General features: G+C 45.7%; 11 protein-coding genes across 19 annotated transcripts in view; 5 read left to right on the plus strand and 6 right to left on the minus strand.

Moving 5' to 3' along the window:
- Positions 1-289: 289 nt before the first annotated feature.
- Positions 290-9,269, minus strand: ripk4 (receptor-interacting serine-threonine kinase 4). The gene is made up of 8 exons (XM_030101617.1): positions 8,953-9,269; positions 6,532-6,823; positions 5,830-5,978; positions 5,615-5,664; positions 4,250-4,408; positions 4,022-4,137; positions 2,677-2,917; positions 290-2,545 (listed from the first exon to the last, which is right to left on the minus strand). The coding sequence occupies exons 1-8, from the start codon at positions 9,132-9,134 to the stop codon at positions 1,251-1,253; spliced, it is 2,484 nt and encodes an 827-aa protein (XP_029957477.1). The 5' UTR covers positions 9,135-9,269; the 3' UTR covers positions 290-1,250.
- A 3,908-nt stretch (positions 9,270-13,177) lies between these two features.
- Positions 13,178-22,770, minus strand: prdm15 (PR domain containing 15). Its single transcript, XM_030101614.1, has 24 exons — positions 22,709-22,770; positions 22,180-22,219; positions 22,001-22,094; positions 21,156-21,309; positions 20,928-21,080; positions 20,723-20,831; positions 20,536-20,589; positions 20,195-20,437; positions 19,820-20,053; positions 19,480-19,574; positions 19,320-19,407; positions 19,042-19,209; positions 18,513-18,607; positions 17,957-18,088; positions 16,814-16,954; positions 16,570-16,733; positions 15,955-16,034; positions 15,625-15,744; positions 15,413-15,544; positions 15,240-15,323; positions 14,957-15,132; positions 14,795-14,875; positions 14,160-14,381; positions 13,178-14,085 (listed from the first exon to the last, which is right to left on the minus strand). Exons 2-24 carry the CDS (start codon positions 22,208-22,210, stop codon positions 13,543-13,545), a joined length of 3,393 nt encoding a protein of 1,130 aa, XP_029957474.1. The 5' UTR covers positions 22,211-22,219; positions 22,709-22,770; the 3' UTR covers positions 13,178-13,542.
- A 556-nt stretch (positions 22,771-23,326) lies between these two features.
- On the minus strand, positions 23,327-40,503 carry c2cd2 (C2 calcium dependent domain containing 2). 2 transcript variants are annotated; one of them, XM_030101625.1, is made up of 13 exons: positions 39,659-40,503; positions 39,323-39,418; positions 37,255-37,374; positions 33,587-33,688; positions 32,898-33,005; positions 29,534-29,663; positions 28,133-28,241; positions 26,875-26,939; positions 26,666-26,781; positions 26,405-26,567; positions 26,075-26,319; positions 25,701-25,986; positions 23,327-24,994 (listed from the first exon to the last, which is right to left on the minus strand). In XM_030101625.1, exons 1-13 carry the CDS (start codon positions 39,941-39,943, stop codon positions 24,774-24,776), a joined length of 2,046 nt encoding a protein of 681 aa, XP_029957485.1. In that variant the 5' UTR covers positions 39,944-40,503; the 3' UTR covers positions 23,327-24,773. The 2 variants fall into 2 exon arrangements, with proteins under 2 accessions (XP_029957485.1, XP_029957484.1); XM_030101624.1 differs by having other exon boundaries at positions 32,898-33,053.
- Positions 40,504-40,713: 210 nt separating this feature from the next.
- atg101 (autophagy related 101) lies at positions 40,714-43,793 on the plus strand. The gene is made up of 2 exons (XM_030101657.1): positions 40,714-41,503; positions 42,075-43,793. The coding sequence occupies exons 1-2, from the start codon at positions 41,252-41,254 to the stop codon at positions 42,477-42,479; spliced, it is 657 nt and encodes a 218-aa protein (XP_029957517.1). The 5' UTR covers positions 40,714-41,251; the 3' UTR covers positions 42,480-43,793.
- Positions 43,794-46,389: 2,596 nt separating this feature from the next.
- On the minus strand, positions 46,390-70,604 carry zbtb21 (zinc finger and BTB domain containing 21). 2 transcript variants are annotated; one of them, XM_030101616.1, is made up of 2 exons: positions 70,583-70,604; positions 46,390-50,915 (listed from the first exon to the last, which is right to left on the minus strand). In XM_030101616.1, the coding sequence occupies exon 2, from the start codon at positions 50,911-50,913 to the stop codon at positions 47,863-47,865; it is 3,051 nt and encodes a 1,016-aa protein (XP_029957476.1). In that variant the 5' UTR covers positions 50,914-50,915; positions 70,583-70,604; the 3' UTR covers positions 46,390-47,862. The 2 variants fall into 2 exon arrangements, with proteins under 2 accessions (XP_029957476.1, XP_029957475.1); XM_030101615.1 differs by lacking the exon at positions 70,583-70,604 and adding an exon at positions 55,088-55,202.
- umodl1 (uromodulin-like 1) lies at positions 58,507-68,787 on the plus strand. Its single transcript, XM_030101285.1, has 17 exons — positions 58,507-58,674; positions 58,816-59,058; positions 59,274-59,435; positions 59,550-59,677; positions 59,764-59,941; positions 60,928-61,068; positions 61,977-62,234; positions 62,990-63,247; positions 63,609-63,721; positions 63,847-64,066; positions 64,156-64,293; positions 64,385-65,553; positions 65,644-65,804; positions 66,656-66,892; positions 67,215-67,371; positions 67,468-67,552; positions 68,573-68,787. The coding sequence occupies exons 1-17, from the start codon at positions 58,599-58,601 to the stop codon at positions 68,761-68,763; spliced, it is 3,915 nt and encodes a 1,304-aa protein (XP_029957145.1). The 5' UTR covers positions 58,507-58,598; the 3' UTR covers positions 68,764-68,787.
- A 2,644-nt stretch (positions 70,605-73,248) lies between the features above and the next one.
- Positions 73,249-92,749, minus strand: map6a (microtubule-associated protein 6a). Of its 6 annotated transcripts, XM_030101631.1 has the most exons (5): positions 91,844-92,749; positions 79,812-80,025; positions 79,466-79,680; positions 75,234-75,344; positions 73,249-73,769 (listed from the first exon to the last, which is right to left on the minus strand). In XM_030101631.1, exons 1-5 carry the CDS (start codon positions 92,566-92,568, stop codon positions 73,628-73,630), a joined length of 1,407 nt encoding a protein of 468 aa, XP_029957491.1. In that variant the 5' UTR covers positions 92,569-92,749; the 3' UTR covers positions 73,249-73,627. The 6 variants fall into 6 exon arrangements, with proteins under 6 accessions (XP_029957491.1, XP_029957494.1, XP_029957492.1 ...); XM_030101634.1 differs by lacking the exon at positions 75,234-75,344 and having other exon boundaries at positions 79,503-79,680; XM_030101632.1 differs by lacking the exon at positions 75,234-75,344.
- Positions 92,750-94,886: 2,137 nt separating this feature from the next.
- mogat2 (monoacylglycerol O-acyltransferase 2) lies at positions 94,887-106,294 on the plus strand. Its single transcript, XM_030101649.1, has 6 exons — positions 94,887-94,992; positions 97,296-97,474; positions 105,183-105,387; positions 105,480-105,654; positions 105,832-106,031; positions 106,104-106,294. The coding sequence occupies exons 1-6, from the start codon at positions 94,899-94,901 to the stop codon at positions 106,256-106,258; spliced, it is 1,008 nt and encodes a 335-aa protein (XP_029957509.1). The 5' UTR covers positions 94,887-94,898; the 3' UTR covers positions 106,259-106,294.
- A 6,852-nt stretch (positions 106,295-113,146) lies between these two features.
- Positions 113,147-123,812, plus strand: dgat2 (diacylglycerol O-acyltransferase 2). Its single transcript, XM_030101640.1, has 8 exons — positions 113,147-113,274; positions 114,406-114,534; positions 114,615-114,722; positions 115,551-115,621; positions 120,346-120,550; positions 120,987-121,161; positions 122,337-122,539; positions 122,813-123,812. Exons 1-8 carry the CDS (start codon positions 113,196-113,198, stop codon positions 122,965-122,967), a joined length of 1,125 nt encoding a protein of 374 aa, XP_029957500.1. The 5' UTR covers positions 113,147-113,195; the 3' UTR covers positions 122,968-123,812.
- A 4,221-nt stretch (positions 123,813-128,033) lies between these two features.
- uvrag (UV radiation resistance associated gene) lies at positions 128,034-231,913 on the plus strand. Of its 2 annotated transcripts, XM_030101619.1 has the most exons (16): positions 128,034-128,321; positions 130,820-130,937; positions 131,549-131,583; positions 132,874-133,035; positions 136,051-136,125; positions 136,215-136,300; positions 143,399-143,504; positions 147,874-148,000; positions 156,268-156,352; positions 158,099-158,186; positions 159,492-159,552; positions 164,032-164,197; positions 175,683-175,758; positions 206,443-206,534; positions 219,257-220,092; positions 231,903-231,913. In XM_030101619.1, the coding sequence occupies exons 1-15, from the start codon at positions 128,217-128,219 to the stop codon at positions 220,080-220,082; spliced, it is 2,208 nt and encodes a 735-aa protein (XP_029957479.1). In that variant the 5' UTR covers positions 128,034-128,216; the 3' UTR covers positions 220,083-220,092; positions 231,903-231,913. The 2 variants fall into 2 exon arrangements, with proteins under 2 accessions (XP_029957479.1, XP_029957478.1); XM_030101618.1 differs by lacking the exon at positions 231,903-231,913 and having other exon boundaries at positions 219,257-221,773.
- Positions 231,914-282,386: 50,473 nt separating this feature from the next.
- wnt11 (wingless-type MMTV integration site family, member 11) overlaps positions 282,387-286,281 on the minus strand; it is a 10,233-nt gene continuing 6,338 nt past the window's right edge. Inside the window, 1 exon segment of the mRNA XM_030101641.1 lies at positions 282,387-282,844. Coding sequence (XP_029957501.1) covers positions 282,670-282,844 — 175 coding nt within the window. The 3' untranslated portion in view covers positions 282,387-282,669.

A 286,281-nucleotide genomic window follows, 5' to 3' on the forward strand; every position in this document is an offset into this window, starting at 1 on the left:
ATCCAATGAAACAATATGGAAGATGGATGGGGGGATAATTGATCATAAAAGTTAAACTGTTCTCCCCAATGCAGGAAATTGAGCCAAATAAGGAGTGTAGCAGTGCTATCTTCTCATATTGGACTTTGTGAATTAATTTGTATTGTTTTTATTATTTTGATCGTCAAGGATTTGGTTCAGTGTCAAACAACTGACATAACTTTGACATTCGAAGTTAAAACGCATCGTTTTTACACTTTTCTTTCAGGATTTTTTTTTCTTTTTCTGTTTGCAGAGCAAAGTTTTGAAAAAAAGGCCTGTTTACATGGAAATGGCAAAAATGTCGAAAACAATGTAGTTCAGCATTTCATACTTCGAGTTGGCGCAGTTGGTCATTTTTATGGTGAAACCAATATACTCTATAAACAGTAACAAAGGGATTTCACAGACATTCAAATGCACAATAGTAGCATTCAGAGACGTGTTTGTGACTTCTCACTGAAAGGGGGAGTGGAACATTTTAAAAAGTTGCTTTTCCAATGGCGCCAAGCAACGCTGTCATGTAAACAAACCCCGAAGATGTACAGAAAGTTCCACATTTTCACTTGAAAACATCAAGTAAGCAGAGCCTAAGATGCAATTCTTTAAACTTTAAGGCATGTCCCATTGTCCAAATATTGAAAGGAAATAACGATTTCAGGGAAAAGCATGTTTGCAGACTTCAGTGTGAGGCTGCAGTCATGTGATTAGAACGTCGTATCTTCCCTTGCAAAAGGTTTGTCACATACCATGATCATCAAAAGCAACAAATTGAAGCCGGAGCATAGTTTTCAGATGTTTTAATGGATGATGCAGCACTGATGTGTAACACGTACAGAACACTGAATGTTTATAGGCAATGATCTACTGCATTTGTCTGGCAGGCTCACGACCGGTTGGTGTTCTTTTAAATATAGCTTACAGGTACATCAGCTGCATGGTGGTGTTGTTTAAAAGATCCCACAGCATTCTTAATCATAATCACTGATTGTCTCCGAGTAAAAAAGTAAACATTACAATTGAAACGGCATTTATACTTTGTATTTACAGATTCACAGTGTACATATTTACATCGAAGCTTATCTGGTCGTTAGGGTCCTGGCCCATTGCGTCCAAAAACCTTGAAGACTGGAATGACTATCCCATACCCAACTTTGAGGCAGCAGAGTAGAAAAAAAACAATATACATGGAAGACAGTTCGCTACATTTCTGGCAGTGTCTTTTGCTCTGGTTAGCACTGTGCTGAGGCGCAGTGGGAGCTGCAGGGCTGTGGGCCGTCTTTGTTCCTGTGCTCTGTCAGTTTGAGGATTACCACTTTCCTCTGGAGTGGCCCAATGTCAGAGTCCTCCCTGAGGGAACCGGCATCCTCCTGTAGGGGACCGGCGTCCTCCCGGAGGCTACCGGCATCCTGCTGCGCTGGGCTCTCGGGGAGAGAGTCCCGGCACTCGTGCGGCAGCAGCATGGTAATGGCGTTTGAGTGTCCGCCCTTCACTGCCAGGTGTAACGGGCTGAGGCCCTGTCCGTCCAGCAGGGACGCTCCGTCCGGACAGTGAAGCAGCAGTTCTTTCAGGACGTCACAGTGTCCGTTCTCCGCCGCCACGTGGCAGGGCGTGCGCAGAGCCCGGTTGGACTCGTAGGGGTCGGCCCCCTCCTCGATCAGCATCTTGACGGTGGCCAGGTGGCCGCGCTGCGAGGCCAGGTGGAGCGGCGTGAGTTCTTGGGCGTTCTGCGCCTGGATATCCGCTTTGTGTTTGATCAGGAGGCGAGAGGTGCTGGTGTGTCCCGTCTCCGCCGCCACGTGAAGCGGCGTGTTTGACCCGGCCGACGTCAGGTGGACGTCGGCCCCCAGCTCGATCAGAATCCGCGCCACTCGATACTGCCCCCTCTGGGACGCCAGATGCAGAGGCGTGCGGCCGTCGGTCGTCTGGCCGTCCACGTCGGCGCCGGCCTGCTTGACCAGCAGCTTCACGATCCCCAGGTGTCCCTGCCAGGCGGCGAAGTGGAGCGCCGTCCAGTGGTCCTTGCCTTTAATCCGAACGTCGACCCCGCGGCTCAGGAGCACCCGGATCACGTTCTCCTGGCCGTGCTGGCAGGCCACGTGCGCCGGCGTGCGTCCCTGACCGTCGGTCTCGTTGATGGCTGCGCCCCGGTCCAGCAGCAGCCGCGTGATGGCCTCGTCCCCGTTCTGGGCCGCCCAGTGCAGGGCCGTGTACTGGTCCTCGTCTTTGGCGTTGACGTTGGTGCTGCGCCGGCCGAGCAGGAGCTCCACCAGCGGCTTCAGGTGCTTCTCCGTGGCCACGTGGAGCGGCGAGGAGCCGCGGGAGTTGGCCAGGTTGGGATTGGCGTTGTTCAGCAGGAGGAACTTGACCGCCTCCTCGTTGGCCATGGCGACGGCGTGGTGGAGCAGGCTGCCCCCGCCGTCCAGGAGGAGGTCGACGTCCTGAGGCTGGAGAATCTTCATCAGCTTGGCGATGTCTTTGGTCCTGATGGCTTCACACAGCTTCCGCTTTTGGATCTCCGCTAATTCTGTGCAACGTAAAAACAAGACATTCCACCTACTTTATACTACCAGTAGTAAATGTCAGGATTTCTAGGTGCTTCCATGATCAGGACCAGTATTTCTAGTAACAGTTTCTAAGACTTAAGTCCGCTCTTACCACAGTTGCTTTCCTTCTCGAAGGACAGCGTGATGGAGTCTTGAGAGGAGAAGGCGGAGTCTGCAGAGGAGATGCCCGACAGTCTTTTGCTGGTGTTCTCCTTGCTGGGGCAGCTATCCTCCTTCACTCGATCGAAGCTCCTCGAGATCCCATAATCCACCTGGTTCAGCAGCTCCGATAGGGTGTAGTCTTTTTCCGGTAGCGTGGCCGACTTGGGACGCACGGGCTTACCGTCGTTTACCTGCGGGGCAAAGACTCAGGTGAGTGTGTACGTCGGGACGAGCAGCTCATCCACATTCTGCACATTCTTATTTATTCACACTCAGGCATGTAACTGGAGCTCTTATCCAAATCCAGCCGAATGTTTACATAAAGATAATTTCTTAAAATGTTCGAATGCGTTCAGACGTTTGACTCAGCTTATCGTCGATCCTCACACACAAATCAGTTCCCATAAGCTGGATGTTTGTTCGGTGTCACGTACACAACAAGCGGCTCGGAAGTGACAGAGCTGTCCACAGGTTAAACAATGCCATCTGTCAGCATTCCTCTCCCACGATGCAACGGTTTTCCGAATCAAACAAATGACTTATAAAGTCATAACAATGTCAGTGGCTACGCATTAATGAGGAAGCTAGAAAATCAGTCATCGTCTGCATACTTTAAAGGCATGATAACTACTGAGAAGGAAACACCTGTTCTGGAAACAGACATTCAGTGTCTGAGTCACAATTTTAGTGGTTCAGTGAATTTTACCAAATGTATGTAGTACAAAACAAAAAAAAAAAATCATTCATTGAGGACGAAAAGTTGCTAAATCGGATTTTGACTGACCTACTTTTACTGTTTTTGGTATTTCCAGTAAAAGTGAACAGGACAATCTAATCTTTTAAGTGAACTATCTCATCAGTCATCCAAGTCATGCCACATTGTATTCAAATGAATCATGAGAAAAACAAAAGAGACATGCGTGCAGAGAACAACACGCTATAAACATTAACCATGGGAGAAGACAGACATTCGCATGGACAGACGGCTGAGTTGGACTGTTATTACGGCGACTGTCAACTCTAAAACTCCCAACTCCAGGAGAATCTGGACTGGGAGTCATGATATTCACATGACATTGTTCATCTGCAAGGAAAACTGTGTGCATGAGCAGGAGCAGCACGACAGAAAAGTTCAATTTTTCCCACGTTTTCACGGTGACAGAGTCGGAGTTATTTCTAAAGTTACACCATTTATGCAGTAAAAACCATTTTCTCCTGGGACTTTCAGTAATCCCGAGAGGGAGACTGACAGGTTCAGCGTAGCTGTATAAAACATAAAGAGCTGCCTCTCATACCGGCTCATCTGTGAGGGATCTCTGTGACGAGGGCTCCAGCTCTGACGTGGACAGAGTCGGCGTTCTTGGTTCCTCCTGAGGTTTTGAGCAGAGCTCCTCGGCCTCCGATGTGATATCTGGAAGGATCACAGCTCCGTGTGAGGTTTCAGCGATTAAAGAGTGCTCCAGCGGTCCGTATGTTTACCTCTGGGGTTTTGTGGTCGGAGCCTAAATAAAAAGCGGACTTACCCTGGAAGCTGGGTCTGGCTTCGGGCTTGGTGGCCCAGCAGCGCTGCATGAGGCTGAGGAAGCCGGCGCAGGCTGACGGTCGGCAGCGCGGCACTGCTGCCAGGTCCGGGCGCACTCCTTTCACCACCTTCACCATGATCTGCAGGATGTTCTTGTCTCCTGATGGCAAAAAATAAATAGAAGAGTGGTTTATTTTCACAGTGAAAGCATCTTTCCACATGTTGCAGCGTACATCAGGACAGCTGTGGAGACGGGCGCCACCGCCTTCATAGATAGTCCCAGCTTTATCGGCACCTTCCTGTGTGGGTGAGGTCTGGGAGTGCACGCTGTTATTTCCCATGGGAGCAAACAGGGAGAAGCTCCCTCCGTCCTGCTCTGGCCTCTTTTTGTTTAATCTGACTGTGGGATCAGCCCAGTCAATGATTCAGAACAAACAAGTCGAGGCCTTAATCACCGCCGCTTCACCTCCTATTGTGGCCGTAATACCCCTCGCCGGCGCAGGGATGGTCGCCGGCCCGCCTCACTTTTTAATTATATCTGGATCAGCAGAGGCGGAACCGACATGGAAGAACCCGATCCAGGCTCCGGTCCTCAACCTGATACGCCTGGGAAAAAAAAAAAAACCTCCCCGTGGAAAAATAAAGAAAGTAGTCTGTGCTTGCCAGTCTGGCCCTGTCCACCTGCCTGCTCAGGAATTCACAGAGTAAACACACACACACACACACACACAGGGACACAAACACACACACCTAGAAAGGTGTAACCATTGTGTTTACGGGAAATTCTCAGAGCTCTTTTTGTGCCAAGTAGGATGTTAAAAATAGGTGGAAAGTTTTTGGAGAGATTAATGAGCCATGTTAAGAAGGCGTGTGATCCTGGCAAGTTTTTGGGGATTTGTTCCGGATCGGCGTTTAAGTTTTAGAAACATTTTCCTCGTCATTTTCAGGACTTTTCACACCGGAACAGAATTTCTTTCTTTAAGGCTCCGCAGGCTTCACTGGAAACAGTAAGAACGTTTCAAACAAATTGCTACAGATCAAACTCACCAAGTGACTTCCTGTCACCTCAGGGAAGAATTTTAACCACAGCACTGCTCCTTCAACTTCTGACCCTCAGTGTTTGGTTTTGATGGGTCATTTCATCTAATCTGATAAGCCTTGTCAAACCCTGATCTGCCAAATCAGAAAAACTGAGAGCAGAAAGTTGCTTTTGTCTGGAAAAGTACTGAAAGGAAGTGAAGATGTATTTGTGAGGAGTATTTGAGAAATCAGTGACTCATCACCAAGACTGACAACCATCATGACGACCGTTCCCTTTCAGTGGAACAAAACAAACTTTGAACTTTGACCTCTTGACAGGACTCACCTTGGTAGGGTTTCTTCTGCGTGAGAATCCCCCAGATGACGATGGAGAAACTGGAAAAGAGACAAAATGATCAACTCAATGAAGTCAAAATCAGATTATAAAGAAGTGGATGTGGACTGGTGTTTTTCCACAGCTGTAGTTCTTATCGTTGATCAATCCACACTAAAAGACTGCAGAAAAGCAGATAAGCAGAAGCTGACCCCCCCGACCCCCACCTGTACACGTCGTGCTTGGTGTCCGACACCCGGTCCTTCTCGATGATGCTCTCGGGCGGCAGGTAGGCGATCGTACCGCAGAACCCGTCTCTGCTGATGTCGTCGGCCCGTGACAGGCCGTTCCAGCGGGCCAGGCCGAAATCGGATATCTGAGGCAGAAGATGGAGACCAGATGAGACCCTCAGATAACGGACCCCCCCTCCACCCCCACTATCCCCACTCTGTCTCTCATGAACCGTCACGGCGGCGATGACTAACTGCCTGCTGACTTCTTATTATGTGCACCCAGTGAGGGCAGAGGCAGCCAAGTCCCAGCCTGCAGGAGAGGAGAGGCCCTGCACGCCCACTCACACACACACACACACTCATACACTCACACACACGGGGAGGTTTAATGGGAGCTGAATGGATCCTGTCAGGACAGGCCCCACTGAGGTGTTTACATCCAGGTATTAAACTCCAGAAGCGACGGTTCCCACCCCTGGCAGTGCGGCTCAGAGGCGGGACCCGGGCTGAAGGCGCCTGTCATTTAAAAATGGATGAATGGGAGCAGCGAAGCGCCACGCCACACACATTCCTCCGCAAATGAGATCAAAACAAAAAAATAACATCAACTCAGGGCCTTTCTACTCGTTCTTCCAGACTGGCTCAGTTTGGGGTTTGATATATTCTGATTCCGTGGAGCCGGGGTTGAGCGCCCACCTTGACGTGGTAGTGGGCGTCCAGCAGGATGTTGGCCGGCTTCAGGTCCAGGTGGAGCAGCGGCGGGCTCATGCAGTGCAGGAAGTTCATGCCCACCGCCGTCTCGTGGATGATGCGGAAGCGGAGCTCCCAGGGCAGCGGCTCGGTGGCCAGCAGCGTCTCCAGCGACCCCGTCTCCATGTACTCCATCACCAGGCCCTGGGGGTCGTCGCAGATCCCGTACACCGGCAGGATGTACCGGAACTTGGCCGCCTCCATCTTCTTGGCCTCCTCCAGCAGCTCCGAGCGCTCCCTGCATTACAGAAACAATTACCCTCAAGTTCCATCTCCTTGTGCAACCATGACGGGGCAATTTCAAAAGGATAGGTGTTTTTTTATGGTGCATATTTTAACCTTTGATTCCTGGTGGTATGCCGTTCAGCCGTCCCTCCAACCGGCACGCCAATCAAACATTAACTTCATCATTATGAGATCATGCGCTGTTCATTCTCCCGCCATGTCTGGTTCAGCTTTTTGAAATTCCAGCACATTTACAACATGACAGATATATCCCTGAATGTCTATCAGGAGGGCGTGACCCCAGGCTGTACTGAACTCAGCAGCGTTCATCCAGAATATGTAGGCTACAGGATGGTAAGTGTGCAACAGTTCAAGACATTCCAGCTCAGGGAGGCTTAAAAGACTTGAAAAACTCTGTTGCTCAGTCTTTATCAGCTCGCCGCCGCCGCTGATGACATACCTCAAACACAAGCATGCAGGTCAGTCCAGACCTCAGCGCCTGCTTCCCCCTTAATGAGGACAGGAGAGAGAGGAGGACTGAGCTAAATGAGCCGAATCCTGCTGCCCTGCAATCAATAAAACAAACTGAAATGTTGCAGCATTTCAGTCTCCTGTTCCTCTTGTCTCAGGTTACTGTAACTGTCCTTTCTGGTGAGGAACAGGTGATACAGGCCCCCCCCAAATCCCCTAAAAACAATCTTCCGGGGCAGGAATGATCAAACATGACACAGGAGGACGGGCGAGCGCTTGTTTACTGAAGCCTGGGTCTAATCCAGAGCGCTCCGCGGCTCCTCACAATGCGGCCCGACAGGACCGGTTCTGCAGCTTCCTGCATTGTCTGTGCCACACAGCGGCAGCCAAACAAAGGCGCCTTTGAGTCCCTGCTGCTGCTGCTGCTTCTTATGAACGGGTCAGTGCAGGCTGCAGGCAAACCACTGTTTATGTACCCTGCAGATGTTTGGAGCCGATAACATCACCGGTTCAGGTTCAGCGGCTCCTTTAAGTTCGGGGGGGGGGGAAGATGGTGGTGTTTAATGTTCCCGTTTGAAATGATCCGGTGACCATGACCAGATAATAGATCTGCTACATTCTTCTCAGGCTTGGAAAATAACTGCATGCAGTCGCATTCTGTTGTGTGCTTCACAGACTGAATATGAAAGAGTGAATCTTCCCCCGGTGCCTCATTCTGGTTCATCTTGTACCAATAATCCACAAAGCAGCACAGTTCAGCACACATTCACACGTGCATTCCAAAAAAATCCAACATGCTTTCCTGATAGACACAGGTAGAAATCACAGGCTTGTTTGGAAAACAGATAACTGCAACCTCCAATAAATCGTTTAATAAAGCACCAAAGTGCGTGCATCAACAATTTACACGAACCATGGCATTTATAAAGGCATTAAATGAGACAGATAAAGTCTCCAGCAGCTTTTGTTGTGATCTATAAGTGGATCCATAAACCAAAATTGCAGGTTTCACCCTTCAGGAATAGACTCTTCTCTCAAATGTTCATTTCTTTTATATTTAACCCTTTATGGAGACTCACTGAGATACTTGGAGTTGTTTTAAGGCCGTTTTCTCTCAGTTTTTAAGACTTAAATCCATATAAGTGAGAGAGAGAGTGTGCGATAAACACATTTCTACAAAATGCGATAAATTACTGACTGAATTTTGCCAATAAATTGCCTTAGCACTTATAAGTCCTACTATTCTACTCCATAATGTGCTTTTTGCAGCCTAAATAAGACTGAAAGGATGTAATGGATGTATTTTTGAAAGCTGACATGTCTTCACCAGACGGGAAGAAATCGCCTGAAGGGTTAAAAAGAGCCTCTGTGGTCACTAAATCAGCTGTGATGCCTTCATGTGTGTGTGCGTGTGTGTGGGTGTGTGTGTCAGCTTTGACCCTGAACGCCGTGAGCCATGCCCTCACTGAAACACCCAGACATGGCCTGTTTGCTGCGGCCCAGACTGGCACACAGTGACTCACGCTTTACCTGACGTTCACTCGCTCACAGCCGGAGCCCGGAGCGTCTGCCGGGCCAACACTCGTGCCCCGATCGCACGTGAAAGGTCAGAGATTTCAAAAAAGGAGGGAAACGGATCAGCAGAGATAACCCCGAGCAGCTGGGACTTACTTCTCGTCCATGCGGAGGCAGGGGGGGCACTTGATCGCCAGCCATGTTTTCCACTGTCGGTGCCGGACTTTGTAGACTTGTCCAAATCCACCTGAGCCGATTTTTTCCCAGCTGCCAAACTCAGAGGAGTCAAAGGTCCGTAGGAGCCCCATATTCCCGTGTGGAGAATCCGGGACGTCCATAGCCGAGCCGCGGTTCCCACCAGGGGTGAGCTCCTCTTCTCTGATCGTCTCCAAGGTAAAATCTATGAGGGAGAGGGACAGACTGTTCACTCTGACCAACACGCCGGCCTGCCTGGCTGTGAGCGCTTCCTTGTTTTTCCCCCTCTGCCTATGCTGAGCGAGGCTCCTCCCTGAGCCTCCCCTGAGCGAGGCTCCTCCCTGAGCTCAGGTGACGAGGAGGCCTGAGGACCGGCCCTGCTGCTGCTCCTGCTGCTGCTCAAACCACCACTCTAACACCACAGGCGCTCCGGAGCTTCCTGCCGGGAAAAACTGAAAGAGAGAAGAGTTTGTGTAAAGCAGCCGAGTCGCCGGAGCGAGGAATGTGCCGTTTAATAAACACACCTTCGTCCCTCTGCAGCACGTTACACAACACAGCCGCCTGCAGGCAGCAGAACACGGAGAACAATCGGCGGGTTATGCGACACTGACCCGGTGTGTGTGGACACACACATCCGTCCAGAAGAGCCCAGAACATTGTGTTCTGGATACAGCAAGTTTTTAACCTGCTCTATTACCAACCACCTTTATTCTGCTTTCAGGCAAAGAATTAAATCTCAACTTTTTAATAAAAGTGACTGCAGACAGTTGATACAACTCGATACACACTTCTGTGTGTCAGTGTTTCAGAGGTTTTATCCAGAGATCCTCATCATGTCTCAAATCTGGCCCTCATGGGTAAATGATTCATCCCCCACAATCATAAAGCAGCAGTGACGTGGAGGTCACAGGTCATCGGCTCCGGTTTAAAACCTCACATGCGGATGTCATAATGTGGATTCCTGTAAGACGCAGTGTGTGTTACCGTGTCTCAGGCTGATAAGGAAGATAAGAGACGATGCTCGTCTGCAGGAGTTCCTCAGGCTGCAGAGATGAAAAAATAAATGATTTAAGCTTTTTAAGAAAATGTAAGATTTAAAAAACAAATGAGCAAAGAATAAATGAATAGACTATAACCTCTCTGAACATGAGACTTAATCACAGAATGATTAAATTCAAATGTAAATGGAAAATTAAAAAAGAAATAAAATATCACATTTATAAAGACACATTTTCATTGAGTGAAAAAAGGTAGAAAATGGCTGGAGGCGAGTTGCACTATAGTATGTCTGCTAAGTAAAAGCATAAATTAATCAAAAATGAATTAAATTGAATTGAAATAATTAAAAATAAATGAAATCAAATCAAATTAAAACATTGACATGAACTAATTCTCTTGCAGATGGCTGCAAAGACAGTCAGAGGCTTGCTGACCTTTGTAATGATGAAAGCATCTTTAATCACTACTAATTAAAAAGAAAAGAAGTTCCTGACACCTGAGTCATCTAGCTGGTCGGCGTCCAAACAACACAGCTGCAGGTCTGACAATGAGAGGCGTTTCTGTCAAATCACCATTCAGATTGAGACAATTAATCACAGTGACTGTCAAAACAGAGCAGCAGAGCTGTGAGTTTATTTTCAGCAATTGAGAAAAAAAAACACGCTTCTCTTCTTCTCACATCAGCTCTGCTTTTAATATTTTTAATCTGTATCTCTCAGCACTGTATGAACGTCTCTATCCATCCTTTTCTTAATTTCCTCCTGAACTCGAACCAGGGACCCCTGGCTGTGAGGTGAGAGCACTAACCACTACACCATGTTAAGAAGACATTATGGGATGTGGGCCTGATGTGCGGATGTGCTCATTCCTAGATCTGTTGCAGCTAAATAGAAAGTTCAGTTCTGTTTTCCTACAGCATCGTTTCACAGTTTCAAATGAAAATAAGTTCGATTCCTGTGTTCGTCAGCCTGCTGCCGACGTTCTGGTGTGTTTACCCCCGTCTTAAGGCATGATATCACCTCCGCCCGCTTCTCTGGAGTTAATGAGGGAACTGGAAGGACCGGGTGCGAAGCTGTTGAGGCAACAGAGCGCCGCGTGTTTGTGTTCAGGCTGCAGCTCTGCAGACGCCGTGGGGAGGGGGGTTGATCAGGATCTGGAGGTCAGATCAGCTCTCTGGACATCCTCATCGATGAGCCGGTTCAGAACTGATCGGGAGTGTGAATGCAGGGCGGATGGTGTTGAAAACCACTCAGGAAGCAAGGCAGGCGGCGGCTCATTACAGCAGAATGTGGATCAGTGAGTCTCGGCCTGACGGCAGCTCAGCTATGTGCTGAAGTTCTCGGCTCTGTTCCACTTCTGGACGCTCGGTTTGCCCCCATCAGACGTCCCTCGAAAAACACTGCAGCCGCGTGGAGGAAGTCTGTGATTGTCTTACTGATTAGAGACGATGAAACTCATCAGAAAGCCTGATAACCATCAGCTCAGGACAATCAGACGTGTTAACATGATTATAAACAAACCCTCCAGGAAGAGGAGGGCTTCAGAAGACCCCCCCCCCCCCCCCCCCCCCCCCCCACCCGGTCTGGACCCGGAGGGGGCAGGAGCGGCGCTCTGCAGGACGTCGTCACGGCTTTATCTCCATCTAGTGGGCGAGGATGCGAAGCAGGAAGTTTGAGTCTCGTCTCTCCAGTCTCCAACACACTTTAACATGTACAGTGTGCAGTGAAAAAAGACATTTATTCCTAGAATCGTTGTTTTAACAGCGATGTGAGTGTTGAACAGTGAACCGGCCTCGAGGCTGCAGCCGATCTAAAGGTTGAACTCTGGAAAAGCAGCGGCTGGATGTGAAGTTCATGTTTGCTCTGCGGGGCTTCGTCCCTCCTCGCTCTGCAGCAGCTGTGTTTGAACTTAATTAAACATTAAACAGCTGATTTCCACGTAGCTGAAGTAGAAAGCCCGAAGAATTCCGCCTTCACCTCCCGCTGAACCTTCTCCTGTGTGTTTGCTTCTGCTTGTGGGTCACACGGTGCAGGATGTAACACACACACACGGGCGTCTCCCCGTCCCGATCACAATGAATGGCTGATCAGGAGCTTTGATAAGACGCCGTTCATCGGCTGTGCTGAAGGAGAGTCGGCCCCCCGGGGCCTGGAAATACTGGTTCAGGCCCTGCATTGTCCCCATTGTGACGGAGAGGCAGGTTTCCTTCTGTCACCGCCTCCGACCACAAACCAAAGATTCTAGACACACTGGTCAATTAGCGCCAGAATAATCTGCAAATCTAAACTAAAATATCTACATTTTCACAAATAGCAGCTAAAATTAATAGAATCTCAAAATAAATCCAGTTTTAATGAAGCTTCCGGTGCAGAATTCAGTGAAATTTGTTCTCATTTTTATAACTTTCTTGTTGATTTGTCGGGCTGGACTGGAGATTCTTGCGGGCCAGTTTTGGACTCCCACTCCTTATGTTTGACATCCCGGATATAACCTGAATCCACCGTGATATTAGAAGCAATCGATCCCGTCTGAAAAGTGAGCGTGTGACTAACATTAATCTAACCCAGTTAATGGGATTAAAGCAGCCCGGCTGGAACGTGAATGAATAAAACCATCCCGTCACACCTGGTGACAGGACGCATTAAAATAACATCAGGCTCCTCTCACCACACGCAGCCGCCCAGGGTCAAAGGTCAATCCCCTCAGGAGCCGCAGATCCAGTTCTTCAGTCTGTTCTCAGCTCATTCATCAATTTTGAGACTTTAAACCAACACTGCGTCTCCGCCTCTGGTAAATATTCACCACTTCTAATGAAAACACAAAGTTAGTAGTTGTGTGTCATAAATACTGACTTTTAGAAAAAAATCCTACCCCATTAATCTTTGGAGACGGCACGTTTTGGGCCAGAGATGCTTAAAATATTGTATTTTTATTATGTTCTAAATCTACAGACGTGGAAGTGGAAACATAACTGCAAATGATCTATTCTCTCTTTTTGGGATCACACTTGTTCGTTTTTGCCTTTATTTTGAATTAATCTGGCCTGTTTTAAATGACTTACTGAGATTTGACGTATTGAGTGGAAATGATCACAGAATCGATGAAAAAAAAAAACAGACGAGGGAAAAACTTTTTAAGTTTCATTTTCTTTAAAAATAACAGTACAAAAAAAAAAAAAAGCTTCCACTTTTCTTTCCAGAGAGGTTAAACAATAATTACAGCATTTAAAAATAAGATTTCATCCGTGGTCCCCCCCGGTGTGAGAGCAGCAGGTCGGAGGGAGACGCCATGCGGGGTCAGTCGGGCTGTAAGGCATCTGAGAGGAGTCGCTTTGGTTTCCCAGGTCAAGGGGGTCAGGGGGGTCGGGGGGGAGGGGGGCGGGGTCACCGATCCCGCCGCGCTCTCAGTCGTAACAGCTACTAGTGGCGATTTAAAAAGAAAGAACTGGAGATGAGTGTCTGGAGAGGCAGCGGGGTGGCGGCGGTCAGAGTCTCATAAAGTCCATCCTCCGGTGAAACGGCGGCGGGAGGCGACCGGCGCCTCCGCCGGCCTTCAGTAGCTGAACATCTGCTGCGTGGAGCCGCCCTGCGGCGCCGCCTGGCTCTGGCCGCCCCGCCCCGGCTGCCCCTGGACGTCCGGCACCTCCCCCGGCCCGGCCTCCGGCACCGGCGCCGCCGCCGGGACGCCCTCAGCCCCCGCCACGGGCCTCCAGGCCAGCGTGGGGGCGTCCAGCTGGTGGCCGACGGGGTTGACCAGCGTGGTGAGGTTGATGAAGTGCGCCACGGACTGCGGCGCCGCCCCCCCGCCGCCGCCGCTGCCGGCGGGCCCCACCGTCTCGGGCACCAGCTCGGCGGGCCGGTTGTGCAGCATGGCGGAGCCGCTGACGGCGTCGAAGGTGACGGTGAGGATGGAGTTGTCCAGCGTGAGCGGCCGGTCGCCCGCCGTCAGGTGGCCCACCGCCACCGGCTGCAGGCTGGTGAACTGGGCGGGGGCGTGGCTGCTGATGGGCGTCACCGTGATGTTGGTCAGCCCCACCGAGCTGCTGGGGGAGGGGGCGGCGGCGGCGGCGGCGCCGGGGTCGGTGAGGACCACCACCTGGAACGCAGCACGCGGGAGGGTCAGTCGCCTGGGAGAGAAGCTCAAGCGGCGGCGGTTCGGCGCCGCTCTACCTGCTGGATGCTCTGCACGGCCGAGCTGGTCTCCGTCTCGTCGCCGATGATCACCGTGTTGAACTCCGTCATGGTCTCGTGCCGCGGCTCGCCGAACTCGGCGTACTCGTCCGACTCGGAGAGCTCCGGCTCGGCCGCCGCCCGCTGCCTCTTCTTGGAGTGGCGGGCCGGCCGGGGGGGCCGCTCCGGCGCCAGGCCGTCTTTCTCCAGGGTCAGGGTGGGCTGCGGCGGGACGGGGAGCAGATCGGCTTACAAACCAGAGACATTTTCAAAACGACGGTTCACTGAAAGGGCTTAAAATAAGAAGGGAAATGCACCAAAAGTTCTAAAGCCACAAAAATTAGGGGAAAAAATTACAAAATGGGTTAAAAAAAAAACTAAAAATGATCCAGATTCAGATGATTCTAAATGAGAATTTGTAAAATAAAAAAAAGGGACAACATGCAGATCTGCTTAAAAACAGCTAAAGAGTTAAAACTGTCTCAAAAAACTGCTGCAAAAGAGTGAAATCAGTAAAGTCAGGTAGAAAACCACCTCGAAGTGAAATTAAATGTTCAACATCCTGAACTGTGACCGGAACTTCAGAAATACAACATGAAAGGCCTCTGGTGGTCCTGAAGGTTGCGGATCTCTACCTGCACGATGCTGATCGACGAGTCGTTGATTGTGGAATTCTCCTGAAGATCGTCGAAGTCGCTGATTCTCACCGCCACCACCTGCAGGCGGGGAGGAGAACAGCGGCCGTGAGACACGGCGGACTGGGAGGGGGGGGGCGGGGTCCAGCCGGCTCGCCTCACCTCGGGGTGTTTGCGCCGCAGGTGGCGGTTCATGGAGGCGCGCGTCGACACTTTGGTGCCGCACAGGTGGCAGGACTGCGCCTCCACCTTCTCGTGGGTCAGGTGCACGTGCTTCTGCAGCATGTACTCCGTCAGGTACTTCTTATCGCAGGTGGCGCACGTCCACGTCTTCCCCACTGTGCACACACACACACACACACACACACACACACACACACAGGTTTGCCGAAACTCTTGGTAAAACAGCTGAACTGTGGGTGAGGAGATGAGCGGCGCCGCCTGCCTGTGTGGATGAGTTTGTGCGTCTCCAGCGTCGTCCTCTCGCTGAACGTCTTCCCGCACAGCTCGCACATGAAGTCTTTGATCCCTGCACACGGCGACACGTCTGTCAGGTACGGCGTTCACGCTCCGGACACACACACACACACACGCGCGAGCGCGCGGCGCCTGCCTCACCCGTGTGTCTCTTGTAGTGTTTCAGCATGTTGACCTTCTGGGCGAACTTGCGGTTGCACTCCTTGCACTCGTACTCCTTGATGCCCTTGTGCAGCTTCATGTGGTGCCGCAGAGCGTGTTTGGTCTTCATGCCTGCGCAGGAGACACGCAGCGGGTCACGCACACGAACACACACACACGCACCAAGACAAGCGAGGGAGCGGCGGGCCGACCTTTCCCGCACTCTGCGCAGAGGTAGTCGCGGTTGTCGTCGTGAACCCTGAGGTGCTCCTTCAGCATGTCCTTCCTGGCGAACGACTTGCCGCACTTGTCGCAGCCGTGGCTCTTCACGCCTGAACGGAGCAGATTCGGTTCACGACACACACACTTTTACAGTTTTCACATCCTGGAACGAAATGGAGCCTGAAGGGTTCAGAGTTCAAGACATATTCTCCATTTTTTAAATGAGGAAATCATTTAGATTATTTGTTCATCCTCAAAACGAGAGAATCAAACCAGGCTTCATCTCCGTGACCTTTTGACCTCATGGGCCGGGGGCTCACCCGTGTGGATGATCTTGTGACGCTCCAGGTTCCCGATGCTGTTGAAGATGCGGCCGCAGATCTCACAGGGGTGGATGTACCTGCAGGACGGAGCCGCAGGTTGGAAACCGCTCCAGGTTTTATGAAATCAGGTGGAGTGAGACGTCTCACCTTCACCGCCTCACTTTTCACAGGTTTGTATCAATAAAGTAACTGTCCACTCTACACAAAGTAAACATCTGATAATGTAGATTGTTAGTACTATAACAATAGAATTTGCAATAAATACAAAAAAAATGTTTTTAGAACCTGAGATTCGATCTTTCAAATGGAAAAAAAGACTAAAATGTCAGTGCTAACTTCTTTAATTCTGAGCCATCTGAATCAGACCCAAACACTTCTTTTTTTTATCTTGAATGTGCACAACGTGCATGTAAACACAATTCTGATATACAGATTGCACATGCTTATATATTCGAGGCAGTGATAGCTTCATTTCAGAAAACAGTAAAACAAAGCTCTTCATGTCTAAATCGTGTCAAAAATTCTGCGGCGTGTCACATTTGTAACGCGAGCGACGTGACACGCCGCAGAATTTTTGCAGGTGGGGGTCACGGCGGGGTCGGAGGCTCCTACTTCTGCACGGCCGGGTCGGGCAGCTGCTCCCTGTGGATCACCAGGTGGGCGTTGTACGTGGCCTTCAGCGCGAAGCGGCGGTTGCAGATGCCGCAGCCGTAGCCGCGCTCCTTGTGCTGCTCCGTGATGTGCTTCAGGTACTCCCTCCCCTTGGCGAAGGACAGCTGCGGGCAGAAGGCGGCAGGGCGCGGCTGAAGCTTCCGGCCGGAGACTCCGTCCGAGCGTCTTCCCGGCGCAGGATTACCTGGCACTTCTTGCAGTTGTACTTGTGGCGCTCGGGGTCGTCGTCCTCCTCGTCCTCGTCGCTGTCGTCGCTGTCGCCGGGCGAGATGCCGATCTTCCTGATGAAGTCTTCTCTCTCCTGCTCGTCCATCAAGGCGATGTCCTGCAACCGACACAGTGTGAGACAATCACTCCAAAATCCACAGATTCTCTGCGGAGGACGACGCAGACTTACAGACAACGCAAGTTTATTTCTGCAGCAGCATTTAGACACAAGGTGCTTTACAAGGAAATAAAAGAAAAGCATGACAGCAAAGGGATCAGGTGAGGATTTATGATACAGATCCTAAAAATAAATGAAACGTATTGTTTGGATGATAGTGTTTTAAGTCCTGATTTAAAAGAAGTGAGGGTATCAGCAGGAATTTTGTTCCACAGCAACCATAATTCTACTATAATAGATTTTAAAATACTTAAAAGATGAATTAACATGTCTCGGTTGATACTTTGTTTTTAAATGAATTATGTATTGCATTAAGAACAGAGCAATTACAACATTAGGTAAAATGTAATAAAAAGGCACTTCGTCCTGGAATCATCCGGTCCATACAGAATCTTGCAGGAAAGAAAATATGATTTTACAGGATATTTTATAAAACAACGCTAGATTTTTATGGGATTTTCTTTGTGAAATATAAGAATTGACAAAAAAAAAAAAATTGGTTTCTTGTTATGTAGCCCCTGCCAGAAGCAGACATCACCACAAAAAACTTACTATTTTGGTTCTCTTCATTATACATAGAAAAATTCAATTTAACACGTAACAAGGGAGATTTCTTCTTCTACAAAAATGACTTTTTAAAACTAAAAGCACGTTTTCAAAAAAGATGCCAAACTATTCAACAAAATTGCACAGTCACAAACTGTCTGCAAACACGTCCCTTTAAACACTAAGCAAAAAGAAAAAGCATTTACCTTCAAACAGAGACATTTAGAAAACTTTTGAAAAACCAGTTTGATGAATCTGCATCGACTAAGATTAAAATTATTAAACTGATCCTGACAGAAAATGGAAATCTGTCAAAAAGCTGCTTTACAATTGAACCACCGCCGTGTGTGTGTGTGTGTGTGTGTGTGTGTGTGTGTGTGTGTGTGTGTGTGAGACCTTGAAGTGCACGTGGATGTGATCCCGCAGCACGTCCACTCGGAAGAACTTGCGGCCGCAGATCTCGCAGGTGTACTTCTTATCGCCGTGAGTCAGCAGGTGCTTGTTCATGTTGCTCCTGCAGGAGAACACCTGAACACACACACACACACACACACACACACACACACACACAGAGAATTATATCTGCGCCACTCTCCTGAGCTCGCAGTGTGAAACTTTGAGCACAGGAAAAAACTTAATCTGAGCAAACGAAAATCTGTTCTGCCCTCAGAAAGTCTGATTTTCCCGTCTGCAGCTGCCTCCATTCACCTACAGTCACTGGTTTTTTCACTTATTTGTTATTAACTGGAGTTTAACCAAAACTTTATTCCTTTATTTTAACTCAGAAATGAAAAAAAAAAATACCGAGACAAAATATGTCAGAATCCAGATTAAACTACAAACAAGTTGATTTAGGGATTTTTTTTTTTTTTTTTTTTTTTTAACAATGCGGTCAGTATCGACCTGATTGGAGAGAATCAGCCAATCAGAAGGCGTCGTGTGCGGCGCTGACCTTGCCACAGATGGGACACGGCGACGGCTCCTTCCTGTACTTGGTGCCTTCCTCTCCGTTGGCCTCCAGCTCCTCTTTCTTCATGTGCTTCGGTCCTGCAGACACAAACCGTTTCCTCACTTCAGCATCACGTTCCTGGTGTGTGTGTGTGTGTGTGTGTGTGTGTGTGTGTGTGTGTTCTTGTATTTCTATCCTTGTCGGGGCCAAATGTCCCCACAAGGATAGCAAAACGTGGAACGACGTGCCTTGTGGGGACCTTTTTCCGGTCCTAAGTAGGAGAAACAGTGTTTTCTTGACCATGTTGTTGTTACTGAAAAAAGTAAAAGTGCAAAAACATTTCTTTAGGGTTAGGCTTTGTTGTGGTGTGGGTTAGGGTTAGGGTAAGGGTCAGGGTTAGGGGCTAGACATGAATGGGAGTCAATGGACGGTCCCCACAAGGATAGAAATACAAGACTGAGCGTGTGTGTGTGTATATGTGTGTGTGTGTGTGTGTGTGTGTTCGTGCGTGTGCGTGCGTGCGCGGCCTCACCCACGCCGTGCCTCCGGTGGTGCTCCTGCATGACGTCCTTGCGGTAGAACATCTTGTTGCAGATCTCGCAGGAGTAGAGCTTCTCGCCGTGCTTCTTCTTGTGCTTGGACAGGTTGCTGTTGGTGGAGAAGAAGCGCGAGCAGATGTCACACTGGAACGTCTTGTCGTCTGCGGGGAGGAGAAGAAGGAAGAAAGGACGGACGGACGGACGGACAGATCAGGCACGTCTCAGAAAGGAGGATTTGAAAAACAAAAACCTGAAGTGATCTTCTCCAAACCTGTGCGGCAGTTGTGGAACTTTAAGGCATTTTCCAGGCGGAAGGATTTCTCACACGTGTTACATTTGTATTTGTACTCCTGGTCGGGCTGCGGGGACATGAGGAGGGGTCAGAGGTCGGAGGTCAGAGGCGAGCTGACTGAAGCTGCGGCCTCACTCACCGCCGTCTTGCTGTGCTTGTAGGAGATGTGCTGCTTCAGACTCTCCTTGCGGCTGAACAGCTTGTCACAGTCGTCACACTTGAACAGCTTGTCACCTGCGAGACACACACACACACATCCACACACACATTCCATGATCACATGCTTGCCTGATGAAGGAGTGTGTGTGTGTATACACGTGTACGCACACCCCAACATGGCTGGAAGACTGCCTGCACGCAACATGGAACAGCTAAATATCTGTAAATCCATTAGACCACTATTTTGATACAAGCACACAACACACTGCAACACACACACGTGCACACACACACAGGAACGTGCACGGCGTTGTGCGCACCGTGGGAGCGGATGTGTCTGTTGAGGTTGCTGCTGTTCTGGAAGACCTTGCTGCAGAGGGAGCAGCGGTAAACCCTCTTGTGCTCTCTGGATTTGTGTCTCTTCAGGACGCCGCCGCCGCCGTCCGGAGCGCTCAGCCGGCCGCCGCCGCCGCCGCCGCCACCGCCGCTCCCCGCTGTGACTGCGGCGGCGTCCGGGGTCACCGGCACCGAGCTGTCCTCTGACGGCTTCACATCTGCACACATCAGGAGCTCAGAGTCACTGAGAGGTCGGCTCCCGGGTGAAGAGCAGAAACGGAACCAGAAGAGGAGAGCAGGTCAGAAATGTAAACAGAAGGTTGCTGGTTTGAATCCCTGCAGCGAAACCCCCCTCTCACCTTTGTGTTTGCTGGCGGCGGCTGTAGCACCGCCGGGTCGCCGTCCCTTCGCCCTCCTCCCCCGGCTGGGCCCCCTCTTGGGGGCGCGCTGGACTTGCGGCGGGCGGCTTTGCTTCTCCTCTTCCTCGTCTTCCTCCTCCTCTTCCTCCACGGGGCCTCCCAGGCTCTCCTCCAGGGGCAGCAGCGAGTCCACCGGCAGCTCCGCCACCGCCTTGATCTCGCCGAGGCGACCCAGCATGGCGTCTGCGCTCACCGGGAAAGGATGACAGTCACTGAAGGAAGAGTGGACCATGTGTGTGTGTGTGTGTGTGTGTGTGTGTGTGTGTGAGAGGAGATCCCACCTGCGTTATCTTCAGCCGCCGAGTGAACGAGGACTCCAGTTTTCTCCGGCGCCTCTGCAAACAGGAAAAACTCAACATTTTAGGACAAACAGAAGCAGCTCATAATCAGAAAAGACTGGAGGGAAGAAAGAAAAAGAGAGAAAGAGAAAGAGAGAACATCGTTTCACATCCTTCCCTCTGATCTCACCTGGTGGAGGCAGCGGCGGCTGCAGCAGCGGCCTCAGCACCGGCTTCTCCATCTTCTTGGCGTAGAAGGCTCCATACCAGACCCTGAGCTCGGCGCCCGGCAGCACGTCCTGGAGAGCGGGCGGCAGAGGAAACGCGTGAGGCGTGGGGCGAGAGGGAGCAGCGGCGGCGGCGGCGGCGGCGGCGGCGGCGGCGGCGGCTGATACCTGCGAGGTGTTGAAGTACACGTCGTCGTCCTGCTGGTACGCCGTCAGGTTCTGGTGCTGGTGGTCGGAGGCGGGCCGCACCAGCATCATCCAGTTACAGTCCTCCTCGCTGCTGGAGTCCAGACACAGAACCACGCCGTCCTTCTGGAAGATCTGCCCGGGAGGCGGGAGGCGGGGTCACAGGGGGGAATCGAACACGTCCCCGACACGGCGGAGCGTCTTCCCCACCTTTAACGGGAACGCTCCCTCCTTCTCCAGCCGGGCGACTCTCCTCCCCTCAAACGGGCCGAAGCGAGTCCTCTTGACCAGCCGGCGCAGGACGAACACCCCCTCCCCGCCGCCGGCCACCTCCCTGATCTCCAGGCTGTTGGGGAGAGACGAGCTGGTCCAGGAAGAGACAACGAAACAGTCAACACAGGAAATCTTTTAAAAACGTGACTGAGAACAATCGGAAGAATCACTTTTAAAACCACCAGAGAACCCAGACATTCAGTTTCAGCTTTGATTTGATTCACCTCTTTTTATTGGGTTATAATTTTCACAATTTTAAAGAAATTAACAGGAAAGTTTTACAAGAAATACACTTAAGCTATTTAAAAAAAGAAAAATGTGATCTACATTTTCCTTAGATTTTACACCCTGCTTCAAAACAACACACTTACATGCATGTGCATGCAGACATGCCTTTCATGACAAAAACAAACAGCACCCACTAGTGGTCCAACATGATAACTGCACTGTTTTCATCATTTCTGCTGTCTCCATGTAAACAGACATCGTTGTGGCAACGTTGCTGACTGAATAGATGTAAAAGGATGTGCTTTCACTTTAAATAATGATGATGAAACTCTTTTTTATCAGGAAATAATGTTATTGAGCAAACTGTGTCAAGTAATGCCGCGGCCCTCATTGTAGTGTTAATTTTTTTTATGTGGGAAAATGAGTTTTAGGCTTTTTCTTGTGATGGACAGGCCACCCAATGACCCAGGATGCTGATTGGTGAATGGATGGATGGATGGATGGATGGGTGAAGGTGAGACCACCTGGACGGCCCGGTCCGTCGGCTCACTCACCGGGCCCGGCTGAGGACGAACGAGTCCTGGACGGTCACCAGAGGGCCGAGCTCCGGACACTCGGTGTCATGGTACTGACCACAGTCCTCGCACCCTGTCACACACATGTCAGAGCTGTCACCACACTGTGCTCCCAGGTTGGAACACACACACAAACACACACACAGATCCATACTCACAGATGAACTCATCTGGTGTGTGTTCAGCCATTATTTCCACCTACAAACACACAGGCAGTTTGTGTCATTGTGAAACAACATCATTTACACCGATAACGAAGAGTGTGACTGAACTTCTTAAGCACACACACCTACACACACACAGTGAGTGTGTATATGTGTGTGTGTTTTCAACGCTGCAGCCACACAAACAACCGGAGCTGCGCGCGGTTCTTGGTGTAAAGCGCCAGGCAGTCCGGCTCAGAGACGGGATCCGGGATTTGAGTCGCTCCCAAACTCTGTCCGGGTTTTAACTCCGATCTGAGCGGCTCGTCTCCGCCACACTGTAACAAAGAACAGTCGGCATGGCGGATGGACCGGAGACGCAAACCCTCAAACCGGAGTCGATGCTTCTCGGCGGCCGGCGGAGCGCGGCGGAGGCGGCGGGAGGCCGCCCGGAGCGCACCGGACAGCCCGGCTGCAGCCCCGCTGCCGCGCCGGGGGTCCGTCCCGGGGCCAACGCGAGGCGGTTAGCGGGGAAACGCGTTACCTTTTCAGCAAAAGACCCGTCATTTATCCAGTCCTGACTCCGGGATCCAATCCGCTCCAGAAACGGCGCAGGACCGGAAAGAGCCGCGCGCGGTGCATTCTGGGAAATGTAGGCGCGGAGACGCGCCGAATCCAAACAGAGAAATTACACAAAAATAATAAACAACTTCAAGATAACTATCCGAATATACGTGGGAAAAGCCAATGTTCCATATGAACTGGAATTTAAAGTCTGAATTATTACAGTAACTGAACGTGTGCTAGCTTGACGTTTTAAAAACTCAGTTTCTCAAAACATCAGGAAAGTTTGTTCGTCCTTAATCATAAGTTAAATTTTAAAAACGACCTCAACTCTTTAGAAGTAATTCTCGTTTGAGTCGTTTGAATTAAATCAAGGAATAAGTTTCATAAGTACTAATAATTTAAAAACCATAATAAATTTGAAAAAAAAAAACCAACAACCCACAGGTGGAGTCCAAACCAGAGGGACGGCAGTGTGTCGATTGCTTTAAAATCAGAGAGGATTTCTTCAGGACATATGAGCAGAAACTTAAACCCTCACCAGAAACTGTCTCACCGCTGACATTATGCTGAAATCATCCAGTGTGCCACCACAGACTCAGGTATTCAGTATTTATTGCTGAAAATGAATGTTAGTTACAGTCCCTGGAGGGAAACCACACTTTGTGTACAGAGCAGATGTCATAAAAAAAAAAAAAAAACATCAGGAAGCAGTTCATTAATGTCACTTCCAGCCCTACTGAGTACAGACCGACGCTCGCAGGCTGCAGGTAGCGCGCTCTAAAACTGAAAACAACCCTTTTCCTCAGAGTTCCAATGTTTACCAGCCTGACCAAGGCTTTCCCACTTTTCATGTTTTATGTACTTTTTAATGTTATTTTGGATGATCGGTTGTGATACAGAAAGACCTCCAACACTGCATCTGGACTGGAGAGGAGTGTTTTTCACTCTCAGGTAGTCTTCATGGTGTAAACACTCAGATATGTGCATAGGCTTCACGATGGCGGGGGAACACAGTGGAGATCCAGTCCGGGGGGAGGGACGACATCCTCAAAGTAAACTTTAAGGCAACCTGTCAGCTCGCTCTGCTGCTTCGCCTCCGAGTGGAATAACTTATGGAGAAACAGTAGTTAAGATGTCCTGAAAACAAGCTGCTCACAGAAAAAATACAATCATCAGCTGGTCTGAAAGGAACAAGACAAAAAAAAAAAAGAAAAAAAAAAGAAAAAGGAAACAGACTGGTTGCTCCCAAAGGTGTTCAAAGTTTACATATTTTCATGAATCCCTGGATTAAAAAGCTCTCCCTTCAAACGACCTGCTGATAACAGTGGAGTCTTTCAGGAAGACACAGGAGAAAGTTGCATATCGTCTCAAACACTGCAGAACGCAGAAAACGCCCTTCTTTTGAGTCTTTTTCCCACCTGCCGCTGACGTAAGGCTGACTTCTTCTGATAGCTCTGCAGCTTTTACACACACACACACACACACACACACGCACACACACGCATACAATAGATAATTTGTTGTCACTGGTGAGAAGTTCCAGGGATTTCATGATATTAGTGTGAGGAAGTAGTCGTGTTATTCTCCCGCCTGCACCGGCCGTGCAGCCGAAAAGCTCGTCTCCCTTTGAACACAGAAGAGCCTCCGTCACCAGAGCAGCTCCTGTCATTGCACCGTGTGACATAAAACGCTACTGGAAGTGTGCAAATCATACAAACACCACTCTGCTCCTCTTCGTCTTTGGTCCGGGTTTCCCCGCTCGGTGAGGTAAAGGGCGGCGGCCCGCTTCAGTCCCCCCTTCGGTCCGCGGCGGCGAGGCCTTAAAAAGCACTTAAAGACTTTTCAAAATGCTGCATAAAACCAGATTTTTTTTTGTTTTGTTTTTTTTTCTTAAAGAAGAAGAAACATGCAAAATGATATTCTCTGTGTGCCGTCGAGCCAAAACGAGACGCGGTCCTCATCCACACACAGTCTGCCTTGTTCAGGAAGCACGAGGTGATGGCGGCGGGCGACGTGGGACTGAGGTGGAGGAGGGGGAGGGGTCACGCGTGAGGCTCCCCCATGGAGGTAGAGCCGTTGGCTTTGCTCTTGTTCTTACTCCGGCGGCTGAGCAGGCGGCTGAGCGTGGCGGTGCGCCTGGCCCGCTCCACCGCCGCCGGGGACTCCAGGTACACCAGGTCGTTGTGCGACTGGCTCATCCCTGGGTCTTTGCGCTGGTGGCGGCGCCGGAAGAAGAGCCTGGCGCTCTTCTGCAGGAAGCTGCCTGTGGGAGGGAGGAAGAGAGAGACGAGTCAAGGCCGGGTCGAAGCGGAGGAGGCGGAGCAGCGGGACCCGGATGGCGAGTCGTTTTCAAACATTCTCTTTGATACAGATTCGCTCTGAGATGTTCACATTATTGTGCAATAACAGCTACGGCTGATTTCTGTGTTACAATCATGAATAGAAATATATCTCAATCTTAATGCGAAACACTACAAAAAAGCTGAAATAATATGTATTTTTACAACCACAAGTTTAAGAATTTGGAAAATCCTGGTAAATGTAGCTGCTTGATGACTTTGTTAGTAAAATTCTAAAAAACTAATACGAGCCACAGTTTAAGTCCTCATAGCTACTGAAAACAAACCAATAACACCTGTAAACAGACATAAGCATCTACTATTCTACTTGTATTAATATTGTGGGACTTCATTACAGTCGGACTCTACAGGCTCTAACATTCAGCCGGTCTGCGGTGGATCTGGGTTTTCTTGTGAATCGGCGTTCTCTCTCTACTCTACGACGAGCAGCGAGGCTCTCCGGGGAGCTGCGGAGGCGACTTACTCATCAGGACAGAGCATGAGCTTAGCTCTGCTCTCCTCTGAGGTTCAAACAGTGAGCGCAGAAGAGAGAAGAAGAAGAAGACGTGAGAAACGGACGGTTTGCTCCGGGGTCCGAGCCCTCGCCGCGTTTCCCCGGCGCCGTCTCACCTCGACTCTTCTTGCAGCTGGCCTCCGACACGCACATGGACAGCGAGGCGTGGTCCGCCTCCTCCTCCTCCTCGCCGGCCTGGCTCTCCCAGTCCGAGGGGGGCCGGCCGATCCGGCCGTCGCCCTCCCGGGGCTCCGCCCCCTCCGGGGGGCTGCCGCTGCTGCTGGCGCCCGACGCCACCGCCGCCGTCACGTCCTGAGTGGAGCCGCCCTCCGACATGGAGGCGTCCATGGCGGCGGCGTAGCCCGCCATCAGAGCCAGCTCGTCGTCCTGAGACAGCGGCGTCTGCGGGGAGGGAGCGCCACACTTCCCGTTAAACTGGCGTGGAGAAAGAAAGGAGCTCCGGCCGCTGGCGGGCGCCGCTGGGACTCACCTTGGCGATGCCTGAGATGATGATGGTGCTCTTCTTCACCGGCGACTTGAGCTTCTGCTTGGCCGACTGGTGCAGCTGCCGGATGGCGGCCTCGGCCACCGGGTCGGCGCCGTTGAGCATCAGCAGCTCGGTGTCGGAGGACGACAGCGCCTTGCTGACGGTGCCGCTCAGCATGGAGCCCTGCTCGGACACGCGGCGCTCCGCCAGCTTGGACCTGCCGGCCGGCGCCTTCTGGGTGGCGTCTCCTGGGGGGGTGGGGGGGCAAAGCAAGGCGTGGTCAGTAAAGCCCTCCTCTTCCTGACTGGACTGGAGACGTGCGCGGTTCTGTACCGAGGCTGAGCGGGAGCGGCCGGCCCGGCTTGCTCTTGACGGCGGTGATGGTGGTGACCACGGTGCCGCACGGCATCACCGTCCGGTCCATCTCCACCCTCTTGCTGGCGGCCGGGGTGGGGGGCTGCCACGACCGCACCTCGCTGGGCTCCAGGTAGGTGAACTGCAAACACACACACACACACACAACGCGTTCTCAGTCATGAGGGGTTCGGGGATTCGGGGAACGGGGGCGTTACCGGGGAAACGGCGAGGCTCTACCTCAGTGGTGAGCGACCCGGTCACTCCGTCCCCGGTCAGGAGGGCGAGCGTCTGCTGGCCTCTGGGCTGCTTCTTCACCAGATCCAGCGGCACCGACACCTGACCCAGCAGCGAACCTGGGAGGGGAAGACACCTCCGTGAGCCAGGAGTCTTGTGATGACTGGAAAACAGAAAGTCTCTTCTTCGCTCAGACACACGGGCATCCTTACTCTCCGGAGGCCGCCCCTCATTCAGCATCTGAATGTTCAGCTCTTTTGATCGGCCGTTCAGTTCGCTGGAGAGAAGAGAAACACTCGCTGTCAGAGCAGGTCTCTACACCTCCATGAATCAGTTGCAGCACAAAGCTTTTTATTAGGTTGTTTGACAAGACGCCTGTCAGGAGGGGAGTGTGTGAAAAGCAGGAAACGGAAAAGTCGAGCAGTGACGCGACAGAAAATGCCTGCAAAAATATGCAATATTCTGGCGAACAACCAGAGCAAGTATGGACAAATGTTCACCAAAGTATTGACGTGATCACCCGTTTGAAGATCATGAAAGTGAAACTGGTGGGTATTATGGGCATAATACAGCCTGTATGACGGTTCTTCCATTAACACGAATCTTTTTTTTTTTTTTTTTTAAGTCTTATAATGGAATAATTTTGGCAATTTCAAATATAAAAAAAATACAATAATGTAACAATTTTGTTCACTGTTACTGCAATAATGCCCAAAAAAAAAATCTAATAACAAGCAACTCTCACTGTAATGAAGCCAAGAATAGTCACTTTGGAGAGCTCAAATAACAAAACCAGCACATAAATTAACCCAGTACACAATAATTTAATATTCTTTTCCATTTTTAACATAATAAAGCCACAAATGTTATAACTTCTGATCATTCTCGATGAAATAATGCTCAAAAACAGAATAGTTTGACATTTCATAATGCAATAAAGCCAAAAACGTAAGAAGTTTTGACATTTTAAATCTAATAAAACCAATAGTGTAAAAAGTTTGGCCATTTTTAATGTCACAAAGCCAAAAAAAAAAAAAAAAAAACCTTGGTTCATACCAGTATAATTTTGATTTTTTTTTTTTAAACATAAAACCAAATATGTTAGAATTTTGGACATTTTAATGGAACAAATTTGACACACCTCAATGTCATAATTGGGGTCATCCTAAATCTATCAAAGCCAATAACATCAGAATTTTGGCCATTTCAAATGTAACAAAGCCAAAAACACATCAGTTTTAACCCATTTAAACAGACATTTACTCCATTAAATATATTAACATAATAATTTTGGTCTTATTCCACAGAATAACAGCAACTGTTATAATTTTGGCCATTTGAAAAGTAATAAAACCAACTATATCGTAGTTTTGACACATTTTACCTTCACTTCACTGAACTGTTCGTTTCATCAGATACAGATTTATGCGGTGATCAGTTCAAACGGTGTGGAGATCAGTCAGGACTCACAAGATGAAGGGCTGGTCCCAGGCGGGACGGCAGGTGTTCCTCAGGACAGAAGTGCTAAACCTCTGCGGCGGGTCGTCCAGCTGCAGGACGCACAGAGGACTCATGCTGCCTGCGAACGGCACAGACGAACCGGCGGGAGGTTAAAAAAACAGAGATGAGAAGACCGAACCTGCACTCACTGATCCACAGTCAGTAAATTATTTATACAACAGGCTCAAAAACAGCCGTGCGGAGATGCAGTGGTCAGTGCTCCGCCTCGTGGCGCGTGTGGCGGTTACGTGTGCGTGCAGAGTGTGTGTGTGTGTGTGTGTGGGGTTGTTTCTCTCTCCGCTTGTCCTGCTGACCTGTCCAGAAATGTGCCTGCAGTCAGCTGATCTCCCTCCAGACTCTCATTACCTGACATTTGACTATAAAAGGGCGAACGTCTGCTTCAGGACGAAGCTCGGCGCGCACGCTGCAGAGAACAACATCCTGCGCATGCTACGAGGGTTTTCCTCCGCCGCTTTTATCCAGTGCTCTGAACTCCAGCGGTCACGAGTCGGTCGCCGTGTTCACGCCGGCAGCAGCAGCAGCAGCAGCGAGCCGAGAGGCCGGCCGCCCTCTGCAGGAAGACACTGCTGCGTCACGCCTCTGCAGCACGGCGCGTCGGGCCGGACAGAATGCTTAAGGAGGACGTCTGGGTCTCCCGACTGCTGCTGCTGCTGACTCACAGCTACTGCCTGACTCAGAGCAGGACCGACCCAAACACGGTGGCTGACGGTGACGTTAAGGTCAAAGACTTCATCGCTCGCCAGTCCCAACAAGCTCTTATCCTGCACTCCCGGTGTCTTGGCTGACGACACCTTGCTGCTCCACACACACACACACAAACACACAGACACAGAGGGTGTGGTGACAATAGAAGTCTATCATTGATACTCCACAAACACTGTTCTGCCTTCTCCAGAGGATTAGATAAGAACTCTCCTGCCTGTTCTTCAGAGAGCAACAAGGTTTCAGTGTAACTGATGATTTTCTTTGCATCTTGCAACAGTGTCATGAAACAAACTCATGTCTGTTCATGTATCTTGTTCTCGAGGTGACTGAAGCTGAAGTGGTGAAAGGCGGCGGCGTCGCGTGAAAATTCATTTATCGTCTTCTGGTCACGTGGCGACAGTGAAACCTCTGATTGTCTTCTCAGCCACAGTGTGTCAGCAGTGACACTTCCTCCTGCCAGACTCAACTCTCAAACATCACTGCAGCCTCTGCACGCCCGCCAGAGGAGCGCCGCTCGTTTAGCCGATGAAACACTGACGGTTTCAAGAAAATGTGTGAAGAAATGTGCGACTATCACTCATGATTCCACAAAATGACTAAACCCCCAGTATGAGTGATCCAGAAGACTGTAGCTGTGGAACCGACCTGCAGCATCTTCCTCCTCCTCCTCCTCCTCTTCCTCCTCGCCGAGGGTCACTCGGATGTTTTTCACCAGCAGCTTCCAGTCGTGGGCGCGGGGGGGCTTCGGGGGCGACACCACTTTGTTGTGCAGCTCCTGTTGAAGAATTCAAACACAAGGCACAATAAATGAGTGTTTAAGACTTGGTTCTCCTCCTTTTACCCACCGGAGACACGAATATCTGACCGTGGAGGATTCGCATCTCAACAACATTCTGGATGGAATTCGAGTAACAAAAAACTAGAAAAATTTGCAGTTCCTGAAGAAACTGCAAGTGTGAATGCTGAGCTGAAAATGCTAAACTGTAATGCAGAAAAACTGAATAAGAAAAGGTGAAAAACCCTGAAATAAAGTTGAAAAAGGTAGAAAAACACTGCAAAAAGTTGAAAAAGTTTGAAAACACTGCAAAAAGTTGAAAAATGTTGAAAAAGGATCAAAACACTGCAAAAAGTTGAAAAGGGTTGAAAAAGTTTGAAAACACTGCAAAAAGTTGAAAAAGTTTGAAAAAGGTTGAAAACACTGCAAAAAGTTGAAAAATGTTGAAAAAGGTTGAAAACACTGCAAAAAGTTCAAAAAGTTTGAAAACACTGCAAAAAGTTGAAAAAGGTTGAAAAAGTTTTAAACCACTGCAAAAAGTTGAAAAAGTTTTTAAAAAGTTTGAAAACACTGCAAAAAGTTGAAAAAGTTGGAAAAAGTTGGAAAACACTGTAAAAAGTTGAAAATCGTTGAAAAAGTTGAAAAACGCTGCAAAAACTTGAAAAAAGTTGAAAAAGTTTGAAAACGCTGCAAAAAGTTGAAAATCGTTGAAAAAGTTGAAAAACGCTGCAAAAACTTGAAAAAAGTTGAAAAAGTTTGAAAACGCTGCAAAAAGTTGAAAATCGTTGAAAAGGTTGAAAAATGCTGCAAAAAGTTGAAAAAGGTTGAAAAAGTTTGAAAACGTTGCAAAAAGTTGGAAAAACTTTAAGAAAGTTGAAGAAACAGCAGAGTCAGTGTCAGAGTCACAGAGGATCAATAGAGCTCCAGTCTGAATGGAAAAGTCCAGACTCATCAAGCAGCAGCAGCACAACAGGTGTGTCTGTTGCTGTGGAGACCAGCTGCACAGCAGCCATGACAGTGAACCAGCAGTTCTTATGGAGTGTGCATGGTTGAGAAAATGTCATTCCTCGAGGACCCAGAGGTGACATTGAAAAAGATTTGTTCACAATCAGATTCAGAAGTCTTTCATGAATTTAATGGTGCAGGAATCATGTCTGTAGGATCATCCATTCAGCCACTGTGATGGTACGAACATGAGAGAAGTTTTGGATTTGAGTGAGAAAATCTCTCTCCAAAATGCATTGGAGCGGATGGGAGAAAATCCTGCGCTCTCCTCACAGAAATGCAGCTGGAGAGAGAACCGTTTGAGATAGAGACAAAATGACTCAATTGTACGGGTCACAACAAAAATGGCTACGTTTAGAGAGGTAATTGTGTAGATTGAGCCAGAAATGTGGCCAGGGGGACGAGAAAAGAATTATTTTTTTGGTTTAAATTCAGAGCCTCCCGCACTCTAAATTCCTTTCTCCCACTCTAGCTTTTCCAATACACACCCATTGTAAACTCCAAAAACGGCTGAAATGCTCTCCGTACTTGAAGGCTCACAGTTTAAATTTGGTAAAAGATCTGGACATGATATAACATACCTGAATAGAGGACAAAAATGCCTACATTTTGCAAGTAAAATGACGTGTCTACGTCAAAGTATGACAAAGTTGTAAGGGGTCAAAGTTGAAGGAGTTGAAAGGTCAGTTGAAGGGTTTTCCCATTGACTTCAATGTTAAAAATAATTTTAAGAAGTTGAAATATTTCAAAAAGTTGAACAAAGTTGAAAAAGTTGAAAAAGGTTGAAGAAAGGGTTTAAAAAGTTGAATAGTTGAAAAGTTGAATGGTTAAAATCGGTTAAGATTTGAAGAAGTTATAAGGTTCCAAAGTTTGAAAAAATCTCCATCCGTTAACATGGGGCAGAAATTTGCACAAAAGTTGAAATATTTCAAAAAGTTTAAAAGATATTAAAAAGTTAGAACATTGCCAGAATGTCCTTAAAAAGCTGCACAATTTGATATATGAATGGTTCAAATCGGACAAGATTTGAAGGAGTAGAAGCGTGTCAAAAAACGGCGGAAGAAGTCAGAATAATAATAATAATAAAGAAACAGGAAAATAAACGTGTGAATGCCTCAGGCATTCACACAATTAGCATTTAACCGCCTCTGGCTTTGAAGAGCCGATCTAATTCTCGTTACCAGGCGGATTATTCTCCCTTCATACTTGGTTGAGATAATGGAGGTCCGATAAGCACCTGATCGTTTTATAAGTATTACCCAATCTCTGCTGAGTCACTGGAGACAAAACCATCTCTGATTCACAGCTGGAGGACCGAGACGCCCGGAGCTTCATGGCAGAGAGCTGACGGTCGAAGATTAGCTTAAACACGAAGGAGTTTCCACGACCGCCCACTAGTGGGTGCTGTTTGTGCACGTGGTGCACATACACAGGAGCAGAGTTTCAGAAGAGGCGTCTTCTCCCCTCCATTTCCTGTGAACGGATTCTTAAATAGCAACAAGTTTTTACAGTTTTCCTTGAAACCGTTGTGTAAACAGAACCTCATTTCAGGTCAGATGATCCGACCGTTTCTTCTCCTGCTCTTTGTTTTTGTCCCGATTCAAATCAGCTGCAAACAGCCTCCAGGAGATCCAACTGTTGACTTCTGTCAATGTTTTCCTCATTTCAACAAAACGTGCCAAACTGTAGTTTATTCACAAACTCATCACGGAAATCAGAAAATGTGGAGGATGGAGAGAATATCCTCCTCTGTCAGAACACAGTTCCTTTTTCCCCCCATATTAATATCTGACTACTGGTGTTTTATGGTTGCTTTAATAAGTGCCATTCAATTCAGAAGTACTTCACATTTATATAATAGCAATAATAACCCATTATTGTGTAAAAGAAAACCGTTACACAGGCGGATTATTGTCAAAAACAAAACAGTGTAATACTGTTTCAATAGTGATCTTTTTTTTGTATTGCGCAACAAAAATACATGATAAAAACATGAATTAAACTGTTGAATTGATAAATAACAGGTTGTTTCATCATGGACAATAGATTTTGGATTTAAATTTCAATCAAGACGCGTTTTTTGGGGGCTCTGGTCAGACGGCCTCCTGTACTGCCACATTTAAACTCAGGGCAGAGTTTCGGCTTCGCAGTGCGTTTCTTGGCCGATTTTCCTGCCTCGGCTCTTTACGGTATACGGCGGCCACGCCTTGCTTTGACCTCTGCACTCACCTTGACCTCTGAGGGCTGAGCGGGCCTGCAGCTCAGCAGCACTGAGGGACGGCTCGCACACAGCAGCTGCCTCAGCGCCTCCCTCACGGCGGCCACGCCGGCGCCGTCCTGACGGGTGGGATCAGACGGGTCACGCTCCGCGCTTGTTGCGTTCAGCTGGAAACCAGACGTGAAACCCTGAACGTCGCAGGCTTCCCTTTAACAAATCAGCTTATTAAATGTGAAATTTGCTCATGAAAGCGAGAACGTTTAGCTTGACATTGATTTTTTTTTTTTTAATCAGGGCGTCGTCACACGCTCACGTTGAGTTTATGATAAGAGTTCATTTCCATTTGCTGGGTGGAACCGAGGTGTGTTTTCAAAACGCTCTCAGCTTTCACGGCTCTTCTTTGCGTCGAGTTTGCATGTTGATTTGCCTGTGTGGGGTTTCTAATGCTGCCTGGTTGAACTGGGACTTTAAAATGAAAACTTAGTCCTTTGAGATGATGTGACAAACAAAGGGCCCGCGGGCCAAAATCGGGTCATAAAACAGTCATCAAAATGTCAACAAAAACTGCCTATAGGTCGAGACTGTAGTCATTTTAAAACATTTATCAGAAAACAGACTTTTTCAATAGTTATACTCTAATAGTCGTGCATGTTTTTCTCGTCTCTCTCGCATCACAGCATCTCCGTCCTGTAAGGTTCACCTGGGTGGAGGCCGGCGTCACCCGCAGCGCCCGCTCCTCCAGCGGAGACACGTCCCAGCTCACCTTCACCTCGTCTGCAGCCTCTTCCATCCGCAGATGAAGCTGAGGGACAGAAAACAACAGAAATTCAACACACAGAGCCTGAAGAGGTCATGCTGTCAGATTCACAAACTCAGACCCGATGACCTGAGAAACATTCTGCTGCATGCTGTAATCTAGTTTGCAGTGAGATTTATGAGCAGAGTGATAAAAACTATTCCTTCAGATTTATTTCTGACAGCAGGCAGCTGCTCATGAGTGAGGAGGTTCACGAATACCACAGGAGTTAGGAAAACATGTCCGGCCTTCGCGATACTACAGCTTCTCACTAGAAGTACTTTAAATACGGTCAAGTTCTGAGTAGAAGTGTCGTCGTATATTTGGGCTCTAATTTGAATCTCCTGAGTTCTGCATAGTTTATATCGGTGTTTTTCATTATTTTAGCTGCCTTAATTCTCATAAATCCTTCAGGGTTTAGTAAAGGAAAAATGAACGAAACTGCATGAAACATCTGAGAGTAACGTTAAAGTAACGTCCTTGTGTTGTTTTGGATTACCTACGAGTGAGTTGGACATTAGCTGAACTTAATCGCCACATCTGACTGACGAAACGCGTCATGAACACTTGTGATTGTTCCAAACAGACGTCGGTCTTGTTGGGTTTGTAACTCTGACAGGAGCTTTCGTCAGCGGCTGAATCACCACTGCCATTCAAAGACGGAGGGACATCACAGGAAAAGCGAGGAAGACGTGCGATTATCACCGTTCAATCCATTATCACCGGTTAGTCTTGTGTTGATGAAGACGTTCATTCAGAAAACAGTGCGTCTTTGTGCACATGCACTGCGGCCTTTCCAAATTCCTCCCATGTCTCCCGGTTGCCTAGTTTTCCAGAAGGTTTTGCAGTGGATGGATCTCACAGATCTCCTGCCTGGCTGGTTCTCTCCTCTCATGCTTCACTTCCTCCTGCTCCTCCCACAACGCGTCATCCAAAGCATTTCAGGAGCAGCGTTTTAAAGAACTTCAGTTTCCTAACAGTTTCCACCTTCTGCAGCCTCCGATATGTGAGGCGTCTGAATCACATCCGGCACGGTCCTCTCGTTTCCGCTGCATCAGGAGGTGAATATTAGACCTCGGATGCAACACGACCCCCTCGTGCTGCCTGTCAATGCTTAGGCTCTCTGAAGGAACTGGTCGTTACTTCCACCACAGCGGAAAAGGTTTGAAGGTAAATGCCTGGATCCGAGTCGAGTGAGTTTGTGTTCAAGAAATACGTTGGAATAGAGTGAAAAGGTGAAGGCCTGTTTGCACTTTTGCAAGTGAAAATACAAAACCTTCAATGCTTTTTAGGTGTCTGTTTACATAACAGCGCTGCTCTGAGCCACTGAAAACAAAGTTTTTAAAGACTGCTCTCAAAGTGCAAAAAAAAAAAAAAAAAGCTCTCAGTCGCCATGTAAACGGGGGAAAATGCAACTATTTGATAACGTTGAGGCTACTTCTTGTAGAAACGCTGTGACTGTGCATGGCTGTAAACAGTATCTGACAGAGTCCCAAATGTGTGCAGATTTTCATCCCGAGTATCGGCGCTCATGGATGACAGTCACCTTTGAACAGCTGTGGTCAGACATGCATCTTTAAGAACAAACCACACTGATGAATAGAAGCCAAAGTGTGTCAGGATGATGGACGCAGCATGTTTACTGCACAGCCCTCGACACCTGGATGCATGAAATGTGCCTGTTAGCTTCAGAGTGCTGCTCTTTCCCTCATCAAGCCTTCATCATCTCTTCCTGCCGGCTCACCTTGAAGTCCTAATCATGTTTACACCCATCAATCTGATGGAAATGGTTTTACAGCAAGCGAGGCTCCGTCTGATGGGATTATTGCCATTATTACCACTGATTTGTTTGTTTTTGCTTAACGGCCATTCAGAAAAAAAACAAAGTTGACAAAAGAGAGGAGAGAAAGGCGATAAGTGAGCGGGGCCATCCTGCCCCGGCATGTCTGGATTCCACTCCCAGACTCCACCGGCGCCTCGGTGATGCCAAACAAAAGCCTCATCAGATAGTGAGATATTGAGAAGCAACGCCGGGACGGACCTGAAAGAACGTGGCGGCGGCTGGAGATAAGGCCTGGATTAGTTCAGACGGGAAGATTCAGCAACAACGCCACTTCAGTCTGCAGTCTGGGCATGAAATGGTTAATATTCACAGCCAAGCGATGCTAATTTTTATGTTTGCATTTCAAAGAGGAGGAACACGTGTCACATGAGCGTCCCTCCTCGCATGCGGCGGGTCATGCGCCGCCGCGTTCAAAGACAAAGTACACAGCGGCGCACCTCTGTGTACTCGCCGTGTTATTGTGCATGTGTGTGTGTGTGTGTGTTCCGTAAATGCTCCGGGGCTTCTGTTCCACGCACACCGGCCGGGACTGTTCTAGCTGGGACGCCGGTCAAAAGCTGACGGGCGCTTTGAAAAGGCCTCTCTGACTTTTCCAGACCGAGGCCAAACAGCGAGAGTGAAACGGAGACAAAGAGGCTTCCTTTATGTCCCAGCAGCAGCGCCGGCGGATCCACCGCCAAAACAAAAGCGCCAATACTCCTAATCCTGACTTTAGCCTCCTAGCCTTCTAACTGGGGTTGTATTTATGGCACAATGAGCTCAGGGAGGTGACAAGCACCTTAGAGGATTAAAAATAGCCTCAATACAATTGGGTTAGCACTCATAGCCAACTCCATCCTCAACGCTGGACAAGATCTGAAACTTACTGCAGTTGAACAGAAGCCAAACATGTCCCAAGGTGTCAAGCGTAACGCCCGTGAGAGGCTCCAACCTGGCCAGATCACAGAAATCAGTGACGCTGATAATGAAGACAGCAAACTAGCTGCATCCTCAAAGTCATGCAGTCAAGGGGGAGTTTTAAAAAACATGCAGAAGTCAACAGTTTCTGGACATTTCACTGTATTTTGGTTTCTTTAAAATTGGCTTCATGTTGGGATTGTAGTCATTTGCAGATGTAAATGTCTGGATTTGCATTAATATAGACATTTTCATCACGTATACTCTGCACCACAAAAAAAATAAAAACTTTAAAGATTAAATTTAAAGGTTACTCTGGCAGTATCTCACCGATCCGGCCCACTCAAGATGACATTCGGCCGAGTGCTTCCCCTGAACTATAAACGTGTTCCACACCTCTGATCAAGAGCCTCCTGTGATTTCAACACTCAGGTGGGGAGGGAGTGTTGGGCAACCTGGGACGGATCCAGCAGCACATTTCAGTTTCCAAACGAGCGCTAAAGCAAACAAATGAGTCCAATTTCCAGGTAAGCACACGGATTCATAATCCATTTGTGTCATAAGTGCAGTGTCTCATTAATCCTCCGCAGGCCCCCTGACTGATGTGAATGTCGATAAAGCGGCCCCTGCCTTACTGGAAACGAGCCCAACAGTGATGTTAATGAGGTCTTTGGGACGTTGGCCAAGCGAACAAAGACATCCCAACTATTTCATCCAGTGGCCGCTGCCAGCAGCGAGCCAACGCTGGGCGGCTGCGTCAGTAAAACCCGACTGCAAAGACTTCCAGAGGACGAGTCCGCGCCGTTCTGATTCAACACACGGAGGACGGTACCTGCAGCTCCAGTGGGGCGATGCACACCGTGTATTTACAGGGATCGGCGGCGGACGCAGCCGTCGGAGCGGCGCTGACGGAGAACTGAAGCTCGTCGCCGACCACGGTGCAGCGAGCCACCTGTAGGAGGACAGAGAGACAGACGTCAGCGTGACGGAAACACGCCGATGGTGTAAAAACCGTGAGGATGACGGCGTCTCCAGGGAGCTCAGGAGGCATTTCGGTTCATAGTGGAGCAGGTGAAACAGAGAGGCAAACTGAATTTGGCCACCTTCAGTTCAGTGTCACGCCTCACTGAAAGAGAATCTTCAAATACAGGAGGACCGAACGCTGAGCTCTGTGTGGTTTTGAAGCTCCAGCATGGTCATCGTCTGAAACAAAGTGCTCATGGTGACATTATCTTCTTCTGATCTAACATACAAAGTTCTGTTTCCACAACAGTTGGGACATGTGTGTCCACATATGTGGCTTCCAGCAGAGGATCATGTTTCGTTCTTATCAAAGGGACAGCTGATGACAAGATGACAAGTACAATCTCTGCTTATCGAATATTTACATAGAAAATAACTTCCATATGTAAACTTATGATTTGGACACAGGTAAAGTGCCCACATCCTACTTCCTTTTTTTTATTTTAACACTTTATTTGTAATTTTCCACATCTTATTTTCTATTTGCAGGTTTAATAACTAAGAACAATCCGCAGAAAATCTTCCAAAAGTCCTTTAAACTGCTTCGTTCTGATTTTTTGGAACCTTGAATGTACTTCCACAAGCTTTTTGGGAAAAACACATAAAAAAAACAAATCTTATTTTTGCAAATGTTGCTTCTTAAAATGATCAAAAAACACTTTAGATTACTAAATTAGATATATTTTTTTTTCCTTTGAGTGATCATTATCTCCTGATATTTATTGCCTATTTGTTAAAACGTCTTCGTGTTTTAAACATTTATCACTGCTTGGTGAGCGTTATGCGAATTAGAACTACAAAGTAACTGTGACTAAGAGTGAAATAATGGAATGAACTGTACATGCTTTGTGTTAGAGTTTAAATATTTGTATTATGTCAAAACACTTTACGTTCTTGGTTAAAAAGTGTTTAACTACGCAAAGAAAAACTCGTGATCTGGCTCCAGAAGGCATGATAAGTATATTCAATCATCCGAAATTAAAATAAATCACCCTTTACAGGAACAGAATGTGACTTTAACAGAGAAAGTTCAAGTGTCCTGCTAATGGGAAAATGTTTACTCAGTGCAGCGTGTTTGAAACCGGTACGGCAGCAGCTCACTATAAGTGGAAAGCTAAATGTAAACATAGTTGCTGGTGCATTCCTGTCTGCCTGCCTGCTCCTCCTTAGTGCTGAGCTTGACAGCTATGTAAGCTTCTTAAAAACGCACGCACGAGCACACACACACACACAGCATGACGGTGAAAATAAGCCTCCGCTCATCAAACCGCACGCGTTCGACAACAGAGCACCTGGCATTTCGCTCCATATCATGATGCTCACAAAGAAAGGGCTGAGTGTGCATGAGAGCGCCACAAAGCCGACCAGGGCGGCTACGTGCCCATCAATCTATCCCTATCCGACCTCCGTAATCAAAAAAGAAGACAGGAGCCATCCCAGGGCAGATCACACACTGCATTTATCAGTTTCTGTGGCTGACAAAAGAGGGATCATTGTTTCAATTAATTCTTGGGAAAACGTATTGATTCGTGATGCATTTCAATAATCAGAGAGAGCATGTGGAGTTCTGAGAGCAAGACTAAGCAGATTACTTTGGCATATCTAAATAAATAGGAAGAGTATCTGTACCAAATCTGGACTGAGGATGAGTCAGAGTGAGCCTGCTGCGGGCTGAAATGCAGCACTGGATGCAGAAACAAAGACGACGACGGACACCGGCCACACTGTAAATGTTTCCAGATAGAACTCCAGCTGTATGCTGGAAATCTAAGGTCAGAAGATTTTCCAGGAATAAAGATATTTGCTAAAAAGAGGAACAGCTATAAAAAGAGAGCAGATGCATTGATTGATGAGGAGGAAAATGCGTTCATGTATACCTTGTTCCGGGCAGACTTCTGAAAGCTGGACACTTGACTGATTGTGAGATCTGACGCCTCGAGGCCATCCTCTTCAAAAGACAACAGAACTGCACCCTGATGAGGGAGAAGACACTTTTTAGGAACAATCAAGCCTTTGTTGTGGAAGTCGCCAATGAATAAGCAATCATGTATGTGGCAGGGTGCATCTGTTCTGAAACAGGTGGCTTAGATGTGGTGCAAGAAGGGCTGTTTCATGCCAGAGGGTGGGATGTGAGGGTGGGAATGGGGGTGAGATCAGACTAGGAGATGTTGTGTAATCTATTCACATTGTGAGAGTTTTGATTGGAGACTCACCCCTCTTCTTCTGGCCTCGTCATTCAAAGCCCTGCACCAGGCTCCTCTCCACTGACTCCTCCAGCTGTCCAGTGACAGCGCCCATCCCAGCAGCGCTGCTGCTTCCTCCTTCTCCTCCGCATTGTCCCCGACAGCTCCCCGATCGCTCCCTAAGACCCCGTGCTGGAAATACTGTAGGAAATACAGTATGAGAGTAACCAGGGACGCGATGAACAGCGTGACCATGCATAGCCACTGCGGATCCTCCAAGCCCAGATACGAATTGGAACTTTCCGAGTCGGACATCCTTCGCACGATGAACACGGCGATCACAGCTCAGCACGCCTGATCCGAGAAACTACCAGGAAGCCTCATAGTAATCGATCAGTCTCATCTGATCAGCTCCATGTATATGCGCATTGTCGTCCGTGCTGCGGCGCACCAAGTCTCGATAAAAGTCCCAGAAGAGTAGTTAGAGGAAGCTCAGAGAAGTCTTTGTAGAAATGAACCTTCACAATTCACTCCTCCTCTCAATAAATAAACCTGCAGGACAGTGCGCGCGCGCACACACACACATACACACACATACATACATACATAGATACACACACACTCTCCTCTCATTGAATGCGCCTGTTAGCTCCGTCGGCTAATCTTCGCCTCGGTTCGCTTCACCCAGAAATTCCTCACGAGCCACCGCGCCATCAAAGTTTCCCCCAAAATGTCTCCTCTACTAAGTGTGCGGTCCTGCTCCAGCAGGCGGTGTCCAGACTTCCCGGGGGGACATGGTGGAGGCGGACGGAGCGGTCCTTCCCGGTCCTTCCCGCTGGACTCGGCTTGGTCGGACTGGACGAAGTTACCGTTCACGAACGGATATGTGGCACAAACTTTAAGTCCCACAATGCACCGCGGCAAAGGCGAAATAAAGCCAAAAAAGCTAAATGATGCGTTTAATTAAATACTTACACTTGGAAATACATTTAAAATTCATAATAATGTTTTATGTGACTTTTAGCATTAGTTCATGTACTGAAAAAAAACCAAATGTAAACAAACACGTTGCGGGACAGGTATTTTGTCCTACGTGGCTTTCCGTCGGTGTTCCAGCTGCCCTGACGCACTGTCTTGTTTGTAGCAAACGCAGAGTTAAAGCTAAGTCTTGCTTTTTATCTGCTTTGTTTTGCGTCCTAACACTCGCGTGTCAAGAGGTTGATCGAAGTCAGTCTTCGTGTTGTATGCGTCTGTGTCGAACTGTCCGGTCACATTTGTAGATGTAAACAGAGCATATCTTCGTCATTTAGCGAGGTGAACAGCAGCGCAGTGTTAGCTTCGGTGCTTCGGATGAAATTGTTCCCGTGTTAACTGGACCTCCAGCGTCCGTCGTTGCTGCTACTAACGGTCGCTTTTAAATGCAGACGTGAAAATAAGATCCATAAAAGAATATTTTACTGCACTTGCGGCTAAACGGCTGTCGCCGAGACAGCTACTGAATTCTGTCGGTTTTTTTTAAAACATCTGCCGTTCCGTACGTCCGACGTCCGTCACCAGTTCACAGGGAAGCCAGTTAATCCGTAACACCAGTCGCTTCTCGATGATCAGAAGTCAGACTCCGCCATGAATTGTCGCTCGGAGGTACTCGAGGTAACGGTGGAGTCGAGGCAGGTGGAGGAGTCCATGCTGGCCCTGCTTCACACCATCTTACTGCACCGCAGCACCGGGAAGTTCCACTACAAGAAGGAGGGCACCTACTCCATCGGCACGGTGGGCACCCTGGACATCGACTGCGACTTCATTGACTTCAGCTTCGTCCGGGTTTCCTCGGAGGAGCTGGACAGGGTGATCAGGAAGGCTGTGTCCGAGTTCAAGGTAATGTCCGCGGTTTAATGTACCATTAATAACTGTCAACAAGCTGGAAGGCCTCATGTGCCTTGCTTTCATCACATGTTTCAAACAAAAGGTTCGCGGGCCGCATCAGGCCCTCATGACATTTATTTTAATGCAGAAGTAACAGTAAACTGCATTTAATGAAATACATGATCACTCTGTGCCTGTCCTACCCCGAGATTACAAGGAAACATCTGGACAGATCACCAGTACATCACAGAACAAACACACCCGAGACAACCACACACTCATATTCACACCTCAGGGCAATTTAGGCTCAACAATTAACCTTACATGCATGTTTTTGGACTGTGGGAAGAAACTGGACACAAGTGGAGAACATATAAACTCCACACCAAAAGGCCTGGCTGGTATGTGAAGCCAAAAGAGCTTCTCTGTGCTCAAATTGATTTAAAAACACATATGAGGAGTACCTCCAATCAGTTCACATGATTTCTTTTTTCTGATCACAAAGGTTAATCACGGAAACACTCTTCTACCTCTGTGTCATTCTTTTATTTAACTTCAAACTACTGTGGTGTTTGGTTTCCAGGACGCCCTGAGCAACTCCGGCAGTGACGGGATGGGCCAGATCTCCCTGGAGTTCTACCAGAAGAAGAAGTCCCGCTGGCCCTTCTCGGACGAGTGCATCCCCTGGGAGGTGTGGAGCATCAAGGTCAACGTTGTCAACCTGGCCAACGAGCAGGAGCGGCAGATCTGCAGGGAGAAGGTGGGCGAGAAGCTGGGCGAGAAGGTCATCAACGTGGTGGAGGTCATCAACCGCCACGAGTACCTGCCCAAGATGCCCACCCAGTCCGAGGTGGACAACGTCTTCGACACCAGCCTCAAGGACGTGCAGCCCTACCTCTACAAGATCACGTACCAGATCACGGACTCGCTGGGCACGTCGGTCAGCACCACCATGAGGAGGCTGATCAAAGACACACTGGCCCTGTGAGGACGCTGCTCTCCACAAGACACGGATCACACACACACGTCTAGGGTTATAAATGGCAGATTGTTTTTATAAGTACAGCTGTGACGTCTCCGTTTAAATTTTTTGCTTGAAGATTTTCAATTATGTAATCTTCATTTTGGAGGTTTTAAGGAATTTCAGTTTTTTTTAAATTCTGCACTGCAAGTTGAAAATAATGCGAACACGTCCATCAGTTGAATTCTGTGGAGAGTTGTGTTGTTAATAATGCTTTCTGTAAATTTTTGCAATAAATCTTGTTGTTCGTCAACTGTGTCAGACTGTAACAGGAGTTTTCACAACTTTCAATCGGATCCCAAAGTTTTTAACGAGCAGTTTTGTCTCTTAGCTGAATTTCCTCGTCTGTGTAAAAACTTCCGCTCTGCACGGCGGTTTGCGCAGTGACCTTACGTGTGGAGCAGGACAGGATTTCCACTTTTCCATTTTTCCAAATTAAAGCCAACACTTCCTCGGTTCACTCCTCACTTCCAGTCACAAACTGTCACGGTGGCCCAGAGCTGGAAAAACATCCCGCCCGGTCCGTCTCGGGACGGTGTGCCTGCCAACAGGAAACCACCACGTGTGTGTGTGTGAATGTGTGTGCTTTCCTTTTACATGCTTATCAAAGAACCTTGTGTGTGCCTCATCAGTGTGAAAAACACACATGTGGCAGGTGTGTGTAGATTTCTTCTCATGTAGATGCTGAACTTTGTAAACAGTGGAATCAAAGCTTCACTGTGTAAAAGCTGGAATGTTAATGGAGCCCATGTTTATTGAACTACATCGTAATGACAGGAGAATAAAGGTTCTATAGTTTGTCTCAAAATCTTTAGTTTCTACTAAGAAATAAAACACATTGACTTCATTAAAAGACCTAATGAGAGAAGAAATATATTTTGCTCACTGACTACATGTTAATTTAACTTTTAAACCAAATAATCCTTAATCTGTTTTTTTCTTCAAAATATTGTCAAATGTGTGAGGACCTGTCTCGTGTGTCGGGTATTTCCTAAATGTAAATCCAATGGAAATGCAGATGTAGCTTTGTGAATGTCGAAACTGCATCAGCAGCTCATGGTGAGAAAACCAAAGCAGATTTCTCTGAACAGTGTTTCACTTTAGGACTGAGGAATTCTATTCAGTAGTTTGCAAACAGGAATGGTAGTTTTTGCCTCTTAATTTAGCTGTGTTGGCTTCAAAAGGACTTCAACTTGAAGTAGTCACGTCTGATCTGTTTTGAAGATTTATTGTCTTTAATTTGTTGATGGAAACAAATAAAAAAAATTATGTGTTTATTGATCCAGACTTGATGTTTGGAATACAATTGAAAATTGAAAATGAAGTGCTGCTGACAGGGGAGAAGCAGCTTTGAGAATCGATGAACTCATTTCATGGATCAGCTTCTACACTCAACATGAAAACTTCTCTGAACCCCTGAAGGAGGTGATTCTTTGTGTCTGACTCCTCCTTGAAGATCTGGCTCTGCACTGCTTCTCGAAACGGCCGACATCTGATGTGGTTCAAAGTGAAGACCTGCCTCCACAGAATACATTAATTACTCATTTCAGTAAAGAAGCAGCTGTTGGCCAAAAGTGTGACAAGTTAAAAACCTAACAGGGTTCATAGGATGAGGAGAGCATTTTCTAATATGAGGCTATTTGACAAATTCTAAAGTCTGATTTAGTAAGGTCACACATTTATTTCATTTTTGAATTTCAGGAGACTCCACAGGTCAGACTGCATAATTCTGCATCAGTAATCACATTATGGACACTGATATTACTGTGAAAAGTAGTATTTTAGAGTACTGGAAGTTGGTGTTGGTGAACTGTCTCACTGAAACATTCAATGTCCATTAGAAAGAAAGGCGTTTCCGGAAACAGCTGGTGTTTGGTCATCAGTAAGTGTAGAGAGGTGGTGAATCTGAGTGAACTGGATAATATGACCTGGCAGCGAACAGTGAGCAGCATGAGAGGAAAAAAGGGAAAACATGGCATCTATGTATTTAAAAGAACAAAATAAAGAAATAGGAAAAAAAAAATAGGACAAATAGAACTTTGTGTGTAACTGCATTGTGTGTTTGTGTCACATATGAAGTCTGCTGCTGATTCTGAGAGAATCACGAACTGTCAGTCTTCCTCCAGCTGATCGGCTCCCATGAAAACATGAAAGTGTTCAGCAGAGAAGTCAAATGAGGGAAGAGTTTCATCTGTGCATGGATGAAAAAAAAAACACTCCACTCTGGCTCCAATTGTAATTTCAAGGATGACATTTTGATGATATCCTTTATTGAAAATTAGAGCAGTCCATGAGTCACAGTTTAATTTAACGCAGGAGCTGAAAATCCCTTTGACGACACCAAAGGTTACAGTGAAGAAAACAGGAAAAACTATTCAAGGTTTGAGAAAGGTTAAGGGTTTTTGTATTCATGGGGCTCAACTTTCATCTTGATGAGTAATTTCAGATGGAACCTGTGGTGGTTCCAAAGGGAGGGAACTCTGTAGAGACGCTCATCATCCCGATCGTCTTCTAGGGTTTTCACTTACAGAACCCACAGAACCATCGAATTTCAGAATAACATTAACAGTTAACATCAGAGTCACTTGTGTTATTTGATGAAATAACTCAGGCATCGTCCTTGTGCTGGACTGTTGATCTGCCTTCTCCCAGAGCTGGAATTTGCTGTCGCAGCACTGAGGATAAAGCGGTACAGAAAATGTTCAGACAATGGAGCCCTTTTCTTGGAGTTCTCTCATTATCCCTGATATCACTCTGATCTTGATTTCTAAATCAACCCGATTGGTTGTAATAGTAATGTGTAATTGTAATGTGATGCAGTTGAATCTTATAGCAGGAGCCTCATTTTGCTCACTAAACAGTCCTGATTGTTAATTACAGGCTCATTTCTCTGCAGAAAGGCCTGCAGGAGGTGGCAAAGAGCAATAATTACAGGCCTGCAACATGACCAGGAAATGCTCCAGTCCTGCCACAATAATGATTGAGATTAAAACAACCTTAAAACCTGCTGACAGCTGAGTGAGTGGCTTTATTTCCACTCTGAAGACCAAGAACGTTCTGGAGCGGTTTCAGGTGTGTTGCAGACTCAGCAGCTCCTCTATTACATATCATTGAATACTTTTCTTGAAAACTACAGCAAGATATACATTTTAAATACCACTGAGAATCATATTTAAGGCTTTTCAATGCCCTGCAGAAACTTTGTGTATCTAAAATCTAAATGCAAAAACGGAATTCCTTTCTACATCTGCAGTAAACTGAATTTTGTTGTTTGGATATAATCAGATTTCTAAAGACTCAATCAGGAGCCATTGGACGTTTTGAATGTGATTTAACATTACTATACAAATGAAAAATTAGGTTGCATTCATCAAGTGTCATAAGTTCAATTTAGACACAGTTTATACATTTTTAAGCTCTTCAAGTGATTTTTTTTTTTAAAGATTGTCCCCTCTTGAGCAATTAAACTATTTATAGTCGCTGCGTTTCCTTGTGGAAAGAGCAGTTATTTTTTCCTTTTTTTTCTCCTTCACCTTTTTTCTTTCCTTGAAAAAAAAAATAAAATAAAAATGTCAATTTTAAGCTTTTTTTTTTTTTAGTTATCATTCTTTGGAATTTTGACTATTATTTCAGTGGTATTGTAGGCTGGATTGAAGCTTCCAGTGGGCCTGTTTTGGTCCATAGGCCTTATGTTGACAGCCTTGAATTAACTGTTCTCAGGCACACAGAGTCGACTAAATGGGGTATTCAGCATCGTGTAAATGTGTTTGGCAAATGAATACCTCAGCTCTGAAGTCTGGATCAGTTTACCTTCCTCCTGGCTGTCTTACACCTAAAAATCAAGTAATTCAAACAACACAGACCACGGTACGTTTACTCCATTGTTACTCTTTATTACAGAAATGAAGCACAAAAAAACTGTAGAAAAACCTAAACACAAAAACAGCTGCAAGTCTCTGAAAGCAACGGCAATGCAACCAATGCTGATACAAATATTCATTATTGCAGTGAGAGCACAAGAATACCAAAAAGATAGAACTTCTGTTTACTAACAAAAATCAGTACAAAATCCAGAATACAAACACCTCCATGTACACGAGTCTAAGAGTGTCCGCCAAACCGTCAGAAATTAAGAGCACTATTATCAATACGAGAGTTTCGACGTCACGATGCCGCTCGTTCGGCGGGGAAACGTGCGCCCGCCGTGCACGTGCAGCTCTCCCGGACTTCTAATAACTTATAACAAAGTCCTAATCCATCAAACCAAAGCAGAACTATATACTTGTACAAGAATACAATTGAAAAAAAAAACAAGTTGAATACAATCAAAAACACAATCTCTCATAAGAAATCTTTAGGAAGCAGGGAACACGCTGTCACCACTCAGAGGATTAAAGATCTGCTTTCTCCCTCTCTTTCACGTCACCACCTCCGAATGCCTGAGTCGTAAATCGTCAGAAACTGTTGTGCTTTCACGTATAATAACAAAATATTTGTCATTTAAAGTTGCATAAGGCCATCAAAGCACGTTAAAGCTTTGTAAAACAACCAAATTCTTTCAGTATACGACGATTCTCTGGGGGATTTTTCATCCAAAACTTGAGAAATTTCTATAATTATTGTTCAAATATACCCAGAATCTGCAGCATGAAGCCACAGAACATGTTTGCTCTAAATATTCCAGACTGAATTGCAGCAGGTAGTGTGGCGAGGGCATAAGTGACATTATGTAGGATTTAGAAGATTTAGAACCTCCACTCCGTCAGCTCAATAAACCAAAGGATGTAAACGCAATATAAGACTCTAACCATGAGAGAATACAGGAACGCTAGGCCTGACTCCTGCACAACACATCTCTCTACAACAGATCCAGAACTGGTAAACAAAGTGCATATTCAATACATTGTTGAGGCCACCGATATTATCTGAAGGGATGTCGCTCACACCGAGAGATAGATCGGATACGAAAGCAAAAAGCACTACTCTTTGAACTTTAAAGCACTTTGTCCACACTCAGAGAAAACGAGGTGCACGGTGGCCGAGGAGGGGGGGGGGGGCGACTGTGTGCCTCGTTTTTTCCAAAAACACCTAGTTTTTACGAGCAGACAACTAAAAGAGTAATCCATATAGTTTATTTGGGAAGAAAAAAAAAAAATCCCAAAACAAAACAAAACCATTTCTAATCATCTCATCTCACAGAGGAATCTAGCACTTGATTGCACATTCACGTTTACACCTCTAATTAACATGGCCACTTCAATATATGACATTGGAGGCAAGCGAGTAAGCTATACATTCAAAGTCTTGTGTTTGTAGGCTGAGGTGTGTGTTTGTCTCCGCTGTCTGCTGCTTACATGTGGCTGTGACTCTGCTCGTGGCTCCACAGGCTGAAGGCCGTCTTAAAGGTCCGGTGGCAGAGTTTGCACATGTACTGCCTCTTGAACATGAGGGCGGAGAGCGACGGCGCGTGGTAGAAGAGCGAGTCCGATTCCTGAGGGCCGCCGCCGCCGGGGGCGTTCTCCACGCTGTTGGACCTCGACGGGGGGCTGTGGCCGCCGGGCGGCCCCTCCGGCTCCGGCCTGGGGGTCTTGTTCTGAGCGGAGCTGCAGGGCTCCGGGCTGCTGGACTCGTCCACCATCGGGCTGACGGGCGGCGCCGCCTGGGCGGGTTTGAGAACGGAGGCCTGCGGCGAGGGCCTCTCCGGGGTCTGGGGGCGGAGCGGAGGGGAGGGGGAGAGAGGCGGGGGCTGCCGGTCCATCTCTTTGGCTTCAGGTTCATTCGCGATTGGCATGTGTGACTGGAAGTGGCTCCAGAGGCGGAAGTTGGTCCTGAAGGCTTTGTTGCAGATGTGACAGATGAAGGGCTTGATGTGGCATAGCAGCTCCTGGTGGCGCTCCAGGTCTTTGCGAGAGCTGAAGAGATTCCCGCACTTCTCGCACGGCCACACGCCGGCCTCCTCGGGCACGGCTTTGGCAGCGTCGGCATTGTCCATCTCGCTCACGGCCTCCTCCAGCGGCTCCTCCTTCACCACCAGCTTGCCGTGATGAGCCATGCTCAGGTCCTCAGGCACATAGGAAGAGGAGTCCTCGGAGTCGTACATGGGCGGACCCGAGGAGTCGCTGTAGGCGATGTTCTCTCTGGAGCTCCCCGCCGCCGGAGGCTCGTCGTCGTATTGCTCCTCTTTGAGGACCTCGGCGGCCTCGCTGTCGTTTTCTTGGTGCCTCAAGTGAGTCTGGTCTTTAACAGTCATCATGTTGTGGTTGTGGACCTCCACCTGGTGGCGCCATATGCTGAAGGACGACTTGAAGGTGCGCATGCATTCCAGGCAAGTGAGCTTCTTGTACTTGCAGTGGACCTCGTGGTCCTTCTTGACGACGGGGCTGGAGAAGCGCAGGCCGCAGTACGGGCACACGGTGGCGTGCCGGCAGCCTCGCTCGTGGTCGCCCTGTTCCAGGAGGGACGACAGCTTCATGTTGCACAGCCTGCAGGAGTACGCATCGGAGTCGGGACTCTTCTCTTGATTCAGCTCGTCCTGCTCCTGGTAGAGCATGTCATCGCCTGCAATGTCCTGCTCAGCTTTCTCTGCGGGATGCGTCTTTAAATGCTGCCTGTACTGAGACTGGAATACAAACACCTTCCCGCAGTACGGACATATAGAGCTGGGCCTTGATCTCTTTTTGGAAAAAGCAGGAGACTGCAGGCCCTGCTTATTCCTCTTCAGCTTCCAGAGCAGAGCCTTCTTGATTTCTCTCTCTCGCACGATGTCTATTAACTTCTTTTGGAATTTCTCGTCCAGCACCACTGTGCTGGAGGAGGCCGGGTTTTGCACCACGCCGTGCTGAGTTTGGCAGTGCGTCCACACTTTGAAGTTGGTGTGGAAGCGCTTGTGGCAGATGTCACAAGCGTACGGCTTGTCGGGGTTGTGATACATATTTACATGGCGGTGCAGCCCGGCGCTGGAGCGGAAAACCTTCAGACAGTTCCAGCATTTGAAGATTTGGTTGGGAGGGGACTCCCCGCCGTTGTTCGAGTCGCCGCTGGCCTGCTGAAGTCCCATCGCCGACATATCGAGTGCATGATCTTTAAAAAACTTGCTCTTCTTGAAGGGGTACCTCCTGTTGTCAGGCCTGTCCTTTCTTTTCAATGGAGGGTTAACTTCCACACTGGGAACATTATCAAAATTTTCTTGGAAGTCTCTGAGGTTGACCGGCAACGCATCGCCGACCGTGATTCGAATGATGTCCATGGGGTCAGCGAGGGGGCTGCTCGGCTCGGCTTTCACGCTGAAGTGTCTTTCTACCTGAGTGTCTTCATCATACCTGTTAGAGTACTTTGACCTGAGAACGAGAGGGGATGTTCTTGTGGAATTGCCGTTGTGGGCAGTCGTTTCTGGCAAGGGAGCTTTTGCTGCCATCTTAACAACCGACTGTTCTCTGTTTTGCAGCTCCTTGAGCTCCAGCGTTGGCGAGAAGACCGGAATGGGGCTGTCCATGGACAGCGATCTTCGGAGAAGGCTTTTGATGAGCGGACCGCTCCTGTCGATGGCCTGGCTGGGCTCGCTGGCCTGACCCTGGAAGGGCACTTTGGTATGATAGTTGGGCTCCTGCTCCTCCTCCTTCATGTCCCGCTTGACGTCGCACTGCATGCCGACATGTTGCACTTCGGCATCTCCGAAAGACACCGACGAGGTCAGCTGGGGCCTGACGGACGAGATGTGAGACGGGTTACCTTTTAAGATCGACGAGTACGGGTAGGTGGACTTCCTCTCGGGGGGCTGGGTCTGTTCCGGAGATTCCCGGCTGCGCTCAGATTTCCTGACTGATCCAATCGAGTTGAGCTCTGACGGCTGTTCGGCTGACTTTCGAGAGGAGTGAGGAGACAATGGTCTCTCTGGTGTTTTCCTCTGATAACCGGAGCGGGACGAGTGGGCCGCGTCGTTTCGAACCCGACACACAATAACGCTTCTTGTCTGGACGTCGTTCTCATCCCCCTCAGAGAAGGAAAGTCTTTTTCTAGACACACAGTAGGATGCGTGAGGCCTGGTTGACACTATGTTGGTGAGGAAAGGGATTCCAAGACTGTAGCCGAGCTCTTGAATGGCTGCCAGGCTGCCTTTGTCCACAAAGAGTGAGGAGGAGTAAATGTAATTCAGAACTATCTCGAAGGCGTCGGGCTCGCAGAAGTCCAGGTTCACAGCTTTCAGCGAGTCCGCGTCCATCTGTGTGAACAGGGACTGGAAATACTCACTGCTGGCAGCCAACACACTCTTGTGGGCCTTGTACTTTTGGTCGGCCACGACGAGAACCACATCGCACATTTGGCCTCGCAGCCTCTGCTCATTGAGAACGCCCAGCACCGAGAGGGCGTGGGAGGGGTTACTGTAATGCACCAGGCTCTCCATGGCTGCAACACAAAACAAGGAGACGCTGTTCAGTTCATTATTCCGTTTATCTCACATACAAGTAACAGGTGATTTTTTTTTTTTTTTAGTACACACACCTGCATGTTAAAAAAGCACAGAAACAGAATCTATTGAAAGCAGAGTATATTCAGGATTATTCATATAATGAGGCATGACTCAGTAAATGTTAATAACTGTAATTTCAACGTGGAGCTCAGTGATGTTTTTAAGATGTGAAAGTGAAACAGAAAGTCTGCTGAAATAGATGAGATGACGTGCTGCTGTCCTGGTTCGCCCTCCAGACTCGAGGCTGTGCCGGACACGGAGGCCTTCCTGCATGCTCGGAGATTCATTCTCCTTGTGTCAGTGGGAGTTTTCTCTGGATCCGCCAGTTTCCCCTCAGAGTCTTATTTTGAAAATAATGACATCTTTAAAAACTTTGTCAAAAACCTAGTCCTCTGTCTGCAGGATTTTGACGTTAATCAAGATTTCTTTTTTGTTGAAAGAACATAAAGACAGAGATCTAACCATGGGCCTATGTGTTAGGATGACTCTCTGCTACCGGAGCAAATACGGGCCCAGTCGGAGCCTCTTGCAGGTCAGTTTTGGCCCACAGGCCTTATATTTGAAAACTCTGCATGACGTGAAATATATACATATACATATATATATATATATATATATATATATATATATATATATATATATATATATATATATATATATATATATATATTTTTAATATCTGATTTCAATATTTTTTTGATATTTACTTACATTCTATAATTGGTCTGATAGTGGTTAGTTTGAGCTTTTTTCTGTGAAAGAACACAAAGTTTTCATGTTGTGGGTTATAAAAATTACTCAAACAGAGCTGTAATCGCCAAGTAAGCAGGAAGCTTAAGAAAAATGCAATATTAAATATCACTTCCCAAAAACTCTGCACAGATCTGACTTTGATAGCTGGATTCACCTCCACAGGAGAATTTTTCTATATTCAGCCTTGTTAGCCAGATGTGTGAAAAGTGACTCAACTTCCTGTTTCACTGACATCTTTTCTAGAAGAAACTGCTGCAGCCACCGAACAGCTGAAGGGGATAGCACCTTTACTTTTCCTTTGATAAGGGCTGCTTTAGATTTCTCTGTTGTGATTGTACGAGCGGCACAAAGCATGTTACTGTTGGGAGGTCTTGTGTTATTGCAGCTTGACGGAAACTGAAATGAAAGAGAACAAAATGTGCAGAATGGAGAAAATAAACACTAATTTCTTCACATTATATTGTGATACTGCACTCCTGAAGTCGCTGCACTGTGTTTTGTTCATGATCATTAGCCTCAAAACCATGCTATCATGCATAACGCTACAGCATTTTTTTGAATTTCACTATATTTTGCACCAGAAGGTTTGATTTTTAGTTAGAAATTGTTTATTTTTTGTGAAAATAGAGACATTTTTATCACATGTACTGCACCACAACACAGGAAAAGTTCAGAGTTGACATTTAAAGGTTAGTATGGCACTATTTTAGTCCTGCCCACTCAAGATAAACAAAAATGAGTCTAACGCCCCTAATTTAGACTCTTGTTCAGGCATAGATTTCCACGTAGGCTGACCGAGGCTGCAGCCAAAATCTGATCCATCTGCAGGGGGGGCAAGAGAAAGAGTAGCATCGAGCTCAGGACTACCTTAATCCTCCCCTGCTCTCATCTCCTGATTAATAAATTACATGTATGACCTGTGTGGTCGCTGCATTTTCCAGAGATTTCACCTTATTTTACCACAGATTCTTAATTTCGTTAAAATTAATAGGTTCAGATGACTTGTGGTGTTTGTTTTTATTGCTACATAAACAACAGTAAACTTAATTCACAGAAATCCTTAGCTTTCATTAGAGTCATCCATCTTCATTTGTCCTTTAAGCAAATCTAAATCATCATATTATTGCTATTTCCAGTCAGAAATTATTGGGTTATCAGATCAGAAAAAATAATTGAGTGAGAGAAGCCCAGAAATGAATCTTATTATTGCAAGGTCTTAACGTCGAGCTTCCACTGATCCTACTTCAAAGACTTTTCAGAGGCTGAGGTTTTGAAGCTCTCAGAGGCTTTGAACAGGTAATACAGCTATGTGTGCTAAATACACATCAGCAGCATTCAGTATCAAGACTGCAGTAGCCTCAGCAATGACTTCTTATTGAAAAATATCCATCCAAACACAGCTATTTAACAGGAAATGGTTAATCGAACATTTTATTGATAGTTTATGAGTATAAACAAAACTGAAAAATCAATGACCGTCTATTTCTTCTTATAAGCACCCAGAGAATCTAGCATCCAATTGCTGATTTATTTCCTGACTGCTTTATTCCTGTATAATGAATATTTTGGTTGTGGGGTGTGAGTTTTACACCACAATTACACAACAATGATGTCAAATGAAAACGGAAAACTTAAGTTGTGTGTTGGACGTCCGTTTGCAAGACTGAGGTGCTCGGAGCAACCCAGAATGCAAAGTGGAGCTTTGAGAAAATGTTCTGACTCTGAACACTTCTACTGGCCAGGAGCACCACGGTTGAACAGCACCTACTAGGGGTCCAACATGAAAACTACATGATTTTCAGTGTTTCTGCTGTTTGCATAAATGGACAAAAATAGGACGTTGTCACTTTAAATGTGAAAGAATAAATGGATTGGAGCCTTGTGTGGACCATTATTGGTCCACGGGCCTTATGTTTGGCACCCCTGCTGTAGCCTTTGAGACTCACTAGGTGGATTTACATGAGACTTAATTCCTTTCAATTCCGAATGAAAGTTAAATTCCACTTTAAAATTACCATATAAACTCCTAGTTCCAAATTAAATCTAGATTCCGAATTAATCTTAACTCCAAATAAAGTGGCCAATTTATTGTCATTCTAAAGCTTGATTTTATGTAAATGTGACATGTAAACCTTCTATTCTGCCTAAACTTCAGTCTGCACATGCTCATTTTCCAAGATGGCGGCCCACAGCAAGAGTTCAACTCCAGAAGGTTTATTTAATGGGAGCCTTAGAAAAAATGGGCATCATGAAAAGAGCAGATGGACGGAAGCATAAAAATGTGGGCCCTTTTAAAACTGTATGGCATCAAAGTTAATGAGAAAGAAAGAAAAAAACGCAGGCACCAGGGTTTGTTTACTTCCGGTAGACTACATCAGGTCCACCGCCTGTCAGAAGCTCCACGACCCCCAGCTTTAAAGCAGATTTAATCATTCCTGTTTCCCATGTAAACACAATGGAGAATAACAATACTTTAATTCCGAATTACTTCATATGGAATAAACTAATTCCAAATTAAAACACAATGTTACCATAACCACTGATGAATCAAATTAAAATGACACTGAGAGCAACTGGGAGCAATCAGCAGGAAAACCAATGAAAAACAGGTTCTTTATAAATATTTTGTTTTAAAATTTAATGAATATTGTGCCCAGGGTGTTTGCTGTGAAAGCTGTGGCTGTGTTCAAAATTCAGAACTGTTATTTTCTGAATGTTCAGGGGCAGAAGCTTCATTCATTCATCAAAAACTAAAACATGACTGAGTGAAAACCGGAGATCCGCGCAGAATAGGGAGGGAGGGGGCAAGCGGCGGTGACACATTCCTCCGGGGGAAGCTCCGTGGGGCTTTGGGGCATTAGATCATCCCTGGGACGTGGCTCAATTCCCCCGGACTGCTACTTCTCCCGTCCGCGCACACACGCGGCTGGAGGAGCCGGGGCTGGGGGAGCCAGCGGCGGCCGGAGGAGCCCAGGCCGCGGCCGCTCCGCCGTCCCCGGCGGGGGAAACACCAGGAGGGGAAAAGTTGAGCGCGTTTCAATGGACTCCACCACGTAACGCCGGAATGAAAACACAGCCGCCGCGGCGGACCGAATTCAGCCCGCTACCCCCCGCCGGAGGTCCTCGTTCTGTTTACGTCTCCCCCTCCCCGGCCTGACGCGGCGCGGCAGCCGCGGAGCAGGTCGGAGCTGGCCGGGTTTTCACGGCGGCTCTGTCCGCCTGTTCGAGTTACGTCAGGGAGGAAAAGGGGGTGGAAAAAAAAAAAGCTTGTCCTCAACAGCACTCTCTCCAACTCCGCTCCTGCCTCCCTGCCCGGCCGGCGAAGCGTTCCGTTCGGTCGCGGAGCCGCACTTACCCTTCCCCGTCGTGACTCGGCTCTGCTCTCCGCGCGGCCGCCGGGACTTTTTTCACTGTTGTGTCGCTTTCTGCGCGCTGCTCGTGATTCCATCCATCTTGAATTTGACGTCATCCCACACCAGAGATGAGGTCATCGCAATGAGCGCTCGTCACGTGCACCGCGCGCCGATAGGCCCGTTCAGCGGCGGGGGGCGGAACCGAGACGGAGGCTAATTTAAAGAGACAGACCATATTTTTCCTTTCAGCAGTCAAACATGCAATTCATTATAAAAAAAATGTAAAAAACAAAAGAAAAGAAAAGAAAAGAAAACCAAGACAGCCAGAAGAAGCCACCTGACGCTATAATCCACACAGTTATTGATTATTTACCTTATTTATATCTGTGTGTTTAGGTTTTTGACTACTGGTCTTACAGGAAATGACATGTGGTGACATTTTATTAACATTTTAATTCAGTATTCTGTACGTCTTTAGGTGAATGCTATTTGGATCATGTCTTTCTTCACAAAACAAACTTTCACTAGAGTTCAATACTGGAGTGCAACATCACAGATGTCAATACTTCAAGGTTAACCACAACATTAATGGTTTCTATTTGAAACCTATTGACTTATTTACTTTTCTATTTTCATCTTATGTTTTGTCTATGCAATCCTTTTTTAACACGTTTTAGCTATTTTAAATAATTGTACTTTCAATAGAAGTATTACTTGAAAAAAGTGTGTATCTCAACCTGAACCACATGAATATTTGAGTTTCCCTTTATTTTAGTGCAAATACTGTATGTAAAAATACATTATGGAAAAGTTTGCATTCAATTTCATGCACTTTACAAAACCTGGACATTCTGAAGAAATTTGAAGAGAGGCCTAGCACAAAAAAGAAAAAAAAGGTGTGTCATATGAGTCATAATTTGCTTGTTGTGATGATATATTACCACATCATTCTTTCAACATCAGGTCAAACCGCCATGTTGCTACGATGGAGGCACAACTGTAGCAAAGCTATTTCCTTTAAACTTGGCTAAGAACACAAATTCGGTGCTACTTAACAGACTTGACAGTGTCCACATCTGGTCTCATCCCCAGGCTAAATAAGGTAAAGCAGCTATAACAACTGGAATAGATGGATTTGCTGAAAATAGAAACAAAAAGTGAAACTGCCAATACATACAGGAAGAATAGCTAAAATGAGTACTAAACAGCTGTTGTTTCTAGTTTTTCGGGATAATAAAAAACAGGAAGACATGAAAAGAAAAAGGGGGAAAAGAAAACAGATTAAAAAAATGAAGAAAAAAGGGACAAAAAAAACTGCTAGTGTTTGCTCATGTTACTCTAAGAGCTGAAAGCACACAGTTGTGAAAAGTCTACTTTATCACAGATAAATGGCTAAAATGACAAATCCATGAAAAATAATAAAAGAAAAAAATAACTATGGAAATGGTCACAGAAGCTGAAAAAAAATTAAAATATAGCAAAAGTTTACCTCTGACATTTCATCCATTCAACCTCAGTTTTTTTCAGGGATCTTTTTTTTTTCTTGATGTTTTTTTCTTCATTTCAAATAATTAGCATGTTTTGTTTCTCCAGACAACTTTTATTTGGTGGAAAACCCTGAAAACAGCTCATTTGGTCATAAAAGTTTTAGACCCCTGGACTAAAACTAAACCTTAATGAGTGACGTCCGATCCAGCTGGCGTATGTTTGAGAAGCCTCTGCTCCACCTGAATGGAAAGCCTGTTAAAACAAGTCATATCCTGGAGGGCAGTGGACTCCAACGCCGAGAAACCCTGAATTACCTGCCATTACATGTGGGCCTGAGGAAAAACGGAGCAACAAGTGTTTGTTTTTTATAGAATTCACATAAAAGAAAAGGCTTAATGGACATATTCAGACTGAAACATCTGAGCCTGTGCTACTGTTGAACAAAAGAAACTCAGAATTGTTGCTTCTCCTCATTTTTTAAATTCAAACGAATGATGAAACTATAAAAAGACATAAAAACGAAAGTAATGTCTTCTTCAGACCTCTGACTTCAAAGTTGTGGCTTTTCTCTTTGTTACTGAGCTGTTTGGCGAGAGATCGCTGGGATCTGATAGGCTCTTCAAAGCACTCAGCGGAGAAGCTCGTGGACGGCCTTTAACCTGTACATCAGATATATGGAGATATGCTGCAGATGAAAGGGGCTGCAGGGTAGAGGCTGGAGCAGGTCGCCCCTCCTGGATTGGTTCCTGTAACCCTGAACTGGATGAAAAGCATGACGCATGTCACACCAGCAAGAAGCAATTATTCACCTGTGTGGGAATTTACTCACCTTAAATCACTTCTCTGTTGGTTTTTTTTTTTTTTAAGTAGAGGAATTCATGATGAGATCTGCAGGTATATTTTAAATTTCAACCATTTGTAATATGCAAATAAAATGTTTCTTATTTGTTTGGGAGGGAAGTGAATTAAATTTATTGATTTAAATATAAGCTATTAATGCACAAGCGAGTAGGTTTAGCAGTGCAGATATGACATGCATGTAGCTACACGCCCCCCAGCCCCAGAGAAGCTAATTAGGTCCCTGCTGAAACGGAGTCATTACAGTATGGCGCAGCAGTGGATTTGTGTCATTACTGGCGTCCAGCAGGGACTTGTCGTCGGGTGTATTCGGCCTGCAGGCCTCTTCCCGGGTCTCCATGTGAGCAACAGTACCTGGTAACAGTGTCACGATCCAGTCAGGAGCGGACCTGATCCACTCCGGTGCGTTCGGATGCACCCAGCCATTACGGCTTAATGAGTGACGGAAGTTTAATCAGGCCTGTGTGTGTTCACACCTCATTGCTGCAGAAGGATGTTATAGGAAACATGCATGAGCGGATATCTGATCTGTGCATCTGCAGCCATAAAATCTGAGCGAACAGACACTCAAATAGAACTTACTGCATCTCCCACTGCTCCTCCACAGAATGAGAATGGAGGCATGTGGGGAAATGGCAGGGAAGTTCTCACTCCTCCTGACGCCACATTAATGGCTGACACAGTTGACTGTTAGAGCCGGCGCCATGGCAAGCACTGCCATGGTTACCTGAGTGGAAGCCGAGCCACCGGGGACTGGAACGCCTCCTCCCACCGCTTTTCATCCCCGAGGCATCATAAACATGTCTAATGACCAACACGGCACAAACTGATGCATTTTACTGAAACAAAACCAAGACCTCTCATTCAGAAAAATGCATGAATTAAGAAATAAACCTTCCAAAAGGGTTGTTTTTACTGTTGTTCACATTTGTACATCTGCATAGTCATGCTGTAGCACCACCTGTGGCTCCTCCACATGTGAACATGCAGCTGACGCTCACCTGCCAGGGTTCCATCTGGGACCGGTGTTGCGAGGAGGGGTGGAGGAAGGCAGGGCCACAGAGGGTTTGCTCGCTGAATTCATTCTGAGCAGTGAGCTTATAGCATCATCTCGGAGGAAAAACATGCAGGCTGTACGATGAGAGAAAAGAGAGCGATCTGTGAAAAATGAGCTGGACGGTCTCCGCCTGGGCGGCTGCGGCCTTGCTGGCTCTCTGTGGGGGACAGAGCTCTGGACAGGAAGGTGGGTTCTGGCTTTAAGTGGCACTGATTGTCTGATTTATTGTCACAGATGACAGACTCTGGGAGATTTGGTCTGAAACAAGGAGCATCTGGTGTTGTTATGTAACCGGGGAATAACCATCAAGATGTATTTCATTTTTAGGAAACTGGCGTCCTTCCGCTGGCTACCATCTCTGTCCTCGCAACGAGAGCAGGAGTGTGAGCTTCCTGGTGGTGCACAAGGTGCCCTACACCGAGACCAAGCCCTGCGACCCCTGGCTGCTCGGGAAGACGTGCACGGTCACGGCCACCAAGCTGGTCTCTCAGACCGAGTACAAGACGGTGTGGGGGCAGGTCTCCAGGTGCTGCGGCGGCTACGAGCAAGCCGGTCGTTACTGCGTCCTGCGTGAGTGTACCGCACTTCATCACCTCACCCTCGTCAGGGCGAGAAAATGACAGAGGAGAGTGGATCTGTGTTTGTAGAGTGTGATGACCGCCGGCCGGTCGGCGTGACCTTTCAGTGTGTGTGGCGCCGCCTGCGCCACACCAGATGGAGGAGCAGAAAAAAAAAATCTCTCTGCTAATATATGGCTTGTAACATGTTATTTCCTTTGAATGAAGCTGTAAACAGGAGTGGCGAGTTCGCTGCCAAGCCGGGATCCTGTCCAACCGCGGGCGGATCTGATCCCAGGTCTGAGGAGGACTGTCAGCTGGACATAAACTGTCCGGGCGGGAAAAAGTGCTGCCAGCTGGACGGCCGGTCCCTCTGCATCGACCCTGCAAGTTCGTACACTCGATCGATACGTCATTCAGAAAGTCAACTTCATACACAAATGACACAGATCCAACCAGTCATGAGTCTGACTGTCTGACTGATCAGTGAAACTTTACTTTTAGGCTCTTCCATCGATCCTGAGAATGGAGGAAACCGACTGAATGCTACAGTGACGGTGAAGATGGATTACCAGCGGCTGATGTCAGAGAATAATGGGCTTCTGAATCACTTAAGGCTGCTTCAATCACTGGTAACACTACTGCATTTACTACCACTGATGTTGTATCTCAAAGCTTATTTTTCTTGCGTCTGTGTTGGTGTCTCTATAAATATCAGGTGTCCGGAGCCCTGCAGTCAGAGGTCGCGGTCCACTACCTCCACTCGTGGCCCGTTCACCCCTACAGAACCGCCACGTCTCTGCTGATCCGCTCTCCTCTGCCGCCTCACAATGTCACCTCCAACCTGCACCTCCTCCTCAAACACATTCCCGAGGTGTCGTCGGTGACGGTGCAAGGTGAGCAGCCGCCGCGTCGCTGCACTGATCTCTCACCGCCTTGCTGTTTTTCTTTCTTTCTTTTTTTTTTTTTTTTGAGAATGGCATTCTTGTTGGGTTTTGAGAATGATTCATGTGGCTGAGAACACGGTGTTCAGGGAAAAATGACTCAGTGGCACACAGTTTCCTTCTCCCACCTCTTCTGTTTGAGTGACAGTCATCTGTGGGATGTTTCCTGCTATAGCGGAAAATAACACCCGGGCACGCGCGCACGCCCAGACCGCTCACGCCTGTCACATTTGCACAAAACAAGCTTGTCGGCGTGCACGCACCTCTCGCTGGTATCTCGGAGATAATTAATTTCCCTCTCCGCACCGTGGGCTTTACTTCATCACTTTCTCCGGGTGTAATAACAGACCTATTTTAAGACACGTTTGAATCACTTCACCTTGAAATCAGCCATATCGCGCCAAACCTCCACAGCATCGGTGTGGCGTTTCTCTGTTTGATAAATCTGATGTATGCAGTTGCATCTTGAAGTAATGGAAACCAGGCAAATATGAAAGCAGAGGCAATCACTTCGCTGATGTCTTCTGGGCAAAACTCAGTAAAAGGTTCCTCTTTCAGATGCAGGAAATGAAACTTATTTTGATCGTCAAACCACATGAGGAAAGTTGATTAAACTGATATCAAGATTTGGATAAAATGCGTTTTTATACGTCTTTTTTGTTCAAGATAAACAAACGGTGAGTGACAAGTTGCACAGAATTTCCAAGCAGAGTATATATTTGCATGTATAAATGCAAAGTAATTAGATTTTACAGGTTAAATGTTAGTTTGCCTTATATTCAGGGTATGATAAGCAGCATAAACAACCACGACGTAAAGATGTTTATGTTCTCACAGAACATTTTAGAACAGCTTTTGTTTTATTCATTATGCTGTACAACACAGCTCTTCTCCTCCAAACATCAGTGTGATTCCCTTCTATATGCGTGTGTTTGCAGATGTGGATGAGTGTGCACACTCTGCCCTGCGCCGGTGTTCTCCTCAGGCCCTCTGCAACAACACCATGGGGTCCTATCGGTGCGCCTGTCGCCACGGATACATCGACGTGGACCCCAAAAACCCCGGAGCCAACTGCACAGGTGACAGTCAGGGCAGATGTCTGTGCTGGATTCAAATGCTCTCTTTAAAAGAGAGGTTTTTAATCTTAATGAGGCTGAATAATGTATGACTTATCATCCACCTCTTCGTGAATGTCACATATAAGCATGGCGGATGCGTTGTCTGCTTCAGATGTCAGCGGACTGGAAGCGTCAAAGCGTTGTACAGTGGGGGGTTTCCTGCAGCGCACACAGGAAACCCCCAGACAGATTTAACTGACAAGCCAGTACAGTCAGGAGGCTTTGCACGCTTCACCAACACGCTTTCCTTTGAAGGTTAGACAGAGTTGAGGCAAAGCGCTCCGCCGAGGACAGGTTCGGTGCACCACAGCTTTTCACATTGCGGTGAGGAAGGTAAACGGCTCACTGGCACAGAGTGAGACTGCATGTTAATCTTTGTTTAAATCTGTAAACGAACTGGAGTAAACATGCAGAGAAGCGAAGCTGTGAAGTGGCGTTGATGTGATGGCTTCACAGCGCTCCGTCTCATCAGGGTCACGTCAGATAAAAAAGACCTGGAGGGAAACAGTCTTTAGCGCCTCAGGGAAGAGCGGATCACCTTCAGCAAAGTGTAATAATGAGACAGTAAAGGGAAATGTTCTGGTATAGCAATGACAATAAGATTGCTGATGCTGGGGTTTTTGATATAAATACATGAAAAGGGAACTGTCTTCTGCATTAATGTGAAGCAAATGAGTCAGAGTGGTTCCTCAAGCCAGCCAGAGCAGCTTCAGCCAGGAAGCTGTGGTTAGATTGTACAAGAAACCCTTCAGTCATCACAACATCCCTGCAGCGAGGCTCAGAAAATCCAGTTTGAACCAGCAAATGATTGAGAATCAGCCAGCGCAGGATTCAAACCCGGTGATTTCACTCGTGTCCTTCGCTCTCAGCTGACGTCAGTGGGTCGACCCCCACCGAGCCCCCGACGGCCGACCACCCCACGGCGAGCACAGGCCGCGCCGCCGCCTCCGCCTCCCCACAGGAGCCCACAGGAGCAGAGAGCCTGCACTCCTCCGAGAGCAGCATGACGGCGCCTCTGAGTAACACAAGCTCTGCCCCTTTTAATTCATCTCACGCTCCGCCGTGGACGAGTCCTGCGCCTCGCACCAGCATGAGCTCGTCTGTGGGGCCAGCTCAGCCAACATGTCGTAAGGACATTCTCATGCATCCACAAACCATCTAACCTTCAGACCTTCTTCACGCCAAAGTCCACTGTGATTATTGATAAAAACACCCATTATTCTTATTTACAGACTGCTGTAATAACCACACGGTATAACAGTCAATGTGAATGTTAATTGAGCCTAATTTTGGAGATCTTTTTCATTTCAAATACCAGATATTTTAAATTTGGTTCATTTTTTTCATGACAAAACAGAAGAAATATACTTCTGTCATTAGCTGAGGAGACTGACAATGCTCCATCCATGCTGTGCACCGATTTGCACACAGTCTGCATCCTAGAGGTAGAAGTGGTATTGTTTCTAATCTGCTCTTAAAATGCCAAAGCGAATATATTGATTTTTAGAAGAACTGAAGAAGAAAAACATTCTCAACCAATCAATATGTAGATATTTTATAGGAATTGTTAAAGCTGGATCATCTGAAAGTGAAGAACAGAATTCAGAACACTGAAAATACGAACAAAAGACCAATTGTTGTGTTATATTCTCACTAACTTGGGACAGGTTCTGATAAATGAAGTATGTTGATCACCAATGACTTTATCTTCATTATAAAATTGTTGTTCTATCTATGCAGAGGGGGTATACTTTAGATATATTTAAACTATGAAGCACCATTGAACTTTGAAGATCATTTCAGTATCTCCAGGCCGGGCTGATTATCCTCTCCATTGACAGTGACTGAACGAAAACCTTTTTCTGCCCTTCCCTGCTCCCAGCTCCTCCCAGTATCAGCAGTTTATGGGCCACTAATGTCACGGGAGCCTCCTTCTCAGTCTGCTGGTCCAGCCATTTACAGACAAACCAGACTTATCTGGTCAGTGTAAGCGAGGGGTCGGAGGTCGTTTTATCCACAGTAACCAATCAGACCATGATGGAAGTGAAGCTGCTGAAGCCTGGAGCGCTCCACAACGTAACGGTCACACCCTGTACCTGTGGAAACCAGGGACTGTCACACCATGTGCTTGTCAAAACGGGTAAGACTTCAGTGGCTTTTTTCAATGCAATGGTGTTTTTAATTTGTTTCAGTCTGTGGTTGGAGGTTTGAATTTCTAAATATATATACAATGTGTTAATGCTGATCTGCACAGTCATTCTAACAATAAATAAATGAGTCTGAGTCCATGTAGAAATATGGCTCTCTTCTGTTAGAACCAAAAGAAAAACAATTGACTAACCCAATATTCACAGTCCTCCCTCACTCACCTGAGACATATTAAGTGAAGCTTTCCATGAAGGGGCTCCATTTCTAAACCAGTGGCCCACGGGCTGGTCAGAGTGTTGACATTTCAGTCTGGAAAATGTTGTCATTCAACTAAATAAGGTTTTTCTTTGTAGACGCTTGGGCTCTTGACGCCACAGCACGGCTCACCAACATCCCGTTTACCGCTGACCTCCACAACACCAGTAGCAAGGCCTACAAAGACCTTGTTGGAGACTTTAAAGAGGAGGTAGGGGCGTTATGAGGCGTATCCACTCAACAAAACTCAGCCTTTGGATAAAACCTCCTCTTTAAAATCTCTGAAATACTTGAAATTCCTTTTACACTGTTGCTTGTTGCCACTGTCACCTCCAGATCTATCAGTCCCTGCCTCCTGATGTGAGTACCATGGTGAAGTCCGACCAGATGAGGATTGAAGTCACAGGCTTTTCCGAGGGCAGCGTGGTGGTCAACTTCACAATAATCTTCACCCCAACACAAAGCCAAGACATTACCATTGTGTCCAACACACTGCTGGACTCCCTGAAGAACAATTCCACATACACCGTGGATGAAAAGAGCATGAGCATCAATGGTATGCTTCCTCCCAGATCCTTTGATTGACTAGAATTTTTTAATAAAACTCAACAAAGATCTGACCGAATACCCACGACATCTCTGCAGACTCTGATGAATGTGCTTCAGGGGACAATGACTGTTCCCAGTGGGCGGACTGTATCAATGAGTGGGCCTCCTACACTTGTGCTTGTCTGGACGGATTCATAGACAACGACCCGGAGAGGCCTGGACGAGTCTGTCGAGGTAGAGTTTCAAATATTCAATTTTGCATAGATTGTGAGTATTGACAATAACAGAACAGAAATCCTTAACCTTTGTGTCTCGTCTTGTGCAGCAACTGCTACCGTGGAGTCAACGACGCCAGAACTGACGGTCCGCATTTCCCCCACTGCTCAGATTATGGCGCTGACCAGTGGACCAGCTACAAACACTGCAGCTACCATCTTCGGAACAATCTCTGCCATTGTACCAAAAAATGTCAATGGTTCCACCACCACGCCTCCACTGACGACAACCCCAACTGCCCCAGCAAACACAGCAAGAACCACTGATAAAGCTACCCGAAACATCTTTACAACTGCCCAAACAACTGCAATCATCTCAAGAACCACTGATAAAACTACTCCAAACATCTCTACAGCTGCCCAAACAACCAGTATCACCTCAGGAGCCACCACTGAACCTATCCCAACCAGCTCTACAACTGCCCAAACAACCCTTAATGCCTCAACAGCCATTACGGTCCCAACAATTAGCACAACTCCCCCAACAAACACCGATGATTCTGCCCCAACAGTGACTGCAGTCGCCCCAACAGCCATTGGAGCTTCAACAGTCAGCAATAATACAGTGTCCATCAGGACGACAACTGCCCCAATCACCATGACTGCTTCAACATCTACTCTCAATACCACCTCAAGCGCCACGACAACAGCGTCAACAACCAACAATACCGTCCCATTACCAAACACAGCTCATCCAACAACCACTAGTATAACAAACAACTCTGCTCCAACAACTGAACTGAGTCTTATGGCAACAAATGCCTCCACCAATCCAACAACCACCAGTACCTTAACAACCCCAATGACTTCTCCTCTTACCTCGAGAACCACTCACACCCCAGCAACCACCGGCACCCCGATGACTACATCCACCATGATAAGCACTCATTCTTTAGCAACTACTCGTACCCCAACAACTCACACCTCCCCAACAACCTCCCTGACCACTCGGACCCCAACGACCGTCACTGCCCGGGCAGCAATCTCCACAACCGCTGCGTCCACCACTCCTGCAGTGAGGAACTTGCGGGGGGAGCTCTCCGTTCAGTGCTGGGTTGATGCCATCACCGTGTCCATCGCCAGAGATTTTCTCCTGAGCGCCAACATCCAGGACAGTGCCCTGTACCTGGGCTCGCCGGGCTGCCGCGTCAGCAGCAACAACAGCACCCACGTCCAGCTGACTGTGGCCTGGGATGAGTGCGACGCTCAGCTGGTGAAAGTAGGCATTGAGTTTCAGCGTCAACAAAGCCTTTGTATTTTTTTTTTTTAAGCACTTGAATGGTTTGAAATCTTTTTTGGTATTTTACAGAATGAAACCAGCTACACAGTATCTGTAACCCTGTTTAACTCCATGGATTCGTACGTCTCAGCGGGAGGCGAAGTGAAAGTGCCCAGATTACGGCTGGAAGTCCCCATCATGTGTACCTACATGAGGAGCAAGCTGATCTCTGCAGACTACGGCTCAACTGGGTATGGTTCATGTTTCGCTTGTTCTCATGTTTCACTGCCGTGAATAAGGGACATAAACCTCCCAGTGATTGTTAACAGACACACAGGAAACACAACACACATTTACTTTTCAATATAGACCATCTCCATGTTCCTAAAGAATAAAGAAAGTTTTAAACATAATTTTTTTCTGTCATATTGTTTATTCAGAGCAAAAATAATGTAATGTAATTAATGCCTGAGATGTGATTTTCATCAGTTTATGGCCAATATATCTTTATTAATCTTTCCATTTTATTGATTAATAATTCAATTCAATTTCAATTTCAATTCAGCTTTATTTATGAAGTGCCAATTACAACATGGTCGTTTCTTGACACTTTAACAGAGAAAACCCAACAGATCCTGTTAATAGCAAAAATAGTACAATAGCAAAATAGTGTAATAACAACACAACACGCATGTGAAGTTTTCAGTGTTCAAACTTAATAAATAACTTTTGTGATTCTCGGGAGGTTTTCTTGAGTAAGATTTCACTACTTAATACAAAAATGTGTTTCAGTTCAGGCACCACATACAACCCAGTTTCTTCTTGAGCAGGCTGGGCTATAGTACCATAATAACCTTTAAATTTATATTTTAAATTTCTTTTTGTGAAGTACGTATATGGGATGAAATGTTGATATTTTCCCAAAAACAAACAATTATTACAGAAAATGACTTAAATCTCAATATAAGGCCAACTTAATGATTGGTTTTTAGTGCAAAATACCATGAACTTTGACAATAAATACATGTTCAAAGTAGTTATTTTGATTTGTACAATGACAACAAAGCTTTATTTGTGGGGAAATATTCTTATCGCCCTCCAGATACGACACGATCCAGGAAATCATCACAGGCCTGGGCTCCTTCCAGGTGAGGGTGCAGCTGATGAACGGCACGGCGCCGCTGCCCCAGAACTACAGCCTGTCCCCGGAGGAGGCCGTGGTGGTGGAGGTCAGCCTCAACACGTCCTCCCAGCAGATCAAACTGGTCATCAACAGGTGCTGGGCCACCGCCACAAGAAACCCCGTCGATGTCAACAGCTACGCCTTCCTGGAAAACAGGTTGGCCGCTCCGACTGCGCCGTCCCTCTGTCCAGCTGCACTTTACTCTGATTATAGATATTACACCGGCTAATAACAACTCCACTACAATTACTGCTCTGTAGTACTGGGGTCATGCATTGGCCTCATGAGCATAAGGGATGTTACACTTTGTTTATTGCTTTTTATTGTGAGTAAAACTCTCCAAATCCAACATATAATACAGCCAACATCAACTTTTTGTTTGAGTTATCAGTGGATGTTGAAGATTTGATTATAAATTTCATGACAAGAAGAAAAAGGAGCAACAAAAACAGCGTGACTCTCTTCGGTGTCGCCACAGCTGCTCCCAGAACACGTTCACCAAGGTGCTGATCAACGGGAACTCCAGCACGTCCCGCGTGTCCGTCCAGATCTTCTCCATCGTCAGCCTGGACGTGATCTACCTGCACTGCCAGGTCCAGATCTGCCTGCAGATCGGAGCAGACTCCTGTGTGCCGGTGCTGACCGTCCCGCTCTGCCTCGTTCGGTCTGAAGCTGCCTGGTTTTTCCTTTTCTTTTTTAAAACATGATTTGTGGATGTTTCTCATGTTTAGGATTGTCGACAGAGAACGGCGCGGTCTGGAAAGATGGTGGGAAGAACCTTTGGTTCCGTCGGGCCTATTTTCAAGTCAGAGGAAGGTGAGGGTTTTTTTTTAAGGCTGCTTTTAACTGCTTGTAAATATAAAAAAATGGTTGAGTAGCAATGACACTTCACATTTTATATCCAAAATGAGATGAGCAACCATTAAATCAAGACAACAGAATGTCTTTCCCTGTTTTTTTTTTTACAGTCGGAAAGTTTATAACTTCAACAAACTCGGGGGAGTTAGTGAGTCATTTTCTGAAGAAAGCGAGTTCTTCAACCTTTATGTTCAAAACTTTCCATTTTCTTCTCACTTCCCAGTACACCTGGAACCACAAAACATGCTTTACCTTTCAGAATAAGGGGAACATAGATTACAGGGGTGCCAAACATAAGGACTGTGAACCAAAACCAGTCCACAAGAAGCTCCTGTCAAGCCCTCCAAACCACCAAATAAATGGGCATTGGATTTTTAACACCACTTTTATAAGGGGACAAAAAATGAAATACAATTAAAAAAAAAAACAAAAAAAAAGAGTTGTTAAAACTGTATTTTATGCTGCATTCATGAAACACAGTTAAGGACTGTTGCTTTTTTTTTTTCCATCTTCCCTCCAGCCTTTCAAGCTGCTTCAGCAGTTTTTGGCTGCTCAGTAAAAGCTACAGGGAGCCACTAAAGAGTGGGATGCAGATTTTCACTTCATTTTTTCTGATCGTAATGCGTTCACCATGTGTAAATTTTCAAGGGCAAAAATATCAGGAGGATATTTCCCAAAATGGGCTCTGGGAATTAATCTAAATTAGACTTGTATTTGTCAAAGAAAACCAAAGTTACACTTTCTAGTCTAGAGAGCAGGCTGCATGGTGTGGTGCTCTGCACTGTTAGCTCACAGTGAGAGTATCCTCAGTTTGAGTCCAGGCTTGGGAACCTTTCTATGTGGAGTTTGCATGTTCTCTCTATCATTGCTCTGCAACCTGTCAAAGATTGAGTCCTGGAATTAAAAGTCTTGTCACTAAAAACACACCAACAACTCTCTTTTCTCTTGTTTCTGTTTCACTGATGTGCCACCCTGCAGGAGAGTCTCTGGATGAGGAGCTGGACATCCTGCAGATCGTCGGCTTCTCCTGCCTCGGAGTCGGCCTGTCGCTCTTTTTCATCATTGGCTTCATCTGCCTCTTCTTCTACCAGAGAAACCGCATCGGACACTACAACTTCAGCATCAAGCCCAAGGAGGAGAACTTCACGTACCTCGTCTTCAACACCTGAACAGGCCTGTGTGTTACTGCAGCAGCAGCGCTGAGAAGCTCTTAGCTAGGCCAGTGCACCTCAGCCGCCACTAGGTGTCACTGTTGTTTCGTTTATCTGTCAGCACTTCAAGCACTGCGTCCTTTGCACATGAAAAAAATGGAAGAAGTACACAATAGATCTATATATTTAGCCCTGGCATAGCAGGAGATCAAACATATAAACTATTAATGTCATAAATTTGTCAAAATAAATTATATTTATGTATGTATGTTGGCTGTATGGTGTGTGTAAGTATATGTGCATGGCACTTTAAACGTGTCTGTCTTGAACACTGCATCTTTAAGACGTGATCACTCTGGAGTGAAAATGCACAAATTCAAAATACTGAGCATATTCACAAAGTCTGAAGAATAATTCACTGCACGGCTTTAATGTAATGTCTTGCTTTACTGCGCATAAAAAAGGATAGTCCTACATTAAATATGCTAAAAAGTCATTATATGTCAGTAAAAGTGCATCACTTGGTATTTTTGAATATTTTCTAGTCACATGTTTGCGGTTATGTTACATATTCAAAGCTTCTGAACAACAGGAAATGCAGTTATATTGTGAAATAAAAACGTAAACACAAAATATATCGAGAAATTTGTATATTCATGTGCAAACACATACATACATACATACCAGTACATATAACACCCCCGTAACAAACTCACACACACCAGTGGTGATAATGGCAAGTTATGCAAAGTGGAGTAGTTTGGGGATTGGACCTAAAACCTAATTATTAAAAGACGACCCTTTCTGCCCACTGATCCACAACCACTCTAGATAAATGATCATTACTATCATAACCTCTTCCAACAATATGAGAAAAGTTAAATGAAACATTTTCCTTAGTTTGGACATTATATCAAATGAGCTGGTTTGTGGTTCTCTGGTCAAAAACCAGCAGCTCCATCAGTGGTGAGCAGCTGGAGGAGCTGATGGGCCTAATTTAGCGTGTGATGGTGAACGTGTCCCGACGCTCGGGGGAGCTGCTGGCACACTTCTTCTGCAGGAAAACAACAATGTAAAATGGCCTCCTGCATGAATGAGTGTTTACAGTCTTCACGGAGCACAACGGAAATACTGGAGCGTCAGAAAGTCACACTTGACTATTTCTTATATGTTTCAGGATGGGCTGGGGGGGGGGGCAGCGGGCTATCAGGGGGCGGGCGAGGTGACATGTTCCCCCTTTAATCAGATCAGTGGGGAAGAAAAAGATCTCCAGTAAGCCTTTCTCAGTAAAGCAGAGCTGGATTTTCCCTGCACCTCCATTAATCCCATACTGTTGACTGCAGGGTCAGAGATGCTGCTCCTGTACCGGGAGGGTGGGGGGGTTGGAGGGGGGGGGGGGGGGGGGGGTGAATACTAAAAGGAGAGGTTGTTTTTTTTTTTCCTTTGAGAGGGGGAGTCCCAGGGGAGCTGACGAGAAGGACGGGCTCGCTACCATCTGGAGAGCTGCGAACGCTCCTCCTCCTCCTAATTAACCCATTCAGCCTGGCTGAGACATGGCAACCCGTCTCCATGGCAACAGCCTGGTGCAGGGATGGAGGGAGTGATGGATGCAGGGGAGGGGGGGAGATGATCAAAGAGGGAGAGAAGAAGCGGGGAAACACTGCAATTCAAAAGCGTGAAATTGGTGGAATGTGCCATTTCGGAAAACACTCACTTTTTTTTTCTTTTAATTAATTGAACCTTTCATTTCCTGCTTTGCTGTTAATTTGCTTGAGGCGGCTCCGAGCAGGTGTTTGATCGTCCCAAACCAGAAGGTTTGTGTTTACAGATAAAACACCCTGCTGTCGTGACTCAGGGATCGGGAGCCGGAGAACAGATTCCCTTCCCGTCTCTGCTGGTCTGAGTTCCGGAAGGCGGCGGAGCCTCGTCCCTGATAATGGCTGCAACACGATCCACATCGGTCCTTCCTGTTTTCCTCCCCCTCAGCTCCGAGTTGAGCCAGGTCAGCGCAGCGCCGAGACATTCATCACGCTTTACGGTCTGTGAGCATATATATGTATGTGTGTGTGTGTGTGTGCATGTGTGTGTGTGTGTGTGTGTGCAGCCTTTCACTCTCGCAGGTCATTATTAATGAAACACCCTGATTGTGTCTTGAAAGAGCAGCTCAGGACCTGCGGCCTGTAATCTCCACAGGTGAGAGGTGTGACGGTGCTGCGCCTGAAGACATCGTAAATTCTGTCTTTTACACTCCAGTCACTGTTATTATTATGTGTCAGTGGTGAGGTACACCCAGGGGGGTAACTGGACACCCATTCCATTCAGGAAGTGTATTTAATGTTGTTCAGTTCTCCTTGGGCTCCATCATGTTGCCAGCTATTCCAGTTATTCCAGCAGTTGTGCTTATTGAAGTTCTGGAGGAGACGTGACCCTGATATTCTTCTTTTCTCAACATCATGCAGCCCGGGGCGGGGGGGGGAATCTCCCCCCTCTGCACCCTCCTGACCAGATTATTTCAGCATATTTCATCGAGACGACTGACTCGCCAATTAACACTGACAGATTGAGAGTTGGGTCTCCTCCCCCGTCACTCATCAGGGAAAAACAGCCTCTGTGCACGTTGAGTCAACGGCCGGCCTGATGAAGCACCAGTGAACGAGGAGACAAGACGATACCTCCGAACCCTGCAGGGAAAAAAAATAAAGCCTGACATGAAGCGTGAGCTTCTTGTTTTGTTCGTCCCCCTCCGATCCTGTCTCCACGTCTCCTGCTTTCAGTCACAGGGTCATAAATGACTTATGAGTGCTTGTTTAATGAGGCGCTATTGAAAGGTCGCCATCAAAAAGACTCAATCTTCTTTTTATATAAATCGGGTGAACCTTGCTCTTTCTGAGAGGTGAGCTTCAAAACGCTGTTTACCTACTTCTGCTGGGACTTGGTCGCTTTAGAGCTGACCGTCGATAATACATGAGAGGATGAATGAACTCAGCATTTTTAATGTTTAAAGTGAATTGTTCTCTGCTCATTTGTGCGGTTTCATTACGAAAACAGCCAACAGCGCCCCAAGATGACATGTTTTCTCTTAAAACGTGGTGTAAATGGTGCCTCAGTTTAGAGGTTTAAAGGGTCTTCCCATGTCCAGATACGGTCTAAACCCCCGCAGGGAGGCAGACAGGAAGCTCTGTGGAGACGTTACACACTAAATCAAACAACTGAACCCTGGTTTATATGCTTCAAATACAACTCAAATAAATAACAAAAATTCATGATCTGTAATGAAATAAAACAGACGATAAAGATGGGAGGAGTAGGGCAGAAGAGTCTGGTTCCAGTTCAGGTCTTGTCTGAAGAGTCCTGGTCTGGATTTTGGTCTCAGGTTGCTTAGAGGATAAAGTGAGATGTGTCAAGTCTTGATATTGAGCGCATTTCGTCCAGACTTGATTCCCGGTGCAGCAGGAATCGTTTCCTATAGTGTTAAAGATGTTTCAAGTTGTAATCAATATTCTGTGGAGAATAATGAAAAAAGCAGAATAGACACTTTATCTGATACTTAATGTCCCATCTTTTATGATTCATGATATATGATTTAGCAAACTCATCCCTATAATACATCTATAGAAAAAGAAATGACCATTTCTAAACATGGAAATGAAAAAAACTGAAGAGATCTGTGTGAATATCGTAAATTAAGCATTAAAAACTTTAAAGCTGCGTGGATGAAGCCACTGAACTACAGAAATGTTCAACTGGTGGCCCGTGGGCCACTTATGGGACACATCAACACATTTTATGTCCCAAAAGAAATGAAAACATTACTGGTTTCACAAGTAATAATCAAATGATGTTCATTTTAAGCACGTTTACATTCATTATCAAATGAATTAATCCTGACTATTTGATGTTTATTTAACTCTAAAAGTATAAAAAAAAAAACCTATATTTGACTCAAATTAAAGAGAATTCTTCTAAATTCTCATCATTGATGCGTTTGATCATCATTTGACTCTTTGGTAGTGAAGATCTTCTTCTTCTGCTGCTCACATTGTGCCGTTGTTCATGATGTTGCTGGACCCCAAAGTTTTCTTTATTCTCCCCATCAATGAAGTGGAATATTCACCCAGTTTTTTCAGACTGACTCCGTTTCATGTTTTAGTAATCAAACCCCTCCAGCTGCGAGTGTGCAGGACTCTCAAAGGAAAAGCAGAACTCTTGTCTTTGATATTACACACACTCTATTTCTGCCTCCACGGCCCATCGCGTCGTCTAAGTGGAGCTTTCAAGTCAAGTTTATTTTTGGAAAACACTTTGTTACGCTGCTCATGTTTCGCAGTCTCGTGTATTCAGACCCAAACCTACTGAATATGCCGAAATAGAAAGTGGAAATAAGGAAATTATAACGTGTGTCTGTTGTAAAATGTTTTGCTGTTATTACTAAGTGAGGTTCAAGTAACCTTTAATGCACAGACACACACAGGAAGAACATGAAAACTACGCACAGCAAAAATCAAACCACAAAAATTACACCACAGCGTAACAACCTGCATATTATGCGTATTTATTTACACTAAAACCAGTCAGGATACAGTACAGTGTTTTGTCATTGTTAAGCACTTCATGGTGTGTTCGTACTAATAATGCTGACGTGGTCCTTCAAAAGAAACGGCATGAAACCAGAAAAATGATGTAGCACCTTTTGCAATAACAGCCGGAGACGCTGGAGCCTGAAGCTGTTTCAAACATGCGTGGTTGAAAGATGTGGAAAGCGTTTTTTTTTTCTTTTTTCTTCTTCTGTACTTATTCTTTACTGGGATTCACCTCTTTCTTTCTAATCCAATTTGAATACTAAATATTTACAGCGCAGAGCGGCAGTCTCTGGTGGAAGGAGCTACTCGGTTTGGTTGACATCTAGGGCGAAGCGTACGACTCCGCCGCTCCTCCGGGGCTCGGACCTCTCCAGAAGTGGTTCTCCTCCAGCAGCACCCTGGGAATGATGATGACCGGATCGGAGAGGCTCGTCCTGAGCATCTCTAGGAGGCAGCACATGGTTAAGATGGCAGAGAGAGAGAGAAAGAGAGACGTGATGAGGCATGTGAGGCACGGGCGAGTCATTGGCTTGAGCTGAGCTGAGCTGAGCTGAGCACCCTGTGACCGCTCATTTCCCCGCAAAGAGAAAAGACAAAGACGCAGGCTTCTTTGCTTGTTAACTTGGAAACGTGTATTACGTTTTAAAAAAAGAAAACAAAAGAGATAAATCACGTAGGTGTGAGATTTAAAAAGGGTTTGGTCAGGGAATTTGGTGGAGGGGAGACGTTACAGGACACTGCAATGAGGGTCTCGGGGTGTTCGGTAAATAACAGCTAACAGGATGCAGGACGTGGTGGAGACGAGCTCCAGACCACGTCCGAGCAGAAATCAATCAGGTCATCAACATGCACTTACAATTTCCTCTTGAAACGCGTGTTTTTCCACAGCGGCGTCGCGTCGCTCATTCCATTCATACTCACCCGTCGGCATGCTAACGCTACACAGAGTGCACGGCCTAGTCCAGGCTACTCAGCCTGAACTCAGATTGCAGGTCCAACAGAAAACAGTGGCAGCATGCTTCAGAAAGAACATAAAGATGTGAGAATGTCAACAGAGCATGAGACTTTTGCCCGAAGCAAAGTGCGTACGGCTGTGAATAGGCGGGTCCGACCGGGACCTCGGTCATGCAGGTTGAAGGTGCATCACGGCAGCCTGTCGGAGTGGACCGGACCTTAAAGGAACCAGACATGTAGGACCCGTTTACACAACCGCTTCAAGTGAAAACGCTGAACTTTGGTTGGGTTTTGTGTGTCGGGGGCACAGAAAACGCAAATTTCTGAGAATTTTTGGTGTTTTTTTAAACGGGGAAAGTGCTAATTTTTGAAAATGCTCTGTCTCCATGGAAACAGAACAAAACGCAACCTTCCAAAGTAACGCTCAAACGCCGTTTCAAGCGCCAAATTCAGGAGAAATTCTTCTGGATTTGGTAGTTTTAGAGTTGACTGTCACTGTAATGACAATCCAACGACTTTGAATACCAGCATTGTTAATGTTTCTAGCGTATTATTATGTTCTTGTGTGTGGTTTCATTTTATAGCCAACCAGCAGCACAGGCTATTGGCCAAACACGTTAACTACTATACATCAATTCATAATGTGAAACTTTTCTGAAGCGAAAATGTTGGATTTTCACTTGAAATGTTGTGTAATCGGGGTGGTAGGATATGACAGCAGGCAGGCCCCCTCTCACCCCGCCTCCTACTCTACTGTCCATATGGAAGAGAACTACAGGGGGGCTGGAGATAATGTGGCGGTTCACCAGGAAAAAAAGTAAACAAAAACAACAAAACTGTGCCACTGGAATAGAAAGAAACCCAAAGTGAAACACAACTCTGAAATACGAGCATGTATGAATGGGAATGAGTGGCATTTGTGGTCTCTGCTGCTGTTCCTCGCGATCGGGTTACCTGGGATTGGGAAGCGCACAGCCCCACAGGTGTTGCTTTAGAGTCTGCACCCAGCCAATATCTCGGATTGGCTGGCAGAGCTGTATGTAGTGGTACTGTTTTAGCACAACCCTTCAAATGAATCAGAATGTCACTCATTAGCACAGGACAGAGTGGACACAGCATCATCTCAAACTGAAGAACGAGCAAGAACAATGTGTATTTAGCAAGTGTAGCGTCACACACGTGGCTGCTTTTCGTAACTTAGAGGCCCAGAGAAGCACATGACATCTTATTCTGGAACAAGTATCTGCGCATCCTTTCGCGTGCATGTTGCTCCCGCAAACTCGCCGAGTCCTTCGAATATATTGAGACACGATGCAGAAAAATAATATATTCTCCAGGTTCTCAGGCGTCAGAGCAACATGCAGCGCCCGGAAAAGACGTCAGAGCTCAGGCCAGAATGCAGCGCAGTCTTAGATAAGCATAGAAAGAAGTTGTGAGAGCCATAAAAAAAGAAAGAAATAAAAAGAATAAAAAGGAGACAAATTCTCTTCCATGTGGATTAGGTTTCACAAATGTCATCTGTCACAAAGACAAAAAGACTGGGACAGGAGGAACGCCGACAGATACCTGCAACCGCTAAGCTCTGACAGAAAAGAAGCAAAGAAGACACTGCTTTTTCTGCTTTTTTTTTTTTTTTTGGCATTTATTTGTAATGTTTCATTAAATATGAGCAAGCAGATAGAACACAAGCACGTCACAGTATTTTTCTTTGTTTTTCTTGTTTTTTGTTGCCCAAAAAAAAAAAAAAAACATGACTTTCTTCACCATACTTTCTATCCTTATTTGTCTAGCAGTCACAAAGATAGCACCGGGTGTGTGTACGCGTGTGGATGTGTGTGTGTGTGTGTGTGTGTGTGTGTGTGTAGCACTGTTTACACTTGCTGACCCCCCTCCCTTGAGTAACATCAGAAACCACCCCCACCTTCCATCCCCAACCAAAGGCTGCAAAATGCTAATGAGTGAAGCCCCCCCCCCCCCCCCGCCCCATTCCCTGGAGGGTGGAGGTGGAGCGTCAAGACGCCACAGAAAAAAAGACAGTCGGATGATGGAGGGAGAGATGCCAAGAAGCAGAACTCATGAGAGCAATGACGTGTGTGTGTGTGTGTGTGTGTGTGTGTGTGTGTGGAGTACAACAATAGTTTAACCTGTACAGTGCTCCTCTAATCTTTCAGTACGTGGTAAACCAGCTTTGGACTAACGCTCCGCCCTGCTAGCATATATAGACTAATATAAGCTGTATTTACAAAGGAGGTTATCATTCATTTGAACAGATAAAACAGTTTAAACCACCTACTTCACGTTCCCCTCAGAACCAACACATTTCAGAACCGGCCTCGTCAAACCAGCACGCTCTCTGGACAGATTTAGCCGAATGCGGATTCAACTGAGCGAGAGGAGAGAGTTCATGTGAATTCACGTTTCTTGAGAAAAGCGAACCCAGCAGAGCATTGCCCCTGAGCTAAAAGTCTGCCTGACCTTTTGTACTCCACAAAAAGTGCTGCAGGAATGATTCAGAAAACCTGGATATGCAGTACGTGAGCATTAAAACCACTTCTGCGCTCTCAATGCCAACCCAGTGGTGTTTTAATGTGAAGATTTCCACTTTGTCAATAAATCTATTAACAGATAAAATATAATTCTCAATTCATGTGACTGTGTTGTTGGCTTTTACTCGAACATCAGTCATCATGAATGACAGTTTTAAGCATTTTTTTTGAAAGAATGAAACCATCCAGAAATCTGCAGCAAAACAGTCATGCTAACATGCTAACTGTTAGCCTACAAAAATATACCCTCTTTCTACTGCTAATTTATAAAGTCTCAGAGTTTACTTCTTTGTTATTATTCTTCCTGTTATTACAGATTTAACAGTTAAATATCAGAAGAGAGCTGTGAAAATAGTTGGGAATTAAAGGATTTAAAGTGAGGGGCATGGCAGGATCATTGCACCAGAGATTTAAATTGATTGTATATTGAGGTAAATTATCGATCACGGATCATATTGGAAACTATTTATCTTCTTGATAGTGTCCTTCAGGCAGTCATAGCTTTATGTTGTCCATATGGAATTAATTCATGGCCCCATATCTGCAGCCACAGCCTCAAAGTTACATAGACATGTATACGAAGCAGATGCCGCCATCTTGGATGAGGACAGCTTCACCTCCAGTACATTCACTTCTATTGCAGAAGGACGTTTTTACACAGTTCAAGTAAGCACAAATTACTCAAGACAGACACACAGTGATAATCTAGGATGATTTTGTGTATGGAACATTTTATTAAATTGTAACAGTCATTGGTATGTTAGCTTATCTGATAATATGTCTATGAACTGTCCTGTCTGAGGGTCTGAGGGCGGCAGATTATTCGGCCATGCTTGTTATTCTAAGACAAATATCACTCATATCTTACGCACTAAACCAAACACGATAGCATATAGTATTGCAATAATGATATGATTTGCAATAAATACAGACAAATAGATTAATTTAATTATTTTGTAACCTTAAGATTTGTTTTTTTCAAATAACAGCACAATTGATTAAAATGTTTTCGTTAGTTAAGCATTCAAATTCTATAATGAGATGATCAATCGGGTTTGGAAATTCTGTCATTGGGAGTTTGCAGAGCATGAATAAACAGTTCACTGTGCTTTTTGCGATTTTGCTAAATATGTGATAAATTCTGCAGCCACAGACGGAATATACTTGACTTTTCTCCCATTGCAGACACATAGTAAAAGGGCAATACCGCTGCTTGTTCTTAAAACTACAGAGACATCTCTTCAGTAGAAAAGACAAAAAAAAACAAAACAAAAAAAAAAAAACCCATCACTTTCGGTATATTGTTTGGTTTATAATGGAATAAATAAGATGAACATAGATGTGCAGTGGACGATGAATGGAGATTTGTGCTTCAGCTCTAACAGCTCGTCAGTTTTGATGTGAAACAATGGCGTTCGGCGGCTCTCTGAGCCGTCCGCTACCGTCTCGTGTCAGTCTAATCAGATTGGATACGGTCACCCTCAGCGCAGAAACGCCAAACAGACTGTGTGTGCTGATGCTCACGCCTCACGGAGGGATCCGTCCTGTTCGTAAAACACTGTGTTGGAGGTGATTACCAGCGAGACTGACAGCTGTGTGTTTGGCAGACGGGACACACAAAAAAAACCACACGACTTAACATTTCCCAGCTCCACTGAACCTCTCTCATTCTGAAAACATTTAAATGGCGCTACAACCGTGTTATCTAATTCTCTCAGAGTACTCAGCCGCTATGCAAATGACTGGTGTTTAATGCATAATCAGTTTAGCGTGACCCAGATGATATGCTGGCAGCAATTTGGGAGGTTTATAAAATGGTTGCTTTTCTTGACGTGGGTGGAAAAGTATTCGGAGCAACGCGTGACAGAGTTTAAAGATGAGACACTTCATAACAAAATGACATTGAACAGGAAGCTGGGATGGTGACTCTGCCCGGCGCAGCGGCGTGAGCAGAGAGAACGCAGCGGGTTACAGAGAAACAAGCCATGGATCAGACCACTCGTCATGATTTACCCAGCAGGACATTTATCAAAGATTTTCAGGTTTGCAGTTCGTTTGGGTGCAGAAACCGAATCGAAACGCCAATTTATTTGACAACAAAGTCCCAAAAAGAAGAGAGGAGAGAAATGAATCCTTGATAAACTCGAAGCAATCTGTTGGGTCGATCAAAGCCAACCCTCCAGAATTGCTTGTCGGCGGCGGGCCCATGCAACAGAAGAGCCGTCCATTGGCTAGCTTGGCAGCCAGTAGCCATGGCAACCTGGAGATGGAGGCGAGCGGAGTGGGGGGGGGGGGTTGTTGATGGTGGTGGGTGGTGGGCATCAAATGGCGGAGAGAAGGGAAGAGGATGCTCCCGCCCACTCCTTACTATAGCGGCCTGGTATAGCGTGAGGCGTGAGCAGCGAATGGGATGTCATGTTCAGATCCCCACATCTTAGTCTAGTGTCACAGTACGAACGCAGCCAGGAGGTAGTGACAGAGGACAGAGGGGGAGGATGAGAGAGAAGAGGGGAAAGAGGGAGAAACAGATGAGAACAAAGAACCTCCAATCAATTTTGCAGCCTCTGTGTTTTTGTTTTCCCCCAGAAATAAGAAAGAAAGAAAGAAAAAAAAGGAGAAGTAGTGCTAAATGATTTTTACTCTTTTGCCTCAGCCAGTTTGTTGTTCATCTCTTTACTTTTCTCCTTGTCCCCCACCGCCGGCCGGTTCTCGGGCTGGTTCTCCGAGGCGGTCTTCCTGGAGCCCCTGGCCGCCGCGCTCTGCTTATCTTTGGCTTTCTTCGCCGGCTTGCCCTGGCCCGCGGCGGCGGCTCCGGCCTTTTTGGGTTTAGAGCGAGGGACACTATACCTGTCAACCTGAAGACGTCGGACAGTGAGGAAAAGGTTCCTGAGCTGAAAGGCCTCATTTCATTCGTTCATTTCTGAGCTGTGCAATGAGATGAGCATGAGAACAGTGAAGACGCCGTCCTGAGACTGAAGCTCCTCACCTGCTTGCCGGGGTCGATGTAAGGCTCGCTGTACAGGCTGCGTATCCTCCTCCTCTCCTGGGCCTTGTTGTCGGCGGGCTGCAGCGGCGCCTGTCCCTTGAAGGTGGCGCTGTAGCTGGTCTCCAGACTGGTCTTCTCGTCTGGGGGCAGGTACTGGGACTTGGCCCGGATCATCTTTACCGGCTTCACGTCTCTGTAAGCCTTGAACTCGGTTCTGAGAGGGAAACAGGAGGAAATCATGAGACGCTGGCTGCAGGCTTTGAGGACATTTTTAGCTTTCTTGATAACACTTTCATATTGTCTGTACTGCAGCGCGAGTTTTGAACATCGAAATGTTCAAAGTGTTGATGTGAAAATTGATGTGATTGATGGAAATCAACTCCCTCTGTGCTTCTTACGCTAACCAAGTTTCATGAACATGCATACCGAAGAAGCATCAACAACAACAGCAAGACCGCCAGGAGAGGTGCGTGAACCTTGAACAACAGAGTAATTCATCATTTAATCCATGTGAAAATCCACCCGTAAATCAATCTTTTGTACCTGTCGGGAGGGTCAGTAACAGCAAGGAGGGTTCAAGGAGGCGAGAGAGGACAGACGATCCCCCAGAAACATCAGAATGTGCCGTCAGGCCGACTGTAAGACACAGAGCTCTGCGCTTCAGTTCAGATCTGCTGTTCTCCCTCTGCTGCTCCGCTCAGCTCCTCAAGATTCATAATTCATGTACGGGATTGATCGCCTTGAATAAAACGCTGCAAGGAAGCAAAGCACCGTACGATGTCAATGTTGAACTCCCCCAACAGAAGGAAACGACCTCTGAGATGTTTGCAGCTGTATTTCTGAATGCGTCATTTCCTTGTTTGCCCTGCATTTCTACTTGAATTCTCTTTAGTTACTGAATTAAGACCAGCTAGTGTCGGAGGTGAGTGGTGCATTAGGCTGTGTGTCAGCAGTCGGAGGGAGGAGGTCTGCACCACGCTTTGATATTCTGTAAGTCCTCACACAGCAGTTTTTAAAAAGGTCAGCGGCAGCACGCCGTTCTGCTTAAGGACCTTCGCTATGGATGGACGTACAACAGACAGTCTGCTCAGATCCAATGTATATAATCACAAAATAGTTATAGATAATCAGAAAAAGACATTGAGGCCAATGTATTATGAGATTTCACCGAAACTTGACACAGGTGAGGCCTTGGCGGTCTTGACCTTCGGCCCGCTCCACCTGCCGAGGCCGACTTTGAGAGAGGAGGAACATATAAAGAAATCCCCTCTCTGTGTCTCGTAGATGTTTGGTTAACAAGACCGTGACAGACGAGATGAAAACGCAGAGCCTGCGGCGTGTGATCGTCGCCAGGCGCAGGATTCCCTGCTGTTCAGGTCCAGTTTCTCCACTGTAAAGCTATTATAGCTTGACGAAGGTTTTTCCAAATGTCCTCCATGTCTGGATTTTATGGCTCAACAGCGTAATTGTGCATAATAGGAGTATTTTAAACCCGGTGAACTAATCTGAGTGCATTGTGGAGTCCTTGGTGTCCTGCTGGGATGAAGCAGGTGATTATGAAGCCCTCCGGTCAAATGACACCAATCAGCCGTCCTCTGTGCTCCCGCTGCAGGAACACACACTCCAGCCCTGCACACACACATCGCTCCGTTACAGTCAGTGGAAGGCATCCGTCCTCAGAGTGGACTCAATCAGTCAGCTGGTCACAGCAGCAGCAGCGGGGGTCAAACTGCCGAATCGCAGAGAGATGGACGGACGCTCGGTGAGGAAATAGGAGGAGAGCTCAAGCGATGGAGCACAAGCTGCTTCTACGGCGAGGTTCTGACCGACTGACGTGACCTTGAGACGAAATGTAACCGGAGACAATAAACCGGTGCAGAGTGAAGGTGAAAACCTGGAAAATATGGTTTATTTTTGCTGCAGATTACAACATAACATAAAGGGACAGTTTTGAAGGTTCCTGTTTAAGAATGTTAGTAACAGTTTGCGTTCCTGTCAGGCTTTGGCTTCACTGTAATGTTTTAAATGATCAGAGATAATAGAGATTGTTTAACTGACCGGTGTGTTTACGTTGACAGTATTGGGGTCTAAAGGAGATAATCAAACAGCAGCTGGACGGGAATCTCTCCTATAAAACACAATCAGACTGGATCATTTACATTTATCATAATCAGCGAATATTCACAAATTAAACGTGATGCTGCTGAGGGGTTAGGTGAACAGCTGCTCTGGTCTGAACGAATATCAGAATATCAAACCAAGAGACTTCACCTAAATTCCTGGAGTGAAAGGAAAACGACTCCATCAGTAAAAATCTTGAAATGCTGAAAGGTAAACAAGTCAGAATCCAACACAGGTGAATCCAATCACAGGTTACTGAGCTTAAAGCTACTTTGCTGTTCAAACCGTTATCTTTGTATTTTGTAAATAGTCTTGTGCTTTGACATGAACTGCGCAACTGGACCGCCAATGTCACTGATTGTTTGATCGATCTGTGCTGCTAATCAGTGAACATCAAAAGTTTATTTACTTCTTTCCACCCCCTTTCATTCAGATATTGGTTTTATACATGCATGATGCATTTAAGTTGTATGGTTTTCTTTTTAAAGATTGAAATAAAGAATGACGAGATGAGATTTCAATCAATAAAGGCTTATTAACTCATCTTTTTGAGTCCAAGCAGGAGGGAAATATTAGAAAAACACTGTTTTAGTGATTTGAGGTATATTAATAGAGTCACCATTACCAGAAAGGTTCAGACAATATCAAGTCTGGACTAAAATATCCAAATTAAAAAAGCTGTGCCGTACGCTGCCGCAACTTCTGATGGAATCATTTATCAAACTAATTTATGTGGAAAGTCTCCTCTCCATATAGTGAGTTCGAAATCATTCAAGCTGAAATCAGCTGTCAGGCGTTGCACAACTGGATAAAAGAAAACTTCATCAAGACGTGGAAAGCGACTTCATACGTGAGGCGACAAAGGACTGAGTGATGTTTCCACTTAAAGACATCAATGTGAGGAGGAGAGGTGGAAATCACTCCGAGGGCTCGTTACGTAACCGGAGCGAAGTCCTCGCTCAAGAAACCACCAAGAGAAGAAGACAGGTTACACAACAACGTCCAAGGCCACGAGCACAACGCAGCCACATGACGCCGTGTGTGTGTGTGTGTGTGTGTGTGTGTGTGTGTGTGTGTGTGAAAAAGACAGAATGCCAGTACAGGCAGGGTTCACCGTGTGAAAAACGGGCCTGTACTGTAACATTGCAGCCATTCACTGACATATGAGTGTGTAACAATCCCGCCTGTGTGTGAGAGGCCAGTGTGTACTTGGTACTGGTGCCGGGAAAGCTTCTTCGGTTCAGCGGCCGCCGTGTCACGAAGCTGCGTCTCGTCTCTCGTTGGTAAAATGAAGGCGAAAACCGTGGTTCATACGAGGCTCCTGCATTCAGCTGAGGAAACACGAGCTCGGCGCTCGCTTGGCGCCTCGGGCGGCGGAGAATGAAGCAGGAGAGGCTGTTTTCACATAATACACCTTCTGTCTGACCACACTGGAATCAATCAGCTGTGTGTGTGTGTGCTGCGTGAAAAACCCGTCGTTATTCATCCTTCAGAACACGTGATTCAATATCTGAGCAACAATCTGAGAAAAACATTTCATTTCCTGTAAGGTGAGACATTTAAACCTGTGCAGAGAACAACGCATCATAAACATGAACAACGGCGAGAACAAGTCGCGTTTTCCTCCATCTCTAACAGGTCGGAGCATTTCCAAATAGCTGTTTCCCCCCGTTTCCATGGAAACAAAGCGTTTTCAAAGCGAGCAACACTGTCATGTGAACGGACACCAACAACGATCCAAACGTTTTCCTCTTTTGTTTTCAGCTCGGTAGACGAAGGTTTTGAATTCAGATTTGTCAGAAATTGCCAGAAGTTTGCGTTTTCGGTCGAATTAACCTCAGTGAGACACTGCTGGAGGGTTAATGTCCAAATCTGTTGAGTTATCTGAACATTAAATATTTAAAAAACACCAATACTGAAATCCGAATCAATGGGAATAAAAAGCATGAATAACCAAGTTGTCTTTATCTCAAACATCTACAGACATTCATGTCGCCCTTCCCAGCAGGTCGGAGTCATTTTTCATGACCGCAGCACTCGTCCACCGTTTCTATAAATAGAGGAACGTGCAGTTCGCCACGGCACATCCATCACCGAGCGAGATTCACCCTGCGATCAGCGCAAAGCGGCTCGGAGCGTTTGGTGACTAAACCTGGGCGACTCTATGTGCTCTACTTCTATTGGACGGACGCCACAATGACCCAAATATGAAGAGTTGTGTGAACAATCTGAATTCAGCAGATTTACAGGAGACGCTTTTAATGATGAAACCTCCGCTGGTTTCTGTTTCTTCGAGATTCTTGCAGAAAATGAATCCAAGAAGAGGAAAAGCTCTCAGCAAAAAGAAAGAGAAGATAAATGAAGCAGTGTTTTTTGGAGAACAGAACTTTTTCCTAATAAATTGAAGTCATCTGTCATCTTTATTTTTCTCTTCTCTGTGTTTAATTTGGGAAAACGAAGCAGCCCTCCGGTCAGTGAGTCAGCGGGGTCCGGGCTGCGTTTTCATGATATCACAGAGTAAATCTGCTTTTGGAGGGCCGACCCCGCCGACCCCCCCCGACCCCCCCGACCCCGCCGCGGCGGACGAGATGCGTGGAGAAGGGACTGGCCGCCGCGGCCGAGCGCTGGCAGCGATGAGGCTGGAACCCGGCCAGGGTACAGCACCGCTGAGCCGCACATCGGCCCGGCGCTCGCACAATCTGGACGGCCCACGGCGAGAGAGGAAGCCACCGGAACCAAACGCCAGCGCTGCACCGCTCTGCGCCGAGGGCTCAGAACGATTTCACTGTCAGCTCGTTATTTGGATTATTCTGGACTCAGAACGAGCTGCAGAGAAATGCAGGAGATAAAGAGCAAACATGCAGACACGACAACGTTTTCAAGCGGAAACTGTAAATTTCTGTTTTGGCCGTCTGTTTATAAAGTAAAGCAATCAGCAGCTGAAATGTTGGCACTGCAGAGACGCAAAGAGGTTACAACAAAGCAATTAGGGTGAAAGTTATTGCAGTGACACGGTTCTCTCTGTGTGGCAGTTCCAGCGGGACACGAATCAAACTGTTTTAAACGCTGATCAATAGAGTGAACTGGGTCGCATATCGCAGAGACGCAGCTCGGCGGGATGTGAAACAGCTCGAGAGAGAGCAGAAAATCCACCAGCAGGCTCAACAGATCACACACACACACACACACACACACACACACACACACACACACACACACACACCACATGACCGAGGCTTCACTGCAGAAAACCGGATTTTAAAGTGCTGCACTCAATAGTACTCAGGAAATGTTCCAAAATCTGCACAACAAAAAGCCAACAGTCATTAAATACTCAGCAATATTACAACAGAAAGATGCGATAATAGGGGAAAAGGATGATCCAAATCGATAGGATCGATGCTCTCCAGGCCGTGCAGCACATCGCGGGTCAGAAACTGGAAGATCTCATCGAGAAAATGAGTTAAATACAACATGGAAACCAAAAAGACGGTTTACAAGAAGAGAGAGAGCTGAGACACATCGGCACAGGTGAGTCCAGGATAAAAACAGCGTATAAGAGACAGCAGGTAGCTGGTAGGAGGAAGTCCTGCACAGATGGACACATCCTGTAAAAACCTTCCGGGTGTCTCGTCGCTCCGTTCGAGCACAAACACACACTTGAGTGTATCTTCGTTTAAAGTTCACGAACTGTGTTGATTTATCTGTTTTCATGGTTTCTTTGCTCCAAGTGTCTGTTTTTCCACCTTGTGTCGGGTAAAGGGTGCCAGTAGCCGGGGGGAGGACGGGGGGAGTCCACCCCCCCTCTGGTCAACCCATCCCCCCATCCCCCATGTGCTGAATTATTTCTGTCCCAGGGAGGAATAAAAGCTCCCTCCCTCCGATGCAATACATCAAATAACTCCATCCATCCGTCTTCAAAGGCCGTGCAGGGCTGGAGGTCAGACCCAGCTGATCGAGTCACTTTCTGCTTTGGTTGGATTTAAAACGGTCAAGTTCACACGACAGCGTCTCCAGTGGAACGCATCGCTTTTCTAATTTGTGTTTCCACGGCAGCATTTTGAAAACGATGGACGTTTACAATGAAATGGCAGAAACTTTTCTGAATATTTTCTTTTTTGTTCATCCTTTATTCCCTCTTCTCTTTTTCTTATTTCTTCAGTATTTTCTGTAACATTTTAGTCGATCGACTTCCGCAGTGTACGTCTGCATTACTGCATTCATTTCTGTCCATGCTAATTTTTAATCATCAGTCCATTAATAAGACAAATTCATGTGGAAGTGGAGACAAAATTTCGCAAAGAATCCACTTTATGATGGACAAACAAAACATATAATGTGCTGAAATAGTGCATGAGACACTGAGTCCTCATCAACAGCGTCTTCCCAACTCCAGTCACAATAAATCCCAGTCTGACGACAACATTTCGAGGATTTCTAGAGGATTTTTTAGCCCTTTCTAGCCAGTTGGTTGTATTCTGGACTCCGACATTCAGAGGATCCAGAGGATGGAGGAGCCCACGCGCTCCGTCACACGGCGAGGGCGGAGCCTGGCTGCTGGTCAATACTCCCCCCTTCCTCTGGGATCACTTGGCTTCCTCTCTGTAACTTTTCAGGCTTTACAAACAGAAGAATTTCCCACGTTACAACTGTGAGCCCTGGAAAGACAGCCGGCTCTCTCGGGTTTTCTGACGGCAGTGTTTGTTTCCGTCTGCTCAACACGATCCAGGCCCTTCGGCCGGTACCCGCTCAGCACTTTCTATCTGTAGGATCATCCATCAAGAGTCTCAGTGGAGCTTAAAGGTTGTTGCCGCAACACCAGAGCCAAAGATCTCCAGTTTTCCTCTGTTTCTGTCTGCACTGTCCTTCCACTGAGCAGTAAAGCGGAAGAGAACAGCTGGAGACGGGAAGGACTGTTTGCTCTGTTTCGGAAGCTTCTTCCCCCAAGTAATCAGGATTATGACTTCCTCCGAGGACGGAGGCGACGAGCTGCTCTCATCAGCTTTCATCAGTTTACATTAACAAGAAAGTGATTTGGAATGACAATAAAGACGCTTGTTGTCGATGAAATCCGATTCACACGTTCATTAACCTGAGATCGAGCGCATGCTTGTGAGCCTCCGTCCAATCGGAGGCGACGTTAATAGACCCGCGGTGAGAGCGCGCGTCGATACTCAAGGTCAAAGAGGTCGTAATGGTGTGATGGATGAAGAACGACTGAACCTGCCGATGGTGGACTCGCTTCCTACTGCTGGTCGGCTCTGAGTCCACACTGAGGTTATCTGAGTTACAGAATCTTACATAAGTCATCCACGCCGACAATCGGATGTAAACTCACTGTAATCAGATATGATCGGATCCGATTAGACTGCTTATATAAGAGCTGAACTCATGCAGCTGTGGAATCGGAGCGGCGGACATCTGCAGGGATGCTGGGATTGTATTTGGGAATCAGCAGCGACTAAAACGTGCTCATTGTGCTTTCAGGCAGCAGAAAATCTGAATGAATTAGCCATTTTAGTAGTGTCCCCCCCCCACCCCCCCCCCCCCCCCCCCCCCCCCCCTTTTCCCCGGTTCCTGTGTGTCGGAGTGTTTCTGCATTCAGTGCATGTCAGGGGGAACACGAGGCTTTGCAGACTGCCTAAGAGGATCATTCTGAAATCCAGCAGAATCCACTGGCTTTGTCACAGCGTGCTGTCTGCGAGCATGCATCCGGGCATGTCCTGCAAACGTGACCCAAAATGGATTGAGCACTTTTGTTCGTGGAAACTCTCCAGAGTGGAGAGTTTAAAAAAGAAAGCAGCTTCTGTGAGAAATGTGTCAAAAGATGGTACGCTGCAGGAATGACAATTAAAAAAAAAAAAAAAAAAACCTCCTCGATGTTCCTGCTGAACCCGGTGAACCCTCTGTAGCAGCCGAATGTCTTTCATCAGCTGACACACATCACATAACGCAACCATTCCCCTGACAGGACGGAGAATGGTCTCTGTCAGAGCTTGAAATTCTGGAAAAAAAAGACAATAAAACATCGCCCACTCCTCCCGGAGACTCACTGGCGCTCAAAAGACGGGCTTTCTGAGCGCGAGGCAGCGAGCGGAGACTGGAGGGGGCTCGTGAACACAGCGGTTTCCAAAACAACCATGCAAAAAAAAAAAAAAAAGCCTTTAGCGTTTTCCCAGGTGATGCACAGAAGGGGAGCCTTTGTGCTCAGAAAGCTCTCTGTGGACAAACAGGAAAGGAAAGTGTCTTCCACACAAAAGAGGGAAGAAGGGCTTCGTGTTGGATTGGTGCAAATTAAGCACCACTAAAGCACCAAGGATGGACTCGAAACTGGGTTTTAAGAAAGTGTTGCTTTTATGGGAGCTATAAAAACTGAGACATCAACAATTGATGCAAAAGTCTGATGGAGAATAGCTACAATATAAACACTGAGGCTTTCATTACAGACCATTCAGACACCCTGTGTTCGGCCATCGGGGTAAAATAACTTCATTCTGGCTGCAATCAACTGGAAATATGTGCATCTATCAGCAATCAGCAAAGAGAGCTAAAAAGAAAAGCATCTGAAAATTAAACATTGGCACAAAACCATTCAAATGTGTGAGCAGCTGAAAAAAATCTCCAGATGCTTCATTTCTGTTTACGCTCAAAAATGAAAAATGATGACTCACATAAAATAATAACAGCTTTTTTGTATTTTTTTTTTTTAAAGAAATCTGCGACGGAATCGCACTTAGACTGCGTCATCGTGTCTATTTGGTTCAACATTAGCGTGGAGAAGACGACACTCAGAGCCAGAACCGTCACATCCATGGGAAAAGCACAATCCAGGGAAACTATTACGCCTTAAAATACAGTTAATCTGTCATTTGTGATTCAATTAATCAAATACAATGATAAAAGTGATTAAAAATGAACTTACCAAAGCAAAGCGTATCAGAATAATGTACAGGCTTTACAGACGTTTGAGATGAAGGACAATCCAACCTGATCGTCTGTTTGCTGCCTGTTCTTAATGTTTATACTGTTTGCTTTAAGTCTTCAGTGAGTGTTTCTATTCTATTACGTCTTTTTCTTCTGAAATAGTCAAATAGGTTTTGTGCCATAAAGTATCTCAATGCTTGAACACTGGATTCTTCTGTCGAGGATCTATTTGGATTTTAAAATGCAGCCCTGCTAAGTAACGCTTGCTTTCATATTTAAGAAAAAAAGTAATCGGATTACACATTTTTCTCTGTATACTTTAACAGATTACTTTTTTTTTTTACACCCTAATTACAAAACACTGTTAAATGTAATCTGTAACCCCCGAGGCCTGAGTATCCCTCACTGAATTTCTTTAGAGACTGTCGAGGTCCACAAGAGACTCCAACCTGCTGAATCACCGAGAGAAACAAAGACAAACTTGCACTGAGAAGTTTAAACTGGAAGGTTTTTGAGGATTTCTTTGTCCCGTTCAGCCTGCATTCAACAGTCCTGAGCCGTACATTACTGAGTGCCATCGTCCCTCATCCAGTGTATTATTATTATTATTTGCATTAGACACGTTTTAAATTAATGGAGTGGAAGAAACGCTGTCGGGTCACCTGATGTGAACAAGTTGTCATTTTTTTCCAACACATCAGTGATAAGAAGTGATTTCAGTCTCTCGGGATCTGGATTCTCCTCGTGTTGAAGCATTCATATGGCAGCATGTGAAATTATCCTACAGCTGACCTGCTTGTCATGGCGGTGGTGGGGGCGGGGGCGGGGGTGGGGGCCTGGCCTCCGACAGTCTAACAGGAAACAGACTTCAGCAGCAGCGACAGAAAGACAGCAGCATGACGGCGCCCGGGGAGGCCGGCGTACAGTCGCACAGTGAGACGGTGAGCCTGACGTGCGTGACTGGACGCTCATCTGTCCACCCGTCCCCGATCGGCCCCCCCGGGAGACGTTACGTAACGGGAGACGGGGAGACGAGCCCAGCGGACCTGGACGTCCACAGCGGCTGACTGCAGCTCTCTGCAGAGACGCTCCGAGCCGACGGCACGCTCAGCGTCTCACTCTTCCTTCTGTCACTCACTGAAAAACAACTGATACACTGTAAAAAAAAAAAAAAAAAAACAGGCCAAAAACCTGGATAATTGAATTTTCTCAAACTGTTTTTGAAGATAGTTCATATACTTTACAGTTGTAGTTAAAAGAAAACCATTCAAACCAAACGAAGCAAATTGAAGCATATGCACAGAAAATGATTTTCTCCATTGTGAATTAAAGTTAAAAATAGAAGAATCTGCTGATTAACACTGAGAGAACAATGTGACTGAAACAAACTATAGTTTTTGTGTTGAAAAACTCCTCCAGGTGGAATTTGTTTATAAATAACAGTGAGAAATCAGAATAGAATAGAATAGAATAAAAAATACTTCATTGATCCCTAAGGCCTAAATGAACAGACTAGACAAGAAGAATGTCATGTAAAAAAAGAATAAGATAATAAATTAGCAAATTTTAACATGTATAAAGCTTCGTAATTAATAAATATATACATATACATATACACTATGAATTATTTCCTTAATGCTCCTTAATGTTTTCCTTAATGTTTTCAAAATACACTTATTTACAACAAATTTTGATATCTACAGCACTAATGAAAGACTTAACATTGTTTATAGAGAATACGTATTTTTATACTTAAGTGACTTTTTACGTCAACACTATAATTATACGACATTTGTTTTTGATCCAATATTCACTAAATTCATACAAATTTAATGAATAATTAGCGACAACTTATAAAGTATTTTCAAAAAAATAAAGAATTAGTCTTAGAGCAACTTTCTGGATACTAACTGCATTTATGCTTGAACCTCGGTCCTCCATGGACTGTAACATAATTCAACACTCATCAATCACAGGATATTGATTTGATTTAGAGACGTGCAGAGCAGTGACTCCAGTGTGTAAACACAATAAAGTGAGAGCTGAGTGAAGTGTGTGTCTGTGGAGCCGCAGGTTGAACTCCCCTCCTGGGCTCCAGCCTCCTGCATGGAGGAAGCTCCCGTTCAGCTCTCGGAGTGTGTGTCGAGCCTCCGAATAATACTGTGAGTAAATGATTCAGGGGGATGGATGAAGGGGGGAGGGGGGGTCAAGCACATCTGATGCTGAGAACCATCACTATCCTCTTTGTGCAACAATTTCTAAGTATTTCAGATTGTTGGTTGAAATGTTCTCCTGTTGCTCCATTACAATAAATATAACCAAATTAAAAACTAAGATGAAAGGTGAAATGGATTTGAACTGTTCTTTACTATTTTCCGTTTTCCATTTCATTTATTCTCTCTCCATGGTAGTACATGAAAGCAACAATTACAAGTAGTTACATTTTGCAAAATGCACATGCATACCATGAGGAGAACAGGGGCAGGGTGAAGACCCAGTCTTTTTTATTCCTACCCCTTTCTTTTTAGAAAATCAGTTAATTTCTCTTAGATGACCTCAAGCATTCTGAACGAAAGCATAAGTAACTACTAAAATATATCATAAGAACATACTTGCATGCAGTCAAAAACATATATGGACTTGTTTACACATTTTATTCCTTTTCATATAAGATAAATGTCTTTTCTTTATATTTGCATTTAAATTGATTAATGTTTGAACAGCATTTTAATGTCCTATCTAATAAATTCCACTTTGTGACACCAATCACTGAGACGATCACAGCTGAAAACTGTGATTTATTGTTCACCTGTAACAGAGATGACTCAGACTAGAAACTCGTGCAGAGCCAGATGTGTGAAGACTTCATTTCAGACAGAGTCAGAAGAACCTGCGCTTCCTGACATCTGTTTGACCTCTATGACCCCAGCCCACACACACACAAACGCACACGCACACACACACACCGTGACAGTGTCTGGACTCACTTGTAGGAGCTTCCGGCCGTGATCTCCTCCCGGATCTGCCGGTTGACAGCGTCCGCCGGCCTCCCTCTGCCCTCCCCCTCCACCTTCAGCACCACCTTCTTCTCCGCCTCGTGCTTGCCGGGCCTCTTCCTCCTCTCGTGGCCCTGCAGCAGGTCCTTCTCCTGCACCTTGTCGGCGATGGCGCTCTTCTCCACGCCGCACTCAGGGTCCGACAGCGCGGCGCGCTGCTTGGAGTGCCTGGCCCGGTCCCGCTCCCGGTCCCGGTCCCGGTCCCGGGGCCGCTCGTCCTGCTTGGGTATCCAGGGGTGGTCGTACCTCTTGGGGATGGGCCAGGGCTTGAAGTCCTTCTGGTACTGGGTCTCGCTGTTGAACGGCGTCTCGGGCTCGTGGTACTGGTTCTTGGGCTTGCAGCTCGGCTCCGGTCGCACCTTCCAGTGCTTGAAGTCCTCGCGCATCACCGAGCTGCACACGCGCTCCTCGGACACGCACCTGCGCGGCCCGCGTGCCGCCGCCGTGGCGGTGCGGGACGCCGCTCCGCGCGACGGCTGCGTTTCTATGGCGACCCGGGCCTGGGGAGGGTGGAGCGGCGGCTGCAGCTGGATGTGCTGCATCTCCGACACGTCCGTGTACTTGGTGAAAACCAGAGGCACCGCAATGTCAGCCTTGTCCAGCTGGTTCCAGAAGCGGGCCATGCAGCACGCCCTGCTGATGCAGGGCCACGCCATGCTTCCACGACGACGCCGATTCCCAGGAAGATTAAAACAACAACACCTCTCCACACTCCGGTATCCTGACACGGGAGAACCAAGATGTCCGTGTACGAGGCTGTATGGATAGGCTCCACTGTTTGGTGTTAAATGCGGCTCGTGCGTAAATCCATAGCTGCTGCAAGAATACGATCTGAACTAGTAAAAAACAAGAATACTAATTAGAATTAAAAATCATCCGCAGGTACGTGCGCTGTGTTTGTGAGCGTCCGCTGTGTCCGTGCGTCCTGCTACATCACTCCACAGCAGGGCACTGCAAGGAAAACCGGCCCCGCCCTCCTGCTCAGCATCCCGGAGACACTACGCCGTGCCTCAGCACGGAAATAAAAGCACTAAAAACACTCCTCCATACAGAATGTGTCACTCAATATCAAGATCCCGCCAGAAATTTATCAAAAATTGCAAAATTGTGCGTGCGTAAAATTACGCACACGGAAAGCCACACCTTGCAGGCATTTCATTGGCCAACGGTGAAAATCTGGAGCCATAAATTCTTCAGTACGTGAGTAACTCATATTTTGAAACGTGAAGTATCCGGGTCCGGTGGCTCTGATAAGCACGTTGAGCTTGACGCACGCGACGTGTCTTTACGCACAGGCGTATTGACACAAGAGCGCGTCCTTCATCACCACTCTTTATTTCTTTTTTAAATTAAACTCCAAGAAGCAACAAATCACAAAGACTTTCTTGTCTGATAAAAATCTAAATAATAAAATTAAATTAACATGTTACTGTTTGTTGGAAATTCATGAATAGTTAATGAATTAGGAGACCAAAAAACAAAAATCCCTGAAAACATAACATTAACTAAAGCCCAACAGAGAAACCATAAGAGAAGTCTTTGCTCCATCTTGTCCCTGATTCATGCAACGTTTCTTTTCTAACAAAGGACACCCATTACTGGCAGCCTGTGCCGGCAAATAGTCGAACCCATGAATAATGCCAACTCATTACGCACCCCGAGGGCCTGATTCATATTAGACTCCAGTTTCTGAGACATCTGAAAGAAACACACATGATCTAAAGAGGGGAGGTTTTAAAATGAATCCTGACAGCTCGCTCCAGGAGCTGAAATCTGGCTTCTCAGCTTTCAAATTTAACATTTCTCCTCCTTTCTCATGCATTTTTCTTCTTTTCTTTATTTGTCTGTGAGTGTAAGTAAAACATTAAGTGAGTGATTGAGTGAGTTCTCGGGATTAAGCAGTAATGGGGTAATTAAAGGGGATAAGAATAGAGTGAATTAATAGTTTATGAAGGTGTGATCAAAGGGCAGAGCAGAGAGTGGCAATCAGACCCATTGGTTGTGGATAATAGCAGCGTAACACATGCTAATGAGAGAGAGATTAAAGCCAAAGGTACTCCAGACGGCTCATGAAAAAAACAACACAGACTGACCACAGTGTGTAAAACATCAGACGGAACCTCTTCACAAAAACAGTCTGGAGAGAGGAATTAAAAATATTAGCAAACCAATTCCCAGGAACATGTTGGAGGGAAGCAATGTTGGAAAGAGAGAGATGAAAGATGCATTTTCATTGGCTAACAGCACCGTTATATAAACTGACTCCCAAAGTGGAAGTTTTGCATTTTCACGTTTAGTAACCACCTACAGGAAAACAGAAAAGGGCCCAGAGTTGAGCCTTGAGGTACACCTCATGTCAGAGTGGGAATTTCAGTGACACAGACAGAAAAAGAGTTACAGAAAAAAAAAAAAAAGCCTGGCAGTATACAATCATTACGTTTGCCGGTGATGCAACACGAGTTGAATAGCTTCTTGGTAATCTCTCCCCTTATCTCCCCTTTCCTCCATCGGGGCCCTGAATAACCCTCTCATATCCAACGTGTTGACACACACTTTGCCCATGGAGCCGTGCAGAAGCCATTACCAACATTTCATGCTGCTCTGATGAGGTCTTTGTCAGATCAGAAAAGCGCCAGGCCTCTCTGGATCCCTGCAATTCCCTGAAAATTTAGTTATGTGAATGAACACTCAGCCGGACGGGGCTGCCGTCACATGACGCGGCCAAGCCAAACGCTGGCCTCTTTCCCCGTTCTGCAGGATGAAGGCGTTTTAAACCTCCCCTGCCTCTCATTCACCAGCGTCTCTCCTGCAGGGTCAAAAGTCTGACGGGGCCGATACGGACTGACAAATCAGACCAAACACGGCTCCGGAGATAAGCGTGTCAGTCGGGTCTGATGGTGGCGAGGTGAGCCGGCAGACTTTGGACCCGACTCGCTCCTCGGATTCCTCCTTCACCTCGGTCAGTCTCTCGTCTGTCCTGGGAGCCATGAAGATCGATTTCGCCCCGGTGCAGGTGCCCATGCACAGGAGGCTGCAGACCGCCTCGGTGCTGCAGTGGGTCTACTCCTTCCTGGGTCTGGGTGAGTGTGTCATGTTCATGTGTGGAGAAGATGAGGTCTGGATGGGAGGCAAATAGCTCAAATCCTCCCAGAACTCACCTTGACTTTCTCTCTGCTGTGACCTGATTGAGTTTTGGGTTTGTTTGAGTTTGTGTCTGTCCTCTTCCATCGGTCTGCTGAGGCTTTCATCTGATTCTCTTCTTTTCAAAATGATAAAAAGAGACAGTAGAGGTGGATAAGGTGGAGAGGAGGCGTGTCCTTTCTGCATGGCTGCTTCCAGTCAATAGTTATTGATAACATGGAGGAAGAAACCCTCTGTAGCACACAGGCTGATGTTCTGCAGGTTCTGCAGGTTCAAAATACAATAGAAACTCAGGTTGTTACTTTGATCAGAGATAAGTGTCTTGGTAAGCAACTGAGGTCTTAAATGAAATGAAATCCAAACTTTTGAATGCTGACGTGTCTAACAGATGGAACTTATAACTGTTGCAGTGATTTTGTCCTTGAAATTTCAATTTTCCTTGTAAAGCCACAGAAACATGTGAGCTGACCCTCGACTCTTCAGCAGACTTTCAGCATTGGTTTATATGTTGCTGCTTACCAAACAACATGTAGAAAAGACTTCATCAGACTTTATTGTCCAAACACGCAGATGTTTGACTGTTTTTCAAACTTGCATGAATTCTTAAAAATCCTGTTTGGGTTCAGCCGGTAAAGTTTGACACTTTAATAATGACATAAACGATGAACACACCGAAGAACAGCTGTTTCTCTCTGGAAGGATCTTATCTTATCACTGAGAGGGCAAAGTTAGAGCTGTGACAAAGATAAGGAATATATTCAACAAGACAGTGATGGTGAAAGAGAGAACAGAGAAACTGGTGAGAATCAACAGAAGCACTCCTGATTCATCCTCAGGCTGGATTTCAACAACAATCCTCCAACTTTATGTCTCACGTTTATTTGAGGTGTATTGAAGTTTAGCATTTGCAGCCAACCTGAGCAGCACATGCAGCGCTCCGGAGGCCGCCATTGTTGTTATTGTCCAACATGTGCAGAAGAGCTACTGGCTACAGAGGTGGGGAGCACGTGCAGCGGCAGTGTTTCAGAAAAGCTGAGTTACTTTTCGCCTGTCTCCATGACGACGGTGTAGAAGCATTTTCAAAAAGTTGTGCTTTCAGTGGTTTTGAACACTGTTGTAGAAAGGTATAGACAGAATGCAATGGAAGTTGTTTAACATGTGGCTTTTAAGTTGTGGCTTTGGTTGCGCCAAAACTTTCCATTCCGGTTAAATTAAAGAAGGTTACAGTTTGAAAGTTTATATATACATATACATATATATATATATATATATATATATATATATATATATATATATATATATATATATATATGTGTGTGTGTGTGAATGAGACAGATTATTCAACCTCATTGAAAAATAAAATGAAAAAAACAACATTTTTCAGAATTATCTTCTTAATTTTGGATTTTTTTTTTTAGAAGAACTGTCATTTGAATTGACAAAATTGCATTTCTTACAGTTTTCTTTTCAGAAATGTTAAAATTGAATTTTTTAAAATATTTTTTTGAAATTCCTTTTTAACACAAGCACTCCTTTTTTGATTGATTTTTAATTAGAATTAACAGAATTTTTCTTCTTACCAAACTCTGATGAGAACTGTTGCTACTTTTTACAATTCTTCATCATTTTTTTTTTTGATCCATCAGACATTCACCAGATCGAACAAACTACGCTAAAGACACAGATGTATGACAAACATAAAGTACAGCTCCATTCGTGTGAAATATCCACACACGCTTTCCCCTCGCAGGCGTTTCAGTATAACGTCAGCCGGACCACAGCTGAACGGGCAGCATTCACAGAGCGGCCGACTCCAGACAGACACATGATTTTCTGTTCAGTCATCAAACCATGTTGGATCTCCTCAAGTCTCTTCTCTGAAAGTCAAGAAGTAATCAGTCGCTTTCAGCTTCAGAGCAGAGATACAGCTAAACGCTACAGGCCAGTGGGTCTGCAGGGGCCACAGATACCGAGAAACACTGAAAAACAGGCAAGAGTTCAAGAGCATTTATGTGCACAAAATACTGTAAACATATTTGTTTTCCATGTGTGCTGATTAGATATTAGACCTTTGTTTTCAAGCCACTATTTAAAAGAAGAAGGTGAGGCAGTACACACAGTGTTCTCTGTATCTCTTGTTGACCGTCCAGACCATACGAGTGAAAACACCGCATTTCTACAAAAAAACAAATAAGTTAAAGAGAAATAGGTGTTTTCAAACTGCGCTTGTCTCGCTCCTCAGCTCCCACCTGCATCTTCCTCTACTTCTACCTGCTCTTCACTCGCTTCTGGCTGGTCAGCGTTCTCTACTCCATCTGGTGGTTCTACGACTTCGACACGCCGGGGCGCGGCGGCCGCAGGGTGCCCTTCCTGTGCGGCCTCTCGGTCTGGGACTACATGCGGGATTACTTCCCCATCAAGGTGAGAGAGAGCGAGAGAGAGAGAGAGAGAGAGAGAGAGAGAGAGAGAGAGAGAGAGAGAGAGAGAGAGAGAGAGAGAGAGAGGAGGACATCCGAACATCTGCCAGTGATCTAATCTGTGATCTGCAGCCTCCTCTCAGTCTTTATCTCTGTCCTTGACAGCCAGCGAACCATTGATGGATGACGCCACTCTTTCCGATATTCGTGTGCAGAGTGTGTGTGTGTGTGTGTGTGTGCACAAGGTTTCCCATAATGCTTCAGTAAATGAAGTCTGATCTCTGAGTAAACACATCCAGTTGGCATAGACAGAAAGTATTGTCAGTTTTTTTAGAGTTAGACTGTAGCTTTGGGTTATTTCGCGAGCTTTTCTTATGCAGGTGTCTTCAGTGTTATGATGAAATGTCCCTGAACATCCAGATAAGATCAGTCTCACTGAGAAATGAGACACGGTTCAGATTTTCAGGGTTGTGTGTCATTGGCATGATTCTGACCGGAGATGTCCCGATGCTCCCTGATCTGAGCCAGAGGGACCAAGTCATGTAGATGTTAAATAAAAGTGGCCCGAGGACGGAGCCTTGAGGAACCCCGTCAGTGATTTTCATACGCTCAGATTCAGAATTAGGCTACCTATTGACACAGATTGTCCCTCTGTTGGAAGGAAGACAGGAAGTCCAACATTTCATAATTCTCTGACTTTCTTCAACTGATTCACTACAGATTAGGAATCTGCAAAGTTTACGGCCTGTTAGGAATCCATTTTACTCGTCTACCAGGAAAATAAATCTGTGTGTGATCACAAAACAAAAAGAAATGTCAAAATCAAGACAACTTTAACCCATCCGTCCATCATGTAGCCAGTCCCATCATATTGTGATTTATGGTATCTCACAAAATAACTTTCGTTTGTTTGTTTGTTGTGCAAAAAAACTGAAAACTAAAACATGGAATATAACTTTCATTTTGGCCTTCACTTTAAATAAAGGTATATGAAGTGTCAATGGAGAATCTGAGGAGTCACAAACAATACGATAATCTGATGCTGTAAAGGAACACAACTGTTAAGAGCAATTTTATTTTGACAAAAAGCGCAACTAAAAAACCAACCAAATAATTCAGTAATGTTGAACATTATCCCCATTGCTGCCTGTTGCATAAGAAGCTTCAACCAGAAGAGATAAGAGCTCCTCTGTGAGTATAAAGGGAAAGGCAGGGAGCTTGTTTTGATGTAGTTTGAGCTTCACCGGTTGCCGGGCAGCGTCACACTGAGCAGAAACACTGCAGGAAGTCACTGACAAAAGGCGAGTCGACAACACGACCTGCTTGGAAAACATCACATGCGGTTGCAATTCTGCCTGTGTGCACGCCAGATAGAGAGCTCTGGAGCTGCAGGGCAAATTTTCAACGTGTTTTCTTGCTGTATATGGATGATAAAGTGCATCAAACTATCACAGGTTTAAGAGGAAAAAGCAGTTTGCATGATCTTCTTGAATGTGGCTTCTGTCCTGCTGCAGATGTAGAAGAAAGTAACTGCTTTATAACTGATAAAACTGCACATTTAAAGTGGCCTGTGATCAAACCATCCCTCATTCTAAATCTGTAAAGACAGAAAAAGGCTTTAACCAGAGCGAAGACGATCGTTTGGGTATGAAATGATCCAGAAAAGATTACGGCTCCTCTAAGGTCTGTTAATGCTCTTTCAGATTAGTTTTAAAGTCCTTTTCCTGTGGGGAGAGATAACTTTCAGATAAATGATGAGGATAAACTGGCTCTGACCCCACAGTCTGAGCTGCCTACTGAAGCTCAGGGACGCCCTCTGGTGGCAGAACTGGGTCTCTGCAAGACTGTGGCTAAATGACTCATGGCTTTTATTTTGTCCCAAATTCAACAGAATGTTAAAGTTTAAATTTAAAAGTTCAAGTTTTTCTTTGCCCCCCCCCCCACCCCCATGTCAACTTCAAGCCAATTTCAATGAAACCTTCAGGTGTGAAATGTTCAAAAAAAAAAAAAAACTGTTGGATTCTGCATGTTTTTCCAAACTCCCCCTGACAGCACGGCTTTGAGGTTAATGTCGGTTTGCTGTTTTTCACAGCAGCATCACCGACACCTCAGCTCGATTAACCGATTGAACAAATCCGTTGAAAAAAAAGATCCGTTTTCTTTGAAATCTTTTCCATTTGCTCAGTGGTTTGGCAGGATCGGGATTTTCACCCGAAGGCCTTATCTTTCACAACTTTGCGCTAAAATATGGAAAACAAACACATTTATTAAGTGAAATTCAGGCTCATTAATTTACAGGATATTTGCACCTAATAGCGTTGGGGAAATCTCTCACACAAATCCGCTAAAAGAATCCATTTCTGAAGTGCGATGGTAATACGGTCAATATTTTACAGATGTTAATTTCTCAAAAGTTTTTGTGTTGTTTTGTGTTGGCCATAAAGAAGGCCAAGGGGCCACATATGGCCCACGAACCAAAAGTTATCAATATAATTCTGTTCTGGTTCTCCAAAGCTGGAAGACTACTTATGTCTGAAACTGATAAAATGAACCGAAACAAGGAATGTTAATGTCAAATTTTGACAGTCGAAAGCCATCATTGTTCCATCTAACTGAGCTACTTCATTCACTTCCATCAAATCAAATTTTACCTGCAGTCACAATGAGGGTGACACGTCTTATAAGGTTTCCTATATGGAATAGTTTAGAAACAAGTACAAAAACTGCATCTTATACTGCATTTCTGAAGTTTCGTTACAGTTGAGGATGAGAACCAAACAGTCTGTTAAAACCCAGAATGAGCTTCCAAGTCCATTTTCAATCTCAGGAAGGAGATCAGCTCTAGACAGACAGAGCTCCTTCGGGAGGCGCCAGAGATCAGGAGGGCAAAAGTTTTTTCCTCAACACTTTCTCCAACAGTGTGGTGAAATGTGTGGCGCGTGGACCCAAGCTGGCCCACAACAGAGTCCAAGGATCAAAAATACCAAAGAAACTGTCAAATGTGGCTTTATGATGAATGTAATAACAGTTGGAAGCAGTAATCGGTAGCAGACATTTAGCGACGTGAATACACATGAAAGAAGTTTCAAGGTGTAGATAATGGATTTTCTTTGCACTGAAACTAAAATAAAACCTTGGATATGTTGGTATTGATCAGCTATTGGACAGAACATTTTTTTCCAGACGCTCAGGACATTACTTTGAAATGTATGAATCAATTTTTCCGCACCTGTTTTCCAATCTAAGGAAAATCTGACAGTAAATAATATAAACCTCAGACATAATCAGCAAGATGAGGAAAGATAAGAAGCATTAAAAAAACCCTCCCCATTTATCAATGAAAGACAGGAGAAAAGAGTCAGAGATAATAAACTTTAAGCTCGCATTACGCAGCGGTATGGAGACGCGTCATGTGAACGTACAGCAGAAGAACTTAAAGACAGGAGAACGCTGAAAGTCGCCTGTTTTGTATCCACGCAGTTCAAAGTGAATCACGTCCAGCATCATCTGACTCTACGCCTCATTAGCCCCCAAACAAAGACGCCATGTCTGGCTCAATGGGAGGCAGTGTGCCTCACACAGCCTCATTAGTTTCATCGGTGTGTCGTTCCCCACCGTTTCTAATGGCGCTGCCATCGGCCCGGGCTCGGCGCTCAGCAGCTGACGCGAGGGCAAAGATTCATCCGGCCGGGGCGCTGACGCCAGTCCACACGTAACGTACGTCCACAGGAAAGTTTCCACGCCGGGCGGCCCCGTCACATGGAGGGAGGCGGCCATGAACGTGCGCGTTGCCTTCGGAGGAAAGTCCAGGTTTCACACAGCAATGTGTTGTATGAAGAACCGGATTGTATTTTTGTTGCTCAGAGACGAGTAATCTAAATTTGGATGCGGTGCAATCAGCTGCGTTCAATCCTGGCTTCGGTTTTTTTACAGGAACTGAAAGTTGAGTTAGATAAGTGATGAATTAAAAACTTGTCTTATTTTTATCAGCTTTCCCAGTAGTCAGTTTATCAATTCTGAGCTTTCATTGACTGATAATTAGCTTATTCAACCTGTTATGCACTCAGCATTGTGAAAAAAAAGGCTCCTAAACTGGTCCACAATACAGAATAATGGCACCTCAACCAAAATCCAAAATGTGCACAAGAATCACAAATGGTGTAGTCCACCACAGACTCAAGCACAAAATACAAAGACTCCCAGAGGAGCAGCAGCACACACGAAACACGGCCGAGCCTGACCTGAAGCAAACACACACACAGCTGGTCCCACAACCTGAACACAGGCAGAGGCCGGAGCACCAGCTGATGGCAGTGACTGATCAGGCGCAGGTGAATGACATCAGGGCCGGGAACAACAACCAGACATGAGGACAAGGAGCCACAGATCCTGAAACGAGAGACGACAGAAACAAAACATGAACCATGACAACAAAACTGAAACCTAAACTGAACTTTATCTATAAAACACTTGACATGCACTAAAATCCAACGCAAAGACAATCCTACATGTTAAAAGGGAGCCTCTCTCATCCTCCAACAGTCCCCCGAACCCCCACCCCTCAACTCCAGCCTCAACCCAACACAACCACAGTTCAGATACATCCTCCAACATTTCATGCCTAAATCATCCATCCGTTCCTCCAACATCCATCCAGCCGTCCGTCCATTTGTCCATCATACATCCGTCCATCTATCCATTCATCCATCCATCCACTGTCTGTCCATCCATCCACTGTCTGTCCATCCATTATCATCCATCTATTAACCGTCCGTCCGTCCAGTTGTCCATCATCCGTCCGTCCGTCCATCCATCCATTCATCAATCCATCTATTAATTGCCCATCCGTCCATCATCCATCCATCAATCAGCCCGTTCATCCTTTTGTCCATCATCTGTCCATCCCATCTATCCCTTCATCCATCCGTCTGTCCATCATCCGTCCGTCCATCTATCCATTCATCCATCCATCCACTGTCCGTTCATCCATCCTCACCCATCTATCAACCCTCTGTCCGTCCAGTTGTCCATCATCCGTCCATCCATCTATCCATCTGTCATCCATCCAGCCATCTATTAACTGTCCATCCATCCATCATGCCTCCATCAGTCTGTCCATCATCTGTCCATCTGTCTATCCATCCATCCATCCATCCATTCATCCATCCATCCATCCATCCATCCATCCATCCATCTATCACAGGCTCTGATGTGATTGTGCGTCTTGCACTGAAGAAGACATCAGGACGGCGTCGTCATGACGTCCTCCTACATTTATCGAGGCTCCACTCTGCACTGGAAGACACTGGAATCCATCCAGAGTTCTGGAAAGTGAGTCCAGTAAAGCGATGTCTGGTGGGCTCCTCTTTGTCCCGATGCGGTTTTGGAACTCGTGAGCTGAATTTGAGCTGATGGTCAACTGTGTGACCCCTAGAGGCCACCGGCAGCTGGAGGGGCCGGCGGGGGCCCACGCTGCAAACAGAGGAGACACACAACAACAGACCTTCCTCCTGACAGCTCTCACTCGTCGTACTGTACAAACATGCTGATTGTTTACATCCAGCTGGCAAGAAAATGTTTGACCAGAGCTTTCCAGGCGGGGCCGATGTGGAGAAGATAGCAGAGCCTGATAACAGGCACGACTGTCTCCTTCACATCTGCACGACCTTGATGATTCACCTGAAAACCACCGGCGAGGGAGTGGACGCATTTGTTTTTCTACTCGAAGCAAAACAAGCGGCGGCACGCGCTGCGTGGATGGTGATTTCTGACCTTTAGCACTTTTCCAGGAAAACCTGGCTCCACAGGTGGAGGATCAATCAAACCATCAGCGGCTGATCGCAGCGAATGCAGGGCAATTTTCACTGAAGGATTTATGCCGAAACCAGTGACTCATCTGACTTTGGCATTTTTATTTCTGCGTGTGTCGTTTCAAACTCGTGAGTAAGCAAATGATGATCTTATATGGAGTCACATGTATTTAACTAATAGAGATATTGAGCCCAAATCAATACCTCCAAGCACGGTGAAATGAAATACTGGAAGACAATTCTGCTTGTTTTTTTCAAAAAATAACGCCCCTCTTCACTTATATTGACACTGTCATAAATAAAATTGTATAAATAAAGAAAAAATGCATTTGTGTCTTTAAATATTTAGTCAAATAAAACCTGTTTGCAGGGAACTTTTCAAGTGAAAACTTTTTCAAACCACCAGTTTGGGATTTTGTGTCATTAAGATCATCCTTATGTTGAAATTTTGGTCATTGTAGTCAAGTTTTACTATTTACACCACAACAAAGAAACGTTTTTGAGTTTAAATTTAAAGGTTGTTCGGTACTATTTAACCGGTCAGGATGACATTAGGCTTAACGCGGCCCCTGAACTAAAATGAGTTTTACTCTCCCGATCTCCTGATTTTTTTTTTTTCTGTCTCAAACAGAAAAAAAAGATGACCCCTCTTTTACCATCTATCCTGCATCAGTTCTTGCCAAAACAAAGTCAAATATTCATCTATCTGAAATTCATACTGATAAAGAGTCAGATAAAGGTTGCACTGTTTGACCAATTGTTACAGAAATCCTGAAACCTTGAATGATTTCACAAACTCCGTCTGGCCGAATGGTGAAACCGGGCTGACCGCGTTTCTCTGGCAAGAACTAATGTGAGAAAACAGAAAAATTGCTGAAATCTGGACCCGAGGTGTCTGTTGCTTTTTGCTTGGCACCGCCGGTTTTCAGACATGGAGCGAAAGCCACAGTCTGAAGGTCCAACGGATCAAAGATCGTGTTGAAACTGGGATGTTTGGACTTCAGCCATCTGGGCCGCAGCGGCGCTCGGCTGCCGGCGATAAAAAAAAACCTATTACAAAAGAAGTATAAAAATAAACCTGCGGGTCGTGTGATAACGGCGTGTTAGACAGTAGTTCATAACTGATCACAGGTGTGAGTCAAATCAAATTTACATGTTTTGCATCTCAGGACAAATGAAATGAAAAAAAAAAAATCTTTTCAAGCATTGTTATGCAAACATGAATTTAAGTTGAACCCATAAAGTGTCATGAGTACGTTTTATATGTATTTTATTACATTTTTAGTTCTTCAAAAACATTCTTAGACATTTTTTCCTCTTTTTTCCATGGCATTTCCCACTTGAGCCATTTTACGCATCTTGGCTTGTTGAGCCGATTTAACTGTTTATAGTCGATGTGAGTTTCAGTGTAATTAGAGCGATGTTCGCTACATTACTGTTTATTATCTTTTTCCTTTTCTTTTCAGTTTTCCCCCCTTTTCTTTTCCTTGTTGCTTTACCTGTTCTCCCACCTCTGTGCCAGCACTTCCAATCATTTTTAGTGAAAATTTCTTTACTGTATTTTTAAATTTTTTATTATTTGCCTATTTTCAACTATTTTATCTTTTTTTTTTTTTTTTTTTTTTTTTTGCATCGGGTCAATTCCATGTATTCTGGCTGTTTTACTTTATTTAGCTGTTTTTAGCCAAGATTACACAATTTTCCCCACAAAAAAATCAGTCTGGTATGGAAATTAAATTAACATGCAAGCAAAAAGTTTCTTTACATCTAATTTTTTAAAAATGGTCACAGAGCTGCTACAGGGGGGCTAAAGAACTCCTGCACTATAAGTACCATGGTTTTGCAGCGTGTTGATTGATATTGATCGATACCGATGCGTGACCTTGTGTCTTCCTCCCCCAGCTGGTGAAGACCGTCGACCTGGACCCCCGACACAACTACGTCCTGGGCTTCCATCCGCACGGCGTGCTGGTGGCCGGAGCGTTCACCAACTTCTGCACCTACGCCACGGGGTTCCGGACCATGTTTCCCGGCCTCACCAGCTACCTGCTCATGCTGCCTCTGTGGTTCAGGGCGCCGTTCTTCAGGGACTACATCATGTGTGCAGGTGGGCGGACGCCACGGCCCGTTTCGGGCCCCCTCCCCCCACCCCCCCGGTTCCGCACGGCGGCGTTTTCAACCGACGTTCTCGACCTGCAGGTTTGGTTCCGTCGGACAAAGACAGCGCGAGCTATCTGCTCCGCCAGAAGGGTGGCGGGAACGCCGTGGTGATCGCCGTGGGCGGGGCCCCGGAGGCGCTCGACGCCCATCCCGGAACCTACAACGTGCTTCTGGCCAATAAGAAGGGCTTCATCAAAATGGCCATGGAGCACGGGTGAGGCAGACGGATCACTGAGTTGCTGCTTCAGTGAATAGATTGATTTATCGCAGATCCATCGAGCTTTATTCAAGTCAGTTGCATGAAATGTGGCGGGAAAGTAACGCAGTTTAGTAAAAGTCAAGGATCTCGTGTTATTTGTGAGTGAATCGAACAGTAATTTTTTGGTTTCAGAGCTCATCTGGTGCCAGTGTTCTCCTTTGGGGAGAACGAGGTGTTCGACCAGGTGCAGAACCCCAGAGGGACGTGGCTGCGGTGGGTGCAGGAGAACCTGCAGAGCGTCATGGGCGTCTCGCTGCCGCTCTTCCACGCCCGAGGCGTCTTCCAGTACTCCTTCGGTCTGATGCCCTACAGGAAGCCCATCACCACCGTGGGTGAGTGTGCAAAAGAAAAGCGAAAGAAAAAAACTTCTGACCGTGTCGTGACGCTCCGCTCCGTCTCTACAGTCGGAAGGCCGATTCAGGTGGAGAGGACCCCGAAGCCGACGGCGGAGCAACTCAACGACCTGCACCAGCTGTACATGGACGAGCTGAGCAATCTGTTCGACGAGCACAAAGCCGACTACGGCATAGACGAGGACACACACCTGAACTTTGTCTGAGCTGGACTGAGGACTGGACGGGACCCGGGTCTCTATTTATTTATGACGTTGTGGTGCTGCAGGTTCACGTCGGCCGAGTTCGCTCTCAGGTTTCCGTTTCGCTGCGTGAAGCGATCCGCCATGACTTCCTGTCTGAGCTGCTCCGTGACGGATGAGGCACAGTTCAAGCTGTAGGTAAATAAAATGTCATTTTTCTCTGCTGAGCCACGTTGAATATCATCCATACAGTCTTCGTTGTGTTCGATTCATTCAAATGTGTTCCTGTATTAAAAATGTTTGAGCTGGATCATTTATTTCAGGTCTTTTGTGTCAAGTTTTGGCTCAGGTTGTGTGTTAGTGTTCGGTTTTCTCTTTTTACACCGTATAGTCGAGAATTTATGGACTCTATTATCAGAACTGAAATATATCATTCAACAATATTTACACTGAGGAGTCAAACATAAGACCCGTGGGCCAGAATCGGGCCGCATGAGGATTCAATCCGGCCAAACAAACCATCAACCTGCAACCAAAAAAAATCAAAGAAAACATCAATTTTTTTTTTTTTTTTTTTAACAATTTTTTTTTTAGGAGTTGCAGAAACATCACTGAAACCTGAGCGATCAGCGGCGTTGCCATGGAAGCTAGCAAACTAGCATTAGCCTCAATGCCAACCTGTCACGGGGAGTTTTTTACAATTCAGTAGTTTTTTCATCATGTATAGTCTGCACCACAACAAAAAGAAAACCTTCAAAGTTTAAGTTTAAAGGTTATTTTAGCTCGATTTTACTGGTCCGTCCTGCTCGAGATGACATTTAACTGCATGTGTGTCACATAATAATCCTTAATTTTTTTTCACGTCTTTATATTTTTCTACTTACTTACTTTCTGCCTCGTTAATTTAACCCCTTAAACTAAAACACAACTGGATCTTTTATTGATCTCATCAAAATGATATTTTCTCCATCTCAGTGTAAAAAAAAATAAGCATTCAATAGATTCGGGAAAAACTGAACTTTCAGGACTTTTCAATCCATATCGACAGGCTGCACGGTGCACAACTCTGAGAAGTAAATTTAACATGTTGAAAGTGGATTATTTAGTGGATTCATTCAAGAAGTGCTGTGAAAATAATAATTAAAAAAAATTAAACAAAACCAACTGAAATTTAACAAATTGTGTCTTCCTGAATGGCAGAAATGTTTGCATTAGAGAGAAGCAGTGCAGACAGACACACCCTGACCGGCCTGCAGGGTCAGCCAGATTCTGTTTAAAGGTCGGCTTTTTTTTTTTCTTTTTCTCTCGATTTCAATCTTCTGTATGAGTTTTGGCTTTTGTGACACTTTTTCAAACACGATCATTGGTTTAAGCCGGTTTGCGACATTTCAGGGACACACTGTGAAAATGCAGCAATAATCCCAGGATTTGGTTGATTTCCAAAAGCTGCTGCAGCAAGAGCCTTTCCAGAGAGAAACACCAGTATTTTAGAACTTCAGAGTTTCATGGAGAGATTAAAATTACTCTCATGTCTGGATATTTGACACTTTGCACGAAATTAATCATATTTACAAATCTTGTCAAGTCTTTACCTGTCTGCTGAATACATGACGCAATACACAGTTTTGCATCAAGTATAGCGAATATTAGCTTTTTTTTATTTATTTATTTATTTTTAAGAAATTTGACAAATAAAGACAACTTTTGCAACAAAGTTCCATAATAAAAAAAAGACATTTGGCTGAATGGCTCACTTCTTGATCAAGATTCTGTTAAAAAAAAAAAAAAAAAGTGGATCTGTTTTATGCTTTAAAGCTGATTTGAAAAACTCTTTTTTTTCATTCAGTATAGTGGAAACAGAACAAAATGAATCTTCCATAAATTAAAAAAAGACTTAAATTTCTGCACCACAAAGACTTAATATGAAGCTACTTGCTTGATATTGTAAGCTGCTTAATTTAGCTTAGCTTAGCTTAGCATTTCAACAGAAGAGAAAATAAGCTAACTCGATTGTTTTTTAAGGAAAAATGAAGCAATATGAAATTGTTGAAGTTACAGGTTCCGTGTGCATTAAATGTAAAAGCAATAATGATTAGAAAGCTGGAAAAATTTGACAGACTTTTGCTGTTTGCTCTGAATTTAATATCAGATAAGAAATATATCAAGTATTCCTTTAATAAATGCTTGTCAGCTTGTTCACTTTGTGTGAAACTGCTGTAAAATACAGACTTTCACCTCTTTACGCATAATCTTCAACTTTTGAGAAGAAATCAAGAAAACATGATGATGAAAGAAGTAAAAATGGAGAATAATGCTTCCAATGTTAATAATGTATGAAATCAATGCAAAGCGCAAAAACAAGTCAGAATAATGCACGTTAGCAAAACGCTTCAAATTATCTCAGTGATAATCTCTCTAAGTTTAATTTTTTCACGTGTTTGAGTGCTTTATATTACACTGCAACTTCAGGATCGCCGAGCACCCAAAATCCAAATTTCCGCCTCTGCAAACGACTGCTGACCGTTAAATTCCGGCGTCCCAGCAGCGAGCCCGGGCTCCATTCAGGTTTCCAAACGGCAGAACTCTGTGAACTCTGCCACTTTCCCTCGGAGACAACACACCTCTGGCATTTCCAAATATAATCGCAGGCAGACTGGACAATGCCCTTTTCCTTTCAGCACAGTCTGGCCACGATTAATACACGTGCATGTGTGTGTGTGTGTGTGTGTGTGTGTGTGTGTGAGGCTGATGAAATTTCTGGCAAACAGAGAAGAAATTACAGCAGGGCACTGATGCAAGAGAGAAGAAGAGTTACAGATGCTGGCCTTTCCTCTCTGACGGCCTCTGAGCGTCTCCCTGCTGTTAAATTGCGATTAGCAGTGAATATTAGTGGCTGCGCAGCTTTGATAATCAGCAATAAAAAAGGCCTCCTCACGCCGCTGCTTTAGTTTGAAGAGAAATTACTGTTGCGTCAAGAAGCTTCAAAGCAGATGAGGTGGTTTGGCGTTACTGGTCTTCTTATATTCTTATGTTTTGTGTCATAAAAATGGCGATAGATAGAGTTTTCAGAGTTATAGATAGAGTTATAGAGTTTTCAGATGGTCTCATGAAGTTTTTAAAGCTTTTATATCATTTTAAATCAGTTTTATAAAGTTTTCAGACAGTGTAAACACAGTTTTTAAACACTTTTCAGATGATTTTAACCAATTTTCAGTCAGTTTTATTCAGGTTTAAAGCCATTTTCATAGTTTTCACACAGTTTTACACAGTTCTCAGACAGTTGTATCCTGCATTCAGACAGTTTCATACAATTTGTAAAGAATTTTCAAACAATTTTATCCAATTTTCAGTTTCATACAGTTTTAAACAGTTTTCAGATAGAGTTTAAACAGTTTTAAATAGTTTTCATATAGTTTTATCCAATTTTCATCTATTTTCAGATAGTATTCGCTGGTTTTTAAACAGTTTTCAGGTAGTTTATCCACTTTTTAAACCCTTTTCAGATTGTTTTAACCAGTTTTCAGTCAGTTTCATGCAGTTTTTAAACATCCCTCATGGAGCTTTAATGCGGTTTTCATTCAGCGGACGCTGCTGTTGGAGGAGCCGATAGCTGCCAGGACTCAAGGTGAGAGTGGAATAACAACATTATGGACTTATTTTTGAAGACGTCGGTCAAAGTGCGAAAGAACAGACGGCCTCTTAATCACTGAATCCTGAGGGTTGAGTCTTATCTTGTTTTTCTTCTTCGAGGGAAAACAAAACATCGATGAACTTCTGGTGTCTTGAAGCAATAAAAGAAGAACAGGTGCGACCAGAGAAACACATCCACAATGAAATCTGAGGAATAAAGAAGCTGTGCTGCAAAGTTTTACTAATTTGTCTCACACAGAAAAAAAGCATCTTGCTTGATAACAAATGTGTAGATAATTCAGTATCAAGCTCACTGATACGGCCGTTACATAAGAATGTAAAAACTGAGTGAAAAACAGGCTTTATTAATGCTGTTGTGTAATGCGTGAACAAAGTGCTTTGGAGGAGCAAAAAATAAAGTTAAACTGAGCTCATAGAGATTAAAATATATATGAGAGACAGTATCATCGACGTTTCTCAACAGCGGCCTGATGTCAAGGACTTTACAGTCCATTCCATCAAAAAGCAGTTATGATTCTTGGCAGGATCCCACCAGATATGTGATATCAGTTTTGGGACAAACAGCGACAGATTCAAAGTGCAAAAGAGTTTTTTTTTTCTTTTCTTTCCAGTACATATTTAATTTGGGCAAAATCCTGATTTCACCAGAAAGTCCAGTGAACACATGAACTCTGACAGAAGAGTTTATTCAGTTTATCACTGGACTGTGTATTTTTGGGAGGGAAGCCTGTATTTAATCAGCTTTCGAAGATTTCATCAAACTTCAGGACTGGATGTCATGTTCGAGCAAACTCAGCTCTACTAATTAAATATTTGTTCCATTTTATTTTAAGATCATTGTTTCCCTGAACCAGAGCCGGAGTCTGAATCGATCTCCTTTATTCTCCTTCCGTCCCCGAACCGAACTGAAGAAAACCTTGCTGTCACTCTCCAGTTTGCATGTTCTACCTGTGCATGCAGCACATCCACTTCCACTGGAGGATTTTCACACTGTCCACCCGCGGTCACGCATGGTTTGAGCTGCCGTGCACGAGTCGTGTGTTCATGTGTTCACCCTGGGCAGGCTCAGGCGAGGTGAGCGGCTGACTGCTGCCAACTGGCAGATTCACACGTCGCTCGCGGACGCGGTGAGGAGGATTTACCTCGGAGCTTCCTCCAACACACGGCAGCCTCTGGCTGGAGGTTATGTAATGAAAACAAAGAACAAACCTACAGCTGTTCTGAAGAAGCTTTTCAGCCTTTTCGGATGCGACATATGATTCAGTTGATGAGAGTGTTTCACAGCTTTCTGCAGGCAGGAGTGAATCTACGAACCCTGGTGGCCTCAAAACACACAACATGTATCCAAATTACACTGCAAAGCCCAGAAACAGACATGAAATGCTGCATAAAAACAGTCCAAACCGGATTTGAACCATTCATATTCTACAACTTTGGCTTAGTTTGGGGTGAAACTCACAGAAAACCTCATGTAGAATCATGAGAGCGGGGCCTCGTGTTGAAGTGCGGAACGGTGATTTCCTCATCTCAATGTATCGAAACAAAAAACGACAGCAGCAGAGGGTCGACCTCAGTAAAAAAAAAACATCAATTCTAATTGAAGCACGACATTGATTGATTTGTTCATGGATCAGGCAGCTGCTGTGAAGCGAGCTCCTTGTTGGAGGACAGAAAAGTCACTGAAACGTTGCACAGTTCAACATTCAGAACTTTAGAAAAGGTCACATTAGGTTCACCTGGAAATGTCAGAGTGCATTTTAGGTTCATCTGAAATATTGCAAACTTTTCTGTGTGGAGTCTATATGTGGAATATCTGATTGTGATATGTCAAAAAATGTTAAATGGTGATTAAAAAATGCAGAATCTGAAAATTTGTGTTTGCATTCATTCATTATTTTCTGGGAAAGAGTGAAAATTGGTCCTTTAAACTGGACAGAAAATTGTTTTTGTCTGTTTACATGACAACAGGAGCTTGGAGTCACTGAAACACGACTTTTTTAAAGGGCTTCTCAAGGTGGAAGTTCAAAAGACAAGTTTTATGAGATGCTGGGAAATGCTCCAGCTCTTTATAAATGAGTGCAATCACTGCAATTTTGCAACTTTAAGACAAAAATAACTTCTTACATATTCTTGAGCTGGCATAGCATTGCTAAACGATTTTGGAGGGATTTTGAAAAAAATCTCAACAGGCAACCAACATAATGGCCTAAAACACAGGCAGGCCATTGTTCTTTCATTCCAGGATAGACCCTCACCTTCTCGTCAACGCCTCTCTCCCTCTGTGGAGAATATTTATCTCCCTTCCACAATGAATAAAGACAATTTACTAGAAGTGATTAATCAAGTTCTTCTGTGTGGAATCTGCATGTTCTAACTGAGCCCGTGGAGGTTTTCTCTGCAGTGCAAAGCTTTGGAAATGCTACTTGGTTCTAAACTTGCCTTAAATAGGTTCTGAATGAGTAGCTTGGTTTGCCAGGCAGCCTGTTCAGGCTGGATCTGATATCTTCACTGGTAACTTGGATCCAGAAACCTGAAACTGGATCTAAGTGGCACAGAAGGAAGGCATATTACTAATTAATCAATGTTATTGACAGGCGGCAGCTCAGGGTGTTTAAATCAAACTCGGCCTAAAAGCTGCTCAGTAAATGTTTCAACTGTTTTTTTTTAACTTAATTTTGTTCACTATAAAAAAACACGACACCATAAAAAACAGAAAACACATTATTTTACAAACATACTTTATTCATCCCACATGGGAGAATATCACAGCAGCTCTGCATTGGAGAGATTTGAAAAAACAAATTCAATTAGTGATACATGTTAAAATCTGCAATAAAATAAATGAATGAAAACGTGATAAAACTGCAAAAAACACTGGATCATGACGCCTGTGTGTGTGTGTGTGTGTGTGTGTTTGTGTGTGTGTGTTTGTTGTTCTGGGCTGATACCTGGGGAAGGGGGGTTCAGGGGGGGTTGAGGTCCAAACCAGCACGTGACAGTCCAGTTAAATAGCGGGTCTGGTGGTCAGCAGCAGCCACACTGCAGCTCGGACCCCCATCCATCCATCCATCCATCCATCCATCCATCCATCTCCTCCTCCATCACCTCCATCCCTCTCACCGCCCGCAGCCGCCACGCGCTCCGCACCTTCTCTCACTGCGCGCGCGCCGGCACGCCGGTGCGTCCCCGTGGCTCCTCCCCGCGCTGATTAAATGCCCGCTCGGGCCTCCGCTCGGCTGCAGCGGAGGACCGTCATGACAGAGGAGCTGTAGAGCCAGCAGCCGCGCACCCGAGCCTTCTCCTCCCCCGAATGATCCGCGCGCCCCCCGCCACCACACGCGCCTCAGCCATGAAGACCATCCTCGCCGCGTACTCCGGGGTCCTGAAAGGTGAGTCTGCACGAGACAGGAACGGGAATCTCAACAAATTCAGCCTTTTATTCCGGGTTTTTCTGAGGAACTCAGTCTGAGCGCTTTTCTCAGAAATCCAGAGGTTTTTCTGCACTGTGCTCCTCAAAGGTTAAACTGAAAACTAGTTATTGAAGTGTTTGACTTCAGCAAGATTTATGATTTTTTTTTAGAAGTTATTATTATTTTTTTGCAATCTCTTGTCCTGAATGTCTATTCTTCACTTTTTTCTTAATTCTCACCAACATTTTCTGGAATATTCTCATAAATAGAAGCGATAAATTGTCACTATTACCTGGAAACGCTCCTCTTTCGGGTCTGAACTGAGCTGCAGTCTTTCACTCCTCAGATGTGTCTTGAAGAATTTCTGATCAGACTTTAAGAACTAGGAGAAGTTTGTCATGCTGACCTGCCCAAAACAGTTTCAGTTGCTGCTTTTGCAGAATTTCACCCAAATTAATCTAATGACGAGTTTTAGAGACATTTAGCATAAAATTCTTTGATAAAAGTTGATTTTCAAATGTAATTTTCCACATTTGAGGAAGTTTTCGAATGTAAAGGAAAACTTCAGTGGTTGAAATAGTTGCAGACGGGACATTTTGCTGATTTGCTGTTGAAAGCTGTGCAGGCGCCTGCTGTGTTTGCCCCCCGTCTGTTTGCCCCCATGCCATATTGATCTGGCTCCCAGTGGGACCTGCTGTGGCCCAAACGTGGGTCCCTGGCCCACATTCGGGCGGCGCCGGAGTTTAAGAAGTGGCAGCGCGGTAGCTGGCAGGTATTACCAGCTCGCTGCCGGGTTATTTTCAGTGAGCGCTGATGGGATTAGAGGACGCTGTTCTGATCTTCTCCGAGCGGAGTTTGTCTGAGGTGCTGCTCTGGTGGAGCTGCTGCTTGACGGGGAAACTGGTGGTGAGTGTGTGTGTGTGTGTGTGTGTGTGTGTGGCTGCGATGAGGAGCAGGTCAGGATGTTTTTGGGAATCATTAACTCTTTGTTGTGTTTGTTGTATCGGACAGGGATTGCTGGTTTCAAACGGAAGATTCAGTGTGTTTTCCAGGGATTTGTTGATGAACCGATGTGTCGGATCTGACGGGTCTGGGATGTTTGTCGTCCAGGCACCGGCTCCAGCATCCTCTCGGCCCTGCAGGACGTGCCGTCGGCCTTCTGGCCCTGCAGATCCAAGATGGAGAAGCACCTGCAGGTCATCTCCGTGCTGCAGTGGGTCGTGTCCTTCCTAGCCCTGGGTGAGCGGGGGGACGCCGGGGCGTGGCGGCGGCGGGTTCGCCACGGTTCTGACCGTCTCCCGTTTCCTCTCCGTCTCCAGGTGCCGCCTGCACGCTGCTGCTGGCCTACATGTTCTGCACCGACTGCTGGCTGATCGCCGCCATGTACATCGCCTGGCTCATCGTGGACTGGAACACCCCGAAACAAGGCAAGCAGAGGGAACCGCAGACCTGCAGCTCGCGCCTCTACAGCGCAAGGATCTAAAAATAACCAAATGCCGAGCCTAATGTGACTTTTACACCGATTTTCCCTTTGATTTGCCACATCCTAAAATGTCACAGGGATCGCTAATCGATGGGCGAAGGTCTGATTGGCGTGACCGAACATGAGCAGACGCAGAAGGCCCGATTCTGCTTCATCGACTATAAATGACGATTCTGAGACCGATAACCGACCGTCGCTGTCGGGTTTTCTCAGTATTGGGAGAAAGAATGGTTGCATTATGTCGTCAGAGAGACCACGAGGCAGATGATCCTGCTGGTCTTCAGCCTCGTCAGACCCGCTTTTCAGGGTCCAGACCAGGGTGTCCAACACACTTCAGCTCAGGGGCCAAATACGACTCAAAGCTCAGGTTTTATTTGAAAATTTTATAATTTGATTATTTTAATGGACTGAATTGGACCTTCTTTCGGGCTGGTTTTGGCCCACGGGCCACATATTTCACACCCCGTTGCTTTTCTTTTTTTTTTCGCCGGTACATTTGTAATTTTATCAAACTCATGAGTTTATTTGTGAAGAGCAGATCGAAGCCAGTTTTCTGGAGAACAAGAACTCAATTTTCAAGGTTTATTCCGTCAAAATGTGCGTTGAAGAAGTGGCTCTGGGGCGGCTGAACGCTCTCTCACAGTCCCATGACCTTCTCTCAAGCTTCCAGCTTCTTCTAGAAACATCCGTAGCTCCTGCGACGTCGCTCTGCTCTGATTCTGATGCTCCCTCCTGTTGAAACCGGCCGTCTGATCCGTCTTTCCCCCCTCAGGTGGCCGGAGGTCCTCGTGGGTCAGAAGCTGGACGATCTGGACGTATTTCCGGGACTATTTCCCCATCAGGGTGAGTCTCGCCTCTCTCGCCGCCTGTTTGTTGTTGTTGTGCTGCGACTCGTGAACACGTCGGAGATAAACCTTATCAGGGCTGGATGGAGTGTGTCTGTCTGCTGTTCCTTGAACCGTGTTGATTTGGACGATGGTTTCAGACTTTGTCCTACTTGATAGTCTGAGGAGCAGAGCTGGGACTCCCCTCCCACCTCCGCCCCCCCACCTCTCATTCACTCAGCTGTGGGTTGAGGACAATCCAGAAGCGGTGGCTGAAGTCAAGGTCGGGGTGTGTGTGGTGTGTGTGGGGAGTGTGTTTGGACCCTCTGACAGCTCCTGCATTAGTCAGTCGGTAGCAGCGGGATTACGGCTGAATCAGGAGTTTTTACTTAGCGCGTATCAGTCCGATCAGACGGGGGTGGGGGTCAAAGTTCGAGTCTGTTGGCCTTCTCTCAGACAAAGTTTGGAAAACAGTAATCCCGCTCCAACGTCAGTCCTCCGTTCACCAGGTCCTTTTCTGATTAGCACATTTTAAAGATGTTTATCGACTCACGCTCTGCGGATTTCCTTCATATTTCTTCTAGAAATGACATTATATTCAACAGACAGCGTCCAAACGAGAAATCAACTTCAGTTCTGAACATTAGGAGAATGTTAAAGGTGAAAAAGTAAAACAAAAAAGTAAAAAATTCTTCATCTAATTTTTAAACTGTTAATGTGATTCTTGTGTTTTCTTTACACGATTTAGTTATTTTTTCATTTATTAAGTCACCTTAAAGTAGTTTTGCACATTTGCCGCATTTTAAAAGAAATTAAATCAGAAGATATTGTATTTTTCAGACATTTTTTTGACAGTAAAATTTATTTATTCTTATTAAAGTACTTTAGTACAAAGTGGCTTGCTTATTACCTCCGCCAAGGAGGTGATGTAATCTCGTAGGTTTGTTGGTTGGTTGGTTTGTTAGCAACATAACGGAAAAAGTTATGGACGGATTGCAATGAAACTTTGTGGAAAGGTGGGTCTTGGGCTAACTTAGGCCCAATCCCATTTCTCTTTCTAGCCCTCCCCCTTAGCCCTACCCCTATGAAACAGAGTGCCAAGGGGTAGGGCCGAAAGTAAACCCCTCCGAATTGGGACACCCCTTCGAAAATCGCGTACGTCATCAGTAGTCACCGCTGCCGATGACGTAGGCAGATGCGACAATTGTTTGCCGAAGAAGAATGTTTTTCTTACATTTTAAAACTTTATTAATTAACAAAATACTTACATTTATGAACATCTTTCGTTGCGGACGCCGCCATCTTGCCAATCTTGGAAGGCTTTCTGGGAAATCTGTGGCGGCCGGTGGCGAGGGGCGCTTGTTTTGTCCGCCTCCACTGTCAGTGGCGGGCGGGGTTAATTCACTTCCGCATTGGCGGGAGCGATCGTTTCCCACCCGCGCATTCCAGGCGGGCAGTGTTGAAGAAACCAGTTTATTGAAAATAATTGTCTATCTGTTGTGTTTGGAATGCGCCTGGAATGCACGGGTGTGGAAACGAGTGCTCCCGCCAATGCGGAAGTGAACTAACCCCGCCCGCCATTGATGGTGTAGGCTGATGAAACAAGCGCCCCTCATCACCAGCCGCCACTGCATCATACGTTTGAAGTGTGCCTCGGGAGAATCTCCTTTTGGAGGGGTGACTGGCCCTCCTTCTTGGCCCTTCCCCCTACGTCATAATGACAATTGGGACACTCCTACCCCTCCACGTGAATGCGCAAAACAAGGGGCCAAGGGGGAGGGCTGAGGGGTGAAATGGGATTCAGCCTTTGAATCCATTAAATTTTGGTGACGATCCAGATCACTGTCTGGATCCAGGAATTTTTTTTAAAGGATTCTTTATCATTGAGAGATAGGGCAGTCTTTGACATAGCTGGGCATAACTCAACAACAAATGACAAGGGGGCTTAGCAAAAAATTACAGTGCAAGTTCTTCAATGACTCTAACAGATATCAGCTGCTGATCCAGATCACGGAAGTATTCCGGATACCAGGATCCAGAACAGACTTTTTATGTTCGAGTAACTTTAAAGTAGTTTCACACTTTTACCCATGCATGCCTTTCCAGAAGTCTTTGCTGTATAAAAAGATATTTCATATTTTTGAAGATGTCTGTAAAACAGACAACTGAAGCCACTCAGTGCCTGACATGCAGCAGCCTCGTGGTTCCTCACAGGCTGAGTCTGCATGTTCTCCCTGAGCGTCTGTGACTTTCTGTCCTGTGGTTTAGATTCTCTCCCAGCTCGCGGCTCATGAGCCACCTGATAGGAACATGCTGGACAGAGAGTCCTGTAAGAGCCTGGCTGGAAAATTCCAACCGCAGAAGAATCTGTTCTTATTTGTCTGTGGTTGTGTGTGTACAGTTTTTTTTTGTGGGTTCTGGTTTGTGAAAGTGAGAACTTGTTGTAAGTGTGCCGAGATGTAATTTCCCACAGAGCAATGTGATATCTTCAAACAAAAAAACCTACTATGTTGGGAAAAATTGGCTTTAACAAGCATAAATAGATGAGATTGAGGATTCTTTTCAACTTTCTTATGTATTTTGGTCTTTTACTGAAGAACAATAACCCTTTGAAATTCAGTTTAATCAAACTTCTGTTTTATCACTTCTTTACTAGATGTGATATGAAAGAAATTAAATTAAAAAAAACATTTTCAGTCCAACAGGAAGTCCGAGCTTGAGCGTCGAACTGATTGATCGATAATTCACAGAAAAGACCTCGAGTTGATCGATCGGCGTTCTTCCTCGAAGCCGCCGTCGCCTCGACCTCGTGGCGTGAAGCAGACCTTACTGCTGAACGTACACGAGCCACTTCCACTCATTTCATGTCAAAATTCAGCCGGAGCTCGGTTGGAAGTTGCCGGTTAAAGTCTGACCCAGTGATCGGAGTTAAAGTGAGGACAGTGGGATGAGAGAGGGAGTCTGTCACTCTGATCGATACTGAACAGGGAATCTGGTCTTGCTTTTCTCTAACCCCCCCCCCCCCCCCTTCCTGTTCGCCCATCCTGGTGCTGTGGCGGACCTGGAGTGTGATCTCATTTGCTAATGTGATTACACAACGGCGCTGTTTGACTAGCTGCTAAGGAAGCTCTGAGTACACATTGTGATGGAGCGTTCGGGTTTACGGCTCACACTCGGCGCTTCATGGCCGCCGGTCTGAACATGTGCACGCTCTGCGTGAATCCTGAGTCGATCCAGCTGATAAAGCCGTCCCAGTTTCACTCGAAGACAGACTCTATCCAACGCCGGCCACTGTGAGGGGACTTTCAAGAAGGACAGGATCTCCAGGAAGAACTGGATCTGCTAACAGGTCACCTAAACCGGGTCATCAGGGGTCATAAATAAATGTTATCTGAGGTAGAGCGGAGCAAAGTCCAGACGCTATCACTGCAGGGAAGGAAAGACTCACTTTTCATGACTGTAAAATAAGTTCATGAAGAATTACAGTAAAAAATAATCAAGATGTGTCTCAGAGATTCTCAGTGATCACATGTTTTAAATAAGTTTTCATCTGCACTGACGTTCATTGCAAAGGGCTGTATCACAATTTTTAAAGTTTTTGTTATAAATCAAAAAGTTGATCAATGAGGGAAATAAAAAAAAACAGGAATGTATCACATAAATAATAATAAAATAACTGAAACCTGTGACTTCTGTGTGTCAGCGAGTTTTTTTGTTGGAGGATTTAAACAGACCGAGTCAACAGAGTATTATCGCCAAAAAATGCAAATCCAGTGAGGTGTTTCTGCTCAGTATCTTAAAAAGCAGTGACCCGGTGACGGGGTCACGGGGTCACGGCTGTACGCGGTCACGTGCACGCCAAACCTCACAACCTGCAGGGGTGTCAAACAACTGGCCCAAAACTGGCACATCGCCCTTGACCTGTACGCCGCGTACTTTGCATTTTGCTCTTTGTCATGAACGTTACAGACAGCAGGTAACAAACTACGGCTGTGCCTTGTATCACAAATTTATCTTCACGGCAGTATAAATTATCAAGTGAATTATGATTAGTTACACACTGTGTCCATGCTCTGCACATCAGAATTGCTAAAATTAATGAAAACAACAAAGTTGATGTGAAAAAAATGCAGTTATTTGGATGTATATTGATAAATATGTATGGATTTTTTTTTAACACTAGTGACGACCTGGTTCAGCTGCTGGAGTTAAACATGTAAAACTGTTATATTAAAGCTCCTCAGGATCAAATCCTTTAACTAAATAAATGTTTATCTTGTGTTCTTCATAAGTCGCTGATGTCTCGGCGTTATGTTGTGTCAGCTGCTCTGAAAATTTTCCCTTTTGTTTGTTGGTTTGAGCGACCGACCGGTTTGGAGCCCATTTTGGCCCACGGGCCTTATGTTTGACACCTGTGCACTCGCGAGATTGGAATCCGTCCCAAGAATTTATCATTAATACTGCTTCATCTAATCCAATTCTGATTCAAAATGACCTTTAAATTCAGCTCAACTGAGAAAACCGAGACAAGCACAGGCAGAACATGCAGTCTGAAGCGAAACCATGAACCACTGCTTCACCGCGCCTCTCTGGACTGGGAAGTAGAACACTTCTCATCTTATTTAATGCTTCAGTGTGGTGTCTGTGCTGCGGAGCGCCGAGGCCTCTCTCGGGCTCCTTCCCTCCAGCCTGGCATGGAAATGGGCCTCACACTGCCCGTCTTTGTGCTTTTTGTCCCCGCAGCTCATTAAAACCCACGACCTGCCGCCCAGCCGGAACTACATCTTGGGCTACCACCCGCACGGCATCTTATGCTTCGGCGCCTTCTGCAACTTCAGCACGGAGGCCACGGGCTTCTCCAAGAAGTTCCCCGGCATCAAGCCGTCCCTGGCCACCCTGGCGGGGAACTTCCGCCTGCCCGTCCTTCGAGACTACCTGATGTCTGGAGGTTGGACCTGTTTTGTGGCGCTGTTTGAGCTCCGATAGTGTCGATAAGTGTATCTGCCTCCGCACGGACCTTTGTCCCGTTGCACGGCTGAAATGGCTTCTGTTTACTTGGATGTGCTGATTTCAGTGATTTCAGAGCTTCGGCTGTTGGGCTGAGGGGCTGTTTGCTCTCCGGGCTTCATCTTTACTCATAGATACTGTACAGATAGTGCCTCGGGTTACTGCAGGCTATTGAACATGTTGTCTCAGATGAGTGTGCTGGAGAACAGCCAAAACAGATTCTCTTTCTTTACTTAATTACTGCAAAAAATCTGATTATTTAGCATTTAGAATGTCAGTGTAAATGTATGTGGATGCTTGTGGACAGTTTTTCTACCACTAAAACGCAGATATTGGCTGATAGATGCATTTTTCTGTATATTTTCTAACTTTCCAAGGAATCATCCCGGTCAATAAGAACTCCATCGACTACCTGCTGACGTGTAACGGGATGGGAAACGCCGTGATCATCGTGGTCGGCGGAGCGGCGGAGTCCCTGCACTGCGCGCCCGGCTTCAACGCCGTCACTCTGAAGAACCGGAAGGGTTTCGTGAAGCTGGCGCTGCAGAAGGGGTGAGCTGGCACCACCGCGCCGCCGTTCACACGTGCGAGACCCAAAGCTGGAAGCGTCGCTCCCTCGGCCGGGCACGAATGAATAAATAAATCTGAGATTATTTCCTCCCAGAAAGGTTGGAAATGCCTCACAGAGAGCGTTTCCAAATCTGGACTGAATGTGCAGTGTTGTCCCCCAAAGCGCTGCCCTTTCAGGCGGCCCGGAGCCAGGGAGCTGGCAGCGCCGCGATAATCACCCAAACACACTGCGCCGGGAAACAAAAGTGGCCCCCGGTTTGGGTCCGTGCAGACTCAAGACAGACGTGACTCCTTCTCCAGCATGTCTGGGGATTATCATATCACTGAGTGCACCTCGTCCAAAGGAGCTTAGAGCTTTCAGGGAAAAGACAAGCAGCTATGCAGACCTTCATTCATAACAACTAGGTTAGCATTCCAGCTGATATAAGCCACCGGCTGGTAGTTCAGCTTACTTAACGTATGCTTTTTGAGAATTTTGCAATATAATTTGGACACTGTTAAAAAAAAAGAGATTATATTACTATGATTAAGTCTATTTCTGCCTCATAACCATCAACCAGCAGTTATGTTTTTTTTTTTTTCTTGTTCAGTGTGGGCCACAAAATGAACAAAATAGAGCAAGTTATTGATTAACTCCGCTAATGGTTCCAGGAAATCATGTGACCCGTGCTCCAAAATACTAGATTTTCAGCTTGTAACAGATCAAGCTGGATTTAAAGGACGCCGATCCATAACGTCTCTGAATTGCGTAACAGCTTTCATAATTGTTAAAGAAAAACTCATTGTAATGTCAAATATATGGCTCACTTGCATAACTGTCTTGACTTACGAGATTTGTAGTAATTAGTAGAGTCTGCCTTTAAACCTGAATCTGCCCGTTTTTTTTTTTTTTTCTCAGCAAGGCAGAAATGAACGATGAACAGGAATAACTGGTTGGGTGTGATCAGTGTTTACAAAGTATTCAGACAGGGCTGTAATATAGAGATAAAGATGTAGGGACTTTTTCAAGTTTTAATGGCGTCATGTGGTCATCTACAGTGATGTATCTATTTTCCGAAGCACGCGGGTCTTCTCTTGTTTAAAATGTTTAGTTCCTCACACTGTGACGGCGCGACTTGAAGAAGAGTTGCTGAGCCGCTGTCTCTGTGCCCCCTCAGCTCCGACCTGGTCCCGGTCTACTCCTTCGGGGAGAACGATGCCTACAAGCAGGTGATCTTCGAGGAGGGCACCTGGTGGCGGAACCTGCAGAAGAAGCTGCAGAAGCTCCTGGGCTTCGCCCCGTGCCTTTTCCACGGCTGCGGCCTCTTCTTCGGAAACTCCTGGGGCATCGTCCCCTTCTGCAAACCCATCACCACCATAGGCAAGTGTGCCCATGCACAACTCTAAACTAAATCAAACTCTTCTGTCACGTCTCATCAGAGAGTATGAGGCCTAAATCTTCCTCACATAAATTGTAGTTTAAATTTAGGAGACAAAAGATAAGAGTCAGACGCCTGCTACATAATCTTTACATTTAAACACCAAGTTCACTTCAGTACAGCACAGTGACCAACAGAAAGCTAACAGACCATCAGAACTGAGCCAATATTTGCTCAACTCTAGAAAAACCTCCCTTCTGTGTTTTTCCTTCCAGTCGGGGAACCAATCACGGTGCCTAAAATCGAAGATCCCAGCGACGAGATGGTGGATCTTTATCACGCCATGTACATCAAGTCCCTGCAGAGCCTGTTCGACAAGTACAAGACCCGCTTCGGCCTGAAGGAGAGTGACGTCCTGTACATCCAATGAGAGGACATGGGGCCGCCCCCCCTCCACCCACCTGCTGAAGCTCTGGACTGTGGCAACAACAACAACCCCCCCCCCCCCCCCCCCCCCCCCCTTCGCCCACCAGCCCCGCTGCCCGGTTTATCTCTGGACTGGACTGCAGGCTCTACACATGCGCTAAAGAAGCCTTTACTCACTGTGTTGTCTCATCTCTCAGGAAACGGCAGGTCCGAGGACCTGCAGCCTTCGCCCCGCCGTGCTGATGTGCACCAAAAAGTTAAACAGAAAAAAACCCACCCAAACGTGCCTTTGCAGTCTGCCTTCCCAGTGTCTGCTGTTTGGACTGTGCCATCGGTGCAGAGGGGAGCGTGCTCCACCAGGCGGAGCCAAAACGAAACATGCAGGACTTGCAGAGAAGTGCCATGGTTCCTCTGTTTCCCCCCCGCTCGTGCGTGCATGTAGCTTTTCTCTGAGCCGGGATCATGTGGGATCCTCTTCCAAGCTGAATGCACAAACAATGCAACCAGAAGGTACCGCTTTATTCCCGGGCTGCCCAGCCCAAAGGATAATTGAGCCAAAGACATTCTGACGTCCCAACATCTGCAGATTTGTCCACTGTGATCTCTGCAGGTTGGACTTTTGTTTGAATTGCACAACAAGCGCGTGCCTGTGATTGCAAGAGGCCATGAAGTATTAATCGTATTCTTTAGAGAGGAGAAAGTCCCTCTTTGAATATATCTGACGCACTTTTTGTACTGCCAATCGTCCTGTGAGGATTTAGCTCAAGAAACATGCCTTCAATATGAGATTATATTCCAGAAAGTCCCAGTCGTAATCTGGGAGGAGCCACTTCACCTGTGCAGTAAAAACTACCACGATGTCTTGTTTCCTCGAGCCTTTTGGAGAGTTGTCAGCGACAGTCGAAGAGGTTGAAGTGTTGTGAATGAAAAGCCTGTGTGATGATTCCACCGTGTATAGTGTGTCTCTTTATAACCGTACCATTGGGTGATAATTGTAAAAAGAAGGGATTTCATCAAGTAATTCCTCATTGGTAATAAGTTATATTCAAAGGTGTCACTATTATGCAAGTAACGTTTCTGAAATCTGTCGGGAATCATCTGAATGAGCAAGTCGGTGTGATGTTGATGGTCGCGAAGACGAGAAAGCAGTTTTCTCCGGTTTCACCGTTGTGACTTCTTCTCAAGAGCAGTTTAATCTCTGTGCAATGAATTTGCAAGCAATAAACAGCGAGACCTGTCTGTGTGACAAAGGATGTCCGTGTGCGGATGTTTAAATTAAACTTTTGTATGTTTTCAAAGGAGACGCCTTGTGTCTTGTCTGTCTTTTACCACATGGAGTTTTAGGGTTACACCCTGTCAGGTTAATTTTCGTAGCACTTCGTCTTGCAGAAGAGACTTAAACTGTGAATTTTCTACAAAAGCTCCAGTGTCCTTGACTTTTAGCTGCATCATTCTTACGCAACTGTACCAAAACACAGTCCGACTCACTTTAAAGCACAGTAAATGATTAATATCGACATGAAACCTTTAATTTGACGAGCCAATCAGTGGGTCTCCAAACAGACGGGCCCCCTCCAAACACACAAAACTGGCAAAAAGCAGATAAGAATCAATGTTTTTGTCAAGTCCATTGCCCCTGCTGGCACTCCAGAGTGTGGCTGATGCTGCCCCCTGGTGGGGGGGATGAAATCCTGTAGGTGCATACCTCTACTCCTCTGAGTTTATGCACTATATGTCATTTATTATTTGAAGAAATTAACGTTGAGTCCATGCGTTGTTCTGTGTGTATATTGGTTATTCACAAGTCCTTCACTGTTAAGAAAACGTTTAGTGGAAATTGGAAAAATAACTATTTCTGACTATTATTATTAGTATTTCAGATATTATTCACTATTTATTTACGACTATTATTTCAACTAAAATCTTCAAGTAAAACTCTGAAGAGGGTGCTTTAGATGTTCAAGCTTTTCTTTTGTACTTTTACTTCCCAGATTAAACAGACATTTCAAATAATTCATGTTTAGAGGGTCAACTGGACAAAACACACAATAGTCTGATCACAGAACTCTGGGCTGCACTGAGAATGAAAGAGCTGTTTTTCCCCTTTATGTTCAGAGATTTTATTAAAAAAAAGTTTGGCCAACGCATCCTGGAAATTATCATTGTGGATCAGATTTTGAACAATTGAACTCTGTAAACAAATGAATGAAAGGCAACAGGGTGCAGCTTTAAATAGATAGACAAGGGATTTTTCTGAAAATAAATCACGTACCCCAAACAAACAAACATCAATCAAAATAACATATTACACAGAGAAAGCAAACTCTAATCCTCAGACATGCATTACTTACAAAAACTTTATACAAACAAATGAAGCAAAACAGAGTTAAAACACTGTCAGAGGATTGAGTTCAAGAACGGACTTCTGCTCTATTAAGCTTTAAATAGTCTCAGAATAAAAACATCTCAGGTAGAATCTGAACCCTCCAGACCTCTGAGGTCCTCAGGACGAGGTTCACTGAGTGTTCCTGGAGTCAGAAGACTTGAAGTAAAGCAGCTTTTAGTTCCTTCGCTCCTCGCCTGTGGAACAATCTTTTCGCCGACTCACTTGAACACTGAACTTAAAGCTTCAGGCTTTCCATTAAACAATACATATTACTTATTATACTACCTTTAACTTAATAAATGTTGCTACAGAAATGAATTTTCCTCTCTGGACATCACCAGTCCAACACAGGGACAAACACACAGAGACAGACAGCCACACCCTCTCACGCTCACACCTCAGCTTTCCTTGTGATTGGGTTATAGGCCTGCTGTCACCAGCATTGTGTTTTCCAGCCCAAAACACAATAACAAACTGAAACCTGCCCAATCTGGTAGCATTGTCCATGGCTTCACCGCCTTCCTGTTGTGGGGAAGAATGCTGAAGAATAATTTGATTGGCTGGATTTTGAATGCTTTAATTTAATTCAGGGACCGATTGCTGTTGATTTTAGTAGTAGAATTTTACAAGTAGTGTCTTTTCTCAAAATCAATTAGTGAACTTGTAATTCCAAATAGTAATTTTTGTTCTTCAGTCCTCTTCGACTGTCACAACACAGCGACCCCTCTGGTGTGGAGGTGTAATCACAAAGATTTTTGTAGCGTGCAGAAGTAAATGAGCCAGGTGCAAATCATAGACTGTTCATAAAAATGCACAAAACTTGCGTGACGACCCCATAGCGTTCTCAAATCCCGTGTGTTGATTTGAGCAGGACGTCTCCAAAGAACGTTTCAAACCGGATGTAAATGTGATTGGTCGAGCCTGTCACGTGACTGCATCACGGTCAGACGAGGCGCTGTGATAGGGCAATTTATGCAAAATTTTAACTCACAAAATAAAATCAACATGTGATTTCTGTGAAAATCAGAGTTTGGTCAAGACGACTCGGTTGTAGAAACTAGTGATAGAGACTCTTAAACTCTGCATTTTTGAATGGGTTCTAATGGGACTCGAGTTCTTATGGAACCCGAGTCCGATCTCGGAATTACCGATCTGGAATTAGAGCTTTCTACACTTCTGCATTATTTTCATGTTTTACCAGCGGAGGTTGGCGCTTGGTTCCAATCGTAGACTGTTCATAAATAGTGCAGCGACCAGGTGCCAACCTCCGGTGGTCAAAAATGAAGCCAAAACGGAAGTGCAGAAAAGTTGTAATTCCAGTAAAATTCCAGCAGGGGGCGGATGATGTGTGTTTCAAAAAGAACCATTCAAAATTTCAATAATTTTATTTGCTGTGGTGATGACGTTAGTACGGAGCCCCGCAGGTGTCAGGGTGCAGAATATTTTATGAAGGCGAGGGAACGCCTTCTATAGTGTAGGCACGGGTTGTTAAAGCATTCCCTCGCTGTAATAAAGCGAGCGAACGGGATAAATAAAGATCTGGTGCGATCTGTCTTCTAGTGTGTGTTGTCTGAATCGGGGAAGATTGAAAAAAATCATGTAGTGTGTACTGGCCTTTAGCCATCTCAAAGGGATTCTGAAAGCAATAGTCACCGTGTTGGGTTTGCGAGAACAGCATGCATCATCTCAAATCACCAGCGCTCATCAAGAACATAGAGGTGCGCTCACTTTATTATAGCGAGGGAACGCCTTATGTATCCCGTTCACTCGCTTTATTATAGCGAGGGAACACTTTAATAACCTGTGCCCACACTATAGAAGGCGTTCCCTAATAAAATATTCTGCACCCTGACACCTGCGGGGCTCCCTACGTTCGCCTGATAAGACGATGGTCGCTGGTTCGAGACCAGGGTGAACCACAATCCAGCAGGCAGTCAGTCTGACTTGGTGGATATATAAAGTCAAGTTGACTGTGGCGACAATCCGACTGGTGATTCCCAGGTATAGCTGCAATCCTGCCTTTAATTTTTTTTCTAATCGCATAGTTTTTATTGGAATATTTATACATTGCACAGTGTCAGATGAAAATAAAATACAGAAATGCATAATTTGGACAAATGAAAATATGAACGTAAAATCACACAGAAATAAATGTCGGCATAAAATCAGGAAATCAAGAATTACGAAAGACATTTAAAGGCAAGGCACATGTAAACAGTTGAAAATGACACATTTTGGAGTTTTTCTTTCCTGAAAAAAGTATATTTCGTTAGTATAAATTATTTGCATATTAATTTGTTCATTGAGCTATTTTCATATACCAGCATTATTTTTTAATCATGATCATTTCGGTCCTAGTGAAGCACATGTGAGCGGTGCAATGTGAACTGAAGACGCCATGCCGTTTCCTACGGCGAGCCGCACGGCGACCGGTCCCAGAAGCGCTCCAGTCGCCGGGAGACGCGCGCCTTGCCTGGGTGAGGAGATGAGGTGGGGAGGAGGTCATATTCTGCAGCTTTGACAGATTTCTACGTGCACTCGCCCCTTCCGGGAAGATAAACACATCGTACAGCCAATAGCAACACGAATTTCCAACCGTAAGCCCCGCCCCTATGTGACTGACAATCATTTGAGCCAATCAGCGGCTGGAATGTTGCACCGCCCAACCGGAGACGGATTTCCGAACTGACCGTAGCGAAGAGCCCGGACTTTGTTTACGTCCCGGTGGTTCGCTGACAGCTGTTGTGGCGCTTCACGCACGCAAACCACACCAACCGCATCGTTCCTCTGATAACCCGAAGCTCCGTTAGACTTTCAGATGGGATGCTTTGTTGAATGAGGGGGAGCCGCTGCATGCCGACGGGAGGATGAACTCCATCACCGGTCGGGCGCTCGCTCTCCCCGCCGCCTCTGTCTCCAACTCCGGAGCTTCATCCTCCAGAGCCCTGCATGTGGAGCTCACATCGCAGCAGGTAGATGCAGACACACGAGGCTTCGTATCGACTGTCCCCTGCCTTCAGGAAAAGTCTGGAGAAGTGTGACAGTGTGTTTCTCTTAGTGCTTTGCGAGTTTACAACGTGCAGCTCGGAGGCCTATCAGGTGTTTCGGATTAGCTGGTTTCCTTGCTAGTTAGTGTCCAACTTCCTCTAGCGTCATTGATGTTGCTGGCAGCAGCAGATGTTAAAAACCCGTCAGAAATCCGCAGCTGTCCTACCGGACGTCGCTTAATGTGCAATAATAAAGTTCCGAAGTGTGATGCCTTTTGTGCTGTTACTTGCAGCGACAACGGAAGCGAAAGTCAGTTGGTCATCAGTTAACAGGGAAACCACCTGATCCGAAACACAAGTTAGCCAGTTAGCTAGCACCTGCTAACTTGTAGTCAACGCTCTCTGTTTATTTAAATGGAAGTGGACTGACACCCCAGACTCATTAAAGCCACTTAATCTTCTGTTGCGCTTTGTGGAGCCTGCTCGTTTTGGTGTCCTGCCTTAAATCCTTGTACATATTGTGAAGTCTGCAATGCTAGTGCTAATGGGAACTTAAGTTTGCGTCATGACAGAACGCGCAGGTGACAGCTCTGTTCACGTGAACAGCTGCAAGCAGCATGTCGACATAATGATATAAAAGTATCTCAAAGAGCTGTTTGAATCCCATTTGAGGACATATCCAGTCATGATCTGATATCCTCAGGGCTCTTAAGTGTTGAGTTTGTTCACAACAATAATAAAAAAACATAATTCTTTCATTCATTCATTTGTTGGCAGTCACCTCATGAGTTCAGCATCCATGTCTCTGCACCCAGGTTATATTGAGAATAATGTTTTTGAACAGTGAGTGATCTGAAAGAGGTTTTGGAATATTGTGCCGAGTAAACACCTGCGTACACTCAAATCCTCCTCATCAGGAATGAGTGTGTATGTGTGTCAAATAAGTGATGCTGTGAGTACAACCTTCTACAGTTCTTGTATGTGCAGAAACACGACTTTGCAGAGCGTTACAAGCTGTGGAGATTCACAGTGCGGGTGTAACTGACTCAGCATCTCTTTGGCCTGCTCTGCATACCACAGTCTCCGTTCATGTATTATTTTTAAAATAGAAACAAATTATAGTTTTGTCCAAACACTGTTTAATGTTGCACTTTAATCTTCTCAAACTGAATGACAGATCACTTGTGTAATCATGTTATATCCTCAGTTTTGCAATTTCTCAGTGAGATTGAGTACATCTGACATATTTGAACAGTTTTTTGTTGTCTTAGTGTAAATCAATTTGTTTTTTTTGACATGCTGGCACTTCAACGGTCTTTGTAATAATGTGTTGCAGTTCAGTCTAATTTCAACATAATGTACTCATAATTATAATTTCAAATGTGTATTGAAAAGTCCAGAGTTCGATGATTTATTTGACAAATTTATCAAAAAATTCTGGCTTTCACTGCATATGTCCATCTTTTGACATTTAACTTTCTATGATCTAGGAAGAGTATGTAAGATATTGTAATGATACTAATGCATGGATCATTTTGAGGGGGTCTTTGATGTCCCTTTTTAATGAAACAGAATCCTTTTCACGGACAGGAATTATTCATGCTCAGCAGAAAACTTGTGACCATCTAATAACTATGTGACTTGTGAGACCATTTTTTTTCCTTCTTAATAAACCGTCTTGTGGTCTTGATCTGGAGACTTTGATCTCATAGCCTGTAACAAGAGCTTGGACCCTTGTGTAGTTGAACTTTTTTCTCTGCCTGTGGTCCACATTAGCCCACTCAGAAATGTGCCCTGGTAGGAGTGGGGTTTAAAAAAAAAGTGTCCCGAGGAACAATCTGTTTTTGTGTTTGGGAGGCCTCTGTAATCTTATAGGGAATCCCATGACTTAGATTTAGTGTGTGTATGAGGGAGAGAGAGGGGCTGGGCCAGCTTGGTCAGGAGAGAAGTGACGTCTTTGCCTCAAGCTGGAAGTCACCAAATGACTTCTCTGTATCTCCAAACTGCAAATGTTAAGTTCTGAATCTTTTTTTTTTTTTTTTTTTTTAATCACTTTAAGTCACTCCCTTCTTTCCACTTTCTTCCACACTGCTGTGATTGTATCAATTGCGCTACGTGCTGGTGATGCCGTCTTTCCCCAGGTGTCTCTCTGCAAGTTGAAGATTCTGAGTTAAATCATGAGTGGAGCTAAAAGCATTCACACGTGGGACATGTGACGCTCATGACTGACCATGCCTGCCTCGTTTAGTGGCTCTGTTTTCCCACCGTGAAGCCCGTCACAGCCGAACCTCCGGAATCGCTGCTATTTCAGGCTGTTTATATATAGATTAGACAATGTGATGCCTTATCGATCTCTGCAGGCATCTCTCTTTTCACTCGTCAGCTGTGTGTGTGTGTGTGAGTGAGATTCTTCTTCCTCACAACTGCTCGTTATCTCCCTCACTCTCCCTCCATGTCTTTCTCCTCTTCCCTCCGCCGAACAGAGACGGTTGCGTCATCTCCGGAGCATCGCCGCCAGAAACATAGTCAACAGGAATGGCTCCCCTCTGCTGGACACTTACTTCACCCTCCACCTCTGTTTAGGAGAGCGCATTTCCAGAGGTCGGTGCCAACGCTGCTCCCTCACATGACGCTCATTTTCACTCAGGAAATATGATGCACGCTGTATTTTCACTGATGCAAAAGAAGCGACGAGTTGTGTTGGTTTGAGTTCAGCCTCATACAGTCACATGAAGACAGTTCGAATTGTACTATCCCAGTCAGCACTTGTTTTTAGTTTTGTCATCCTAATGCAACCTTTGATCTGAAATCTGTCTAGACCTGCAGTTATTGCTTGATCCGTGGATTAACCGAGCAGTAGAAAGGAAATCATTAACAATGAGCCTCACATTTTAAGAGGTTTATTCTTATATCTTTAATATTAATTTAAAATATACAACATTTCATGTAGTCTTTTATGCAAAGTGTCAAAGTGCAACAAGAAGATGTGAGCTTAGATAAAAACATAATTTGTGGCATTTTTAAAGACCAATAAAACAAAAAGAAGAATAAACTGAGATGTTTGTTGACATTTTCAAATCGCACTCAAAACTGGTTCGAACATATTCAACCCAGAGCCTTTCAGTGAGACACCGGCACACATTCAGGCAGATGTGCTCATGAGCTTTTCCTTCCTTCTTGCTTCTAATCAGCATTCTGTTTTGTGTTTTCAGATTTTTACAAGAGTGAAGTCATTCGAGACTCGCTGGTGAGTCTTCTTACCTAACACTTCAAACTCTTCCTCTCTGCCTCCTCCAACGGGTTCAAGATGTTCTCATTACGTACAGAGAAGTGTTATTGTGTCTGTGAAGAAGAGGAAGCAATATTGAGGACACTACTTTTTTTTTTTTTGATTAATATGTCTCTCAATTCTAAGTGCAGCCATTACAGCTGTACCTCTCGGTCCAACAACGCCATTCAGAGAATAAAGTCACTCTGAGCTTCCTCTTGCTGTAATTTCCACTCGGATTCTTCTAAATACCACCACCACCACATTTGGTGACCTCAGAATCGCGCACACACACACACACTGGTATCTGGGACAGAACGGCTCGATCTGATTGGTCGAATGTGTTGACATACAGACAGAGCATGAATTCTCAGTCCATGGAACTAGAATCTGTCAACCTCTGTGCAGTATGGATTTGGGGATAATAATACATTTGAAATATATTCTATACTTCAGATTTTTCCCATTGTGAGCCCAAAGCTCCGCCATTTTTTTTCTCCAGCTGCTGACTTTACAAACCGGACGGCTATCGGTCGTCTACTCATCCACCAGTTTTCGCTCCTCGTGATGCACGATCGCAGCGGAGGACGGCGAGCCATTAGCGCCTGCTGCTGACTAAGCAGGTTTCCCGGCTCAGCGGCTGTGTAACACTCTGCAGGAGCCGTGACTCCCGTCATCTCCCGGCTCGGCTTCCTCCGGCTGAACCGAGCATCCCTGCTGACGTTAGGTTTCTAGTACTCCGTCTCCTTCCTTCCTGCCGGGCTTCCTGTTTTCTTCCTCACCGCTTTGCCGCTCGCTGCACTTCTGCTTTTGACATTCTTCTCCATTTCCGTCCATTAAGGTGACTCGAAGAACGAGAGATTTTTTTTTTTTTTTTTTTTGTTCTCTGATGGATGGAAATGTTCCTAATTGAATCATAGAACTGTCCCTGCTGGTTCAGTCTGGCCGTTTAAGGACCGGGTCCAAACTGAAAGAGAGATCAAGCTTTAGGGTTAAAGTAAAACAGGATGATTCGATTACAGTGCAGCGGAGAGGGATCCCATTATGAACCTCACAGAGGCTCCACACAGTTTCACTGAATCTTTTACCTGCACTCACATGTAGCCCGACTTGTTTTGACATGAAAAATACCTGCAGATGTTTTTTTTTTTTTTTTTTTTGGGAATCTCCAGCTGTCATCTGAAAATTGAAAATGCTGAATTATCCCTAAAACTTTTTTTGTTCATGTACCTCTCCTCACGTGTGTGTGTGTGTGTGTGTGTGTGTCAGAATCCGACCTGGCGCAGCCTGGACTTTGGCATGCTTCCAGACCTCCTCGACACGTCCGTGTCGTGCTTCGTGGTGAGGATCTGGGGCGGACAGGGAGAGCAGTACCAGCTCCTCATTGAGTGGAAGGTTAATCTGGACGGACTCCGATACACAGGACAGCAGGTCAGCACACACACACACACACACACACACACACACACACACACACACACACACACACACACACACACACACACACACACACACACACGTTTGTACAGCTATATGTTGTGAGGACATTCATTGACATAATGCATTTCCTAGCCCCTTACCCTCACCCTAACCATCAAACATTAATGCCTAACCATAACCTATGCCCTAAACCTAGCCTAAACCTAATTGTAACCCTAAACCAAAAATGAAGTCTTAACCCTCAAAAAGGCCAAAAAAGGTGTGTCGAATAGTGAGGACCAGCAAAAATGTCCTCACTTTTCAACAATTGTCCTCACTTGTAAGGTTAAAAACCCAATGTCCTCACAAAAAGTCCTCACAACATATAGCTGTACAAGTACACACACACACACACACACACACACACACACACACACACACACACACACACACACACACACACACACACACACACACACACACACACACACACACACACACACACACGAAAATGATGATTATGAAGCTGCATTGAAAATTCTCCACATTTGGGATTGAATATTTACAGTAGTCCAAAATATTACAGCTTGAGTGTGAGCTTAGAGTTGTTCTGCTTGAATGATATTTTAAAGACATGTTTGAGGTTTCTGCTGGTGAAGTCATTTTACTCACTGTAAAGGATAGATTAGTTTTTTTTTTTTTCTGACTGAATATTTGAAAATAAGTAATCAGAAATGAGCTCAGAAGGCCAGAGGGGAGTGTTTCCTCCCAACTCCCTCAGTAAATACACACTGACTGTAGTCAAACAGGAAGAAGAATGCATATTTTTCAGTTCTTTTAGAATAATTCTCCATTTTTCTATCCTCATGTTGTCTTAATGCACCTTGAAGGGAAAATGACAGAAAGATGGCCAATATTTAAACTAAACTGGAAAAAAAGTTAGTTAATGGCAACCCTGATCATGAGTAAAAAGAAACAATAGTTTGTGCACAGGAACAAAGAAAACAGATACTACATTCTTAAAAAAAAAAGAAAAAAAGAAAAATGCCTTTTTATCACAGTTTCATATGAAAAATCTTAATATACACAATGTCCAATTCAACATGAGTTCCTATTGTCTTAAATGAACTATCCATGAATGTTTTTGAACCCGACAATCAGCTCAACTGCTGAGTCTGCACAGCGAAGGCCATCTGACACATGAGCGTAAGCCAAATCAAACATATGGATCACATGATCCACTGTAGTGAGAGCAGCCGAAGGAGAATCCAGTGATTAACCTGTGAAGTGCAGCAGAGCGGGAATACGTTCCAGTTTGAAGTGCTCGCAGTATTTTGCAGCTCTCAAGTAAGCCGACGTGTCAAGAACAGTTCAGCAACTCCTCCCATTGAAGTGCAGCCTGGCTCAACACCACAACCTCAAATACAGGAAATGCTGTTTACTCAAAGCCAGTATGAACAGTGTGACTTTAGGTTTGAGGCCGAGCTGCTGTGTAGAAACACCAGTGACTCATCGAGTCCAGTAAGCCGAACTCTCTGGTCATTGTATGCTTTCAGTCATGTGTTGCAGTGAGTCAGTGATCCGCAGCAGGTGGGAAGTAAAAAAAAAAAAAGGTCAAAGTCCTTCCTGTATGCAGGAGTCCAGGTGTAACATGTCAACAAAAAGCATGAAGACAAACACATAATACACCTGCAGGAAGCTTTGAGGGCCTTTTCTGTGTTAGTGTGTGACTGTTATTTTAGTGTGGAGTACGGATCAGCTGGGAGCCGGGCTCCTCTGCAGCTCTGGATCAGTCTCAAGGTGTTGCGTAGAGCCGAGATGCAGGTTTTCTATTCATTCAGTCCTCACTGATTACCGGTGAAGTCATGGTGCGTCCCCGGACAGGTCCTCAGTTACACCTAGAACCACAAACTCATCCACTCAGGGCTTTTCACGTGCCGTTCCCTCATCTGTTCCCTCAGGACCTGAAGAATGGATTCCTAAAATCACGTCGTTTTTGCATTTTTGTTTCAGAAAAGTTGTTTCCCTCCTTCTACATGGAGGCGGAATTCAAAAAGTTATGTTTTCAGTGGTGTTGTTAACACAACTCCTCAAAAACATCACCGAATGTTTTTCCTGATGGTATTAATCCATAATACGAGTATAATCCCTCTTTCTCTAATCTTCACAGTGTCGGGTAGATTTTTTGGTTTCAGTCTGGAAACCCACACCGTGGATCTGTTGTCTCTCGGTTCTGTGCTGTTAATGTTACCAGAGGTCCGGAGCGCCGCGGTAATTGACTCTGCAGAGTGTTTACGCTCGCCGTGCCTCATTTACTCCGCGATCCGCTTCGAAACTTTACGCGGCAACGTGGAATCGCCGGCCTTCCATAATGCTTCTACAATGCTCTCGCTCGGTAATATCACTTCCAGCCGACTGGAACGTCGAGCCGGGAAGACGTTTCAGCAAGTGACATGCTGGGGTCCCGTGGCAAGGCTTGAAATCACATCAGATCCACTCTTCAATAAATGTTCATAAAGCAGGAAGGCCTGAGTTTTATATACCTGCTGCAGTGAATCCACTGATACGAAGTGCTGCCTAATAGATTTACATGAGTTTAGATGGGAGTGAAGCTTTGACACGTGTTTGACAGGAACAAATACCGAAAAGAGAACCAGACAATGACGACAGTCAAGAATTTATAGTTTTACTTTAAATAAACCACATTCAGGAGGATATTTTGAATTATAAATTATTATGAAGCATAAATACTTTATTGAAACTTCTGTGTTGTGCAGATTGTGGCTGTAATGAGTTGATATTTGTTGAGCTCAGCACTTTTTGCTTTAGAGAGCAGAGTGTAAAAAGTGTCCCAGGCTCTCAGAGCGAAGACGAGCTCAGTGTTAAAGCCATTCTTTCACAGTGAGGCTTTGCTCAGAGCTCGTAAACAGAGAGCGCTGTCTCGTGCGTCCAGATGCCTGCTGTCCTTTGTTCGCCCCGTGTCTGTCCCCACACTCAGCCTCCGCCGCCTCCTCGCTCTGTCCGCAGATACGATCCAGGAATCCAAATGAGATCATATTTGGACTGAATGACGGCTACTATGCAGCTGACTTTGATCATAAGGTACGGCCTTTTGTCTGTTTTCCGAAGCTTTGTGCTTCACGCTGGAGAACCCAGTGCTTCATCGAAACTCTGCCATGTGGCCTTTTCAGGATCAGTCGGAGAGGAAGAAGAACAGCCTTCTGCAGGTGGACCAGAGCGCCGTCAGAAACTCCTACAGCGTCTTCTCTCTGCTCAGGTAAGACACACCTCATACACGAAAAGGCAAACAGAAATGAAGTTTTTATTGAAGGCAGAATGAATAAACCTCTTTAGTTGTGTTGATTCGAGACGTTTCTCGTTTCGATCTGACTTTCAGTCTCGTGTAGACAGATGATCTGTTGGATTACTGTTCCAGGTGACTGTTGACTCTAAAACATCCACGTCCCTGGAGAATGCGGACCGTTCATCTACTGAGCATGTGCAGAAGGACAGTTTACTCTGGTCGAAGTTTATATTGATGAAGTAGTAGGAAACCTCCATCTACATGGAGACGAAGCCCGAGTGTTTCCAGAAAGTTGAACTTCCTCCTGTTTCCATGGAGACAGAATCAGAACGTTGGCATTTTCAGTGGCTGTGACCGTTGTCCTGGAAATGGAGGACCATTTTACGTTTTCTCTTGGAAGCGTTGCAGATCTGAGTGTGTTTCTGTGTTTTTCCTCTCATGGAGCGTTCACCTGTCCAGGCCGTCCTCTGCCCCGATTTGACTTGATCACATAATCACTAGACTGCAGTTCCTTCCTGTATGTTTATTTTAATTTAAAGCCTTCCCTTCAACAGACCCTTCCACCTTCTTTCCAGTTTGTGCGTTCAACAGTTCCATGTATTGTCCAGCAGATGGTGCTGTAGGAAAGCCAACATTTCAACAGGCCATCCAGGGCATTCCAGCCGAGTCCAGCTGACTGTGGGTGAAAGCGGGGCACATCTACTCTCAACAACATACACACACACACACACACATACACAATCACACACACACATTACTGATTACAGCAGTTATCCTCATAGGCAATATGCACAGGCCACAGAAAAGCTACCAACAACAAACTCACTTCACTGTGATCGTAGGATTGTTCACAAGCTGCAGTATTCACTGTATTTCATAGTCTTAAGAGCTCAAATCAGTATAAAGCAGTAGATCTGTGAAGATGCCCCATCATCAGGTCAGACGCAGCACTATCAATTTGAAGCTAATGAGGATGTAAAAAAGCCGCAGTACAGTTTCAAACCACAGGAAGGAGACAGAGATTCAAAGAGTGAGCCCAGCGCTTGTTAAAAGGGAGAAGCCTGGTACTGTAATTAAAATCCTGCAACAGAAGGGATTCCCGCCGTCTGTTGACAAACACCAAGCACCACCTCGTACTTGTGCATTTATATTTGAATGTGGTCAAATGTAAACACCAGTCGGGGAGTCCTGAGGGCTTCCCCACAGGGACACCCTCCGTTAACCGAAGCCGGGCCCCGCGGCAAAGTAATTACTCCCAGCTTTAACCGAATAAATGTACAGTACAAGTGGAAAGTTCGAGTTCAACACCTCCAAAGATAGACAAGACTCCTGTGATTAGGATGCTTAGAAGAAGTTTCCACTACCATTTTCTTTTTTTTACAACAAACAAACGAGGTCATAAATGTGTCAGGGGGAAAAAAGCAATCCACCCAGAAACTGTCTGAACTCTGCCTCCTCTCCAAATGACCACGGTTTGTGTTTATATGAAAGGAAACGATTGCCTCCCCGAGCAGCGTGCAGCAGAGAAAGCCCAGTTCGGATCATAACTTTAATGACCTCTGCTCTCGCTCCTTCTATTATTGCAGCCCTCTTCCACATCCTCTCCGCTGTATCCACACCCAGTGGGACTCTGCGGAGTTGAACATGCTCACAGTGATCCCCCCCCTCCCCTCCTCTCGCTCCGTCTGTGGCTGCTCACCCCTGTCAGGGTTTATTTTTTTCCAGTTGGAGTGCTCATATGCAGATGGTTTACGATGCTGTTCTCTAGAATGATTCATCAGATATTGAACTCTCCTGCAGGGTTTATCGTCTTACGTCTCCGAGGTGCATAAACATATATCGTCAGTTTCTGACCCGCGGGGCGCCGGGTTCCTTTAAGTGCACGCACGTTTCTGAACCATTCAAACAGATTCAGACTCGTGTAACTGTCACTTCCTTTGCATCTGCTGCAGAAACGGTGTTATGCACCAGTCAGCATTTCTGACAGAATGATTCTGTTAAAGGTGCAGAATGGAAGAATTTGTAAAAACAGAAAAAGGCTAAATGTGTGTGTTCAGGTCAGAAACCCGAACCGGAGGCCTGCAGGAGTGGAAGTGTGCTGCTCCTTCACATTCTGATGCACACAGATGCCGCTGATCACATGGATCAGGGGCGTCAGGAGCCACATGCAGCATGTCAGGCTGTCACCACGTGGTTCCCCGGTCTGGAGGGAGTCCGGAGTCTGCTCTGCACCTTGTCCTTTAACATCATGAAGTGAGATGAATCATGGCGCTCGGCTTCACTTGAAGAGAGTGAAGAGGGAGATGAAGAGATGAAGAGGGAGCGTACGGATCATCAATCAGGAATGTGTCCTGTCTCTTCCAGTGGCTGAGTTCGAGGGCAAGGCTCACCCCGCACGGAGCCGATCGCCTGTCAGCTATGAGACGTAACGAAGCCTGGAAGACAGTGATGAAGATGATCCAGCTGTCCAGCAGAGCTTTCTGTTCTCTCTGCCTCCCATCGCCGTGCCGTCGTTTGTCCCACCAGCCACCGTGACCTGGAAGGATCTGGAAGACGCCGACTGTTCTCATCACTTAGGCTTTAACTAGCGAAGGCAGAGGGATTTATAATGGTTAAAAGCCGTCCTTTATGGCCTAATGTCTTCTCGTATGTCAAAATGAAGTGGTGTGTAAGTGGAAATTCTCGAGTGGCCCCTCGGTTCTTTCTCACAGACACTGACTCATCTTTTTAATGTCAACAGTCCCTTTGTGGGGAGTGAATATTAAAACAGTGGCCTGTGTGACACATGGTAAACATCATTCAAGGCCCTGAACTTTCACAGTTCATTGCGGTGTCTTAAACTCCTGCAGCCTAAAGGGGAAACTTTCCTCTCCTGTCTTGTGATCAGAGCCATATGTTGCCCCCGTTTCCCTGATTTTCTTGTGCATGCCATGAGCGAGTGTGTACGTACGTACAGTATGTGTCAACAGAAGCAGCGCGGCGGCGACGCTGGCGCTCTCTGGGGGGTCCTCTGTGCTTTGAGGGACTGTTGAGGCGATAATGCTTCTGCTCGGACGCTGCAGCCGCAGCTCGGGGCTGCGAGGCTGTGTTTGTGCTCCGGCGTTGGTCTGACTGGCCTCAGGCTCTCTGAGCAGCACTGCACTCTGCTGGAGAAACAAACCGCCTGCTTTGACTGTAAATTTCCGTGAAGATATGAAAGCTCTGCTTTGTATTTCACACCTAAAGATCGGACTTTCCCAGAATCGCAGCCAAACCCCTGTATGTATAGTTTAAATTTAAGTATGAAGTTGTGAGTTCGGCTATATGCCTTACTCCTCAAAATCCACATTTTTCACGCCGTTTTTTTCATCCATTTCTCCCTCCCGGCCGAGCCGGGCTCTGTTCTTTTGACTCCTTCCTCCAGATCGCTGCCTCGCAGTGCTGTCTTTTGTTATCTCAGCTTGTAATGTAGGGTTTTGATCCTCCCACCTCTTAAAATTATACCCCAACTGCACACTGCGGCACCGAGCGAGGGCCTCTCTTTGTGTTTCCTGCCGTCTTAAGCAGGAGGCAGCGGGCTTCTCCTAATAGCCTCTACATGTTTAATTATTCGCCTTATTACACCGAGCAGATTTAAATAACCGTGACTAACTGTTTGGGAGTTGTAGCTGCAGTTGGTGTTCACATTTGAGAATTTATTTGTAATTAGGTAAATGCGTGACACCCCCGTGACCCCCGCCGATACCAGACTTATCTTCTCAGGATCTCTTTGCCTTCTTTGTCTTGAGTTTTCATGTAAACACGGCTTACGGCGACTCTGCAGATCGCCACAGAAACGGCGGCCCGGAGGAGGCTCACCAGAGAAACGTCACTCCAGTAATCTTATCTTCCGTCCACCGAGATGGAGACAATGGCGACGTGATGTGAAATGCAAGTGGTTCAATGTGTTGACATTCTTCGGCAATGAGATCTCGACAGAATTTAGTGTGATTTTTTTCCCTCCCATTGTGTCGTGTTTTCTCCCTGGCCGAGGTGTGCAGCGGGATATCGCTCCTAATTATTTGTTTGGACGTGGTTAAGTGGCAGCGCTATTTATCTGCTGCTGACGTGAACACAGCGTCGGCTTTTGTCTTTCCGTTGCTTTCCGGTAACCAGGATTGTTTGAGGAATCTTGTTTATCAACTTTGGTTGTGAAAAACTGGCGCGAGGCTGATCAGGTAACACGAACGGCATTCTGTTTATTTACTGTCAAGTCCTGGACTGAAATTACTGTAATTATAGAGTCGTGGCTCTGCTGTTTGAATGTGTCTGTATAGTTTTAATGCCACCATCAGCCCCAATAGAGCAGTTTTAACTGTGTAACATTATTTCAGTGTGTTGGACATAAAAGTGATTTGTATAATTTTGATAAAAGATGTGTCTATCTTTGTTTCGGGGTTGAAGAAACTGTCTTCATTTGCTGCTTCTTCCTCTTATGGAGCTGAAACTTGATGATATCGTTACAGCCTCTCGTGACTGAAAAGTCACATCTTACGGAGTAAACTGTATTATCTTCATCTGTTACAGTAAAGATAACCGGTAGGGATCTTTAGGATAATTCCATCTCTGTTGAGAAACTCAGGGGGGGTCAAACCTAAGACCCGTGGGCCACAACCAGCACGTAAGAGACTCCAATCCGGCCCACCACACCACCAAGCTAATTGAAGGAAGTCAAAGAAAGAACACATTTTGTCAGGGAGATTGTTGCGCATGTTGAAAAACAGGAATGGTTCTTTCAAATCACCGTCACGTCGCTCTTTTGATGCGTCTCTTCTGTCTGTCACCGTGAGCCACATGACTCATCGGGATCTGCTGATTCCGTCTCAGGCCCTGATTGCAAACCCGCGATGCTGGACCACAACAGAGCACAGAAACCACGACAAATATTTATCTCACCATAATCAGTAAATGTAAATTAACCAGGATGATCAGCCTTTGGCTGGGGAGGTGGCCGGGTCTTTTTGCTGACATTTAGGGTCATCAGTCTGCCATTTTTTTGACTTGATTGCAACACTTACTATTTTCTGGATGTACTTAAGCTCAAAGCCCCGCTCAAAAAAAAACAAAATACCCAACAACAGGGTCTGTGTTTATCAGAGAATCTGGAAACTTGCAAACTTTGAGCTGACACCCTGGCAGATTCCAAGGAGCAAATGTTATTGTTTGTGTGATGTTTATCAGGATGAAGGGTTGAGTGCACAGCCTCAGCCATAACTTCCTGCAGACTCGTGGCCCCGTGCTTCAGCCTCTCTCACGCCTCCCAAAGGGAAAGTTGTTGAGGGTGGTGCGATAACCTTCTCTGGACGGCGATCGTGATGCCGCGCTGCTTCGGTGGTGGGCGGCGGCCCCCCCGTCCATGCGCCCTGCCGCTCTCTGGTGATGGGCAGGCGTTGTGGAGTGATAAGAGAGCAGACATGCGTGAAAAGGGAGAGAGGAGATAACTATTCTCACCCGGGGGGAAAAGGGCCATATCAGATTCTCCCGTCGCAATCACCTAAACAGATGAGGCTGTCAAAACACATTTGGCCCCGACGTTTCCAGAGAAGCACCTCCAGCTGCCGACAGGTCGCCAAACCAAGCTAAAAACCTTTAATTTTCTTTACCACCTCTTCTCAATGCGGTTTTCTTTTTTCCTTTTCTTGAGAGGGCAGTAATATCCAGAGGTGGCTGTGTGAGTTTCATAACAAAAAGCCCCCCGAGGATTTGTAAGATGACCCCACCAAGCTGCCAGCCTTTTTCAAAAAGAGCCTCTTACACTAAACCCACTCAAGAGGCAATTTCTGTGAGATTCAAAGCAAGTACATACCTAAAGAAAACCCCATTCACATCACCCTTATGACCCAAAGCATAATCCCCTTATTCTGTCCGCTATAATCACCATCTCCTATTTCTGTTCGCTGCCTATGAACTCCATTTGAAGTGAGCCGCCGGTTGTATCGCAGCGCAGTGAGGAAGTGTTGGAGCCACCAAAGAAACCACGTGAAGAGCAGCTGCACGTGCGATTTGTTTTTAATAGTGACCCAATAAAGTGATGTACTTTATCGCTCCCTGAGTGCTCAGATCTTCCGCGACAGGTTTGATCGCTCTTCTCTAGAAAGCAGGAGAATTCCACACAGCGTTTCTAGTGAAAACGCTTCATTTTTCAATTGTCGTTTCAGAAAAGTGAAACTTTTTGAAAGACGTGTCTGTTTCTGTTTAGGATCAGTGAAAGCAGACCTGCAGTGGCTCCCTGAAGCTTTCACAAAATCAGTAAACATTTGACCTTGCTGGTATTTTATTTACACACCAGAATGATTTTCAAAAGGCCTTTTTAATCTGGGCTGAAAAGGGCTTTAAAGAAATAAACTGGAATTGATCAATTTGGAAAATCTGCTCAAATTAAAATTACAAAAAAAACAAAACCTTACAAACAAAAATAACAATAGAGACCTTGTCCTCCGGGCTCGGTCCCTAATAAAACATGCAAAACTTTTTAAAGAAATCAAAATGACTAAATCAGCTTAAAAGTCAAAATTCTCTTGAAAAATGCTGAAAAAGACGAGTTAGTGTTGAAATCAGGTACAAAAACAGGCGAAAATAAAATGTTCACCATCCTGAATTGCAATTGAAACTTCATAAATGTGACATAAGATACAGTTTTTCCATTTTGATCAGATTTGGTAGATTTGATCTCGACTGTCGACCCCTGATCTCGATCATTCACTCTCTTGTCTCTTGTGCAGCAGCGCTGCTCTCGACTGATGTCTTTCAGTGGGATTTCAGATAAAACCCCGTCTGTGGTTTTAATTACGGCCTTTTACAGAGTTTCCTTTTCTGTCTGGGAATGAGGACTGATTAAATAGTCTTCTGAATACGGTTTGATCTCATGGAGCTTCAGTTGGATTATTAGACCATAATAATTTGGGTCGTTTTATTTCTAAAGCTAATCTCTCCCTTTTAAACTGTGATTATCAGAAACTTTCTCAGATCCCGTTTCCACCACAGCGTTGTCGTATTCGTGGCCTCTGGGCGTCTCTGTTGGTAATAATCTGCTGATGTTCTCTCCTCCGGCAGGCTTCACACGGCCCAGCGAGCCATCAAGCAGACCCAGGTGACCGTGCAGAAGATCGGGAAGGAGATCGAGGAGAAACTGCGGACGACGGCGGCGTGCACAGAGCGGGTGAGCGCCGGGAAATTCCAGCGCGTCAGCAACTCCACCACGTCGGCGTTCTGGCTGCTTGACCAGCTCGCTCAGCTTTGGATGCGGGGATAAAGAGGATAATTGATTATGAGGATAACACGGAGCTTGCAGATCTGATGTTATCTCAGATCATTGATGGACCCGATGCTGCAGTAATTGCTGTGATCAGCGGTGGCGGGCCTCACGGCTGCACCAGTCACAACAAGCAGCAGCGCACCGCCTTGTGCTTTTTACTTATCAGGCTTTAACCCAAATCATAATGTCGGCCCGGGTGAGGTGTCACTGTGGCCTTCGGGCAGATTTTCAGTTTGTTTATCTCGGCTCAGCTAAAAAGTGGAGAAAGCGGCGTTCAGGTGATAACGCCGGAGCTGAGATCCCCTGTTTGTGTTTCCACCTCCCGTCACATCCTCCACTGGGATCCACCAAAGCCAGAAAGCATATTTGACATTTTTGAAATTGGCAGTCGCACAGCTGTGAAAACGAAGGTCTGATCCCGGGTTTGACAGGGTGTTTATGGTAAACATTCACTTCTACAGCGTCTCCCTCTCGGAGGCAGTGACAGACGGACGGACAGGATACACACAAACTGGTCAGTTTTCCTGGTAGTATCTTTTTTTGGGAGAAATAACGCTGCATTCCTGTCCTCTGAAGCCAGAATCATCCCCTTGGTTGTTTTGCATCATCGTCCTCCAGCAGCACCTCCATGTTTCTTTCCTAGCCATTTGTGGCCTTCCTTGCAGTTTCCCCTCGTCCTTTCTTAATCCCATGAAAAGGTCCACTTCCAGTTAAACCTGCTCGCCGAGCGTTGTCCTGAAATCATCCTCAGGCCCTCTTTGATATGATGCACATTTATTGTTGAGTCAGTGAGTGTAAACTTCACTGGAGCAGTGAAGCGGCGCCAAACCAGAGTGTTTCCACCTCCGTGCTTCTCAGCCGAGCTTCTTCAAGTCGTCTCTGTTGTGATCAAACACATCGACTGTTAGTAAAAGCGGACAAGCCAGTGAATATGAATGCAGAGAGCTTGCTCCTGACCTCTCCTGGACAAGCTGTTTGAATGATATCACCTTGTGCACAGTATTTCATATAATCTCCAGATCTTTTTTAATCCCCGGCCCAGGTCAGAGACCACCTCAGCCTTTCCTTTGAAGGCCTTAAAGAACGCTTTAGATCTTCATGTGAACGCTGAAGCCGAAATAAGAGATTTCCTTCAACGATTCGGGGAAAAAAAAACTTTAACAATGAGGACCAAAAGGTTGCTGGAGGGAGCTTATAGCGAACTTGTCATTTTCTGACATTACTTGACATATTTTCTCAAAACCAGGGATGTCAAACATAAAGCCCATGGGCTAAAATTGGCCCACAAGAGGCTGCAGTCTGACCCACTGAATCATCAAGAAAACAGTAAAAGATATGGCATGTTATAATAAAAAAACCCCCTGATATATGACCTTTCCTGCATTCATGCGCTGTGCTGTAACACATCACTGTGTTTACCTGCAGGTTCTCGCTCAGTGACACTTTAATAATCCTAAATTCATGCATGCAAGTGGTCAAAATGTGTCCGCAGTGCCTTCGTCAAACGGCCTTTTGCCTTTTAGTGGACAGCTGCAACATTTTTGTGTCCACTTTGAAGAGTGTGTAAAAGCAGCGAGCTGACGGTTTGGAGTGGCTCTTTTAGTGGTCCTCCAGCTCAGACAGCTGTTACAGCTGTTGCTTTCCGTTCTGTTCTCCTTCAGCTTTTGATATACCCCCTCCCCCTTTTTCTCTCCTCGAACCTTCCTGACCTATCAAAGGAGCTTTCGTCTTCCCACAAAACACATTGAGGCTCCTTTTTTATCTTCTTCCCCACAAAGGCTCTCTTTGAAAAACTCCTCCCTGGTTTTTTTTTTTTTCTTCTTCCCCCCCCCTCCCTCAGCGAAACTTTGCTTGAAACTCTTTTCAGAGCGGAGAGCGGCTAATAAATCTCATAATCCTGGTCCTCTACCTTTCTGTAGGAGCCTGCGACTGGCCAGTGAGTGGAGCATTGTGCGTCTCTTCTGAGGCTTTCCCCTCTTTGGAGAGCTGTGTGCGATCCTTCTGTGTGTGTCGTGTTGAGCCGGGATCAAAGGGGGACACAGTGGAGGCCACCAGCCCCAGCACATGGCCCTTTCACCCTCTCACCCACACTCTGCCATTAATCTGCTGGGCTATAACACACACACACACACACACACACACACACACACACACACACACACACACACTCCTGCCGCTTATTTACTCAGCTGACAAGCTGCTGTTTGATGTTCAGTAGGAGTCAGACGGACCCCGGCGGTGGGCCTCGGTCTCCCTGCGACACACACGGCCGTGACCCACTTGTCAACTCCAGTGAAAGTGCGTGAGGCTGGCGGTTCGTGCCAAAGCCGGCGAGCATCGGGGCGGGACGCATCGGAGGGATGGAGGCTCTATCAGCCGCCTTACCGTCACTGATATCCCCTCTCTGTGTTTTTCCCCCGCAAAGCCCCCAGAAAGCTTCCAGAGGAGGCCTATCTGTGTTTCCTCTGATCCAGGCTGCGATCGCTATCTGGGCGCATGTGTGTGTGAGATGCCACAGTCCCCAGCATGCAGACGAGAGGATGAAAAACAACCTCCAGCCTCTGTTATCCTGCCAGCAAGTTCACTGCCCCCTCCAATCTCCGCCATCCATCTGGCTCTGCAACGCCGCTGCATGTTTTAGTCTCGCAGCTCCTATTATACGTCTGTGTCGTCATGCAGCCCTTAAAGTCCGCCTCTTAAATCTGTCTTTGCGTGTTTTGAAGTCGCCCTATCTGCTCGTCCGCCCCCGACTTATCGTTTCTCACTGTGCAGGCCTGTTAACCACCAATCTCTCCACTCCATCGACTCTGCACCACAGGCAGATCCATCTGTCTTTCAATCCCTGCTGCTGGTTCTCATTAGGTGTCGGTGCCCCCCCCCCCCCAAAAAAAAAAAAAAAAAGAAAAAAAAAAACACCAGATAGAGACGTGAGCCCCGGTGAAGGGGGCACCCTGTGGAGAGGGCTACATGTTGACTAATGACCGAGTGCAGAGACAGGCTCTCGCCCGGGAATACGGCGCCCTGCCTGTGCGCCTCAGATTAGAATCCACCGTTACTCTGCATCTTCAGGCTCGATGAAAAGTGACTGAGCCGCTCCGAGTTTCGCTCACACCTGAAAAGTCCACGTCATCCTTTTGAGATCGGACAGATTCGCAGCTTCCTCCGCTGCCACTCAAAGCGCATTCTTCGCCACGATAACGTCACCGTCTGCATCAGTTTAAAAACACCTTGTGTTCACACCTGCCCGACGAGACGTCTGTTTCCTCGAGTCGCCTCGCTCTGTGATACACAACGGAAATGAAAACGAAGTACAAGCTGTGTGCCACTATGTGGTAACTCTGAGTAGTTGCCCAGCATTTGGGTTTATTAGCTGTGCTTAATGAGCGCACAGATTAAACTGATAATTCTTCGTCACGGTTTTCACTGAGCTGAAAAACTTAAAGGTAATTGTTGCACTTATTTTACCACTCAAGATGGGATTGGACAGTATGTGTATGCTCATAAAAATTGAGTTCAACAATATATAATGATTGCTCTGTGTAAAAATGTCACCTTGCCCACAGCCTCACCTCAGCTGTTGGATAGAACTGCGTAGGTCAAGTCAAAGTGAGATTTATTGTCAGTTCTGCTTTACATAAAAGACACAGTGGAAGAGAAATTTCATCTTACTTGCTGTCGTATGCTGAAGATGTATTCTCTCAAAATAAAACATTATAAAGTGTCAGCTAATGGTGCTTTTGATGATCATTAGTGATAAATAAAGAACAAACGCGACAGAAACAGTGCAACAAGATTAGTATTCATTGTAGCGAAACTGAAAGGGAAAACGACAAACATTTGAAAGCATTTCTCGCTGTATGTGTCCTGAAGTGAGTGATCAGATTGAGTTCAGCGATAGTCGGCGTCGTCTGCTCACATCTGCCCTTAAAATGCCAGAAATGATTTCTACTGAAGTCGTCAGTGAAGCTTTTCCAGCAGCAGCAGTCGTCTCCTGGAGCCGGAGTGAGCTGTTCAGAAGAGCCAAATCGGCCTCTGTCTGCCTTGTCATTGCTTGTTATCGTGAGTGCGAGCGCTCGCTCAGTGCATGTGTATGAAATCGATGCGACACGGGGTCGACCTGCTAAAACAAAGCCTGTTTTGGAGCGAGCGCGTGGGATTTTTGGGGTCTTTACAAAGTGCAATAAACAGAGAAATTTGCTGTGACCACATGCTGAATATTTCCTCCCTCTCTCTCTCTCTCTCTCTCTCTCTCTCTTGTGTTTTGTGCAAACAGAAGAAGGAGCGGGAGTGCATGCAGCTGCGCATCGCCGTGCTGAGGAGTGAGCTGCAGCGGCAGAGGAAGGCGCTGGGCAGGGAGATAGACCTGCGACAGAAGGAGAGGGCGCAGCTGCAGAAGAAAGGTAAACAGACCGGCGGGCCTGTTCGCGCCGCACTGCTACGCCGGGTTTGAGTTACAGACACGGAAAACCACACTTCACCGACACAATCCCCATTCACATTTTGAAGAAGTGGACTGGAGCTCCTGGCGGGCGGATTTTTGCCCGCGGGCCATATGTTTGACACACCTGACTTAAGCAGCGTATCCACAGGTTGTGAGACCTCAATCCTGTTGTACATTTCATTATGAATATTACAGTTCACTCTCAAAAAACAAGAAGTGTAATAATGTGTCTTCAGTTTTCAATGAAGTTTGTTAAAGACATTTGGTCAGTGCATTACATATTTGCTGTTCAGTCATGAACTTTTCGTTTTGTTTATGAGTTTTTGAGTTTAAAAACTGGATAAACCCTTGAAGTTTCTCCATGAAGTCACTCTTTTGATAGGACAACATTGAATTAAAGAGACGGTTCACCTTGGACTTGTGCTCTACCATTACAGGAAGGTTCAGGTATACTTTTAGGTTTCTGCAGCCAGACTTGTGTCGTCGCTATTGACTCAACAGCTCAACGTTCACATGCTGAAGGTTTGTCTCCACTCTGCTTCTGTGGTCAGAGCTGACAAACCAGTGAAGAGAGGAATGAAAATCCCACGTGAGTCAGTGTTATGTAACTCTCTCATGAAGTGATCAGACTGTCCTGCAGCTCCTGCCGCTCTCCAGCGGTGGGGTTTCCTTCACACGTATGCAACAGAATAAAATACAATTATCATCCGTGGTTCAGGCTTAGCTTTTATTGAGTGTGCAAATCTAGACAGTTCCCACAAAATCTTAATTTCTTGTCTTGGTAATCCACAGTAAGGCTGTAATTGCTGTGTGCCTCAGAGAACAGAGCCGGATTGTGGTTCTGAGGCCGTTTGAGACCCTTTCTGTGACGGAAAGCAGCGCGTTTTCCACCGGCATTAACAGTGCTCCTTTGTAACATCCTTCATACTGCAGCTCATTTGTGTCTTTCTGCAGTCCAGTCAGGTATCCCACCCTGCCCCAAAACGAATGCTTTCTCTAATATCACGCTGTTTTTCTTCTTAACGTGTCACTTTTCTTTAAGAAAAACTCATTACAGAGCTAATGGATTTCACACGTATCACACCATGAATTCATTTATTGGAGTCTGTGTTGATCATTTGTCTTCCTCCCGCGACGCGTATCATTTGTCACTGCTGCATGTGTTTTTAATGCAGGGAAAGTCCACTTTTAAACGCCTCGGCCAGGTTTTATCGTAAGCCGACCGCAGCAGGTAGAACGGAGAGTATCGTCGCGTGCACGCTCCTCACCCGTTCAGCACACACACATGCTGTAAAGTGCAGCGCATGCAGCCGTCCCGGTGGTTTTCACAGCTCGTGACTGTGATGGCTGCGAGCTCAGGAGGGTTTGGTTGCTGCTCATTATCATGCGAGAGGAAATAAAATGCTTATGAAATGCAGGATCAGCAAATTTCAACTTGCTTGAAGCTACTGGTGTAGTCTATTGTTTAAATTGGATTAATTTTTTTTTTCCAGCCTCTTTGTCTCTTTAAATTGGAGAAATTCCATTTTTACATCCTTATCTTGCATCCAAATAACAGAAACTTAACCAACTGCTTGTAATCAGACAAATTCAATAAAATGTCCAAAGTTACAGAACAGCAAACCCACAAAAATCTATCCAATAAGCACTGACATTATAAATTTAATTATTCTCTCAAACTTATTGAAAACCAAAAAAGACTCACATGTGTTGAACTCATGACTGGAATTCACCAATAAATACATCAGGACTTCATAGTGGGCGAGGTTATTAGAAATTAAATGTGAGGAGAAAAATGGAATACGTAAACACACCTGACAGGATTTCAGAGAGATGCACCCCCGTCTGTCTGAATTCACTTCTTTAAAATCTAAATTACAGCTTTCTCTTTGTTTTTATGGTTTCTTCAAGGAGTACACCAGTTCTTTGATAGACAGAAAAATCCAGCTTTCTTACTCTGAAACACGGTGGAGGCATCATCATGCTTTTGTTTTCTTATCAAGACAGGAATTCTGAGAGTGAAGTGTGTTCTGCATTATCAGAAAAAGAAGCCTCATTGTGGCTGAAAAGCTCTGGGAGAAGCTCAGATCTCTTGTAACCGTAGAAGAACTTGAATTCATCGCAGTGGATGAGTGAAAGATCCAGTGGCAGACAGGTGTGAGGAGAACAGACAGAATGGCCCTTCACTGAAGATTTTTTTCCATAGAGCAAAGCTGGCACAGCTTTCCAGAATGGTTTGATTAGAAACGGGACATCATCTCGCTGTTTGACGACAAGTTGGGGCACATCAGTGAGCCACCGACCTCGGATTGGGACAATTATTTAACGTCCATTCAGACGCTAAGAGGGCTTCAGGAGGACGTTTGCTTTGTGCTGCGATTCTGAGGAGAAGCGTCTGTTAATCCCGTGCCTCTTTGCCTGTCACCACCTTGCTGCTCTGCCACTCTTCTGCTCTTTCCAGACTGGACAGGTGCTTATTAAGAAACAGAAGAAAAAATTCCTGCCGCTGCTGTGAAAGGGAAAAAGTATTTTAGGGGGAATTGCCATGCCGTCGCTGAAGCCTTGTTTTTTTTTTTTTTTCCCTCCCCCAGACTCATAACTCAAAAACCCATAAGCCATATGTCGCTGAGCTGCTCCGAGCTTGTTGTTTAACTTGTCTAATCAGTCTGCACGCCTTGATTCATTCCTTCCATGATCAGAAAAAGCCTGCATTGATTACAGTCAGGATGCTGTGGAGGACAGGTGTTTATACTGCTTTGCGTGGCAGCAAACCTAGTGTCTGATTATATTTGGATTGGCTGAACGCGGTGTTTGTTTGATCTGATCTCATCTTTCTCCTTGGAAACACGTGTGATTTTTAAAAGTTGCAGCTCAGATTTCCATCGACCGGTGCCTCCAAGAAGACTCGAGCAAGCGAAGAGAGAGTATCAAATTCTGCTTCAGTTCTCGGCGAAGAGCGGATCGTGTGAAAGTTTGCATGACCTCCCTGTGTGCTTATGGATGCTATTGGGGTTTTCTGGCTTCCTTGCCTGTTAAGTTAACTGTTGAGTCTTAATTACCTGTCGGAGTGGCTGTGTGAGGATGTGCGAGTGGTTAGTTGTGCTTCCCTGCTTTCAGGATAATAATGTTGAAGGGGTACTAATCCTTTCACTCAACTGCTCCATGCATCATCAAACGGTCGTGAAAATGTCACGCTTGATTAACTTTCTGGTGTTGCCTCGTCTTCATATTTTGTCAGAACATATTTTACAGTCTCTCTTACTTTTATCATTCTCGTTGATCTTTAGAGAATCTCTAAACGTCCCTCGTCTACCTGCTGCTGAAGCATGGCTTCACCTCATACTCGCCGGGTTTTATCAGGATTCTTTGATTGTTAAATACGAACGCCATTTTCCATTAGGCCGCATTAGCCAGATGGTCCTAATGTTATGGGTGATCACCGTATGTCAAAAACGGAACACTGTCCATTATGATTTACTGACTCGCCCCAGAATTCCAGCTCCAGAACGGTGTGATCTTTTATCAGTTTAGCGTTCGCTCTATTTCAAGGGTTTCATTTGTTGGATTTTCACACATTCCCTGACTTATTAGACGCAGCTTTCCCTTTTAAGTTTTATTGACGGTTTAACAGTGTGTGTAAGTGCATTGCTATGCAGCGAATCCCCGGAGGGCGTCCCGTATGGACTGTTAATCTCCATTCCTCGTCACGCTCCTCAGGCTCTCGTCTGTACCTGGCCGTGTGGTCTTCCTGTGTGGAGCGCCCATTAGCGAATAACTCTTATCAACCCGTTGTTTCCCGGCAAGTCGGGCCTCCCTCAAAACAAGTGTCTGACAAACCCAAACATGGGGTGTGTGCAGGTGTGTATGTGTGTGTGCAGATGATGATGAGATGAAAGTTGGGCGTCAGCGTCTCTCTGCTGAAGTAACTATTAGCAGGCCTGCTGATGCCTGTCCTGTGCGAATGTATCTCTGTTTGGGTGTGTTCTCCTCCTCCGCCGCCGCCGCTCTGCCATTCCTGGACAGCGTTTGGTCTAATAGGCCTGAAAAACCATCAGCAGTCGGTATCGTCCCGATGACAGGTTAACGACCGGCGGTTCAATGCCTGCTGATTTACAGTAATGGCGGCGGAGTGGAGACGTGCGAGTGGAGCTGTTGTTGCTCACTTGAGCGGACAGCCGCACTCGAGCCGCGACCGTCGCCCCATTTTCAGGAGTCTCTCTTGGATTTCGGTGGGGGTCACACTCTTTGTCTTGTCTAATTTCTCCCTCCGCCTCCAGCAGACGACATAAATCAGCCGTTTATTATTCCGCTTAGCGTCGGTAGTTATTCTCACACTCCGCGACGCGGCAGCGGCTCCCGACCAATAAATGTCAGCGGCCGGGTTTCCCCCGAGCGTGAGGAAGCGATTTCCTCGCGAGTGTGTGTCGGAGGAGGTGTTTGTCACCTCGGAGAAAAGGTCTCATATTGAAGCGATCATCATTAGAGCAGCCCGAGCGGCAGCTCGGCGGCTTCCTCCAGCTGGCTGCCGTCTCCACTCAGGATCAGGGCTGACAGGTACAGGAATAATGGCTCAATATTCCAGCTTTCAAGCCATTTCCTGCCTTATTTGTTAATCTCTCTCATGGCCACATTTTACCTCATATAACATAAAAGCTTCTTTGTTAGATGTGGGGTTTTTTTCCTCCATCTTTTCAGCACTCCCAGATTGCCCCGCTCCATTCAGACAATTATAATGAGTTTGATCTTTAAATTCATTCATAGTTCTGGATTTTTTATTGGAATTGGAGCCTTTTTAATTGTCATTGTTTTCAGATCTATATTGACTGCTGAATGATTCCTCAGTGAAAATGAAAGATGAATTATCAGTGATAATCATTCAATTTTAATTCTGTAAAAGCAAATACAATGCAGTCATAGCAAGAAACGTTCTCTTGAATTCTTTTGTTTTATGTAAACTGGATTATGGGAGGAGCTTGTTCCGCAAAATCTATTTAACAGCAGATTTCAGGCTGACTGACTTGAAAAGGGATGTTATAATGCCATTTATGATGTTTGTTATGCAAAAAATATATGTGAATACATTGGCACAGTGGTAGGTTCAGCTAAAAAGCCCTTCACACAAATTCAGAACTCACACGAGTGTTTATAAACTCTTTGAAGGAGTCAGAACTGCGTCAGGAGCACAGCAGCGATGGCCTGCTGGGGATTCGTCTGTGCTTCAGGTAGATCACATCGAACAGTCGCTGCATCCTGAAACCTCGTGGTGAAGAGTTCAGACTTTCCAAAGCGAACAGAGTGGATGGAGCAGTGTTAAATGAAGCCAAACACACAGCCAGAGGTCCAACTTCACACAGATGTCAGGAAAGGTGAAGAAACCTCAAACCCACATGGCTCCAGCTCGATGTGCCGTTCTAACCCAGGAGGACCCGACCGCCGGCTTCCACAGAAGATATGTCGAGTCAGTTTTCCAAATCACTTCAAAGAGGATCAGTCTGGAGTTACTTTTTTTTTTTTTTTTAATCTGTGTTCCTGCGGAGCCGCTATCCTGCATGTTTTCGAGATCTTTTAGCTCAAACGGCCCTGACTCAAACAAACAATATCAGAGCTCAGTTAGCGCCCGTTCTGCAGCAGACAGACATCTACGACATGCCAGGAAAAGATTTCTGAGGTCCAGGGTTGGAAAACAGCAGTGTAGAGGGATGAAAATATGAGAAGACAGATGGTGGGAGCAGATAAAGCCGAGCTGGGCGTCAGATGAAAGCAGGACTCACGCTGCTCATGTTTGAAGATGTTCTGGTGTCATCACTCACAACAGAAAGTGGGCCCATCAGATCTGTCCCACATTATCCGTCTCTCTCGCTCTAATCTGATTCAGATACTCGCGAGTACCTGTATTTTCGCCCTCGCTCCGCCTGCATCAGTCTCTCACCTCAGGCCCTCATGACAGCGGCTGCAGTGTCGGGCTTGTAAGGGGAAGTGTGGGCGATCCATCACTTCGCTCGCACTTTGATATGTCTTCACACTCATTCGTAGAAGTTCAGTTGGATATTCTGTTCATCTGTAAGGTGTTGTAGAATATGACAGACCGGAATTAGTGCTGAAATTTACTGCTCGAGTTTCAGAGGAGAAAAAGGTGCTTGAAGTCTTCATCTACTGCTCCAGTGGATATTCAGGAAATAATCGTCAGACAGGAAAAGCTTCTGGAAGGGAGCGAGTTCTGGGAAACAAGTAATGCTACGTTTGTGTTGACAAAAACTCAATGATTCTGACAGTTTCGGGTTTACCTGTCGACGTTTTCCGTCCTGCGTTCCTGAATGTACCTGAGGATTTGATTGGGGTGTGAAGTGAGCTTTAGATTTACAGACAGCAGGTTTTCAGGTTGATGGACGTGAATTCTGAATTTACAATTTACACTCATGAAACTATGCAAGAAGATCAAACTAGAAACTATATGAATATTTTATATCTCATCCGTTAAACACCAGTTATGTTGATCCTGGTTGAAGATTTGACGTTCCCAGATTATTTTTTTAAATAATCTGTTCTTGCTTTACAGAAAGAATCACATTTTAAACTTTGTCAGCTTTGAACTGATTATATATTTCCTTCATTGACAAGAAAAAGCTCCATATTTAGAATAAAAAGAAATGAGACCCCATTTCAGCAGGACACACAAGAAGTAAAAGAACTTTCTTATATTTTTTTAGATTAACTGATATAAACTTCTAAATCCCTTCACTGCATCTACTTTCTGACTTTGTAGGGACACGGATGCTCCTGTAGCTCTCCCGAAAGCTTCATCCAGGCACGGCACTCAGATCAGATCTACAAAGAGAGGAATTAATAGGGGTTATTATAATAATAATAATAATAAAAAAAAGGAATCAGAAGTTTTGTTACAGTCCTTAAAAGGCCACTCCACAAACCAGCTGTATTATCCTGAGAAGTGCATTTCCCATTTTGCAGTCTGTTGCCTGACTCTGTGCTCAGAAGGTTAAAAAAAAATCCATTTCTTAAACAGAGACAGGAGATATTCTCGCCTCTTTGACAATACCTGATGTCTAATTTTTGGTTAACTATTCAATATTGTGTGTAGCATTTGTATTTAAGTCCATTTTGACTTGTAATTTTGTACTTTTTCCACATATAGCAGTGCTGATGATGATGCATTCAGATTGATTACAGGACCGACAGACTTGAATATTTTCACACTTTAACCTGAGAACCATGACGCTGGGTGTCTGGGATCCGACGGAGGGTTTGTGCCATTAGTTATTCACATTACAGTGAAAAACAGCCGCTGTCACTGAGTTATTAATGGCTTTATTTGCCGTCAGAGTTTGAAGCTTTGGATCTGTTTCCATGACTCAAACCTCTCGTTTGTATCGTTGAAGCATTTCCTCTTTGTTCGGTCCGTACGGCAGTTTGTCCCGTTCCTCAGTTCTCACCTCGATATGAAGAACCCAGGAATGTCTCCAAAAACTTGCCAGCATGTAAACTCTCACCCAAAGATGAAATGCGCGGCTTCATAACGCTCCTGACGGCTTGTAAACAGACACCAGCGTCAAACGAGCTGATGTATGAGCAGCCTGACTGGCAGGCCTGTGATCCATGTGTCTCCTGGAATGTTCCTTTGTCAGCTTCCAACAGAAGCAAAGCAACATTTTCGGCTGTTTATTCTGAAGTGTGATCAAACGTGCCGATGGGAAACATCTCACACTCACACGGCATTTTAATCAATCACGCTACAAAATGTAGGATCGATATTAGGAAGTGTTATTTGCATTATAGCGGAATTTGTGTTTGAGATGCTGTGTAAAGACGCCTCGGCTCCCAACCTGGAATTAAACCTTCATACCTCTCTGGGCGGATGCTTCACTGAGGCACTGTGAGCCTGCCAATACTGCGGTCGCCCCGCTTCCACGAGCGGTATCATCAGCGTTCCTTATCTGTCTGAGGTTATTTATTCTCCCGACACTGTATTTACAGAGTCTGACAAATCCTATAATCTGCATACATGTGTTGTTTGGTTTTATGTGGTGTCAAAAGGAAATGGTTTGAGTCTGATCAAAAAAAAAAAAAAAAAACGCTGCTTGATCTCGTTCGGGTTTTAACAGTGGATGGCAAGCGACCAAACACGGGGCCACCTGGCTGTTCACACACACACACATACACACACATGCTCACACACCTGATAATTTTCTTTTTTCTCTCTCTCTCTTTCAGAGGAAGCATTTTCTGCTCAGCACGAGTGTCTGAAGGAGGAGAAAGAAGCTTTAACCAAGCTGCAGAAGGAATGCACAGCCAAGAGGTATGCACGCACCGAGCTGTAATTAGCTGTTGATTTATACGCAGAAATGAGCGAGACGCTGTCACACGGACAATACCCAGAGTTCCTGAGGTTTGGACGCATTAGCCGGGCTTATCGGCTCGCCGCCTCCCACCTCGCTCTTCCAAAACGGGGAGATGTGCCTCCTGTTTGCACGTTGTGCCGCGGGGCCCGCCGGCCGCTGTTTGCTTTGGCCCGCGGGGCAGATGTGTGAGCGGCGGCGGCGGGATACGAGCTCTGTTTGTCTGCGAAGTACCTGGCAGGCGCAGAAGACCAGCGGGGGCCGAGAGCGGCAGCAAACAGGAAATGAACGCCGACGCTGCCGCGTCTGCCCAGCGTCCAGTTCTGCCAAATATTTGTGTCGCCTATGTTTTTCATAGAATTTTCTCTTTAAGTTTAGCCGCTTTTCCAACATCAGTCTTGAGAACAGTGATACTGATTCTCGCCGAGCACCGTCGTCGTGGAAACGGACACCTAAAATGAAAAAGTTGTCATTTTTAAACTTCTTTAATATCTTTTCATAATAAAAAGTTACTATTTTTAAAAGCTGTTAGAATCCAGGTGTTTTTCAGTTTGAGATAACCAGCGAGGTTAATATTTCATGTATAGTCTGCAGCATTTTTGAAACTTGTTTTAATTTGTTTTTCTCTTTTTTTTTTTTTTTTTTTTTTTTTTTTTTGCAAATACAGCAAATTTAGTAAAAAAAAAAAAAAAGTGTAAAAAATGGTTTTACTCATCATGATATCCTCTTAATCTTCCAACTGGCTCTTTGGTTTTTGACGTTCTGCCTTTAAAACCATGAAAAATATCTTAAACAAGTCATTGGAAATTAAGGAAATGACACACAAGTCCATTTCACCCAAATGAGAATCTGCATAGACAAATTATTTTGCTGTTCTGTTCAAATCAACACAAACGCATGGCCTGATGTCAGTTCTTCTCTGGATTCAGATACTGTATGTGGCTCTATTTGATCTTTATTTTTCTTCTTTTGCTGAAATATTGCTCAGGAGGGAAACATCCACATCCCACATCTCTCTTTGTCAAACATATTTACAGAATCAGCAAAATATGTTCATGAGATTTAAAACTCGAACTCATTAGCTCTCATTTCCTAAAAGGGCTTTGAACCACTAGAAAATCCAACTATTCCGTCCATGTGACAGCATTTATAATTGGCCCTTTTGTTTATTTTCAGTCTAACCCTCTCTGTTTTAGTCTCTCCTCGTTCACTGATGTGCTTCAATAGAAATTAAATAAACTCCAGACTTAAAAAACTGCATCAACGTTGCACACATTGAAAGTTGAGCAACAAAACAGCAGGTGTGCAGTTACACACACTTTCAGGAAGCTGTGGACACCCACATTTCACTAATGAGAAAGCTCTCCTGTCATAAATTTAAAAAGAAAATACGACCAATAAGTTAAATGGAAGATAAGTACCTGATGAATCTATTAGCTTTAATCTGTTGCGGCCCAGAAGAAAGCAGCAGCCTGAACTCATTTCCTCCACTGAGCCTCTTTCCCACAGCATCACGCTGCATATGTAAACGGCCCGTCTCTGTTTGTCATTAATCTTTGATGCTTTCCGTAAGTGGAATTGCCTGCTAGCGTAGCGGAGGGTCCCGGCGGAGCGGGAACCGTCCGGGGGGAGAAACTCCTCCTCAGCGTCTTTCAGCTCTGGGTCACTCACGGCGGCGTCCTCCTCTCTGCTTCTCTTCCCCTCAGAGAACAGTTCCTCAAGTCCAACGCCCAGCTCACCTTCCGCTGCCGCCAGCTCCTCTCCGAGCTCTCCTACATCTACCCCATCGACGTGGTGAGTGGGACCTGACGGCCGCTCACGCAGAAACGGAGCTGCTCTGAAGGACGTCGCACCAGTTGTGCACAGATTACAGTCATTCGGGGATTTGGCACCGGTTTATCCAAAGTTTGTCCCAAAAAGAGGCATAAATACAACGTTGGGGTTGAATTAGAAGGAAGCAGAGGTGTGATTTAGCGTGTTTAACACTAATCATCTAAATGTCACATCTTCCTGTTAATGAGTTTTTTTTTATTGTGGTCTAATTTGTATTATTTGAAGACGTCACCAGATTCAAATCAGTGTTTTTAACAGACTGTTCAAGACTCTACAGACTTCACCTGCAAAGCATGATTTTAATTTAAATTTTAAAATATGCCTATTGGAATTCATAATTTCTTGCCTCTATTTCCATATAAACAGTTTTAACCCTTTGTAGGATATATACTGAAATACTTTCTACCCAGCAGTATTCTTACACTATTTTCAAGTATAAATATTGTAAAAAGCTGAATTTTCTTTCCCTGGGTGATAATAATAATAATAATAATAATAATAATTAAAAAAAAAAAAAATCTCTATAAGACCTCAAAGAATTTATGTGATGAAACTCACTAAATTAGATTTCGTGGTTGCACGAGGGCATCCAGGATTTTCCCTCCATATTTTAAAATTAGAGCACCGATCGTTTAATTCAGGAGTGTCAAACACATTTTAGTTCAGTTGCTGCAGACGGCCCAGGACTGATAAAATATGGCCCTCGCTGTTTTGTTGTGTCGGTTATTATTACGTTTATTTTTTGTTTGAAACGTTCACGTGTTCCTCGGTGGTTTGGCGGCTGGGCTGGAGCCTGCTTTGGCCTCCATGTGTTCTGTTTGACACTCCTGATTGAGATCACTGAAAATCTGAAATCACTGAAAGTGAGAAACACTTTTTGAAGATGGAGAGTCAAAACACAAGTGTTTCTTATTATAAAATGCATGAAGCAAAATATTGTAGTCTGCAAAAGAAATGCCGTACGCTGGATTTATCGATCAACTCTTCCAGATGAATACGTCGTGCAGCAGGAAGAATTACTTGTACTGTAGCTGTTCAGAAAGTCGATACTCTGCTTGTGATTTTGATATTTGATTTATGAAGATCTTTTTCATTTCGGACTGTTTGGACAGTAAACTGAAAGATTTAAAAATCTAACAACCACAAAACACCGTGTGAGTGATTTAGGGCGGGCCGGCCTCCGGCCACATGTGCTTTTTATGCAGCCTGGATCTGCTTCTGCCGTTTGATCCGCGCCTTGTATCTGAATCTATTTCCAACCCGCAGGCCAATCAGTCCGACTACGTCATCTGTGGAGTCAAGCTGCCAAACTCGGAGGACTTTCAAGGTACTTCTTTATGTTTTTCAGGTCACTGCAGGGATAAACAGGCATAGCCGTCCTTCATTTAATGCTTGGACGTGCATTTTTTTTTTTTTTCTTGATGATTTCACATACTGGCTATTTATGATATCATAATTTTGGCTACTGCAGTCGGCAATTTGGCAGACTGTTATTACCGCGCAAAGTATTTAACATCCACACAGGACATAATTTAATAATCACCAGTCTGTATTCTTAATTCATAAAACATAACGACATAATTATATCAGTCGGCAGTTTGAGTGGGAGAGGTTGATACTTTCCTTTACCTTCGCTTGTTCTGCACAATTATGCGGCGACACGCCCTCGTTTAACGGCGAGCCTGACATCATGCCTCAGCTATGGGGAGACACGATCGAGCTGTATTTATGTTCTGTTTAATGACTCTAACCCTCATTCCTTCTCTCAGCAGCGTAGTCACGAGACACAATTCCAAAACACTCCTTCAGCTCAGAATGTACATATTACCAGAAGTATTCGCTCACCTGCCGCCAAATCTGAATTCATCTATTTGGATGGCCGAGCAAATACTTTTGGCAATTGTGTATATATCTATATATTGAAGGGAAAAGTTTTGCCCTGTCTGTGTTATTTGAGCTCCATTCTTCCTTTTTTTTCTGCCTCTGATTCCTTGTTGATTGCTGTTGGGGTTTTTCACCATGACCGCAGTCTTCTGGAGTCTCACAGGAGGCTTCTGCAGCTTCTCCCGCCAACCCCAGAGACGCACAACCACAGCGACCGCACGCTTTAATATCACAGACGCAGTATTAGGCCTCAGAGTTTAAAAAAAAATACACATCAGCAGACAGAGTCGGCAACAAAGCCCTCGTTATCGGCGGTTGGAGTATCGGTCACGCTGTATCTGTCATGAGGAACGGGGTTTGCTGTCATAAACGGGGGAAACCTGATGACTTTATGACCCCTCGGTAGCTGAGATAAATTCAAGCTCGGGGCGTCGGAGTGGATCGGGTCACGAATGCTTGTCTCATAGCGGGAACACACCCGCCACTGTCCCGCTCCACATTCTGCAGCCTGGCCTCCTCACAGCTGGCGAGCCCGGCTGAGCCTCCCAGTCCATAACTCAGGAATGCCGCTCCCAGTGTCCTCCGCTCCCCGCTGTCACCCTCCACCTGTTAACGTCTTTTAGGGGCGCGCAGACGTGCTCGGTGGTGACAGACAGCCTGTTTGTGTTTGCAATCAGCGGCTTGTTCCCATAAGGTGGAGGCCGGAGTCTGCTGCTGCTTCGCTGACGGCTGCGGCGGACAAACGCAGGCTCTACTGACGCGCTTAGGTGGGGATGTAAAAAAACGCAACGTGCGTGCCAAACGCCACAACAGAAATGCAAACACTGCTGTAGAAATGCAACAGCACAGATACGAAAGGCACAATCTGAATGTTCTGTAATAGAAATTAAACAAAAAAACCTACAAGTTGAATGCAAATGTCACAACACAAATTTTCAAATCACTGTGAATGCAGATGTTGCAACAATTGCAAGAGCCACAAAACAATCACAAAAGCCAAAGCAACAATTTTAAAGTCACAACAGTGCAATATAAAACCTCAAATTAAATGCCCCTTCTGATGTACACTTAAGAGAAATCACAACTTGAATGAAAGGCAAATGGAAAAAAATATGCACAAGACACCGACTAAAGCCACAGTGCTCAAAGCAAATGCCAATACACAACACAACACGAATGCAAAAGTTACTTAAAAAATGTCAATGTCACAACATGAATGCAAAAGCTGCAAGAACAACGGCGCACATGCAAAACCAGCAGCTGAATGTTCGGAGCCTCAGTGCAAAAGCCAAAACAGAATAGAGGAAATGTGATTGATTGTGAGACGTTTTTTCACTGTCCAGTCCTGCTGATCACTCTTCCTCTGTGGCTTTCACATTGATGTTCTGACTTTTGCTTTGAAATCAGTGTTTGAGGTTTCAGCACCGCTCTTCTCACTGCTGAACCGCCTCTCCTGTATGCTGCCTATGAAGGCAACTTCGCAAACTTTTGCAGGGTTTTATGCAACTTTTTTACAAATTCCCCCTTCACTCTTCGCCCTGTAACACAGTGTCTCTCAGATGAAGGTGTTTTCACAATCTGAAGTTGAAAAGCAGCGCTGGACACTGTCTCCTCTAAAAGGCCCACGGAGCCAAGTCCTGCTTCTTTTCTGGGAGGGAGGACGATTCTTCAACAGATCTTCATTTTTACAGAATCCTTATTTGCTCATAAATAAACAAGCTGCCAATAGGAAAGAATTGGTGTATGATTACATCTTTCTTCATTAGAAATATAATAATCCTAAAATGAATAAATACTGTTTAAGCTTTTCAGTTTTTTTCAATTGTGTTCGAGACGTAAACGTTCAGTCACGTCGCCTTTCCTGGACCCCCGTCACGTTAATCCATCGGCTGCGGCTTCTCTGCATACTGTAAGCGTGAAAATTAGACGGCTGAACGCAGCGCTCCGCCGGGCTGTGTCGGCTCGTTCTGCTGTTGAATGTCAGCGTCATTCAATCCGCCTCTCGGGGACTGATAAACCGTAGAGCCCAGCCAGCAGCTCTTACACGTTGTCTGTGCTGAACTTTTCCAGATCGTGCAGTCGGCCTGTTCACCGCTGTCCCCCGGGGTCTGTTAAAGTCCTGCAGGCGATACGAACGACGGTTAAACGAAGAGAAAAAAAAAAGCTCATGTATTAAGAAAATTCACATTCCTGAAACTAGAAGAGTGATTGTCTCACATTGCAGTCACTCTCGATGAACGCCACACGACTGAAGCAAGGCCGCTTTTATGCGTGAGGTGGTTTTGTCCTCTCTGCTGTCGGCGTCTTGGCAGTCTGATTATCAGTTAGCAGCTGCCAGGAGCTTCAGGAGCTTCCGTCTGTGTTTTCTACTGGATGACAGTGACAGGCTGAACCACCCTGAGGAAGAAGGTGATACTTATAGACTGGGAGGAGTGGAGCTCATCGGCCAGCGGCCCGAATTTAATAGATACGTGAAGCACTTGATGTGCTTCATGTGTCGTTTCCTTGATTTCTGCTAAGTTGTTAAATCATGATAAAACTTAAAAAGGTTAAACTGGACGGACAATGACATTTTCCTCCAGAATGATACGACAGCACCTACTAGTGGACTAATGTGAAAACTACATAATTATCGTAACGTGAAACTTTTCTGAAACGAAAACTCGGAAACAATGTGTTTTCACCTGAAATGTGTAAACAGGACCTAAATCTTAAGCTTTGTAGAACTTTTTCTTAAACTTTGCAATAAATTTCCACAAATTTAGAATTTCACAAGATCTTCATTCTGTTGACTGAATAAAATCTGTCCAAAGGGGATGCAGTATTGCAACTGTATCCTGTATCCATGAGTCCCTCCCGTGTTTAAACTCTGCCCCTATTCAAGTCCAGAACTGCCCCAGCGCCGGAGAAGCGCCTCCAGGGGAGGATGTTGAGCATTAGACACCAGGGTCTGGGTTATTTGGCGTCTTAATCCCTCTGAGGGTCAAAGTGGAACAGGATGGCACTGGAGCCGGCCTCCGTTTCTCTTTCCGTCAGCTCCGGCATCAACAGGCTCCGGTTGCAGCCCCAAGGTGTCGCTTATCGTCGCAACGTCCCCGAACTGACCCGATTTCCCGCCGGCGGCCGGGGAAGCCGGGAAGCGCTTCGCTCCAGGTGCCTTGGTTTTCGCTGACGACCGCAGGAAGGGGCTGAAAAACGCACACCAGCAGCCGGAGAGCCCGCCGCTCTCTGTCGCCACAGTCTATTATTATTTCAAAGCATGAAGATGCAGAGTCTTGGCCCGGAGCTGTGTCCTGCTGCTCCTTGACAATGTTGAACCACTTAGCTTGTTGTCTTGAAACCATTTCTGGTGCTTAAAGCGAGCCGCCGTGCCGCTCGCTGCCCCGTCAGAGAACGTTCACAGGCATCCACTTCTCCACACTAATAGATGTTTGGGCTCGGAGGAGATGGTTAGACGTGATTCTTTTGCCTCTCCAGCACACATCCCAGTGAAATTGGGAGTCTCAGCGCAGCCAAGGTCTTTGAGACTGGCTGCGTTACGGCGGTTCCCTCAAACCCCCCGAAGCTAACGGCGCTCCTCTTCCTCTCAGACGCTGGCTCGCCAAACTATCTCTGCTTGGATGTTTATGCGATTTTGTTTGGGTTCTCAAGATGTGCACATGATTCATATAAACACAATTTATTTTTCCATGTAATATAATTCCAAACAGAACACACACTGCTGATTTTACGCTTTGAAGTACTCGATATAATAAAATAGCGACTTTTGGCTAATTGGAATTTGCTTTGAATTACAGGTTTGAGAGCCTCGCTGTGTTGATATAGACGTTTCCCCCCAAGCCCCATTGATGAATTAACAAATACCACATTTCTCAGTGCTGGAGACACTTTTTAAAGATCTGTCTCTTTTGGTTTTCTGCAGCAAAGGATGATGGGAGCGTGGCGGTGGCCCTGGGATACACGGCCCACCTGGTCCTGATGATCTCCTGCTTCCTGCAGATCCCACTGAGATACCCGGTGATCCACAAAGGTTCACGCTCCTCCATCAAGGACACCATCACCGACAGACTCACCGAGAAGGAGAGAGAGTGAGTCGAGTCCCAAACACCGAACGTCAGGGGGGCGAATGCTCCGAAATATGTACGTCATAAATCATGCTTCTGGCTGATTCTTCTGGGGACGCATCCAGATTCCTGTCAGTAAATATAAGTTCAGCTACAACAGCAGGAACCAAACACAGACCCAGGGTTTAAAAGAGCCTCACCTTCAAACTTTGGTCCTCTTCAAGGCCGCCTGGCTGGATTTATTTCACACGAGCCTTTCGCCGTCTGATCTTTGTAGATTAAACTTGGACTCATCTGATAATTCGCATCCAAAAATCTGCTGTCTTCCATTCAGTTCCCTCAGATCCACTAGTCCTGTTTGGAGTTTGTACTTCATGTGCGCTTCAGTGTTTTTTTTTTTTTCCCCCAGTACTTCAAATGCAGGTTTACAGCATTGTTGACTTTTTCTGCTCTCCTTAAACAAATGCAGCTAAAGCTGAGTACGTTTTGTAAAAAAATCGTAACGCGGAGCAGCCTTTGGTTCGGAGCAACGAAGGCTGACTGTGGCGAGTGTGTTTGTGGAAATGTTCTGACATTGACGTTGTGTACTTCCCTTCGTGTACACAGCAGTGGTTCTAACCTTTTGTTCCCATGAGGTTCTGCTTAAAGAAGTTTTTCTGTAACTCCTGCAACCGGTAAGAAATAATAATAACAATAACAATAATAATATTGGTCCCTTAAATCATCAGGTAAGAAGTTCGTTCTCATCCAGCAAAAACAGTAAAACTCAGCCAAATGATGGAAACTCCGGCTTTGGTTTCTGTGCTACACAGGTTAATCCCCTGTACCAGGAGTCCAGCCGACATGGTTCTCGGGGTCGTAGAGACAGACAAGATCTCGAAACAAGTTATAAAGCCCGACCGCTAACCGCTACACACCCTGAACCCCCTGATCAATACGGAGATCAGCGCGAGTCCCATCTTCATCTGGCTTTATTTTAACTTTTGACTGAACTTTCCCCTGAACTTCACATTTAAATTCATCACAACTTCTTCATTCCAAATCTAATTTACTCTGTTACAGTTTGATTTGTAGCCCAGGCTGTGTGTGCGCGTGTGCGCGTGTGTGTGCGTGTGTGTGTTTAACTCGTTGCTATCCTCCTCTTGTGCAACCCATTCCTCTTGTTTCCATCCCCGAACTGGCTGCCAGCACCTCACAACTGTTTTTACACACTCTGTCTCTTCCTATTATTCCAGTTTTACTTGGATTTTATTTTATAAAACAAGTGGATTTACTTACCCGCACTCTGTTTTCCCCTCCGCACGCTTCCCGTCACGATTCTGCCTCCGTCGCTTCCAACATTTTCCGTCTTACAGCTTGAACCCTTTTCACGTTTTTAGTAGCAGTGCTCAAATTGCTTCTTAAAAAATATCTTGAATTATGCACAAATATCGTGTCTTTGACGTCTTTTCAAAAGAAATATAAAAATATGACATTTCCAACAGCTTAAACATTCCTAAAGTGAGAAATTCTCCAGGTTTTTTAATATCTTGCAGCATTTAACGACCACGCCGTTATTTTATCACACTTTGACCAGTCTGTCCAAACCAACGGAGCCACTTTAAATAATTCAATCCTGCCAGATCTGCAAGATTTGAAATATGTAGTCTGTTCAAATTGCCAGCCTTTTTACAGTTTTATTCCTCTTGAGGCCTTAGATTTTGAATTTTTCTGACAGATCGTAAATCCGGCGAGTTAACAGAGAGTGCGAGTGTGTGTAAAAAAAAAAAAAAAATTGTAACCCGGCCCCAGAGAAGTTTTTACTGCTTAACTAGTTTCTGCAATTGAGCTGGTATTATTGGTTGTTAAATCCAATAGAGGGAGGCTGTGAAAAAGTCACAGTAGGCGTGAATTTCTGAGCACATTGAGGGATTTCAGAGGAATAAACGTCACAGTCTGAAGAGAGAAATCTGTTATTCCTGTTTCAGATCCAGAGGTGCACAGTTTAAGAAAATCAACTTGCAGATCTATAAATCTTACCTTACCATGTTCTCTTGAACAGCTTCTCTGTTTGCTTGCTACCATAGTTGGTAGTTTTTCTGCACATGCTCAGTAGATGGAGAATAATAATGTTTTCGGTTTCCCGGATTAGCAATGCAACTCGGTCAGTCTGTCACAGCAAGGACTGAACTTTGATTTATTTCCTGAACATCCTGTGCTTGATGAGCTCTGTGCTGTCTGCTATTGAAACCACTTTTTTCATGATGTATGAGAGAAATCTCTCGCCACAGATTGCACTCTTCTTTTTTTTTTTTTCATGCATTCCCTCAGGCATTTAGACGGTAAATAATTCTTTACCCTCCAGTTTGTGCTGCTCTGCTCCATAACATTATGTCGTTTTCTCCCTCTGAATCCCGCTGACTGTAATTTACCGCAGTGTAATGCAGCCGCTGTTTGTGTGTGTTATGGTCGTGTTTCTATGCATCGCGTCAGGACTTCTGAAAGCGTGTTGTGGTAATTGCCTCCTTGTCACACACCTGCTCAGGTATGCACGGACTCCACACGTGCGCCCGGCGAGTTCTGGGGGGAAATGCGGAGGAAGCCGCAGCTGTAATCATCCAGGCGGGGCGATGAAGAGGAAGGCTCAGGCTTGCCAGCCCTGCACAGCATGTGCAGACGTTAGCTTCTTCATATTGCTGGCATATTTCAAGAATCTGTTATTTTCTTGAAGAGTGATGAAATAATTAGTACTTGTTTCTTCTAATACATCTCTGAGTGGGTTTAAAGTCGGTGTGTTATTGTTTGTGCGCTGTGTGAAGCGGCGAGAATCATTATGGTCAGTTATTGAAATTGTAGGGAGAAGAGATGCAGGATACATGTCAGCGTTAAAACTGGCTGTCAGAGCAGGGCTGCAGACCATTAGGCCTCTGCTGCTCTTATTGCAAGGTGTGAGCGAACTTGTCACATTCAGTTTAGTTGAAAGACTCCTTTTGTTGTTTGTGATTGAGCCTTTTTAGACACTGCAACACAAAACGTCCTCATGCAACACGAATTAGACGAGCAAAGCTCATCTGAGGTGAATAAAGCGGTGCTCGTCTGTTAGTGTATTGTCATGAGAGTTACACACACCTGCTTTGGTGTGATCCCATTCTGCTTGGTTTTATCCGCACAGTGACGATCAGCTGGCAGAAAGTGTGTGAACAAAGGAGAGCCGTAATCAACCGGGCTGCAGCTGGACACACTCACTCCGAGTTACTTCACACGTTTCCTGTCCCACCTGAGCAGGACGTTAAATCCAGCAGCAGAGAAGTCGTCCCGCGCCCGCGTGGCTGCTGGACCTCTGCGACAATCTCAGCATAAGAGTCTCCCAGCGGCTCCAAACACCCCAGTTAGTTTTTACACCGCCCCCCCCCCCCCCCCATGTTTATGACCTCTGAGGCCCAGACAGGCTGCAGACACACAGCAAAATGATGTGTGGGGAGATGGAAAGCAACTAGCCGGGCTCTAAAAGTGTACAAAAAGGGGTGATTAAAGTGTCGGAAAGAGGCAGGCAGTGGTGATAAGTGAGGTGGCATGGATCCCTTCTTTTTTTTCTTTTTTTTTTTTCCCAAAGTGTGGCAGGATTAGCGAGCAGGCGGTCAATTATAACAGCGTGCACGTTGGAAACTTGTCCCATTTTAGTCTCAGGTTCACTCTCGGCCCCCGCTAACTGGTAATTGTTGGAAGGTGGCTTCCGCTTAATGTGTGTTTTGGCGAGATGGATCTCGGTGCTGTGCTCGGTGACTTTCAGCCTCTGTGTTTAGATCCCGTCGCTCCTCTCAGTGTGAAGCCAGATCACTGAAATGTCACATGACCTTAAACGAATTACACAAAAGATTAGTTTCTGCAATGAATATTTGATAAGAAATATAAAATATATTTATTTCATGTCATTAAACAGCAGCATCAATTCATGGCCTGCCATGCTGGCTTCATCATTTTCAGGCTTTCTGCACTTTCCATGTGAACAGACATCGTTTTCACTTGAAACATTGTCGATTAAACGAGTCCTAAATGAGGTTTTTGCATGATGAAATTAAGAAAAAGAAATTTGTATTGATAAGAGCGAAAGAGAAAATGTGTTGATGGAACTGGCAGCAGAGGAGCTCTGATCACCAAACAGCAGGGTGAGGAAATTAACATCATTTCCCTTCAACCAAACACACCTATTAGCTGCCACAGAGATGTGTTTAACACCCTTAATACAGCATCATTATTGAGCCTAACAAGCTGAACAGAAGTAAGAAGATCAGCTTTAACATGTGTTTTTGTGCACAGTATCAAGTTTCAGGTGTTTTCATGCCTGCAGACCTTCAGTCGGTCAGGCTCGTTGTGCCACAATCAAAACCTCCTCAGTGGGACGTCACAGACCTCAGTTTGATGTCTCCACTGAAATTACACTTCGTGATCGCATGTAGTAATTTTCCTCCCTGAGCTAGATTTGCATATTGTGGCTCAGGATCCCCCGGAGAGATGAAACCCAGTGATTCCCTCTCTGTGTTAATTCAAGCCTTAAGGAGCAGACCTTCACCGTGTCGACATTGAAATATGAAAATATTTCATCTCTCGACTTTGGCTTGCATCACTTTTTTTCCCTTTCCACCTGTGGAAGGGTGAATAATGGCTGCCTTATTCCAGAAAGAACGAGCAGTCGCCACAGGATGGTCTGAGCTCCTCAACGTGAAGCCGAGCCGGACGACTCCTCGGTTGGATATGATCTCAGAATCCCCGCCTTCTCCGTCAGAGATGTCCTCAGTCCTGAAAATCGGCGCTCTCAACAACATGTTGCGCCCACATTTGGTCTGGGGCAGCGCTCAGATCCAGTGTTTCTGATTGCACGGGGTGGGAGGGGGAAGAAGTTAGGGAGATGTGATCCAGATGTCCACCGTTTGATTGAGACCAGAACCCGGCCATTAAATAGCAAGCGTCCGTCCTGAGGATTGAAGAAAATCTGCTTTAAAAAAGGGGAAAAAAACCAAAAGTTCTTATCGTTGGTTCAAGAAAAATGGATGTAAAGGGATTTACACATTGAAACTCAGAGGAAAGGTTGGTGCTGGTGCTGAGTGCGGCTGCCGAGGGGGGCCCGCTCGGGACCAGACGAACCAAGAAGAACCAAGAGGTGATTGTTCAGGGACGTCGGCGGCTTCGCGTCTCTTAACGGGGACCATGTGGACCGGAGCACCCAACCTGCTCAGTGATGAGGGAAAGCACTGTGAGCCATCACAGCAGGTTTAACACCCTGCTTACAGCACACACACACACACACACACACACACACACACACACACACACACTTCCGCCATTGAACATTTGGACTCAGTGCTACTTGAAAAACGACACTCACTGTCTCTTTTCGCAGCACGTACAAGAAATAAGAAGTAAAAACACACAGTTTGAAGGTTTGATTAGACAATCTTTTTTTTCCCCCCTTTGAGCCACTAATTGCTGCTTGCTGTATGATCGCTCTTCACATTGATTGTCTGGGGCAGACATGAAAGACCCTCAGGCCACTGGGAAATGTCCCGGTGCTCCTGATGGGCTGTCATCACTTGATTTTTCTTTCCTTTTATTTCATCTGGGCTGCGCCGGCAGGAAAGGAATCTCCTTGTACGTTTGTTTTTCTAAATAGCTTTGGTATTTTTGTAACAATTCTAATCTCGAACTTGGATTGTAATATTTTAAACCTGATACCAAATGGTGGTCTGGCTTCAAGCGCTTTCATTTTATTCATTCTCAGCATCTCTACAGATGTTTGAAAAGTCCAGGAACGTCTTAAAGGTAGTGTTTCCTTTAGACATTAATTTGTTTATTGTCCTTTTGGATAACCAGGCGTGCAAACGTGAAATTTTCATCTCACAAAAATGCAACAACGATGTGATTTCATCTGAAACATTGTTGTGTAAACATAACTTGAAATTGTTCAAGACGTCTTTGGGGGGGAAAAAGTGGTATGAAATATACAAGATTCACTTGCTTGAAGAAGTAAAATAACTGCCTTTTTGTAATGTTGTAGAACAAGGATACAGTTTTAGTCGGTGGAGAAGGCGCGTTTTCAAAAACTTGCATTTTCAGTGGCTCCGAGCACCGTTTCCGTGCAGACAGATGCCCGAAGCTCATTGAAGGTTTTGCGTTTTCACATGAAAACGTTGTGTGGTTCTTTATCTGGTTCTTTATCCAGTTCAGGGTCGGGGGAGAACGAACACATAGTCACACAGTAAAGCCAACAGCTCATTTTAGAGTGAATGATTTACCAAAAACACTTGTTTTTATACTAAGAGGAAGCCAGAATACATGGAGAAAAACCCCTCAGAGAACAATGAGAACATGCAAACACAGAATCGACCTCCAGATGAATAGAATGACTTTCCTCAGTTAAAAAGATTAAAAGTCTCATTGTCCGCTGCTTTAGTCGTGCTTCACTGGCACAGCCACTGTCTTCTCCACTGAGGAGACGAATGAGGCGCTCGGCTTCGTGGCCCAGAGCGCTTAAATCAAATCTGAAAATAGCTCATTACTCAGGCCTGTGCGTCGGCTACAAAGGGGCCGCGGGCCCGGACCGGGCGTTTGCTTGTCTTTTGAGGTTTTGTGTCAAATCGCTCAAGGACAATTGCGGGACTGGTATGTTTTTAATGGCTCCGGACGAGGCAAGAAGTCTCTCCTTGGTTGACAGGTCAGTGGAAGCAGAAGCCCTTCATCTTGGAGTCATGCTGTTGTGCAGCATATTCAAAGAGTTGTGTATTCTTTATTAAAATAGGTAACAAGAAGCATGTGTGTGGAACGGCGACTGATCCATTTCTCAATGTTCCTCTTCAGTATCAGTAGATAGAACGAGTAATGTATTTGTGTTGATCTGTCCACCTCTAAAGGCCGGAGTGGATTTTCTTAAAGACTTTTGATGAATCGGCTATAAAAGCAGCGTAGACATGCGTTTACCCCGGAGAATCAGTCCCACTCACTTGTTGATCCCTCCGGTGTTTTTTCAGGAAGTATCCCGATCGTAGTTTAATGGCTCTCAGTAGAGATGCCCTGGCTGCCGGAGGATGGTTATGGAGTGGTAATCCTCCAGCACTACTGCGGTTTCCAGTCAGATGTACAACAACCGCTTGATGGATTACCTTCGAATCCAGTGGGCAGAATCATGTGAGCCTCCAGGCGATTGTTAATAACTTCAGTTGAACCTGTAATTTGGTAGCAGCGTCGAAACACACAAACGCCCCCTGGCTGTACACGATACTCGATCAGCGGCAAAACACACCATCTGTATGCATGAGCTCCCTTTATGGATCCATGATGTTTATGGATCCAGTGGAAGTCACTGCATGTGATTAAAACAATGCAGGAAAACAAAGTCGTGGGCGTGGGGGGATTTGGGGGTGGGGGTTAGTGGACCCCTGGATATTCTTAAGAGCTCTGATGAAAACCCGGAATGACGGAGCGAGCAACTGCCACATCACTCAGGAGACACTTTAACAGCACGCAGCGAGATGGCAAGGGGTCTTAAGTGCAGCAGCAGTCATTAAAATAGCTTCCACTGACAAATGCTCAGTGTAATCATTTCTCCGATATTGGAAATTACAGCCCGCCGTGATTTATATAGTAACCGCTGCCATTAGCGTCCTGACGGTTGCAGGGCAGGTGTTTTTTTAAAAAGCAACCCCGGATGATTTATGGTCCCCATGCTGTTTGAAATTGCACATTAAAGGCGTTGTGAAACGTAGAAGCCCCCCCCCCCCCCGCTCCAGCATCCCCCCCTCCCCTCCGGCTCCTGCATGCGAGCCGCGGCGCTTGTTTTGCGCGTTTGCCGTATTAATTAGGACGTCCAAACAGGCAGGCCGACACATGTGGGGAGCGCTCAGCCTGTGTATACATTACAGCGGGTCAGTCAGTCACTAGGAGCCTTCCCACCGTGGTAAAGCTCAGCCCGACCACCCACCTGCAGAGCCGCGTCCTCCTCTACACCCCCCTGTTTAATACAATGGGCCCAGGAGAGGAGCGGGGGAGTCCAGTGTACGAGAAAAATGCCTAAATCTACATTCTTTCTGCAGTTTGTACAAGAAGCACCCGCTGACCCCGTGGCCCCGCGGCTCTAACAGGCCACATTTACCAGAGCCGCCGCGGAGGCCGAGCTGGCCGTTCCGACGGATAAACAGCAGTCAGACGTCCTCAGCGCCGACTCTAAAACACTCCAGGACCCGCCGTAAACTCTGCTTTTCTCTCCGCACAAACAGCCTCCAAATCCAGCCGCTTTAACCAGAGGCCATAAAAGGTGTCATGTGCTGCCGACACCTGCCGGCACGCCCTCCCGGTGGGGGGGCGGGGGGACACCCAACGCAGGATGAGGGAATTATAACTCAGCCTGCTATTAAAAGATCCCTCACCGGGATTAAAGACGGGGCAGCAGAGACTGCGGAGACACCAGCGGACAGCCGTGAACTCCCCGCCGCTTCATCTCTGCGCTGTGGCTGCATGTTTATTGGTTGTTTCCGCTCTTTAACAAGCGTCCCCGCTTTATATTTGAAGGTTGTCTGCGTGGGTAACGGGTGTCTAGAACCCGCAGTTAAACGGCCGGCGGGCCGCGGGAGGCGGTCGTGTTTTCACCCAGGAAGAAAAGGGGACTTTCCTGCAAGATGCCGCCTTTGTCTTTTCACAATGCCGCGTCTGCTCACTCATCAGTTGCACATTTCTGGCACACTCACCATCCTGGTTCAATACGGTGGTCTTTTTTTGTCTTTCATCCAGTATGAATAGGTGCGAGTGTGTGTGTCTGTGTGTGTGTGTGTGTGTGTGTGTGTGTGTGTGTGTGTGTTGACTACACCGCTTGCCATCAGGCTGGGCACTGATTCTGCCCCTCCAGGAACTGTAATTTATCTCATCTGTTTGGTGTGGAGGACTGTTTCAGTCGACGCTGCCGGCCGAGTGATTAAAAATGGCGTTCGCTCTCGTTCTCGTCCCGCTCTGCTTTATTGCGTCCTCGTACAGTTTTACTGTAGCAGAAGTGATGGCTGAGCCCGCCGGTCCCCAAGGTCGGAGCTGAGGTGGATAAAACCGAACGGCAACAAAATGAATCATTTTAGAGTTAGTTGATGTTTTCTTATTCTGAATTTTTCCTTCAGTTAAAATTGCTCTATTTAACTGTCATGTGCGCAGATTCCCAAAAACAGAATCTTTGGTTGATACTTGGCCTTTATCTGGGCGTTTGAAACTTTTCCAGTTCACACATGGCGTGTTGTGCCAGGTGCAGTCGGAGCGCGGCTTGGCTTGACTTCCTGTTTCCTACTTCTTCTTCTTTTTTTTTTTTTTAATCTGTGCGAGACGCATAAAATGCGATATGATTGGATGCTCCGTGTTGTTGTTGGCTGTTTGAGAGAGACTGTGAGAAACTGCAGATCTCACTCCTCTGTTTTCACAAATGTATCTGCTTTTTATTCCTTTATGTTATGAGTTTTCATAAAAAAAAGTTGTGATATATTGCCCAGCTTGCAGTGTTGCTATATATTCTGATTGCACAGTGATCTTTATTGCCAGGTTCTTTCCTTCATGCCCTGCTGGAGTGGTAGATGTCGTCTTTTTTTATTCATTCCAAATAGGAAATGCAGGAGCGTTCCCACATGCAGACAAACAGTCAAAGGAAAGAATGGAAATGTAGAAACAGATGGCCGTATGAAAATAATGATGTGTGGAAGAGCTATTTACGATGGACGTGCTGCACATGCGCACCAGCAGCATTTCGGAAAAGTTGTTTCTGCAGAGATTGAGTCTGAGCGTTTTCATAACGTTTTCAGTTTCTCTGGACACCGACGTCTCCCAGAATGAAGTGGACTGCTGGGTGGAAGTTCTACTTTAAAATGATCCTTTTACTGTAAATGTTACTGAAGAGATGAAAGGGACCAAAATCCCCATAATGTGATTTAAAATCTGTACATGCAGACAGAAAAATGTTTCCTTTAAACACTGAGAAGGTTTCCTGTTCTTTAATGGGCTGAAATATAGAACGCATGATACACTGGCAGACCTGTTAGAAACCCACAAAAATGGCCCTGTTGTGACGCCATAAAAGGATATCCAAGTCCAATTAATTCCTATAAAAGTCCATTCTTCAGATGTGTTTAATCTGTGAATCTAAATATACTTTGAAATGTATGGGAGATGAAGAACTTTGAGGACAAGTTTGTCTAACACGCTATAAAAAATGCATCACTCATGTCAGTTTTCTTCATATATTTATTCGGATTTCATAAACAAAGCCTGTTGAATTGCTTCTGAACGTCATTGCACGCTTTTTGGGTTTTTCTTCAACCTATAGGCAGAGTTTATTGAGTGAAACAGAAAACGAACGTGACAAATAGTTGTTTGCATGCTTTAATTTCGTGAAATGCCCCGTTCCTCTCCTCCTCCTCGCCGTCCCCGGCCCCTCCCCCGCCCTGGATCCTCCCCGCCGCTGTGTAATAATATATTTGACTTTACTGGACGTCCCCGTGCGGAATTCCTGGTGTTTGGTGACCCGGAGTCTCTCCAGTGCGATTTCAGACGCAGTGGACAGCGCTCATTAATCACCTCGCTGTGACGGAGCCCGTGTGTGTGTGTGTTCATGCGTTTGCTCGTGTGTGTGTGTGTGTTGGAATGAGCTCTGTTTTCCTTTTCCTACCTGTTCATCAGCAAACAAATCCTATCTATTGGTGGGGAAGTGATATTGGCGGCCGTGTTGTTCTTCCTCTCTCCGCTCGTTATTTCCTGCTGCTGAGATATGGCTCCTGGCATGTGGCTCCGTCCGCAGGGCCCCACCTCCACTTCGGGGATACGTAACACGTAAAAAACAGTACCCCCCTCTTTTTTTTTTTTTTTTCTTTTTACTCACCAGACTATGCAGCAACATCCTGTTGGACTTCACTCTGGGGCTCCAATGCGCTCCATCTGCTCAGGGTTTACTTCTTAAAGTTCCCAGATTAATGCCCGAGTGAAGAGGTGTTTACAGTGAGCGCTGGCGATCTCCAGACCCATCTGATACTAAACAAACTCTCCAGACACGGATAATTAAGAGAAAAAGACCATATGGACAAAACTCTGCTTGTTGGACTTATCCCGAGCAGAGAAGGTGGACGCCGTGGAGGGTTTGCGCCATTAGCCCGGCTGACTCGGCCTGATCCCAGCTGACAGCACTGAGGAAGCACAGTTTCTGCTGTATTCTTTTCTCAGACGCCTTCAGGTCAGAGTAAGAAGGGGCCAGTATCTGTTCTCACACAGGATTAGCTGGAGACCATGACCCGGTCTCTGGTGGGGGGGGTCCTCATTAGCATGAGAGGACACAGTCCTCCTCCACAGCAACACTTGCTTGAATCCCTCAGAGGAGAATTAATGAGCGATACACTCCCTCGCCTCTTATTGATAAAGAGCTTTAGTGGTGCAGTGGATCCCTCCAGGTGTTCAGACTCTGGTAATGGATCATGAATAGATCACCTGCTCTTGCTTAACACTTCGCTCTTTTCCTCCACAGATTCCCTTTGTACCCCCGAGGGGAGCGCTTTCATTTCGAATATGGCGTCTACCTCCTCAACAAGAACATCGCCCAGGTAAGATGTCAACATTTGTCACGCAAGTGTAGAGTTTTCTCCAAGACGGGAAGAATCTGTAAACCCGTGAGCGATGTCCATCGGTTTCCAGAGCGGTTTGACGTATTGAGCAGCCGACACACTGGGTGTGTGATACACACAACCTCTCAGAAGACACCCAGGCTTCTGCTTCTGATTGGCTGACAAACCAATCACAGGCAGAGCAGGGAGGGTCAAGACGAGGCAAATATAGATAAAAATAATTATGAAAAAAAATCAAGAGAATACCCTCTTCTCCAGTTAGCAGCACACCACGGTTTAAAGCCTTTTGCTAAGTCACTACATTCACGAGTTCCCTGCGTTGTTCTGACTGTACTTTCCCTCGGCTGATGGTACGACTCCTCGTTCCAGTCCAGATGTGGAGGGAAAAAAACCCAACACACTCCTGTGTCTTTCATTAACCTCCTGTCTCGCTGCTATGTAATGTGTAGGAACCTGTCGGCTTCCTAAAGGTACACATGCATTCACTTTGATACGTGCACAAACTTGTGGAGTCACTTTAAAAGGGTGAGGGTAATCTTTATTTCTCTTCACACAAACATTTCCTGCCGGATAAAGCCACGTGTTGGTCCAGCTTGTTTGTGTTTACTGAAGCCTTTTTCCTCATGGAGCTTCGGCGCGCCGTGAGCACCGCCTGGACTGAAACTCCTTCCACCCCAGATGGTATTCGTGGACAAGCTCAAAATAAATTACAGATCCCATGTTCGTCGTAATGCAAGAACATGTCACAGAGTGCAAAACGTCTGCAAGTTTTTTGCAGATGTTGAAGTTCTTCAGCCAGTAACCTGCACATCTCGCAACCCTGCAGTACGTTGTGTTTAGTGTTACTGAGCTGCTGCTGTAATCAGTTTAAAAACTCTGTAATGTTGAGAAATGTCCAAAGTATTCAATTCAGTTTTATTTCTATCGCACCAAATACAACACAGTCATTTCAAGGCATTTTTACAGAGAAAAAAACCTAACTGGAAGAAACCTGCAGAACCAGACTGAGAGGTGGAGGCTTTCTGCTGCTCCGGTCGGGGTCAGAGGACAGGAGATGAGAAACCGATGAGACAGACAGGTTATGAGGAAGGGATTCAAACTCTGGTTTAGGAGAAATTGATTCTCTATTCAATTCAACACACACAAAACTCAGAATGTGGTGGAATATGATCCTCACTTTACAAATCATTTAACTGTAATTGCTTTATCAGACTTGCACACAGCAGTTCAGGGATCAACCTTTTTGAAACGAGGGTATCAAGTATTCCTGAATGAGAACTTCCTGAATTGTGAGTTTCTAGTCGTGGATTTTCACTATTCAGTAATTCTAAGAAATGTCCTGATGGCTCTGAGTTAGATTCTCAACAAATCAGTGCAAAACAAAGAACAAGCGTTGCTGTGGGTGTCCAGAAATGGTGGAATTCAAGAAAGCTGGAGCAGCAGAATGTACTTTTCCGAAATGATCCTGCTGTTTGTGTAGTTTTCTGTAGTTTAAGAATATGTATTGAAGAGAATCTGGATGCATGATACACAAAACTAACCTTTCTTTGTTTCTTTTTAGCTGTGAGACAGTACTATCAAACATAGCTTTGCGATATTTAAATGGTTTTCCCTTTTAAACCAATTTCTTCTGGTCTTGATTTGATATCATTGGATATCTGTGTTTTATTACTTTCATGGAAAAAAGATTTTTCACATTTCACACGACTCCTTGAAATACATGATTCCTGGTGGGACTACAGAACATCTCCAGAGCACGAAGACTTTATGCAAACAGAACACAGACTCGTTTCGTGCCAGGGTCTCTAAATATATTCTGACTCAAACTCTGTAACTTGTACTTTCAGATCTTTGGTTTTGTCCAGGCAACGATCAGAGGCAAGACTTTTGATTCTGTCTGACAATAATGAAATATATGTTCAAAATATGAATCTTTTGCTTTTGTTTTTTGTTTACCATGAATAATCTCAAATGCATTTGGAAATTTTGTAGCAATAGACTCGAGAGCTGACGTGTCAAACATCAGGCCCGTGGGACAAAACCAGTCCACAAATGGCTCCAGTTCGGCCCAGTAAATGGCCAAGCCATCAACTTCAAAACTTAATTTTCTGAAGAGCAGCAGACACAACAAAACACCTCGATCAAATCTGAGATATCGATAATTCTGCCATGAAAAGCCATCTACGAAATACACCAGAAAGTATCGTCAAACTATTCTTCATGCTGAAATTGAAGCAATTTGTATTAATTGTTTGGCTATGCAAAAACAAAGAAAATCTTTTTTACTATGGCTCACTCAGACTTATTAACTTTTCTTGAACTCTCGACCTGTCTGTACTTAATAAATCACACCTAATGGCATTGACCTGGATCAGTCTCTCCACTTATCCCATTTTTAACACTGACATTTACCGATTTGCATTCCACTCCCTGCGTTTCCCCTCCTCCGCCGGGCGGGAATGAATAAGACGGAACAATTAGCACTAGCAGGTGGCCGACTTCAAACCGCTGCACGTTGGGAGGTTTAAAAGCCTTAATACCAGACCGCAAGCTGCTCACCAATATCCAAGTCTGCCATCTTCCAGCCGCTGCCCGAGGGAGGAAAAAGGAGGAGGAGAAGTAAACGTTTGTAGCAGGGAGTGAAAAGCAGCGCTGTGTGAAAGTCTCTCTGGGTCATTGGATGTCAACTTTCTGAATAAGAATGAGTGAAAAGCAAGGTTGGTAATGTGGACATAGTTTTCTGTTGTTTTTTTATTTATTTATTTTTTTTTATATAAGTCTCAGGAAAGTTCAAATTTACTCAACTATAGTAACTGTTAGGACTTTTCGCAGAGACGGCACACATGCAGCAACCAAAATCTGGCAAACATTTTGTAGTAAAAGCTCAAAGAACTCCCTTTTTTTAATCCCGTATATCTCAGAAGTGGAATGAAGGAGCATGTGTCATCCAGCAGTGTCTTAACTGAGACGACAAACAGCGCTCATCATGACGGCTTAATATGTGGCTAAATATTAAGGATTAGGGATGTTTGGCTTTTTGAGCCAAAGAACATTCACCGTGCTTTATTTATGTGCACAAGAAAAAGACACGAGCAGATCTGAACATATTTGACACACATGTAATTTTTCGCACATGCAAAGCATTTGGTGCGCGGTGGACACTTCGACTGGCGCAACCTCCACCCATCATGCTCTTTATCGGACCCACACATCATGATCTCAGCTCTCTGAGATTTCTATTTCGCGTAGCTTAACCATGTGGTTCAGGAGACGTGGAGCCTCGGGCTCGGCGCTGCTCGGAGTTTGAGGTCTCTGCTGACAGGAGGAGGCACGTGGAAGCCGCTTGAGAAAATCAGCAGACATCGCTGCTTCTTCAACTCCCATTCAGGGTCGTGGCGTGTTGGAGCCAAAACCAGTTAACACCAGATGAAGGATGAGTAAGTTTGGAGATTTTTGCCATTTAATTTCAGGACAAACAGGTATTCACAGCTAAAAATCAAATAACCGCAGACCTGCACACGACCGTCTCGCAATCAGACAGGACTGCGATTCACATCACCGTCGTGGTTCTTCAACAAGTTCCCTCAAACTTAATAAAACAACGACCACTCTGTTGTGGCTTCGCTCTGAAAGACTGAGGATTGAATTCCAGGCAGAGCTGAGCAGGCCTGACCTTGATCACTTCAGGGAGGCTGGAGAAATGGAAAGAACCGACAAGTTACAAAACATTAGTGTCTCTTCGTGAGATACAACAGGTTGAGTGAAGTTGGGAATTATTTCGAGTCTAGACAGTTATTTGAGGTCAATCATCCTTCCTTCTGAATGAACCCTTCAGTCTGTTCACAACAGTCAGATGTTGGTCTTTACCCGGACTTGGGACCATGGACATTTCCCTGGAGGTCTAATGAAAACCTATTCTGAGGAGAAACACATTAAAGCTCCGTTTGCATTTGCAAACATAAAAAAAGGAAAACTTTTGTTGCGTCTTGAGAGTCGGTTCAAGTGACAGCAGAGCTGAGAACCACTGAAAACGACTTTGAAAATGTCTCCCAAAGTGCAACTTTATGAAAACACCAAACACAAATGAAGTACTGAATTATTCGATAATGAAGTGTCATCTCTAGTTTGATGAATAGTGCAGTTTTATCTTGCATATCAAATTTAATGCCATAATGTGAGATTTAAAGCCCCCCAGGCTACATCTCTCACAGCCTTGCACTTGGTTTTGGCCTCGTCTTTAGTTATCGGGGAAATTAGCCGTTTCAAAAGGCCCAGTGTGCGAGGCGCTTCAAAGGCCCACCGAGGATGAAAAATGAGATCCGCCCAGCAGGACGCCTTCACCTGCGTCCACCCGTCCCACGAAGAAAGATTCAAATTAAACCTTCAAGACAGATGGAGACCATCAGCCTGAGCACAGGTGGGCACACGTGAGGAGTGTGGAATCTGGGGAATAATGTTTTAATAAAGAAGAAGAAGAAGAAGACGCTGCATGTGAGCTGGCATTTCTGCACGGAGACGCTCGGCGGAGGCTTCCATCGGCAGTGGAAACTGTAAACTGAATGTAACCCTGGCGGGCGTAGCTTTGAGCTGGAACCAAGATACTCTACCCTGCACCCAAGCAACTTTTAAGAGAAAAACACGTTATATATATATATATATATTTTTTTTTTTTTTTGTCCGCTTTGCTTTGATCTGCACAGGAGAGCGTCAGTATTTTTACAGGATGAAATTTCAGCTTTCGTTCCGAGTGCCGTCTTATACATTCCATGTGTGCCCAGCTCCGGCTACATTAAGGATGAGCTATCAGGCTGGCCCAAAGAAAACACCATCGCTTTGCCACATGAGTCGATCCGGCACCATGTGCTCGTGATAATGAGAGCAGCATTGTTTCAGAGCTGGGAAAGTGGTAAACATGTGGATGAAAACACAACCTCCGCCCGAGATCCAAGAAACTGAAAAGATCCGAGGACCGATCGGTCCTCGGATCTTTTCAGTTTCTTGGATCTCGCGCCGCAGCGTTAATGTTGTTGGGCCATGTCTGGGAAATGCATTAAGCAAACCAGAGCTTATGCTGATTGCTCCTTATAAATCCAATTAGGATTCTTTAACCTCGTCTGGCGTTCGCTTCTTTCCCCGCTGCGTGTTTCCCATTAATTGAGTCTTGTGTGAGGGAGTCGGTGGTTTAACAGCCGTGACGTTTTGACCCCGAATGTTCTGGGCGCTGATATGAGGTGCCAAACATGCAACACTTCAACTGCAGCAGACAGTTATTGTTTAGATTGTGGCTTTGCCCTGAATCCTTGCTCCGTTTGTGGCCTCTTTCAGCCGAGCCCAGCCGTCGCACAGCTTGTCCAGTTTCTGGCGTGGCGATGCAAAGCAAAGCAGAGGTCTGGTTTCACAGCGGGGCCCCCAGCCGAGGGCCCGGCCGGCTGAGTGACTGACTGGAGCCTGGGTGGGAGACATTAGCTGTCCATCTCTTATTGAATTGCCCTGCGCGGCCGCGTTTGAAAGTGATACAGGGGAGCTGGCGGAGGATCGGGGCCGCAGCAGGACGGCCCCGCTTTGATGTGGCCGAGGGAAGCGTTTGCTTTCGTTCGGCCCCGTGTCACGGGGGGTGGGGGGCGGGGGTTAAGGACGGGGAAGCTGCCCCGAGCGCCCTGGACGTCAGGTGGTAACACACTCCCTCGTTGATGCTTCAGGTTAATTTGTTTGACAAAGAGAAGTTGGGAAAAGCTCTGAGGAATGTTTGGGCCTGAGCCCAGCCATCCTCTCCAACTCCTTATTCCTTGTGCAAACAGAAAATATTTCAAATTTTGACAACGCCTTGCTGAGTCCCTCATGTTTTTTGCGCACATATTGCCATGTCTGTTAACATGAGTATTTCTCTGGGCTCCAAGCTCAATCAATACCAAGCCTTTGATGTAGTTCGAAGCGAATCGTGTTCTCTCTCAGCTTGGCCGTTACATAAATGACATCTGCTCTTTGCCTTCTGCATGGTTCTTGACCCTTGGCATGCGGCCGGGTCTGGAGTACCCGTCCACAGGGGGGCACAAATGTGAAACCTGCCACTCCTCCTTTCACTGAGACAAATTATCCCCGTTAGTGTGACTGACTCCAAAGGAAAAGCAGCAGCCTTTTGTCTGGAGGACGGCCACGCATTCACCCTCTCCCCGTGTTATCCACTTTGCTATGTTGTGAAACAGGCATGTGGGCCTCATTAGATGGCAATTGATGCGACAAAAAAAAAAAAAAAAAAACTTCAGGTTTTTGAGGAGGAGGAGGTCGGCACAATTAGTTCTCAGTCACTACGCCCGCTGTATCATATGTTGTGGGCCTCAGGCACAGGAAACCAAGTATTGGGAATTAAAACACAGTAAATCTGTTGTGGCCTCGGCCGGGTCACCTCCGGGTTCGCCTTTATTTCTGTCTGCCGCTGGAACGCCGCCTGCAGTCTCGCCCTCCGAGTCGTCTGGGGTCCGCCGGCAGAGTGCCATGGCGGTGGTCTGGTGCGTACGTCACAGCGCCTGCCGCCATTACGAGTGGCAACTGTGGCTCCATAAAACACAGCTATGACTCACGGGGGAGCCTACTGTATTTAGTGGTTAGAGGAGGTGGCAGCAGGAGCCCGGCCGCTCCACGTACTCCTGCCGACGCCGTCGCAGGAGATGGAGCAGGAGTAACATTTGCTAAAGTATTACAGCAACGAACAGGACTTAAGAGATTCCCACAGAGGGACACAGGAAGTCCTGTGCTGTAATGTGCAAGAGGAAGTGCACCCTGAAGGAAAGCTGGGTTTTTTAGAGTTTTCTGCAGTTTCTGCTTTTTTTCTATATATATTTAAACATGTTTTTTACATAAATCTCTTTCAGTAGAGCAGGTTGAGTTTCAGTCTCAAGGTTTGTAACTTGATCCCCATCTTTGCCCGTATATGTGCCACGGGGAACCTCGGACAAACCCCTGAACCCTTTTCTTGTATAAACAGATTACTTTTCCCACTAACATACCTTTTGTGGAAAAAGACTTAAAAATGGCACATTTTTAATTCCTTAAAGACTTGCAGGGAGCAAGACCGGGTCGGGATCAAGGCCTTGAAAATCTGGTCTCCAGACTCGTCTCGAGTTCTACACCAGTATTGATAAATCTTGAGAAAATTAATCCACAGGCCAATTCTAAGATCACACACTATAAAGGCCGGCAGACTTGATCCATATAGTTTGGATTTTGTTTCTTAATTTAATAAAAATTTGGTCTTAAATAAAAGTTTATTTCCACTCCAACAATGACGCGGGATTTTCCCTTGTTGCAAAATGTCAGTGTTTTTGTGGCGTGTGTGTGTGTGTGTGTGTGTGTGTGTGTGTGTGTGTGTTTAGAGGGTCATATACATCCCTGACCCTATCAACAGCAGCAGGATGGGAGTAAGAGAGCTGAGGCCGAAATATTTCCAAAAGACTACTTACTTTGACAAATATCACATTTTGCAATATTAATCTTAAAGATGTCTTTCAGTACAAAATATGCAGACAAATGTTAGTTTTGCAAAATTCCCTTTTCTTTGTCTTTTTAATGACTAACATGAGAAATGGTGAATTTGGCTTTGAGATGAATATAAATGCAGCATCAACTGGATTTTTTGCACTAATTTTGACTTCAGGATAATTTTGCATGTCGGTGATGATCCTCAGGCCACTGCGGAAAATAAATTTTCACTGATCTTATCCTTACAAAGAGACTTTATTGACACAAAACAACAGAAACAAACTCTTTTTCTACACCGACACCACCTAAACCGCAGTTAAACAAAAGCCTGAGTGATTTGTAAATAATAAAGAAAAAAGGGATCTTGGCTGGGAAACGGTTTCTGTTTTATATCTGCACATAAAACAATATGGAAATCCACCGCATGTGTCATCGGCTCTGCTGAGGTGATTGCAAACACACCCGCTCACCCCCTCGCTCATCCTCCACAGCGTTCGCCTCATCCCCGCTGAACCCCCCCGTTGTCTTCGGACTTTAGGCCCTTCCTTCATCTCCTCACCTCGGTGACAAAGCTTCATGACCTCAGCGGGGAGAGACGTGACGACGTCTCGGCGCGGCCATTAGCTCATGTGAAATGGGCCGGGATAGAAACCATATGACCCCGTCAGAAGCTTGCGAGGAGGAGTGAACATTATGCAGCTTTTCCTTCACCTCGGGCCGACTCGATCAGGCTGTTAAAATCCCCCGCAGAAAGCTATCTCCTGCTATTACCGTATTTCCTGTCCTCTGCGACGGGGCGGCCGCTGGAGATGGCACAGAGCGTTCGACCGGCTGCAATGAAACCGTCTCCGCGCTGTGCCCCTTCGTGGAGTCAGATTTTCCAGGGTTGGCATTCCTGTAAGCACTCGTGTGTTTACTCTCTGTGAGGCCTGTGAATCAGGCATGAGTGGTTGTTTAGCCGTCAAATGTAAATGATCATAACATGTCCCTCTTGCTTCACAGTAGAACTGCCGCGTTGCGTTACTCACAGCAGGACCCATGAAAAAATATATATAAGGACAGTGAATGCGGGACAGATTTGTTGATGCGACGGCGGCCATCACACAGCGTTTTGCATTATTGGCTTCAGAGCAGGAGGGATGGGGAGAAATCACGGGAAAGTTTGAATCAGAGTTTGTTAGAGTTCTTGGAAAAACCTGATTCCGCTGGTCGCAGATTAAGTTTTTAATATTGTAAGAATCTTTCAAATTGTGATTTTTATTGGATCTGTCAAACGTCTTTTATTGCATATTGACGGTATTCAGCAGAAATGAATGAGAGATCGCTGAAAGCTTTTATTTATTACCCCCTTTTTTTAAAAACCCACTTAAGGCCCCTTTATGTGGAAAGAAAGACCCGGACTGTCAAGGACTCATCAAAGCACTTCTCCCCAAAGATAAATATCCTGTATCTGCTCATATCTGCAGTATTTATCCCCGTTTCCATCGCTCCAATTCCCTTGAAAGCCGGCCGAAACTGGATCTTTGGCCTGTTTCTTCGCACAGCCTTCCTGAGGACTGGAACCCTTTCAGACAGAACTGTTGCAGGTTTCCCTTTAGCAGCCTGTTGGTTTGTATCTCCTTGTCCAGCTGAGGCTTTTGGTGTGTGACTCACTTCTTGGTGGGTTGCAGGGAACATTTTATGAAAATAAAAAAAAAAAAAAGAAAGAAATCCAGAGAAGCGGGAGAGTTCCTCTCCGCCTTCAACAACAACAAGCTCCCCTCTGTCCGGCCACCTCTGAGCAAAGCTCATCGCAACAAACAGATTCAGAAATCATAATGGGTCCTACTGAAATACTGTTTATTTCCCCGAGGCGGGCATGCACGGCCATCGTAGCCCCGACACGGACCGAGCCTGGAAGCAATCAGGCCATTTCAGCTGCCTGCCGCCACCCGTTGTCTTCATCACAGACACCTTCACTTTCTGCTTTCACAAGACAAGCAACAACCAGCGATGCCAACTCGTGGCCCAGTGTGGTAACCGCCGTGTTGTCCATAGTTTACCTTCTAGTTTTCAAAGTGTTGCAGTGTCAAGTTTTTGTAAAATGAAAATGCAGAAACTATATGTTTAGTTGAAACGCCCGGTTTCACTGTAAGTCTTTAAAGAAAAGAGGAACCAGGTGGACTTTGTGTGGAGACGTGTTGATGCCGCGTGCTGCTGGCATCGTTTCCCACATGGCCGCATGCTGGACAAACGCTGGATAATCATCTCCTTCCATCTAATAGAGGAAGAGTTCTGGAACCAATGTGTTTTGGATTTAAACACCATTAAGGTGCCACTTTGAACAGGATCTCATCTCTTTGATGACAGTAGCAGGAAAAAAAAAAAAAACTTCATTAGTGTCACTTTTCAAGCAAGAGATCATTTTTGGCACGTAATAATCGGGTAAATACTGGGCGGGAGAGTTGTTTTGCGAGATTGTTAACATCTTGACATGTACAAAGACAACAGGCTGATAGCTCCCTAACCCCCACTTTCCCCAAAAGATTAATGGAAGGAGAGAGAAAGGAAGCCACAGTTCTCATATTGTTGGATCTCAAGATCACATCTGTCAAAATATTATAATACCATAGCCTGCAGTGCTTGGTTATCTAATTTGGATCATAAACTGTGTGTGTTGGACAGGCACTGTCTGGACTATTATGATAGGAGGAGAGTGTGTTTGTGTTGCTAATGCAGCTATTAAATTATCCCTGCTTGCTATAGTGTGGCCGTCCTCCCACTCTGAGCTGTTTTATAGATGCAGGTGTGATCAGGAAGTTGTGGGACTTCATTCGTGTCTGTGTTGTACATACGTGTGTGTGTGCGAGTGCAGGAGGAGAGGAACCCTTGTTTTTGGTGGTACTTCCTAAATTATTAAAGCCATTACCATTTATTGTTCTCTTTCACACAACCTGAGAACTTCGAGTTCATGTTTTTAGGTTTTTCAGGTAAAATGCTTCCAAGGCATCTTTCAGATTTCAGTGACTTTTTTTTTTGTGCTCATCATGATTTAGCTAATATTAGAAGCCAATGAAAAGACTAAAGCTGCTGAAATATCACAATATTAGAGGAAAAGCTCATAAATTAACCAAATATCTGACTCATCAGACGTATAACATCATATTGTAGTGAAAGAAACTTTGTGGATTACTCAGTTTACTTTATGTTTAATTATTATGTTTAATGTTCTGCAAATTTAAAAATGACTGAATTTTGAATGTAAAAAAAACTGATAAATTGCAACTAATCCATAAAAATATGTAACTAGCAATTGTGCAATTAAAATTATTTGACAGCCCTAATTTTATCCACAGGTTTAATTAAAAAGACATGAATCACCAGACAGAGAAAGAGCACTTATTTTGAAGGTTAAATTTCAAAGTGGTGAAACATCACTCACTCAATTTTCTGATCATTTTGTATCAATAAATTCATTCTATGATACGAGCTTGTATTCATAAGAGGATTTAACTTTCTACTAAAGAGGAATACTGTCAACTGTATTGAGCAATATCAGTTTGGATAACATATATTAATTGTGCCCCTAGTTTTCTGTATAATTACTGATTGACTGTCAAGTCAGTCATTTGTGGCTGATTCTGTCTGGAACTGATGCGGTGAAAGTTTTTGGAAAAAGCTGCTCTGCTGAACTACAAAAATAAACACTGCAGACAAGCTGCATTCAGATAATAGCAGCGTTTTACTGTCTATAGTGGAAAAAAAAAAGCCGCTGGTGGTTCAGTCGTCCCCGCTGTAACTCTTAAACTCTTTGTTGAAGCGATCTATTAACCGAGCCAGAGCTTTAACACACACCTCTCTGCGCTCGTGGCTTTTCACTGCCCTGTTGTGCGGTCTGTGTTTTCCATCACAAACTTGTGTTGTTAGCTACAGCTCGCATCCAGTGCCGCTCAGCGGCCAGAAGGCGCTGTTTTTGGAACGCAGGGTGGCGGGACCCTGTTCCACCAGGAGATATCCAGCATGTTGTGCTGCGTCGGGCAGACGGAGGATGCAGATCTGAAGCCTTTGTAGTGTGCCGGCTCCTCGCCGCCTTCGGCCAGGAGCTGCGATTTACTCGGACCGCATTTATGTGTGTGTGTGTGTGTGTCACTGCTCAGTGGTTTGCACTTCTGGGCGTGTGTACGTAGCAGCGGCCGTCAGCGCGCTGCGATTACACCCCTGAAACTGCAGGGTTTTATGGGAATTCCTCTGGACAGCCACCTATGACTTTATGAAACACTTAAATTCGTCTAATTGAATTTCCACATTTGGTGGTTGGTAGCTCCAGGTTTGTCCATCACCGCAAAGAGGCTCCAGAGGAGCGAGCTCCACTAAATATAAGGGGTAAAAGTAAACGTTAACCCCACGCCTGTGCGCACGTGAAAGTGAATTTCATACGAGCAGAAGTGTTGAGTTCTTGAGCGTATCAAGGTAGTCAAGGCGTGAGAAAAAGTGATGCTATTAGCAGAGACTGATGAAGGCTGGAACGCCATCAGGACACGTCGACCCCACAGACTGACAATTAATAGTTTATGATTCAGAGATAAACAGTAGGCGGCGCATTTATGCAGTCTTCATGTGTCGTCTGTTATGTGTAATGCATTTTTCCCACCGGTCAGGCTGTGGATTTTTCTGGCAAGAGGCTTTTAAAAACGAGGTTTTTGCTGGGATTGGGGGTGTTTAGAGAGCGTTGGCCGCCCTGCTCCATCATTTACTTAATAGTGCGTCTGCAGTTTCCAGCTGTTTGGAATTTGTAGCCGAGGCCTATTTGTTTGGAGCCGGACTACAAACCACTGCGCCTCAGCGCCGAGGCCTCCGTCAAGTCCTCCTCCTGCCTCCAGGATTACTGGGCACAAGGAAACAAGCCCGTCCGCAGATAAAAGACAGCCCACTGCAAGTATAACAGGCTTTTTTTTTTGTTTCAGTGTGGGTTTATCACGTCCTTTGATCAGTTATGTCATTGTGCGTTACGCTTTCTGTAGGTTTTGGATCCGTTCTGTTTGTTCTCTGCTTTCTGTCCGCCGGACCAAAGCACACAAACAGCCTTTTTTCAGCTCCTGGGGTCCCCGGCAGCCGAACCCGGGGCAGAGACGGGACATTTTTTTTTCAACCAGCATGTTTAGAAGAAGCTTGTTTTTTCTTTCCTGAGCTGCCATGTGGGTGTTTGTGAGTTGAGGTCGTCCGCTGCGAACGCCTTATTGCGCCCTGGTGGCAATAAACAGCTCTCAGAATAAAACAATGCTGGCCCCAGCTGGTCAGTGCATGAAAACATATTGCGGCTCCGGGATCGGGGCCTGCGATCCATGTGGAATCCATTATAACCCCCCGCTAAACCCGGCCGATCCGCCGCGCTTCGTCCGCATTAACGCAGAACGCTCGGTCCCTTCAGCGGCACCCGTCCAGGCCGGACGGTTTTTGTAAAGATCATCTCAGAATTAGCCCGTTTCCCCGAGCGACACTCCTTCCCGTCATGTGAAGGCTCACCTCATTAGGGCAGCGCCTCCCTATCGACTCCTCCTGTCAGCCTCCATTAAACGGCGGTCGGGGGAGAGGAGACGGGCGGGGCGCCGTCGCCTCATCATCTCTACCATCCAGCGCCGCTTCCCGGTTATTAATGAAGCGTCTGTGATGAGCCCAGGCCCCGCTGTCCCGGAGGTCACATAACCGTTTTACAGTTATTGGAGAAAAGGGGCTAAGTGGCTCATGAAAGCGGCTGTTAAATAAACACCCGCTCCACTTTAAGAACCAGGCTGTGAAAAGTTTTTTCTTCTTCTTCTTCTTCTCCACCTTCTCTTTGAAAATAATAAGTGAAAGCTGTTTTCCCTGAATTAATTTGTTAGCAGGATAAGGAGTGTTAATCGGCTCCGGATAGAAATAATCCAGGTTACCAAAAAACGTACAAGATAAAATGATTTATTGAGGAAAAGCAGACGAGACAGATGATGATGAGGAGGAGGAGGAGGACACCCGAAGGAAGATAACAGAGATGATCTTGTAACACTTTGGGATACGTTAATCATCGCTGCAGTTGCTGGTGAGCGTAAAACAGAGAACGTGGGTGGTTTTGGTTGGCGAGTGCACAATTTGAGAGATTTAATGGATTGAATGGATTTTCTGCTCAAATCTCAGTGCATAATACCAAAGAACAACTTGAGTGCTGTGGAGCAAAGAAACAGTTGATCGACAGACAGACTGATATTGTTTTGAATCCTTTCATCGTCATCTTGTCACCACTGGAATGATGTGACATTCGTACTTAGGCACAAAGCTCCATTTCCATGCTATCTAGAAGTTTTTGATTAGTCTGTACTTGTGTGCTATTCATTATGGTGCTCATTGCTTCCTGTGATTATTTGGCAAAAAATCCAATTTTTTAGCAGATACTACAACTCCCTAAATAAAATCTTCAACCACTGAAAGGTGTTGCTGGTGAGCTGCATGAGCTGTTGACGTTGTCCGTCTTCAGCCAGAATCGGCTCTTGTCTTATCAGTTTGTCCCGTCCTTGTTAACGTGCTGTCTCCAGGATGTCTTCAGGTCTGGTCCGCATGTTTCTCCTCAGTCAGCAAGACGGAATAATTCCCTGTTCCCTCTGGTCCAACTTCAAAGTCACTGAGACTTCTCACGTTGCCGATAATGATGACCTCTGGAATACCTTCAAGATTTCACCGGGTTCAGGCTCCTTACAGAGGACAGGTGACTCTCGGGTCAGATTTAGCTTGATTTCACCTCATTACATTTTGTCATTACTCATTGTGGCTCCAAGCGGCCATTTCTTTTAGTTCAAGAGGACAAAATGTTGCCAATGCTGTTGCCTCCTCCTTGGAAACCGGCCCTTGAGCCAAGTCATTAGCTCGTGCCTTCTTGGGCAGTTGGGCCGCTATCCCCAACGACTGCTCCCTGTCTCGCTAACCCCGCCTCCAACTGCAGATATGAACACAAACTGCTGTAATTACCTTCTGTCATCACACTTGTTTAGCGTTTTATTGCTTTTGGAGCTGCAGCTCCTCCGGCAGGAGGGTGGCGGTTAGGAGCCCACCTGTCGGTCTGCACCTCCGTCCCAATCCGCCTCCTCAGTCTCAGATTATCTCAACCTGAAAACCCCAGTAACCACAGTGTCGACCAATAGATGAGACGCTCCAGAAGACGTGTTATTTGAATTATTGGCTGTGACTCGTTTCACCTGTTTTTGGTTCCACTGAGTCAAAATTCATTATTACATCATAAGAATTTTTTCTTTCTCCCATTCTCGGTTAAATATGTGAGAATTGGTTGTTTTTTGTGAATTGGCGGCCGGGGTCGAGCCCCTTTTTCATTCTGACTGCAGAACTTCAGAGCGGCGGCGGTGGCCTTCATCCAGCTCATTAGAGAGGCAGAAACCACACGTCCACACTCACACTCTCCGCCTCATGCTGAATTAATGGAGCAATTTACAAAATTGGCTTCCACAAGTGTGAGGAGAGGGAAAAATACTCGACCATACAATAGCTATTTGTCTCTTGTTCATTGTTCTGCCTCTTTCTCTCTCGGAGTCCTAATCAGATTTATTTGATGGGAGAATTAGGTCACATATTTGGGGAAAACTCCATCCAGCCGCTCGTTCTCGCCCGTCGGTATTTATCCTGAAAGCTTCGGTGCTGAGGTGTGAGACGCGCTAGCCGGATTAGCGCCGCGCCGTCATTCAGCTCAGATCCTTTCAGAGGAGACGAGCGTCGTGCGTCGTTTCGGAGGCTGGCGGCAGCTGCAGAGGAAGCAGAGCAAATGAATCAAATCACAGTATCATAGGCAAACAAATAAGGAGCGAGGAGCTGTTGTTATTGGGCGCACAGCTGAGGAGGTCCATCTTTATCAGATTTAAAACAACTCGGGCAACAAAACGCAGTGCGTGGGACGCTGGCTGCCATTGCTTCCTACTTAAAGTCAAACATGCATTCAGGAGATTTCCTGATTCTAATCAGCTGTTCACGAGAAGGGAATCTTATGACAGTCTCAGTTCCGAACCAAAAAAAAAAAAAAAAAAAAAAAAAGCAGTTTTAACATCCTTAACACTATGCAGGGTCACAGTTGAACAAACCCAGATGACCGGAGAACGCTCCGGGCTCTCCAAAGTAAACCGGACGCAGCCTCTGCTCGTCCCATAGCGTGGCAGGATTTCATCTGATACTCCCAACCGAAGAGGGGGAAAGAGGGACTTTTTTTTTTTCCTCCTTCTTTTCTTCTGTTTATAATCCCGTCACGCTGCTTGCACTTTTTTCATCCCCTCTCAAAAACTCGTTTTCATGCACTACTGTATTCTCCGAACACATGCACCGCATTTTACAGTATAATTTGTTTACAGTCAAATTTGTGAGCAGGACTCTGCAACTGGAGACAGACATTGTGTCTGTGGGTTTTTTTTTTTGTTTTTTTAATTTTTTTAAATGTGTATTGCAAGTAGATTCATGGTCATTGCTTCCTTTTTACTCAGGTACTCAAGTGTTACATGGAGCAAATCCACCCTGCAGATTTATTGGTCTGTTCCACAATGCAGAATAAATCACCAAGTTCAGCTTTTTTGAAGAATGAAGTTACAGGTCAGAATATGTTCTTGAGGAAAGTCAGCACTCATTAGAAAATGGGTTGATAATGAAAATGAATCTCAAAGAAAGATAAGAAAATTCACAGAATGAGACTTGGAGCAGCGATCGTAACAGTCGATATTAATATTTTTAAAGGGTGCAGCCGTCTGTGGAAGCCGCTCAGCCTGATTAGCCTCCCGGGGAAAACGTACTGATAGATTGAAGTAAAAATCTGCTTCACAGTCCAACAGAAAGACTCTTATCCCTGGTGACATGCTGACCTGTCCGTCTTAGTCCCAGATCGTCCACCAGTTCATGCAGATGTCCAAGAAGGACCGACAGCGCGTTGAGCGTTTAGCGTTTATTTCAAACACGCATACGTCGACGCTCGCCGCCCGTCGGGCTTCTCGCACGTCGTTCACGGTGCTTTCTCACGCCGGCCATGATGGAGGAGGGAAACCGAGCCCTGCAGGTCAACCCTGCACCCCGAGTCACAGGAGCGTCCAGCGGGACGGTGGTCTGGATGTGGACGGGCGGTCTTCCAAGTCACACAGGAACCCCCGACCTCCTGCATGTTCACTCCATGACTGCTCTGGACACAATGCAGCTTCGAGTCGGAACATTTGCAAACACACCGGCTCGGAGAGGCCTCTGCACGTCGATCGTTGGTCCAAAAGCAACAGACTTTACAGTCCTTTAGTAACTTATAAATAAGGTCACAATCCACATAAGACGACGCATTTAAACCTCAAGACACAAAACATTGTGCCGCGTCTTTTTTAATATGCTTTCATAAATGTTCTGTAGGATTCTTAATGTTGACGTTTTATCTTCTGGGAGATCTTGAAAAGTCATCCTCAAAGTCAGACCTGTCCTATAGGAGCTCACACAGTCAATCTGAGGGCTTTTGACCGGGATGCCTTCTAGAACTCAATATGTTCATAACCTCAATGTGAGTCTTTTACCCGATGCCCTTGCAACCACATTTTGCACCAATGCGCAGCAGGTATATTGCAGAGCTTGATCCACCCCCGTGTAGACATATGAGAAACCTCATCTCGTACTTCCATGCTCACACGGCCGTTGGCTGGCTTTCATCCGTGTCGGAAGAGACACAGGATCTGAGAGAAAAGCTCTCTCAAATCTGAGATATTGAAGTTTTGAAGTGAAAACGCAGAACTTTCTATGCATTTTGGTGTCGGTTTGCACAACAACTTGGAAACACATTTTCAAAAAGTTGTGTTTTCACTGAAAACGGAGACGTGTCAGAGAGACTTTTCTCTGAGAGAAAATCTCAGTCGTAAAGGCGTCCGCCGAATAAAGATGAGGAGGAAATAATGTGTCTGTTAGGCCGGGAAAGGCACCTGCCCACATACTGTATATTCACCCACCTCCTCCTGCTCCCTCGTGGAAAAAAAAAAAAGAAATTCCCCTGTAAAATACCACAACACTTTAATTCCAAATAATAAAACCAGTGTGATCAGAGTCTGGTTTGAGGAAAGCAAAAGTACTTTTTCATGACTATATTTGGCTGCGTTATTTCAAGGGCAGGTTGTAAGCAGGGCAGAGTTTTAGTTGTGTTTCAGAAAATAACTTTCCCCCATTAATGCTGCTTTCCTCGCCAAGGAAGAAGGCGGCGGCGGCGGCGGCATGAGGTGTGCGCTGAACTCAGCCTGTCCTCTGTTTCTCTCCACCAACCCGTCACACACCCCTTTACCCGTCGCCACACTGGCTGCCCCCTTCATCAGGCAGAGCGGTCTGGCTGAAGAATTTAGCTCGCCTTTGATTTAAATGAGCGTAAATCATTTCACATTTCCAACGGCACTGATGTCATTTCTAATAATTCAGACGCGAGAAGTAAAAAGTTCAAATATTTGACTGGGCTTTAGAGGATTTTTTTTTCTTATTATTACAAATTGTTACTTTTACCTGAGAAACTGACTTGTTACTTGCTTTAACCTCTGCCGATAATGACGTGGAAAAGATGCTGGCCATCGCATCTGCTCAGCTCCCACTGCGATTCCCCACATGAACAATAGTTCTTTTACAGGATTTTATCGCAGTGGAGTCAAATGCAGGTCTTGTTCTTAGTTTCAAAGACTCATAAGGAACAAGTCCAAACAGCTGAGGAAGCAAACCTCCACAAGCGACTATTGGTAACTTCATTTCCTCTGTTTCTTCCAAACTAATAATGATTTAATAATTAGTGATTTAATAATCGGTTGATTTAAGCACCTGTAGGATTTCAGTTTTGCTTTTAATAATGGAAAGCATCACACAGGTGTTTTAGCAGCTTGTTTTACATCTGTGTTACTTGAGATTTGTCTGTTGTGCTTTGTTTTCTTTGGTCGCCTGTTTCAGAAAAGCTTAGTCCAGTATAAAGTGACTGGAATTATGTGGAAAAAAGTGAGAAATTACCTGAATGTCTGCCTTCGGTTGTGACTGAGATCTCCCAAAACCAAATTTAAAGCATGACTGCAGAGAACAACTAATCTCTTAGTCATATTTCCATATCGAATTGCTGGAATCTGTTACTTTCAGGACTGGATTAGATGCTTTTCCAGAGCTGAACAGTCTGAATCTAAACTGTCAGAACAGAAATGAAGTCTGAAACACAATCAGACTTCATCTTAGGAACAATATTCTGCATGAAATCCAACATTCGGTCTTTCCATCAGTATTATTTTGAAAATATCAAAGTGCATGACTTGGGACAATAGGCTGTGAATTTGAGACATTCTCCATGGTGTTCCTGGGGAAAAGTGCCAGGAGTGGCCCGGAGTCCTTGTGAGAGCTGCCAGGGAGGATTGATGATGGTCCGTCATGCCAATACCGCTAACAGGATGCTGACCTCCGTGTTGTGACTTGACAAACAGGGTCGGCCGGAGCGGGTGTCGGGTTACCGAGCTGGACTCCGGGGTCATTCGCCTCCAGGAGGGCGGCTCTTTCCAATAGGTGTCACTGTGGCCCATCAGCTCCGCCGGCCTCCTCTGCTGATCACGCAGCAGCTTCCACCCCTCCTCGCAGCGACTGGGGTCAGAGGAGTCTAACACCGGACCCTTGTCACCGGTGGTCTCCCTAACCGAATTTCCTTTTCATCTCACACAGCCTTCTTCCCGTAATTATGTAAATCTGTTGACTGAATTTGGCGGCAACACGATACTCGGCAACGTGTAACAACAAGTAACGCGACGGCAGAGTCTGGTTCCAATTAGGGCTCCATTTGAAGCGCGCTCGGGCCCAGAGAGTCCGCCACACCTGTATTACATTACGGCAGCGTGGAGGACGGCGCACGGAGAGTCAAAGCAAAGAGCCGGCGCAGCGAAAGGATGTTAAATGAAGTGGAAGAACTTTTAAGTGTGCAATATTCAGAACTGTTTTATTACACGCTTGTATGAAATGCCCGAAGAGACAGGATGTACGAAAATATTACATTTCACGTCATGCCTAAAATGAAAACATGATCTCTGCAGTTCACATGGACTCACCAATGTTTGGTTTTTAAACATCTTGAGGAGATAATACACCGGCGAGAGTCAATCATTTAGTCTAACGCCTTAATCTAAAACATACGGCTACAATATCGAACTACCTAATCTTCCCGGGCTGCGGCTTTGATTACCACAGAGGATGTTTAGGCTTCATTGTGGTAATCAACAACGGAAAGTTCAAAATCAATGCGGACGATCTGAAAATATAATTTCGTTCATTCCCTGCAATCATCTTTACTGTCAGAACCGAACTGCTCCATTACCCACAATCCAACCTGGTCCCGAGAGATTGGGTTTTACATTTGAATTTGTTAAGTCAGCTCTAATCTTTCTGCAAATTTTGAAGATTGAGCTTAAAATGTTGTTAAGAAAACTTCTTCACAAGCGTGGTGACTGAAGTTTTCATAGTTCTGGGAGTTTTGGGTGTAAATGATCTGTTACAGTTCAGAAAGAACACACACTGAAAACCACAGAGTTAGAACCATAGATTTTATCGCATTTCTCGTTTATTATGCATGTTTCATTGATATTTATTTTCATTATGTTATAAATGCTTCTGGAGGCAGTTTTGACTTCGAATCAGGGGTGTGAAACATAAGGCCCGTGGGCCAAAACCAGCCTACATGAGGCTCCAATCCAAACCTCCAAGGTTTAAAACAATACTAAAATATTTAAAACGATCCTAAAACGTTACCGTCAGTCACCGTGCAGGATGGAATGCTTTAGTTTTTTGAACTCCACAGACTGGGAACCGTGTAGCTTTCAGTCCCGACCAGCGTTGACTCAGTGGCATCGCTGGAGATTTGTGGCCCCTTCGGAGCCACTAAAAGCTTTACTGCAGCTTTCTCAACACATGTAGCACTTCTCCTCAGCACTAGTAAACCAAACCCGATGGTTCTCCCTTTGTAGTGTCGGAGAAAGTTTCCCTCCTCTCCGTCTTTCTCTCACCTTTTCTCCACACTGTTAATTTCATCGGTGCCTTAACGATCCGGCTCGGCCCGGCGCGGCAGATCGGTCCCAGGCCGCTGAAAGCCGAGCGCCGCTGCTCCCGATGACAGACTCAGATAACGTCATGAACGATTTACCCGCCGCTTTTACTCACTGTCACTTCTCCCCGCGTCGCCGGCCGCCGACGTCTGGCAACATTTGAAAGCTCTGGCCGCCGCACGCTCTCTCGATGGTGTTCAGATCTCGGATTAAGAGTGCGCTTTGATTACAAAGGCATGAACGTGTTCTGTATCTGTTATCCATCAGCAAGTCCAAAAACGAAGGTTTTTTTGTTTTACTTGATTTGATTAGTGTAAACTCACCTCGGCTGTTTAGTTTAGTGAATTATTTGTTCCTTTTCTTTCATGTTTTTGAACATGTTAAATATATTGACTTTAAATCTGTTGTAAATACTCAACAGGACTTCTGTTCTGTTAGTGCTGAATTCATGTACAAGACTTAATACACAAGACAGAAATCTGAAGACCTTAAAAAGCTTTTTTATCACATTGCTTGTCTTAAATCAATCCATCTCTTTATGTATCGACCTACCCATCAATCCTTCGTCAGTCCGTTTTTCCTCCCATCTATCCATTGTTCCGTCATCTTTTGTCAATCTACTGAGCGTGTGCAGAGGAACAGTTTACTGTTTCATTCTTTGCATTTTCCCGCGTCAAACTGGAGCAAGGCCATTTTAAAACGTTTTATTTTTCCCCTGTTTCCATGGAGATGGATTCCGGAGCATTTCGGAAACAGTTATGTATTCCCTCCATGTCCATGGAGACCGAATGTTCTCCAGCAGTTCCGCCTCGCGAGCCGTTTTCAAAAAGTTGCTTTTTCAGTGACTCTGAGGACTGTTGCCGTGTAACCAGACCCCCCCAAACGGAATGTTTCCTGTTTTCACTTGAAAATGTCATCCACTCATTCACCAAGCGCGTCTTCAAGGTGTGGGCTGGCAGAGGAGGAACATGCAAACTGCACTAGGAAAACCCCAAACCGGTCAGGCTGTAGCAGCGAGGCCCCATAATCCACTCTGCCCTGCCTCCCAGCATTTTTAAAATAAAAATTAACACCACATGTCGAGGAAATAATAACCCGATACCTGGTTGGGTTTTTTTTTTTTTTTTTTTTTTTTCTTTGTGGTTTGTCCGCTGAATAGTTTGAAGCCAAACAGTAATTCCTCTCCCCTCCAGACCGCTGCCCTGCCCGGTGTCAGCACTTCACGCTGAGTCGAGGTGTGACGCAGCAAAATGTGGAATGAGAGCTCTAATCTCAGCTCTAATATATCAACCGGAAAAAAAAACTGACGTGCCTTTTTACGGCAGCAATTCTTCAAGCTGTAAATATGTGGGAAGCTATTTTCTGTGGTGAAGCAAAATGCTTTGCGGTGTTTATGAATTCTGATTCCTCGTTTGGCTTGGAGGCCTCACGACGACGGCGACGATGATGATGATGATGATGATGATGACCGTGGCGAGGATTCAAGGCCGGAGCGCTCGAGCTTAAGGGGAGCGAATTTCTCCTGTGAATGAATTATTCGGCTCTAGCCAGACTCAAACAGCTCTTCAGCCCCGCACTGTATATTTAGCGAGACACATGAAAGACCGCGGTGATTAATCAAGTCGGATTTTGCAGCCCCTTGCCGTGCCGCGCCATCGCCGAGGTTTACTCGGGCCCGGATTGCGCCATGTGAGGTTTCACCGCCGGCCAGCGCAGAGCTGCGAACGCAGAACTGGAAAACAGGTCTAAGAGTAAATACACGTCAAATGGCGAGAGAAAGAAGCATTTAAACTTGACATATTATTCCCACATTGTCGTTCTTGTTTAGTTTTTTTTTTTTTTTTCTTCTCCGGATGCCTCAAACCCACATCTGCAGCCATTTTGTTTTGGCCATTTTGCGTGCATCCTGGTCACAATTTCAGCATAATTCATTTAGTGGATGAGTGAAGGCTGTTCAACCTGAGTTTGATTACGCGGCCGGGACGGGCCAGATGGGCGGAATCACTGCAGCAAACATAACGAACCATTTCCAATCCACCAGTGAGCTAGAAAGAGCTGCTCGGAGGGGGGGGGGGGGTTCCGTTTAATGTGGATCGAATCAGGTTGTTGGGCACAAAAAGAGGATAAAATACTGTGACGAAAATTCAAACAGCATCAGAAAATGCAATCTTTCAACATGTCTCCTTGGAAGCTCCCATGTATTTGATAACTGAAGATGACTTTAATGGCTCCAGGAAATAGTTTTTTATGCTTTCTTTTGTCAGCATTGCTGCATTGATCAGATAATTTATTCGACCTAACTTGGTAAAGTCGGGACTAAAACGCAGACGAAAGTATCAGCTTCATTGTTCGTCCCATCTCAAAGTTGATTCCATCATCTTTGGGTTTTTTGACCAAAACAGACACAGTTTGGTTGCTTTAGCTGTTGACCTGGACTCTTTAACAAACAGAATTACTTTCTTGAAAAGGAGGATGATGAATCTGAAAACTTGACCCAGACCCTTAAATCTGAGTCTAAACACTCAAATCTATCGACCTACCAATGAAAGTCACGAATAAACCTTTAGGATTGAGGGAAGAAGGTAGCACTAAACTCACACGCACACACACGTATGTGTACGGTTTGATTACAAAAACAAGCCATAGCCAACTCATCGCCTGACATGCTTCCGTGTAAACGGACTTTGTTTTCAAATCATCAACTTTTCTGAAATCAAAATGAAAAAAAAAAAAAACAATTTTTACTTGGCAACAGTCTCCTGTAGTTAGTTTCATAGTTTTCTTTGACGTGCAAATCTAATTTCCGTAACCTTGGAGTAGAAAAAGCACCGGATCTAAACCCCAGGCTGAGACCCAGGAGTCTGAACTGCGCCAGATCTGCTACTTTTGCTCTGATCTGTTTATTTTTAAGGTTGAGGTGACCGAAGAGTCAACAGGGTTTTTATTTTCTGCCTTGAAGAAAATTTGTTTGAATATTACTTTGCCTTGAATTTCACTTTAATTTTATTCCTGTTTTCACGGCCGGCTGAGGATTTGCTGCAGTTGATCTTCTAAACTTGCTCAAGGAAGATGAGGCTGATTCAGTTTGCCTCTTCATTAAGTTCAGTCGCTGTAAAGAAGGAAAACTATAGCTTTATGTGCATTTGATTTATTTTTGTGTTGTTTAATAATTGAATTCCCATAGTACACAATAAAAATGGCAGGATTGTAGCCGGGTTGTGGTTGCTTTTATAAGAGCTGAAGTGTGAAAGTTGTGGTGAAATTGACTGCAACTTTTTATTACTTTTCATTACAAGTAGAAAGTTCAGGCTTTTTGACACATTTTAAAGGCTGTCACTAGAATTGTAATTTCATTATGGGTTCTGGTTCACTTGTAAGGCCCGAGATTGAAAGTAATCACTTTCCAGCCTCGCGTTCAAAGAGACGGTCAAGCAGCATTATGCCGCTTTGTGTTCCAGGTTTGGAGTGAAAATAAATACGCAGTCAAACATAAAAGCGGCCCAGATCTGGGTTCGGCCGCAAAAGATAACGCTAACGCCGTAATTCTTTTGGACGAGTCAAACTGTGTACGGAAACGTCAAAACAACAGATCAGACGGAAATCTGCGCTCGCGTAAACACGGCGCTCCGACGTTTGAGCCGCATCCCCCCATCGAAGTGAACACAAACACGCTGTTTATTTGCTCACAGCTGCAATGATCGAACCGTTGGCCACAACAGATCTACTGGCAAACGAAAAGACGGGCTCCACATGTGTGTGTGTGTGTGTGTGTGTGGCTTACAAGCAAAAGCGAGAGGTAATTGGACGGACACGCCACTGTGCCGAGCTGGGTGATGGCGGGAATCAGAGCGTCTTTAACAGGAAGGTTAAAAAAAAAAAACCTTCACCTGCAGCCGGCGCCCGTAGTGTGGCGGTCTTCATCTGGAAACCGAAAAGAAACGCCGCCTGTGTGGCTTTCAAGCACCGGCCAGGCGTCTCCAGACGACACTTTCGATGCCCAAAAGCTGCTCTAATGAGCCGGAAGACTGTCGGTTATTGACCATTTTACTGCACGTCTCGCACATAATTGCAGATATTAAAACGTGCGAGGCGCTGCCCGGGTGCCGCACCACCCATGTTTGTGCACGCGGAGGTAGGTAAATACATCACGAGCCAAACGTCTCTTCGGCCAGTTTTAATAGCAATAAAAAGCGGGATTGTGCACTTGTTTGGCGTGCAGGTCACTGTTTGCGTTGGCTTCACCTTCCACAGCGCAGCAGGCGGGCTTTATAGCGTTTCTTGGCAAGGTCAGCAAAAACGATGTTGGAAGGAACTGTTCCATTACCGTGCAGCGAATGAGTCCACACCCGCGGCTCTCATTTCAGTTTCACATATCATTCGGCTCTCATAATCTCATTCCTCTCTGCATGTTGTGTTTTCATATGAAAAGCCTCTCGTGTGAGAGCTGTTCACAAATCAGTCACTTTTAACTAGAAGAGGCAGCGGCCCGAAAACCGGTCGGTGGCGGGTTATCTCCCAGAGCGCCACTTCTCCTCTGTGTGCGTCCCTGCTGAAGTGTCCGTCCACAGTCTGACCGGAGGAGGGAGGAACACCTGGTTCGCCCCGCTGGAGCGAGCTGTCATAAGACCTAATGAGCTCCCTGATTGGCTCCCCCAGGGAGCATGTAAAGCCCCTCCATTCTGTTTCTATTTTTAACCCCAGCGGAGAAAAGGCATGCTGATTATACTTCAGGGGTGATCGTCAGTGATGCAGGTCAGACATGTGTGGCTTTTATTTTGAGACTTTGAACCTCTCCAGATGAAACGTCCCATTGTCTAAAATTTCCTCCTCTTGCCCATCTCCAGTAAGAAAAAAAAAAAAAAGAAAAAGTCTTGTAATGTATGAGCTTGGAGCGTGAAAGACAGGAAGGGAGAGATGCTTTATTACCTGGGCCACCCTACTGCACCACATCACCAGCAATCAGCTTCAAGGTTCTCCACAGCCCGCCCACCTTCGCCGTCCGACGTGAAGGTGATTGGGAGTGACACACCCGGGGAAACGGTAATGCGTGGCATAAGAGAGGCTGTATTTGTTTAGCCTCTGTGCAGAGCTCAGGGCAAACAAGCAGGCTGTGGCTGAATGACGGGAGGCACGTACTGTAAACCCCCTCATTCCCGTCCGCCCTGCCTCGGTGTGTGTGTGTGTGTGTGTGTGTGTGTGTGTGTGTGTGTGTGTGTGTGTGTGTGTGTGTGTGTGTGTGTGTGTGTGTGTGTGTGTGTGTGTGTGTGTGTGTGGTCAGGGCTCCAGTGGATTGGCAGCGCGGGGGCTGCGTTCGGCGCTGCATTCTTCAACGCCGCCGAAGCTTCATCCTGTGACGGATGAGGATGAGCCCGTATGCGATGAGGCCCGACCGAGCGATCGCCCGCCGTGTGCGCTGCGCTCGGAGTGGCTTTTGTTGCGCAGGTAAACAGGAAAAGGGCGTGTCCAGACACAAAGCCGCGAGCCGCCGCGAAGGAGACCCGGCCGGATCCATTTCACCATGTCATCATGTGAAACGGCCCCGGTGGGTGTCCCCGCTCGGCCCGCCTCTCGCCTTTCAGCCGTCCTCAATGGGCCCTGGGAATTTCTCACCACGATCTGGTTTGCCCCTGTACAAAGAAGCCTGTGGCCTGCTTGAAATCGCACGCAAACACACACATATACACTCTAACACACACACACATGCGCACAAGCCCAAAAATGATCTCCGCCATTCATCACCGGGACGTATGAAAGGGAAACTGGGAATGACAGGCCGTCTCCAGTGGACTGATTGGGAGCTATTTGCATGATCTGGTCCGAGCTGCTGACACGGTAACCCCGGGGAGAGTTTTTTTTTCAGGCTCAAATGCTGCGCTCCGCGGAGATCAAACCATTGCCCTGGTTTTTTTTTTTTTTTTTGTTTAGTGTCAGTTTGGACTTGCGGACCAGAATCTAAACCTTCCCTCTCGGCTGTTTGTTTCCATCCCACGGGGCGAAGCTTTCATGCCCCCGGCAGAAGGAAGTGACGCCCAGCTCCCCGCCGTCCAGCTGCCTCGCACTTCTCCTCCTCTTCTCTCCTCTTCCTCCAGATGTCACGGCCTGGTCACTGATGTTTTTCTATTTGTTTTAAGTATGCAGAGAACAAGCGAGCATGCTGACATTCGCATACTTGTCTGTCTGCGTCAGGACATCGGCCACAAAAACAGACAGATATACACACAAACAAGGCACTCCGAGGAGAAACTTAATGCAACTTCAAAAAAGGGAATAAGGCAAACACTTAAGGTCGATATATTGACTTTGATTTTATTGAGGTAGTTTTATTGCACAGCTCTTCACTCCACTGCCGTTTACACACACAGCCTGAAGGGCTTTTGCTCCCCTTTGGCAGATCTGGCAGAACCAAGAACAAACCTACAGATGTTTGTTATTATGATGCCAGGATTCTTAAAAAAATGTTGATTCAAAACTTATTTTTGCACTTTTTAGGGTATTTTGGAGTTTTAGACACACCCCAAGTGTTTAGGTTTTGTTTAATTTTTCTCAATATAGACATGAGTAAATCGATTTTCAACAGCTCTTAGTGGCGTTCTCTGAGATCACACCGGATATTGGGGTCTTCAATAAAACCTTCTGGAATGGAGGAAAAAAAATCCAGATTTTCACTTTAATAATATACATTTCACAGGTGATTTACTGTTAAAATTTGTCCACAGTGTTGCGATGGGAATTGTTCCAGCTCACATAGTTGGCATTACCACATTGAGAAAACACATCGTCATCATGTGTCTGCTGCGTAACATCAATTCTACTTATAATCTGAAAATCAAACTTAATGGGGTTTTGATTCAAAGACATTCCTCACAGGTGTATAAAAGGCTCCAACATGTGCGTCTTTACATCCTCCTCTAGCTTTAATCTCTCACATCGAGCTCCATGGTAATGAAGAGCACCCGGGGCAAGTCCCTGACGTCACCCATCACCCTCTTGTCTTCACCCAGATCCAGTTTCTCATGGTCGGATCTCTTCACATCCCTGGAAACAATGGGAGGCGCGCATACAGATGCACGCTCATGCTCTTTGTCTTCCCCACATACACTCGGACATACAGGCGTGTAATGTGACATAGGGCTCCTGTCAGACATGCAGCGCAGCTACAACACACACTTCAGAGCACCGGCCAAGTCGTGGGAGTCTTTTGTTACGGCTTCAGACTGAGAGGGAAAGCATACAGCCTGTCTGATGAACGCCTTTGCCGTTTCCTGATATTTATTCTTCGCTCATGTTTGATCCTCGGTTTATCCTTTCGAGACGGCAAATTTGAGATTTCCATGACATCAGAAGTTTCCTTTTTTTAGCAATTGGTCACAGAAAAGCAAGCCTGCACCTTTCTCGGCGTTGCTTTGCTTTTTCTGTGTCTAAACTGGTGGTGTTATTGATCTTGGCCTTCTGTTTCAAACCCAGTCCCACCGTTCTTTGGTCAGACCTTGAGGTTTGCTTCCTCTGAGCTATGAAAGGATCCCTGTGTTGTTCTCGGAGGTTTTGGGCCGTTCCATCACCAGCTGGGTTTGGAGGCGACACCCTATGTGTCCGACTCCCTCGATCTGAGCTGCTCCTGATTAAAAACCTCCCTCCGATACTGTTGTTTCTGCGGCTCCCCGAACAGACAGGCACCGGCTGAGGGTTTGAGCCGAGCACACATTGGAGCATTGATGCAGACACGTGAACGCTATGCTGCATGTCACACACACATGCCACTGTGCCGCTCATACCGTTCAGTCTGCACATGAATCTGGAAGCCGTTTCGAGAGCAAGTAGGATTTATTCATTTTATGTTGACTAGAAATGCGAGACTTGCACATGTGGCCTGTGTGACCTCTCCCGGCTTGACCTTTTGTGTAAATGCTTTTATGCCCCTTCTCTCACCATGAATCAAGTTTCAGTGGTGCCTCAATGCTACTGGTGATCAGTCTTCCAAAGTCCTAATCTGTTAATAAGTGAAGCACATTCAATCCAGCTTTGCTCTGTTTGCAAGAAGTTAAAATCTTCTGGCATTTTCAGTTTCATACTAATTAAAGTTCATTTTTCACACTGGGTTTCACTGTAGTGCTCTTCACCATGTGGCGGCATTTATTTAACATCCTGTACAACATTGCGGTGGAACACAAGCAGAACACAGTTTACCACCAGAAGCGCCACAAGATTATCTCATTGTTCAAGCCTGGAATTTCAGAGTGTTGAGTTTCCACAAGACGTAGCGAACATGGCGATCTGCCGCGACGCCGAGCTGCAGTAACCACTCGTGGTTTCGTCACGACATTATTGGAGCCCTTGTCTGTCCACCCAACAACCTGAGATATTTACTTGGGTGGAAGGCTGGCCGCAGCCTGGTCAGGTCACACAGAGAGAGAGAGAGAGAGAGAGAGAGAGAGACACACACACACACACACACACACACACACACACACACACACACACACACACACACACACGCACACACGCACACACGCACACACGCACACACACACACACGCACACACGCACACACACACACAGTGCACATGTTCACATTCATGGGCAGTTTGAACTCTGTCCACTCAGAGATAGAATTGCATTTGTTTACAAAAACTACAAAAGTGTATCCATACCAGGCCCGTACTGAAAAACAAACTTAGCACATTTAGGTTTGGATTAAAAAACAGAGGATGTGAAGGAAATTAACATAAGTCACAGGGAGAACATGCAAACTCACAGAGGCCTCACTGGGTAAAAAGCTAATTTAGTGACAATGTAAAGTGACAGAGCTAATAAATCACAGCCTTGAGTTCCTAGAAGTGAAAGTAAATTAAACTGCAGCAGATGCCTTAACCAGTTGCAGCTATTGTATTCTTATTATCAGAACAACTTTATTTTAGCATTTATCGTTGCGCATTTATATTCCAGTTCAGTTCCAGTAACTGAAAAGGTACAAAAAAAATACATAGTGGTCTGAAATTTTAATCTTGGACTTGAAGCTTGCTTTAGTGGACAGATTGTTCATCAAACCAAGATATTTATTAACCTCAAAAATGAATAATTTGCAGGTTCAAGCACTTTCCTAGCAAAATTTTTGAACAGTTTACATTGCAGGCTGTCTCCATATTGTTTTTTTTCAGCACTGCTGACTTTTTTTTGTCCTGTTAATGGCATTCGAAAGATCCTAAAAGTCACTAAATATATACTCATTTTACATTTCAAGTGCCCTGTCATATATAAATAAGCAGCATGCTATCCAGAGTGAGTGGGCTGTTCGTCACATGAGTCCCTTATCTTCACCCAAAGCGTCTGCGTGTGTCTATTTATTAAAAAAAAAGGAAACGGAGTGGTTTCTGTAGCACCCGAGTGGAAGCAGAACAGATGTCAGCTGGTGCAGGCAGCGTGTGTGACAGCGGGGCCTCTGAGATATACGCTGGACGTGCGTCTGATGCTCCTCTGCTGCTCTGTGATATAGGTTAAATAAACTCTCCGGGACAAGAGTTGGCTTGCTGTGACATGGCTCATCTGCTGGAGGAGACATTTCTGGCACTGGAGCTACAGTTTCAAGGTGGCCCTGTAGTTTTTTTTTTTGTTTTTTTTTTCCTTCCCTTCAATGGATTCACTTCTGTCGTGGTGAAATTAAGCGTTGTGCTGCAACGGACAGACGTTCGAAGGCCATACTCCGAAGTGGGTCTAGTAAAGAGGGATGTGGACGGATGGTGGGAGAATGTAATGAGGTCTCCGATGCACTCCCTGCCCCATTTCTTCCAGATGTTTTAGCAGCTTGTTTGGTTTGTCTTGCCACCCGCATCTCATCTCCTGTCTTTCCACACACCTTCCATATTAGTGCACACGCCTGTTATCAGGGAAAGGTGCCCGTTGTGTGTCCAGATGAGTAATAGGCTGAAGGCAAGAATAGAAATGTGTCACGGCGAAAGAATGTGGTCTCCGGCCTCTTTTGTAGGTGATACTTCTTTTTTCTCCTCCAAACATGCAGAATGTGCACACGTGTTAAGGTGATACGCAGACGTGCTAACCCCGACACACACTCACTCACATACGTGCAGCGTGGTAGGTTGTTTGAGGTTGGTGATGCAGTGTGTGTTCTCTTGTCCCGCAGCTGAGATATCAGCATGGCCTGACCACACCGGACCTGCAGCAGACGCTACCCAACCTGAAGAACTTCCTGGAACACGGCCTGATGGTGCGATGGTAAGAATGAGAAGGACGCCGTGCACCGCATAAACATTCCCGTAGCGCCACATTAAAGGAGTACGAGTGACGGTGACCCACCGCACAACAACAGATCCAGATCCTGCTGATCAGGACCAGCGTCTTCAAAACGACTGGGCCAGGAGCGACGCGTTACAGTTTGAAGTTGAAGCAGATTTTCTCTGAGACAAAATGACTCTGAAGGGACTCTGTCCTTGAAATTAAAAAAAAAAAAAAAAAAAATCCAGCAGAGCTTCTCTTGGGGTGCGGTTCCCTGCTCTCCCTGAGTCTGGTCTGAAAGTCTGGTTTGCACATTGGTATTTTTAACACCGAACCAAAACATGTAAACACAACACATGCTGGACAGCTGCTGTGAGGTATATGCCCCAATATAGCGTCCAGAACTGTCCTGTGTGCTGCGAAAGCTGCAATTCAGTGCATGTAGGGAGTATTTCAGTCAGGTGTCTGCTGCAGCTGTGTGTTTATTTAAAAGGATAGACCCTTTCAGTTGTATCATCTCTTTTTGTAGGGTACATGGTACAATAAAGAGTGATAGATGGACAACACATCACAAACCTACAGTCTGTTATAAACTGTTAAATAGAGCAAGAAGCTGAACCCCAACCTACTCCCAATGACTGAGAACAGTGATATTAATCTTATTATATTGATTCTCGATATGATCAAATTCTTGGGTTTGATCGTTTGGATGGTGTCATCGGCATAGAGTCAGACATGACATTTAAAGTTAACAGGAATTTATTTGTCACTATAGAACTCTATGGCACACCTCTCTGTTGGATCAAAAGATCTACATAGTTTGCAAGTTTTCAGTTGCGAATACAAGTGTTGGAACCTCAGAGCAGAATATCATCTGTCTGAATCAAATGCTTCAGCAATCTGACTATAGTCTGCTCCTGTCCCCTGACCCGCCTTTCGAAACCTTTTGAAATGTTAGAAACAGTCAAAACACAGCAAAATTCATCCTTTACTTACATCATTGAACCATTTACGTCCCATGTTTGGATATTTTAAAGCTGTTTGGTCCTTCTTGCATTTGCAAATTTGACTCGGAATGATCCAGGATTGAGTGTGTCTCCACATATCCATAAATAGATCACGAAAGCTGTGAGCACGACCTTCCAACAGGCCCATCATACAGAAGTTAATTCAATTCAATTCAGTTTCATTTGTGTAGCAGCAGTTCCAACAACAGGTTGTTTATTTCCCCTTCAGAAAGTGCAGTACAGTTGAGTCGTCTGTCCAAAGGACCTTTCATCCCGCTGACGCATTGTAAACATGCTTGGAAAAATCAGACTAGCCTTGCACAAGGCTTCAAGCAGCCTGAAATGAAGTATTTCCACAGCAGCAGTATGAATCCATCCTGCTGGTCAGCAGAACCTTTCTGTGTTGAGTTTGCATGTTTTCCCTTTGGAATTCTGTAGTGAAGCTTTGGACAAAACCCAAGCAGACAGAGAGGTATTTCTTAGGGTGAGGAGTAACTTTGTTATGGATGTGAATGCGTGCCGTGAGAGACTTCCCATCATGAGTTTTTTCTCCAGCGAAAACTCACCGGCACACCAGACATTCCTAGTTTCAGAAATAAGCCAGTTATTTGCAATAAATTGCAAATGTGTGATATATTTGTTTTGAATGAAGCAGGCAAATCTTATTGAGGTCAGTGACCTATTTTTTTTTTTTTAGACAGGATACCGTGTTGTGCAATTGTTTCAGGCAGTTAAAGTAAAACCACAAAACATAAATCAGGTGGTTTCTTTTAACATCAGTTAGTTATACTCGCACACATTTCTTTTTGCTGCTTGGCAGGCAGGCCGTTCCAAGCATCTTGGAGGATTTCTTCTAGGAATTTACTCTTCCTCTGCATCTCCTCTTTGTCTTTGTAAAAATCCCAGACTGAATCCATTATCAGCCCTTTGCAGGAGACTGCAGGACTTCCTCTCCTGCCATGGAGTGCACAATATCAACCAAGGCTCAGTCACCAAACTTTAACATCTCTACTTTACATTAACATGTAAAATAGCTAAAACATTTGCACAATGTTTTGCTCAAGTCGTTGAATCCACAGCAATCTGTACATCTTGTTCCGAGCAACAATCACGTATTGAAACTTCCTGCTAAGAAATGATCAAATAGAAGCATTTCCGCAATATTTTGGACAAAAATGTAAAAGATTACTATTAGTAAAAGTTGAATATGGTCTACTTTACCTTTTAATGGTGTCCCATCTCTGCACATCATCAGTCCCCCACATTTTAAAAGCTTGATGAGATCTGCAGCCGCCACTCGGTCCTGCTTAGATGTCTCCGCCGCCATGGCCTGTGAGTAACCCTTCACTAAAACCTGCGAGTCGGTCTGCGTCGGGCCTCAGCTCCACTGCCCTATAAAAGAGAAAGCGGCCTTTGATCTCCCCTCCTCTACCAGGGTCAGCAAAGGGGAAAATGTGTATTACACACATTAATTGAATAATCTTTTGTTTTTGAAAGGAAAGAAGGCATGAAAAGCCCGAGCTCTAGAATCAGCTCTCCACTGCCCCTCCTGCTTAATGGGAAGTGGAAGGGCCCAGAGATAGAGGAGATGAAAGCCCGGGCCCGCTCACCCCTGAGCTGTGTGCATGTGTGTGTTAGTGTGGAACTTTTTAAAGAAGTGAAGGTGGGAGTGTAAGAGTCGTGCAGCGGTTTCCCACAGCCGCACTCCTGCTCCGCTATGAGACCGCAGGGACAAAAGCTGCTCTGTGCTGAGAGAACCAGACTGCCACAAACACACCGTGGGCACCAGAAGATAAAGAGCGACCAGACTATGTCATACTCAGTGGAAAAAAACTCCCAGTCTCAAGGCTGATATCAAGACTTTAAACCCCGTTTACACGACTATGTTCATCAGGTGGAAAAGAAACATTTTCATTGTATTTTGGGGTCCATTCTGCCTTTTCTGTATAAATTGACATCGTTTTCAAACGTTACCATGTCAACCTAAAACTTCTCTGAAACAAAAATGGGAAAATGTTGTGTTTTCACTTGCATTATCATACAAGTGAGGCCTCATTCTCACATTAATGCTTACATTGCATTAATGTGTTATTTTGACAATTTTTTTAAGCATTGATATTTTGTGGTTTTGATATGGTTCCATACAGTTCTCCTGCTAGTCTCTGTGAGAGTTATATACTGTATATACTTGTTTTGCAATGACAGATCCATACATCCATCCTTCAAGGCATCTGTCCAACGTTTTGCTATCGAGCCATTTTCCATTAATCCAAAGGAACTTTTGATTCATTCATGCATCCTTTCAATCCATACGTCTGGATTCGTTCATCCATCCATGCATCTAAATTAATATAATTGATGAATTGATGAATGGCCAGGCGGTGCTTTTTCACTCCTAAAGGGAGCAGCTTACCAATGTCCTACTCAACAGTGATTCCACTCACAGAGAAAGATTGAAACAGAAATGAGCCACATCCACCCCACAAATCCATCCATCCATTGATCATTTCTTTCATTCATTCATCTGTCAGTCTCTCAAGAATACTGAAGTCACTTGAGTACCCAAAGAAAACCTAAGCATGCACAGAGACATCATGCAAACGCCACACAGGAAGGCCCAGCCTTTACCTTCTAGCTGTTAGGCAAAAGTTCTGCATCCATCCATCTATCTACCAACAAATCCATCATTTCATTCATTTATCCATCATTTCATTCATTTATTCATTCGTCGACTCATCAGACCTTTCATCCATCATTGTACCACCGGCATGAATCCGCCATCGAGGATGTAGCATGACTCCCCAAATGTAATGGGATGGATATGTGTTTTATACACACCGTTGCTCCATTTCCTTCTCATATCAGTTCCAGTCGTCCGCCCCCAGTTTCAACAAGGATAAATTCAGATAGAGTGTCAAGTTCTGAGACCAAGCTCATGAAATATGGATATATAAAATAGCCTACACAGCAGCTGCAGGTAATTTTCTGTCCTCTGTGAGAGAGCGCCTCATGCGCTTCTCCAGCCTATCTTTGCCACCTCTTTCTTCCTTTCACGCTTTCGAACAGGGATGATGTGATGAAGGATATATGGGGAACAGTTCCAGAGCCCAGTTGGAAAACTTTCTCCATCTCGAGCTAAATCGGCGTGCGTGCAGTCTTCAGGGAAAGCCTCTTCTCTCCTCTGAAGTGCCAAGAGTGGATTCATCCTGGTTATTTTACATGGAGGAGAAGCAAAGAGCGTGTCGGGGAATAAAGGCACGCACCACGTGTGTCATTTTCGTACAGCGGAGTGGATGATGCTCATCTGGCCAGCTGCTGGTCGTATCTCTTTACATTTTCGAGCAGTGCGTTCTCAGACACACATCGTAACATGTCAGATCATATGCAGCCCAGTCCGGTGAAAAATGGGAAGTTTACTTTCTTCCCTTCGTTCGCTTTTATACGTTGCTGAAGGATGAGAACCAGCGGAAAAAATGGTGAATCTATTACCGAGAGTCAGACAGAGACAGTACCAGAGTCCGATTCTTCGCAAACTGCACAGTCTGCCGAGATCAAAGCAAACGCGTTCAACATGCTCCCATTCGCCGCTCCACATCCGCCGAGGAGCTGGCAGAGGTTCACAGGGTCCTAATCCCACTCCGGTGCCTGGAAGCAGGGCTGCTCGCCCCGGGCCGGGGCGGGGAGGCGGTGGACGGGGGGTGCAAGGTGTGGCCGGGACAGCGCTGCAGCTGGAGAACGTGAATCTCCCCGAGAACCGAGCACGATGTATACAGAAGGTCGTGAGATTTAGACAGCTGCAGCCTTGCCTTTGGAAAAAAAAAAAAAAAAAGAAATAATTCCAAGATTTATATGCTTAAAATAAGCATTTGCAAGGTCCATTAAGCCTGACAGGTGCTCTGCGGATTTACTGTGTTTCTAATAATGGATGATGATTTGGAAGGAGAAATCAAGAATGTTTTGTTTCCAACTGTTCATATGATATCCTGGAAGGGTACATTCTTTCAGCAAACACCACCTTTTCCGATGCTTGGGGAACGTAATGCCATTTCCATTCCGTATTCCCCCTTCGCTCTTGTCGGCCATTGTTTAAATCAACTCCATGCCCGTGCCAAACCTTTTTAAAAGCGAAGGTCTTAGTACACATAATACCTTTATGGTTATACTGAGAAGTTAGTGAAACTCCTTCTCTGCCTGTTAAGTGAATCTGTGACTTTGACTCCCTGATAGACGTCACCGTGTGTCTCTGTGTAGACCTGATGTGTTGTGTTCAGCGTGCACACCAGAACCCACCACCCCGCTCTGGACACAGCAGGTACAGATGATGGATCTACAGACAGACCAGAAGTCTTGGTATTCAGGGCTGTTAACTTGACACAAGTTGAAGTATTTCTTCACGCTGCTGATTTTTTTCTTAAATCCTTTCACGCTGAATGAAAACATCCAGTAAATGATTGATTTCAACATCTTTTTTTTTTTTTTTTTATGCTTTCACTGACTAAGTTCGCTTATCGGCCACTTTTTGAAAATACGCTTTTTCTAAAATGTACATAAATAAAAATGATGTGTTTTTACTTGGAACTTGTTCATTTAAACGGCCGTAATGTAATGTCATTCCTTTCATTGGGACAATGACGACAGTGTTATCATCTTGAATGAATAACTGATTTGAGTCTTTTATGAAGCGCAGTTCAATACCTGCTGCACAAAAACCCTCTTTAGTGGAAGTTCGCTTCTTTCACGACGCATTACAGTATCAAGTCAATGAGGAAAATTGTTTCCCCGTTTTAGCCGCTAGGTATCATTGTGTCTAATTACTCTCAGCCATTTCTTCAAAAGAAGAAGTCTCTCAGAGAAGAAACCGAGCTGTGGTCAGTGTTAGCACAGCTGGCTAACAGGCATTCGACCGGTAAAGTAAAGAAACTTCTATTCAAGCAGCAAATCCAGCTTTTAATTGGAGAGATTTTGTGACTGAAGACACTCTTGCCAAACTTTAAACATGTACTGTAATGTTTGTGCGTTGCGCAGTGGTATATTTCCTGAATTCCTGTGATATTTTTAAATGAAAGAAGAAGCTTTGCGTTAGATAAAGCTCTGTTGATGAGTGTGAGGGTGTTGTCAGCTTGTTGGCCGGGGGTGTTCATGCTGTGCTGTGGTCGTCCAGTCTTCAAAGGCCAACGATCCAACAAGACCAGCACTGTTGAAGCGAAGGGAAAGGCTTCCACTCTGAGCGTATCAAATTTTTACTGGTGTTTGTTTTAGTAGTTTCATTGGGATTTCCCGCAGCCACATCAAACGACCAAACCTTATCTGCCATTGTTTGTTCTGGCCCCTGACTGTGGCTCCTTAGCAGGATTTGGAGACGAACAGGAGCATGTTGTGAAGTCTGTCGGGGGATGGGACAGTGGAAAGGCTTGGCTTACCGAATTTCTGAGTCGGCTTGAATTATGCCAGGTTTGACATCAGCGGTGGAAAAGAAAGGAGCAGGAAAAACGCTGCAGAGGAGTGGAGGCTATTTCTGGATTGGCGTGCCGACTTTCTGCGTGATGATTCAAGCTGAGGCCTCGTATTTTGATATGAATGAAGAAGATGAGTCCAAAATTTAATTTGGGTTTCATCCTCAGTGGCAGGGTCCATCTGGACCTCACTCTCACGGTATTAATCAGTACAGTTTTTTCTTTTTTTTTTTTGTCTTGTCAGTCCAAATATGAAAGAGGCCATCATATTTGTTGGGGTTAGCATATTGGCTGTAATTAAAAATAACATTTCCCACAAGAAATACTTCAGGTGGACCTCAGCACAACTTAAAATGGGCGTCACATTGCAAAGCCACATGTTCAAACCCAACTATCCTGCCGAGAGGAACTGCTCTGTGGCTTTCAGTGAAGCCTGATTGGCTGTGACTCTTTGCCTTTGCTTCTCGCTCGAATGTTCAGTTACAGGCGGAGTAGAGGCAGAATATGACTGCAGAGCGGTGAAGTCGACAGTAATCCGTCTGTGAGCCAAATGTTGACGTTATCAAGCAAGTACTCTCGATAGCACTTTAAGTATTCAATCATTCTCTGGTTTTAAACATCCATCCAGCTCCTGACCGACCGTGAGCGCAGGGGTTATCGCTGCTGATACTGGGAAGAGGGTCTTCGGTTCGCCTCAGGAATGAAGCACGATGACACATAATCACACACTCCGTCACCAGTTCACTGATAGAGGAGGAGTTTGGACAGTGTGAGGCAGCTGAAGTACGTGGAAACATGCAAACTCCAGATAAAAACTCCCTTCTCGCTGCGACGTGGAGATTTCTGAACACTGCTAACTTGGTTTGGACCGAATCCTTAAAGAAAAGGGAAAAGTTAGATTTTGGGTTTGTGGCAGTTCACTCATCAGAAGAATAAAAACTCACACGTCAGACACTTCTTCATGACGACTGGAATACTGCGGTTTGACCAGGTACAAACCCACAATAGCTTATATTATTGAAGAGACAAATCAATCTCTTCCCAGACTCCTCACAGGAATACAGGGTAGACTACTGTAACCTACTAATAATAAATACCTAATGATTGTCAGTGGAGCTGCAGCTGTGATCTGCATGCGATAGGTGGGCGGCATCCGTCTCATTTCCACAGACGAGCAAAAGCTAGCAGAGTGATTGTACCTGAGTATTTTTTAATTGAATCAAACTGGCCAAGTGTGAGCGCAGCCCCGATGAACTCAAAATGTGAGCCAAATTAAAGCAGCATTGCTATTCCCTCCATTTCTGAATTCCCAACCACCCTTTTTTTTTTTTTCCAAAAGTCAGGTTATGGGTTTCTCTTACAAATGATTAACAGAAGAACGACTCAGCTCGAGAACGGAAACACAGGAAATGTTTATTAGTGGTGAAAAATCTCACACAGTGGACCGGGAATGTCAAGAGACAGTTGTCTCACGCTATGTAAGCATTTGACCCTATTATAAATTGTCAACGCTGTATGAGTTCCAGCTTTTCCAAAGAGCGTTAGGAAGTGTTTTCTACAATTTCAGCCTTCCCAGCGTGCTTCAGTGACACACATGCTCGCCGCGGCTCGGCATGTGGAGCCTAATTGCTCGCGTTAAAAAAAACATGTCATCGGTGTAACAGTCGAAGTGTTTCAAGAAGTAAATGTTACGACCGGCCCGAGGTTTTCTTGGCCGAGGTCCTCGCAGACACGCCCGGACTCCTCGGTCCTGCTCGCAGCCCGCCGCGCAATTTGACACAAATAACGCAACAAATGCGAAGCTAACTTTGAAGCGAAGTGGAACGCTATAACACGGTCTGAATGCAGAATTCCTCATTTACACAAAAGACATGTGATTTGATGCCAGCGTCAATAAGGCATTAGCTCTGGGCGTCGACTGAGCGAATCGATGGTGCGAGTGAGCCAGCTGGAGGGAAGGGCTGGAAGAAAGTGGCTGATAATAATTAAAATGAAGTTGTCTAATCAGCAGCTGTTCTTTGACCTTCACTGGGTCCAGCTAAAAACCATAATAATTATCAGCATCTTACAGATGCTGCATGGAAACTTCAACCTGTCTTGTGTTTCAAAGAGTCTGAACAAAATTTTCCACTTACTGAAATGATAATTGACTCCTCCTGACATCTGTCTTTATTCCGCTCCAACGAACCGGCTTCAGGATTTTTCCCGACCGGCTTCCAAAGAGCGCATGATGGTTTCATTTGGAAAGATAAGTGCTTGATGTTGTAAATCATTCAGCTCCTTTCTGTGCATTCTGTTCGAGTTATCTCCCCAGAAAATTAGGTGGTAAAAGCCGGTTTGTTTCCATTTGCTGAAACACGCTTCGCCGCAAAATTAAGCGTGTGCTTATTGGACGGGGTCGGCCGTGGTGGATGATGTGTTTGGACGGACGGCGGCCGCCAAGTAAAGCGCAGTTCAACCCCAGCTCTGCCCGCTGTACAGGAGGCACTCTCCTCAGATTGGGTCGTTACCCGTCTGTCTTGCCTTTGACCTCGGGTAACCGTCCAACATTCATATCAGCGCGCCTCCAATTAGCCCTCGACGTCAGCCACGAGGTGGAGGATCTACGGGCTGTTGCCATTAGCATGACGCGCTGTATCTTCGGCCCGTGGATGGTTCTCATTTACTGTATCGCAGGCGCTTTGAAGTTTGACATGTTCCTCTTAAAGCTAGACAGGCTGCTGGGCTCTGCTTGCAGCGTCCCGCCCGTGAACCCTGTGAGGACCACCTCCGCAGGGTTCCTCCTACGGGTCAAGCTTAGGCTCTTTTTTTTTTTAACAAGCTGTGGTGAAACCGTCCGTCAGACTGTTGGTACACACACACAAAATAAAGGCCTCAGGTCAGCCACGTCTCCTGCATGGTGCAAAGAAGCCTTCCTCGGTAAGTGACTGGCGACAGGAGAAAATTTACAAGGACATCTATTACGGCTGCACGTCCGACTGAACAAGCAGAGATTTGTCCTCAAGTCTTTAAGCAACACATGTGAATCTCTGAGGAGCTCAGGGAGGCCCCCCCCCCCCGCCTCACCTCTGACCCCGGCGGTACAGTGACTCGGCTCCTGAGATAGAGCGGCGGTCATGTGGAGCTCACGGCTAAGTAGTCTGGTGAATTACACACAGCCTTGGCTATCGGAAGGGGCGGCGAGGCCCCCATTTAAATAGATTTATGGCCCCTGCACCGGGGCGGGGCGTGGCGCCCCAGATCCTCAGTCTGTTATCGGTTATGGAAGAAAATTTCTGACATAGCTGCATGGACGCCTGCTGCGCTCTTCCAGTCAGCAGTACCTTAGCGGAGTCTCCCAGGCTGCACAAATGTTTTCTAGATGTTGTAAGGTGAAGTGATTTACAAAGAGCTGCAGCTGTCGGTCTCCCGGACGCGGCGTACCGAGAGGCGCTGATGAGCTCAGTGGAGAATCGGGTCCAAAGAAAACCAGCGTGTTCTCCCGACCTCCTCGGGACATCACGGCCCAATCTGCTGGCCGCCGTCGGCCATCGAGGCTCGCTACAATAATACACAAACTGAAGCTTCGGTTTGGTTCTGTACATTAGCAGTGTGATGGATTGCAGTTAATCCACAGTCCATGCGGGTCAACCCCCCCCCCCCCCCCCCCCTCAGTTCAACACACATGTGATCCACAGAGAAGTCGCCAACCATAATAGTGATAAAAATAGTTTACTACAGCTGTTAGTAGTAAAACTTTCCTTAAATATGGATGTCGACTTGCAGTAAAAACACAATACAGAAAAAGCAGCTGTGAGAACCGCGCTCATTAAAGAGCACTTCATAGTGACAGTCGTGGCTACTAAAGGTCAGCGAGTCAACCCGTGGCCAAACCCAGCGGCTGAACGTCCAGAAAACTCAACTCTAAAATCCTCCAGTCAAATGAAGGTTTGTCTGAGAAACTGGAGAGAAAGAGGAGGGAGCTGCAGCTGCTGTGACCCAAAGCCTCCCAATACAGAGACGACAGTCTGAACTCGCCTCAGCACACGTTTTTAAAAACTGTTTGTAATTGACAGGGTCACAGGTCATGGCTTCTAATGACTTGGTGTGGTGTGGGATAACATCTGCAGAATCAAAAAAAAATTGACGGAGTATCAAATGCTTGTGATAATCTGTTAATCTTTACTAGCTTTCTAAATTTTTGTTAAACATTTCTTTTGGGGCTGCAAATCTATGAGTGTCACAGTATCAACATTTATCACCTGACTGAACCGAAATACTTGTTTTCAGCATATTTGTCCTCGTTACATCACACCTGATAGCAACAAGCTAAATGTCACAAGCATGAAAATTAAAATGTAATCATGACTGAAAACAATAAAGCCAACAACTGCTCTGCTTGAATTGGTTCTAAAAAGCAGCAGCGGACTATGAGTTGTACTTTAAAATCGCAAAGATAACAGCATCATATGTCAAGTGTTTATCTCTCAAGTGTTTGTTTGAGACCCAGATTACTCAGCGTTTTTAAGTGAAAATGTAAAACTGATGTTGCGTTTTGGGCTCGGAGCCACTGAAAACACTACTTCTTGTTGTGTTGGTTTCCTCTGGGTTCTCTGGTTTCCTTCCACTGTCCAAAAAACTTGCGGTGTTAACTAGTGACTCTAAATTGCTCCATTTTGTGTCCATAGGGGCAACTACGTGGGGTCTGTTCGGCTCGTGTGTTGTTCATCCTCGCATGCATTTCACTTTTAGCTGTGAAAACAGGACATTTCCTCGTTTTAACATGAAACACCTGATCCCTCATTGATTGTTTCAGTTCGCAGTATCACCTCTTCTCAGCTTTTCTCAAGTGTTCTCCTCTCTAATGCTCCTGTTGGTTGATTTCACTGAGAACTTTGACTCCAGTGTCTCCTTTACCCTCAGTGAAGCTCAGAACAGCTTTTTAATGTAGAACTCAGTGAGGGTTTTTTCAGTATTTCGACCTTAAACCAAGTGTGCAGATGTTTCTTCTAACTTTGACTCTTAAATTGTTCATCAGGATGACAGTTGAGCCCACACGTACAAAAACTCAACGTTTCTCAAACCTCCATAAATAGTTTTTCCTCCATTTCCCTGTTTTCTTCACTGTAACCACTTTAACATTTAGGAGTCAGCTGTTGTAGTCAAAGGAGCTTCTGCTTCAAATATGACTGTAAGTGGTTCAAATTTTCAATTAAGCATATCATCAAAATATCATCCTTGAAATTATAATTCAAGCTGGAATTTGTAGACTGTTCTTTGTTTTTATTTCTTCAATGTGCAAACAGATGACAGTAGTTCAAAAAACAAACAGGAAGGCATCAGTCCTCAGCTTGGGGATGGAGGCAGGGATGGAAAGTCGTCTTAATCCTTCTGAAAACTTTCTTGATCCTCTTCATTACTGTCCTGAAACGACCTTGACGGGGGAGCAGAGACTGCACTGGCTGCAGACGCTTCGGGGGCTGCGAACGTCGTCTCTTTTCCCTCGTTTGACTCCCGCTGAACACTTTCACTTTTTCTTGGGAGCCGATCAAGCTGAAAGAATGACATTTAGGGATTCTCTCAGAGTCAACAGCAGCCTTCATATGTGACACAAACACAAAAACTCACCATCTGATAGTCGCAGTAAAGACAGTTGTTTTCAGCCAGGGTGCAGCCCAGTCCCCGCGTGTCAGTGGACTCAGAGAAAGGGGGGCCGAGATAAACTTCTGGAGCCCTGAGGAGGAAAGATGGGAGCTAAATCTGAGATCTACTGGCTTACTGGAGGAGCCACATTGAGAAGAACACATGTAGTGTGGACTGAACAGGGATCTCTGCAGGGTGAGCCCCCCCGAGTACCCTCCAGGCTGAAGCCACTGAAGCCAGACCAGTGCTTTCGTGGGCACACACCCGGTTGCTGAACCACCTGGGTTCAACGGGTTCCACATGGGTACTGAGTGGGTGTGGGTTTTACCTGGGCCAAATTTTGCAGGTCCCATGTGGTTTTGGTAACCGGCCCCACATGTGAAGCCCATGCCGACTGAATACATGGGTCCTATAGTGAATATTAATGGTCTGGAACTGGGTCTAGGGTCTGGGTACCAAATGGACATCCCCTGAGGGCTGACTGTATAAAACCTGTAGGATCATAAATGGACTAAGTGAGCATGGTTGTTCTTGGGAAAAGCTTTATGGATCTGTATTTCACACATTATTATTGTGGTTATTTTGACTATTCGGGGTTCTATCCGTCCTCATTGCGTTTGGGATTTCTTTCTTCCCGCAGCGACCGGCATCACATCTCCAGCTCCATCCCGGTTCCCTCCAAATCCCAGCTGGGTGTGTCGGCTGCCTCAGAGATGGGCTTCACCTCTCACATCGGCTCTCCAGACCGAGGCCTGAGGAAGAGGGCGAGCTCGGAGGCGGAGGCGGAGCTAAAGTACAGGCCCACCCCTCCGCCCAGCTACAACACGGCCACGACCGAAGCGCCGCCCCCGGCCGGCCTGGCGCCGCCCTCGCCTTCACCCAAACACCTGACCTCCTCCCTCGACGCCACCATGGCCTCGCTCAACCTCACGGGGACGATGGAGGCCGGCGAGGAGGCGACGCCGCAGCAGGAGGAGGGCGGGGACACGGGAGAGGAGGCGCAGACATGCAGAGACACTGACGGACAGACTGAGGCGGACAAAGAGGAGGAGACTGAGGAGCGGCCGCTCAGCAGCACAGAGCCGCCCAGCGCGCCTGCTGAGGAGGGCGCCCCCGCCGGGCAGCACTCGGGCACCATGAACGGCTCCGTGGCGCCCGGACAGCCGCCCGGCGGCCCGGCCCCGGAGCTGCACTGCTCCGTGGAGCAGGCGGAGGAGATCATGGGCACGGAGGCCACAGGCCTGGGCCTGGGCCTGGGGGTGGGGGTCGGGTTGGGGCTTCCCAACGAGGCCCCGATGGAGGACTACGGCTGCATCCCCGTGGACCACGCCGTGGCCGTGGAGTGCGACGAACAGGTGCTGGGCGAGCTGGACGTGGCCGGCTTAGAGGAGTTCTCCAGGCGCATCTATGCACTGAACGAGAACATGTCCAGCTTCCGCCGGCCGCGCAAGAACTCCGACAAATGAGAGCCTTCGGGTGGAGGGAGCGGGAGGAAACTTGCACAGCGAGGCGACGACGGGGCCTGGACTGATTCAAGGCAGGGACACAAACCGACGGGACGAGGGTCTCTTTACCCGCAGCGTCAGAAATCAACAGAATCATTCTGGAATTACTACCAAATTGCACTTATTGTAAACATTTCCATAGAGATATTTTAATTGAGAGACAGTTCACAGTGTGAGTACTGGGACAGTGAGCTTCTCCCGTTTTCTTTTTGGTGATCACAGACTGTCTTCTTTATGCTCAGAAGGAAAGGATTGTGCACGGCATCTTCAATAGTTTTGATTAATTCCAAGAAGATGACAAAGCTGTTATGAAGGGATTTGAGCTGAAATAAGAATGCACGTCAACCCCCAAAAAATGTGCAGATAAATAATAATCACCAATACAAACCAACGTACAGATGAAGTGGTGCCTGTAAAGTGAATAACATTGTTAGACATTATTTCATTAACGTGGAAATCCCACTGCTGTTCTTAATCACTTGCCTACTTTGGCTAATCTAATATAGTTTAGTTATTTCGCTTTGACTTTGAGGGTTTCTGACAGGGCGCATCAGTTGAAAGAAAAAAAAAAACACTCTTTTCCAGTCATTGGCTTTAGAGTTTCACACTTGGTGATAATTTAAACCGTATTCAGACTCAACCCTTCTTCCCTGCATGTCATATTGCAGTCGGTAAGCTGAAGGGAATCGAACATACAAACCTGGTCAAGTGTGTCGGCTGACCTCAGGACGTCAGGTCCAGCCTCAGGCGGGTCTTTCGGAGCCGTCTGTCCCAGTAGTTCCACTGTTGACTGTACTCGCCCACATTACCGAGCCGCCTGGCTTTCCTTCAGGTGGCTTGAAAGCGGGTGTGCACAGACGGGGTATGGACCACGACAGTGTGTGTGTGTGTGTGTGCGCGCGTGCTTGTGTGAGTGCGTGTGTGTATGTATGCGTGTGTGTGTGCTTCACTATCAGCATGCAGCAACGGAGCAATCCGCCAATGACCCCGGGACACGGCGGGATGGCGCCGCCCCGGCGTGAGGCGGGAGCTGGAACCAGAAGCAAGGCAGCAGTGAGCCGACCACCCGACACCCCCACACGGAGCTCCAGGTCCTCCTTCAGGTCTTAACGGTTGGCGCTCGCAGCACATGGCAGGGATTTGACGCTGCTGTTTGTCCTCTGTTTCCTTTGTTTTATTGCAATGTGCCCTCATGGATATTCGTCCCACGGCCGACGCTCCGACCGGTCGACCAGAAAGCCTCCCCATCCTGTCCTGCGCGTGGCTTCAGTCCCGTGTCTCCCAATGCTTTCTTGCACTGCTGTTTCTATTAATTTATGTCTCTCATTGACCGTGTGCTTTGCTCCAGCGATATTTCATTTCATTCCCCCCCCCCCCCCACTCGGGACGTCACACATGAATGTTGTCACGTTGATATAGTAATCCCACGTCCGGGTCCACCGCGGTGAAGACGGACCACCCACCTGCAGCCCGCTTCCTGTTCTCAGACCTGGCGGTTGCTGAAAGCTGGGAATTAGTCGTATTTAAAACTGAAAGATGAACCATGATAGATGATTTCCATAAGCGGCTGCTGTTCAGTAAGTGACCATGTACATATACTTTTGTATGGAGATTCTTTTGTTTGGTTATTAAAGACTTGCAGTCCAATGGCATGGATGTATGTAGCCCCTTTAAAAACACGTGTCTGCCTGCATTTCTATTGGTGTGAATGTCAGAAGTGTGTCAGCAGCAGTTGGGATGTTACTGCTAGACAACCACTGACCGCATCTTTAGATGCAGGAAGTTTAGATCTCTTGGTGAGATCCGCTAAATCATCGTTGGAAACACTTGAAACGCCCTCTGAAGAATTATTGGTTTGACCTGGTGTCAAGCAGAGGACAGGAAGGACCTGCAGCAGGTGGTGAGGATGACGTGATGAATAAATATTCTTGTCATTGTTCTTGAAGCTCACAAAACTATACCGGTAAATAAAAGTGCAAAAAAGGTGTAAATACTGAAGTTAAAATGAGTTAAAGTGAAGACATCATAGAAGTTGCAGTAAGTAATAGACACAGAAAGTTCAAGAGCTTTCTGCACATATTCTGAGAGTTACTCAGCGAGGTGGGAACAGAGAGATTAAAAGGCCTAAAAACACGCCTGCTCCAGACAACCTGCAGAGTGATTTCCTTCAGAACGAATCAATCAAATGAGAGAAGTATTTGAACTTTTCAGACCTTCAAGAGAATCTTGAAATCGATCCTTGTATTCCGAGAGTGAAGAAAAAACTGGAACGAACTTGAGGTCATATGGTGAATAATTAGATTAAAACAGTCTGGAGGAATAAATGTTCGCTGGACTCAAAATGTTCTGAAAACTGGCGCCGCCTCCTCAGATGTCTGCGAAAACAGGATCAGGAAGGGAAGCGCTATGAGAGACCACACTGATCATTTTTTACACCGAAGGATCCGGATTTAGACGAGCACATGTTGAAGAAAACCGAACCATTTATCTGTATTCCACTTGATCAAATGGATCGAACGGGCCTCAGCCGGAGGAAAGAGTTCCAGCCACTGCAGCTCTGTGCAGCCCCGTTCCCAGAAACACTGCTGCAGCTGAAAACATCTCGCTGCTCGTGTGATGCCTCCATGAAAACAGGTAGAACTCAGAGTTTCCTTCTCTGAGATGAAAAAACCTCCAGGATTCAGGTCTTAATTCATCCCGGATCTGACCAGAGCTCTGGGGGATCTGCAGAGGCGTGATTGGGCCTGTATCGGAGTCAAAAACACCTAACTCAGGATCAAGACTTTGAGATTTTGAGGGTACTGGACAGAGTCAAAACCAAGGCTCATAGGGGCTGAGACCAGACCAAGACCGAGACCCAGAAGGGCCCAGATGTTCAAGACCAAGACTTTATGGAGTGAAGACGGAATGAAGACCGAGGCTTTAAGGGACGGTGAAAAAGTAAGCACGAAGACATTAAGGGGTGTCGTCCCTCCCAGACTCACAGGTATGACTTTATCTGTTGAACTTTTGCATAAAATGTGAAGCTGATATGAGATTTGAAGTGCAGCAACGTCTCATTTCCTGAACCCTGTAATTCTGTCGGTGTCTTTTCACATCAACCAGAATCGCTAATACACTTTCCAAAAACTAGAATATCATGTTTTGTTTTTGTCTATTTTTGTTGCATCTTGCAGAACAATTCATTATCAAACACGACAACATTTCAGCCTCTTCTTAACTGATGATGTTTTCCAGTTTTTCAAGGCTGAAATGGGCCGTTTTCACATTTTTTCTTTGTTTAAAATATGATACATTTTCTAGGATCAAAAGCAGGGGTTCTCGGAGTGGGCGTATGGTGTTCTGGTGCATAACTTCAGTGCTGGGCGGGATGGAGCCGGTCAGTCTGCGAGTCTGCTGAGGTTTACGGAGCTCGTGTTGATTTGAAGGCAGCCTTCACTTCGTCCGGCTCACACGTCTCTCGTCTTCCTCTTGACAGCAGGCCACGGATCATCAGGGTTCAGGCCGGCCTGTCACAGACACAGTCTTCAGAGCAGTTCTGATGAGTTCTGACACTGCGGACGAGCAGAAAGGCCTGCTGGGAAAAAGGTAATTGGTATCTCCTCGCAGCTTGTCAGCAGTCAGAAGTGTGGGCTGAACCTGACCCAAAGGTCCAGGAGATTTCTACATCAGAAAATGTGAATTATTCAAAACTGACTAAACTAATTTTGTGTCCCGACTTAAAATGGGCCGCTGCTCTTCTTCTGCGTGGAAAAGAAGGTTAAAGTAGAAAACAGTGCTTCATCATTTTTGTTCAGAAGCTTTGATAAACTCAGGTATTTGTTTTCGTCAGAGAGGTTGATCTTTTCAGGGAGGTTTAAGACTTTTGTCCTCCATGGAGCCGCTTCAGTCGGTCAGCGGTTGGAAATAATTCGTGCCGACAGAGCGATCTTCACATGTGGTGCTCCATGTGATGAGCCTCACCTCCACTTTCCTGAGGAAACAAACCCCCAGTGAGTGAAAGGCAGCCGTTCTGCCGCTGCTCGCCTGATTATGCTGTCAGATAATGTATCAATTGCTCCAAACTTCCCCAATTATCATGGAAATAAACCTCCGGCCGGACTGTTCACACTTGCTCCTTTCAGGAATGTCAGAAATGCTCTTTCTGTCCGTTCCGTTCTCAGACGCACATAAAGCAGTTTCCTGCTGGCAGATCCCATAAGCCCCTCCTGTCACTCCGCCGACCCGCCGTCCGTTAAGCCCCTACAGGTGTCTGGAGGCCTCGCTTCTCTGGGAACCACGCGTTTTGTGCCATCGCGGGTTTTCAGGTTCTTTACGAGAAAAAGGCCCGAGGCGCCGAGAGTGAGAGAGAGCAGCCCCCCCCCCCCCCCCCCACCTCGCAGAACCATCCTCTGTTCATCATCACAGACACCTCGGCTCGCACCGGCCGACCCGGCCCTGGGCTTCACACCGCCACCACGCCGACTCTGACAGCAACAAATGAACACACACTCCCCGTCGTCCCCCCTCGTCCTCGTTATCTCAGATTATTGATGCGCGGTCGGCGGTCACCAGAATCCGTCCCAGCATGCACCGCGGGCTGGATAAACACGGCGCGGAGAATAGCCGGAGCCCATCAACACCTCGTTTGTAGAGCGGCCGTATCGTCTGTCAGGCCGCCCGTCCCGGGTCGGAGTCCTTCACAGCAGCCTGCGCCGGTTCTCAGGCTGAAACTGGAGATCCTTGTTACTCGGTTTCCATCACAGAGCGGATCCGTGTCATTACGGCCGGCGGGGGTCACTCATCCGCCGTAATCCCGCCATGAAGTCACACTGTACATGTATTTATGCACGGTGGCTTTCAGTGCTTCTATTTTTAGAAATCTGAGGACAAACGAGAGGAAGAACTCATTGGGATCGTTCGCTCGTCTAGAATTTAAACCAAATTTTCAGGTTCTTCAGCTTTGGCCACTGGACGCTGATTAATGTCTGTAATTTTTGGCAAACTGTTGATCGTTTTTTCTGTAACATGAGGAACTCTGTACACACACACACCCTGATTGGTCCTCCCCGCTGCATGGATGTGTCAGCACGGCTGCTCCTGTAAAGGAACACCTCCTAAAACATGCAAACTGTCAAGACCGGAGTTTACAGACATTCTGGATATTTGTACCAACGACAGAGAAGAATCCCACAACGAGGATCGAGTTCAGTCGTTCCTGCAGCGTAGCGAGCGGCATCCCGGAGAACATCGTGGAACGCCGCGTGCAGACAGCGGTGATGGGTGCCACCTGCAGACTGCGCTGAGCAAATAATGGATCTTTAATCAGCTGACGTATTGGGTAAGAGGGAGTGAACACTGAAGCCACATTTATATTGGCAAAATGTCAGTTGGAATCAATGGATCTGTGCACAAATAACGGATCAAGGACACACTGGTGGAGGCTGTTTGTTGTAATGAAACTACACACACACACACACACACACACACACACACACACACACACACACACACACACACACACACACACTCACCAAGAACAATACACTACAAACATTAAACCACAGGAATCATGGACATGCACATGGAAAAATGATAGTTTGTCGTCATGCGAACAGACGGCCAAAACTTCTGAAAGTTTTCCGTTTTCACTGGAAAATGCCTTGCTTTGATCTTTAACACCGAAAATAAACAAAAAATTTTATTTTTTAAATGAATATAACTTAGTAAAATTAAACTGTACCAAAAATACCCTTAAAAATACTAAAATCATGCTTAAACTTCACCTGACAAAAACCTAAGAAACCTAACATAGAAACAAACTTTACTTTAAAACCTCCAAATTATCCAAAACCAAACGATCCTTAAAAATTAAACTTCAAAAACTGAAAACCTTTATTAAGTACACTATAAAAATGAAGCCTGAATCTGGTTCAAACCAAATGATCAGCAGACTTTAACAGACCCGGTTCAGAATAACCTGGATTAAACGTGTGTGTTCGTTCCGGAGCAGGAATCAGGTGTCGCTCTCACGCAGATTTCTACTCTGCGGTTTTAAAATGGTCCCAGAAACATGGAGCACTTTTCATTCTGCGTCTTTATGGCCGGATTAGTTTCTGTAGGGGAGTCTGGGGACGGCGTTACAGGCCCCCTGGGGCCTGCAGCAGCCCTGATGGACCCAGAAACGGGCCTGGACCCGGTCCCAGCCGCCTCTCCGCTCTGCACACCGTCACCCCCGGAGTTTTTCCTTCTGAAAACACGACGCCGACTCTTTCCCAGCCGTCCGCCGGAGCTTGACTTTTATGGGGCTGACTTATTCCCCCCACATGCTCCGGCTGCTCGGCTTTAATGAAACTGCAGCGGCTCCAGCTGATTTCACTGCCGCAACATCAATATTGAGATTGGAGGTTTGTGAGCGCCAGATTCCGGGTGAAGAATAATATCGCCGTGACCTTGACGGGTTTATTGTGGACCCGGCGAAATGAGAACCGCCGGCCGGGGACTGACGTCACGGCGCTCGGACCGGGACTGCTGCTCGCCCGAGTGACGTAACTGACACCTGACACACAGATAGAGAGGGGAATCGTCCCCGAACGCACAAAGCCTGCGTCTCCCTGCAGCGATATCGACGGGACACAATGGGGAAAAGGCCGATCGCAGCTCAGAGGGGAGATTAGATTTACGCTCCTGCTTTTGTACAGTAGCCATTGTGCTGCGTATGGAGGACATGTTTAGAAGGACATGCTCTTCAGTGGATAACATTTCTACTCTGATTCCTGGGAGTGACTGAGTGTGTGAATGTGTGTGTGTGTGTGTGTGTGCGCGCACTGATTCATGGTCCTGATCTCGTGACTGCAGCCCCGGCTGAGCATCGGCCTCCTCAAACATCCCCGGCGTCCCGCTGAGCTGCTACCAGGGATTACATACCGCAGCGTGACATCCGAGACGAGGAAGACCACGAGTGTGTCTGCTCGGTGTTTGCACATATTGAAGTCTTATTGGGAGACAGTTTCAGCTTCAGCTGACCAAGTCACAGCGAATTTAGGTCCAGGGAGACGACTGTTCTATCCAGCTGTAGTTTTAAAGAGTTTTAATGTCAAGTTTGAATCCAGCCTGTTATCAGGAAATGGAACTTATGTTTTGAATTTAGCATGAAGACGTAGTTTTAATGACTTACTGAACTTTAATATCTGTTCTTTCTTTGTTGAGTCCTTCATGCCTGATGAATTCAGACCAAGGCACCGGATTGGAATTCGTCTTATTTCACTTTTGTTTTCTTTGTTGCTTCCACTGGTCGCAACACTGCCCCCACAGGTCACCAGTGGTAATGCTCTGTTCACTGCAGAAGACAAGACAGAAGGTCTGAGGTATCGAGCATATTTGAGCCTTGATTCATTACATACATTTAAACTTTATGAATCTAGTTCACAATTAATACTGTCAAGTTGTTCATCTGTTTTATGTTTCATCTTGGTTTTTGATGACACTTGATTTTGAGGAAACATGAACTTGTGTTGCCAGTTTCCCAGCTGACTGTGGATGACGGGAGGACAGAAAGAGACAGAAAATCACACAATACATCCATTCTGAACCATCGTAACCCAGTTCATTCATAGAGTCACGTCCTCATGAATGCACAGTGAAATAACTGAGCTAAGAAACTTCCCAATGATACCACATGAAATTTTAATATTTCAAACTGTTCCAGTGGAAACCAGAGACAGACCGAGTCATCTTGGCTAAATGTTCTTCGTTCTTTAAGAAACCCCCTCAGCTGTCATTGGGTCCTTCAATAAATCCGCTGAGCAGTTCTTGCTCATTTCGAGTCCTGCTGGCTCCTAATTTAAGAGCTCGAAGTGGACGTTTTTACAGACAGCTTTGTAATATTTTGACACGAATCACACGCAAGTCGCGGCGTCCTTCGTACCACATCTGCGTCTTCTTCGTGACTGCGTGCTTTCCTGTTCCCCCCTCTATTGGAAACACATGGCCGTGTGAACATGTGTCAGTAACACACAGGGCCGACTTTAAAGGAGGATGTTTTCATTCACATTGTTTTGGACGCACCGTCGGCGGCGTTGAAGCCACGTTAGAGCAGGTTTATGATTCGGGCTCAGGCGGCTCCTGCGCCGTCGATTCATCAAATGAAGTTTCAATTGTCTTCTTCTGTCGTCTCAAGCGTTTTTTTTGAACGACGCCAACGTTAGAAGCCTGGGAAAGTAGATCCTGCTCAGCTCATCTGATAATGGGACACACATGGCCACTGTCACCGAGAAGCTCTGCTGTTTTATACGGAAATCTCCCAAGGTTGGTGAATTGAGTCGCCGGCTAATTAGCCTGTCATGTGTGTAATTGCCTCGTCTTCCACATCACAGGTGAATCCGGGCCTTTAGATCTCGCCGCCTATTACGCACATCTGATGTTCATTGTCTCCCGGCCAGAGCAGCGACTGCAGGGAGAGGAAGTGAGAAAAGAGGGGAAGGGGAATGAAAACGTGTCCGTGAGGCAGCGGAGGTGAGGTTTCCAGCGACGGGTTCCTCCGGGAATGAGAAACCCACCCAGCAGGTAGGACGGTCCCGCCGGGGGATTTTCCTGAAGCCCGTTCGCCGCGTCGCTCGCTGCTAGCTTTAATCTGTGGAACAGGAAGAGCGCCCCGCCGGCCGCACCGCCGGCTCCGACACGCCTGGAGCCGCTGGCTGCTCGGCCCAGAACAAAGCCACCAAATGCTTTTCCCCTCACTCCGTCCAAAACCAGCTCGCACACACCGTCGCCAAGTGTGAAATCCGTGTTCATGGACACCGCCGCCGCCGCCGCTCCTCCAAAGCTACATCCGAGACGCGAATCCGGTGGTCAGGTTTTCAGCGTTCATCCACTTGTCAGGCTAATTCCTGACAAACGGGCTCTGGTCTTCCTCTCAGCTCGGTGTGGAAACACACTTCAGTGATTCGAGTCGGTGTGGGAGCGCCGCTGGAATTTCACCTTGGACCGAAACCTCTTTCAAGAGTTCAGCGACCGATCGGGGAACAGTAAAACCTGCCGGTGATGAAACCTTAGAAACAGGGCTGAACGCTTAACACCCTCGTCAAACTCAGCTGAAGGAAAAAACACATTTAAGATCTGTTTATTGAGAACATATCAGAGGAAAGCGACGGTTTAAAACCAGTGGAGTTTATGAGATTAATACTAAAGTGATTGTTTTGGCCAAAACATGCATGTGTTTGATTGTTTCCATCTCGGAACAAATAAGTGGTCGATACACTGAGTCACTGGTAAATTTCCCCATTATGGGAAGAATAATGGATTATATTTGAGGTTTCAGCTCCTCGGCTCCATTTCCGTTCGGTTCAGGTCAAATAAAATCCGGCTGAACATGACGTGCCGAGTTCTGAACCGAACAACTGAAGGAAATCCGAACTGAGCCTCAGGAGATCGGTTTATTCAGTCTATTGTTACGTTAAGCCGTTGGTTACAAACTGTTCATTTATTGCTATTTTGAAACTCCTGGAAATGTAGCATTCTGAGTGTTTGTCCCTTTCTGTGTTTCTGCTGCGGTTCTGCTGCTTTCATCTTCATTTATTTGCTCACTTCTTTCATCCACGCCGTCCGTTTTCTTCAGGAAGACATTCACACACAAACGGGTGTCACACTCTGGCTCCGGTTAGTCCGTTTTCAGCTCCACAAAAAACTTTAATTACAACCGAAACAAGCTTGAGAGTCGGCGGAGAGTGGAAACCACAGAACCAATACTGAACAAACACTGTGTGTCAGACTCGACACCAGCAGAGTGACCTCTGACCTTTTCCTGCTTTACGTCCCACCTTCACCACCGTGTCGCAGCTGATTTGGATTCGCTGTGAAACGTCCTTGATCCTGGTTCCTGAAGACAGACCGGACGAGCAGCCGAGCTCCGAACACGCTGCTAATCGATGCCACTGCTCGTCTCCCGCCGAGCCCGGCCTCCCGCCGACCCGCTTCGCGTCCAGCTCGGCCCCAGTTCTCTTCACTTTAATGAACACGCGGAAAGAGAAAAATGTTGGAAACAATTCGTTATCTGTGAAGAAAACAAAAGTCCCTTTTGGCCACAAACTATTCTGTATACACGTCGAGGAGGAAACACTTTACAGAGAACATTCCAGATGAATCACTCCGCTTTCATAACAGTAAATCTCCCAGCAAATTTCCAGAAACCGAGCGTTTGGTTTCCCGACTCATTACTCTCTCATTGCCTTCATTTCGGTTTAACCGGGGCAGAAATCCCTCTGCTGAACGTCTCACACACTCTCAGGACTTTATGACGGCTCCTGCTGCCAGCCGGAGCGGCGCTCAGGTCAACGCCGCCTCGGAGTGACCTCAGGTGTCGACTTGTAGCCGACAGATCCGCCGACTCGCCCGGCATCAGCTGCTTTTCCCCCCGATATCGGCCTGACTGGATTTCCTTCAGAACACAGTTCTGTGACTCTGATGAGAAGCTCGGTCCGAACGCCGGACCTCCTGGTCACTTCCCGTCTCCGCGTTAACTGCAGGAACAGGCCTCCTCCAGAAGCCTCCAGACGGCCTCCAGACGGCCTCGCGCGGTCCGCCAGCCGGGCACGGGCCACGTCGGGTCAGGAGATGAAGGGATGGAGTTTGATCTGAAGCTTCATGCAGTTGAAGCTGACGGTCGGAGGCTCCGGCTGCCGGCTGTGAGCGACAGCTCCGGCAGTAAAAGCAGCGCCGGCGAAGTGTCTGTTTAGCTGCTCAGCTTCTCCTCCCTGTGTGAAACCCAAACAATGTGGTTCCACTCTGATTTATGTGCCACCATGAAAGTGGAGTAAATCTTCTGATCTGCTCGGGGTTTCTGGCAGCCGAGCGGAAACTCGATTTCTTCTTGTAAATTTACAGGATCTATAATTTACACGGAGGCTGCTGTGTTCACTGCAGTCAGACAACAGAAACAGTCCTGGAAAACATTCAGCCTCTTGCTTATTTTCAAGCTTTGACACACTTTTTCCCGCCAAGTACCTCACACTGTGATTACAGTCTGTCTGTAAAGGCGCTTATGAGGATCAATGAGAGTAAAAAACTGTTTATTTTAGTGAAAAACCAAAACAAGATGGATTCTTCCACTTGTTCTGCCTCCATTTTCATGTCTTGTTTGATGGTTTAAAGAAGGTTTTTGACACATTTCTTTTTAAAGGTGACTTTTAGCCTGAACTTAAGATATTTAAATTATACCTAAACATTAATTTTAACATTATACTGAGATTTCGAGGCACAAATCTGATTTTTTTTTTTGCCTGAAATTTTTTTCAGTCCATAAAGAAAAACAATCAGATAAAAACTCTTTGGTTACATTTTCATAGACTTGGGAAGAGCAGCGTGAAGATGAGCCCTGAGTGTGTTTTCATGATGAATGCAGCGCCGAGCCGGACTGTCAGGCCCCAGATGGATCACCAAAACCTGCGCTCTTGTTTTCTATGATAAAGAAACGCCGCGCTCTTATCAATCCGTACATTTTTCAGAGCCGCGCCGGAGACAGAGTCCACATACTCCCCCATTGTGCGATACGGAGGAGGATTATTTTCGCTGCAGGCATTCGGTGTTATTCTAGAGGGCCTCGCGGTCGACGTCTTCACCGGGGGGAAGAAACATGGCAGGCCTCTGTTTTGAAGAACCTTCCAGAAATGTGTTCCAGGGCTCCGGCTCTGCAGCCGCACTGACAAACAGCCCAAACCGCGCTGACCTTCTCCGACCGACTTCCTCTGGAGAGGAACCCAAACAAATGTTGCTATTCAGGGCCTATTAATATTCTGGTATAAATAGGGAAGAGCAGGTTTTCGTCAGGGTGAAGTGGAAGAGAGACGATATTGAAAGTTATTCTGCAGCTGTGTGACACGAGGATCCTGAGCGGCGAGAGAGGCGACGTCTTCAGATCTGTTTCAGGTTCGAACGGAGGATAAACATCCCCTGGAAACAGCTGGAATCAGATTTTTCTGGAAATGATCAGGAAATTCCACCGCTGTTTGAGAAAAATAAAGCTTTCCGATTTTATTTCTCTTCATAGAGACTAAACTGTTGTTTCTAATCAGTCTCTTTAAAGTTTTTCTTTTTGTGGTGCACATGATATTTACTGAAAAAAGTCTTTATTTTTACAAAAACCAAAGAATTACGATTGAAAATGACAATAATCTCAACATAAAACCAATTTTAATGAAACCTTCTGTTGTAGAATACAGTGAAATGTCCAAAAAATGTCCGGGTCTCAGTGTTGTGGGACGGATTTTGGCCCACAGGCCTCATGTTTGACACCGCTGATCTACATCAAAATGTGTACATTTTCTACCGTGGGAGTTTTTCGCTTCAGCTCCGTGCCAAACACCCGGCTCGCCGTGATTCTTCTAATCTTTCCCAGAATGCTTCGGTTTGGCCGCCGGTTCCTCATAAGCTGCTAATGTTGAGTGAATGTCAGACACATCGGAGGCTCCGGCGGGAGCCGGGGCCGCTCGCTCGACGGGTGAAAAAAAAAAGAAGAAATAAATGGAATAAAATGAAGCAGAGAGTGTGATGGAGAGCGAACGCAGTAAGGAAAGAAGGTGGCGGGAGCTGCTGCCAGAGCGTCCTCACACACACCCACAACCTGCAAACCCCAAACCACCAGCAGCCTCCAAACCGTCATTAACTCCGACCAGCGCCATTTGTTTTTCCATACGTTGAGCAATCGATGTGTTTTCACATTTCCATGAGGCGCACACAGCTGTCAGGGTGTGTGTGTGTGTGTGTGTGTGTGTGTGTGTGTGTGTCGGTGGACCTGAAGACATCTACGACCCTTGAAATGGATACCCGGCCTCCTGCGCCGGTATTACGCCATTAACATTACGCTCATTACCGGTTTAACGCTGAAATCAGACACACGATCAAAGCCCACGGCGATCTGAAGAAAGACATATTAGACAATATCGTCGCGGCTCGGCTCAGGAAAAGCACATAACGGCTCCTTTTAAGGTGTTATTATGTTATTGTCGTTTTGGCTATAAGATGTCTGATAGTCTGACTTTAATCTGTGTAATCATCCAACCCTCCGGGGACGAACGCGGCTGTGTTTTTTTACAGATTGCTGTGCTCTGGAAATATTTTGCGTTCGCCCTCCGCGCTTCGTTATTGTTGGCTCCATCCTTAAAATGAACGTGCAAAACTTCCAGCTTCTGATTGGGAACCGGTAGCAAATCTGAGGAATTATTGAAGCCCAGAAGGTTGTTTTTTTTTTTTTTCTGTTTTTTGATTCCTTTTTTAATGATATATATCAGAATATTGGTTTTCTTGAACTCAAATAGCTGTCAAGTCATTCATTCTCCCACATAATAACAGTCTGTTTTCTTCTTCACATCCATTTAAGTGTTTTTTTCTTTCCAACAGTTTCCTTGAAGAAACGTTAAAAACTTCTTTCATTATCAAAACAGATAAATGTAACATAAAATACTGTGACCTGTTTTAACTGCTGAGACGAACTACCTTGAAAGATGAAGTTAATTACAATATGAGTCGCTTCGTTTTGTTTAACAATATGCTGTGACTGCAGTACCAGATGTGACCACTAGGATGTATTTGCAGCTCATTTAATTGACTGAATCTTGCTGTCTGTATTTCTTCTGTCTGTCCACATATAACTCCGCTGCAGAAACTGAGGCAGCCCTTCCTCCCTCCCTGCAGCCGACGCAGACCGGTACGCATCCGGTCCCCAGCAGCAGGACGGGGGAAGGATGAGATAAGCCGAGCGCGCCGACGCCAGCCAGCAATATTGTTCTTCTCCTGTAACAATGGTTTGGATGGATCCTATCAGGAGTTTCCTCGCAGATATCAGGCGTAGCCAAAGAAAAGCAGTCTGGATGAGACTCCTGCTGCAGCAGCAGAGGATGAAAAGCGCTGTAGAAGCGCCGGGATGTCAGCAGGCCGCACATAACGGACAGCGAGCAGCGTCGGGGAGGGCTCAGAGAAAACACGCCTGCGGCTAACCCGAAGGTATACTTTTCAGTTATAAATGGCCGAATCAGAAATAGTTCACAGCGCTGCTCTGCGGCTGTCACAAAGCTCTTATTCAGGCGTGATAAACCAGAGTTCATGTAACACATCTGACACACGAATTACATTTTTCAAAGCTTGAAACTCACCAACATCCACCATAAATATTGGAGGCATTTTCCTGTCAGGGACAAGAGGCTCTTTAAGAATGAGAAGTTGGATAAATGTCACTTTAATTCATATCAGCAGTTCTCCGGGATTCATCGTCTGAATATATCAAGCTAAGACACCGTGTTCGGCCTGCTAATAGAGATTGATGCATTTAATCAAATGTTCCCCAGACTCTTGCCATTCCAGGGATTCTGTCCTGGTTATCATAACAGTAATGTCTAATGACGTTGAAAAGGCAAGCGGCGAAATCGGCCCAATCTATCAAGAGCACATTAAAGTAATGTGCACCCTGATTAACTGACGAGTCACACATAAGTCACACATCGCTGTAAAACAACACGGAGCCATATTAAAGTCTGATTAGAGCCTAATGAGGGGGGGGGGGGGATCAGAGATCTGCTGGTTTTCACATTAAAGGAGCTCATTCAAGTTTATTTCTGCATTCTGTACCTGCTGCACGGAAATATCCTGTTTCAGGCAGGAAACGGAGCGACTGGCCGTCCGCGCTGAGTGGAGTGGAAATACACGACAGCCACACTCACAGTCACTGAAAACCTGCTTCTTTTTTTCTTTTCCTTTTCAGGAAGATGGCCACATGATTTCTTCTGAGAGGTGGGAGTTATGTAAAAATATATGTGCAGATCACATTCTGCTGGTAAGTTATGAACATTTTAAATCATCAAATTCAATATTGTGGAAATGAATTTTTTATGATTTCACAAATTTTAATGAGACTTTCTGGTGCAAAGTACAGTGAAATGTTTTACAAACCCACCCTGACAGAACGGCTTCGAGGCTCATGCTAGTTTGATAGCTTACATGGCAGCTTTGTGTTGTGTCCATTCCTATAAATGTTTTTTTTTTTTTGTTTTTGGTCAGTTTTCTGGTGTTTTGGCTCACGGGCCTCATGTTTGACTTTTTTTCTCCTGTTAATGTCTGAAAATGTCATTATCTCTTCCTTTCTTCTCCAAACTCTGCAGCACAACAGCGACTCTTGTTTCATTCGAGCCCAGAGAATCCCCCGTGCGTCGAGGAGCTCTTCGCACAAGAAAGATAGATGTGGATTCAACATACAAGCGGTTTGTGAATCTGTGCTTTGGAGTTGAAACTCAATCGCTTTTGTACGATTAAACTTAGCCAGAATATTCAGAGGTTTGGATGCCACTTTAAAAAAAGCAGAGAAACATCCAAACTCCTGCCTCTCGGGGAGCGAAGCGCCGACAGGACGAGAGATAGATATGGAGAATATCTTCAGGCTTCAAAGTGCGAACGGTGCTGATAGATTGTGAAATCAGCAGACTGGTGGGAAAAGCTCAGTAAATATAATCCTCCTCAAATTGTTGAATTAGTATACTCCTCACTACATGTTGTCAGACATTATCGGCAAAACAACAGGATGAATTTTAGGCGTTCTCTTCGTCCGTCAGGCTTCATCGCGGTCCAGCTCGGTGAAATCCGTCAGGAGACGAGACGAAAGCTTCCGGCTCGGGTTTCTCGGCGGCTCGTCCGTCACGTGAGGCGAGCTGTTTGTTGTTTGTGGACTGAGGGGGGGGCCTGACGGAGGCGGGGGCGGGGCAGAAGAGGTGGATTCCTGCAGAGGCAGCTGGGCGAGAGCCGCAGAAGAGATGGAGGAGATAGAGGTGGAGTGGGGGGGGGGGGGGGGGGGGGGGGCACTGATGTCTAGATGTTCCCTTCAAAGTCCTCCCGGCTCCTATCTGGCTAATATTGACTTTTCCAGATTTATATCGCCGTCTTGAGATGTTTTGTCGGCCTTAGCAACGTCAACTTTGACCCCATTTCCCTCCATCTTTTATTGAAGGCACATGTGGAGACGTGATCAGAAATGCTCGTAGGAAACAATTCAGCTGTTTCACTTGTGCTCTTGGCCGGTGCGAGGCTAACCGAATTACCACGGAGACACACTTTGACGTTGTTCCAAATCGACTGAACTTTGACCCGGATTTATCTGTAGCGCGTTGAGAAAATGAGCTAAATGTAAAGAATTCCCCTTTGGAGCAGCTAAAGAGGATCATATCAACCAAACAGAACGTTTCTGTGTCCATACATTCTGGAAACATGACGGCTCCTCATGCCAAATCGAAACTCCGCCCAGAACAATCCTTCAGAATGAGAGCAGCAGGAGTCGGGAGCGGGGAATCGTCAGAGTCCAGGAAAGCCCGCCGACTCGGAGTCTTGTTAGCTGGTTGTAATCAGGAGCTCAGATCAGAGCTGGATTTGTTTCAGGCTGATATCTGAGACGCACTACCTGAACAGGCCGGTAACACACACTCACTAACACACACAGCTGTGTGAAAACACTGGAGAGAAACACCCTGAAGTCACGGCAGACGCTGCTGGTGGCGTCTTGGTGGTCGGTCAGAACGCAGCGAAGCGATTTTTACAAAAATATAAATAATTAATATATTAAATTCAGACATTATTGTCATGATGCCGATGTGAATGAAAACTTTCTGCTGGAAAATCCGGTGAAATGTCCAAAAACTTCTCCTCTAGCTGTTGCATTATTCATGTTTTTACAAACTCACCCTGACAGCGAAGCCTCGATCAGTCTGATGGTTTCCATGGCAACGTCACCGCTATCTCAGCTCGGTTCTCAGTGTTGTGTCTGCCGCTGCTGAGGAAGCTGTTAAAATCAGTTTTCTTTGAAGTTCTTACACTTTGCTTGTTGATTTGGCCAAATTTAAGCCTCTTGTGGACCAGTTTTGGCCCACAGGCCTTATGTTTGACACCCCTGACTTAGAATGCAACATCATCTAAGTCAGACTCTGGTTCTCAAAGAGAAGATTTGATGTTTGTTTCGTCTTCTCCTTGAAAGCAGCAGGTCAGTGTGTGGGTCTCGTAACGCCCTGTCAGGTAAACCCTCCGTCCCTCCGCCTTAGTGAACTCCGCCTCCAGCCACGGCGACCCCGGGTCGCCTCCCAAGCCTCACCGCCTCCGGTGGGATGAAGTAGGATTGCAGACGGAGGGTTGAAAGGAAATTTCACACTGTTCCAGATCTTTGAAGTGTGTGAAGTGTTATGTGATTTAGGAGATCGAGGCTGGATTCTGAGCGGTCTGAATGGGATTTCTCTGGGTAGGTTGGCTTCCTCCCACCATCCAGAGACGTGCTGAGGGCGGGTAAAGCGCCTCATGCGGGCGAGCGAGTTGTTGATTGTGTGTTTGTGTTAACGGCCGTCTCATCAGAGGTCAGAGTTCACTGGAACAAGCATCTTCTTGGCTACATTCAGACATTTTAATCGCATTAATTAACCTTGATATCAAAGTGTTCCAGCATTTCCTCTGCCGTGTGCAACAGCTTAAAGAACAGCGGTTTTCAGTTGTAAGTGATTGTGAACCTCTCAGGTGTCAGCGTCTGCTGTGATCAGGCGTCACCAAACCGTCATGTAACCCTGGCTCCAGGCGCTCGGTGCGTGTGAACCGGCCTGTAACCGGCGCCGCGGCGTTCCCGAGGCAGCGGATGTTGTACTTAATGTAAGACGCACAATAGACAACATGTCACTGTAATCCCAACTCTAATGGAGCTAAGAATAGACACCGAGTGGATACTGGAGACGGCGATCCGAACAATGGCGAGCAAAGCTGAAAGCACACCTTCAATGGGGACGGTGATGTATTTTAAGCTCCGACGTTCTCGTCTCTAACCTTTACAGGTCTGTAGCCTGCAGCCACGCTGAGCTTCGGTGACGAGGATCTGCGGCTCACGCAGCCGTTCTGTCAGCTGGCGGCTCTCGCTTTCCGCCGCTGGATGCGAGCGTGACAGCTCGCCAGCTGTTGGTACTTGAGTCTAAGCCTCCCGCTTGTTAAGCAGCACAAAGAGCCTTTGAGGTCCGACGTGTTACAGCAACCGATACGTACGCCACGGCTCGGCTGATTGTGGGGTCAAAAATTCTCCCTGACCCCTTTGGACCCCGAACAAATGACTCCCAAGGCATCGGGGGCAGCAGTCATATCCGATGTGCTGCTCTGTCCATGCGAGACACATGTGCTACAACTTAAGTCTGAGGAATAAATCATCTTGTATGAGGGAATAAGGAGGATTTCACATTAACCCCTGAATGCCTTGGACTCACATGGGATCTCGCCCTGGCTGCAGGGATAAATAACATCCAGGGAGCCCTATAAACTCGTACACCGCGCAGGATTTATTCTTCTTGAATTCCGCCGGCTGAATGGTAACGAGATCAGCCGTTCTGCGGGGTACGAGGCGGGTATGGGTGTCGCATGACGTCAGGGACAACAATGCAGGAGCGGCGAGGGCCGGCGGTGGCAGCACTGTACCTGGACACCCCATCCTCCCCCTCCTCCTCCTCCTCCTCCTCCTCCTCCTCCCCCTCATCCTCCCCCTCCTCCTCCTCCTCCTCCTCCTCCTCCTCCACGTCACTTTCAGGTGCGACGAGCGAATGAAAAATAAATCAGCCGTCGGAGGTGTCCAGTACGTTCAGGAGAGAAGGTAGAGACGTGAGGAGGGAAGGGGAGTAAAGCGAGCCTGGAGCGCAATGTGGGAAAACCATGATTCTCCTTTTCCACGTTGCCCAGGAAGTGTGTGAGCAGGCGACGTGCCCCTCCATATACATGCCGCCGCCGCCGCCGGGCGGGGGGCTGGGTGGGGGGCACGTGAAGCGGCGTAACGCTTTTCCATCTGCTGCTGTAACTTTAACTGCGTCCCGTCAGGCCCGGCGTTCGGCGGCCCGTCACCGCCAACGGCACGAAGAAGCAGCGCCGCCGCGGACGTCTGACGGGCCGGCGGTCGGGAGGAGGAATTTGGAGAGAATTAAGGGATAAACAGGAGAAGGAGGGAAGAAAGGGGAGAAGCCTGGGGAGGGAGAAGGCTGACGGCGGAAAGGAAAAAAGGAGTAGAAGGTCAGAGGAGGCGATGACAGAAAGGCAGAAAGAAAATAGGAAGTACCTTTTTGAAAAGAAAAAAATATGCAGAGAAAAAGGAAAGGCGGTGAAGAACCACCCAGAAACGCTTTACATTATCCTGAAACAGGATGAAATGAAGTGTGAACCACTGACCCTATTAACCAAGAAACCTTTGATTTTATCGATCATTTATTTCTTTATCAGCAGAACTCGAAACTTCAATCCTCACCTCAATGTCATTAAGAAGAATTTTGGGCTCATCTACACCATTTAATCGCAGTCAGTACATATATGTGCATATTTTCAATAACTGGACTCGACTCAGGCCTGTTTGTCTTCATGCTTTTATTTCACCGAGGCTGCTTCACTCATTAACCTCAGAGCTCTCTTTCCCTGATGAAATTATCTGATTGATACCCACAATAAATCTGAAAAGGAGTTTGGAGCGCAAAAGACTGGAAACATTGTGTAATGCAAAAAAGAAAAAACACAAATAAGACAGCTGGAAAACATATCAGGACTAACAAGGTTAAACATCATCAAGATAATATCAGGTATGAAATAAAGAGAATGATTCTCTCAGGGACAAAAACATGGAGGCGTCACTATTCTGGGAAAGAAGGGTTTTTGTTTTAACGTTAAATGGTAAAGTACTTGGAGACTTTATGATCTCTGGAACATGATGTTGGTATAAAAAACCCAGAGAGTCCAGAGAGATCTCAGGATTTAAAGGTTAAGGCCAAAACCCAACGCTGGACCCTCCTCATCTTCAGACCCTCAGAGGTGTGTTAAAATACACAGGAAACATAATGAGATGATCCACAACACCCATGGAGGACAGTTCACCAGACATGAACTGTGAGATTATTCAAGATTAGGAAACATATTTTTTTGAAGAGTTTATTTTCTTGCCAATCAGTGAACGGAAGCTTTAGTGAACAGCTTGTCTTCAAGTTGTCTTCAGAGGCAGAAAAGTGGACAAAAGATGGACGACTGACTTACAACCGGAAAAAAAGAATAGAGGGGTGGAGCCTGTTAGCTTGGTGGGCGGAGTCACCGCTCTGCTCCTCTCTGGATTTGGGGCTGCAGCAGGTGGATCTTCGGCTCTGTTCTCTCCGCCCTCCGGTCCTCGGCCGAGCAGGAGGCGATGGAGGAGCTCGCTGTGTTCTCCACCACCTGCAGGCTCAGTCCAGAAGCTTCAAGCTCCTCGGGAATCACAGTGTCTGGAGATGTGAGCCTCCAGAAACTTCTCCACAGCTTCATGTTCAGAGAATCTCTTGATTCTGATGATTTGATCAACTTTCACTCTGTGTCTGATCTCAGAAGATGTTTTCCTGAAGCATAAACTAAGAACTGGAGCGGTACAGAGGAGGTGTGCACGGCCGCTGTGCACGGATGACAGACAAACTGATGAGGTGTATTTTAAGAGACTGGGTATTGGAAGTTTCCTGAGCCTGACCCTTGACCCCCCTCAGCTCCCAGGAGAGCTGCACTGTGGCGGCCTGCCGCCCTGCTAGTGTAGTCAGGTTGACTATGAATAGTGAGGGTTAAATACAGAGAAGGAGTTTCCACACAGAGACTGATAAAGATTTCTTTCTCTCTTTCAACTTTTTCAGACAATTGCATCAGAATTTAGAAGAACAAGTAAAATCAATATGTAAATACATTTTAAAGTCATATAGTCAAATATAAAAACTAAAAGTAAAGCAAAATCCAAGATCTGTGTCTGTCAAAGGCTTAATTATAACAACTTTATTTTTCTTAATTTGTTATTTCCATCATATTTTTGATGTGCCTACATGTTTCAAACGTATGAGATTATAACACTATAAACATTCGATTAGTCCTGTTTTCAGACAAAAACATCTTTTCCACCAGGGTTTGCCAAAGTGCTGCAACCACTCTCCACGATCAATACAAACAGCGTGATTGGAAAATGCAAGATTTATTGTCTCCCTGATAAATGTCGTCAAATGTTCTCATTCATTTGAAACCACCGAGGAGGATATTTACATTATAATCAGGCACGTGTGAACTGACTTCCACATGTTGAGACAAGCCGAGATGAGGAGAAATAAATGACGCCGCTGCGCGTTTCGTTGTTGTCTGAGATTTTTCACCAGTCGTCGTTGAGCGCGAGCGGTCCGACTGTGACTGTTCTGAAGGTTTGTGGTTTGATCTTCAGTTTAGAAAAAGGCTGATTGCTCCTGTTTTAGTCATTTTCGAGATGAAGAAGTTCAGGTGCAACCTGGAGGATGTTTGATTTAAACGCCTCGGAACACGTGCGTCTCTTCTCCAGTGTGTGGACGAACCCTGGCCTTCCCTCCCGTGCTGGAATCCCTTCCTGCTCCTGCGATCCTGCTGGGCTTGGAGCTCCAGCATGTTATTGTTATTTTTCTGGATGCCCCAACCCCACACGCTATGGGGAACTCTCTGGCCCGGCGCACCACCGTGTCCAATCGCTCACAGAGTGAAAACACGCAGATATCAGATCATACATGAGCATCGGCGTGAGGAGGATCGGCGCTCTGAGCTCTCCGGCTCTCCCAGGCGGCGGAGGCTATCCCAGCGCCGCCGCGCTACCCGGCCGGCCCGCCGCGGCGCCTCTCGCTGTAATCCTCCCGGCCCGGGATGGAACCGTGGGACATAAACCCCGCAGACGCAGCGCGAGGCGTGTGTGGCCCGGCTCGCTCTGGAACCCCGCCCCGGGCCGGGAAGGTGACCATGAACTAATAACGGCGTTCGGCCTCAGACAAACAAGCGCGGCGGTCCCAGGTGGGTCGCAGCTGCTGGAGGAAGCTCTCCGTTTGCTCTAAAAATACCAGCGTTGACACAGCCAGGAAAACAGAAAAGCAAATTAATGAAGCCGCCTCTGCGGTGATTTAATGCTGCCAGCCCGGGCCTGGAGTTCTCCCATCCTGTGAGACTTCATTCAGAGGATAGCTCACATTCTTTTGTTTCTTTGGTTTGTAGCCATTTCTCAACATTATGAGCTGAGCTGCTCCTGCTGTGAGGCCCTGCAGGCCTGTGCCCCCCCCCCCCCCCCCCCCCCCCCCCCCCCTCCTCCTCCTCAGGCCACAGTCTGCTATCTCACCACATTATCTTTATGAACATGAGAAATGTGGAGATTGCAGATAGGGAGGGATGTGGAGTTAATGGTTTTCCAGCTGCACCTTGAGAACAGCAGGATTTTCCGCTGTGGAAACTCGTCGCTGCGATGCAGCGTAACTAGATCTGAGAAGGACGCTGCAGTGTGAAGGGGGCTGGCTGACATGTCAGCCAGTGGAAAGCATGTGTAGACGTCCGCATCCCGCCTGCGCGTGGCGTGGGGGAGCATCTCACAGTTTAGTTGAAGCAGCGTCCGCCACCTCTCCCCGTCCAGGTGGGAGCAGGTTGCGAGGCGCATGGCCGCTCAGCCAAGCAGCCAATCGCAGCGCTTCCTGATCGATATCAGCGCCTCATGCCGGAGGGTATTTGCTCAGGCACACATAAACACACAGTCACTGGCTCACCAGGACATTAGAGCCCCGAGCTCGGTGTAAATTAAAGGTCATTCCAGTGACAGCTGGCGCGGCCAGAGGAGACGGGATCAAACGCCGTCGCGGAGCGCGGCTGCAGAGTGACTAAGCACATAACGGATGGCTTTCTAAACAGGATCTGCTCTGGAACGAGTGTGGCACGCTGCAAAGCCGCCCGTCAATATGCAACCCCATTTGCTCTCCGGCATGAAAGCCGACGGCGGGCAGAGATGAAGCCGCTTCGATGCTTATCAGCTGGTTTGAGCATCCAGTGTGTGTGTGTGTGTGTGTGTGTGTGTGTGTGTGTGTCTGAAGTTCACAAAGCTCAGAGAACATGATCAGGTTCAGGCATCGGAGGAACTCACCATCTCTAATCTGCGGTCTCATTTACAAAACTTTGCACGCACTGAAGCTGAGAATAGTTGAGATGTATTCAAATATGTGATCACATTTACACACATAACTCACTCTATAAATCACACATGACGAGCTGTCTAAAACTGCACACATTAAAACCGTGAACGGCCGACGCAAAGCAGCGAGTGCTCGTGATCATTATCAGAACGGCTGAGAAGAAAGTCAATAAAGCTGAACTGTGGCTCAGTTAAACATTAAAACCCACTGGAATAGCGTTACAAGCATCGGAGCAAATTACATCTGCAGCACATCGCTGTGGAGGTTTCTACTGAGGAAGACATCAAACAGTGACTGGAGATTCAAAATAGGCTTCTATCAAGTGCTGGAAACTCAAGAAACTGTCAGATTGTGATGGATTGTTTGATGGAGCAGTTTGTTGGTGGAGCTCAGCGCTCAGATCAGCTGTTAACCTGATCTGTTAACCAGTTTAGCAAAGTAATCCAGTTTACATGTTCAATTATTAAAAACAAGTAGTAAATCTCTGAAATTATCTCTAAAATGGTTTGGAATCTCGTGCAAAGAGATCAGTCCTGGTTTTATGTGATCATTAAGAATCGGCTGCATTCTGCACGTTTTGCTTTGCAGTGAAAACTGAGCCAGTCCATCGTACGGACACCGCAAATCTGTGGATGATCAGTCACAGATATTTGTCTTTGGAAGAAGTCTGAGCAGAAAGAATCCCGTCTTACATCCTGGTTTCAGGAGATGCATCAAGCTCCTTCATCCCAGGTATATTAGACGCATAAAACCTGGAATTTTCTCCGAGAAACACTAACTATCTGGAAAAACTTTCACTGATTCATTGAGAAAGCAAATAAACTTTGCTCTGACCTCGGTGGAGCCGGAGCCAGAACTTTTTATGTATTTGGAATGAAATGTAATTTCCCTGGGACGGGGACATGCGAAGTACCAGTGCAGACAATAGATTTCAGATTTCTCGCAGCCCATTACAGAGAGTGTAACTTTCCCTCACAGACAAACAATGGCGCTCTCAGCGAAGTGTCTGTAAAGTGTGAATGCCTTTTCAACAGGTCATCCGTTGGCAATGAGTTTTATAGTCCTCTTCCTGTTCCAGATTTTCACAGCCAATTCCTGTCTACTTCATTACACTTCCATTGTGCTGCTTTACATTTACTCCGCACTGTAAGACAAAAAAAAAAAAACAGTGTGATTTCAGCTCTGAGTGTGTGTAGGGCATGTTATTAAACCGTACGTGTGTGAGAATATTCGGCCGGTCATGTGAAGCAGCGCTCACAGTGACGAGCCACAGGTTGCAAATGAAGCAGAGACTTGACTTGTACTCGTACCCATGCCGTAATCCTCTAATAACACATTTTAGGCCACTCGGAGGCGTTATAAATGGTGTAAACTGACATTATGGCCTCGTAAACTTAATAGGATGGTCTTCTTGGCCAACAGATGGTTACCTAAATGCAGCATTAGCATTCAGTCGGTGTTGCTTCTCTGGCCGCTAAACATAAATATTTACTCTTTTTTTGTCCAGTTTTAGTCTCTAGCACGTTCTAAAGCTGCTGTCAGGCATCTAAATGCTGCATGATGCTCACAATCTGTTCCTGCTCAGTGTGTAACTCGTTTTTTGTCTCCACCAGGTAAATTAATTGCTGAAAAGTTAATCCACATGCGACATTAATGTTTGTGTGGCGATCAGAATTTTCAGCAGTGAGTTTGCGATTTTCCAAAGACTTTATTGAAACAAGTCTTCTGCTGTTTAAATGGCTGTTGTTTATTAAAAGGTCATTTGTTATTGTACTTGTGCTGAAGTGAAGGATCTGAAATGTGAAACTGAGTCCAGTGTGAATCTGGTTCCAGACCCTCGACTCAGATTTCATGCAGCAGCTCCAGAAACATCTTCTCGTGGCGCAGCGTCGTTTTCAAAAGCTAAGGATCGCTGAGGGTCTTGGAAAAGTCTTTAATATTTTAGGGACATTTCAGGTCTTTTATTCACCAAGAAATGTGTCCAACTTCGATTGGAGCAGGAAAACTGATCCCTATCAGTACCAGATGCCTTTTCTGGAGCGACGTCAGTTTAAGGGTGTTTCAAGATATTAATTTCAAAATGTTTGATTTTATGGCGGGGACTGAAATTCTCGTGATAAAGTGTGGCTTTTTTCTTGTAAAAGATCTGAGCTCATGCTGCTGTTACTTTAGGGATTGACATGTAAATGTCTCTGCTTCATTCCCGTGGGAAAATGTTCATTTAGCTTCCGCAGAAAACACAAAACCTGCATGAAGTGGCAACTTTGAGTGTGTTTTACAGGCGATCTATTCAGAAAAAACACCATGAGGGAGAAAAGGTGCAAAGAAGAGTGTTAAAGAGATTGTTTTGGGACAGTGTTGATAGGAAGATGATTTGTTGGAATTGATGTTGCTTTCTTGCTGTCTCACCTGCACTGAAACCCTCAAGCACGACAATATGGAGGGATGTCTTCAAGGAGGAAGTTATCAGAAACACCAGACCGTTTTAACACATAAATCTGAATTTAGAAAAGAAATGCAATCTGGAAGATGAGATGCTGTTAAAAGTCAAATTTTGAGGTACATTACAGAAAATCTTTCTGAAGTCAGCATATCAAAGTCATTGCGGGCCAGTGAAGGAAATGACTTCAGATCAGGGTGTGTGTGTGTGGACGGTGTGTGTGGATGCTCGGTCACGGACTGACTGATTCCTGTCAGCGTCTCAAAGTGGAGCAATCTGTCTCTCCGGTGACGGGCTGGGTCAAAGGGCAGAGAGTGGAGACGAGAGGTCAGACCAAGACTGACTGCTCCGTTTCTCTCTATCAAGCAGAAATCCGTCCATCCATCCGTCCATCCATCCATCCATCCATCCATCCATCCATCCATCCATCAGTCCATCGTCTGTACTGCTTAATGCTGACCAATCACTGCCCCAGTAAATACCAGCCTCTCCCAGTGTTTTCAGTAATCTGAAACACACACACACACCCAATATTCCATTTTTTTACTTTTTCTTTTCTTTAACGATCACACTAAATTCCAATCCTAAAAAAGGGGGGTTTCGATGACATTATGGTTGATTTCATCTTCAGTCGAACTGTTTCCATCGAGATCTGAATGGCGGTAGGAAACGTCACCCCCCCTCGCCGCCTGCCTGATGACCTCTCGGTGCTGTTTGAGCTGCTGTGCAGTTTGAGATCACGGGGTGGAGGTTCTGTATTCATTTCAGGGGCTTTAGCTGAGAAGTGAGGGGAATGCTGCTTTTACAGCCAGAACCCCGGGGCTCTGCTTGTGGAAATCAAGTTGGCCGAATAGAAAACGCTTCATAAATCATACTTTCATCAGAAAACCTCTCCTGATTTGACCCGGTGTTTTGTTACCGTCCTCTTGTTTTGGTTTTGCCTGCTGTAAAATCTTTATGAAGCACTTTGCTAGTTTTGAAGGCTTGATTTCTCGTTTTATGTACCTGAAGTCCATCACTGCCCCCTTGTCAAGAGAAAGAAAATAGTCACAGAGAACAACAGTTTTACAACCTGCTGAAGCAGATCTGAGCCTTTGGTGAGGTAGACCCTCTTGCGTTCCTTCTCTCCTCCCCGGCAGAAAGCGGTATCACCTGACACGGCGTTTGGGGGACCGGCGGCAGGAAGCAGCGGGGGCCACATCTGGATGTGACCTGCAGTGGCTGAGGCAGAGCAGACCTGCTGTCGCTCAGCTGAAGAGCGACTCCTGGCTATAGGCTGTGTTCTTCTGCAGGAGGTGATGAAATCTGTTCTTATATCCGCCCCCCTGCTTATTAACATTCCGCTCTGAACGTTCGGGAGTGACGTCAGACTCACTTTTGATCTGTTGGTGGTGATAATCCAACCGAGAAATAAAGTGGGATCAGGTGGTGCGAGAAGCAGGCGGAGGAGGGGAACCGTTACTGTCAAGGAGAAGATCTCAGAACCACAAAACTAAACCTCAGAAACATGGACAGCTTGGTGCGAAGTTGAAGATAGTTTGAATGTTATGTGATCGAATTATGAAAAGAAAAAAGAAAAGAAAAAACACATCACTGACTAGTTACCCAGCATTCAAACTGCAGAGTTTGATCCTTTATCACAGGATTATCAAACTGACTTCACTGCAGGAGCCACATACAGTCCAGTTTGATCTTGGGTGGGATCGATGAGTGAAGTAGAAGAACAGCTGTCTCATCTCAGAGGCCAAAAGCCATCCTGTGGCGGGCTGGATTTGGTCCACGGGCCAGATGTTTGCCCCCCCACAGTGTGTTGTGTTCTCACGTGTAGAAAAACCATTATCAGTTCTCAACTGGTCTGATGTGAAGAAGGAAGCCTCCAGTAACTCAGTTCATGACCAACATCCATCCCTCCATCCCTCCATCCTTCTATCCCTCCCTCCAAGTTGAATTTGTTTGTTGGAAAAGTTTTTTACTTTCTTTAACTTTACAGTTATTTTAACACAGTGTTTGTGGTTAAAACGAGTTTAAACAACACTAAACAGGAAACCAACATTATCCTAATAGTAAGCAAACAGTTGTTTTCCACTCTGCCTCCCTCTGCGGTTACATGATGAGCACCAGAGCATAAAGAGCAAATACTTGACTGAATAAACTCCAGACTGTCTTCAACCTGCGGCAGTTTGTCATGAAATCCATTTACCTGAAGAGTTCAACACTGATGAGAGAGCTAACCATTAGATCAGGTTTGGAGTATCTCAGCTGAGCAGCTGTTTCTCCCAGCGTGTGTCGAGTGTCTGCAGTATTCCCGGTCGGAGAAGCGATGCCGTAATTATTCCTGTAGTTGCTCAGAGGTCGAGGCAGCCTCCCTCCAAGCTTTCGCTCACCAGGGATTTTCTGGACCGGGTTCCACGCCGCGTCCTCCTCCACTGCAGAGCGTGTGCGTTTGGACGGGGATGAATCAGGCTATTATTAATTATCCAGCGCGCAGGTCAGTGGCGCCATAAATAACCGTGGACTGACAGATGGATTCTAACCAGAAAAACAGGCGGGTTTAGCGGTGAGCGTGAACTTGTGAGAGTAACGCTGTCTCTTCTGTGAACTCCTCCAAGAAGATCCACGTTTCTTTGTCTGTCACAGATTCTGTTTTCTCTTATTGAATGGAAAATCTTCACTTTTCAAATCGTGTTCCCACAAGTTGTCCTGGAATCGTGAACCTTTTCCCCATTTTTAATCAAATATTTAATGGGCTGACTTTGAAGGTTCGTCAGGGTGCGACCGGAACTCGGCTCCCCGAGGTAAACACATCAAACCACACCGTCCAGAAGTGTCCATACGTCCATGAAGGGCCTCGCTTGTGCTGAACGTTTGGCAGAGATCCTGTGGCAGGCGAGCGCGATGGTCCAGAATCCTGTCATTTTAAAGGTATGCTTCAGAAAACACTGCTACAAAGCGCCAATGAAACCCGAGCGCCAGCAGCGCCTCGGTGTTGTCGCTCCAAACCGCCGGCGGTCCTGCTTTCGTTTTGTTTTTCCCACCGGCCGAGGCAAATCGGGGGTCTGCGTCCTCACTGCCTCGTCTTCCTGGATCCTGATATAAAAAAAGATGAGCGTGAGGTGGCTGCGTCCGCGACGACGTGAAGGCACAAATAAACCCGGATCTGTTGGTTTAGTTCAGGCCCTGGTCTGTGTGCACAACTCAAATAAGAGGTCAGTGTATTTTCAATCCCTACCCTCCATTTGAACATTCCCCGAGCCGTGACAGCGCTGCGACTCTAAACAAACAAACAGGCCGGCCCGCCTTGCCTCAAGCTGCTCATCGTTGTCCAGGTTTAGTGACGGAGGATTACCGTTTTAATAAGCGTGAGGGGAGCAGGCCTGTCGGCCCCCGCGTGTCAAAACATTTGTACAGCGTCGCAAAAAAAAAAGGGCCTGTGGTTTCTCCGGCAGGCGGCGGAGAAAGAGCGGACGTTTATTTCGGTCCCGGGCCGCGGCGGCCGAGTCCTTCCAGGGCCGGACAGTGGGAGCATTTAGCGGAAGAGCCGCACGGCTCGGTCTCACGCCTGATCGCACGCGAGTGAGGAGCGATGATTCATTCTGAGGAGGAGAGGGGATGAAACACCTGCACAAAGTCCTGCTTGTGCTGCCGCGGCCGATGATAGTTTTACTCACCGAGCAGGTCAGCATGAAGCGAACCTGCAGCGGGACGGCGAGAAAAACTGCAGAAATGAGATTCTTACACTCAGGGTTTGATTTGGGGAGGTTTTTCCCAGCATGCATTGCTTCTCTGTAAGTTTTAAGAGTACATCTTCAATAAAAGTTAATGCATGAAGAGTGAAACTGTCATTTTTGGAATATTTATCTTAGCAATTTGATCCCAAGTGGGTCAAACCAGTAAATACGATCATTATGATACGACTTTATTCTTTTATTCATTCACAACAAAAGAAAGAAATACCCTAAAAATTAAAAGTGAACTACAAATATGTGAACTAAAAGACACATTGGAGCATTTAAAGCATAATAAATAAGTAAAGTGTCGTCCTTTCTGTCGTCAAACCAATGATCGTCACTCACCGCTCTCGTAATTTAGCGAAAATGTGAAACAGATTTGTTCTTGAAAACTAAGAAAAAAAAGGATCCAACAACCGTTTTTGCATATCAAACCACTGAGAATGCAGAAAGAGAAGAGATTATGAAGGACATGAAGTTCTACTGAATAAACATCTTGTTCTCTTTGGTTTGACCTGAATGATTTGTTCCAGAAGATCCGGCATCCATCAGAGTGCTGCTGATGTGTGTTAGATGTTAAAATCTGCAAAATGATAAAGCCCCAAAAATGTACTCTTCAGTCTCTTTGTTCCAGGAATTCTTTAGCATTAGAAAAAAAAAGAAACTTCATCCTCCGTCCTCCAACAAAGGCCAGGCTCCACAGTTTCACGCATCCCTGATTTCTCGCTTCTGAGGATCCTGCTTTATCGTCATTAGCTCTCCTTTTTTCTTCTTCTGCTCTGGAAATTATTAACAGATTGCGTTGCAGTTCTTTAAAGGCCCAGAAGAAGATGTCAGGAACAAAGCATTTTCAGGGGAACAGCAGGGACGTCAGAATCAAGGCCAAAGAAACGCTCCGTGCTCACCATGTGGCGGAGCCCAGAGTGGGCTGAGGCCCCTCCACCCCCACCCCCACCCCCACCCCCACCCCCACCGGCTGCACGGAGCACTTTATCAGCCCGTGTTTAGAATATTACTGCAGTTTGCTATTAGAGCTCCTTAAATGGAACAATGTACTCACTGGAGAAAAACAGTTTCTTTTCTATTTGTTTCATTTTGTTTCGTCTAACGATTTGAAATGTTTCCGTTTCCGAGGCTTTTTGAAAGTCAAATATTTCACACCATTCCGAGAGACAGAAATTCACATGTTGATCTTTAACATATAACAGCTGAGATCCATTCCTGACGTTCTGCAGGCACATTTACGAAAGAGTCCTTTCAATCATCCCTGGAGACCCGAATAGTTCAAATAGATGAAAATCAGCACTTTAGGAAGGAAAATGATTTGTGTTGAGCTGCGATTGGCGGCGAGGCTGATTTAAAGGGGCGGCCTGTAATATCAGTCTTTCCTCTGGGGGCAGCATTGAGTCAATTCAGCGCCGAACAAATGTTGTTTGGCGATTCTCAACTGGTCAGTCGAAACCCAAAAGCAACTTTGCATAGACATAAAGTAAACATTAAGTTAAAAATCAGTGTAGCATTGTTTATTTGCACTCTTTAATAACATTCCAATGACAAGGTCTTCAAGCATTGTTGTTATTGATCTACCAGGCTTGATAAGGCCAGAAAATCAGAGATCATATTGAATAAATCACAAGTTTCTCTTACTGAACTGAGAGGACGTCTGGACTGTTGTTCTATCGAATTCTGCTCATTTTTCGAGTCTCTGTTAGTTTTATATAAAGCAAATTCACTGAAATATAGTATATCCAGTCATCTTCATCTTTACCTTCTTAAACTGAACAATAATGCAGCCCTTGACACATTTACTTCCTTAAAAACAAATATAAAAATGTGAAAAAAGTTTTTCTTGTTGTTCAATTTGAATTTATTTTAGATGTAAAAAAAAACATCACACCAACGGTCTATTAAATTTTATTAATATTGAAAGATCTAATCACAGCTGCAAGAAATTTATTCAGCTACTTAAGTGATATTTCTTATTTTCATCAATACAGTCGTGACACGGACAATATAGATTTTTTTCTAAATGTAGCCTTAAAAGCCCCGAATCGCCCTGCTGGGTTTTTATCTCTCTGAAATCTGGATTTGAGCTCATGGTTTCGTCTCATCTGCGTCCAGAGTTTGTTGAATTGTTTTCACGCTGAGGGTATTTTTTCTCGGTTACTGTTGTGCAATGCATTCTGGGACATTCACAGTGTGAAAAACAAGCGGGTCCGGTTCAGCCGGTTCAAGAATGTGATCGGAGATGCGTTTTGATCGCGTCTCGCTTCGACCACGCTGTGGTCGTTCCTCTCTGTCTTGGCGGGGGGGGGGGGGGGGGGAACGCTCGCGTCGCTCCTCAAACGCTGCTCTGCAGCTCGTTTTAACGTGAGGCGTCGGGATCGGACGGCGCCGGCCGCCCGGCGCATCTCTTTGAGCGCAAACACGCGTTGCACATTTGAGTGCGTCCGTGGAGAAGTGATCTTCAAAGCACACAATGAAAAGCAGTTAGAGAGCTTTTTGCCTTGCCCACTTTCACAAAAAAATGCAGAATCAAAGCCTCCAATTACCACAGTTAATCTGTTTCCTGTAAAGTCGTGGCGGGGCACGCCAGTGAATAACACTCGGGGCAGGCGCGTCTTGCTGAGAGCTTACAAACAGCCGCTGAAAGGGACTAGATAATCCCGGGCTGCTCCCTCGCTCTGCTCCACGGAGATCCTTTGTGCCGGACGTGGGCCTCGTCACGGCGGGGGATGTTTTGAGGCACAAGCAGACACGGCGAGCTGCAAATGTGGAGGAGGGCCCACGCTGAGCCGGGACTGATAAGGCTCGTCTCGGGGCTAACGACGGGCCCCAGCAGGGCCCCAACCCATCCGTTTCCCCGCAATAAAGCCCGACTTACGGCCCGCTCCCCCGAGGCTTCAAAGAAAAGCAGCGAGCTCGAGGCTCGCCCGCCCCGCTGAGGGTCACCGCCGCTCGCTCGCCCGCCTGTCTGTCTGCCCCTCCGGCCATCTCTCTTCCGTGACACCTGTGACGGCTGCGCGGCCCCGATTGCCCCGGCTCAAAGGACACTCCGGGTCGAGGAGGGACGTCGGGGGCCTCGCCGGGCCCCGACCCCACATCTCCGGAGGAGGCCGCGGTGCCATTCAGCTCCTGGCAGCATGTGTCCACACTGTGACCCCAAACCAGAGTCCTGCGGCGGCCAGAGGTCTTCACGGGGCGGCGTCTGGCTCTGAGAGGCAGCGGGATCCCGAGAGGAGGCCGCAGAGGAACCAGAGGGCAGCGCAGGGATCCGCACCCCGACACACCGGAGAGGAAGTACCACCGTTTGATGAGGTTATATCAGGCGGCTGCAGAGGAGGCGGCGGTGGGGGTGGTGGGGGGGACTTCACGAGCTGGATGGTTTTGCTCCTTTTTAACGTCAACGCTCGGGGCTGACATGAGGAATAACAGACGCACGTTTACCAGACTGTCCCCTCCGGCTGAATGCATCGGCAGACGGAGGATAATCAAACCCTGATTTCAACAAAAGCAGACAGTTTAATGGGAGAGCGGCTGCCGAGCCGTCAATTACAATGAAATAATGGGAGGAGATCTCGATGGCGTGATGTCTTCAAGCCTCGTGATTATTTCTTTTGCTGAGTTTCATCCAGGTGTGCAATCGAAAAAAATTTTTTTCTTTAACTTGACGCTTCAGTTCAGTAGTTTTGGTTTGCATTTTAATTTGCACTGCATCTGTTGCATGAGCATCAAGATGATTTTGCTTTTCCCAGTGTGATTCAGGCTTTGGGAATCTTTCAGTGTGAAGTAAACTGTCCAGGCTTTTGTTTTCTTTTCTCTGGGTTATCTGATTTCCTCCCACAGTCCAAACACAAGCAGAAAGATTGATTGGTGTCTGAGCGGCCTGTAGGTGTGACGGTGTGTCTCTCTGTGACGGACTGCTCTCCCACACTGATATCAGCCGTGGCCCTCTGACCCAGAATTAGATCAAGCAGATAGAAGGACAAGCTTTTTTCTACTTTTTGTACCATTTATAGTTCATCAATCTGTCCGAAACAACTAAAAACTGAGGTGCACACTTACATTTAAGAGATTAATTTATTTAACTGGCGTCACATTAAGAAACCTGCATATTCATTTCCACAATTATTACTTGTATAAGATTTCTAGATTTGATTTTAAAGTGACGTTTTCTTCCCATGATAACATTTATTACTGTTTTATTTTTGCTGTTTTGAGTTTATTCTAAACATTATCATGTGCAAAACAAACATCTTGTTGTTGATGTGGCGACGGGACTCTGAGATCTATATATTGGAGAATCCCTCAGGAAATTCCACTCAACTCAAATTACATTTTCTTTTCTTTGTTTTGACTTTACAGCAGCTTTTTTTCCCCCTTCAGCAATAACACAGCCTAAAAACTAAGATTGAGGTTAACCATTATCCGATCAGAAATCCATCATGACCAGATTGTGCCTCGGTGTGGAGCGTTTCTGTTTTCTTATGACAGATTAAAGAATTAAATGTTGTTTTAAACTGAGCGTCTGCATTTGCTGGTTTTTCATGGGAACTGTCGACAAGTTTTTGATGTATTACCGTGAAATGCGCTGCAGATTCTGACATTCCCAACTGTTGATCTCCTGATTCTCTGTTTTTGGCTGTTATTGAAATAACTGTCTCAACAATCACTGCATGAAATACTGCAGGATCCATGAGCGTGATCTCAGCATTTTACTGTATTTCAGTTTATAAATGATGGCTTCGATATCAGTCCCAGCCTTGAAATCAGTAAAAAATATGGTAGCTCTTGAGATGGTTTATTTTGGTTTAAAACGGCAATTGTGCAAATGGACAGGCAAACGAAGTTACAAGATCTAATCATCGCTGAATTGGCTGTTTTCACTCTGATCTGGATGCAAATTAAAAAAGACACTAATTTAATTACATTCTCTCAATAAATCTTGTCAGAGGAACAGACAGTAGTCCGTCAGTCCAGCATTCGGGTGGCTCTTTAATCCGCAGAGAGAAAACAGTATTTCTCCATCGACACAGGGATCAGGGCCGTCCGATCATAAAGCAACTGAAGGATAAACATTTGCAGATAGAAGACGCCGGCGAGTCGCTCATCCTCTGAAACGCTGCTCTTTCACAAACCGCCGTGTGATTCACGCTGAAGCTGGTGGAGTGTTCAGTGCGCAGCTGGGAGTTAGAATCAGAAACACTGAGAGCTTGTATCCGAGCACAGTTTGGCCCCTCAGGGGGGCGGATCTGGACGCTCCCCCATAATGCACTTTAATTTAATTCAGTTTCATTTCTGTTTCATTTCAGGACACTCTTACCAACCGCTCACATGTTGGGTTTCATTCTGCTCTGATAGTATCTGTGTTTTTTTCCCTCCTCCTCATCAGAGGATTGTAAAACGCTTTGTGAAACATTCCCACAGCGGTCTGACTTGGCCACCAGGCTCTTCTCCTCTGCCGTCCCAGCCTCACGGATGAGGACAGAAGAGGATGAACGACGAGGCCGTGGATCTAATCCGGGACAGATAGCGGAGCGGCGCTGCGGCTCGGGAACACACAGGAAGGCTGCGGCCAAGTTGGACCGGGAGGCTTTCCTCTCGCCAGATTGGACGGAGAACGAGAGCACTCAGCTTGAAAAACAATCGGAGTCAAATCTCTGTGAGATGTTTGAACGTTTCTGTCCGACGTACTTAAAACACCTGCCGGATCCAGTTGTGTGGCAGATGCTTACAGTTTGGGAGCGAAAGGCATGTGACCCTTCCCTCTGATCACGGCGAGCCAAACAAATCATCCGGGGACGTCAGTTGCGGGTGTTCTGGCTCTCGGGGCTCGACGGCTCCCTGCTAATAAACGATGCAGCAGATGGGAAGTCACGGAAAGGCCTGAAGGAGCGGAGGGGAAGAGAAGAGCTCACGAAATCCTCCCGCCTCTCAACTGATTACTGCAACGTCAGGCGAGGCCGACGGAACGAAAGCGGAGACAGCCAAGACCCCGTTTCCACGATTCAAGTTTCTCGTCCACACGGAAACTTTTTGAAAACAGCAATGCTGAAAAACATGTCGTCAGCCTGTCGGGTCAGAAGATGGTGCTGTTTGTTGGAATCCAGACACACACGAGAACAACACGCTTTAAACATTAATAACAGGAGAACAGGGATATCCGTATTGAGCATAGACAGTTTGTAAAAGTGGACAAAACTTACGTGACGTCCCCCCCGCAGCGTTCTGAAATCCCGCGTTGATTTGAGGACATCACCATATTGAACATTTGAAACCGAATGTAACTGTGATTCGCCCAGCCTGTCACGTGACCGCATCATGTGGACAGAGGAGGCGCTGTGACGAATTATGCAAAACTTTAACTTGTAAAATAAAGTCAAGAGATGATTTACGTGAAAGTCAGAGTCTGGTCAAGACGACTCGGCTGTAGAAACTAGTGATAGAGAGCAGGACATGTTCTGAAACCAAGTGCTTTATGTTTATTTACACCCTGAAAATCGACATTTTTAAAGGGGTTCCAATGGACCCGGGCTCTTTATGAAATCAACATCATCGCCTCCTGCTGGAATTTCCCTGGTATTACAGCTTTTCTGCATTATCTTCACATTTTACCAGCGGACGTTGGTGCTTGGTTTGGACAGACGATTAGCGGATTGCTATTCCTCAACTCCAAACCTCCAGGAGAATCTGCTCTAGGATTCAAGATGCTCAACAAAACTTTAGCATTTTCACCTGAAACTGAGCTGAAAAGTCATTTTTAAGCGTGAGAAACGTTTGTGTGCAAAACGGAGTCGCCACATGGCGATTCGCCATCGAAGCCGTCGGCGTCCCTCGCTCAAGACGTCCAGGGAATGCAGATGGGGGTCCCGGCCTGACCTCCTGCGCTCGCTCCGGAGGGGCAGATGGGCCTTCACCCTGTAATCCCGCCACTACGGGGAGCGGCGGGGACGGCTCAGGCAGCTCAGCCCCTCTTTAAAGGCCAGAAACTCCCCGCAGGGCCGGACTCCAATAAAATCTCTTTGTTCCCCGGTGAGCGCCGCATCCCAGACCCTCATCAATGAGCCCGTTTGGGGCTTCAAGAGAAACCAAATACCCCCGTGGCCGCTGTTCCCCCGGCGCTCTTTGTTAGCGGGAGCGAAGAGCCGATCGCAGGGAGAGCGTATAGATTTATTAGGCGGCTTACAGAGTTCTGAGTGAGTTCATTGAAGCGGAGTGACTCTTCTGAAAGGCTGCGGTCGCCGCTGTCACTTCATCAGGAACATTAATAATTCGGTGGTTCTTTTGTTGTTCTTGTTTCTCATGTTCGGCTTCGCATTTCAGCCATATTTCACTCCAACAAAGGATCGTTCTCTGCAGCGATCGATTTATTATTCCCTCCAAGTGGCGCGATTGATGAGCTTCTCCCCTCAGGTTTACTCAGGCCGACTTTACAGTTTACTGGTTGGCGTTTATTCACGTCCACAGTGGTGACGCTCTGGCAGCTCGCTCTGATTCGAATGCAATCAATCAAACGCTTTGTTACAGTTTTTATCTGACACGCCGTAAACAAGAATCACCATCGAGAGAAACATCCGAACCTCAGTTATGCAAAAAGCTGAAAACAATTACAAAACAACAGTTAAAGGATTGATAGAGGGACGAAAGAGGAGCCTGAACTCAGATGCATGTGTGAAGAATCGGTCAGTTTATCAGACACGCACGAGTAAAGCCTGTTCAGTGGCTGAGAGTATCAGGTTGAATCTCCTTTTAGTGGATATTTTCTCCTTTTCAGGCCATTTTCTGTAAAAGCCAGAGATAGTTTAGTGTGAAAGTCCCAGTAGATATGCAGTTTTTCAAATACTGAACCAATCTGTGAACACTACAGTGATTTTTAAAGTTTGTGGGTCAGACTGATGAACTTCTCCCCAAACAAGTAAATAATCATATTAAAGTGGAAAAATATAAAGGATCTTTTTGTGCTACAACTGAATATAATGTGAAAACAATGGAGAGAACTTTAAATCGTGAGAAAACCTTCATTGCAAAAGCAAAAATTGTTTAACAAACATTTCAATATATAGAAAAGTAATCCCGTTCATTTGCCTCATATTGAGATATCGATTCAAAATGATATTAAATAATGTGAAAAAAGACAAAAACCTGACACCTGCACTCCCTCCACACACTGACAGCATCCATTCTCATTGAAATCAAAAGATTTTAAAGGTTTAGATTTTCCTAAAGATTTTTTATCTTAATTTCATTCAAGAAATAAAACCTTTAGTTAGTTTTTTTATTCTCACTATTGCATTCCTAAAAATAATAATCACCTTTTCACTGACAGTAAAGACAGTTTTTGTGTATCTATCTATCACTGCTTTATCTATATGGAGAGACAAAATGTAACTTCAGCACAGAGCGCCGACAGTACCTCTCATATGTTTTATTTGCACCTGTTTTTGGAGAATTAGATCTTGTTTTTTTTCCTGAGTCGCAGAACGTCTTTAGATGAGAAGAGAAGTTTTTGTTGATTGACACTGTGACTGGCGATGCTCCGGTCATAAAGCCAGAGAAATGATAAACAGCCAGTGGCTGTAAAACAAGTCGCTGCAGCCCAGTGAAACTGTGTAAAGTTGTTATTTCAGACGGCTGTTAATCACCGAATTCCTCACAGGTATGAAAGTTTGTAATCACACCGTGTGCGGTGCCGTGTGATTACCCAAAAATGCAACTCCTCTGTCAGCGGCGCTGATTTTAATAAGCCAGTTTGTTTGTTTCTGTTGCCCCGGAGATTAAAATATGAGCAGAATTCTGCAGGACCTTCTCATTAGACCTTCCGCTTCCCCTCGGTGAGCGTTCTTCGCGCTCGCCGCTATCCTCATGTGATCCCCGGCATGCGAGCGCCAACGTGGCAATAAGACGGCGGGAAAAGGATCCGCCACGTCCCGTTCCTTCATGGCCCTTCAGATGAGCCCGTGTACTCTTCCAGGACGTCCCGGCATGCGAGAGCCGAGAGGCCACCAACGGAACAATGGCCAGAGTAAATATTTGATCCGTCTTTCTTCCCCGCCGTGTCGAGCTGTCATTGCAAATGGAGGGTGAGATTCAAAAGATGGCATTCCTGCGAGGGCATAATGACTCATAAACAGCTCGTGTGAGAAATGAAATATGGTTTTAATTGGAGTCTAAATGTTTACGACGGCAGAGGAGACATGAAAGAGCGGGCCGCGGCTCTGTTTACAGCGGCGGCCGCGATCACAGCCTGCTAATAGTGTTTATTCCAGCTGATGACCAAATTTTCATTGTTGCCCCCGTCGAGCAAACAAACACGTCTTCTTGAGCGGGTGCCTGTCAGCGAGGGGGCGTCTCGACATCCATGTTTCATTACTCAGGTCAGTTTCCATTCCAGGGCGCCGCAATCAGCGCCGGCGGTGGAAAGCACCAATCAGCACGCAGCGGGAACAAAAGCCATCTTTGTTCGCTGGAAGAACCCCAGATCTCCTAATCCGGCCATGCTAATGTGTGATAAGCATCTTTAATAAAGCTCATGGGGCTTTTTATGATTCCATATCTGCTAATGATGTCTGTAGGTTCAAATCCCGCCTCGTGGTTTTTTGCACGCAGTGCAGAGTTTGACACAGAAACACAGGAAGTCGAGGTTTTAACTTGATGCATAAGTGAAAAGTTCTGTAACGGCGCAAATGATATCAGCTTTATTGATCTAAAGGAGGAATAAATTGAAGAGCACACTCAGCTCGGCCTCAGATGCTCAAAATAATACCCAAAGATTTCAGTTTGATAACTAAACAAAATCTCTCCACAACCAAAGATTCAAATACAGACAGAAGTCACTGAAAGGCTGATCAAAATGTTTTATTTCACCTAAAATAATCTCTTTTCCATAATAAGAACCTGTTTTATCTGAATTAGGTCCATGACGCCACACATTACAAAAATAACTGGAAGATATTAACTGATTAGTCAGAAACAAGATTCCTTTTACATCTCCTGCTTGAGAAACAGTCAAACACATGGAAAAGTACATGAATAAAATATGAATAAAATTGCCTGAAAAAAAAGGAAAGTTCAAAAACCTACAAAAAATAAAGAAATTGTTGGCACTAGTGTAATTTAACGAGTGAAGAATTACACAAAGCAACCTTTAACATTTGCACAGAATGACTATTTTCTCTTCAGTCTTTATTTCTCGCCTTTTAAATACTGAACTGTGTCTCTGCTGCTGTTAACTCTCCCACTATGATCAACTCTGAACCAACGTAGCAGTTACTATTTCCACAAACACTGATAATTTGCTGGAGTTTAAGCTCCTGAAATCTATGTTGGGTTAAATTACGGTACTTTGGTACTTCTGTGTTTTGTACTCAGCTCTTAAGGTATTTTTGGGGAATTTGCAATAAATGTTAACAGCATCAGTCTAACAGGACCAGATCATCCTTTGGTGGGTTGTTACGAAATATAACTATCAACGAGGACCGAACCCATGATCAGGCAAACTTCACCTTTCCTCCAAATAAAAAGTTTATTTTCAATCTCATGAGATTGTATCTTCTTTCATGAATTCATAAAATTCCGCTTCATCCTCCTCATACTGATGTGAACTCCTCTGTGTTTTGCTCTTTTCATGGTAATATGTTCAACACATCTCACTCCCACAGACTGATGTTTTATCAGCTGCTACATTAATTTCTATTAAAAACAAGCTTCTTCTTTATCTAAATCAAAGTTTCTGTTGAAATGAAAACACTTTCTGAATCGTACATGAGCTCAAACACAGATCTTGAGGAAGCCGTCAACATTTCCAAACAGCCACTTAATTAAGGGCTTTTTTTTTCTCTCCTTACTGTAAATTATTAAATTCAGTCCCGACAGACAAAAAAATAAACTCTCTGCCTTTTTGTGATGAGGATCCTGATGAAGACAAGAAGCCTATTCATCAGCCGTATATTAACTGTAAGAAAACTGCAGATCACATGCAGGACACTGTTATGAAGCTCTCTCACGTGTGACTCCGGTACGAGTGGACTTTTCTCTTCTCGTTGTCGGGTGCTGTGTGTATTTTGCAGGAATACTTCATTTGAATGGCCTCTATCAAAGCTTCTCACAGCCGTGCTGCAGGGTCAAACGTATGTTTTCCCTCCGATCTCAGATAACGCCGAGAAGCAGAGCTGCAGCGAGCAGCAAACTGATTGAACATCCTGGACAGAAAAGGAAGGAAAACTGAGAATAAAGCACAGATAAAGAGAATCATTCTGTAACATACAATCAGTCAATGCGTTAACATTGACCTGAAAAGGTTGTGATATTACTTTATCTCGCTTTATTCACATAACAGTCACAAATGTAAATGTGTTTTATTGGAATTTTTTTGTAATAGAGGGTTAGGTAATTATTAAAATATCAACATTTTTATCATGTATATCCTGTGTCACAACAAATAAAAACTTAAAAAATTAAATAAGATTATTATGGCACTGTTTTACTGATCTGGGAAACTCAAGAAATTGAAAGAAAGACCAACACGTCAAATCACATAACAGTGAATTGGAAGGAAAATGATAGTTTTCTCTCTTGTTGTCGCCTCCATCCATCTTCCATCAGCTCCGAGCAGCCTCCCCGTCCCTCAAGAAAAGCAGCCTCACAGCATGATGCTGCCTCCACCATGTTTCACAGTAGGACGGCGGAATTGCAAAAGCACATCATCAATAGAGTAAAACTGACGGTAAACTGCAAACGAAACTTATTCTGGATTTGATTCAACAATTTGCTTTCTTCTTCTTCAAACAGTTTATTTGACTGAGTCCCTTTTTACACATCATTTCAAATGAAGAGCAACATTTTGCAAATGTCTGTTTACATGGAAATGACAGTTTTTATGTGAAACAACAGGTGATTTCTGATTCTACTTGAAAATATTCAGTGGCAACACGCTCCATCTAACCTGATGTCCCGCCCTATGTTTCCCACAATGCTTTGGGTTCAGTGCGAGGGATCCATCACTGACGACGACACTTCAGTCTCTATAATAGCCGTTAACAGTGGATCTATCGCGGCAACAATTAGCCGCCATTATAGCTGCAACCGTGCATCCATCACAGCAGCTAGCAGTCACAAGCTAACGGTGCTAGGCTAACCGCCGTGTTTGCTCCGAAGTGCATTTCTTCCCTGGGGGACCCCAGTGTCGGTCAGGTAGTGATTTCCATGTGTAACCCGGTCCGGCCGGAGGGATTAGATCCACGGTCAGCTGGAGAGAAGGCAGAGGAAATGATCCGGGGCCGGCGGAGGCGAGCTGGGGGCCGATGCCTCTACGACCCCGCGCTGAGGGGGTCAGCCGAGCGTTCAGAGCGCCACGAGGGAAACGCTCGGACAGACACCAGAACGGTGGAAACGTGGCAAAGATAAAGGAAAAACACGGAGGGAGCATGGCAGGTTCTGCTGTTCCATGCGGGTTTCCTCAGCTCTGGTGTTTTTACACCCTGATTGGTGCAGCGGCCTCGTCCCGTGGTGCAGACGTGCTCGTAAATCATACGTGCCTGCGACGGCCGCTCGGACACATTGCTCAGGCATGTGGAGGAGGAGGAAGTACGCCGGTTTGATTCCGAGGCACATCGCCGCGTGCAGCCCCGAGCCGTTTCTGACTCGCTGAGCTCCCGAGGTGGTAATTGCTTGTGGCAGAAGGAGCACGGCTCACAACATCCAAATGTAAACCAGCGGCTGGATTCTCTCTTTACCCGATCCGGCCTCGGAGACGGTTGAGCACTACGTCCGTCCACCACATCAGATATGAGTTTGAAGGCCGAGAGCGGCTGAAAGCGCACGCCGACTATCATCTATCCAAACAAAAGACGGAAACAAACAAAGATGCAGCTCGAGATTTCAAAGAACTGTCTCCCGTCTCAGCCGACGTGGCAGAATCGCAGATTAAAGCTGACTCCTCTTTCATGTGGGGACCATCTTGTGTGCCCCTCTCAGCTTCAAGGCCACAAAAACAGCTTTCCTCTGACGGGCGGTGGGACAGACAGATCACCTCAAAGCAACAGCTTAAGTGTCACTGCAAATAATTAGCTTCTTCTGTCTGTAACGCACGGCTCCAAAGCCACATGTGGAGCTTTAAAATCACATAAAACTTTTCTTGTTTTTGTTTAAATTCTTCACTGGCCAAGCTAATTTTGAAAAACACTTATATAAAAATTAAAGATTAAAAGAAAGTGAAAAGCTAAAACTGCTGAAATTGTTAAAATCGCCAAAAATTTGTAAAATGGCTGAGAACGTTTAACTTCCACTATAATTGCAAGTCTGCCATTCAAATCGATAAACACAACGTTAAAAGCCATATTATGCCTTTTTTAAAAGTTAAACATGTTTGCAGCTCCAGATGAATTTTATTTGGAGGAAAGTGAAAAACAACTCTTTTGGTCAACAAGGTTGCAGACCTCTGTCCTAGCAACAAAACCACTGTAAAATTCTTATTTGGCACCGAGAAAGGACGCAATCTGAAAGCAATTGAGGGTTTGGCTTTTTCCAGAATCATCGTCCAAATTTCAGACCTTCGTCTTCTGGGAACCTGTTTACTTTTGGTTAAAAATCTCCAAAGAAAGAATCATTGTCTTCACCCAGATTTCAGCTGAAGACGTTTGAATCTAATTTCATGAATTGTATCCAGCGCTGCACCACGATGGAGAACTGGGAAAAAACCAAGACTTTGCTGTGTGCTGGGGTTGATGAGAGGAACATAATGCCGAGCTGAGTGTGCATGAATGGAGCGCAGGATTCCAGAGCGTCTCCATCCCCATTCCTCGGATAATCAGCCTCCATCAAAGCCACTTAAGTGGCATCTGCGCTATGACCTTAACCTTAATGGAAAGCGTGTGTGTGTGTGTGTGTGTGTGCGCGCATGTGAGACCGACAATTTTGCATGCAAAAGCACAAAATTTCAAACAACTTCCATTCTCTGCCAGTCCTAACACGTCATGTAAAAAAAAAAAAAACGCTGCCAGGTTTGGGAATTCGCTCACAATCCACCGATCTGATATCTCTCGAAATGTCTCGAAGTTGAATAATTCAGAGACTCATTCCTCAGTCGCCATCAAAGCCTCTTCAAGTGGCCCAGCCAAAATAAAGCCGGACACACAGCTGCACCTCGTTGCCGAGCTGGGTTGATTTAATCTGAGCTAAACATGATCTAATTTAAAGCTAATACGGCCCTTGTGTGGTCGGAGAGCAGCGCAGCCTCAGACAGTACGGCCGATAAGAGCAAGTGACCTCTGCTCGGAAAGAAAACACCGTCGGGGCAGAACGAGCCCTCAGGGCAGCAAACCTCCTTTATTCTCTCTGGGGTTTTAACTGTGTGCCTGGAGGAATTCAAAGAGAATCGACGGCCTGCGATCGGCTCGAGGTGGCACCTCGGAGGCTCGCCCCTGCCTCCACGTCCACCTGTCACACCCAGTCACTGTCAAGTGGCGGCGATTGTGCCACGCCGGAATGAAGACAAACAGGAAATCCCTCCAACAAAACGCCCGCCGGGCTGGAATGTTGGCATCGCCGCTGGTACTCCCGTCTCCCGAAGCTGCCCGAGCTCGACGACCACGTGACGCACCGAGGAATGCTTGCAGGGCCGACGGCGGGCAGGAGACGTCGGGGCGGGACGGACGGACGGACGGACGGGCGGACAGGACTGGAACCGAGGCCGGCAGAGTGTTTTCAGAGAGGATTTGGAGGCCAGCAGCCGAGGCTGTGGAGCTAATCCCCAGCTGGCAGGCTGAGGAGAACAGCCAGGATTTCTGTTCTGAGGCAGCCGTCCGTCAGCGGGAAGCGTGAGGCGTTCTACATCCTGCCTGTGAGAAGCACCGAGGACACGAGCTGTTATCACTGATCAGCTGACTGCAATGAGGAAGTCTAAGCTTAATGAAGAGGACCTGTTTCTCTCTATTCACTGTAGTTTGTGCGTATTGTGTGACAGTGGCGGCCTTTGTGGTAACACATAGCGTTTTGCACATCATTTGCATATGGAGTGTGAAACAGGCTTAATGCATTTGTTGAGTACAAGCATCTAAATGTCAGCACTTAAAAAAAAAAGCGGTATTGGTGCATCCTGAAGTTAAATATGAACAGGATGGGTTAAATGCAGCAAATTCATTTCACCAAGGTGATTAATCAAGTATATTTTCTTCCTCTCTCTGTTTTCTAGCCCTGGAACATTTTCTGAAAAAAACAGAACAATATGCAGATGACACTCTGTAATATATCTCATTAAAACTCAACACCTGAGCCGTCATTGGAAATCATTTCACTGAAAACAAAACTCAAACATCAGATATTCATGTCAAAAAATCACAAACTCCACACTTCATTTCTGACAAAGTCTGCAACCTTGATGACATTTTTGTTGATGCTCTTTCTTTTTACATGAGATTAATAAAGTTATACAGTCTTGTTTTGCTCAACCGAGCCTTGTGCAATGGATCAGATTATTGCTAAGGAACTGGTAATTTGTGCTTTCATATCCTCTCATATTAGATTACTGCAATTCAGTCTGATATCAGTGCATCTGATACACAAAATCTGAACTGGCCGAGTACTTCCTGTCCTTGGAAGACTTCGCTGGCTCCCTTTGAGTTTCAGAGTTCAGCTTTAGGTTAATTTCTTTATTTTACATCTTCAAACAGTCAGACTCGACTTTAATTGTGAAAACTCCTCATGAGCCTGAGATGTTCTACTCATCTCCTTTTAAAGGTGTAAAAAAATACCAGGCCTCATTACAGTTCAAACTCATCCTTATTTTTAAATTTTGAGTTCCTTATTCATTCTTTTGCTGTATAAATAATGGGTATTATGATCTTCATAAGTTAGTTTTCTTTTGAACAAACTTCTGGGAAGCTTCGGGACTTTCCACAATTATTTTATTTTCTTGTTCGTGGCTGCTTTATTTGTTCACCTCACATTAATCTGTAGGCTCACAACACGAGCCAGATCTTCCTCAGCCACGATAAACTGCCTCCATCACAGTCCTGTCAGATTAGTTCATATCATACTATTTCTAGTTATGCTAATATAGAGATTGTAACAATAAAACGGGCTGAGATAACTACGACGTGATGGATACCAGCTATAAAACACCGTAGGAACTTGCCAAAGTTCTGATAAAGGTGATTGTTTTTGATTACAGTGTCTGTGTATTACGAATGAAAGGAAAATACTGAAAAATTCCTGAGAGTGTGTGTTGTGTTTACATCTGGGAGCATCAAGTGAGTGATCCTGCTCTGTGAATAATCCAGAGACAATGTGTGAGTTTTAGTCACTTGTTTCTGAGCACGATCAGGAAAATGGCTTAAAGTTATTTATTTTGAAAAGACAAAAATATTTTGGCTGATGAAAATATCTAAAATACGACTTCTCAGAGCAGGAAAAATATTTAATCACTGTCTATACAGGAAAAACCACTGGAATGTAATCTGATTACGGCAAAAATATTTCCAAATTCTATCAGCAATGTTCACATGTTGTTTTCACTGTAAGTAGCAGATATTTTCTTTTCTGTGTTAAAATGTGAAATTTAATGGAAACAGGAGGCCCCAGAGCAGCGATCAGCTGCAGTTTGCTGTTTTCCTCATATCACTTCATTTTCTTTTCCCACATTGATTCGTCCTTTCAGGACGAAAGGATGGTTCACTTGTTGCTAACAGTTGAAATTTAGGTGAGAGTGTTTCCTCTGGGCCAGTCGAGCCGCTCATTCCAGCAAATAAAAGCTGCCATCAGAGACGCTTTGTGACAAGCCAAATGTCTGCCACTGGAACCGATGGAACCGATGGATGGTCGCAGCTGCTCCTCCGGCACAGCTGTGAGCCGCAGCGCCAGCCGGGACGCAGATTCCTGCGGAGGAACGCATCGTTACTCGGCCTCACCGGGAATAATGCATTTCTGCCGAGGAGGAGAGAAGAGGAGGAGCCGTCTGTCAAACATCTCCAACTCAATTCGCCCAGAGGTGAGGAGGAGGAGGGAGATCATACACAGTGCATGACCGGCACAACCGTCGCAGGGAGCCAGAATCACACAGCGGTGAACCGGTGTTGTTCTGGTGTCATGATATTATAGGAGGGAAAAATGCTTCCAGGTAACCTGAAGGATGTGAGAATGAATTCCTCCTCGGTGTTACTGTTGTTTTCTGCTGGTTTTTATGTTCTCACAGTACATTCTGCAAATCAAGTAGATTTTAGAGTTTCCTGATGATTCCGAAAGAAAAAGAACAATCTCTGTCAAATTCAAACTTTTAATTACCGAATTTCTTACTAAATTTCCCAGTTTGGGATCAATAAAGTAACTCTGTACTCTAATAATGTAAAGATGTAAACATTTGTTCACTTAAATGAAATGAAATATTAACTGTTTCGATCTACAGTCATGTTTGAAATGTGATTTTAGCAGGAACTATGATGTCCTCTCCCCGATGCTCAAAGGCTGTTGGACGTGTGCGAAGCGTCGACAGCGACTTGAATCCGGCTTCACAGCGTTTAAGAAATACGTGCATCGTCACTCAGCAACGGCAAGTGGTTAAAGGTTAGTACTCGTACTTGAACTTGTATGTTAAAAAAATGCATCTCTAATGTTTATTAGCACACCATGCAAGGCAGGACAAATTCATCTAAATTAATCATCCAAATTAATCTTCTATAGCAGCATTCAGAAACAAGACAATTCACAGTGCTTTCCAAATGAATTGACATTAAATACATACATTACTTTCAGTAATACATTAAAATAAGGAGACTGACACGTGTTTATATATATATATATATATATATATATATATATATATATATATATATATATATATATATATATATATATATATACATGTGTAATCATGTGTAAGAATAATATTATTAAAGCAGAAAAGAAAAATACAACAAAACTATGAGTCCAAAACATCACAAAAAAATCAATCCAAGCAAATAATATATGAACAACTGAATGAAACTGAACATCAGACGCCAAAATTTTTTTGATTTGATTACTGCTTCAATATCTTTAAAATTAAAATTAAATTTAAAATTAAAATTTAGGAATTAGGAATTAATAAAGATTAAATGACACTTTAACTATTTCTTACACTTGTTTAGGTTTGTCTCTTGTGAATGCAGTTCCTACCAGTCTATGAGAAATAGATCCTATAAGTAACAAACAGTTATAAAATAACCTAAAATGAATGTGTAAAGGGAAATTATGAAGGTTTCAAAACAAGAATCAACCCTGAAACTGTTGAATGAGACAGACAGGCGAACATATTCAACAGTAAGCTGGGATTTACACGAAGGAGCAGGATTACATAAACGCTCAGCTCCTGTTTGGTAAGAGTGGGTTCAGATTCCCTACAGCTGTAAGAATATGAGCACATTTATGCAAGACCTGTACATATAATTGTTTGTATATGTCTGATCTACATGTCTGGAACAGATCATGAGGATCGTTATCGTGACGTGATATTTGGTTTCGATGTGGTTGAATTACTGCTTCATGCACTGTTTTTTGCGCTGCAGTTTGATGGGTGAGCTGATGGTTACCTGGCGACCTCCAGCCAAGTTTCTCTGTGTGAAACTAGAAATGTGTCCACACTGAAGCCTGAGATTCAAACTCAGTGGCTCCCTTTGTTGGGTGGGCTCAGGTCACTCGCACACACTCAAGAATACACACACACCCCGCTTCTTCGGAGTTCACACATGGACCTCCAAACAGGGCCGCTCCTGTCAGTCTGCAGCTGCTCGACCCTCCGCAAAGTCACACAAGGGCCCCGAAGAAAAGGACAAATGTTTGTTTCCCCTCCGGAGAATTAATGAGGGCATCGGTTCCTGCCGCCCCGGCTGCCGCTGCGCCGGGGCCCCCAGGGCCCCAGGTAAATATTAAGACTTGAGTATTTAGAAAGGCGCAGGGCCGCGGGCAGGGCAGCGGCAGAGCATCTGAACGGCGCTCCCCTCCAGGATGTGTGCTAATTGCTTTAACCCTTCACACCTCCTCGCTCCTCCGGTTAGTCCTCTTCAAATAAAGATCAGCCCTCACTCGCTCATTCTGCACCAGTCTCGCCAGAGGTTTACGTCAGGATTCGCCAGTGGCAGACAGTCTTGCCAACACTTCTGGATTATAGCCTGAGTTCAATCACTTCCTCTGCTCAGTGTGGCTTAAATGGAAAGTTTATAAATCAATCTGGTGTTTTCAAAACTTGATTAATCCAGTTGTATTTTGTAGAAACTTTCAGTCCGTCCCTATTAGGAGGAGGTCTCTGAGAACATCAGGTGATTTTAATGACACTAGATTTAATGATTCCTCAAATAGATAAGGTGCAGTCATTTTAATTGAGGGGGTAAAAAGGCCCTTTCAAAATAAGGCCTCGGAATCGACCGAGTAACTGCTCCCATTGGATTCCATGTTAAATTGAGGCATTCTGAACCTCCTGTTCTCACAGCGCAGCTTCTAGGGTGAGGATTTTATTATGCATTCTTGAAATATGACTCCTCAGCTTTTCACAATTCAGATGCCGCTCCGTGGAACACTTCCGTAATGTAACGCAATGTTTTGCGGAATCTTGCCTACAAAACTACTCCCGACTGAAATGGAACTTCTGGGATATATTTAAATGCAAACGTTACAAAGAACCAGTTTTATTACCTTTTATCACTAGAGATGTGAAAAGTATAAATTACATTAAAATTGCATCATTTATTTGGATTATTAACAGTGACAACAGTGAATAACGGTGACACAAGTGAAAATTGCTCCCCAGTTTCAAGTTGGAGAAATGTGGTATATTCAGCTGACCACCATATTCTGACTGACATTGATTAGCATGATCTCATTTTTCTGCAGACCTGAAAACATTTAAATTCAATATATTACTTCATGAGATGACCCATATATCTAGTACAGTATAGTGATTTACATTGTGAACCCTGTTTTCATCCTAAAATTCTGAACTGAATACAGTGTATCTTTGAAAACAAGGAAGTAGTGCCTGAATTAGCTGCTTGTAATTGCAACAAGAGTGAGGAGTATTAAAGTTCAGGGCTCTAAAGAAAGTCTCCCATCAGACTGAACCAGTGTGATCTATGAGTTTTACCAAACAGAAACTATTTAGTCCAGAAGCAGAGACTTTGTTAGACTCCCTGACTGAAACTCTTCTTTCCTGCAAAAATTCCAAAGCTACAAAGAGTTTCAGGTTTTCTAGACTCTCTGGGATCTCCTTCAGATTCTGTCAACATCAGTCAATAAAGTTCTCAAATGAGAAAATCCTCATCTTCTTTTTGGATTTCACATTATTCTTGGAATCAATATTTCACCAAAAAACTCTACTTCCAGCCGGTAACGCTTCCATAGACTTTTTGTTAACCCTTTGAATGACTCGTACATAAATCTCTGCTACTCTTTTTAAGTCAAGTTTGGCTTTTGTGGAAGAAATACGCTGCAATATTCATAGTTATACTCATAAAGCTGTGGCACAAGGACAACTTTACTCAATAGATTTCTGACATGCTATTCAGTGACCGACTGGAATGCCACTGTATGTTATTTCTGAACGTCACATCATTATAAAACAGTAATCCTGGGCTTAGAGCCAACAAGAAAGCAGCATTCATGAGCGATGTAAGTCTTAGCATGACCATACCACACGCCTCGGCGTCACAGGGGACGGCAGTGCCTGCAAGTCAGACGTTTCACAAAGACAAGCTAAACCTTTAAGCAGATTTTAATCATTTACATCTAATCTGGAATCTTTGATATTATTTCGTTCTTGGTCTGAACTCTGATGGAGAACAAAGTTTTATGTGCCACGTTTGCACGCGATCCATGCTGGGATTATATCCATATAGCAGAAAGATGTGGATGTTCGGTTAATAGATGCCTGTAAGGACCTGGTTGACTAAAGTCCTGTATGAAGCATGATAAACTGTGTGCTCACGCAGAACCAGACTCAGAGCACAAACATTTCCCTAGCCATCAGGAGTGCCTCGATGGAAGGATCGTCTCCAACGCGCCTTTTACGGTGGGCTGCGTACTGTCGCGGTACGAAATCAATAAGCCACAGTCAGAGGTGTCAACGAGATCAGATCGAGCTTAAGAGACATTGAATGCAGCGGAAAAGACAACAGAATAGCCATTTCTATTTTACATTCTTCTTAGATTTGAAGGCCCAAAGATTCCCAATAGCTTGCCAGATCTCAGAACATTGTCCTTCCTTTTTGAACTTGATCTTAATTTGAAAGCAAGGTTTGAATCTGACCACTTGTTTGTCATTTGAACTCATCTTTATTTCCTGCACCGACTCCAACAATATCCACAACTGTTGATATTTTCAAACTAAAATGTTCTGTGAAATGTGACTTCCTCCAGTTGGGTTTTGAACTTCATATTTACTCTTCTGGCTTCACCCATTGTTTGGAGGAAATGTGGATTTAAATTGCACAGACAGCGTTCACAAAGCTAATGATAATGGAGGCGGGAAATCCAAAGAAACCCACTCTGTAGCCGTATTCGTCCATGACTCAGTCTTGGTTTATATGCTCGGATTGTCGACGGCTCCTCGGCGCGTCCCCGTCGGCGTTCTCAGCTGTGTGGTCACACCGGGTCTAAACACAGCCACGCAGAGACCGGGCCTGTTTGAAGCTCGGATTTAATGAGGACTCTCCGGGAGGATGTATCAACGCGAGGCTGCGCGGCCACACACGACTGGGCTGCGTCTGCAAATGAAACAAGTTACAGGCCAGCGTGTATCTGGCAGTGGAAACACTGAACGTGAGTGGAGCTGCAGGACGGGAGGTTTAACAGCCCAGCCGGGACCTGAGACCAGTCCAGGTTTACTGGCCTGGGAGACGATAGTAAATCTGGCTGCTGGTGACTGTGAACCTGAAGTTTTGTGTTTTGTCTTTTCTTTTTTTGAATTTCTTTCTTCAGAGCTCCATCAACAGGAAAAACAAACAAAACCGGTCAGAAGTAGTTTTTTATGTAAATTTTGGTGGAGAAAGAAGTGGAGTTTGGTTAAGTCTCCCAGGCGATCTGTAAAAAACTCTGACTCACGGCATGTAGATTTGTTCCTCACTGTAACAATAGCTCCAGTAAACTACATTTTTCTTCTTGTTTTCACAGTTCCAGGCGCCGTTTCTGCTGGTTCCCACCTGTCACATTACTTACCGCTCAGGCCAGTGATGTGCAGGAGTTTCGGGGCTGGAGAGGCGCTGAGCGCTGGACCTCAGACCCCTTCGGGCGCCGTGGTCTCCACACTGCTGTGGTTCACCTGATGGGAGAGGAATCTGAAAGCCAGCATGACAAACGACTGAGGAATGTTTTAGAAGTAGGAATATTTAGGTGATAATCTTGAGATTTACATCACACAGAATTACTTCAAACCTTTATCCATTTCATCCTCCTCTGATCATTCTGCTGGGAGCCTTTAAATCACAGCCACACCATTAAGGGACACTAAATGACGACCAGAACAGACCTTAAAAGATCATTTTGTCTAAATTAAGTCGTGTTTTCAGTGGAACTAAGTCACTATCCAGTGATTCGAACCCTGAACGTTGTCATTACGAGGCATCAGGATGGAGCGACGGCGGCCTTCCACACCATTTTATAATGAAACTGATATTAAACATGACAGGTTGCATTGGTTTGATTCCATTAATTCCTCTGTGGGTGTTCTTGGTCAGACATCTATTGGAGTGTGTGATCAGAAGTGATGGAGAGGCCGACAGACATCCTGGTTTGAGTGACTGAAGATGGACGAAGTGAAGCTGGAGTTAGTTCTAATGAACGGGTTCAGTGAGAGAGCGGGGGAACGGAGATGAGATCCTGAGATGTTTCTTAAAACTCTGAAGGTTGTTTTTTGAACCTGAAAGGCAAGATCAATTAATCAATAGATTAATACTCAAACAGAATACCTTAATTTGAACATCTCCTCTATAGGCATTGAATTATTTCATGGGAAAATGGGAACACCAGTCCGATATGTCTCAAAAACCGACGGAGCCCAAAACATTTCAGCACCTGTTTCACTTTCAGTAGCCCGTTATTGATGATTGATGGTGGCACATTATTTCCACCCGAGCATTTAGAAGGGAGTTGGGATGAAACAGGGAAAAATGAAAATTACTCTTTTCCCTCGGGGGGGGGGAGGGGGGTATCGCCAATCAGACAATTCACAAATCATGTTACTGCTGCAAAGAGTGCTAATCACACATAATGGCCTCACCGGCTGCCCGTCCCACTCACTCTTATTTTGTCAAAAAAATGGTATTACCTCATTCTGGCTGAGAAATATGGGAGCAATTAAAGTGTGTGTGTGTGTGTGTGTGTGTGTGTGTGTTGTGGGGGGGGGGGGGGGTGTAGTCTGGATACCACTGAAAAAGACCCCGATGTTGCAAATGGAGGAGAGACTGAAATAAATATGTGTGTGTGAAGCTGAGTCCCTCGTCACAAGTATTGGTTTTTTCTTGCTGTTAAAAAAAAAAAAAAAAGCCTCTTTTAAATGAGAGCCGGGGCCGAAAGATTTGCAAGGGCTGAAGACTGATTTACGACGATGCGCTTGAGTTGCAGAAAGAGAAGAAATGTCTGAATTTTATACCGTTTATTTGGACGGCTTGAGAGAAGCGCGGCTCTCAACCGGATCGGTCGGGGTGGGGGGGTCGGTGAGGGGGTCGGGGTGGGGGGGGTCGGGGTGGGGGGGATCTGAGCCTCTGGCTGAGCTCATGTGGTCTCGAAGCCAAGACCGCGTGTACAGTTCAGCCACTCAACAACTGGAGCTGTTGAAGGAAGTGGAGGTGCAGTTTTAACACTCAGGCTGGAGCTGCCTGGGTTAACAAAATACTTGAAGGAAGCCGAACGGCGATCGGCAGCTTTTCTACATTTACTTATACAGGGGAAGGACGAAAGAGGAAAAATAACCCTGAAAGAAGAATGATTTTCACTCTTAACCTTTGAGCCGCAGTCGCGATGAGAGTGGGGTATTCGTCAGAAATAAACAGGACTCACATCTGTTTCCAATGCATCAATATATATGACAAACAAAGTCCTTTCCCAACAATATCCACTTGTGCATTCATTTTATAAAACTGGACACCGAAACAAAGGAAGGCACAAGCTGTGCCGAGCTTCAAACAACGATCCACAAATCAGCGGAGCGGGACACTTAGTTTATTCCAAATGTTTTTATGTCTCATATATTCACGGAATCTGCGCCTCGGCTCGCAGACGTTTAAAAAGGGGACTGAATGAGCGGCACTCTGGGTTCTCTCCCTCTCCGTCCACACACAGATGGAAAAGTGGTACAAATTGCAGCACTCATAAAAGTAATTCTTGCGGAACAACACCTCTTTGTTCTGGTCTTTTCTTTAATGTTCCACAATTTTTTTTCGGGCCCGCCGTTAACTGCGTTTCCCCTCATGTGTTTATCAGTGCGCCCGGGCCGGCGTCACAGCTGCCGATTCGATTAGGAAAATCTCGGAGTGACAAAATGCCGCCGTGAAGGCGGCCGATCGGCTTCATCCAGAGAAAAACCCTCTAAATCTGTCACATCTTTTAGGTGTGTGACCCTGAATTCTCTCCTTGAATTATACGCTGGAGTTTACACAGTTTGACTGAGCCAGACGGAGGGTAAACACGGCGGTGCTCCGCTGATCTTCATGTGAATGAAGCCGCGCCGCCGCCCTCTTTAACCCCGCGCCGTAACGCCGGTTCCTTCGCCGTCTGTTGACTCCTCCGCTCGGGGCAGCGCCGCCTGTTTTCGACCCCCTGGACAGATTTACTGTGATTACACGGAGCGGTGTTTACTTTTCCCAGCATACTTAGCGGCCCGTTTCTTTTATTCGTATTAATTTGGTCTCGCTCTGCCCTCTCCGCACCGCTCGTTTCATCTTCCCTCCCTTTGATCGCTTAAACTCAACCCCGCACCGTTCACATCAACACCAACACACGATCGCTACACTGGAATCTGTACGTTACAGCATTATAAATAATAGTTTAGGGAAGCTGATTATAAGCATTTGATTTGATTTATGTAGAAAAACATATTTCACCAGAATATGTTTTTGAGGGAACAAACACAAACTATGTATTAGCATCCAGATTACCTAGCTTGTAATTTAAGGCGGGAGGGGGTGGAGGGGTCCTCAAACCTCGAGTGGAGGGCTGCTTCATTTGATCACTTCACGATAAGCATGATCAAAATTTACAGAATGTAAACTGACTAACATGGTGAGATGCATTGACAGAATTCTTGATTAAAAGACAGAAAAGCCCAGCAGCTCAGGCTGGTTTTATGTCACAGAACATTAAGGAAAGAAAACATTCTGCACAATGCGTATTTTCAAATGTGACCAAAACAAGAGAAAACTCACCGTCTGCTGAGTGTACCAGACTGACTAGGTTTCAGGATCGGCGATCGGGTGGAATCTACCTCATTTTTCCATTTTCATTTCACATTGACACAATTTTGATGGGGAAAAAAAAAAAAAAAACAGTCACCAGAAACGCTGACGACGCTCTAATTTGTACGTCAGGCCACTGTTTGGTGCAGTGTTTTAGCTTTTCAACCACATGCATGCATGCAAAGAACCGTAGGATGTAAACATTTGCAGTCACTCGTTTAAAGTATCTCCCTCTGCATGTGATCCAGATGATGGGGAAGCAGAGACACACTTTGATGGAGACGTGCTGTTAGAGTCACAGGAGTCTGGAATCTGTCTTCCTTATTGTTGCCGATTGACTCGCACACATGTGCAGAGGAGCTATCGACGGTTTTCGGTGACTCTGAACACCCGAATGCACCAGAAGTCCCATAATGAGCCTCATTCTTACAGCTTAAAGCCTGCTCTGGATTAGTTTTGCTGATCTTCTCAGCCTCTTTGTGCTAACATTAGTTTAACCTGGATTTTGTACTTGTGAGCTTACTGAATAATGAGCCCACTGTAGCTCCGCTCATGTGTGAAATGCTCATTAGGATGTGACACATATTAAAATGTTACGCTGTTTTGTAACCCCTTTCAGACATTTTGTTTAAAATACCATCAATTAAAAACGATTAACTCAAACCTGATGATAGGACTTCATGTAAAGCCTTCGATTTCAAGTAAAATCAACGTTAACAAACGATATGGATGAAATGTAAGTAAGATTATATGATCTCATGACTCCTTTAAAGCAAGATTTAAAGACCTCAGAAGAAAGTGACCTGATCATGACATCCTCCACTAAAGCCTTAAAGCGCTGATAAATCCTTAATACGCCCTTCTCTGTTAATTAAATTCAGAATTTGAATTCACTGCCCAAAGCCACCGAGAACAGTTTTGTACTCTGGGAGCCTTTAAACTCATGGAAACCTTTAAGACTTCCATTATGAAGAACAGACTTGAGTTTGGTGGTCGATATGAAAATGCCATGCTTTTGGTTTTGTGTCATCTGATAGTAATGATCCACACATGATTGAAAGATCTAAAAGAAAGAAAATTCAATTATTTGAATAACTTGAAAACAGTGTTTAACAAGATTTATATTAACTTTCTAAAAGACACTCACTGAGATACTTGATGATTCATCATTGTTAACCCAGAAACATCATCTGAAGCTGTAGGAAAATAATTGATTTTGTTTTTTCAGGCAGTACAAATAATCATCCAGATGCTGTTTGATGCAGAAGGTTGGCATCCTGAGGCCCGCGGGCTGCATGTGGTCCTTCAGTCTGTCTGACCGGCCTTCTGGACATCACTGAAAGATCCTCAATCAAATGAAAATTCCATCTAAAATGGACATATTTTTCACATTTTTGGCCATTATTACTTTTACTGGCTGGGTCGAGGGATCGATTCATGAAGAAATGTAGTTTATATTTACTGAACTCAAAATTCTGAAAAGAATTATCTATCTGAGAATACTTTAAGAGAAAGAGCAACAGTATCTCATAAAATCATGTCAAAAAAAGATTTTTTTAATCAATAGATAATTCTTATTCAGCAAAACTCAATCAAAAACTCAAATCAAGTCTCGGCCTTCAAAAGTTGGGAAAATCAGCTGCCCATATATAATATAAACAATATAAATATTGAAAAATCTGTTTTAAAGTGATCTTTTTACTAAAATCACACATATTTCACGGTTTGTGTCTTTAAATGGGATCTCAAAGAAAATACGTAATTCAGGTCAGCTGGACTTGTAGAAAATGTTTCACCACTTATTGAAATACTTTTTCCACATACTTTGCATCTTTGATGGTACTTTAACATAACTTCATGTGGTTTTACCATCTCACTTGAGCAGGAGTGTCAAACAGATTTCAGTTCAGAGTCAAAACTTTAACCTTCTGCTCTGTCACAGGAAAGAATACATGATGAAAATGTTGAAATTTTCACAAAATCAAACAATCGCTTTTGAAAATTAAAACGATCTCAACAAAAAACTATTTTTAATGAAACCTTCTGTGAAATGTCCATGAAACTGTTGCATTCTGCATGTTTTTACAAATTCCCACTGACAGTGTGGCTTTGAGGCTGATGCTGGTTTGATATCAATGATCTCAGGGTCTCAGGATCATCTTGTGTCTGCTGCTCGGAAAGAAATTTATTGAAAAATCAACGTTTTCTTAGGAAGTTTCACTATTTGCTTGATAGTTTTTGTTGCCTTTGACTCCATTGCATGAAGGTCATCAACAAGTTAACCATGTATGTATGTACGCATGCACATGTACATATGTATGCATATATGACCATGTATGTATGTATGTATGTATGTGTGTATGTGTGTGTGTATATATACATATGTACACATACATGTCTTGCTTGCTATGTATTTCTTATTATTTAATTAATTTTTTTGTTGTGCTTCATGACCGAATAAAATAATGAAAAAATAAATAAAAAAATTAAAAAAAAGCAGACATTAGAATAAAAACTGTACTTAAAGGTGCTGTAGGCAGGATTTTGCTAGTCAATGCCAAATTTTCTGTTTTCTTTGGATTAAATGTTAGAGTAACCATTGATAATCCTTTAGGAGTGTAGCATAACTGCACTACCGCGAGGGCGCAGCGTTTCCATCTGTCTCTGTTCTGAGCTGAAAAGGAATCTCGACAGCTCCAGGTATCTTTGACCAATCAGAAGAGCCCCCGAGGCTCTAACCGTGATTGGTCGAGGGGCGTTCGTCGTACGTTCTTGTAGGAGGGGCTTAACTTGCGTAAGGGCGTGATGTCAGAGAAAACAGGACAGGATTGGCTGTGCTGGGTTTCAAATCGCCATCTTAGATGGGTCAAATCGCCATCTTGCTTAGGTAACCCTAAGCAAGATGGCGGAGATGCGGAATCCTGCCTACAGCACCTTTAAAGCTAGGGTAAACGATGTTGTCCAGAAGCACTTTTTGTCATACTGAGTGAAACGCTCCTTGCCCCCTGGGAGAAGTCAATACATTATGTGGATGGAAAAAGGTGCGGAAAAAATCTGACAACTGTAGCGGCCACAGGACAGTAAAAACTCCGGCGCGGACCGCTCTTAAGAAACCAATCAAATCCCTTCGCCGTTCTACCTGCCCCCTGCGCGTACATTTCAGTGGCGTGCACTGGCCCTGGTTCAGTGCGCACACGTGCTCGCGTGAAAAATAGAAGGAAGCGGAGCGGGTGCGCTGCGCTCCTATGCGCGTTGTGTGTGGGCAGTCAGAAAGGTTAATAACATTGGAGGCGATCACAAACTCCGTGCACGTGGCACTTCCGCGTCCAGTGCGTTCGCTCCCAGCGGGAGCTCCTCCAATGGGGTGGGAGCCGGGCGGAGCCTTGGGGAGATGCTACATTCGTGCTGCATGCTAGTTTTCCAAGATCGCTGACCCTAGCTTTAATTGTGTTTTTTAATTCTAATGTCTGTTAACTGTAAATAAACAAGATAAACAATTGAATTCTAACCGGTTTAAAGCAGAAAGGTTGTTAGGTTGGAAGAACAGGAAACTAGGGAAAAAATAATAAATAAAAAACTGTAATTAGTAAAGGCAATCAGTTGTCCAGTGAAATGTTTGTTTTCAGTCTTTATTTCGGTGCACTTAAAGGTTTGTGGTGGAATCATTAGAAACCCTGTCGGTGTCACTGCCTCCTGTTCCCCAGCCATCCGTCGACTTGTCTTTATCTGGAAAGCTGCATGCTTTGCATGATCTGCTATCTCCCGGCAACGTGCCTGAGGACACGCACACGCACACGCACACACACACACACACACACACACACCCTTTAACAGCACATACTGCTGGGTTCCTATTTAAAGGCTGCAGGGTGAGGGCGGGGGTGGGGGGTGGGGGCGGGGGTGGGGGGTGGGGGTGGGCTCCACAAAAGTCCATTTACAGTACGGGTCAGTACTCCTGAAAGGCTTTACCACTGCAGCCAAATTCTTTGTCTCGCTCATTCACAGCCGGTTATCTGGAGTGCGGGCCGCACAAAGGCAATTGGCATTATATTGTCCGGGCCGACATTAACCCCTGATATTTTCACTACTCTCCATTAAAGTCCTCCTCTCCTTCTCTATTACCGGCCAATTCCCACCGAGCGAGGGGTCGCGCCGAGATACTGAGACACTCTGACAAAGAGAGACTGAAAGAAAGGAAACATAAACTTCAGCAGCGATCAGTTCCGTTTTTTGTCCTCGCCGTTGTCTTTGTTTTGAGCTGAGGGATGCCCTCAGCCTGACGCTGAATGGAAAGGCGAACCACTCGCAATAAATCACAGCAAGTTCATATTTAACATACAGCCACTCACATGAAATGTGTTTTTTTTTCTTTTTTCTTTTCAAAGGGTTAGTTGAAGGTCAGCTGAATGCTTGCACGGTTTGATGATAAGCGGGTCAGCTTTTCTGACTGAACAATTATCTAATCTTTAGTGGCGTGATGAAATTACTCCAATGTCATGCTTAGGTTTTCCTGATTTCTCTGGCGTGCGACAGACTCCAGGAAAATTTCTCAACATTTGCACTTCAGATTGCATCTATTAGAAAACGTACCAAATTCCAAGGTTATCAGATTACTTTATCACCGGAACGGTATCAAAAGTGCTCTTGAAAAAGCACGTAAGGTGAAAAGTTCCTTCAATGATTCGCTATCAGACAGAGGAATCTCCTGAGGGGAATTTTTAGCTCCAACTTGAGGCTAGCTGCTCTCGAAACCACGAATAACCTCCGTGTCAAGTGTTTGGGCCGGATGTGAGCGCTCACACCGGCGGCCTGGACTCAATGCAGCTTCATCAGTCACCAAGCCAAACAACAGCTGCGACAGGTCGGCATGTGAAAAGAGAAAAAGGCTTTTGGTTTGAACCAAGAAGGAAGGTCTCCAGACATCTGCAAGCCTCACAAACTTGAAATTTTCCGTAAGGCCTGCATGTTATTAGTTTATATGACTTTGTGTTTTTCTCCTCAAAGGAAAAAAAAAAACAGATTATTTCAACAGTTTATTATGTCGAATTTTTCCACGTGTTCACAGCTGTTGGAGCAGTGCTAATGCTAATGCTAATGCTAACTAGCATCCAGAACTGCTTCGCGTAAAGGTTTCCTTTGCTAGTTATCGTTGCCGGTGACCGAGCGAACGCTACGCTAGGAAATGTGCTCAGGGCCGCTGCACAGCTGCTAAGACAAAGAACTTCAGCGCGGAGCTCTGCAGTTTGAAACAAAGCAGAATCCTCCCTTGAAATATGAAACATAGCAGACACACGGAGCAGAACCGAAGCCCGGGCTGCATTAAACTGACTATAGGAGGAACAGTAAGGTTTTAACTCTAGAAACAACAACCTTTTTTATACAGGAATACGGTTGCTTTGCCAACCATATGCTGGTTTTTGTCACTTGAGCATTCCTGAAGTAGTATTTATCTTTAAAGAAAAAAAAAAGAATACACCTAGAGAGACGTGTTTGTAGCTGCTGGAGGAGCTGCCCATGGGATATTTTCTCTGTCCTTAAAATGGTTCGACCTGAAAAGACTTTAAGTGCTTTTTAATCTGCTGAGCCACCTCTGCTCTGAGCCAGCAGGTGAGGCTTCACATTTCTGTCCCGGTGAAGCCGGTGACTGACAGCAGAGGGTGGACTCATAACCTATTCTCTCCCAAACGCCGCGCTGAGGAATGCCAGCGACTGAAGAGTCCTTGAGGCTGTCGACAGCCAGGACTGTGAGCAGGGGGAGCAGACCCCCGCTCACCTGCACACTCCAGACCCCGCCGTCCCCCAAACCTCATCTGGCCGGAGCCGCCTTCACTAAAACACGACTTCTCAGTTACTACTTTTGATCTCATTTCTGAAGAGCTTTGTGCACCCGGGCTTTTAAGCCCAACTTGAATCTCTCAGTGTATTTTTGGGGTCCGTTTACACGACAACAGTGCTCAGAGCCACTGAAAATGGAGTGCCATTACAAAAACACAACAAAATGGTCCATAAACAGGGTCTTAGTTTTGGATCTGCAGTCAGTGGATGTGGCTAATCAGCTCTTTCTAACCTGTCTGTGCAGTAAAAAGTGAATTTGGTGTAAAAGGACGGCTGTGATGATCATAACGTTCCCTCACCCGGACTGCGGAGACTTGTTTTGGCAGCTTCGGAGTGCGTCCGCGGGCCGGGGTCAAGAAGTGCTGCAGCTCCAGTGAGCGTGCAGGCCGTACGGGTCGGCGCGGCGGCGGATCATGTGAGCGCACAGCGTGGACTCAACATCGTCCACAGCTATTTCTGTCCAGTGGAGAATCATGGGAACCACTTTAGCCAACACAAGGCTGGTCAGAGGGCAACATCTCGCCTGTACACAGCGCTCGGTCTGTTCCTCTCCAACCAGGCCAGCAGCCCGTCTGCACAGTGGAAATAAATTAGATTTGCCCCCCCCCCCCTCCCTTTTTATAATCTGATGTTTGCCCATCGGAGGTCTGGGCCTCAGACAGATGAGTGTTTGAGTGTTAAAGCCGTGGTATGAGTGACAAAAATCCCTTTGCAATGGCCTTTGTGAGGAGGTGGAATGTCCAAACAAACACTTTTCCCAGGGCTGGGGTAATTCAGAGAGAGGGTGGGGGGAAGGGAGGGGTGGGGGTGAGGGGGGGTGGGGGTCCCAATAGGCTGTCAGGTTGAACCCTGCAACTCATTACTGCACTGAGCTGATTTACAATCGCAGAGTGAAATACGCTGCGGTTAAACGGCACTCGGAGTGAGTTCCACTGAAAAGCTGCTGGAGTTTCTGAATTCGTCTCAGGCCCCGTTCAAACGACAACATTCCAACTGAAAACTCATCGGGCTTTTGTTTACACGGCGACGTTTTGAAAACCACACCCGTTGAGACAGCATGACGGGCCACAAGATGGCGCTGTTAGGTGTTTTTGTCATGAAACAGAGTTTCGATACACCATAAACATTAATAATGGCAGAAACCGCACATTTACACGGACAGACTCTGGATATCTCAATGAAAGTTGTGTTTTAAGTGTCTGCCAGCATCGTTGTAGTACAAACCAAAAACGCAACGTTAATGTCTCAGAAAAACATGCCGCAACCATGTAAAGATGATGGTAAGGATTGTTTAATTATTTTATAAATACTTCTTTCTTTATTTCAGTATACAAAATAACAGTATGTACATCCACACAAAAGTGGTTTACAAAATCCATGAGTTCAGCTCATACGCTCTGAAAAATAGACTATATTTCTGAACCGAAGAAGGAGATAATGCACCGTTTTCACAAGAAGTCTGTAAAAATCTCTGGTCTCCATCCACAGGGCTGCAGGCGCGTCCCGCTCTGAGAGTCCAAAACCAACCAGCCAAAGAGAAAAAAAAAACAAAAAAACATGTTCCTTGATCGAAAAGCACTTGGAAGTTTCCCTTTGTGTTCCTTTTTCCTCTGCGGTCCATTCGCTGACGAGGAAAAAACATTTTAATAGTACCTAAAATGATAAAAAATAGAAGTGGCTCCATGGGAACCCTTTGATTTCTGTGGAGTGAAGCCAAACGTAAGTCTTTGTCTAGTCAGGAGGAAAGAAAAATCCCCCTCCTCCAGCACAGAGTCCAATATTATTTCTTTTATTAGATATATAATAAGATAGACTTTCAGCATCCCTCTTGTGGGGGGGGGGGGGGGGGGGGGGGGGGGGGGGGGGGGGGGGGGGGGGGGGGGGGGGGGGGGAATTATAATCATTACCAAGAACAAGGAAATACCCAGGAGGACGGCGGTCTTCACATGACATGGCGGCGGTGCCACGCTCTCCACGTCCGGGAAGGAAAAAAAAAACCAGAAGTCCGTGATACAAAAAATGATAGTGACACAAGTATAGACCACTTCTGGATGAGATACGCATGCTTAAGACGACAGGAAGCCTTCTGGTAGTGCTTTGGTTAATCTGTGGAGCCTCGGGGTGGCCGGGTGCTGAAGGTGGAGGGCGGCGGGCGGCGGGTGGCGGGCGGCGCCGGGCTCATTTGCAGACGTATCGCTCCACGATCCTCTCGCACTTCTTGCAGGTGACGTAGCAGCACCAGTGGTACTTGCAGTGGCAGCGCTCCACCAGCTTCTCGGTGTAGGGGTTGTAGCCGCGGCCGCAGCACATCAGGTCGCAGCTGTCGCTGCCCAGCGAGGTTCTGTTGCACTGCCTGAAAAAGAAAGCAGCAAAACACCGGTTAATCCTGACCGAGAAGAAAACGAGACCTCAAACTGAACGCTGCGCCGAAAAAAGCAAACTCGTCTCCGGTTTGCTGGCCGTCTCCTGACACCTAAATTTACGGCTTCGCTCCTCAAACGCTTTGCAACAGCCTCGCAGGCCGTCACCAGTCCACAAAGGTCCTTTAAAAAGGGGGCTTTGACCGACCTGCGCGCTCGAACCCTTTGTGCACTTCTTCTCACAAACATTTTTCTCTTCCATTTTCTTTTTGTTTGCTTGTCTGTGCGCGGCGGAGCCTCTCATTGCGGGAGCTTGAATGAGCGGAGAATAGCCCCCGTCATAAATCACAGTGAATACACAGGCCTCCCCTCCCACTCTGTAGCTGCCCTCGCCACATGATTGCTTTGTTTTATGATGGCAGAGTGTTAATGACCAGCAGGGTGAGAGAGAGAGAGAGAGAGGGAGAGGGAGTCGGAGGAGGCGGAGCAGCGACAGGAGTCATTGAGAATGTGAGACAGGTTTATTACATCGGTGGGAGCTGGCGAGCGGAGCGAAACCCCCCCAACGCTTATGTTTTGTCAAGAGCGAGATCTGGTTATTTCACTCCCGAGCAGGAGGACGGCGCTGCGCATTCAGCAGGTCACATCTGCTGGAGAGGCCCTGTAAATTAATTTAAGACCTAAACACTGGCGCTTTCCAAGGAAGTGACACACTTTAGATCCCAGGATCACAATTTATCCATTAGGGGAGTGAAAATTCAACACCCCCCCCCCCCCTTACCGCCACCGCCCCTGTGCCCCAGATTCTCCTGTTAGCCAGACATAATGACGAAGAACCGCAGCTGCTCTCAGGTGTGGCGTAAAGGTCAGAGCCGACAACGGAAACAGAAGTCGGGTCAGCGTTAAAACAGCTGCTGATGGTCGCAGAGAGGAGGCCGGGATGTGAGCAGGGCCGGTGCAGCACGGACACTTTGACAACGACCAGTAAAAGTAAAGGTTCAAGTCTTTCTGCAGACGTTCCGGTTCAGTCTGCCTTCAGTTTGGGTTATCATAAGCGCCAGCTGCTTTAATCTCTCCGCTGTGACTCTGAATCGTCCTCAGGTAAAGTGTTTAAATGTAGAAACCGGAAAAGTCGCAGTGTTTCCGCCATGAACACAGGCGGAGATGGAACAACAATGAAAAAAATCTCCTAATACGTTAAATACAGACACATTCATGAAAAACCCAATTTCTCTGAGGCCTTGTCAAATGAAACAAACGTTTTAAGCACAAACTCACAGTATTTTGAATATGTTTTATATTTGTCAGACACAGTTAGTCCATCAGCTTCTACATGGTTTGAAGTCTATATCAGATTGACATGGATTTATGATTAAAAGCCTTAAATCGATCAGGTCCTTTGACGCTCATGAAAACGAGTCTCGGTTCCTCCCAGACCTGTGAAAGCAGCTGAATGTGTCGACGTGACTCCAGAGTTATCTCAAGACAAAACTGTGTAAAAAGTTGGATGATGTGGAAATCCTGGAGTATTGTTAGAGCTACATAAAGTGCTTCTAGAAAACACTGATTTGGACGACTGACTGGGAACTGGACACTACACTGATCATTTATTATAATCTAACATAGTTTGTGCTTTATTGGTACAGAAAATGCACATAAGTTTTTTTCAAATTTTTTCAATTCTTAGATCAAAATGCTTCACACTCACAATAACCACATTCTTATGATCGCAGAGCGAGTAAACTACCACAGGCTGAACACATCTAATCAAATGATTTAATAATCCAGGGGTGTACGGTGGTGTAGTGGTTAGCACTCTCACCTCACAGTGAGAAATCCCTGGTTTGAGTCTTTGCTTGAGACCTTCTTTGAGGGGGAATCTGGTCCAAAAACGTGACTCTATATTACTGGTTGGAGTGAATGTGAGTGTGTGTGTGTGATTGTCCATATCTGTGTTAGTCTCTGTAACCTCCAGTCTCATTTTGATTACAACTACTTGATTCGAAGCACTGGAGGCTCATTCTTCTGCGGATACGTAACCAGCATCCCTTAACTGGGACCACATCTTAGATTCAGTCCTCCTGGAAGACAGAAAAATATCTGGCGCTCCAGCCATGTTTTTTCTGACCCAGAACAAACCCATGTTCCACACAAGCCCATGATCTGGGAGACTGTTGCCAACTCTGGTTGATGCCAGACTGTAGTTATGGTAAGCTTGGAGAAACACAGTAATCACCCTGTTTTTTATTGATAATTAAACTTTAATGCTCAGTGTGAGCCTCACCGCGGCGTACCAGTGAACCGGCTCTCATCAGGATACCATCAGTCTAGACTCCTATGACAACAACCAGCATCCACGCGAGTGTGCTCTCACCATCACTCGCACACAAACACCAGCGTCACACATTCATATCAGGTCAACAGCAGAGCGGGCGCCTCGTGATTTGGCAGAAGCCCCAACGCCGCAGACTGTGCGGCTGCTGCGTTATCGGCCCTGAAAGTTACACAGCGGACACCGGCGAGCGTCCCCAATCACGTCTTCCGCTTATCTGCACCCGGGCACCAGTCTGAGTGGCACATGACCCTTCCTATGATGCATGGAATTCATTACGGACAGCATCATGTGCTTTTTAGTGGTCCTTTTTTTAAAAATCCCGGCCGGCTCACACGGTGCGATTATATCCTGGCGCGACTTCAGATCGCAGCAGCAGCAAACACTACGCGCACAGTGAGGCATGTCTGGCTAAACAAGCTAACGTGGGATCAGCGGAGTTAATGCCCTTTAAATTATTCGAGATTAAGAGATTTCTAAGCAAACACCTGCTGCCGTCGTCAAAATGATCCACTCATAACAAGCATTTCCAACAAGATATTAAGCCTGACCTCTTCCTCTGCAACACTATTTCCCTAAATGGTGAAACTAAATAAACGACAGAGGCAGAAAAGTACAACTCCTGTTTGCTCAGACAGTAAAGGAAATGAATGTATGATTACATTCTATATGTTAGCAAATTGTTGTCTCAGTGCTTCCACTGTCTGAGTTGAAATTCAAAGTGTGTCTCATGTCTGTGCATGATCTCATCTGAAGGAGGCATCTCGGAGCAGCTGAATCAGGCCAACCGGACCTTCTTCAGACGGTCTGGCTGACGTGTCGTCGCTGATCCATATGGGACGTGAGACCAGCCAGCCTGATCGAAGCAGCAGCACGAAACTGATGAAGCCGCTCGGATAAAGACACGTGACCAGGTCCAGTCGGCCCGATTCAAATGCTTCGAGATTTGACTCGGGAATATAATGTATAACCCAATTATCCGTGCTGGAGCGGTGCTGAAGAACAAAGCTCCCAAGGTGGAAGTTTTCAAAAATGCTCCAACTCTGTCTCCATGGAAACAGGGGGAAACGTAACTTTTCTAAAACCCCGCTGTGCTCC

The sequence above is a fragment of the Salarias fasciatus genome, chromosome 10 (genome assembly GCF_902148845.1).
Source record: "Salarias fasciatus chromosome 10, fSalaFa1.1, whole genome shotgun sequence".
Taxonomy (NCBI): Eukaryota; Metazoa; Chordata; class Actinopteri; order Blenniiformes; family Blenniidae; genus Salarias; species Salarias fasciatus.

Coding starts and splice junctions, on each gene's coding strand:
- ripk4 (XM_030101617.1), bottom strand. CDS start 9,134: ATGGACGTCCCGGATTCTCCACACGGGAATATGGGGCTCCTACGGACC. Junction 5,979..6,531: donor ACGCCCACTACCACGTCAAG/GTGGGCGCTCAA, acceptor CTTCTGCCTCAG/ATATCCGATTTCGGCCTGGC. Junction 5,665..5,829: donor ACCAAGCACGACGTGTACAG/GTGGGGGTCGGG, acceptor TCTCTTTTCCAG/TTTCTCCATCGTCATCTGGG.
- prdm15 (XM_030101614.1), bottom strand. CDS start 22,210: ATGGCTGAACACACACCAGATGAGTTCATCT. Junction 22,095..22,179: donor CACACCAGATGAGTTCATCT/GTGAGTATGGAT, acceptor TGTGTGTGACAG/GGTGCGAGGACTGTGGTCAG. Junction 21,310..22,000: donor TTCGTCCTCAGCCGGGCCCG/GTGAGTGAGCCG, acceptor TTCCTGGACCAG/CTCGTCTCTCCCCAACAGCC.
- c2cd2 (XM_030101624.1), bottom strand. CDS start 39,943: ATGTCCGACTCGGAAAGTTCCAATTCGTATCTGGGCTTGGAGGATCCG. Junction 37,375..39,322: donor AGAAGTCTGCCCGGAACAAG/GTATACATGAAC, acceptor GTCCTCCTACAG/GTGGCTCGCTGCACCGTGGT. Junction 26,568..26,665: donor CCGGGTCGCTCACCACTGAG/GTAGAGCCTCGC, acceptor GTGTGTTTGCAG/TTCACCTACCTGGAGCCCAG.
- atg101 (XM_030101657.1), top strand. CDS start 41,252: ATGAATTGTCGCTCGGAGGTACTCGAGGTAACGGTGGAGTCGAGGCAG. Junction 41,504..42,074: donor AGGCTGTGTCCGAGTTCAAG/GTAATGTCCGCG, acceptor TTTGGTTTCCAG/GACGCCCTGAGCAACTCCGG.
- zbtb21 (XM_030101616.1), bottom strand. CDS start 50,913: ATGGAGAGCCTGGTGCATTACAGTAACCCCTCCCACGCCCTCTCGGTG.
- umodl1 (XM_030101285.1), top strand. CDS start 58,599: ATGAGCTGGACGGTCTCCGCCTGGGCGGCTGCGGCCTTGCTGGCTCTC. Junction 63,722..63,846: donor TTGGAGACTTTAAAGAGGAG/GTAGGGGCGTTA, acceptor TGTCACCTCCAG/ATCTATCAGTCCCTGCCTCC. Junction 65,805..66,655: donor GCAGACTACGGCTCAACTGG/GTATGGTTCATG, acceptor ATCGCCCTCCAG/ATACGACACGATCCAGGAAA.
- map6a (XM_030101631.1), bottom strand. CDS start 92,568: ATGGCGTGGCCCTGCATCAGCAGGGCGTGCTGCATGGCCCGCTTCTGG. Junction 79,681..79,811: donor ACATCGACCCCGGCAAGCAG/GTGAGGAGCTTC, acceptor CGACGTCTTCAG/GTTGACAGGTATAGTGTCCC. Junction 73,770..75,233: donor TGTGCGCTTCCCAATCCCAG/GTAACCCGATCG, acceptor GCTGCCTCCTAG/AGATGCTCAGGACGAGCCTC.
- mogat2 (XM_030101649.1), top strand. CDS start 94,899: ATGAAGATCGATTTCGCCCCGGTGCAGGTGCCCATGCACAGGAGGCTG. Junction 94,993..97,295: donor CTACTCCTTCCTGGGTCTGG/GTGAGTGTGTCA, acceptor CTCGCTCCTCAG/CTCCCACCTGCATCTTCCTC. Junction 105,655..105,831: donor AAAATGGCCATGGAGCACGG/GTGAGGCAGACG, acceptor TTTTGGTTTCAG/AGCTCATCTGGTGCCAGTGT.
- dgat2 (XM_030101640.1), top strand. CDS start 113,196: ATGATCCGCGCGCCCCCCGCCACCACACGCGCCTCAGCCATGAAGACC. Junction 121,162..122,336: donor AAGCTGGCGCTGCAGAAGGG/GTGAGCTGGCAC, acceptor GTGCCCCCTCAG/CTCCGACCTGGTCCCGGTCT. Junction 122,540..122,812: donor CAAACCCATCACCACCATAG/GCAAGTGTGCCC, acceptor TTTTCCTTCCAG/TCGGGGAACCAATCACGGTG.
- uvrag (XM_030101619.1), top strand. CDS start 128,217: ATGAACTCCATCACCGGTCGGGCGCTCGCTCTCCCCGCCGCCTCTGTC. Junction 164,198..175,682: donor CTCACCGAGAAGGAGAGAGA/GTGAGTCGAGTC, acceptor TTTCCTCCACAG/ATTCCCTTTGTACCCCCGAG. Junction 175,759..206,442: donor TCAACAAGAACATCGCCCAG/GTAAGATGTCAA, acceptor CTTGTCCCGCAG/CTGAGATATCAGCATGGCCT.